Consider the following 223,328-nt stretch of genomic DNA (forward strand, 5'->3'; position numbering starts at 1 on the left):
AGTTCAGAACAGAAACTGAGCGGTGATAATACAGATGGCAGCACTCTAATCGTACCAGTGAGGCGGAATAAACGAAGAAAAGTACCATAATTTTACGCATTACCATATGCAAGAACTCTTTACTTTTCTTCGAAATTTTTTCTTTCAGAAAAAAAAGCGAACGTTATTCAGATAACTGGAGTTATAGGCCGACTACGAGTGAAAATAAAACCTTCGACGGTAACAAGTAAGTTACATTTTTACTGTCGTAAACGTATCTCTTTAAAAAAAAAGATGAGTTGTTTGATGTGTTGAAGAGTGAAGTCACTTCGTTCAGGCAGTGTTTGCCGGTATTTTGTGGCTGTTGGACTATGGGTCGTGTGTTAGTGGTTTAATCTTTTCGATATACCGGAATAGTTTTTACATCGTAATTATTTTTAATACCATTCCATAGTGCTATTGACTATTTTTATTTATTCATTGTGATTTTATAATTTTTTCGCATCAATGTTCAGGTAATTATGATAACCGTTTGGTTGCTTTTTGATCCATTTTTGTTCTCTTTGGCGCGAAATATACTCGTACAATCATTCGGAAAAAAACACCTGAACTCGAATTCATAATCCGAAAATTTGGTGTTTGGTTCATGAAATTTAGAGAAAAACACATTAATGGTGAATTGTGAATGGTTGCAGATCTATGAACTCGGATCGTTGAACTTTACCGACAGTTTTTCACTACCGGCTTTTCATCAGCTGTTTCGACGACGTCGTGTCCCCTTCCATCAAAATTGGCACGTGAGTAAATTACACATTCTAATTTGATTAATTCTAATTAACAACTTAATGATCAATTGATATGCAAATGTGATTCTGATTCGATAATAATCGAGTGTTTTTTTTCCCCCATCGAAAGTTAGTAGCAGTACTGAAAATGTGCATCTGTTGCATTAGTTCCAAGCTCGACGTTATCATTACCGGCGAGACCGCGAGAATTTAGTTACTCGACGCGTTAAAATTTAATGGACTTTGAAGAATTCGCACGTGTTCGAATCTCTCGTACAGATTTCTTATACTTATTTGTCTGGCCAACTTCGTGTTTGTTCTTTACGTAAATTTTCGTCGACCGGTGTCGGTGTCGCGAACTTGACGTTTGTAACTTGCATCTCGGGCGACATATTCCAAGGTAAATTTACTTTTTCATATGTTCAAAGGTAAAGGATTCCGGTGACTGGTCTACGTACCTATAGATGAAATTCACATAGAACAAACTGCAATACGATAATCGTATCGAATACCTACGCGAGTTTATCTCTGCGTAAGAATTAAAAATTGTCATGCTTTTTTTATGAAAGGATTTCACTTATCTTTGTCATCGTAAATACTTAGCAGCTGATTTATTAACGTTAACTTTGTAAACTGTATTAGGTATTCGCGTCAACTATGTATATCAAGTGTAATGTTAACGTTCGGCGTTCACACCTTAATGAAATGATAAATTTGGAATTTCGACGAAAATGTTATTAGCATCGAATATAGGTGTACCTAACTTACCTATGAGCTTAGCTGCCTATACCACGTGAGATTAGTTGGATATATAATTTATACAATGCTGTAATTTCTCAATGAGAGTTTCTTCAGTTTTTTCAGATTAATTTTAAATATCTTCCTACGTACGTTTTTCACTATTTGTAGGTGGATTAATCTTATATCTACGAAAGATGGAATTCAAGTTACGGAGTATTTTGGCGGCAAATGCACGTACCTCTCTACCTATACCTTCTAGTATAATGCAGATGAAGTCGAATATTAATCATTGGAACAGAACATCATCGATTTCAAGAATATTTCACCATGTGCTTTACTCGTAGAACGATGTCAAATTACCTACTACGAAGACGTCATGGCATTATAACTCGATAATGATTTTTCTTCGAAATTCCTCACATCGCTCGATTGTCTACGAAGAACGAAGAATTGCCTACTTCCGATACATATAGAAATTCGATCGAGTACTCGATGATAATGGAACCGGCGCGGCGAAGAAAAAACACTCGAAACTTTACGTAATGTAATTTGTTTCAAGTTGAAAAATTGCGCGCATTGACAATGTTTATGTGAAAACGACCGGTTGAAAAGTACCTACTCGAAGTACACAGAAGAAAAAATGGATTTTATACAAACGTCCGCCTATAACGTCATTTTTATTTGAACTTGCACAGTATGAAAAGATGAATCAGATACCGCACCGCCGCACTACTGAAGATTTTTATTGCTGATTACGATTTTTTTAAAATTAGGAAATATACCTAAGTTTTTCGTCCTTCTGCGACGAATACGGTTCTTATACTTCGGGCGATTTTTACCTACCTATGTACAGACCTACCGTCGAGAAGTGCTGAAGTAATGCAATTTTTTTCAAGTGCAAGAGTACACGACAGTCGACACACCGATGACTAACCTCAAGGTAGTCGTGTGATCGACGAAAATTGCCCAAATATATCATATACAAAGTATATTCAGACAGATACACTTACGTATGTACATATTTTAGCGAACTCGTGCAAATGCATCACAATGTATGGATAATTACCGGCGAAAAAAACGTGCTATGCTGCGCTGCGCTGGTACGTACCTCGTAACTGGTTTCATTCTTCTTCTGTTGCTTTCAGGCAAAACAACGCGAAGCAAATTAGATAATTTTTAGCGCCAAATGAGAAGTGAGAATTTTCCAAATTGCATAATGTAAACGAGAATGGTTTACTTAGCCGTTTCAAAAAGTTAATAATAACGTTGGCAGAATTTTAATGGAGCGGATGCATTTCTAATTTTATGCTAGCTGTGAAAATTACCGCGTTGAAATCCACCGACAGACATTGTTTATTCTAAGAACACCGAATGGGTACATTTGGTCTCGATTGTCCGATTATTTTTTTACATCACAACGCCAATATTTTACAATTTACTTGCCATTGGCTACATCGTATAATGCGCGATATGTGACTACTGACCAGTGTGTAATGCATCGTATTGGAAATTTTTTTCAAAAATGTAAATATTTGCGATAATTTGAAATTTTTTGGCTATCGAAGTGTATAGATGTAGCATCACGTCGTCGTCGAGAAGAATCGTAAAATCCAGATATTCTGTGGGAGTTTCGATGGAAAGATATCAGAATAATGAATTAAAAATTTAAATGATTCTGTGCCATTGCCAATGTTGTTCGAGAAATGCTCCTGTTTCAATATGTTTGACTGTTTAATGAAGTGCAATAACTATTCCGAAGATATCGGGAATTGGGAGCCAAAAATTTTCAAAAATTATTGATTGTTGAAATTTGAAATTTAGGGCACAGACTGTATAAAAATGTGCAAAAACAGACGTTTTCCAAAGCATTTTTCATACGAAAAAGCTATTAAAAAAATTGGAAAATGTTGACCTAATAAAGTTCAATTTATTTTTCGAAATTTCAGGGTTTTGAGACAATAATTAAACATCTAGTATGTGCATTGAAGTTGATTTTATTTGGATATTTTCCATCCATTTTCAACTTTTTTTGGGAAGAAAGGGACTGGTTTTTATTCATTTCGAACTCGTTACATTGATTTTTCAACGTTGCAATTACAAAGTCCTGCCTTTTGATGAAATTGCACGTGTTTCCAAAACGCACGAAGTCCAAAAAAATATTGATAAGAAATTCATGGTACTAGAGTATAATTTGGAAACGTAGAAATGGCCCAAATTAGCTGATTTTTGGATATGTTGTAGCCAAGACCCTTTGGGCACAACATAAAAAAATCAGCTATTTTGGGCTTCAACTTTATGCTAGATGGCTAAGATGGCCTTGCAACCTCAGAATCTTTGAAAATGGACTTGGTGCGTTTTGGAAACACATTTTTCATTTGGTTTTGTCTATGTCTCGCTTTCTATCAAAATTAATAGCAAAAAATCTCGTTTTTTATGAAAATTGCCAAAAAGTCTCGTATTACTACAAATTGTCGATTTTTTACAAAAAATTCCTGGATCAAAAAGTCATTTTTTTGGCCAAAAATTTAACGCAGTTACCTAAAATTGATCAAAATATTCTCAAAATTGAAAAATAATTTGTCAAAAATGCAGAAAGTATGAGGTATAAAAATTATTGTTGAATTGACCTCACAGTTACTGAAATTTAAATTGGTGAACAATTAGGTAGCATTATTAAGCAAAATTTTGCGAAAATTGCTTGAAAATTTGTTGAAATGCCACAAAAATTGTTTAAATTGGCTGAAAATTGACAAAACAATGTAACATTGAGCAAAATTGGGCAAAAATGCTCAATTATAAAACAAACAAAAAAAGTGAAAAATTACGTAAAATTGATCAAAATAATATTGAAATGAAATGAAATCATGAAAAATCACAGAAAGCATAATCACTTCAAAGTTTTCTAAAACTGATAGAGAATTTCAGTGATAACACCTAAGTACTCACAAATTAGTGCCATGTACTGTGAAGTGAAAAATCCTGACGTGATAGAATTTTTTCATCATTTTTCCAATAATCAGTGCGAAAAATTCTACAAAAATCTCCCATCAAAGTTGAATCTTAAACTTAGGAACGTAATTTTTAGAAGGTCGTCCAAAAATGAAAATTCGGTCATCCAAAAGTCATCAAGAGGTCATCATATTTCATTTTTTCAATTTAGTAGACAGCTTGTAGAAGTAAATTGAACTTTCAAAAAATTACCCAAAAATATCTGCCAAAAAAACTCTTTTTTTTTCAACAACAAAAATTACAAAAAAGTAGGTAATTTTTTTGCCAATAATGACAATAATAAAATTGCCGCAGTGTCTTGTTTTTTGCTAAAATGCTCAACTTGATTTTTTGCCAAAAATGCCTAAATTTTCGCTTTTAAAAAAATTGACAAAAATTCTGCTTTTTAGCAAAATTGTTGAAAATTTCACTTTTTTGCCTAAATTTGCTGAAATTATTGTCAAAATCTTGTTTTTTGCCAGAAATAACAAAAAGTTGACATTTTGTCTAAATGGCCAAAAAATCTCGTATTTTGCCAAAAATTGCTTAAAATTGTCGTTTTTTTGCAAAAAAAAAAAGAAAATCCAAAAAGGCTCACTTTGCCTTTTTGCCAGAAATCACCAAAACGCCTTCTTCTTTTTGTCAAAGTTGTCCAATTCTTGTTTTTTCCTTTTTTTGAAACCAAAAATTGGGTTTTTGTCAGAAATTTCAAAAATTTTCGTTTTTTTAATTGAGAATTTGCAAACTGGTACAACTTTTCAAAGTTGAATTCCAAACATTTTTATTGATACGTTCTGGTTTTTTTGATAATTTTTTTTTTACATTCAATATTTTGCTTACGTTTGGTGACTTTTTTGGTTACTTTTCCAAGCTTTTTTATCGATGAATTTGTTTTTTGTTTTTTTTTTTTAAAGGAAATGATATAAGTTTTTTGATTTTTATTGATTTTTTGTCAGTTTTAAACCTTTGGAGGTTCTGTATAGGTTTCCATCTTGGAGAATTGAATTGCTTTGAAGAGTATTACAGGGTACCCTTGCCCAAGTCAGATCTCAAAAAAGTTGAGCTTTCAAAGAAAAATCATGCCGGAAAATGAAATTTTTAAAAAAGCTCGAATCCTTCATTTCCAAACAAACAAATGAATTATAGACTTTCTGAAAACATACCCTAATTTTACAAGAAATGAATCAGAAAAAATGATTAAATGATCAGAATAACTTTAGCATGTAATAAGGTTATTTGGCATTTTATAGATTGAGCAAAAGTAAAAACTTCCTGAAAGAAATGCTTTTGTCCAAAAAATTAAGAAAACAAAAATCTACTTAGGTTGCGAAGAGTGGATTTTTTTATCAAGTCATAAAATCTTGTCGGAAATCGGATCCAATTATGACCCAAAATTTGCCGAAATTGACAGCTTCATTTTAGGGATAAGTCCAGGGATGCAATGTTCCCAAACAAAATTTCGAAAATATCTAAAAATTAACATAAAAACTAAAGAAAGAAAAAAAAAAATGAAAAACACTACATTTGAGAATCAGCATGCCCCCAAAAAAGAAGTGACGAAAAAAGGCATGGGGATAACTAATGGTAGAAAGTAGAAACGTTTTTCTTTGAAGTGGATAATGAAACAAAACTTTCTTTAACATTAAAAAATAAAAAAAAAATAAAAAAATATTTTACCTCTGAATCAGATGTCAGAATGACGAATGAGCATCGAGAGAAATAGTAAACATGAATGCAAATTCATCTGCGAGATCAACCAACATGAATAATAATTCCTTCAATTGACTCCCACACATTACTAGTTTTGGGCTATTCTGGAGGCTCTAACGATTTTTATTCCTCCAGGTACCTATTTCAAATCCTCTGGAAGAAGCAAAAAAAACTTTGGCACCTATAACTTTGGTCGGTGCTTATTGAACGCTCTCTCGATCACTTTAGGCGGTTATAACAAAATTCCAGGAGTTTCGGTTCAAAAGTGCATTTTTGATCTTTGTAAATTCCAAAAAAAGTGAAAAAATCAAATTTTCAAAAAAAAATTTCATAACGAATGATGGTTTTCTCGGTAAGATATTGGTATGTCTATTCGATCACCCGACTCGGAAACACTCGCAATTTGACCATACTGGAGCCTCCAGCGAGTATTCAAATTTCTCCAGATATTTTAAATTGTTCTGGAATGCCCAAAAATGAGCTCAGGCACCAATATGGTCGGTGCTTATTGAGTACCCTTTTATTAGGCGATTGTCTTTCAATTTCCAATTTTTTTTGCAAGTTTTTAGAAAATATTTGACTACCTATCTATACCTTTACTTACCTCCTATACTTATGCTTTCCATTTGTTCAAATTTAGCTTCATTTTGGCGAATTAAAAATGACATCACTGAAAAATTTATATATTTTCAGTTACCTGCATCGAGTGATTTTGCAAAATCTCAAAGGTCATCATCGTCATCTCATCGATAATTTACATGGTCGATAATTGAATACGATAATCAAACGAGTGTACTTACCGTCGAACCTGGAATCCCATCTACAGTAGCATACCAATTACCATAACCAAGCAATCGCCAATACCCAAGAAGAATTACTGACACATTATCCGACCAACCCAACGCCAAAGTGCTCAACTACCTCGCTATAAACAATTACGAGATGCGAATCGAGTGTCGAAGTATTTTCTCAAATATGCCATTGATTTGGTGTAAAAGAGAAGAACAACATGTGCTGAACATACCACCGACCGCAGACCACTGTGTGAAGCGGTAATTGAAAAAACATTTCGACGATTAAGACAATCATCACAACGAACCCTACACGTCTTCGTCGTATCTTCTCACACAATCAGCCTGAAGATGCTGAAGATGAAGAAGAAACGCAACGCAGATAGCAAAACGACAAACATGTCGCGAAAATGAAGAGTACACAGAGATACGTACGGAGGGTTAAGCCGGCTACAATCGTATATACAATGTAGTAGGTATATCATTGTATACGAGTCGTATAATAGTGTATATAGAAGCTCAACAGGTGTTACCTATGCGCTAGCTGCGAGAATATCCTTTCATGGCCTACCCCACTGCGTTTTGCGACTGTTGTTTAAGCCGTGTAGTTAATCTGTTGGCGTTATCGGCTGCCGTCGTCGGTTCGTTGTTCTTGCGAGAAGAACAGGCGTCGGTCAATGTTGAGGGCATACTTAAACGTACGCTACTGTACGGCCAACGTTGCCAAAAACATCTCCATTCACGAGTTTCGAAGATTTTCGAATGATTTTTCATACATTTCCGCCCACCACTGCACTGTAGCCAATATCGAAGATAAACGAGTATGCAGACGAACTTGGTATTTTGATTGAGTCGTATTTGTCAACGTCAGCGAAAATCGTGATGATAGAATATTATACCCATTACCCAACTTACCTCAAAAACACCTTATACTCGTAGGTATGGTTTGGTCTTTGGTCTACTGTCCACAGAAACCGGTTGATTGTGTTGTGGGTGTCGCGGTCACCGCATCTACCAACAATGTATCATTCTATCGACTCGTATTGTATTGGCGATGCGATGTGCATGATTTGAAAATTTTACTATATAAATTTGAGAACACCAAAAGTGAAATCTACGTAAAACCAACGAATAAGTACCTACTTATCATCTAATTCTAAGCTGTTAAGTGTGTATAATCGTATAAATTTTACGATTACATCGTAATTAACCGTGTCTTCCGTAGTCGGTACTTTATTTCGTTAATCATCATATCCGTAATAATCTATTTTGGCGTATTATCGAACTTCTAGTTTCGCAATGACCCCATGCTTAACTGATTTTTACCTGGTAATTGCTTATCTTCTGCAGAAATGATCGATTTTTTTGTTTTGCCTTTGAAGCAACATTGTGTGTATACGAACAGATGTACGAGGAATTTATTAGGTACCTATGTATTTTCGCGTTCATTTTATTTATTTTCATTTTTTCAAATTAATAACAATTTCTTGGAATTTGAAAAGTATATAAAATTTAATGGCGTACCTAATAAGTAATAACCCATTAGAATTATGAATGATTCAGTAATGTTCAAATAATGCGGATTTTTAGTGGAGTTATGGATTTGCAACATTTAATGGATCATAATGGTAATTTATCGTTCAGTATTTACTTGTAAATTGATGATTTTTGAGCGCAAGAGTGGTTTTCCATCCATCCGAAGGAAGAGGGTGCCTTCCTAAATGTGTTTTCGTCGGTTTTTTTTTGCATTATCTCGAACTGTTTTCATTAGATTGACTGTGAAAATTGCGACGGAACCTTTTGAACTCACACTTTCTTGATTTGAATAAAATCAAGCCACATCGAAAAATGATGTCTTAAAACCCCCATAACCAAAATTTCAAATTACAATATCATTTTTGAACTTTTTGATTTTTGGAGAATTTTTAAAAATTTTATAATTATTAAGGGCAATTTTTAAAATTTTTCACGAATTAAATAAATTTAATTTTTATAACGAATCGAACCTATGTGAAAAATGTATTCCATCATAATTCAACTCCCACTTATCAACTGGTACTAGTTTTGAACTATTCTGGAGCCTCCAGCAAATTTTTAATTTTCTCCAGAAATTTCAAATCACTCTGAATGGGCCAAATACGAATTTCAGAGCATATAACTTTGGTCAGTCCTTATTCAGCACCCTCTTGACCGTTTTAGAGAAATTATCTCAAAATTCCAGGAGTGCCAAAGTGAATTATTAGCCTGTATGAAAATGGAAAAGTGAAAAAATCTAATTTTCAAAGAGGGTTCTCAACGAGCGGTTTTTTTTGGCAAGATACTGTCTGGTGTATCTACACGATCATCCGACTCGAAAACAATCATAATTTGAGCTCTTTGGAGCCTCCAGCGAGTTTTCAAATTTCTCCCAAACTTCAAAATCGCTCTTAAAAAGGACGAAAAATAAAGTTTAGAAGGTTCGTACTCGGTTAATATGTACTTTTCAAGTAACCAAACCAAAACATTGCACTTACTAAAATGTAATTTCAAGGTATTTTTTTCAAACATTTGGTTACCATAAAGCCATTTTCTTTTTTAAATTTTCAAAAATTCAGTAATTCCCAAATCTTTGTCCTATTTCTGGGTGAAAAAAAGAAAGAAAATGTTGATATCAACTAGAGAATAATTACGATAATGTTCATTTTTTTACTCTTTTAAAACTAGTTTCCATATCAACGTCACGGTTACAAAGCCCTGTGTTGATCAAAATTGTCGAATTATCGCTTTTTGCCAAAACATAATACCAAAAAGTCTCCACTTTCGTCAAAATTTCCAAAAAAAAGTTTTCTTGCGCAAATTGCTTATAAAAGATTGTCGCTTCTTTGCAAAAAATTCCAAACGACCATTTTTTTTCAAAAATTGTACAAAAGTCTTGCTTCGGGGTCAAAAATTGTCAAAATTCTTGATTTTTTGACAAAATTGTCAACGTCTGACCTTTTGTGAATAGTTTCAAAAAAATCATTTTCTTACCAAAAATTTTCAAAAATGTTTTAATTTTTCAAAAAAAAAATGCACCGAAATATTACTTTTTTTGCCAGTAGTTTTCAAAAAAGCTCGCTTTTTGTAAAAAATTGGCAAGAATTGGTCCAGTTTTTTGGCCTAAAATTGTTTAAAATATTAGACTTTTTGCAAAAAATTTCAAGAAATCTCAATTTTTTTCAAAAATTCCATGAAGGTCTCGATTTTTTGCCAGAAATTGCTAAAAATTCTCACGTTTATGTCAAAAATTGAAAAACAGTCTTGCTTTATTACTAAAACGTGGAAAATCAATTAGTCTCATTTTACTGACAAAAATTCAGAGAAAATATAACTTTTTTTGTCAGTAATTTGCTAAAAAGTCCTTTTTTCTATTTTTTTACATTTTTTTAATGAGAATGTTCTGTTTTTTTTTTGTGATTTTTTCTACATTCGATTCAATGTTTTGCTCACGTCTTTTAACTTTTTCTGATTGCTCAAGTTGTTATTGTTTTGTTGTTTTTTTTCGGAAAAAATTTAGTGTGCGAACTCAGACTTTACTTATGTTTAATTTTGGACTTTCAATATGTACTTACATTTTTGAAAATTCTAAAACTTCCAGAAAGCTGCCAATATGAAAAATTCTCAACGTTGGGATACGCTTTGGAAAATGATTCGATTTTTTCTAAAATGGAGAATGTAAATCATCTTTTCCATTTGAAGCTGCACTCACAATCAGTCGCAATTTTTTGAAGGCAGCTTTTTTTTGTACTCAGCAAAATTGAGAAGAATATTTCAAAAATTGTTTGAAAAGTTATTAAAATTTTATGAGAGCAGTCAAAAATTGCTAGAAGTTGATAAAACATTGTAAAATTCGAGCAAAATATCACAAAAATGCATGAAATAGTTAGAAGTTGGTAAAAGTTGCGATTAACTAATCAAGTTTACAAAAATAAAATGTGATTTTGCGAAAATAACATATAGTAACCCATTAGTTCAAAATCACCGAAATCTGCCATGAAATTGATTTTTAAAAAACTGCAAAATTGAGAACCTTTTGCATAAAATTGATCGAAAATTTATTAAAATGCTATGAAAATTATCAAAAATGAATAAAAGTTTACGAAACATTGCAGAGCAATGAATGACAATGCTTGAAATGATCAAATATGTATTATCAACATCAGATAAATTTTTGCAAAAATCACTCAAAATGCAATAAATTGGAAAATCACCGAAAATGATTAAGAAATGGATGAAATTTTTGTAAAATTGTGCAAAAGTTGGCAAAAACAAAAGAAAACATCGTCAATTTTTCGTTATTTAATTTTCCTTGATTTTTTCAATGTTTCATCAACTTTAATTCATCTTCAGATGTTTTCATGGTATTTTAACAAATTTTAAAAAAAATTTGCCATTTATTTCTGTATTGTATGAAATTCTTGCAAAATTACATTTTATTTTAGCATTTGATTTTTGATGGTTATCTCGACGCAGGCAAATAATTATTTTGAATCTCCCCCCCCCCTCCCCTTTGACCAATTGAAACTTTTCCGACATTTTATTTTCAAATTGCTTGTATCTAATTTAGTATCTATACCTACTTTTAGCTTGATTTGTAATTTTCGAAAATCAAGCATTCCCCAACCACCTCTGTCTGAATTCTGAACCTATACAAAATATATTTCAACTAATCTTTTATCCATTATTATGAAGTTATTAATCAAATATTCATATTTGTGTTTTTTTTTTACAGGCGTACAAACGGCTGAACTCCGGGTAAACGATGAGAAACCCGGCGTTTAAAGCATCCATTCCAAACAGATCTTTATTCCGAGCAAAAATGAATACCTCAGCCGTTCTATTCCTAGCCGCGTGTCTGCTGCTGCTCTGTGGCGCTTCTTCGGCTTCATCTTCACTTGTCAGCCAGGTAAGCGCTACTCGAGCGATAGTTTTTTAATTAACTTGAATAAACATCGACTCAAAGAAATACCATTAACATACGCGAGAAATGACAGCTTATATGTAGAGGTTTTTTACTAAAACTAAACAACCAACACGTCGACGACTCGACGTCGAGTTACTCGTACTCGTATATCGGCTCGTTAAATCGAGACTCTCATCGGTCGGCACCGAAGTTTGAGCTAACTGTATGGTAACCTGGGCCAAGTTTTTAGATTACGAAATGAGTAAACATTGTAGGACAGATAATGTGCGTACATACATGTGTGATTCGTGAAAAATATTAACGACGTCGCGTCACGTTGACTTACCTGTAGGTACTCAAATCGACGAATTTTTCAGATCGCTCCTATGCTTATGAAGTGTGTTCGTGGTATAGGGTGCCCAAAAAATGATTTCGCTCGTTTGTGGGATTTTAAGGAGGGTCACACCCACACGTCGATCCGAACGATCCAGCTTTTCAAGGCGAACTAAAAAGGCTCTCTTATGACATGGCCTATTTCTAAAATTATGAATGTACCTAGTACCTACTTTCAACCTGCAAAAATTTTGGGGTAAAAAATTTTTTTTTTTTCAAAACTTCAATTGCTCAGAAAACAGCTTCAATTTCAGAGAGATAGGCTATTTTCCAAAAGAATGTTTTGAGTTTGAATGAGATTTGATTACTTACGTCTCTTCAGACGACTGCACTTGACCTTAAAATGTCATAATTCTAACCTTTAATTGAATTTGATTAGTTCCTAGACATTTTCTATCATTTTATAGAAATAATTTCACGACTGATGAAAATTAACGAAGCGATGAAAATTTAAAATTTCCTACTAATTATTGCCAGAAGACGAAGAAAGAGTGAGAAAAAATTGTGTATGAGAAATTTCAACCATAATAATTTGTGATATATTTCGTCAGCTCATTAACTAACACGTTTTTATTCGCGATTAGACTAGTGGGATGGCATTTTGTAAACTGACTAATTTTCTTCATTTTTTCATCAATGACATCATAATATGTACAATTAAGAATGGTGGCGTTATCATTCTTAAAAAATGTTGTCAGAATGGTTGAAGATTATGAGAGGGTTCAATTTTTTAGGTGCGGAAGTCGATTTCAAGTTTTCTGGAGCGATTTGAAAATTGAAATTGATGGAGAAAATCAAATTTTATTGGAAGCTCAAGATTGGCTCGAAAATTATGTTTATTGAATTGGGGGGGGGGGGGGGTTGACGACTTGAGTACATGAGCTAATTTTCAGTTTTTTTTATCCTAATACTTACTCTTAAGTACCTATAGAACTCTTTAAAAAAAATTTCCGAAATACAGTAGTTTTTCCAAATTTTGGCCTTACTGTGTAAAAAACTAGGTAGAAAAAATGTCTCGCTTTTTGCCAAAAATAGTAAACATTAAACAACAAGTCCCGCATTTTTCAAAGTTACCAAAAAACCTCGTTTCTTGCTAAAAATATCTAAAAATTTTGGTTTTTCGCAAAAAATTCCAATAAGGTAAGTCTCGCTTTTATGGCAGAAATTGTCAAAAGTAGAAAAAGTTTCACTTTTTTGACAAAAGTTGCGAAAAGTATCACTTTTTTGCCAATAATTTCCAAAAATTCTTTTTTTTTAATAAAATTGTAAAAGTTAAGTGAATCGGTCAGTGCAGAAAGGTAACAAGTCACATTTTTGAAAAAAAATTTTTTTGCGGAAATGGGGGTTTCAAAGTATGGCGGATCGACTGGTGATGTCAGATTTCCGCAAAACTGCCGGGAAAGTGGTATTTGGGCGCAGAAAAAGGGCGGATCCGCATTTATGACTTTTTTGTAAAATTTTTTAAATTCCTTGAAAAATAACTAACATTTTTGAGAAGACCATTTTTTGAAATTTAAGTTAATCTCTGAACTGAAAAATGATGAAAAAATTAACAACTTCGACAAAAAGTCTTAGAACTCAAGGGGTTTTTGGTCAATTTAAACGGGATAGCAGTCTAAATGATGTACTTAGATGTAGAATCAAGCCCCATTCGTGCCCGAGAAATTTCGAAAGAAATTTTGTCAATTCAGTGCAGAAAGGGTCTAAGTCCCATTTGTTTAGGCAGCAACAGCACTGGCGCACGTGAATATTTTTTTTTGGAAACTGCGCTAAAAGTTGTGTCTTGGGGTCCTCTTTCAATGACCTTAAGCATGTTTACTGAAATTTTTTGATTTTTGAATTACCTATTCAGTTTTTTGTTATTCCTGAAAAACGCAAAAATGGACTTATGCCCTTTCTGCACTGACCGATTCAAGTATACTTTTTGCAAAAAAATTATAAAACATTCGATTTTTAACGAAATTGCTGAAAAAGCACACTTTTCCCCCCAAAATTAAGCATAGATATCAGAGTTGAGATTTTTTGCAAAAAATTACCAAAAAGTTGCAAAATAGCCCAAATTTTGAAACAAAAACTGCGATAATACATATATATCACTTTTTTGCCAATAATTGCCAGAAAGTCTTTGTTTTTTGCTGAAATTGTCACTTTTTCTTTTCAATAAAAATTCTCGTTTTTTCGGAAAATTGCTTCCGAGTTTCACCTCCCCCCCCCCTCTCAAAAAAATACCCAAAAGTCTGGCTTTTTTGCCAACATCAAAGTCTTGCATTTCGCAAATTTCCTTTCAAAAATTTGTGCTTTTTACCAAATTTACCAAAAATTGGTAAGAAGCCCTGCCTTTTGCTAAAATTATTGTCGAAGCCATGTTTTCTGCCAAAAGTAGCGAAAAGTCTCGCCTTTTGCCTAAATTCCCCCAGAAGTCTATATTTTTTTCCAAAAATTGCTAAAAATAGTGTTTTGTTGCAAAAAATTTCAAAAAATCTCACTCTTTTGCAAAAGTTTGTCTTAATGTGTCGTTTTTTCATCAGAAGTTGCTTGCAAAAAAGTACCTATCACTTTTTGGGCACCAATTACAAAAAAGTCCTGCTTTTGGTGAAATTGTACAAGTTTTTATGGAGTTTCAATTTTAGATTTTAATTAAAATCGAAAAGTTCTGGTTTTTTGGTGATTCTTTCAGTATTAGAAATGCTTTGCTCGATGTTTTGACAGTTTTTTGGTTAGTTTTACTTTTTTAGTTACTAAAAAAAATGTTTGAGTCCTGTTTGAAGAAGGATGTGCTAAAAAAAATAATAATTTTCTGATTAAGTTATTGTTTTTGTTACTGCCCTAGTTGCATTTTGACTTGTTTATTGAAATCGAAAATTTGGAATGTTCTGAGATATGTCCATTAAACCGAATTTTCAAAATTTTTGACCCCCTCCCCCATAATTGAGGTAGAGGAATAGAAAAACTTCAAAAAAAAACTCGAACGTGACACAATTAAATACGTATATTTATTTCTCCAGGTCTGCGTTTTAAATCAGACACTCGTGATTTTAAATTTCCAGTCTTCTTAATTTTGCAATGAAATCTCTAAATGAAGTGATCAATCAGTTGGCGCAGGATTTGAGCAGAATAGAAATAGAACATCCTTCTGTGCAATGCTTCTTCGGAAAAAATTGAAAATTGACGTATTTATAGTCAGCTCTAAGTTTCTTTGAAAATTCATTCGCGTTTAATTGGATCTTTTCCCATGTTTTGAAAAAGTGTGCCATCTAAAAATGATGAAAAATTGTTCATAATTGAATCAGGTCCTTTCATAGTTTCATTCTTCCTACTATAGCTTCGTCAGATTTATACCTGTAATAATGGGTGTTGATGAATGAATTATTCGATCAATCAATCAATCCATTCGAATGAAAATAAACTTCAATTTTTTCCTCAAAATTTTTATCATCTAAATACACAAAATAATATCAAAATTTGACAAACATTCTGCGTGTACATCATGTACACAGAATGTAGATGATTTATTATCAGTTTCGCCCTTCGTTCAATTTCAGAAATAATAAAAGGGATCTTGAACCTTGAACATTGAATTACGTAATCGTTAGTCAAACACATGGTCAACTAACTCGGATAAATATAAATATTGTTTAGTTAGCCCATATGATATGAACAAATTTCAAAAAAAAATTATTTGGCTACCAATTTGACGCCGATGAATAAAAGGTGTAGGCTAAAAAACACAACATCGTTAAATTTTAGCAAAAAATGTTCCGAACATGTGCTACATGTTATGTTACGTAATAATAATTAAGAAAGAAAAAAACACAATTTTCTTCTACACGGAGCACAAGTGAGACATTTATATTATCTCGAATTATATTTTTCTCAAAATTGAAAAAAAGTAAAATTGGCGCATGCGTTATAACGCGTCGAGGTAATTGGGAATTCCAAGCGTCAAAAGTAAGTTCATAAAATATGTTTGACAAAATTATAATTAACTAATTGAAAATTATAGTATTTGAACTTGCAAAATGAGAATTCTTTCGGTATAATTTTCTTAATAAACTCAATTGAGACTGTATCATGTCAAGAAACGAAAATACACTAGAAAAAAATTCACGTTCAACGAATTAGTATGTTTTTTATGATTATTTTTCTTCAGACGTCTGAGAGAAGTTTTGTCTGTCTGTATGGTTTTTTTGGTCGCTGGTTCATTCGATTATTATTTATACCCATGAATTTTCGGTGATGGATTGTGCTGACGATGTGAAAATTTAATTAGATTGGACAACTGTGGCAATTTTTTTTTGTTTTTTGTTTTCCTTCTCAATTTATACGCAATTAAACAGACGATAAACGTGAAAACGCGACGAGGACCATTGGCTATTGTCATTATTGCACATTGTAGCCATCTGGATTGTTTTATTATTAATTTTTCTATAGCTAGACTTTTCGATTTATCGAACGTCTCTCGTAGATATGTGCATCATTGTATTCGATTCATTGTGTATAGCCAATAAGTAATTATTCAAGGTGACCACACGTACTCGTATAGGTAGGCTTAAGTGAAGAAGAATCGCTGTTCTAGGGTCGATCGCCACCTCACATGTAGTTACATTGTTGTGCCTCTTACGTAGACTAGATGATCGTAATTCACATGCAGATTTTTATAGCATTCCACTTATCGCGCAAAAAACGCCAGAAAAGTAATAACTCGCGCTTTCTTTAGACTATGGTTTTTTTCTTGAACATTTTCCAGAGCTACTGATTCATATTCCGGAGGCAGATTTATTTTAGAAATGTTTTTTCCCATTTGTTTTCTGTTTTATGTATAACCCATTTACCCCCGTGTTGAGTTTATTTTTTGCACGATCACACTCACAGTCAAAGCAGGTGATGGTGGAGGTGGCTTGCTCATAATTTTCGCGATACTTCGCTATGGTACGTCGAGGCTCGCGTCAGTTTGCACATTATGCATATTAATCTGTTCTAATTTAAGGTCACTTCGGTGCTCCACGATAATTAGACGTATTGCAGCGTGCTTGTATACTTTGTATGTATGTTATTTTTAAAAAATGCAGCGCCGTCGTCGACACTTCTAACCTTATCAACGCAAATTGCTCGAATTAATTCGCTTTTTGACAGCAGCATTTACGCGGTGCAGCCTTGAATATGATTAAATGGCGATGTGACATTTAAATTTGGACATTCAAGTCTTCCGACCAACATATTGATCTCTCGGGGCTCGACCTCTGCAGCCAATAAGACTGTAAAAAAAAGTAAATTGTTTTGTTCCCTTTACTATCGCGCCTTAGTCTCTCTGTTGATGATTAAAATTCAGTAATTGCTGGTGTCTGTTTTCGACATTGTCGACGAATATTATTGTATACTTACTGCATTGCAAATTGATCGTAATTTATTCTCGATTTATTTTCAAACTTGCAACGTTGCGAACGGTTATTGTCCGTCGATTGTCCAAAAGGGATAATTTTTACACTGTTGTGTATCTCATTTCCGTACTCGGTGTTAAGTTCAATTGATTAATTCGTAAGGAGATGATAACTTTGTAGTCGAACAAGTGCATCGGGTTGTTTTGAATAATTTTTCCAAATTTCTTGGCGCCGGTTTATTTAAATTGGCGTTCGAAATGGCTGTTCGAGGTTTTGGACAGGAGGTGGAGAGGTCAGTGTAGTTTATTGGAAACGTTGGAAATTGAGGAATTTGATCACTTTTAGAATCAAAAAATTGTGCACATGTTTTTTGACTAAAAATTGACCTTGGGTATATGTTTGATTGTTTGCTTTGCTTAAATATTGGGCTTTTGTTTTTGTTTACTTCATTTCTATTTTTTTATTTGATTTTGAATTTTCAACACAAAAAGCACTCAAATTCATTTTTATTCTCTTCCATAAATTTGAGAAAAATTCAAAATTGAAGTGACATATCGTTTTTTATTAATTTGAAGGCGTTGGAGTCGAATATTAGCTTATTTTTTTTTAGCAAATTCCTTTCCCTCCCTCCAGGCCCTTGAACATTGTCAAAACACAAAAAATTGAAAATTACATGTCATTGGTTAGAAGTTTGGGAGCACAGAGTTGAATTTTTTTTCAATTTTTAGGTATGATCCCCCAGTACTCACAGTCTCCAATTTTATGACAACAATATTGAAAAAATTATGAAAAGATGGTGTGACATGTTTTTTTTTATTGATTCAAGGTCACTGAGTTCATGTTTATTTTTTGTGTTCAACACTTCTTAGGTGGTTACCCTTCCTAACTCGGCTATTTGATTTAGGTCTACTCGCTCAAATATCTTGTACAGATGACACACTGATGTGCCTCTGACCAACTCCACTCACAGCGCTGCATTGTCTCACAAGAGATTGCACCACCAGAAGTACGTAGGGAGGTAGCTACCAGAGTAGAAAAAACTAAAGCAACACACAACCTCTTACACCCCATGTATGGCTACAATGAATTACTAGAGAGCAGACTAAAATCCAGATACAGTTTCACGAGAACAGTAAATGTGCTAACTTGAGTGCTCGTGCTGCAGTTGTGCGCTGTCAAATCTGGAATGCAGCGTCAAGAAGCAATACAATGAGAAAATTGTTGCCTTATGGCAGCCAACTGAAATACAACCTCTGAAAAATGCTAAATAGACTGAGAAGTGGAACAACACACTCAAAATCCAACCTATCTCGTATGAGGGTTGTCCAGAAAGTAAGGTACACAATTTTCTTCAATAGGTAGGGTTGTACCTGCCAAGGAACCTGATTTTTGGATATCTTTTAGAGGGATGGTTTCAGAAGCATTTGCCCCCTGTTCGGATTCATGCAGTAGTATGGTTTTACCACCTTTTTAAACATGACAGTCTGTTTATGTGTACACGTCTGCAGAGGTGCCTTCTACATATGTGACGCTCTGAGCGATACCATACCATAAGTCGGAAAACTTTTTTTTGAGATAATTGCGTTTTCATGGAAAAAGTCAGAAAATATCAAAAAAAATTTTTTTGTCGATTCATATACATGAAGCCTATACTTTGGAATGGGTGTACCCACCGATCTCAAACACGTCGTTTTAGTGGTGAAAACCCGGTTTTACAAAAGTGCTTTTCATAAAAAAATGTCAAAAAAAAAAAAATATTATGATGTAAAACCATTAAAAGATGAAGAAAATCAAAAAAACAAATTACTGTTCACTGGTTTTTAAAAATGTTACAAAAATAACCTAAACTTTCAAAAACGTTTTTCTCAGAATTTTGGTTTTTGAATTTCAAAAAATACGCAACTTTGAAATTTTGCAAATTTGTCAGATTTTAATATTTTGAAAATCTGTTTGCACCATTGAAAAGAGGAAGAAAAACACTACCAGAAACCACAATAAAACGAAAAAAAATTTTGCCGACATATGGTATGGTATCGCTCAGAGCGTCACATATCGTATGATACTTTTTTTTCACACAAAACATAAGACGCATAATTATGGAGATTAATCACAAGATTAGAGGGATATATGGGTTGAGTGTAGTTTCTAGAAGGCAAAGATCGGTTTAGTGCCCAAAATTTGATATTGGTAAGATGTGTGTGAATGATATGCCTCAAGGTGGATGGCCAGAGTGTTTTATGACATTCAGGGTGTCGTTTTTGGGTAAATTTCTCCCATTTAGAGAAACAATTGATACCTTTGAGACGTTGTTGAAGAAGCTGAGGGATAATACTGGGTTCATTTAAAATCATTGTGGATACTTCCAACCTCGAACAATTTGTCTTTTTCGTGATAACGCGACTTTTCACATGGTGATAGAAACAAAGGTTTAGTAAGGCAAAGTGGAATGAATACTTGAATAGTGATGGACCCTTTCCCATTAAGCTTGAGCGTGGAAACCTTTGATTTTCATCTCTTCAGACTTCTAAAACAACATTTTGGTGGCCAAAAGTCCAATGACCACAAAACTTTTCAAGTTTGAGTCAAAAATTTCTTCAAGAATGAGCGTGTACAGGTTTTTGAAGAAGGAATTTTGATATTGAAAATATGGTGGGAAAAATGGGTCAAATTGGGAAAGTGATTATGTCAAGAAATAGTAAAAAGTCTATATTTCAAGGTGTATGTATCACTTTTTCATAAAATACATTTTGTTGATTGTTTGGATTTGGAATTTTGTGTACCTGACTTTCCAGACACCCCTCGTAGATGGTACTTGGCTGACAATGATCTATGCGAATGCGGTGAGATGGCGACTTCGACTCAGACAAACTGGACTAGACAATTGACGATGAGGGAATGAAGTTCCTCGAATACTGGGGGGGAAAAAGGAATTTAGACAGTCGACTGGACAAAATTCAAAAAAGTTGTTTTGTTGTCGATTTTCAAAATTTTTCATGAAGCATATACAAGGGTGGTTCAAATGTAACCCAGAAGTTTCCCACAGACATGTGAGAAATTGAGTTTGGAAAAAGTTGCTGCACTGGATGATAGACTGGAGTGTTATGAAACGTTAAGAACAGCTGGAACCGCGAAGCCTCACTTTTTAGTGTATTTTTAGCCATGCGCAAGAATGAAGTTCTAGTGTCCCTTGCGCAACGCATCATTTTTTGTTTTTTGGTCAAAAATCATGGAAAATCCGCGGAAAGTTATCAAAAATTAAGCAAATAGTTCGTGGATGATTGCCTTCATGAGAACCAAGCGTATGAATGGTGTTCCATTTTCGGAAATAGCGAAAAAGTGACGATGAAGGGAGCGCCAATTGAAGCAATGGTCAGGGCATCAACTGGGGAAGTGGTGTATACAGGCGCGGACTGGGTCAAAAAGGCCTACCGGGAAATCATGAAAATTAGGGCCCAATCCAGAATTGAGGGTCCGTTTTCTTAATTAATGTTGTGTGGCCGTATATGTAGACCAAAGATCTAAGATTCCCAACTAATTTGACTGAAAATTCCCAACTTATTCGACTGAAAATTCCAAAGTTGGATGAAAAAAGAGGGTATTTCAGTTACAAGCAGTGAGGGGATTGTATCACGACATTTTGTAGCCAAAAAATTGTAACTTTGCCGACTATAATCAAAATTTTAACGTGGTGAACACTCTGATATTAAAAAATTTTGAAAAGCAAGTGGTTCTGTTCCGAAAGAAATGAAAAATTTGCATTTTTTATAAGCTTTGAATATTATGAGTACTTCTGGAATTTTTCTGTTTAATTTTCATATTAGGTAGAGTGGGGTAATTGCAAAGCACTTTTTGATTAGTGACACTTTGAGAGGGCGCTGTGAGAAGACTATTGCATGGATGAAGCTGAAATTTGTACCACTTATACCTTACTTCAGGGGGTTCTCTATCAATGGTAAAATTTTGGTACAATTTGGTCCACAAATCGTGGAGAAAATTGCAATTTGAAAATTTGAAAATCGACTTTTGCATTTACCCCATGTTGGAGTAAATGCAAAAGTGGGCGATATTTTTTTTATTTTTATATTTTTTTGCATTTTCAACACACTCAGTGTATTCTACGTGTCATTTGCTAACTTTTGATGTATTCGTGGTCTTGATTCGGTAAAAAATTCGAAAACTTTTCCACTTCCCAAACAAATTTTTAGGGGAGTGAAAAAATGTTGAAAAATGATTTTTTTCTAAACTCGCTAAAACGAACAAAAAATCAACTATTGATCATTTCTGATGTTTTTTATGTAAAAAACTCGTCATAGAAATACATTTTTCGTCAAATATATTAGTAAAACATTAAAAAGGAGCAATAATTTTAAAATTCAGTAAAACTGTTAATCATTTCTCTAACGTGTAACTCATCATGTGACCGTGGAAGTTTATTTTTTTTGTAATTTCGAACCATTTTCAAGTTATTTAGGGCTAAAAAATATTTGTGGTAAGTGCAAAAATGAAAAAAAAAATTGTTTTTGCAATTACCCGGAGTCGATTTTTTTGGGGGTGATTGCAAAAACGCGATTTACGGCCAAAATAAAAACAAAATTTCAAATTGCGATATCCTACCTTAAACTTCAATCCTTCATGACCCTAATCGTGAAAATTCCAGATAAATCGACCATTTTTTCTATTCTATATGCATTTTTTAAAAAAACTCCTCTCACTTTACTTATGAGTGGTTTCAACATGCTTTGACAATAGTGTTTGCTACGGAGCGACAAGTTGAACCCTGCAAGTTGTGACCAGGTGAATAGGTCGGTGAAGGTTGTTGCTTCGACACCCCTTAGTTGGCACAACCAGAAAATTGATATTTTTTTGCATGAGGTCACAATTTTGCAATTACCCCACTCTACCTTTCTTAAAATTTTTTAAAGCAGCATTTTGAATGGCCCGAGCGAAGCGAGGGCAAAAGTTTTGGAAAATGTATGATTCAAAAAGTAGAATAACACCAATTTTAATGAAAGAATTCGGTTTTTCTAATCTCAACATTTTTCAAATTCAATCATAGATTTTTTAAAATATTGTAACTTTGTAGATGAGAACCAATTTGGGCCGAGCGAAGCGAGGCCGAAAGCTTTGAAAAGTTTGTAGTTCGCAAAGTAGAATAACATCAATTTTAATGTAAGAATTCGGTTTTTCTGATCTCAACTTTCTTTTAATTTTATCAGTGGTTTTGTAAAATTCTTCAGAGTGAAAAAAAGAACTAAATTGGCCCGAGTGAAGCAATGGCAAAAGTTTTGGAAAATATGTGACTTGAAATGGAAAAGTAGAACATCAATTTCAATTTAAAAAATCCAGTTTTTCTGGTCTCAATATTTTTCAAATTCAATCATAAGTACGTTTCTTGAAATTGTAACTTAGTAGGTAGAAGAGAATCAAATTGGGTCGAGAGAATCGAGGCTAAAAGCGTTGGAAAAATTGTAATTCAAAAAGTAGAACAATATCAAATTTAATGAAAAAATTCTGTTTTTCTGATCTCAACTTTTTAAGAAATTTATCAATAGTTTCTTGAAATTTTCAAGCCTGAAAAAAAATAAATTGGCCCGAGCGAAGCGAGGGTAAAAGATTTTCAAAATTTGTAATTTCAAGAAGCAAAACAGTTGTAATGTTGACGTAAAAAGGCACAACAATTTTGCGAGGGCAAAAATTTTTGAAAAAAATGTGAATTTTAGTTGGGACAATCATAGATTTAGAAACTGGGTTGGCTTCAAAAGTTGGGAAAGTTTTAACTTTGATGATTGTAAAAAATTTTAACATTTAAAAACTCCAATACTAAAATAATTATTTTCGGAATTTTTATATTTTCCCAACTTTCTTGTACTTCTGGGGGGTAGGCTGCCTCCTTAGCCCCCTTCGCTTCGTCCCTGAATTCATCACTGTTTTGACATAACCGATCTACAATTTCTTCAGCACCAATTTCATGTTTCAAAAATCTGCTGAAGGCTCTAACAATTTTCAAAAAGTCGCTGGAGGCTACGAAACGACTTGAACTTGAAATCTACGTGCAGTCGACTTTGATGGCTGTAGTATAGCTGAAAATTAGTGTTTTCTATTTTCAAGAGGAACAGAGGTCAGAAAAATTGATGAAAACATTTATTTTATACTTATGTATCACAAAAATGCTACTGAAAGAGAAAAAAATCGGTGAATTGCGACGCTCCCCCGATTCAGCCCCGCGATTCGAATTGTCCCATTGCTGCTTACAATTAGCACATCAAGATTTTTCTTTTGAAACGAGCCCATAGAGATTTTCGCTCTGGGCCTCTCACTGTTGCGGCCCCCAAGGACCCCAGATCAATCTCGCGTTGCCCAGGGGCTTGAAATTACTCCCACGAGGTGTAAAGGCCCGAGCACTGATGTTACTCTCGCAGGGCACAAGGGCCTGAGATTACTCTTGCGAAGCGTACAGGCCCGAGGCTACTCTCATGGGGCCCAGGGCCAGAGATTATTCTCGCGGGCCCAAAGGCCCGAGATCACTCTCACCTGCCACGAGTTTATCACGAAACCACCCCTAGTACCACGTCAGCACGCTCAGGCCTCAGCGTCACATAACAATATTAAATCGACGAAACCACAGTGGGTCGCGTGTCAACACGTTCGGGCCGCGTTGTTTTAGATATAAATTACAAATTAATCGCTATAGACAGTAGTGATTTTGATCCTCACATTTAAAGTAGATAAACTAATTTCAAAATATGAAAGGGCCTTTCTTTCACCAAAGGGCCCGTCATCTATACTAAGGGCCCATTTTTTTGGAAAGGTCCATTTTTTTGGAGGGGCCCACCGGGAAACTCCCGGTATCCCGGTAGGGCCAGTCCGCGCCTGGGTGTATACAGTGTGTTGGGACATAAGGGGGTAATCTCATGTGATTTTCTGCCTTAAAAACCAACTATGAACTCACTGTAACATAGTAGCCTTCTAAGAAGCACAATAAAATCCTCCCATACTGATCAAAACGACGAGAAATCACGATTCTTTGTGGTGAAATTGCTGCAAAACAGTGCCAGGGTGCATACAGCTCGGCTTATGACTAAAAAATTGAACGAATTGGGATGAGAAACACCAGAACACCTTCCTTATAGTCTAGATTCGACACCTTGTTGATAATTAATAAATTGGACCATCGATAGAGGCACTGAGTAAACATTACTTCAAAAGGCAATAATTAAGAGAAATCATTTTTGCGCAAATGGCCACTTAAAACGCCGCGAACTTTTTGCAAAAAAAAAAAATTATAAAGCTCTCAAAGAGGTGGCAAATGCACACACCATATGAGAGAGACTACCAAGAATAACTGTACAAAATTGTAGCTCTGTAGGTGGATAGCAAAATTTTCTATGAAAAAATTCCGGGTTATATTTGAACCACCCTCGTATTTTTTTTGAACCCATGCGAATAATTCCATCCTCCAATTCAACTTCCACAGATCAACAATTTCTAGTTTTGGGCAATTTTGGACCCTCCAGCAATTTTTCAGTTTTCTCCAAAAATTTCAAATTGCTCTGAAGGAGTCAGAAGACAGCTTTGTCATTCCAGAATGATTTGAAGTTTCTGGAGAAAACTGGAAAATTGCTGGAGGGTCCATAATTGCCCTAAAGTAGATATTGTTGAATTGAAAGATAGAATTATTCATCGTGGTTTGATTCATTTTGCCAAAAATGAACTTCAATGCTTGAAATAATTTTGGGAGGTGTTAAGCCGTGCTCTTTCGATCTATAGGTTTGTTTCATTTAAATCAAAAGGTTCCCGTTTAAAAGATTCCCTTGTAAGTTGTAAGCATGAAAAAAACTTGATTTCATCAAATTGAGACTCGTTGAAATTTGAGAGTTTAGTTTTCACTTTAATTATTTTTAGTATCCTTCTTCTCTCGAATTTATTTATAGTGGTTCGAATAGTTCTAAAACCTTCGGCAGATTGTAATGATTTTACAGTTTTTTAAAAATTATATGAAAAGGCCTCAAATATTACCTTATTTTTGGCCTCCTTTCCCTCTCGAATTAATTTATGGTGGCTCTAATGGTTGTATAGCCTTCAGCAGATTTCAATGGTTTTACAGTTTTCTGAAAATTGCATGAAAATACCTCAAATAAAATTTGGATATAATATTTTTTTTTTCAAATGCTTCAAGTAGGTACGTGTACCTACTTGTCTTGTACTCTTTTTTGATATCTCAATTCAACTCAACGCAGTTTCAGGGTGTTATGAAGCCTTCAGCAAATTTTTGGTTTTTATTTATTTTATTTTTGAATTGACCCTAATTTTTGGAATTTGTAGATTTGAATCATGGAAATTGTGATTGAAAAACTACGCTTCGATCGATGTAAATTCAAATTTGTAGATGCTGATTTCCCCTTGAATCTTTCTAATGAGATTTTTTGGTAACTGGAAAATTCAAAAATCAAAAAAATCGAAAAACCCATTAACGAAGTTTTAACTTTCTCCTTTGATTTGATCTTTTTTTTTTCACTGTAAATAGACCTTTGCATTGTTGAAAAATACACCATGCACAAATCAAAAAATAAAATTTAGCATCTGATATTGCCCAGTGAAATATTTCTGAACGATTAGATGATTTTTCTTCATTTTTTTATCACATACAAAAAATTGTCTGCCAGTCAAACATTTGCCTTCCCTCACCTCACCACTCTCTTTGCTTCTATAGATTTGACAATTTTCATGTTATTTTCGTTTATCTTACAATATGGTTTTCTTTCGTCGAGTCTGCATTTTGGAAGTTGACCAAAATTTGCCAAACACTCGGACCAAAGTGACCGAACATCGACCTCGAAATTAACCGAGTTTAAATTTATTTCATTTTCAATTAATATCTTTTGAAACAATGTGATTTTTTAAATTAGATGGAACCCCTCCCACTTCACACAATCACACTTTGCGTCGATGGAATTCATTTTTCATCGGGTGCATTGTACTGTTTGGTAATTTTTTTCGGCGTTGCGGGCGTGTTGGCTTCATTCAGTTGTTCATTGTGAACATCACTGACGATGCGGTCATTTCGGAATTAATTGTTTCGCGCCGAGTCTTATTACGCTCGTAAAAAATTAAAGTTATATTTTAATGGCGGGAATACCTAGCCTTTCTCATGCTCATATTTAGATCATAAAACTCTATATCCGAGATATTCGCGAATGTACGTATACTTTATTTTGAAAATAAGAAAAAAAATTACTTAAATATGAGGCAGAGAAAACTGAAATAACTGCGAGTAAATAAATATGGTAAAACGTGCTCGCAAGTTTGATTTGTATTCGCATGGTACCTCGTATCATTGCCTATGTAGTCTCAAGTCTAACTGCGATGAAATAGTCATATTTCACGTGTCTCATTTTGTCATCAGATAAAAAACCCTATGGGAAAGCTGCAGCGCGTGCGAGCCGGCGCGGCTGCAGCTTAGCCGACGTTCGATTCTTGCTCGCGTACCTACTAATGGACTCGAACGTGCCCTCGGGCTTTTTTTCTATCGGAAATACGCGAGTAAACCAACATCAATTGACGATGACGTACTGAAATATTGGACGAAAATAAAAAATAAACATTCTCTTATGCTAATGGTATGGTTTGGTGGTGCGATTCTGATAAGTAAGTCAATACGTAATGCTTACGGTTCATTTTACCACCTAATATGGCTGTTGGGATGCAATGAGTGAGTGAGGCATTGGCCATTGGTATACATAAAATGATTCATCGAGTAGTCTCGACGTCGTAAGATATTTGCCCATTTCCTTCTGCTCTGTAGTGATCGTGAGTTGGGTTGAAATGTGGGTATTTGCCAAATTGCCTGAAAAATATTCTTAGTCTTGTGATGAAGAAGCTGAAAATGATCTCATCATAATGGGTCTTGGAATTCTTTTTTAGGACTCAGTATTCCATCATTTGAGTAAAATCGATATTTTTCGAGTTTTTTTCGCGGTTTTGAGTTCTCCATGGGATTTTTAGGTTGAGCTTTTTGAAAGAAAATGAAAACCAAGCCTTTTGGGTAGAAGTAAAAATTTTATGGAACCTTGCTGGAAGCTTCAAATGGACTGAAAATGATGAAACTTGGTGTTAAGGCGTTGGTTTTGTGAAGGAGAAAATTTTTCTGATCGATTAGAAAAATGACTGGCAGATTCCATGATTTTTATACCGAACAAGATTTGAAATCAGATTTTAAAAATTCCCCTTGATTTGTCTAGTTTGAATTTACTGGGACGATTGATTTTCTGAAATGAAATTTTCAGCAGCTTCAATCAGTATTTCTGCATTTATGGATAAATTTGAAAATCATTAGAAAGATCAGTAGGTATTCAACTACAAGTTCAAAAACGACTGGGAATTATATAAGATGATTTGGGGAGAGAGTTGAGAATGCTGGTCAAAAACACTCACTTGAGGTGTCTGCCTGGAAATCAGTTTCAATGTGTATAAATCCTTTAAGCAGGTCAAGGATCAGGCACAACTCGAATTTTAGCTGCCCAGATTGATTTTCACGCTTTCTGGAGAAATATTTAATTCCAAGAGGAATCCAAAATTATGCTGGAGACTCCAGGGTGGCTCAAAATTCGGATTTGAGGATTGGTTTTAAACAAAAAACAACCGTTCACGTAAACTTTAATAATTTCCCTGCAAACGGAAAAGTTTTGATTTTTTGAATTTTTTTCTAATGAATTTTCCGATCACGTGCTCGAGGTGTCACCCTGGAAATCAATTCGAATGAGGATATATTCTCCAAGCAAATCGATCATGAGCCACAACTCGATTTTTAGCTGCCCCAATTGATTTCTACGCTTTCTGAGGACTTGCAATTTTGGAGAAAACTTCGAATTTCGGAGGCTGGTCTTAGACATTCGCGCAAATTTCAAAAACTTCTCCGAGCAGAAAGGTTTTGATTTTTTGAATTTTTTCCTCATAAATTTTCTGGTCAAAAAACACTCGAGGTGTCCGCCTGGAAATTAGCTGAAATGTGGGTAAATATGTTAAAGAGATCGACGATAAGCCACTTCGATTTTTAGCTGCTCAAATTGATTTTCACATCTGGAGAAATTTTAAGATTCTGGATAAATCAAAAATCGCGTTGAAGGCTCCAGAATGGCCAAAAATGGTGAAACTTGGTTCAAGGGAGTTGATAATAGTTTCAGGACTAATTATCCATAATTTTTACCAATTTAGTACCTACCTTTTTTTTTCAAAAAAATCATTATTCACCAAAATTAGTCAATTTTGAATTTTCAAAAATTTGCCAAAAATTGAAGAATTAATTTTAGCAGCTGAAATTGTAATTATGAGAGTTTCACACCATACATCTAACAAGAGACTTTTTTAAACCAGTGCTCTACATTTTGAACAAAATCAAGCTATCAAGCTAAATTGTGAGAGCATATTCTAACCCCCCCCCCCCCTCCCCCCCGGAACATTAAGGATAATACGTAGCACAATTTATTTTGAAGAATAGGTGAAGCATAGGTTAGTAATGAACGAAGTACGGTGGAGTAGAGATGAAGAATTGCAGTGTTCACTTGAAGTTGAAATTTTTGATTTAATAGCAGATAAAGCATAGGTACTTTGCATAGGTTGTTCTCATTGTCTAACAAGATGTGTTCTCAATAGGTGAGTCGAGTATCAAGTAGGACACTGAGGTATTTCACTGGTTCTTGAGTGCGTTTCCATAGGGATATCTACTTGTCCAATTTCCAACTGCTGAATGGGAGCAATATTGCGACGCAAAAATATCTTAGTTTAGGTTTTTTTTAGTAGGATTCAGTTTTATTTCCATACAAGGAACCGTTTTGAAATTTCATCCATACATTCTTGTAAGTTGTTGATAGCAGTTGAAAGACTGATAAGTTATGTATTTTTTGACAATAGGCACGTATCATCTGCAAACGTTGCGATATTGGTATTATCTTGTATGCGAATAGGAATATTCTCAAAAATATCACTGCAGTAAAATGAGAATAACGTCGGACTATTGTAAGTACAGCTCCTTGAGGTACACCTTGCAATTATTTTTCTCACTGTTGAATGTGAATTGTTAATTCTGATGATGAATGAACAATTGTGAAAGAAAGATGCGATGATTTTGGTTAGAGCCGGTGGAAATATTTCAGCAATTTTGTGTATTAGACCAGCGTGCCAGATTGAATCAAATGCCTATTGGATATCTAAGGCTGCTACAGTATATTCTTTGTTGTTTGAAACCATTTTGGATGAATTCTGTGATACGATGTAATTGATGAACCATTGAAGTTCGTTGTATTCTGTTTTTCAAGTTGAGATCTTGAAGTCGTTTCAGAATTATTTTCTCCAAGAGTTTTGAGAGTGTGTTCATTAAACTGATTGGATGGTATCCATCTGGCAACGTCAATGTTTTGCCTTTTTTTTTTAGCATATTACAATAATGACTGCCTGTTTCCATGCAGAAGGAAAATATTCAATTTTTGAACAGGTGTTGAACGTCGTGCAAATATTTTCGATACAGTTGTTGGGCAAATTTTTCAATATTTTGGTAAACCAATGTGAATAATTCCTTCAATTCTACTCTTACACATCAAATACTAGTTTTGGATTATGCTGAGGCCCTCAGTGATTTTTTAAAATTTCTTCAGAAATTTCAAATCACAGTCTAGAGGAGCCAAAAATGAATTTCAAGAAAATTCTCAATGAGCACCCATCAAATTTGAATTATTCTTGAAAAAAATTGAAAAATCAATGGAGGCTCCAGAATAGCTTGAAAAACTAGTAGTTTTTGATGTGTAGGAGTTGAATGGAAGGAATTACTTACATTGATTCAATTGCTCAAAAAAATATATTTCTAGAAAAAGTTTTGAAATCACCCTTAAAGCTGATTTTTTGATTCTTAAAACTTTTTAAAAATTCTTCAAAAATCTTGAAATGAATTTTGAGATTTGGAATTTGGATCACGAGAGCCTTAGAGCTTGCGTTCGTTCAAATCGGAGAGTGCTAATTCAAAAGGTTCGTTTGTCAGGTGATTTTCTTGTACACATTTTTGTCTGCTTCGCAGTCATTTCTGTAGGTACCTGCCAAAAACTAGGATTCATAAAATCATGTGAAAATTATTCGAATTCAATTTTAAATGTCTCTAGTTGAACATTGAGAATTTACAAATTGAAGATTCCAAGTTAGTATGAGTAAGTTGTTTTGGATTGTTTATTATTCTTTCAGTGAAGGTAGAAAAAAATTACAAAACCATCGTTAATTTTTTCAATTTCAGTGCATGCTCCAAAAAAGCTCAAAATAAATACGCTGCATCAACCCATGAATAGTTTTATTGGTCATTTTCCCTCGAAAGAATTTACTCGTAGTCGTGAGTAGTAAGTAGGTAGTAGGTACCTCTACCTATTTTCTACCTTCTTCATCACCCACGTTCCGCAATTAATTGAGTTCTCTTTGTCTTTAACCGCAACATATAAAATTTGAAATCGCAGTGTTTTTGAAACATTAGTCAAACGACGACATTACGAAATAGTCGATAGATTGTTGTTTGGAAAATTAAATTAAGAAATTATGCAAGTCCAGCCGCCGCTGTCTTAATATTTCATTTATTTGCTAATGAAAAAAAAATCAAACTGTCGAGTGATTCATGTTTGTGGTCTGTTTAGTCTGTGGTATAAGTCCCTAAACACTCAATCGACTTCTTAGCTCTTTTCTACAACAATGAAGTATGGATAATAAAACCAGAAATTTACCCCAAGTACCCTTTAAATCAACCAGAAGCACGGATCTGTATTTTTTCCTTTGGCAAAATTATCGGTCAAGGCTACATTAACATAATAGCTTGGTTTGCTTAGTCTTCGGTTGGCCCCTGATGTGTTACGTTCGCCGATTTCTGTCTATTTTTAAAAATAACAGACAATCTCACACGTCTCTTTGACGTTCGCCGCCCCCTCCCTTGGTTGTCAGAAAATACGTGTACCATTTCATGTCTAGCTCAACGTCTCACAGCTGATTTATATGTACCATTCCAGGATTTATATACTTAAGACTTACGTATTGTAAAATTCCATCGCTATACGGATTGAAAATTATACACGCCGAATGTAGAGTATTTGGACTCAGAGAGAGAATACCTACTTACTTTCCAGGAAACAGTTGGACAATCGTAGCTTAATGCTCTTAGAGATATGCAAAGTAAAACCTTGCTAAGATACATTTTCTCCATTATGTACAGGTCCTTGTTGTCGAATGTGTTTGGAATTGCGTTAGTATGTCTATTTATAATTAACTTTGGTTTACGTATATGGCCTTTATACCTTATAAATCGTACTTATCCGGTCTGGCGTGAAATTAAAGCAAACTCAACAATGGCTCTTTGGAAATTTTAATCTCAACATACAATTTTCGGATAATCGTAAAAATTTCACGTGGTTTTACGATCGCCATCAGCGAAACGAGTTCGTATCTCGGAACCGGTACCACAGTACAACACTGTCAATGCCAAATGCCATATACCACCGTATATCCATTTGCTGCATAACTACGAATAAAAATAGTCCTTTTCGGCTCGGACACGAAGCTTTCGGTGCTTATTTTGTACCAGAGTACCATAATTATACTTTCAGTTTCGGCGTCCAAGGTGTTCTCGTTTTAATAAGCCCACTGCTGATGGCCAGAGGTGAAGTGGTGGTATAAGAGCTGTTGTCTTTTTATTTTACTCTGCCTCTGTTTGAAAGTAAGTACTGTGAGTGAGCACCAAATACCAAGAAATACGGCAGGGATAGCTCTTCTTATGCGAAGTTTATTAGCTTTTTTTCCCCCATTTTATTTGAACTAATAACGTACATGAAGCTAATAAAATGTACTCGTACTTATGCATAAAATGTACCGATGGTTAAGAAAAGTACGAGGAAAAATTGATTAAATGGTTAGGAATTCTTTGGCATCGAATCAACGTATGTACATCAAAGATCGCGTACTAAATACTCGTGTGTACTTATTGCAACGAATAAAGCATTTCGAATGTTTTTTTCGAGACGTTAAAATTCGAGTAATTGACAATTTTTTCCGCGTTTTAATTTCTTAGTACGTTGTACTCCGCGTAACACGTAAATTATTTATATTATTATCGATTTCCAATTATGTATACAATACAGTTCGCAGGTTTATTATGCCAAGAACTAACTCGAGAGTTGTGGAGAGTGGACGAAGGACGGAGAGATTAGTCTAGATATCAACACGTGGTGGTGCATATGTTTAACATGACGACCGGTTTTTATGTTTCTATTGAAGTTTTTTCCGAAATTGAAAGTGTGTTGATTTTGACTGAGCGTGTGAGAGGTGAGAATTTTGTACATGTGATGATCAGTAGCCTATGGTATTTCAAGTGATTCTTCATTGGTTTTCCCAATTTTCTCGAAATTTTATTTTGGTGTAAAGCTTTATTCATATCTTATCAGGAAAGCACTTCAGTACTTTAGCTTCGATTTAAGATTGTTTTGCGATTGAAAAAAACCAGGTTAAAAAATGTGTGAATCATTTTTAGATTATTTGTTGTGAATACTACTTTTTTTTTTTTTTTTTTTTTTTACAAATTTTCTGGAAATTTTGGAATTGGAAAAAAGATTGATCAAGAAGGGAAGGAGTGGATCCGATTTTTGAAATATTCCAATAAGTAATTAGGTTAAAGTACTGAAATTTTAGTAGCATTTTTTTTCTATGAGAAGGCTCTTGAATGGTCAATAATCCCTTCGCTTAAAATTTCCTGAAACTATGCATTTTCACAAATTGTGTGGTATGGAGTCCTCTATTTTTCTTTTTGACTTCACTCGTATTTCATGATAAGGTGTAGGTTGTAGATCCTTTTGGATCTTAAAAAATGTTTGAAAAGCTGAAAGCTCTGAATGATGGATTGAATTTTTGTAAGAATTTTTACAAATTTGGAATACTGGATTTGAATTGTAATTTTTTTGTCATTGAAAATTTACGACTTTTTGAAAAAAATTCCTCGATTTTCAATTTTCAATTTTTCTACATTCGTGAAAAAATTGGATACATATCTTTTGGATCTTAGATCTATGAAAATCTGTAATAATTTGGATCGTGGATTCAATTTTGATTAGGGGTTTTACTGATCTGAATTCCGGAATCGCGGATCTGAAAACAAATTTTTTGCAATGGAAAATTTAAGACCAATCGAAGAACATTCTTTGAAATTCGAGTTTGGTTTTTGAAAAAATATTCTTGGCAGACGAGAATTCATTACCTGTCAAAAGAAATTATTCAGAATTAAATTTTTCGATTTTTTCAAAAAATGAATTCAAATTTTCTGCTGTTGAAAATTCACTATACTTACCAGTGAAAATAAATGATTTAGAATTTAATTGTAATTTTCCCAGGAATGTACACGATCAGATTGTTTTAATCAATGAAAACTCGTTCATTAAATTTTGATGAGGGTTCTGGGTCTGATTTCAAATTTTCTGTAAGTATTAAAAATTCAAATTTTTAGAAAAATTTTAATTTGATTTTCCTAGAAATGTAGATACAATGATATGATCGAATGAGAATATAGATCTTTTGGATTTCAATTTTTTTTAGATCCACGTCAATTTGAAAAATCTTAGAACATGAATTGAATTTTGATGAGAGTTTTTAGTAGCTTTTTCAGTTGTGAATCTAACTCTGAATTTATTTTGTTCCTTAAAATTTACAACCAGTCGAAAAAAATTCTTCAAAATGCAATTTATATTTTTCAAAAAATGTTCATGGCAAGGCATGTGCTTAGATCATTAAATATCTCAAAAAAAAAACAATTTTCGAAATTGGAGAGGGTCATTCCATGCCAAATCGGCGGATTTTTGCACGAGGGGTCTTCGATTTTTTTCAAAATCAGATCATTTGTAGAGGTCATTGAACGATGACGAATGACGCAAACCGGACATTTTTTTTATTTTTTTTGACGGAGCGGTGGCGCTTCAAAGTTCTCCAAAATGGCCGAAAATGGAAAATTTCAGTTGCAAATTGCTCCGGTTGTACGTGGTATAGAATTTTCAACTTTTTTTCAAATTGTAGTACTTTGAGAGGGTGATCGACGAGTGATGTCAAAATCAGTGTTGCCACTTTCAAAAACCTAAAAAAATCGATTTTAAAACTTATAATTTAAATATAACCACGATCTCGGCGAGTAAAAATTCTGAAAAAATTCTCAGTTTTAGTCCTTTTTATGTAGAATAACATATCAAAAAATTGGACTGGCATCTTTTTTCATTTTCGAGAAAAAAAAATTACAAGTTTTACAATTGCTGCAAAAGTACCATCCGAAACCTAAAAAATGAAAATTTTTGCATTTTTGAAATATTTTACCAATGTGTAGACGATAATGTGAAAAAAATACCCCTCCCCCCAATTTGTCGACAAATTGACGAAAAATGCATTAATTTCACTCTTGAAATAAAAATTTATAGCACGAAAAATGTCAATTCGTTGACAAATGGGGGGGAGGGGGATTTTTTTCACATTATCGTCTACACATTGGTAAAATATTTCAAAAATGCAAAAATTTTCATTTTTTAGGTTTCGGATGGTACTTTTGCAGCAATTGTAAAACTTGTAATTTTTTTTTCTCGAAAATGAAAAAAGATGCCAGTCCAATTTTTTGATATGTTATTCTACATAAAAAGGACTAAAACTGAGAATTTTTTCAGAATTTTTACTCGCCGAGATCGTGGTTATATTTAAATTATAAGTTTTAAAATCGATTTTTTTAGGTTTTTGAAAGTGGCAACACTGATTTTGACATCACTCGTCGATCACCCTCTCAAAGTACTACAATTTGAAAAAAAGTTGAAAATTCTATACCACGTACAACCGGAGCAATTTGCAACTGAAATTTTCCATTTTCGGCCATTTTGGAGAACTTTGAAGCGCCACAGCTCCGTCAAAAAAAATCGAAAAAATGTCCGGTTTGCGTCATTCGTCATCGTTTGATGACCTCTACAAATGATCTGATTTTGAAAAAAATCGAAGACCCCTCGTGCAAAAATCCGCCGATTTGGCATGGAATGACCCAGAATTTTTTTTCATTTTTGGAAAAAATGAACGAAAATTATTTTAAATGCAAAGATAATTTGTAAAATTGGTGTAAAAATAGTTGAAAATCGTATAAAAATTAATTAAAGTGTCTTACAAAACGTTGAAAATAAAATTACGGTTTTTAATCAAAAATTTCAAAAATTTTAATCGTGCAAATCTCGCTTTCTTTTTGCCAAAAATTGCAAAAATTTCGCTTTTTGTCGAATTTGTCAAAAAGTTTCGTTTGTTTACTAAAAATTGCCATTGCCAAAATATCGTTTTTTTGGCGAAAAATTCCAAAAATCCTCATTTTTTTTATCATTAAATAACTGCCTAAAAGTAGGCATTTTTTTGCAAAAAGTTGATGAAATAGTTTTTTTTCAGCAGAAATTGCGAAAAAGCATCATTTTTTGAAAATAATTGAAAAAAAATCCTGCTTTTTGCCAAAGTTATAAAAATCCCCGCTTTTTTCAGAATTGTTAAAAGGTCTCGCTTTTTTATCTAAAATCGGGAAAAATTTTCTATGTTCTCCATGAATTGCTAAAGTCTCATTTTTTTGACAAAAGTTGTACAAATGTGTCATTTTTCTCCAAATAATTGCCAAAAAGTCCTGCTTTTTGCTGAAATTGACCAACTTTCGATCAAGTTTCAATGTCAGATTTTAATTGGAACGTTTTGTGTCGTAATTTTTTCTATATTGAATGCAATAATCGTAAGAGTTTTTTTTCGTGAATTTTTCTGCGTTGAAGTGTTTTGCACACGTTTTGTACGTTTTTTGGTAATTTTTTCGAACTTTTTTGGATACTGAAGTCACTTTTTTTGGGATGTGGAAAATCGTTCATCTTATGTAAAAATATTGGAAATATCGAAAAAATGTTCCAAAATTGACACGAAAGTTATTTTCTAAATATATATTGTGGAAATCGTTAAAACCAAATAAGAATACTGAAAAAGAGACATTCGCTCATCATTTTTGATCAGACCACTTGTGGGAGGAGAATATGAATTCCAATGCAAATTGAATCAATTTCCCTCTCAGGCTGTGAAACATCATCATCATAAACGGAATCAAGTGAAACAATCTTGGTTCTTTTTTTCGATTTTAATTACAATTTTATTTAGGTTGAATCGTTTCAATTAGTGTTGTCTAAACGACTACCATGAGCGACGACTATACAACGATGACGTCTGGTTATATATGATTATAATAGGGTATATTCTCGCGCACCAGTCAGTCGAGTACATTTATTTTGGCCACATCTGGCACATGTGGTTTAATTTAGAGTACAGCAATGTACCCACTTGTATCTGTTGATCAAAGCATAGACTATACACGACTAGGTACATGTGAGAAGCTTAAAAAACAATGCACTTCCGGGGGAGCTTTTACGAATACATTTTTCATTTAATGTTATCTGGCACACTTCGACTCGTAATTGGAAATACTTTAAAATATCCTACCGCAATTTCAGCTCTGAGAGTCTGACACGAGTATAGAGGTAATGTTCTGGGCCCCCAAACAGACAATTTTCGGCTGCTTATTCTTCTTCGAAGATTTCAGACCTTGGAGGTTTCTGTGCTTGTTACGTTGTTGTTGTTGCCGCGTGTCGACTGTCGTAAATCAGAGTCTTGGGCAGTGATCTTGGAAATGGTGATTAATGTGCTTTATTTTTTTTTTTTGGCTTAGAAGCGATAATTTTTTTTTGTTTTGTTTGCGAGTGGAGTGGAGTGGAGTCGTGTAGATACATATAGAGAAACGTTATTTTTTTCGGGGAAACATTCGAATGCGAATTGAAATATTCGCGTTGATATATTGCCCGGTTGTTATAATCGTGTCTGTATTAAATGCATTGCAGTACATAACTTATTTCTCAATCGAACGAAATGTAGATATCTATATTTTATGGATTATGCTGTTCGTTGAACTACATATGTATGTAGATGTACGTAGACTATGTATGTACATCTACATAGACGTATAGGTACTACATAGTACATACATAGTATTATTTATACGTTAAGTATACCAAACAGAGCACACGATCGACGTTAACGAGCGTTTAGACATGTTATCCTAATTTTTTTATTTATTTTTTTGTCTCGTTTGATGTTTTATTTTTATTAGCCGACGATATGGTGCAGTACCATACGTCGTCGCGGGTTATAAACGAGCGACTCGATTCATTTGCGATTACCATATTGGTCAAATCGATCGAATTTGAATATACCTATATGTGAAAATAATCAATTCGGACTGCTAAAAAGAGCAATATCCGATTACAATATTGTTAATCGGGACCAGGTCGAGTTTCTCGAGTACCTACCAATTATCGAATTAGACGATTGACGAGACGATACTGCGAATACGAGTATGGTACGTCACGAGGCGTTTCCCGCGTGAATACGTCATAATACACAGGGGGCGCGGGGTGCCCCTCTACCAGAGTTTAAACTCGGGAAGTTGCGGTGGGCGAAGGTACACTTTGTCAAGATAATTATCGCCGATCAAACGAAGTCACAAAATTGAGTCGAGTTGTGAATCTATCAAGTTTATAGATCAAGTTTGCAAGTTGATGTTACGTAGCGAAAAAGTTATGAACCTCGTATTAATAACCATCGAAGGTGATCAGAACACTTTGGTAAAGTTCGAAAGTAGTCGAAAAGCCCAAAAAATGTTCATCGGAGGCTCCAGAACGATTCGAAAATATGAAAAGTAGGTTGGGAAGGGATCAAATGTAAGGCGGAAAATGAGCTTCTACTATTTTTACATGCTAAAGAAAATTCTCAATTTTCAAAAATTGTTTGTCTTTTGGCAATTCTGTAGATTTTTAAAAATTTGAATGAACCGAAAAAAGATTGGTGTGTCTGTTCTGTAAAATGATCGTTGTAAGTTTTAATGTTGACCCCCCTCCCCATCACCCCAACGAAAACCGATTAGGTACCTATCATGCATCCCGAATCCAATTCCTCAAATGAAATTTCCCCGATGACTAAAATTCCGAAATTTTCAACTCCGAATCCAATATCCCGAAGAAAAAAGCTTCACCTTTTTTTATCAAAAATCACTGAAAAATTTACATCTTTTTGTGAACAATTTCAAAAATTGTCAAATTTTCTTCAAAACTGGCTTTCAAGTCTTGCTTTTGGCCTCTTTGCCAGAAAATGCCAAAATTCTCACTTTTATGTCTCAAATAACAAAGAATTGTCGAGATCTCGCGTTTAGTCAACATAAGTCTCCCTTTTTCAATAAAAATTGGAAAAAGATAATTGCTGAAAAACTTGTTTTTTTTTAAAAAATGCAGAAAATTGCTAGAAAGTGTCGCTAAAGTGGTTTATTTTGCAAAAAAATTCCAAAAACTGCTTCAAAATTTCGATTTCTTGCCAAAAGATGCCGAAAATTGTTACCTTTATGGCCAAAATTGCCAACAGCCTTGCTTTGTAGAAAAAATTATCAAAGTCTCCCACTTTGTCAACAATTTTCAAAAAAAACTCGTTTTTTAACAGAAGTTGCAAAATAGTAGAGGTAACGGCCCAGTTTTTTTTTACCCTCTCTAGTTTTTTTCACCCCCTCCCAAGAATTCTCTGAAAAATAAGCCACCAAAGTCATGAATCGATTCGAAAACCATATTAACATATTTTGTGCTTCTTTTGAAACACAATGCCCTTGAAAAGCTGCATTTTCCATTCAATGTTCATTGTTCATGGTTCAGGAGACTTTGAAAAATGTGATGTGAATTTTAGTCGAGTTTCTTAACAAAATTTATTGGACGCGCTAATTTCCATCAAAATGAGTTCGTGAGTACATCGCTGAATTCTACACACTCTGGTCTATTAGATGAGCTATAGTTATTTTTCATCAAAATTGTTTTCTAAAAATAGCGAATTCATTTTTTGGTACTTAATTAATAATTTTTTTCAGCCAAACTAATTGAATTAAAGCATTTGCAAATGCTGAATCTTGTTAAGGAATGTACACCAATTTCAAAAAGCTTTTTAGTTTTTATCTAGCTTTATTAGATCAAAAGAAATTTCAAGTTATGTCCTTGAGCAGGTAAAATAGTAGGGACGCTACCCCTGATTGCTAAAAAAATGTTGCTTTTTTCCTTAAAAATGTCAGAAATCGACAAAAAGTCTCAGTGAAAAATTGTCGTTTTTCTTGTGAAAAAAAAACAACTTCAAAAATGTTTTTTAGGTAAGTCTTGTTTTTTTGGCCAAAAAAAAGCCCTGCCATTGCAAAAAATTGTCAAAAGCTTGTTTTTTTGTCATGAGTATGCAAAAATTGTCACTTTTAATGACTCAAAATTGAAAAAAGTTTTTTTTTACATTTCTTAATGAAACTTTCTAGCTTTTTTGTGATTTTTTTCTACTCTAAAATGTTTTGCTCACGTCTTGTAAATTTTTTTGGTTACTTTTTGATTTGTTTTCGGTTAATTGATTTAGGCAGGAGGAATTCTCAAAATTAGGTTTTATGGGTTCAGAAGCACATTGTTGCTCCTTTTTTGTTTAAATAATAAAAAACAACTGAAAAATTCAAAAATCTATTGGAATTTTATGAATAGCTCAAAAGGACTCTTAATTTATTTTGTTGACAAAATTAGAAAATAAGCCAAATCACAGCTTTTTACATCCCCCTTTACCACTTCAAAAAAATAACTTCATTAACAGGCAGTGAAAGTAGTGATTTGAAAACAAAAATGGGTAGTGAAAAAAGTGAAAAAGTAGTGAATTTATTCAAAAAGGTAGTGAAAAAATGAAAAAATTCAAACGTGCAACAACAACCTTCAAATCATTGAAAAAAAAGTGTATTTTTGATGAAACTGAAAACTACTTTATGTATACAAATTTTCTTCCAATTTCAATTTTTTTGAAAATTTTCCTGTGAAAAATGTGACTTTGTTAATTTTTTAGCGTTAGGAGAGGGTGGAGGGGGGATTGGTTGAGTGGAGAGCTTTCTGAAAATTTGGCTGAAAAAGGTAGTGAAAAAGTAGTGATTTTATTCAACAAAAAAAATCCGTTAGATATCATGTGAGTTTGAAAAATGAAATTGAACAAGCAGAGGTGGATTTTGAAAATTCGATGACATTGTAGAAATTAAATTATTCAGCTTTTTACCGGAATTTGATCAAATTTTGATTCCTTTAAAAAATGGAAAAGGGCCCTTCGCGTTTTAAAAAATTTGTCAAAAATTGAAGAATAAAGTAATTGTACCGAAATTTGGCCTTGGAGTGTATTTTTGGATGCTCTTTCGATTTTTTTTTCGACTGATCCAGAAATTTTTCTAATGCTTGAGATACATTTATCGTTAAGTTATTTTTAATGTGATTAGTATTTAAACTAGTTGTGTTTTTTGAAGTAAATTTCAATATTTTTCCATTTCATTTTAGAAAATTTTTTATTGAATTTAACGAGTTTGTAGATTATGATAAGTATTTTAACATTTTCAGTGCTATTTTGAATAAATAATACTTTTGCTGTTTTTAAAGTAATTTTTCAAACGATTGGAAGATGTTTGCAAAATTTGCGTTGCAAAATTCAGAATCTCTCAAAATATACGAACTTAAAATGATTGATAATTTACAAAATTTGCAAAATGAAAAAGGTAATATACCTAATATTCCCCCCTCTCTCCCTATTCATTCCACTCCAAATCTTACGTTCCCAAATTTCCTACCTGGCAGTATTTCAACGTAAAGTTTTTCATCAATCTCGACGAAATCTCATCGCCACCTGCTGACCACTGACCAGTCAACCTATCTTGGACAATGGTCCACTGGTCCAGTCACCCTGTACCTTGTCTTTTGTAAGGCTCAATACATCACCTCGACTTATTGTTGTAGGTGCAATATATTTAAAAAAATAAATACGTATCGCGCCTTTTAATACGTTTAATTCGACTGCTCGCTACCGAAAACTGGTTTCTCGATGTATTTCTTTGCCTCGCTCGTTACTTTTTTCTTTGATACCTATTAATACAACCCAAGGAAGGAAGAGGTTTTTATTTCTTGGCGCGGTTACGTAAGAGCCACCCAAAAATCGAATACGTACCTGCAGTACGTCTACATATCGTGGATTTATAAGAATACAATTTATCTTAGGCGATTTATTTTTAGTAAACACGAAGTGGGTGGATATGGTATATGTAAATATATGTATGGTACCTCGCAGGCAACCGGTACACTTACACTACAGACAGCAGACAGGACACAAGGCGGCTACTACGCGGCTCAAAGACGAAGAGAAGAGAGACCATACCCAAATACATTCTTGGGTTACCTTGATGTGTCGCAAATTATGCACATTTTATTATACCGTACGTACTACGTAGAGACTGCGACGAGATGAAAAATTTCGCTACTCGATTGGTGATTTGATAAGAGATTTGCGTGGGGGATGAGTATATAATCAGCTAGGCGTATAACGACGAATTTGATTAACAGAAAAAAATTCGTATTGTACTTGGTAGCTGATTTTTGCTGGTTTGCTCAGCATAGAGCCTCAGAAACCAGCCAACAAGTGTAATTAGTGCGATCGTAAATGGCTCGTTTATTCTCTCGTTGAGTGTCTCGAATGAAGGCTGTTGTATGGTTTATGGTTTGGTACTTATACTTATAGGTTGCTATTGTAATACGACCAAGCATTGACCAGTGACCACCCAACATACTCGTATCTCGAAAAGTGTTGATTGGCCGGTTCTTCTCGTACCGAGTAATTAAAATTTTCCGCCCGGTCATATTCGTATTATGGTTTCATAGTTTGTATGAGTTTGATTCGTTAACACGAACCGTAGACTGCTGAGTTCGACGGCTGCGGCTTCATTTGATGGAATTATAAGAGCCAAAAACTCGCTGTAGATGTGGAGGTACGTAGACGTACTCATTGCTCAGACTAGGAATCTGCATAGACCAGCCACGAGGTATTTCAATAGACTTGACTCGGATACCTGAAGAAGTGAAGATATTACGAAGGGGAGAGGAGGGTATCTTAGCACGTGCATGATTGCATCTTCATTATGTGTACTACAACGTCTGGCTGGCGATTAAAAAAAGCCAACCTTGTCGATGGTTAAATTAATTCTATTATAGCTACCGTCGTCGTTGCATCTCTCTGCAAGACATAATAATTATCCAATAATAAGACGATGAACGAGCTATACAGTATTGTACATTGTAAGGTTTGAAAGGGTGTACCATCATCGTATATCGATGTACATCTACATTTTTATGTCGACGAATTGTGCATATTAATCTACGATTATTTACTCGTCATTTCAATCGCTGCTAGTCTAAGGGGTTTCCCGTTCTTTTCTCTTTTTTTTTTTTATTCTTTCGATGTACGAGTAATTATCACGCGATAATGTGTATTAACGTTTACGCTTAGCGATTTGCTGAGCTGACATCGTACGACGGAAATTGCGAATACGTTTGCTTAGGTATTAATAAAACGTATAGGTAATGTGTTAAGAAGTACCTTACCTACACCTAGCTACGTAATGCAGCTAATTCTGTAATCACTTTAATCGCTGATGATCGGAGTTGACCATGTTATCGCATTGCTTTTCGCGTGTATTTTGCATTTGAAGCGTTATTTAGTGCAATTATAATCAGCTGATCGATCGCGTGATGTACTTTTATAAGTATTATAGAACTCGTATCTATTTCTGATTTTTAAATCTCGATGATTTGGGTGCGAGGAGGAAGGAAGATCCTCGAAACATAGTAATATTGATTGATGGTGGATGGTCACCTTGTGATGTTGATTCAGCGTGGTCGGAGGAGGAGAGGGCTTTGAGCATGAGCACCGAAAGTAAGTACGAGTAATTACTCTGATCTACTGATAAAATCATTACTTTCATTTTTTTTTTGGTTCATTTCAGGCCCCAACGAACCTTTTTAAAAAGTTGACTACGTAAAAATTACAAAATCCCTTCAATTTTTGTTTGAAAATTTTCAAAATTTGCTCAAAGAATTTTTTTGTTATATTTTTTTACTTTTATATATAGATACTTTGAGCCAAAAGCTCAGCCGTTTTAGTGGTTACCGAAAAATTCCAGGAGTGCCAGTTCAGAAGTGAATTCTTGACCAATTTATAAATTTAAAAAAAAGTGAAAACCTCAAATTTTCAGAGAAGAGATATTTTCTGATAAGAGAGTGCTCAATTATCACCGAACAAAATTGAAAATTTGATTTTATTTCACTATTTTGAATTTGTAAGAAATTTTGAAAATTACTCTCAAAATATAAATGTTTCAAAAAATTTGTCGTTCGAATCGGAGTTGTGCCAGTTTGAAAAGTTCACTTTTATATTATTTTCCAAGTGGTTACGCTTCCTTTTCAGCGTTACGGTTACAAAAACCTGCCTTTGGATAAAACTGTTGAAATTTCGTCTCTTGTCAAAAACTGGCAATTAGTCTGGGCTTTTGTCAATATTTCCAAAAACATGCTAAAAATTATCGCTGGTTTGCTAAAAAGTGCAAAAATGTCTTATTTTTTCCAAAAATTGCCTAAAAATCTCGCTTTGTTGCTAGAAAAATGTCAAAAAACTTCGTTTTTTTTCTGAAATTGCCAAAATCTTGCTTTTCGTGAACGTTCTGAAAAAAAAGTGATTTTTAGCGAGAAAGAAGGTTCCAAAAACGGCTCAGTTTTTCGACAGAAATTGCGAAAAAGTATCTTTTTTTTGCCAGCCATTCCCAAATTGGGTTGCTTATTTCAAAAATTCTAAAAACAGGTACCAAAAATTTCCAAAAAGTCTTACTTTTTTGTTGAAAATTTCTCAAGTCTTGCTTTTTTGCCAGAAACTGCCACGAATTCACACTTCTTTGTCAAAAATTTCCATCAAATCTTATTTTAATACCAAAAAGTTTCGAAGTAGTCTCACTTTTGTGGCAAAAATTTGAAGGAAAAAAAGTAATTTTTTTTTTTAGTAATTATCAAAAAGTCTAAACCGAATTCTTTTTTTTTTTTTTTTATTAAAATTTGATCAAATTTACTTTTTTTTTCATGAAAAATGGTCTTTAAAAAAAAAAAATTCACCAAAAATCGAGAAATGAAATTCAGCATTAAAAAATGTCATCTGGTGGTACAGCATTTTGCTGCAATTCAGCAATAATTTTCAAAATCTCATTCGAGTTCAATTATTAGATTTTAATTTGAATGCTAATTATTTAATTTTTTTTTTTACATTGTCAATTTGAAATGTTCCGTTTTTTTGTGATTATTTTTCTTCATTTAAAGCTTTACTCACGTTTTGTAACTGTTCTGTTTACTTTTTAGCTGATTTTTGGTCACTTTTTTAAACTTCTTAAATTATTGATTTACCTAGATACTTTTTTTTGTTTTTTTGAAAAATTGAGTACAAGCTCTGTGTTGATAAAAAAAATAAAAGTATCCACTGGAAGGAAATAACCTCGAATTTTTCAAATTTTATGATATCATGAACGACCTTGAGATTTACTTGAAAAGTTCCAAAACACTGCTCCACTGCTATCACAAAACAGTTTTAAAACGAGCTAAGTAAATCAAAAAACCATGTCCTGAAACCTCTGAACCAAAATTTTTAAATTCAAAAAATTCGAAATACCTACTGCTAATATGAGGAATTTTTATAGAATTACAGACCCCTTGGGCAGTAATGGAAAGTTGGGGTCGTTGATGTTATAAATGATCATTTTTTAAAGATCAAAAAAAATAATGAATTACCTCTTTTAGGGCGGGAACGATTTTTTAATAGGAAGCCATTGCTTATCAGTGAAGTTGAGATTAACATAAAATTTTGTTTTAAAAATTGGGAAAAATTCAATCGCAAAAATCAGTGAAATTGAGCAACATTTTTTGAAAATTGGTTGAAAATTACTTACAATGTTATAAAAGCAGTTAAAAATGGTAAAAAGTTTATAAAACATTGCAAAATTTCAAAAAATGTCTAAAAATTGTAGAATCGGCATTGAAATTACTAAAATTTGGCATAATGCATATTTGATGAACAATGTTTTTTTTTCAAGTTATTTTTATGCCAATTTCACAAGTTTTATTGCACTTTAGGTGTATAATTTTTTTGACCTTTCATTAATTTTAATTCGTTTTCAAATATTTTTATGGCTTTTATATGATTTTTTAAGCAATTTGAAATATTTTTGCTCAATTTTTATCATTTTTAAAATTAAAATTCCTCATGTTTGTTTGCAGTTTTTTGAATTTTCAAAAATTCACCAGAGATCAACTTTAGCAATCAAAAATGAATTTAAGCATTTAGGATGCAACCGATGCACTGAATCTTTTTTGGTATTAAAAAAAAATAAAAAATAAACTTCTTTTTTCAATGCCTACTTTTGAACGTAGTTTCGAAATTTTCACTTAAAAAATTAAAATAATGAAGACAATTTAAAAAAAAAAAAATTATCTCAAGGATATTTTTTCACGAGGCTCTTATTCAATCATGAAAAATTATCATAATTTGGATGAGATTTCTATTTCAATAAAAATACTGCAACTATCTCGTACCTAACTACTTCAAGTTTTTGTATCCTTCGATGCTAATTTTTTAATTTTCCTACCATTTAGTTGATGTCTTTTGCCCTGTAATTGAAATTCGTTTGAACATTTACTTAGAACTGGATGTGAAATCATCCATATAATCTTAATAAAAATGTCGAACGACGTATTATGTGGTTTAGAATTCATAGTCCCCCCAATACACAGGAAACACGAGCATAAGTTTTACCAAGTTACTCATGCTTAATGGACGATAACAAACCGTGACGATAGACGTTTAATTCAATATTTGTTCACGAAAGGTAGCAAACGACATCAAATCGCGGCGAACTAAAAAAAAATATTGCTCAGCTTCAGCGTTCCTAGTCAGCCCATTAGTCCATGTATCGTTTTATCACATTAACTCCACAATGAAAGCAAATTTAACCAAGAACGGTGGAAATTGGAGTGGTGGTGGTGAACACTCTATGCTTTTACGAAAGATTCGTTCCACAACCCTCTCCCCATCCTCCACTCGTTCAGGGTAACTCTATAAAAAACGAAAATGTATACATTTTTCTCTCATATAAAATAAATAAAAAGGTATAGAAATGAGATGAAAATGAAAAAGACAACGAAGAAACTAAATTAAGAAATCTATCGTTTCGAAGACTTTTGACTACCTATCTTTCTGTAAAAAGTATACGCTTGAAGCAGAAATATCACAGTTAATGCGATTTAGCGACGTATGAGAAGCGAAGAAAAAAAAAGCAAAAGGGTGAAATCAAATAAACAATTCACGTTCCAATTATGCTTATGTAAGAAATCCATTTCTGTACTGACCTCATCCTCATCATTTCTTTAGCCCTGTGCTACTCGTATTTGTGTAGATTTTCCTTCCTCCTCTCCCTGTAGTGTTGACAATAATTTTTCGTCGTTCATTATATTGCCTGGGTGGTAGAAAAGGTTCAAAAAAATTGGAAAATTATAATCACACCTGATGCTATTTCGATCCTTCCTTGCAGAAATTTCTTATCTGGGCCCTGCAGTGTTTTCCCAATGACTCAGGACCTTTTTAAGTTGATAATTTGACACCATGCTTAAGGTGAGTGAGCCTCGAAGTGATCCCTCATAATGCTTGTCGTCCAAAATACATAAGCAAATTCTTGGAATAATCAGTCTAAAATGGAAGCAAACTCGGTCACCTGATCTGGTGTGTGATGGTGTTCGCGTTCCTTATGCCTTCATCATCGCGTTACTTTTCGCTGTAATCGCTGTTAATTCGCGAAGGGGCACGTCATGTCATCAGCATGCGATGCCGGCTTTAATAGAAATGATTTTTCATGTTGATTGCGTATACGTGTGTGAACGTGTCGTGTCATTTGCTTTAAGAAAATGCGGAATTTGGCTCAAATTTTAACTACTCGTTGGCATCTGTCTGCCGGTGCCAGTTCTATTCCTGTATCAACATCAAGACCTCATTATCGCGCTATTATAATTTTTCTCGTATTGCTAAAATTATATAACCACGATTTACTTTTCTCGGCCATATACCTCTGTACTCTCACCTCTCGCAAATTGACCACGCTAAATGTCATCAATTCACATTGTCGGATTACATTGTACGAGTATGTACTCGTATGTAGAAAGACGTATTCGTCGTACTGCGCGGTCGAGTTATTTGACTGGCACACCTGTTGAGGTACCTCCGTCTATATAATTTACTAGTAAATTGTATGCAGCGTCGGACATTGCTTCTTATGACGTCATTTTTGGAAATAAACTCGCTTCTGCCGATGAAAATTCATCTTTGGTGTTGTTTGGCAACTGCACAAACGCGGCGCAGTGCAGCGATTAAACGGAAAATTACTCAAATGTGATAAGAAATAAAGAGGTTAACTATGTAGTTGACGCAAGGCCGTTCGAAGATGATGACAGAGGAGAAGCGAAAGGAGGATTTTCATTTGGTCACGTTGAGAGCAGAGGATGGATGGACGATGTTGGGAGTATGAGGGAGGCCGGAAATGAATTATTCCTGTTTGAGTTTTCCTCCGAATTCGAGTAGTTTTCTTGGACTTATGCGTTAATTTAACTGCGAGAACGTGAAAGAAATTGTTTTTGTGACAATATTCAAGAAATTCGTAAAAACTGATGATGTATTCATGCCTAGATATTTCATGGAAATAGTTGAATATTTTTCACCGTAAATGATCATGACATAAGTACCTACCTATGTAAATTCCAGAAAAAAATTGTGAATATAGCGTTGCATAGGTATTGTGTTATTTATCATTCTAAACATTTTTAGAAAAATGAAAAGTATAAATTTTGGAATGTTTTTTCCTGATGAAATAATAAAATCGACCCACTATGATCTAAATAATTATATGGTACAAACAGTGTAACCATCCCTATTAACTTTTGTTTGGACTTTCTATCGTCATCTTTTGCGAAGTTATTCAATCAGATACGTCTGAAATTCAATGTTTTTAAAAACAGGGGAGAAAGGTGAATAAAAAATTATGAAATTTTCATTACTCATGAACTAAGTAGAATCATGTTTGGAAATTATTCAAATGTTGGGGTGGACATAGCCGATTTTTTTCTTCAAAATATCGCGATACCTTTACTAAAAAATGATACCGAAATGAATCTGCTTAAAAATAAGAAGCACTGAACAGAGAAAAATCATAAAAGCAGTGCCTCGCCAGATGATTTCAGTTGCAGCCAAATTCCATACTTGGATTTTTTGTCAAATTTTTGAAAATTTAAATACGGCCAATCCAACATTTAAAAATCAAAACTAGGTCAGATTGAATTGGAGACCAAAATATTGGTTAGTATGCCCCGTTTTCGTTTTGATGCCTCTAGCGATTTTCTAATTTTTTCATTTTTCAACAAAATAAGAAAGGCTCTCATTAAATCTCGCCTCCATGCTTCCAGACTTGGCCATTTTATTGGCCCTTATGATCTCTTTGGGTACAAATTTTTTGAAATCAATTTTTGTCAATTCAAACTTCCAAGTTCCAATGATAATTTTTTTGCATTTAAAAATAGACAGTCCATCAGCTTTGGACGTATTAATTTTTAATAATTTTCAGTTACTTTTGTGTCCATTTCACAATTTATGATTTTTGGTGGATAATGTTTTCTAAATTTACTCATATGTGACCTCTCAAGCGTAAGCGTACCACAAGTCGGAAAACGAGTTTTCGAGTTAGAGGCAATAACGTGATTTCAGGTCAAAAAATCGAAAAATCGTTTTTTAGCGGAATCTGGTGAGTTGACAAGTGTACTACGTTACCCCGAAGTCACAGATAAAAAATCGACCGGAAAGTGGCAGAAATCCCGAATTTCAGCTTTCAAAGCTAACCTGACTTTAAAGTCAAACCCAAAAAAAAAATGTTTTTTTTCTAAAAAATTGATTTTAAATTTTTTTTTTAGACTTTTATTGTTTGTTTTCCATGTTTTTTTCACAAATTTTACAAAAATTTCAGTAAATTTTATTTCAAAATAATCGTTTTAAAGCAAATTTAACTTAAAATTATTCAAAACATGAAATTTTTTTTCAAAAAAATTGATTTTTAAAATTATTTTTAAGACTTTTATTGTTTGTTTTTCATGTTTTTTTCATAATTTTTATGAAAATTTTCATAAATTATATTATAAAATCGTGATTTGTAACTGTTTTCACTTGATGGTATTTTTAACCCCCCACTTTGACCATATAAAAAAATTTAAATGAACAGATTTTCTTACTTTTTCTTTAAATGCGTTTTTCTCGGAATGAGCTTTTCTTAAACTTCAAGTTCAAATGCCTGTCACGTCGCGAATTTTGAATGTAGGTGGCTGGGGTCGGTCTCATTCGAAAGAGGACAGTTTCTAGTATCTAAATACGTGATAAAATCAATTTTCAAAAATCCGACTTGTGGTACGCTTACGCTTGAGAGGTCACATATAGTTAGTACGTAATACATACATGTAATTTTCACAAAATGTTGCTCAACTTCCGAGGTACCTATTTTATCGATTTATGGTCATTTTTACGTAATTGATTTGATGCCATTTTCACAAGTTTTAACGTTATTTTATGAAATTTTTGCAAAACTTATCAAAGTTTCATCACGTGTCTATCTATCTGTCTGTCTGTCTGTCTGTCTGGCCTTTTAAGGTCATTGACCCGTGAGTCAGGACTCTAAAGGTCACTGACATACCTGTCTAGCCTCTCAAAATCGTCTGTCTACAGGGTGTCTAACAGTCATAAAATTCATGAATTTTGGTAGGTGGTCATGACTCATGATTGTCATGAAAAGATTGTTGCGCCGGAGGTCGGGTGATCGAATCCCGCGCGAGTCAAGAGATAGAAAATTTTTTGTCGACTTTTTTGTTCATTTTTTTTTCAATTTTATTTTTTTAATATTACCTAAATAATTTTTTTGCGATAAAAAATCAAAATTGTTTCAAAATTTTTAGTAGGTATAAGAATCGCAAATCGCAAATCAATACTTATTTTTGGTGAATAACTGGTAATTTTTTTTCAAAAAAAAGGTAAAATTTTTGGTAAATTGCTGGTAACTTTTGATAATTTTTTTTTGGTAAATTGATATTAATTTTTGTAATACCTTGTAATTTTTGGTAAAAAAACATGTAACTTTTGGTAAATTACTGGTAACTTTTGATAATTTTTTAAAAGTGAATTACTGGTAGTTTTTGGTGAATTACTAGTAATATTCTTGGTGAATAAAATTTTTAATTGGTAAATTATTAGTCATTTTTGGCGAATTACTGGTAATTTTTGGTAAAAAACGTATAACTTTAGCAAATCACCGGTAACTTTTGATAATTTTTCTAATATAAAAGTACTTAGTCATTGGTAAATTACCGATAGTTTTTGGTGAATTACCAATAATTTTTGGTAAATTACCAAAAGTAAATTACCAGTAATTTTTGGTAAATTACTGAAAGTAAATTACCAGCAATTTTTGGTAAATTACTGAAAGTAAATTACCAGCAATTTTTGGTAAATTGCCAAAATTGAATTACCGGTTATTTTTGGTAAATTACCAAAAGTAAAATACCGGTAATTTTTGGAAAATTACCAAAAGTAAATTACTGGTAATTTTTGGTAAATTACCAAAAGTAAATTACTGTAAATTACCGGTAATTTTTGGTATATTACCAAAAGTAAATTACTGTAAATTACCGGTAATTTTTGATAAATTACCAAAAGTAAATTACCGGTAAATTTTTGGTAAATTACCAAAAGTAAATTACCGGTAAATTTTTGGTAAATTACCAAAAGTAAATTACTGGTAATTTGTGGTAAATTACCGATAGTTTTTGGTTATTTATCGACAGTTTTTGGTAAATTACCGTTAGTTTTTGGTGGGAAAAGTAGGTTTTTTGTTGAAAAAATTGACGAATTCTCATTATCATAGAACGCAAAGGTAAAGGTACTGTATTATTCTGCAAATTGCAATCTCAATAGGGTAAGGTTGCCGAAATCGTACCACTCCCTAAATCGTACCACCTGCTACTTTTCATAGAAGTAGCACTCCTATAATTTTTTTGGGGTACTAGCTGAAATGTGTCAGTGTTGCCACCTACTATAAAAAAATAATCAGCCAGATTGACTAATATTTGTGTAACTTATCACAATTTAAAGAAAATATGTGGTTGTGATCTATATTTTTTTCGATGTATGTGAGATGTTGGAGCCCTGATAGGATTAATTAAGTGGGATTTTTTTCAATGGATCACATGAAACACATATTTATGCTTATTTCATCGCACACAGATGTCAGTTTCAAGTATATTTTATGACAGTGCTGCCAATTATTCAAAACATGCCAAAGTTGCCCAAATCGTACCACATCAAGGTTTCCTAAATCTTACCATTACATTTGCATTACATGCAATGAGTTCCCTAAATCGTACCAGGTAAAAACTATCAGAAAATTGAATAAAAAGCTTCAAGACAAACATGTACAATTTTTCCCGGGAAAAAATGGATTAGATCTAATTATATATAAAATGGTTATGATCTAACTAGATATGGAAAATGTCTCTATCTAGATAGATCTAACTATATATAATTTGATCTAATTATATCCAGTTAGATCTATCTAGATAGAGACATTTTCTATATCTAGTTAGATCTAACCATGTTATTGGTCAACTCGCCTAAAAAGCCAATTGACCCGTTTAAAGGGAAACTGTTTTTCCTCTCTCCTGAAAAGTTGTGAAAATGGACAAAGCGAGTTTTGGAATATCACTCTTCAATTGAATAAATTATTCTGTCGTTTAAAATTTTATTCTGTCGCTTAGACATCCTTTTTTTTCGGGAGGACTTGTCGTGATTAATAATTAAAAATATGTAGTCGCTCTGACTGATTATTTTGTCGTTGAAAACCTGTCGTTGTAAAGACCTAAATTGTCGCTACCACAGCATTTATTGTCGTTTGCTGGTGTCGTTCAAACACCTTTTTCTGTCGTGCGATTATATATTTCTGTGTTCCTGGATGGTCTTTTGAGGCTATTGACCTGTCTGTCTGGATTCTCAAAGTCGTACGTGTTCCTGTCTGGCCTCTCAAGGCCATTGACCCGTCTTTCTGGCCTCTTAAGGCCACTGACCTCCTTGTCCAGTGTCTCATAGTCGTCTGTCTGTTTACGTGGCCTCTCGAGGTTATTTGTATGCCCGTCTGTCTGCTTGTTTGTCCTTTTAAGCTCAGTGACCCCCGCCTTGTCTGGCCTCTCAAGATCACTGACCCACCTGTCTAATCTCTCATCAAATTTTCAAAAGTCTAGCATAATGTTTGGAATTGAAAGCAATTTTCCCAGGTTCTTAAAAGTCAGATCAAATATTGTGAAATCACATAAGTGCTCTAAACATTGTAAATTGATGTATTTTTTTCAAGTAATGTCAGAGAACATGGAATAATATCAAAATGCCTAAAATTAGTCATTTTTAAGAGTCAAAAAAAATTATTTAAAAAAAAGTGAGGAGGGGCATGCGTTATTTTTTGAATTCGAAGAATTAGATTTAGATAGATCATCAACTTAAATAATTCCAAAAATGATTGCAAAATCCAAAAAACTAATTTTTTGTTGAAAATTTTTTTTCTAGGTATCTACTTTTAACCACTTTGAACCCTCCACTCTCCAGGCCCATTAGACAGCATCTAAATTGACTTACGATTTCAAAAAGTCAGTAATGTCCCCCCTCCCCTCCATCCGTTTCTTTCCCGCCCTCGTTCTAAAAAAATTATTTTCTGATATTTTCAAGTTGAGAATTTTTTCATTCTCTTCTCTCCAAACACGACATAGTTTATTAAATTGCGATCATTTATTTGCTCAAGTAACTCTGGGAAAATTGGCCTTGAGGAGTGAAGTAGTGATGGATATTTATTTTTAGGTCACCATCGATCCACTTTGGATCTATGTAACACTGATTTCAGTATCAGTAGGTACTTATTGACCAGAGAAAACATTTTTTATTGAGAATTTTAAATGATTAAAAAAAAATTCAGGAATTGATCCCTCTTGCCATTATTTATCCATTTTTTTCATCCTAAATCAACCTGCGAAATTTGCAAGTTCTTTATGAACTGTAGGTTTTTTTGAACCTTCTTTCCAGTTTCATCCACTGTTGAAATTTTTGTTTTGAATGTATATTGTACTATGTAGTTTATTAATGGGCTGATCTTTGTTTATTTGAATCAAAGAAACGAATGAGTGATGCAGTGGTGCCTATCTATGTACATATTTACATTTTAAATTTACGGTGAATAAGAAATTAAGAGAGATGGGAGGGGGATCCTGGCAGGTAGGTAGGTATGTGGTTGACTTAGAATGAGTATCGAATCTTTTTCTTTGAATATGTGTCTCATACAAATAACCATTTGTTTAATGAGTAATCGTATACATTATACCTACTGCAGATATGTATCTAGATATTTTGTTATACTTACATTATATGTATGTACCTGCTCATATATGCTCATTTTTTTCTTGAAAGAACTGTCTGCCCAGTGTCCACTAATGCAATTCACTATTTCTACAACCCTTTAATAGTATGTTGGATCTGATATAGAGTAGGCTATTGCAGAAATGAAAATTGAGCTAAAGAAATCGGGTGTTTCCGGAGAGGAAACTTTTTTCATTCATTCGTCGTGTTCGTGCTCGTATATGATATAGGAATGAGTTGTTATAAATATGCCTTTACACGCTCGTATACATATAGGAACCCTTTTCAAAATTGACAAGACACGAATCCTAATAAAATGTAAATTTTCTGCAGGAAAAAATGCACGTAGAGTGTACATACGTATTGTATTTGTATTGTGAAAACCCATTGGTAGATGTTCGTGTGGCAAATATATACCGCAGATATTGTTCTCGTAATACTCGTTACTGACCAAATCAAGAATTATTACAAGCAGATATATATACTCGTACGATATGAAAGATATTACTTTTGAAATACGAGTATTTGCCCTACGAAGCGGCCCAAATCTCGCTGACTTGGATGATCTCGTTTCTCACTCGTTCAAAAAATTATCAAACATTCGAGCCTCATTTTTTTTTGCGCGCTGGTATGCATGCTAGATAAACTTACTCGAGCATATTTATCGATTCGTCGACGTACGAGGAACCCAAAAACTAAATATATTTTTGAAAAAAATATACTCTTTCGCATTGTCGATTACACGTATATACAAGGTTGTTATACACGAAAAATACAAATTATCAAAATTACCTCGTTCTCGCATTCGTGGAGTCGGTTGTGAAATTTTGGAGGTTTTCCAATTCGAGGGTGAACAGACCCGGTGTTTTGTTTACATTCTGCTTCGCCATCTACGAGTACATACGAGTACAAAAGTAATTATTTTCAACTTTGTATCGTTGCGATTAAAACTTTAAACAGATGTCGATCGGAATTTAATCCGTCGCGACTTCTGGCCATTTCGTAGACGATTGAACTATTGCCATTATTATACTTATAGCCTACTTTTTTACGATACGAAGTATTAATTCGCTTCTTAGAATTAGCATAATATTGGTTAAGTGTGCTAATTTCTGAATGTGATCCAACGATGCGGGGCTAAATTTCGTATAAAAAATACGTCTTTTACGTTCGAGTAAACGAGAGTTTTTTTCTTCTTTATTCGAAAGTTCTATCAGGCTGCTTATTAAAAAGTTGATTTTATGATTGAAAGTTTAATTCCGTCGATTTTATCGCATGTCTGAGACTTGGGAAGTTAATTTCGTTTCTAGGAAGAGAGGGAAATTAGGGGAGGTAAAGGGCAGATCAGGTAAGAGTTTTCAGTTGACGAAATTATACGTATTAATTTCCAATCGTTGTTCTTCAGTGTTTCTTGTTGAATATATTCATAATACATACTATCTAATCTGTTACTTGGTCTTAAACAGTAAACTTGTTAAAAATTTCCACGAATTGGAATCTACCTTGGTTCTTTCTTAAGTTTTTTTACACTGAAAGGACGATTGGTTTAATCCGTTTTGATGTGATTCCGCAAACTAAATAATAATTTTATTATTTTTGCTAAATTTATTCGTATAACGTATATCATGCTATCCGCGAGCTTTTTGCGTAATCACGACGGGGGTTGAAACTTACAACTTTCTCATGTCGCGTCGTAATGATACCAACTTTGAAAACCAAAAAAAAAAAGTGAAAAAAGTTTGTAAACTTTTAACGTTATTTCGTTCAATTTTACCGCAACTGTTACCGTTTTTAAATGATCAAAAAAAGGCCACTGTCCGGCGCGGCTTGTTGTGACTAAAACTTTTTTTATTATGACGTTAAATGTGTCACGAGCTGCGGAATATTTAATTTTCAGACTCGCGACTCGTGTAAACTTGATTAATATTGACTGGATTACGTGTAGGGGATTTTCTCGAGATATTGTGATGTGTAAATATGGTTATTGAAGTGTAAGAGGATTAGTCGGTAGATTGGCTGAGATGTACTTTTCGTTTAATTTTGGTAATGGGGTATCTTAACAACATTCGAAGAAAAAAAAATTGAATTTCATAAAAGTCATTTTGACATTATGTCCTCAATAATTGATTTTTGTAAAATTCCTTCCGCTTTTTATCAGAGTTATTCATTCAAAAAGAAAAAGATAATTAGTCAATTTTTGGAGAGGGGGGGAGAGGGTTTTCTAGTTCTTTTTTTTCAAAAATGATTATAAAATCGAGCATCCAAATTTGAAAAAAATAACTTGTCGAGGTTTACAATAGTCTTTTTGATAGGGATTCATGTTTATGAGGAAGGGGACAAGGAGAGAAAACACTTTGGTAAATATTTCAAATAAAATCTAGAGTGTATCTAATGGAGATGAATTTTTGTAATGTTGTGATGATTCTTTTTTCCTTTTTCCACCTCTCCATCGCTACTCAAAAATCTTTCTGATTCGTGTATATTTTCCAAAGTTTTGCAGGTAGTGGAACAATTTATAATTTGGGAGAGGACTGTTTAAAAAAAAATCGTTGAAAATTTCAACATTTTGGATGATGTAAGTAGTACTCATTTTGAATGTCAATTAATCACATGCTCTTAATTTTTTTGAGAGGGAGGGGTGAAACATTTGCCAATCCAAATAACATCAAGATTCAAGTCTGATTACGCCAAAAATTTGAAATGAATGATTGTTTAAGCGAAATGCTGATGAGTTGAAAATTTGAGATCTCATCTCTGTCCCTGATTAATGCTTTTCACTTTTTAGTAATTTTTGAAAAAATTGAAAACTTTTTTGTCAAAAGACAGGTGAGGTAAGAATGATGATTAATGTAACTCCGATAAAGTGCTTTCATTAAAATAATCCCAAAAAATTAATTCAGAATAAAAAAAAATTGCTGAGTCTTTAAAAAAATTTCTGAGAACTTTTAGTTTGTATGTAGTTGCAGTCATTGTAAGTAAATTTACTGTTTGATGAGATGGGCTTTTCAATTTTTTGAAGCAGTCCTAAAATTCGCAAAACGAGGCACCAAGCTTCAAAAAACGAAAGTTTGAGAATTATTACAGTTTGCAAATTTTTAAAGTTATAGTTTTTAGAAAAATATCAAAATAATTTTCTGATCAATCACAGTTTTTCATTTCATTTTTTGGAGTGGTGCGAAAGATTCCATTTTTTTAAAGGGTCTGTTTAGTAGGAAGAATCGCAGAAAAAATATTCGACTATGCTCAGCGGAGACCTTCGTTTTGAGTTGAAAGTTAATCAGAAAATTTTTCAGCTCTGGAGGTGTCCGTAGAGGGGAGATATGGGTCCTCAAAGAGGGTACATTTTTGAAAAAAAAAACAAGAGGGTTTTCGCTCTGACCCCGACCCAACTTGTTTTGAAAAAAATGGCTTGGTTTCAAAAAATAGTATTTGAGATTCTGCGTCAATATCAAAATTCGAGACAACTTCGACGGTTCTACTGAGCGGTTGAAAATTTGCTAATCACTTATTTTTGGGTTAATTCGTATTTTGAAAATTTTTTCTTCTCGTAATTGGCAATAATGGTGCCAAGATATTGAAAGATATTATTTCTGGAACTGCTGGGGACATATTTGGGAACACAGTCAGTGGTGTCAATTTTTTACTCATTATTGTCAAATTCCAAAAAATCGAGAAAAATTGCCAAAAAATTATTGATTTTTTTCGGTTTTTTGAAATTGACAATAATGTGCAAAAAAATTGGCACCACTACGTTCCAAAATATTTCCCCAGTTACATGAATGATACCTTTCGATGTTTTGGCATTATTAATGCGAAATATTTGGGAAGAAAAAATTTTCAAAGTACGAAATCACTCAAAAATAAGCGATTTGCAAACTTCCAAAATGTTCAGTGTTACCCTAGAAATAGTTTTAGATTTTGTTGGCAACTGAGTTATTTTTCCCAAAATACGTAGGTATAGAGCGAAAAGACGAAAATATTTCAAAATGAAGGTCTCCAAAATCCACCGAATTTGATTAAAATCCTACGAAATTGTTTTCTCGCGAACTACTCTTTTGAAAGAATACCCCTCATGATGAGATTGAAGAAACTGTTACTGTTTTAAGAAAGATAAATTAAACGAAATTTTGACTATTCGAGCAGGAGATAAGCAGACAATCTGTGGATAAAATTATTGATTCTGACTTTTTTTCGTGTCACTGTGTGAGCATAACTTAGGTAGGTACGTTAGCCCTTTTTAATTCTGGTACTAGGCAAACACAAATACATGAACTCAATATGGGTTGCCTACGTTCTGGTAAAAAGAGATTGTTCTATCGGGATTTTGAAACACCCTGTGTATTCGGAGCTCCTTTAATCTGCAAGGTCTTATCAAACATTACTCACTTTTTGAGGTTGTACGCCCCCCACCCTATTTTTGTTTGTGTTTTCAAAATTTGAATATAAATATATTGCGTGTGTTTATTTTACCTGGTTCTTAATTTTGATAAGGGTGGGCTAAGGTGAAAAAATCTTGAGAAATTCTGTGATTTCAAATCGCTTTTGCAGATGTGTAATTCATTTAAGACGAGTTGCAAGCAGAAAAAGTGTAAGTGTAGATTTTTGTGTCTATTTTTGACCCCCCGAATCGATTTGTTGGGGTTTTGAGTCGTTACAAAGCCTTCAGTAGATTTGAAAAATTATTTAAAAAAAACTATCTTTCAAGATGAGATAGTGAAATCGGCGCTTTCTTCAATTTTGACGAAACTCACAAAAAATGTTAGTTTGGATGTAAAACTATTCCAAACATTTTTTGAGTCGACCCCTCCACCTCCACTTGAAAAATGTACCTATACATGCTCAAAATTCAAAATTCTCGTCCTCCGGAGAAGGTGGTCTAAAAATTTCAAAACTCCCATAGTTATTGGGTAAGTGCGCGTGTAAAACTTACAAAAGAAAACTTTCATTGGGAGGGAAGGGGGTAAAAATTTAAAAATTTAAATAAAAAAAGGGGGTGCAACTTGCTCAAAAAATCAAAATCTTGCGAAAAACGTTAAATTTCTAAAAAAAAATTCGCAGAGAGTATTCTCCTTGTTTTTTTCTATGAATTTTTGAAATTTTCAATCCCCCCCCCCACTCTCTCAAAAAACCCTAATATTATGAAAATTTTTGGACCAACTTCCTACGGAAAACGAGAATTTTTTAATTTTGAGCACATATGGAAACATTTCTCTGGTTGTTGTTGGGGTGAGAGGGAGATCGCCTCAAAAAATTTTTTTGGGTGGTTTTACATCCAAACTTAACATTTTTTGTGAGTTTCGTCAAAATTGGAGAAAATGCCAATTTCACTATTCTAATCCCGAAAGGCTCTTTAAAATGTTGAATTTGTCAAAAACTGGAAAATGGAATTAACACCCGGTACAAACATTCTTCGATCACCCAACAGTGTCTAAATTTTCTCCCAGTATAAAAATAACCTCACCGACTTTTACTTTTCAAAATCTCCTTTTCTCGCTCATATGTATAATTATCCGAATACGTCGCCGACATGAGTATCTGTTCTCGTTAACAATCTTGCCAAACGAACGAGAAATACTGATGCATTAAAACGTGCTTTATGAATGAGACGTTCTCGCGATCTAGTCATATTTACATAATTTTATCACCTTTAGGGCTCTTGGCAAGTGATGAGAACTCGGTTATAGAAATACACATGAAGTAATTACCTAATTATTTATGCAGTATGCGGATGCATTCGTCGTTTGGTACGAATATGTACACAGTAGGTACATTCTCGCGGACTTGAAGCTCTCTTCGTCTACTTGTATCGCCCTCCCCTCTCGGCTGCTGCAATATACGTGTTCGTTTATTGGTAGATACCTACTTGGAAATTTCCAATTTAGATATTAATCATTTCGTGTTTAAAATTTCGAAGGGAAAAAAAACAACTCGACTGAAGAATAATGACAATATGAAGTATGAAAAAAAAGTGTCCGCTGAAAGGTGACGAAGAAGCAAATAGGGCATTTGAGTCGATGGCGGGTTGGGGTATAGAGACGCGTGTACGAGTACTAAAGAAAAAAGCGTCGTAAATATGTCTTAATACTTTTAGCTCGTCATTTGTGACGAGATAAAACCGTCAAGCAAGTTTATAAAAGACATTTACCTACCCTGCCCTGTGGGGCGTTCGGGGGGGCCGAGAGAGGCAAGAATGAAGAAATTTACCACCGAAACGACAACGAACGAGTATTTAGGGACGAGGGGGATGGGGCGGGGGCGCGAGTGCGGGATTTATTTCGTCATTGTTAACAGTCGGGATTTATGGCGTCTTATAGACAAAATATCTCGTCGACGTTTCGCCCTTCATTTTCGGAAGCATCTCTTACATATTTATGCGGAAGGCGTGAAAAACTCTCGGCAACGAGTGCGTGAGGGGGTTGGGGGAGCGGAGCGCGACGAGTGGACCCACGAACCTGAGAATATAAAACCTCGGCGGGCCGACCCGAGAGCGACTTGCCCTCTCACCCTGAGCTCAGCGCGGGGGCTCGTTTCGCTGTAATTTGTTCTTACTCGTATATAATGCGGGCACGAATTACGTGTCCGGCGTACCAAATCAAAGAAAACATCTTCTTCGGCCAGACTTCGACATAGTATACCATCTTCCAGTTAAACGCCTATTATAAAGCACGTGATCCGGTAACCGAATTACTCTATTTCAAATTTTATAGTATATTTCAAAAATGTTATCTTTTTTCTTATACTACACTACAAGTACGCTTCCTCTTGTATTTTTATTCTTTTTTTTTCACAGCACGCGCGCCACAAACGGGGCAGTGTGTGTGATGGAGCGAGAGCGTCGCTCGTCGTCGTCGTCGAATCGAGTGTAATGAGTGTGAGAAGAAGAAGCACTTCTTCGCGCAAAAGACCCTGAGAATTTTTAACTTTAATAGCCGAACGATATTATTACCTTTTATACCACGTATATATATCGTGTAATAAGATGCGGCAAAGGATTTGATACATTATTGTTTTATTGTTAGCGAGATGCCAACCCTTCGTCTCTCTGTCGTTGCTTCGTCTTCTCTTCTATCATCGTTTCGTGATTCGTTTACTCTAATCTCATCTCGACGAACTCGATCCGGCGCTAAGATTACGTTATTTTTATACCGTTTTAATATGAGCTATTTGCTAAGGTTCTTGAGTTATTTTTATCTGGGTTTCTCGTCTTCTACTCAAGTGAGTAGGTAGTAGGTACTGGGTATTGGTCGTTTGTAAAAAAAAATTTGAGTAAAATTCCCGATATGATTCGTGTATGTAGGTTAAATATAGGTAGGAAGGAAGAAAGGTACCATAATCTAATAATACGTACGTTTATTTCGTTAATCATTCTATGTACTATGATGAAGTTACGTAACTAAACCTCTTCTTATGGCTGATTTGTTACAAATATTAGAACGATATCATTATCATCTTTACATTTAATTACCTGTGTAACGACTGTAACGCGAACGATTGACGATAAATCTAAGAACATCACACTTTTTGTTAACGTAAGATGAAGACATCGCTTGCTGCTATCAGTCATCACATTTTGGTTTAGATTTTCATAATGAAATCATGTCGAACAATACAGCTTCATTTGTTTCATTCGGTTACATGAAATAAGGAGCGTTTAGTGCTAATTTTTTAAAGGCGTGACGAATGCCCCCCCCTCACTTCCTTGCCTATTGTGCTAAGAAATTTGGGCAAAAAGTTGGATTATGCCTGCATGAAATTTACAAATAGAACCTTTGCTACTCGTCAACTTCCATTGATCTGAAATTTGGCTCATTGAAAGCACATGCCATGCCATCCAGAACTTCAGAGCTAAATTTTGAGCTGCCGAAATTGATTTTTTGATTTTTGGCAAATTTTTTATACCTGCCTTATGGTATAAAATATTTTATGCAAAAAGGTAAAAATATAGAGATAAAAATCCTTAACTTGGCTTATACTATGTAATACTAAAGTTCCCCCCTCCCCTCATCAATTGTCACCATTTTTGGACTGTTCTGTATGCCTGCAGAAAAAGTTGACTTTCCTCCAGCAATTTCAAATCGCTCCAGAAGGCGTCGTAATCAACTTCGGAAGCTGAAACTTTAATCCTGTCATAAGTCCGGCATTCCGAATTGATTATAGGGCAGGTGAATCATGGATTCGAGGGGACTGTCAAAAATGTATTTTTTACGAGGTATAAAAACCTCAAATTTGAAAAAAAAATCCAAAATTGTCAATTTTCATCAAGAATTTTACAAGATCTCTTTAACCCACCAAGGTTGACGAACCCCCTCTCCCTCCAAAAAAATACAAGTTAATAACATTTTTTGCAAAAATAAACGATTGAAATTTTTTAAGAATTTGTGATTTTCCATCTTGAAAAAAATACACTTTTCAACTCCGCTCCACGGATTTGCGATTCGACTGCCATAATCAATTGGAAATGTTGAACTTACGACTGGATTAAATTTTCAGCTCCCGAAGTTGATTACAACGCCTTCTGGAGAAATTTAAAATTGCTGGAGAAAAATCAATTTCTGCCAGAGGCTTCCGATTGGCTGTAAAATGGTGCTGGCCGATTTGCGGGGGTTTACTTTGGAGAGTAGATGAAGTTTTGAGTAATTAATTGCAAAAATTGACGATTTTGAATTTTTTTTAAATTTGAGATTTTTCAACTTGTAAAAAAATACACTTTTCAACCTGTCAACTCGGTTTTACGATTCACCTGCCCCAATCAATTATTCGAAATGTACTTATGATAGTTTTAAAGGCTCCTTTGTTATGGGAAAAATGAAAAGGTTAAGGAAGAAAAGGAATGCATTCTTTTAAAATTTTGAAAGTTCAAAATTGAACTTTTTTACTTACTAAAACTTGATTTTTAAATGCATGCCGAGTGCTGAAGTTCGATACTCTAAAGGAATATGTCACACAGTGTGCCAGATTAAAAATGTTTGAGGTTTTTGATCGTGCATTTTCGAAAAAAAAAATGCATCGTTAAAAGAGGAGGGAATGGAAAAATATCAAACCATCGATAAAACTGATACAAAACATTGAATTACCCAATGTTTTCGAAGATACTGATTTTGATTCTGAAGACCAATTGACCTTTAGCTCAAAACTGGGGGTCTCCAAGGAGACCAAATTAATTATAAACCATTATTGCACTTTTTAAAATTTTGAGCGCAACCCCTCTCCTTTGAGAAGTTGGTTTCTAAATTTGACACATATATTGCATTTTTCAAAATTTTGGGATTTAGTCTTCTGTCTTCTAATCTGTTTTGAAGGGCTTAAGTTTGATTTCAGGGCCAAACGTGTTTTCTGAAATAAAATTTTACTGCCCACTTCCTTTCCTTGCAATTTGGATTTTTGAGTGACAAGGCCATTTCCTCCAAAATTTCAATTTGACACTTTTGGTCTTATATTGTTCTATTTTTGATATCACTTATTTCAAAATTTCAACTTGCGTACTGTTTTGGTGCAAGCCCTCTGTGGTCCCAAAATAAGCTCAAAAAATTGAAAAATGATGTTTCATAAATGAATTTTATTCTAAATTTGATCAAAGTTGGAGGCATGCCTCTTTAGAATAAGTATAAACATTATTCATGTCTGCGAGTTTTATGCAAAAAAAAATAAATTGCACTGCGGTCTGGATGTATCCTTTTCAAATTCTAAAAAAGTGGGGAGGGGGGCTCCCTAATAATCAAGGATTCGATTTTTATGCTTTTTCATGTCTTTTCTGTTGATTCCCTCAAAGATAAATTCGAAGTTTTCATTTCTGACGAGTCTCTAATTTCCAGAAAATACCAATTTTTAAGAAGTGTTTCACATTTTTTTTCCTTTGAATTATTGAATACCTATTATTCAATAAAAATGACTCGATTTTGTCGTATTATTGCCGAGTCAAAACTGAATAAAAACTATTTCGTTGTAGTTTCTAGAATAGGTGGCAAATTAGCAAAAACAGCCGCTGCCCCCTCCCCTCTTACCTCTCTCACTCCTGATGACATTAAATCTCTAATCACTCACAACACATTTACTAACTGGCAGAACTTTTGGTCACAACAAACTTCAAACAAACTCTTCCAACATAAAAAAACTAGGTACCCTCCCCTGGAAAAATCTAGGCCACCTGAACAGAAAAGAAGAAATCCTGATTACTAGACTAAGAATAGGCCACACAAAAATTACTCATAACCACTTATACCAAAAAGAACCAAAACCCTCATGCCAATTTTGCAGAAACGAACCCACATCCATCCAACACATACTTTTCAACTGTCCCCAACTAAAACAAAACAGACTCACGCTACAGATAAAAGAAAACCCACCTACTATCCCTGACGAACCCTCAGAAATTCAAAAATTCATCTCCCTAATAAAAAACATCAACCTCACAAACCAAATCTAACCCCCCCCCCCCCCCTTACGGGTGTAATACTCTTGTAATTATAAACACCCAAAAAACAAAACAAAAAAAAAAAAAAAAAACATTGAAATAATTTCAGTCTCTTCAAAAAAATATATTCAGTGGTTCTCAAAATGCGTGTAATGTTTACCCAAAATATGTAGCCAATTTTCAATGAATGCAGTTTTCGGAGGCTTTATTATTTATTTTTAGCACAAATGAAATGATAACCTGGTTGGTATTTTTTTTAAATTTTTGAAAAGGTATTCTTCAGATTTGGCATACTTGAATTTGAAAATTGAAGACGGTGCTAAGCTCATTTATTTTATTCACAAGAGGAACTTTTGAAAAAAGTTTCATGTACTTTTTTAAGGAAAATTTTTGATTTTGCTCCGCTTGGGCTCAATAAATCATCTTCTAGTTGATAACAAACGGTTGAGAAAATAAGGGAGAAAATTGGTTGAAAAAATTTGATTCTTATCCTCCACCCCTCCTTCCTCTTGCCCATTTGAATTTTGAGTTCAGCTTTATGTACAGTTGATGAAAAAAAATTTTGTTTTTCGGGGAAAAAAAGGAGATCTTAACCCATGATTGGATAAAAAAAATTGGATTTTTAAAAATAAATTGTAATTTTTGATTATATACCTGAACGATAAATCGATCAAAATCGATAAATCTGACTCACAACAATATTAAACTTGCCTAACATTCGACAAATCAAAAACAAACTTTCAACAAAATAAATAAATATTTATTATTAACGGTCATTGACCTTAACGATCAATAAACCAGACAGATGAGACTGAGCAAAAAGCTCGATGACTTTACTTTACGACGACAAGAATAATATTAACGCGAACTAACTTAGTAACTAACGAAAACAACGAAAAAACAACGATAATTTAACAGCCAACAGTTTACGCGATTTTACGAAAAGAACAAAAAACCATTTTATACGTAACCAACAATATATATATCGCGAAACCGAAATTCATTTTTAATAAAAAATAAAAACTTAAAAGTTACCGAACATAGTTCGTTACGGTTACGATTCCAATTTTGCCAACACCCCACCATAAAAATATTTTCCCTAACACGCGTACCACTTAAATAAACGTAAAACTTGTTGCTTCTTATCAATACCGGTGTTTGTAAACACTTTGAAACAAAATATTTTTACAGCAAAATTTCAGTTAAATTATACTTAAATTACATAAAAAACAACTCGAAAACTTAATTTAAGCATTAAACAATGACTCACAGAGTCTATCGAATACGGTACGTGTCGTGGCTTTGGTTAAAATATCGGCAAGTTGATCCGCCGAAGATATCTTTTGCAAGTAAATGATCTGTTTTGTGACTAAATCGCGTATATGATGATAACAGACATCTATATGTCTGGTACATTTCGATTCGACCGTATTCGCAACGGCAATCGCTGCGTTCGAATCGCAGTACATCGGTACGGTATCTATACAAACTTCCAATTCAAGAAATAAATTTCGCCGAGCCAAAACTTCCTTACCAGATGAACTTAAAGCAACGTACTCCGCTTCACACGACGAAAGACTAACACAATTTTGTTTCTTGACTACCCAGTCAATTACGTTACCATAATGTAACACAAAAATTCCAGACGTTGACTTCCTGTCTAAACAATCACCAGCGAAGTCCGAATCTACGTATACTCTTACAGAGTATTTATCAACGACTTCAGGTATTACGTAGGTAAGTTTCACGTTCAACGTACTACGTAAATACCTGAGAATACGCTTACTATATTCGAATAGCTCCTTGTTTGCCAAGTGCTGGTATCTGCTTAGAAAGTTTACAGCAAAAGCGATATCGGGACGTGTTCCCCTTACTATGTAACTTAAACTTCCTAAGAGACCACGCACTTTGGTTTCATAACTTTTATCGAGCTTGAGATTGGTAATCTTCAAGCCCGGTTCGATTGGAGTTGAGATACTATTCGAATTAGATAAACCGTAATCATTAACTAACTGCTCGATATATGAATTTTGATGTATTTCCAACTTTTCTTTACTACGATTAATTTCCATTCCAATGAACTTCTTGCATTGTTCCAGGTCTCTGATTCCAAAACGCTCATTCAATCGCTTGACCAACCACTCAATTAGACGATCATCGCAACCTGTAATTAGAAAATCGTCTACGTAAACGACAAACACGCAACGTAGAGGATTTTCGGCATCGAAGTAGACACACGGATCAACTTTGCTCCTTACGAAACCGAGCGAAAGTAAATACTCATTCAATTTTGCGTTCCATGACTTGGGACTCGTTTTTAACCCATATAACGAACGTTTGAGAATATATACGACACCTTTTTCTTCGTTAGTCCCTTTCGGTGGGTTGAACATAATACCTCGGTTTATATCTCCATTGAGAAATGCAGTACTCACATCTAGCTGTCTCAACTGCCACTTGTTGACCATAGCTAGATTGAGCATCGAGCGTATTATCGGTTGATTAGGTGTTGGAGCGTATATTTCATCCAACTCATAAAAATGGTTGTCTTTGAAACCACGCAACACCAATCTAGCCTTAAATTTCACCCCACCATTCGAGTTGATTTTTTTCTTTAGAACCCACTTACTATCTACTTTCGAATAATTCTCTTTATTTACGCTTTTTTCAGATGCTGAATACCAAACGTCTTTGATCTCCATCGCCTTTAACTCTTCATCTATCGCTACACGCCAAAATTTCGACTCAGGACCGTTTAACGCTTCTTCATACGTAAGGTCATCGACCCCAGCGAGTGCAAAGCAAGCAAAATCGTCGCTACGTTCATCCGAAGATGATGTATCGATTAAACTACGACCTACTAAATTATCACCGCTACGTTCGGCTTCAGTCAGCTCATCTGGGTTTATCCAATTGGAGCAACCAGGAGCTGAATCAACGTTACTTACTGGTGTAACCGTAGGTACGATATTCACATCGCTTACACTCACTGATACCGATGTTTTTAACAAATGATCGTTAATAACATCGTGTATCTTACGCGTTTCGTCTACTTCTACGCAACTCGAATTCGTAAATTTATTTCGTAAAACATCGTACAATACATAACCTGTCTCTGTAAAACCGAGTAAAACCATATCGATCGACTTCTCATCAGTTTTCTTTCTCTTTTCAGGCGGTACTAGAACTCGTGCAACGCTTCCAAACAATCTCACTCTCGATAAATCCGGCTTTCGGCGATTCCACAGCTCGTACGGTGACAGATCGTTCAAGGCAGAATGCGGTAAACGATTGTACACGTAGTTCGCCGTGTATGCAGCGTAAAGCCAGAATTTATTCGTTAAACCGCCTTCGTATAACAGAGCTCGCATTTTTTCTTGGATGGTTCGGAAAAAACGCTCGACGGTGCCATTATGCTGCTTCTCATACGGCTCACTGTTCTGCATAGATATGCCTTTTTCGTCGACAAACTCTTTGAAGGTACCTCCGATAAACTCACTAGCGTTGTCGCACCTAATACGCTTTACCTTCGTATTCCATAAAGTTTCACTAATATTTACATATTTTTTCAGGTAGGTACCTACTTCGGCTTTACTTCTCATTCCGAACGTTACTCCCCATCTCGTACAGTCATCTACGAAGCCAATCAAATATCGCTCGCCTTCTAGTCCTTCTGTAATAGGACCCATTACGTCAATATGAACGAGATCGAGCGGATTTGGATACCTATACCTACTTGAATCGTAGGTATGTTTCTTTTGTTTTGCTTTACAGCAAATTTGACACTGATTGAAAGGTGGGCAATCACATCCACGTAACTCAGGAATCTTATCTAGTACCGTTTTGCTCGTATGAGCCAACCTACGATGCCAGATGTCACCTTCACCTTTTAACCTATTTACTTTCTTTTTATTTTTCAGATTTACATCACTGTCACTGCACGTACTGGTATTTCCTATACCTACACTTGAAACGTTCGAAACTACAACTCCAGAATCATTACCTATCGTCGTCGAAGTATTACCTACATTTGTCGAGTCACTACTATCGTCAGAAATTAACGCAGATGAATAATTGGAACATGAATACAACATAGGAGGTATATTTATCATAAATTGAATCGTATACAATCCATTATCATTAAGTACTAATTTTGACACTAAATTTCCCGCAGGATCGACCAAACGAGGATCTTCATCGAAGAAGAAACGATAACCATTCGCTACGATTTTCGACACAGACAGAAGACTAAAAGAAAGACTAGGTACGTAGTATACCTCGTTCAACCAATAGACGTTTCCGTCATCGGCTAGAACTCTCAATCGACCTACTCCTTCTTTGATCAAAGAGACTTCACAATGAGCGGATTGTAAACTTTCGTTTATTTTCCTCTCATCGTGCAAGACTCCACGATGTTTCAGAAAATGCGACGTCGCACCACTATCGACGACAAACGTGATAAAATCGACGCCGTCGTCGTCGTTTGTCTCGACGTATGCATTTTCTTCACCGAGATTCAAAGCAGTCGAGTCACCTAAAAAATAGTTTGACCCGATATTTACGTTACGCGAATTTCCGAAATTAGAAATCGCAACACTGTCACCGAAACTACTACGACCGACACTATTTTTAACGAATTCATCTACGATATTACGACTACGACCTTCATCTAACGAGAAATTTTCTTTTTTTTCAGATGTCGACGGAAAAAGACCTAACGCGATAGACGGACGAGGACCTGACGAACCGGACGAACCTGACGGACCAGACGTACCCGATGTACCACTCGACGAACTGTTACCACCATTATTACGCGACGAATCACCGTTCTGAGGACAGTTACGACCGATATGCCCTGTCAGATTGCAACGATAGCAAACGATACTTCCCCGAGGGTTGGTATCGTTTCTATAATTCCCTCCGGCGGATCGACAAGACTTGGCCATATGGCCCCGTTTATGACACTTATAGCAGGTACGATCTTTGGCTTGAACGAAGCCATTATTACCACTACGATCACCGTTACCGTTCGACGAATTACCGGACGAGTTCAAACTACGATTACGCGACTTATTACAATTACGATTACGACTATTTTTATTACCGGATTGATCGGATGCGGCCATCGCTGAACCGGTACTTGTCAAACTCTTCGAAGTCGAGGAGTTCTTCGAGGTATCTTCCAAACTCAAAAGCAACGATGAAATTAACTTTGGATTTGGATCTCCAGCTGTGACGTGAACTAGTCCTCGAGCAGTCATACGCACTGACTCGTACTTAGGCGAATTGCCTAACGCATTGATCAGATACGTGTAACCTCCGAAGGGGTCAATTTCACGTCCAGACTCTCCATATCGTTGACGAGCGTATAAAATGCCTCCAAGAACTCCTTCGGACCTTTGTACATATCGATGACAATCTTCGAAATACGAGTTTGACAGTCGATAATTGCTGCTTGGTTTTCCGCCTGGTACAAGGAGTTGAGCTCCGTCCAGAATACGTACGGATCCTCTGTCTCCTTGACCAGTCGGAAAACGTTCTCAGCTACGTGCCTAATTAAAATTTCTAAAGCTTTCGCTTTTTTACGCGGCGATAACGAATTTACTTCTAAAATTGCGGTCTGAAGTCCTTTGGCTGCCAAAATAACTTTGATTTTTCTTTTCCAGGACACGAAGCCCGTACCGCGAAAAACCATCGACTCCATTACACGATTATCACCGGCACCAAACATACTTTCGTCGGATGAACTGCTTGACTCGTCACGCGGATCTACGTTTTCGTCGGACTCGTCGTCGCTACTTTCAAAATTAGACTCGTCGTCGGATGGACCAGGAGGTGGAGGAGGTGGAGGACCGGATGGTAGATTTGACGAAGGAAGAACGGGATCGATAGGATCAGCTTGTTCACCAGAACCAGAACTACTCGTACCAGCTGCGTTAGCGTCGCCGGAACTTTGATTTGACTCAGATAAGTCACCACTTTTCGAATTAATCGTAGCTGAATTAGCCACGGTACTTTGTTGTTGACTTTGACTTTCAGGTTCGAAGCCTAGAAAAGGACCTGAACTACGTTTACTACTACTACTACCGTCGTCGGATTCTGAATCGTCTCTCGTCACAGATTTCCCTGATCGGAGATAGGACAGCATTTACAACTCGTCGTCGAATTCGAAGAAATCAGACAGCTACACAAGCCGGATACACGAACGAGCGATTCCACACAGGATACCAAATCGTCGTCGAACTACAGAGCGTTTCACCAACTACGCTCACGCTACCATGAACGATAAATCGATCAAAATCGATAAATCTGACTCACAACAATATTAAACTTGCCTAACATTCGACAAATCAAAAACAAACTTTCAACAAAATAAATAAATATTTATTATTAACGGTCATTGACCTTAACGATCAATAAACCAGACAGATGAGACTGAGCAAAAAGCTCGATGACTTTACTTTACGACGACAAGAATAATATTAACGCGAACTAACTTAGTAACTAACGAAAACAACGAAAAAACAACGATAATTTAACAGCCAACAGTTTACGCGATTTTACGAAAAGAACAAAAAACCATTTTATACGTAACCAACAATATATATATCGCAAAACCGAAATTCATTTTTAATAAAAAATAAAAACTTAAAAGTTACCGAACATAGTTCGTTACGGTTACGATTCCAATTTTGCCAACAATACCTACAATAAATTTTTTCGTTTTTTAAAAAAATCCTACTAATGGAAAATTCCTATTGAAATCCTACAAATGGAAAATTTTAACGTACTGTTCGAATTTTATTAAAATAATTTAACCTTACTTAGATACGTTAGAATTTTTGAAAAAAATACTCGTACGAATTTTAAACATTTTCCATTATATTTTTTTAAAAGAAGAATGAACTTGCTGATGATACAAAATGTTTTGAAAATTACCAAATTCCTGCGAAGATCAATAAAATTATCAGAGAATATTTCAAAATTATGAATTGGAAGTTTGTAAAAATTGTTAGAAATTAATTTTTAAAGTATCGAAAGGACAAAGTTCGCTCTTATCATCATAATCGATACCTCTCACATATAGGTTTATTGTACATAACCTACCACCGCAGAAAAGACTGGAAAAAATTTGAGTTGAAAAGGCTCTCATCTTAATGTTTTACACATCGATTAAAAGTTTCCTTTAAGAAATTCACTTCAATATCGAATTACATTTCTCTTTTTTTTTTCAAAAAAAGTAAACCACCTACGAGTACGTGTGATCGATTTCGTAAGATGTTTTTTTTTCTCGCTTTTCGTCTCGGCCACTCATCGCGTATAATGATGGATGAGGAGTAAAATGCGTGCCTACCTTTTGTACCTATATAAGCCCAGTCATTGAATAGAACTAGGTACATTCAAGAAGCACATACATGTGCATCGCAGCATCCTATCGTAAAACTGCAAGACGAGTTTAAGACGTTTAAAAATTGTATAGGTAGTTTTACATACAGGGTGGCCAGAAATATCGGGTACCCCAAAGAAAGTGTTTCATTAAAAATGTAGGTTGGCAACATGAAATAGATGCATATGATTGGTGGAATGTTATCTCTACAGTCCAACAACCAATCACGTGCTCTCATTATTATCATTCACTGTGACCAACCGAAGTATTTGGCAGAAAACTTTTTTAGGGGTACCCAATATTTCTGGCCACCCTGTAGGCTACTATAGGTAGGCAAGGCACTAGGCACAAGTACGCTATGCGGTAGCGTCAATCGTTAAGACGAGCTACTTTGATACTTATTAATATTTATGGTTTATTAAGAGGCGTAATTTGTTTTTAATAATGATACGCGAAATTAAAAGTGTATAAGGTCGTTTATCGTCTATTTTCGTCGGATATTTTTGATTCGATTAAATTTTGTATTCGTTTATCGATGTATTCGAACGTGTCATTCCTTTTTTGGGACTTTATTGGCAAATGTACTCGTATTTCTCGTGTGTTATTTTTTTTCAACTGAAATTCAAATGCATGATGACGGGTACCCTAAATTTAGCGATTCGATTGACTCGACGTGAGGAATGATTGAATTACTTTGTAGGCAGGTTGAATTGTATTCAAATTGGTTCTCGTTGATTTTATTGCCAAAATTGATGATTTTTCTGATCAATTGATCGAAACGTTGAAACGGGAAAAAAGTTCCTTTTTTTTGACAACATCGTGTTAGAGTCATTATTACATGATTTGTATTTCATCGGGTGTAGGAAACCAAAATTTTTGAAGCAGATTACATTTTTTGAAATTGGTAAAAAAAATCATGAACGTATTAAAATTATAATTTTATTGTTATAAATTTGAGAAAAAAATTTCATAGATAGAAAAAATAATTTTAACTGTGTTATTTTTAGATTTTTTTTTTTACCCCTTCTGTTCACAATTTTGGCTGAGGATTCCTACATGAATAGACGACCCATTTTTTTTTCAGCTTAAGTTTGAAAAAATTTAATATGAAGTGAAGAAATTTTGAATGTTGCATTTTTAGTTCGAAAATGAGGTGAAAATTACAAAATAAAAATATTGGAACATCATTCGCAGTAATACTGAGAGAAAAAAAAATAACATACTTTCTTATGCTGTGTAACTTTCAGCTGCACAGGTTCTTAGGATATATAATTAGGTATTCCTTGCATTTCACCAAAAATTAAAATGTTCTGGCTTCTGGCCTGAAGAGAAAAAAACAAATATTTAGGCACCGAATTTTAATGCAAGGCGTTTCATCGCCTCTCGTTGTTACTTTATTAGACAACTTGTTCAACAGTCATGTGAAGTGGGTTACTTATTTTGACGTTACAAGGCAACAAAATCTGATTGCCTGCAGTAAAAAAGGTTGCCGTAATATTTTCGCTTCAACAGCAATTCTTTTTCATCGAAGGATTCCTTATTTAATGTACCTATGTATGTAGTATTTCAAAAATTTATAATATTATTTTTTAAAGTTACTGGACTTGTTTGGTTTTTGAATCAAATTGTAATGGTTTATGTATTAATTTTGTTGTTGCAGAATGATAATGATTTGGTGTTCGAAGAAGAGGAGTTGCAAGTGGTTCGCGATCTAAAACTCAACAATTCTAGTCAGGGTGATTCTGATTACCCCAATGCAGTTTCTTTGGATAACGATATTTCGATAAATACTCGCAATGATCGCAAAAGCTACGAGGAACCGTTATCAGAAAGGATTAGTCAACGTTTCGATCGTTTTAAAAGAGATCTTGGTGATTGGTTCCGGGGTTTGGGTTCTGCTCTTGGCGTTCCGACCAGAACACCAAATTCTGATGAACCGTCAACGGGCTCCACCCTGCCAGCCAATACCTTTATCAGTACTACTCGTCAAAAAAGACAATCAGCAAAACCGTGAGTATTTACACCTGAGCAGCTTATATAAGTATAAAATCCTGAGTGAACTGTAAAAATATTTTTTGTATGCTGGGGAAAATTCACGCGTAATCTTCATTTTTACGCAGCGATCCAGAAAATGTGGATGACGATGAAGAAGAAGGAAACGGCACCAGTACAGAAGAAGTAGATCCAGAAGATCCGGATGATCCGACATTTTCTGGATCATCGACAACAATTCCAACATCACCCATGGGGGCTAAAAAAAGTATGGACCAGCACTTGAATTTTTACGAGTACTTATATTAAATCTACGAATTTTGTAATTTTACTTTTATAAGGGAAGTTACTCATGGAGCCAAAAATTGAAAATTCAGCCAAAATAATTAGCAAAAGATAGAAGATGCAAAATTCGTTAAATTAATTTACGTATTTAGTTCCAAAAACAAAAAAAAAAGTTTGTCAAAATCCATTTTTTTTTTTTTTTTTTGAAGATGTCCCTTCAAAAATCTGGTTTAAGTTGCAGGTTTTCAAAATTAGTCTATACGTTGTTGTTTTTTGTTTTGTTTTTTTGTTTTGAAAAATTATTGTATAGAGCTACGACTGTAAAAAAATGTTTTTTGCACAAAAATTACAACGTTAGAGTAGATGTAGCTGAAATAGCAAAGAATGTAGAGCGGTTTGTTGATTTTGACCAGTTTTTTACTGGAGTATGAGGACCTGTAGAATAACTCAGGGAAAACAGATCAGCTTCCCAGAACTTTCCAAGGGTTGAATTTTTCAAAAAAAACAAAATTGCTTAATCCAATGAAAAAATTGAAAAATGAGCAGTCGAGTTCTCCAGAAAATACAGATGTTTTCTTGTCGAACTTAAACAAAATCATATTTTGAGGATGAATTTAATACAACAGGATATATAGCAGCAGCTTGACCACATTTTTAGGACTCTCAATTTTTTGATGGGGTGCTAAATTTTTTTAACTCACGAATTAAAAAGCTGAAGATTGAATCTTTTGAAATTGAATAGATAAATTTGTGCTTGTGATGGCAGGAGAGGGGCTAAAATTAAAGAAATTGTGTCTCAACTAAATGAACGGTGGAATAGCCTTAGGGCCTTCAAACGTTCAAGAATCTGTCTTACCAATCTTCAATTGGGACTGAATTTTGGTTTTGGAGTCAAATGGGCTTCGGAATAAAAAGTCATCGACCCGTAAATATGACTTCCCAAGGTCGCTTGTCTGCCTATCTGGCCTCTCAAAGTCATCAACTCGTCTGACTGGCCTCTTAAAGTCATCAACCCGTCTGACTGGCCTCTTAAGGTCACTGACCTACCTATCTAACCTCTCATGGCCTTCTGCCTGCTTGTCATGGCCTCTTGAAGTTGTCTGAGTGCCTGTCTGGCTATTCAAGGTCGTCTGTCTGGTCTCTTAAGGTCATTGACCGGTATGTCTAGACTATCGAGGACACTGAACTACATGTCTAGTTTCCCAAGGGCGTCTGTCTGACTTCTTGAGGTTATTGACCTGTTTGTATGGCCTCTCACGGTCATCTGTCTACTTGTCTAGTCTCTCGAGGTCATTGACCCATCTGTCTGGCATCTCAAGGTCGTCTGTCTGCCTACCTGCCTGCCTGCCTGCCTGACTGACTGACCTCTTAAGATCATTGACTCGTGTAAATAAGCTTTTAGAACTGCAGCTTTTCTACTCTCCCCTCTATGAAACGGTTTCATTATAGCTTCACCATCGGAGATCGGGCAGCTCCCTCAGAAACCTAAATTTCAATACCTATGTTGCATTTTTTAAATTTTCAAGCCCCCACGGTGGGCCTTACTTTTGATTAATGGTTCAAACTGATGTTAGTATTCATATCGGAGCTATAAAAAAACCTAAGTATTTAATGCCCATGTAAAATTTTTCAAAATTTTTAGCCACAAACTCCATTTGAAGACGTTGAGGGGGAGGCTGATTTTGATTTTGTGATCAAACTAGAATTTAGAATCAAAATCAGCGCTTTCAGAATCTATACGCTCATCTTTTTCTCGATATTTTGAAATTTTTTCACCCCTCTTCTCTCCTTTTTGGAATCCTTATTTCGAAGATAGGTGTACATACATATCTAGTATAGGAATGCAAAATTGTTTGTTTTTTTTTTTTGCTGACATAGATAGGTAATTAGGTATGTTTTTTGCGACGGAAGTCTTTTCGTAATTTGCATCACTCTGATCCGCGTCATGTTGACTTTTGAAAACTTGGAAAAAATTGTTTTTAAATTTATTATGTCAGACTTTTAAAAACTTAAAAAAAGGTGATCTTCGAATTCGTAATACATCTATGGTTTAACTTTCAAAAACGAAAAAAAATTGATTTTCCAAATATTTTGTTAAGAACTTGGAAAACATTATAACAAATTCTTAACATTGTGTAGGTACCTAAGATTTTTAAAAACTTTGAAAAAAATCACTTGACTTTTACAAATTTTAATTTTAGAAATGAAAAGCAAACAGATCTGAGCAAAACGAGAGCAAAAGCTTGTTTCCAGAAGTAAAAAAATAAAAAAACAATGTTTTTCATGTTAAAAATGTCTTTAGAATTATTCAAGGATGACCTTGCGACCTATTAAAGTGTGTTGGAATTTGGCGAGAAATTTTGACGGAAATGTTTTTTTTTCTTTACTTTTGGAATTTATTAACTTATCCACTTTCCTGGGGGAGGAGACTTTACCCTATTTTTCTTCTACTGACATTTCTCTTTTTTATTGCATTCAACGTTGCTTTCTTAATTTGCAGGTCATTTTCGAGTTTATATCAAGCTTATGGAGGCTTACACGTATGATTTCAATGACCATTCCAGCTCAATATTCAAAGAATACGAGCTTAAAATTACCACTGGTGTTAAAGAAATATTCTCCGCGCCAGATTTTGTCTCAGCTCGCTTAGTGGCTATTTTGTAAGTGACGCAAATATTGATATTATACATTTATGTATTTGAATCCTCAAGAAAAAAATTAATAATTTTTTTCTTTCTTTTCTAATCGAACAGAATTACAACTGACTTGTCTCAGTCCAAGGCTGTAGTGGATCTCGAGTTCTCCAGTGCTGAAAGCAGGGAACAAGTCGAAGGCACGTTATCTGGTTACCTAGCTGGTCATGAAAAAATTGGCACGTTAGCGGCATCGCCGATCTCACTCTATGTTCGCGATTTTGGAGGTAAGTAGCAATTGCATTTCAATTACCCTTACAAATTATTTATGTGCTTATGGGTATGTATTTTTTTTTTCGAACTTTGAAACAAGCCTGATCGGCAATCTATTTTTTTTACCATTGCAGATAAACTTCCTTTCCAGTGTTCTCCTACGGAAATCCCCTGCCGGGATTCGGATATATGTATCCCATCATCAGGCAGATGCGATAAAACCGCCTCATGTCCAGATAATACCGATGAAGAAGAATGCCCGGATTCAGGTATTGTGATCGCGTTTCATCATCCTGAACATAAATAGCGCTATACTTATCTAATTATGTACCATATACTATACCTTCCTACCTATAAATACGTGTCCTTTCTCGCATTGATTAGATCGATGTAGAGCGGATGATAAATTTACTTGTCCCAATTCTGGTGGAATATTGGTTTGTGGCAGTGTTAAATGCGACGGAAAAAAGGATTGCCCCGGTGGCGAAGACGAACCACCAACTTGCGATAAGACCCCAGGCCAAGGTACTTTTGCAAAGTTTGCGAGTAGATTACTGCGATGTTCATTTTGTTGTTGTTGTTGTGGTTGTTTCGCATTTTGCTTTTTGTCCGTACGCCGCTTTAGCGTGATTTTTTTCATATTGCAAGCTTATGTCCATTTTCAATCGCAATTTACAATTTACATACGTACAAGTCAATACTCGTAAGTCATCTCGTTACGTCACACGTGTCATTGAAACAGTGTACCTAGTATATTTATTATTTAATCGTGGCCACGCGACCGTGTAGCCGGCGCCACTGACATCGAATCCGGTTTCGGCTTTTTCTAGCATATCAAACGACGAAGAGTCCAAAAGTGCAAAAAAACAAATCACGAATAAATAGGCTCAATGATAAAAAATACGATAGTATGTGACAATTTGTGTTATCGTATCAATAACTAGCGCCTTATTTGACACATATTGTTCAATGAAGAAATTACGAGCGAATGTTTTGCGCCTATTTGGCTATATTTGCTGTAAAAAAAAAATGTACTTTTAATTTACTGTAATTTTTACCAATGCCGAAATTTTTTCAATTTTTATCGGCGGTCTATCGATTTTTTCTTTTTGTTCTAATTGGTCACACGTCGCGGTATGTAGAAGGCATTTTGTAAAAAGAGGCAGATAAATTCGATACGAATTGGCTGCTTGACAAGTATGCGATGTGTTACTACTCGTGGTAACTTTGGATTAAAGGTTAATTGATTTAATTTTTTCATTTGATATGCATGGTTACGAAATTATTACGCCGATATGATTAATTGTAAGCGAAATTGGCATATTTTTCTTCGGTCAGTTTAACGTTTTTATGGAGAATTCGAAATTTATGATTACGGAATTAGTTTCTTAATTATTGCGTTTAAAAAGCATCTGACTGGTACTCGTTGCATGAGTATGGAAATTAAAATATGATTTTTTTCGTACGTAACTTTACGAGTGCATAAGTATTTCATATATTTTATGAAAACGATGTATCCAATATTGGGAGGGGTGAAGGGGTTAGAATCATTAATTTTTTTCGAAAAGTTGCAGGGAAATTGAAAAGTTCTGGAAAAAAGTGGAAAAATTGCAGGTTTTGGATCTAATCTATCCTTTTTTCTGTTCTCTTGATTAAAATATTTTTTGACTTTAAAGAAGTAAGTATCCAACCAGCATAAAATTTTTGAACCAACAAAAGGCCAAAGGGAACCGAAAGAAGACTCTAAAATACATCACCAGCCAAAATTCCAGGTGCTAAAATTTGTTTTTAGATTTTTGACGAATTTTTATAAAAATTGAAATTTGACCCATTTCTCATGGAAAAAAATAAAATTTGATCAAATTGACTCCAAAGGCTAAAATTTGGCTGTGCCCTATTTTTGACCTTCCGAGTCGATCCGTGATGGTCTTAAACCATTCTGAAGTCTCCGCCAGATTTTCGGATTCCCCAGATTTCGAAAAATCGCTGTTGATAATGGAATTCAGCCCCTATAAACTCGGATTCGCCATTTTGGTGATACTTTCGATCGATTAAGCTCATAATTTCAAAATATTTCTGTGTCAGTTTCAATTCAAAATTTTATATCTCAATCAAATGTTTCAAAAAAAAAAAAAAAAAAAAAAATTGAAAATTAAAAATGTATGAATTCGTCTGTGTTTACATGAGCTGAATTTTACAGAGGTTTTTCGAAAATTGTAGAATCTGAAAATCCGCTGGAGGCTCTAAAAAGTTTCAAAATCATCACTAATCGACTCAGGAGGTCAAAAATAGGGTACAAACCAAAATGCAGCCTTTTATGCCAATTTGATCAAATTTTGATTTTTTTTTGTGAGCAGTGAGTCAAATTTTGATTTTTAAAAATTCGCCAAAAAAATTCAGTCTTTAAAACTTTTTGAAGGTAAATTCCTTCAAATTTTTTTCGTTTTTTTTTCCATCTTAAAATTTTATTTTTTGTAATTATTTCATCACTTTTAGCCTTCAGATGCTATTTAAATGGTCAAAAAATCGTGTTCCAACAGCACTCTTCGAGCTGGGGAAACCTCATTTTAGTCGATTTTTTTTTTGCATCACCATTTTGAATTCAATAATGAACATATAATTACCTCAATTTACATTTTTTTATGATAATTTTGCCAACTAAAAAGAAAATTATTCTGAAATCCGAAATTTTTAGCAAAAGATCAGACAAATAAAGCAAATTTTGAAAAATTATTAAGTAAAGTAAATTCTACGAAGAAAATGCATTTTAGAACAAACTTGAATTGGCTGAGTACGAATCAGCGACTTATTAAGTAAGTCGAGTTTTTGGGTTGAAAAGCGAGCTATTCAATTTTTAAAAATTTTTAAAAATATGCTTTGAGAAATTTTATTTGATTTATAGTAAATTGAAATAATTGTGAAAATAATTTTTCAACTTATTATTTTGTCAAGTTGTAAAAAAAAATAGAACTATTGTATTTTTACGTTTTCTTTCGTTTGGAAGAGTATCGTTGATGTAGGTGTGCTTGCCTAACCTCCAGATGCAGGAAAAATAATCTATTAATCTAATTTAATTCTCATCCGCTTAGATTGGTGGAATATTGGAATTGAGCAGCAGAAAAAAATATTTGTTTATTGATGCATCATCTGATTGGTCATTAAGTAGGAAAGGAGAGAGAACCTAATTCACAAAGAAAATAAAAAAAATAAAAAATAATTAGTAGAAAATGTTGAGTACCTGTTAAAATTTTCAAAAAAAAAAACTTCATAATTCACTCTATAAAATGAAGAGTTTGCCTTTCTTGATATAATTTTTATTTACCAATTTCGATTTGGAAAAATTTTCGTTCATTTCATTTTTCAAGAATATCAATAATGAATGGAATGACCTCTCATCTTGACTCTACGTAGACATCACAACGACAGAAAAAAAATCGAAAAAGAATCTAAAATTACGTTATTTTTTAAAAATTGTTTGCAACTCTTATTTATGACTTTTCTGTGATCAAAAACCAGAATTTAATTGTTTTGAAGAATTGTGGTTAAAATTGGTCAAAAATGTCACGAAAACGGTCAATCCAAGTTTACAGACACAGAATTAGGAATCTTTTTGATTGAATTTTTTGAAAACTGGAAAATTCAAAAATCCGATGGAGTATTTAAAACAGCTCAAAATCACCATCAATTGACTCATGACTGAGGTGGTTCAAAAATTGGGTGTACAAAATCAACTTTCATTTTTCTATTTCAATTTTATTAAATTTTGATTTTTTTTCTCGTAAGAAATGGGCCTTTAAATTTCTGAAGACTTATCAAAAATCGAAAAATGAAATTGAGGGTCTGAAATTTTGCTCGATTTCATTTTTCGTCTGTTTGAAAGATTTTTTTGTGAAAGTTTGGATACCTTCTTCGTTAGTAATTTAGTCCAGAAAACATATTGTTTAATGTACCTATGGAAGTCAGCAAGCTTCACCACTTTAAAATACAATATGTTTCATAATTATAAAATTTCAAATTAGATGATGGGAAGTGTATACGTAGTTAGCTCGGTTCGTACGTTGTAATAATGTACGTGTATAACCGGGTAGTTGTTTATGCGAAAATTATAGCTAGATTTTAGCTTTTAAAGCTAAGCATAAAGTTATACAGAATCGCTCAAAGTTATATGACGTTTAAAACGAGTAGGTAGCTAGGTTAGTTAAAGTTGAAGGTAAATTTACTAAACGATTGTTAAATTTATTTCGGTACATCAAGAATACCGCAGCGCAGCATCGTTATTTTACTTAATTGTCAATCGCTACCGAGTTACAAGCTTTTAATGTTACAGCGGCGGCCTTTTAAAGTTGAGTTTAACTCGCGGTATAGAAAAACTTGAGGAAGGCGCATCGTATTTCCAAAAGCTTTACTTAAAGGCTTAATTATTCCGGACGTTGGATATAGTCCGATGTTTCGACGTGGGTATAGTTTTAGACCGGGTTCATATATTTTTGTAAGAGTATACAGTATACACTATACACGGTATTTAGAGCTAGCTACCTATTTTAGGTCTCGGCTATTTACCCTCGAAATCTCGCCTGCGACTTGCGCCCTGCACCGCTGCTCAGCCTGGCTATGTTCGCGTGCATATCAACAAGTTGTTCGGTGTCAGTTCTCGTCACTATGGATTGTCTACGTGTATTTTTTTCTCTCCCCTGGGTGTACCTACTGCGGTAGTAATTCGTGCGGAATTTTTTTGCTCCCTCGAGCTGATTAGACGCAGCTAACATGCCAATGTCTCGATATGGCGGAAGCTCGATTTTTTTTGCTTGATATGTGACGAGAGATGGATTTTTTTTTTGTAAATTCATTTTCAAACGTTTGGCTTCGATGTAGTATTATTTTCTCATCGAATTTTTTTGACGTTGGGATATGATATGATGCGCCTCGAATGATTTTTTTTTCAAATATTTGTGACGAGTAGATACTGCTTCGTGTGTGGGCCTAGAAATGCGTGTGTTTTTTGTTCATTAAATGTTCATCCCTTGTTGTGTTAACGAGTGGTGTTGAATTGCCTTCATTTGCTCTTTGGTGTTGGAAACTGCTCATTGTAGTGGGGGCTCAGTAGCTTCATATTTAATTTAAGAATTTGTTTTATGCACGTGGACGTGGATGACGGTATACTTTATGTTTGCCTTTCCAGTTCCCAAATTTTACTCAAAAATGTACGAAAAATTGTAAAAACGTAATGCTAAATGTCGAGGGTCATCACTCATCAGTATGTGTGAGAAATTTGACCAATTTCGAAAATCGACGTCACAAAATTCGTGGGAATCGATTCGACAAATCTTATTTGTGTAATTTTCCATGCTTTTTCTAAAATTTGGGAGCTGGGAGAGCACTGAGGAGACATATCCACCTTCAGTATCTTGAAATTAAATCCACAAGTCACTCCACATTTTCGTAATTTTTCACTTTTTTTTAAAAAAAAACTTGCAGAGTGGTCTTTTTCAAAAAATAAATGAATATTCGAGTTCAGTATTTCGAAACCTTGACAAGCGATGCATCACTTGCTATTTTTAATTTTTTGTAATTTTAACCGCATGTAGAGCATTGAGATGGAGAGAGGGGGGAGATCATAGGGCTCAGTTGAAATAAAAAGTAAATATTCAAACTCACAAAGAAACCTCACGAGTGTGCAAGGACCGATTTGACCTGATTTTGTTTTGTTTTTGTTTTTTCAAGAGTAAGAATACCCCTAAGACAGTTTATTAGAACATTAATTATAATATAACTGCCCAATCGCAAAATTACTGATCTCAAAGTGGTTCAAGGGTTTCAAACTTTTATGTGCCTAAAACGAAACAAAAAAAAACAAATTCCCATGATGTGCCAAGCATTAAAAATTCATAGGACCCATGAGGTATTTTTTAGGCCCTAAATATTTGAAAAATTGTACAAAAATGATCGAAAAATGCGATTGGGCAACTACAAATTTGAGAATTGTCTCTCGTCAAAAGTCGATTTTCAAACGATTCCAAAAATTATAGCACCCAGTAGCATTTTTCGACTGGCTTTGGGCAACTTTTGGAAATTTTGGGCCCAAAAATACCCATTTGAATGCGCAGACTCAAAATCGTACCCAAACTCCAGAAAACTTGACTTTTTTTTTTTTCAAATACCTAGGTATTTAATGCTTTTACTGTTGAAAAGAAAACATCCAAAGCATAGACTTGTGACTATGAAAATACGATTCCCAAAATTCTAGCTCATCAGTTGCATTTTTCGACGATTTTCAGCGAAGTTTGGGAGGGGTGAAACATAAAAAATTAAAACAAGTTAGGTACCAAATTTTCGTATTCAGCACTTGCATTTTTTTTAAAATATTTTGACAAATATTTTGGGACTCTGTACCCCACCTGGTTTTGCGAATTCCATCCCAAAAAGCATAATAATACTGTTGTAAATATCATAAAAACGTATGCTTTTTGGATTTTTTTCCCAAATTTTTGAATGGTAGTACTTTTGTGTTCATCATGAGAAGTTGAGCTTTCTCACAAGTGAACCTTTTGAACTGACAGCCTGACACTCTCCGATTTCAATGAAAACAAGCTATGACGATCGAAAAAGCGTGTCCTAAAATCCCCGTAACTAAAAACTTCGAGCGTTGAAATTGATTTTTGACAATTTTTAAAAATTTTAAAAACTCAAAAAAGCTGTTTTCAGAGCAATTTTTAAAATTTTTCATGAAACGTAAATTTTTTGATCAATGTAAATCAATGTAAATAATTCCTTCAATGCAATTCCCACACATCTACAATCACTAGTTTTAACCTTTTTTGAAGCCTCCAGCGATTTTTCAATTTTTTCCAGAAACTTCAAATCACTTTGGAAGGTTGAAAAAATGAACTTTTAAAAACCTATAATTTACTTTTTCTAGAATTTACAAATTGGTCAAAAATTCACTTTTGAAAGCTGCTGTCGCTGGTGGAATTTTGCGGTTACCATCAAAAATGGTCGAGAGGAGCCTGATAAGCACCGACCACGCTTTATAGGTTCTAAAATCCTTTATGGCCCTTTCTGAGAAATTTGAAATTTCTGGAAAAAATGAAAAAAAATCAATGGAGGCCCCAAAATGGCGCATACCAAGTGTTTAATTTTTTAAATTATCAAAAATTCACGAAAAATCCAAAAAATGAATTTCGCTTCTGAAATTTTGGTTACGTGAACTTTAGGACAGGACATTATCTTTCAATCTGGCTTGGTTTAGTTAAAATCGGAGAATGTCGCTTCATAAGATTCCTCTGCCAGTGTAACTTCAACTTTGAGCTCTTCTGATTTTATTTATTGTTTTTGAATCCTTTATCTGCCCCCCCCCCCCTATTTGAGTCTTGAAATTTCAAAAACTGGTGAGTGAGATGTAACGAATGGCTTGTTTTCAGAGATGCTGAACATAATATGAACTTGACCCGTCTCAAATTCCCCCCCCCCTCCACTACCTACCTATTGCTCTTTTTTTCTATACAGTAGAAATTTAAACACGGAGCTTCAGAACTTGCTGAACACAAAATTGACCTTAGTTTTCCGATTGAACCCATCAAAGGGTAACTACGATTGTGACAATTCGAATATCAAATGCTTCCAGATTGTAGATATTTCCAAGTTTGTGTATTATTGAAACTCATGTGAACTGCAAACACGTAGAATAATATCGGTGATGGGACAAACGGCTTGTAAAAGTAGTCAAAATGGGGTTATTACTCCAGGTAGATAAATAGTACCTATACGTGGATGTCCATGTATTCGCAATACATTTTCTCTTTCAATCATTGCTAATCAAAAATCATTGTGCATTTCATTTTTCATACGCAATTTTCATCATTTATCAAACATTCGTGTAACAAAAATCGTTTAATCCGTGGATTGCGTCAATCTACTATTATTTGTGAGCTGAGTTATCATTTTGTTTTTCTTCTTTTCAGCTTGTCTCGAATCAGAGTTTTTCTGCGATAATGGATGTGTTTCTTTGAGTAAACGCTGCAATGGTATCGACGAATGTGACGACCGTACAGATGAAAAAGACTGCCCTCGTAAGTGAAACGCAATATTCATGTACTTACATTTTTTTTGAAAAATGAGATGATTTCAGATTGTCAGAAATGTTTATGCGAAGCTAAATAACTGACGCGTGTGAATTTTATGTTGCCAGTTAAATGTAATAATGACACCGAGTTCGAATGTGATGGACGTTGCGAGTCTATAACGAAAAGATGCGATAATAACAAGGATTGTAACGATGGAGCAGATGAAGCAGGCTGCACACCACCGCCGCCAATATGTAGACTCAGTGAGATTGAATGTGACGGGGGTTGTTCACCCAAATGTAATGGCATCATCGAATGTTCTGATGGAAGAGACGAAACAGGCTGTCCACCTACACCACCACCGCCACCAAAATGTTCTGTCGATGAGTTTGAATGCGACGGGCATTGTGTACCTGCATCAGCCAGATGTAATGGCATCGATGATTGTTCTGATAGAAGAGACGAAACAGGCTGTCCTACACCACCACCGCGCCCAACGTGTTCTGACGATGAGTTTGAATGCGACGGGCATTGTGTACCTGCATCAGCCAGATGTAATGGCATCGATGATTGTTCTGATAGAAGAGACGAAGCAGGCTGTCCACCTACACCACCACCCCCGCCAAGCTGTAGAACCAATGAGATTGGATGTGACGGACGTTGTATACCTGCATCAGCCATATGTGATGGCACCAATGATTGTAACGATGGAAGAGACGAAATTGGCTGCACAACACCGAGTACTACCTCAACCACAACAACGACAACACGTCCACCACCACCTCCACCACCGCCAACTCCATCAACTACAACACCGGCGCCATCACCTCCTGGTGAGTGAATTTTTGAATACATTTGTAATACGTAACATCAAAATGATCCTGCCCTTTACATACCTAGACCTCCTTTTTTCCTGGATTAGTTCCAAGTTGAGCAAATGTCTCACGTTGGCCTTGAAAATAATCCTAGCAAAAACTCATCCGTTGCTGTCTCGTATTGTGGCTTTTATTCTGTTTCAAAGGTTACCTACATCGGAACCGCGGGGGGGGGGGATGAATTGTACGAAAGTTACAAAATTTCGTATCAATACGACACGATGAGGATTTTCAACGTTGAAAAATTATTAAAGCGGATTACGCGCCCGGCATCACGCTCGCTCGTGCCAAAAATTATTACACTATTCTTTTGAACTATATTACAAATTATAACGTTTTATATACGATTTGGTGGTATTTAAGTAGCGGAAATATTTAAAATTAGATGCGGTAATTATAGATTTGCTATTTAACCGACTCGTCTACCGATATATTTAAAACGATGAAAAATACTTCGTATCCACTCCAAGTCACGATTTGTTCTTTTAACGATCGTCACATTCTGGGTTAGGTACCTTTCGTGTGCTTAAGAATTATGGTTTCGATGACTGCTGAATTGTGGCTAGACATTATTATTATGTGTAGGCCTGTTTGGAATTATTAAACGGATGGGTTATTTTAATTGCAAGAGGGAGATTTAGTTGATGTATGATGTCAATTGCATATACGATACGATGTGGGTAATTAAAACGAGTACAGCAACGGGTTACATTGTTTTGTTAAATTATTATCAAAATGCGTACCTAAGTATGTATATAAAAGCGTTTTATCTCTTCCATAAATTCTCATATTTTGAAAGTGAGAATTATCCTATCGATGTTGTTCTTGTGTTTTCTTGTTGATTATTGCAAATATTTCATGTTTGCTTGAACCAGTTGGCGAGAAATGAATTGCAAATGTGCCACTTGATATACCTACTTATGTATTATATTATAGATGAAGTTTCGAATTGAATGAGAGTTTCATTTTTGAAAAGAGCGTTTAAGTTACCCTGTGTAAATTTAGTTGATTTTCAATTTTTGGTGAATTTTTGATCGTTTAAGTAATTTAAATTTTGTGGAAAAAACTTGATTTTCCTTGGTAATATTTGGAATTTTTAAAATCGAGAATACAAAAAAACGCCACCCGAATTTTTGATAATTTGAGGTAATTTTTCCAGAATTTTTCAGCGTGGACGACGACTGGACGGCCAGAAGAAATATCATTTTCAACTTTTTTAGCTAATTTTTTTGGGTTCGGAAAGGTGGCAACTCACTGATTTCCATTTTCGCTCCAAAAAATCCAAAACTCTAAAAGAAATTAAAATTTTTGGATTTAAGAAATCTAATAGTTCTTGTTCGCTTTCAAAAAATAAAGTTCGCCAAATTATTGAGAAATCAACTTGGACATTTATAAAAGTAATTATCTGGGAAGTTTTTGAACGCTCATTTCATAAATTCAAATTTTGTTCAGTTCGGAGTGAAATAGAGTTGAAAAAGTTCTTTTCTGAAATTTATTCTTCGTAGTATTTTTGTACCCAATGATCGAACAAAACTATTGCCAACTGCCGGATTATGTACATATAATCTTTTTATTGCGTAAAAATGTTGCAGTAACGTTACAAAAGTTGTGTATTAACGTTATAAAAACGTATAATAACGCTACAGAAACCTTAAAATAACGTCCTAAAAGACGGACAATTTTGTTTAGGTGTGTTTGTGTTACAAAAATGTTATGTAACCTGATTATAACGTTACATCACGTTATGTATTAACGCTATAGAAACCATAAAATAGCGTTATAAAAAGTAAAACAGTTTTGTTTAGGTGTGTCTGTGTTACTAAAACGTTATGTAACCGTATTATAACGTTACATAACGTTATGTAATAACGCTATGGAAACCATAAAATAACGTTTTAAAAGTGAAACAGTTTTGTTTAGGTGTGTTTGTGTTACTAAAACGTTATGTAACCATATTATAACGTTATATAACGTTATGTAACTATATAATAACGGTATTGTAACGTTACGAAAACGTTACTATACCGTGTAACATTGTTACCAAAATTGACTCAACGTCATAACCTCACTTTGTGATTCTATATCAACATTATCAACGTTACTAAAAAGTGATAATAACGTTATGTGACCTTGTATTAACGTTATAATAACGTATAGTAACTGTATAGTAACGTTATGGAAAATTTATAGAAATATATGAAACCATTAAATGTTATTGTAACGTCTTAGACAAAATATCGTAACGCTTCGGAAACATCACTGTAACTTTTTGAAAACGGATAGGTAGATCTTATTCAACTTTATCTGCTACACTTATGGAACAATACGTATAACCTGACTTTGATTGAAGGATCAATACCAAGCACTCCATAACTTCGCCCCTTCAATTTATGAGGTTGGCAAACTAATTAACATTTGTGTAGTTTTGGTAAGAGCTCTTGCTATGAATATGTATTTTCACTAAACCAAAAGTTGGTAAAATTGATAATTTAGTGTAATTTTGCTGCAAAATTCTAATTTTTATGAAGCAGATTTGCGTATTGTTTTTGTTCGATCATTACTTTATTTTTAACAATATTTTTAATCTTATGTGTCGATGTCCCATTCTTCAAAATCCTTTTCAAAAGGTAGGTACCGACTCGTTACTGATTTCATTCTGCATGTTTTTACTGTTTTTAATCCCATTTTCGAATGTAGACGACATCTTTCTAATGCATTAAAGTATAAAAATGCGCATAATAGGCCTACAATTATGTACATACATGGTTTTTGCGAATGTTTCTATGTATTTTTATCATGTGCTTACGGATTTGCATTATTTGCTATATGGGTAATTGGGTATCCCAGGTCTGAATTACATGTACTTTCATTCTTTCATACATCTATAGATAGCCTACGAACAGAAATATTTCGCGTTGATTTCCTTAATTTCTTTTCGCTTAGTCACGTAGAATTCATTAGTCATTATCATCATAAGCTGCATAGCAGTTTGAATTAAACGTACAGCGTATTTTATTTCACGTTGATGTTGGTAAAGATTCGAAGAAATTTTCTCAATCTCGTGTGTGTTTGATTTAGACTTTTTTTACTTAGGTATTTGAATGATTGGAAATCAGTCAAAACTATGCTTCCTTGTTCGTCAAAAATTTGAAGTTTCGATATGTATTTCGAAAAATTTTAACTTAAATTAAAAATGACATTTTTTTCTTTTCCTCTCCTCCTACACCCCAATGAAGGTATCGAGTCAGTGACAGGATGAATTGGAAACAATTATCGGATGGAGGGGGGGGGGTAAGCATTTAAAACACTCATTTTTGAGACCATTTCCTGAAAAAAATTTATTGAAGCTTCATTGCTTTCCTTGAAGTGTAGGTAAATGGGAAGTTATTTTAAAAATCGTGTAAAAAATAAATATTTTAGCATAGATCCCGGAAAAATCCCTTCATCAGCGGTGAAAATTACGTCTTGCTTTAATTATTATATTTACGCTGTGAAAGATACACTTGAAATTGAACATTTCTCATTAGGCATGAGAAATGTGCACACTATTTATTAAAAATGATACGAGAATAGGTATGTGTGCGACTCATCGTGTTGATCAACTTTGCGTACATACTACATGTTTGTGGGACGAATTTTGAGATTAATTTGCCTAGCTGTGGGTCTGGGTATTCGTGTGTTTATATCGGAGTTGAAACATCAAAGAGATGAATTATGTCGAATGACGAAAGCGAAGTCATAAATTTCTTTATCTGTTTGTCCTTCCTTCATTTTGCACGCTCTTCTGAAATATTGTGATCGTAGAAGTGTGTAATGTGCTGTGAGATTTGTCTAAAGAGAGAGTGCTTTCGTTGTTAATGAATTAATTAGAAATTTGAAATACCTGCTGTCTAACAGGACAGGTATCCCAACTCCAGATGAAGCTAGATCGAAAGAACATGCAAAAATACATCAGAAGTCAAAAGTTCAGACGTTGAAGTGCATTTTTCGATTTTTGGTAAATTTTTAAAAAATGTTTTCAATTTTTTTTCAAACCTCTCTGGAGCTTTATGAAGCATTATTGCCTCAATTTCTGAACATTTCAACTCCTTTATCATCATGTCAGGTGGTCCTTTCCTCAAACCTCCATTTCTAAATAATGCAAACCCTTCTCCCCCCGTAATATACATTCACGTTGAAGGATTCGGTAAAATATGAACTTAGTTCTGTCTTCGATGCAACGAGTATTTTGAAACTCGTGTTTTTCTATACTACGACGAATAGAAAATCCACTGCAGTGGTTATAAAGATGAATGAAGTTTGAATGACGAGCGACGACGACCACCTTAAGTAAAACCTAAGGCGACATCCGAAGTAGAAGCAGTGAGTATAAAGGTATAAACAAATCTTGGTACAAGAAAGAAAAAGCGTGAATAAAATTATTGTATAGAAGGCGAATTTGTTATACTTGGATTAATTATAGCTTTGAGTCGCGGCCTTTTCGACAAATTACCAAGTATACGAAGTTACCCAAACTATTCGTTTTACAGTTTGAAGTTGTATATAGTTTACCTACTTACAGGAACGACCCTCAAACGTCCGAATATACATACTAAATGATATCATACTTATTTAAATTTATTAAGAATAACGTTTAGAAATCGTTTAATTTATGCTCGAACGACCCATCAAACGTTATAATTTAATAGTTGTAATAAAATTCGTTGTTGTATTGTGTTATATGTGCACGCGCTAAAGGGCCTTTTTTCTTTATTTTTATCTCCTTCTGTTTATTATTACTTATTTTTTTTTATTACGATTCGATCGAGGACGCGAACAGACTACTGGGCGGATTTTTGATTTTCGAGTTTGAAAGTGTGCTAAAAAATTTTACAATGTGGACAAGATCATTGATCATTACGTGTAATACGTTCTAAGGTCAACAAAATTTAATTTTAGGGGGTTTCTTCTTCTTCTTTTGTTTCGGTAAAAATTTTATTTTATTCAATCATTGGCCCTATTAAAGAGTAATAAATTTCAACTTGAAAACGGTTCCCAATCAAATTGTAATTAATTTTCTCGCGTACAAAGATACGGAACATTGCTCGAGTATATGTACTGGAATGTTGGTATAGTTTTTATTAGTTTTAATCATTTTCATTTTCATTTTTTTTTTTTACTGTGTACTGGCGTACTTGATGTATGACGGACTTGATGAGAGAGGGGGCAGGAGGGAGTTGAAGGCAGTAGCGCAGCCGCGTTTAGTTCCTAAATATAAATACAATTATTATAGCATCTTATAAATTATTCGATAAAATAGTGTTTCTTTTCTTGGAAGAATTTTTTTTTTACGATTGGTCGGTATCTTCCCTTCCATTGTTCGTTGAGAAACAAATTTTGCACTATCTGGCCATTTTTTTCTCATTTCCTCTCGTTCTTTTAATCGCGAAGGGTATAAGGTTAGAATGAATGATCTTGCACTGCAAATTTTTCTTATATGTACGAGTTACGAGTTATGCTGCATATTTTTCAATTCGTTATTTCCTCAGTGTTGTGGGTGTGGGTGGAATTTTTCCATATCCTTCTGGCTATCTGAGAACGAGTTAATTAGAAACAAAATCTCGACGTCTGCAAATTCTCTTACCTGGCTTGGAAAATGCATCGTTGACGTCTGCGTTTGAGACGAATAGTCGAGTTAGAATAGGTACCTACAAAATGCTGGAATTTCTTTCAACTTCTGCTTCTTTGTTGAAAGAATGAGCTGACCAAGGTGTTTGAAAATGTTCGTTGAAATGAAAAAGTTACAGATTAATGAATTTAGCTACAAATTCTTGGATACTTTTTTAATCGGCTAATTTATGACGTACCTACACGTACTGTTGAAATTTTTTTTTATCGAGAATTCGCCTTTTAAAATCTAATAAAATGTCAAATTTTTCTCAGTAGCTACTTCACTTCTCCTTATCAGCATCGGACGCTCGTGTTCGTAATGTTTCTCATTATTTTATATATTATTTGATTTTTTATTCGATTTCCTTTGGCAATTTTCCTATTTTTAAGATAGCATTTCGATTATTTTTTTCTAATTTTTAAAAATTCGAGCGTTTATTCCCATGTGAAAAATTATTGTTCGAATTTCTGAGAAATTAGAGGGTAATGGCAGAAAGTGAACAACGAATAATGATTTCAAATGAGTCGTCAAAAATCAGAGCTTTCCGTAATTCTAACGAATAAATATTTTCCAAAAATGAATTTATAAAAAATGCTTATGTTGAAGTTGCTAGAAATTCCGAGAGTACTTGAAAATAACAGCAGTATAACCAAGATAAGTCATTTCGTTACACATCGCAAAGTCTGCTTCTGAATTCGAGCTATGGAGAAGTCAAACTGGCCCTTGAAGCTTAAATTTTTGATTTTGAAATCGAAGATTGAAGCTTCTTCACCTAATTCCTCTTTTCCTACTAGTATATTATGATTTTTCTCATTTTCTGAGAGGACCCCTCACTCCCTTGAAATTATTGATTGGTTTTATTTCTAAAATAATTTTATTAGATATTTATCTGATAAGTACTCAACCTTGAGCAATTCAAATTCATTTTTATCTTCCAGACCGCAAATTGCACTGAATTTTTCCTCGATTTCCAATGACTTTCACTTGGTGATTTTTTGCTCTAATTTGTCCTTGTGTTGTGATTTTTATCAAATTGCAGTAATTTTTGCCCTTTCAATAAAATTTTTTCCTTCCTTCTTTTGATTCAATCCCAGCTTTTCTTACCTAATGTGGAAAAACAATTTTTTTAAGACTCATTTTTTTGTCAGTGACATTATTTGAAAGGATAACCGTTTTTCAATGTCCTAAATTTTGATTAAAACTTCCAGATTTGGAAAAACTCACGCAAAAACTTGATGTTGATGTTCCTAAAACCACCTCAAAAATGTTTCAAGTCGATACCCCCCCCCACCTCCCACCCAACCCGACTAATATGATCATCAGTACTCAAAATCAGTACTGTCTTTCTCTGGAGTGTATAGTCCAATTTTTCAAAATTTTCTCAGAAAATAGTTATTTTCAGTTTTTTTTCATATTATGGTGTTTTTTGGAGGGGGGGAGGGGGTTGAAATTTTTATTGTGATTTTTTTGAATCTATTCATTTATTCCGAAAAGGACAACATATTTTTTGAAGCTCAAAAATCAGTGCAACATTCTTTAAAAAAATTAAAACGTCATGTTATAAAAGGTTGAGTTGGATGGAATTGGGTGGGGGGGGGGGCTTGTTGAAATGGTTTTAGATCAAAATCAACTTTTTAGACGGAGTGGGGATTTCACCAAAGGCTCTTCCAATTCATTCTCAGTTCTTTTGACAATTTTTTTTCCATCTTTGAATTTTTAAAAAAAGATTTCGTGAATTTTGATGTTGAAATTTTGAAAAAAAAATAGCTTTTTGAGTGGAAGGGATAGTACTTCAGTGGAAAATGAAAAGTTTATTTTCCACTTGTTTATGAGTTATAAACATCAATAAGATGGGTGAATAGTGTAGCTTTGATAAATTTTCAATTTTTTTCCTTTTTGTCCAAATGCTGATTTTATTTTAATTTAAATGATAATAAAATAATACACAATCCTGATTTTTTTGTGAATTTTTCAATCAAAGAAATTAATTTTTAAAATTTTAAGATCTTGATAATCCGATTAAATAAACGAAAAATAATTTTCAAAAATAATTCAATAATTTTGGGATACATGGAGGCTTTGTAAATTTTTATAAAATATGGATAATCGAATTAATCAAGAAAAAAATTCATGACTTCATTTATTCCTAAATTCTATTTCTGGATCAATTTTCTTTCAGCCTTTGCTTGAAAAATTATTTCAATCGGAATAAGAACAGTTTCATGGGAAAAAATGTAGTTTTACCATGGTTCTAATCATTTTTACAGCATTTATAGCCTACAAGAGAACGGTCAGAAGTGATTGTTGCCTATCAAAGTCAAGTTTTGCCTATAGCATCTATTCCAAGGGGTAGCTGTAAATAATACCTTGTCCTATACTGTTTTTCCGAAATAACTAATTACTTAATAATAAGTAATGAATGAGAGGTACTTGAGAATTGGAGAAGATATTTTTCCAAAATACTAAAAAATTGACTAGACATGGCCTTCTTCAATAATGAACCATTTCCAAAGAAAGAAAAAAAAACTGCGATTTTGACTTTGAAACAGACCATTTTTTGCAAATTTTTTTCGTTCATCTTCAAAGGTTGAATCAAAATTCATCTTGTGAACAAATTCCAAAAAAAGAACTGAATCCCGAGTGATTTAAAAAGTTTCATTGTAATCAATGACCATAATTTCTCACCCTTCCACGATTTTTTTTTTTTTTTGAATTTTTTATTCAGGTAAATTTCCAAATTATATTAAAATATTCCATCGAATACCTACCTGTTCTGTTCTGTGCACTAAGGTAGGGCAAGGCACACATATGTAGCCTATAAAAACATCGAATTGCATCGCATTCGTGAAAACCGACCTGTCTCGTGTTTTCCTGCGATTTGCGCGATAGGCAACTTAAACGACTCGATTATCCGTTGAAAAATCGCTTTTGTAATACGATAACGTCGACGTGGTAGATTTTTATAAAGAATTCCATCTCTTCGCAGAGAATATCATCTCTCGATGAAAAAGGAAAAATTACGATATCGAAATTCTTTCTCGTATCGTTCGCTCTTCGCTGTCCGAGGAAGAGTTTCTCGAGCTGATTTGATTTCGTATCACGTTTTCAAAAGTATAATATTCTGGTAGGTAGGGGAAAAAAAGAAATATAAAAACCCGACCATGGGTTGGAAATTAGTTGGAAATTGGTTGTAATCAAAATTGATAGTATAAGTAGATGATCGATTGGTGGAATTTTTTTTCCAAGGTGACATACTATAGACCTGATTTGAATCCTGGTGTGGTCCTCAGAACGAGAAAAATGCGCAAATTTTGAAAACTTTGCTGATAACGAAATTCCTCGACTGTTTGCCGTAAATGATTTGGGTGTCTAATGCATGGAATGGCGGAAAATTCCTGGTTATGTTGTTCAATGTATATTGTACGAGTATCCTAGTCGATTGCTATTTTTATCATTATTCGCTGTCGGCGACTTGAATTTCATATTTTAAATAGGATATGCATATTTTGCAATTCGGCAGAATATCGCAGAAATTGTTTGCTTTGTAAAATTATACTTATGTAGACTCTACAATCTACATACTTACTCATGTAGTAGGTATGTTCGCCTGTCTGTCTATATTTCTGTGTATTTCGTACTCGTTATCACGATATTATCTAATTATTGATTAGGTTAGCTCGTTTCGGTACGCATTATAATGCGTGCTGTGCATATCTTTTCCCTTCATCCCTCTACTGCACATCTTCCTGTGTCGACAATCATCCCCTATTTAGTTCATTTTTGGATCCTACGTGTCGAATATCTGTTTTTTTCTGTTTTTAAATGCACATGTTTCGAAATGGGCTGATATCCTTTTTTTGGTTATTGAAAGTTGAATTTTCCTTCTTCCTTTCATAAATCCAAAAATTTAGGGCCACTTTTCCAAAAAAAAAATGAAATTTGATCTCGATACTTTCATCAAAGCAGCCAGTTTTTTTCCAGAAAGTCAACCAACCACTCGATGATAATTTTAGAAGTCATTGCCATTCACAATATTTAATGAAAGGATTTCCCTTTCCCCGCCAATGACACGAGAGAGCAATTTTCTAAAACACCCTTCGTCTAGGATGCGTGACCATTACAAAGGCACTCATCAGATAAACAAATAACATGAAAATGCCTACCTGTATATTATAGGCTTTTGAATCACTTACTTTGTTTCACCCTCCCTCCCCCCCCCCCTACATTCTCGACCACTGCTTATAAAATATTGAAAAAAATTGTCCAATATTAATAATAATGGAATTATTGTGTTAATTTCGTTCCGATGTACTATTTTCCGATGCACGTGAAGAACGATCAATGAAAGAAATACGAGTATATAGCCTACGTGGTCATATGGCAACGATATCGACACGAATTCGCTAGTTCGACGGCCAAAAATTTGTGTCAAAAATAATTTTATCGGAAAAAAATTAACGATCGAGTGAAGCAGTACGCTATAAAGCTCTACATACGTCAAAGGAAATTAGAAATTAATAAAAGATGGCGACGCGGCGTTATATGCAGACGTAAAATAGGCGTCTCAGCTGAAGGCCCTGTATCTGGAATTTTTCAACCGAGCCGAAGAAGTTTTAATTATGAGCCAACAAAGAAACAGACTGGGTACGAAATGAAAAATTGAAATGAAAAAAAAAAAACACTGAGCGAATATTTGTTACAAGTTCAAGAACGATGTTTTTGTATTTTTTTCACGTCTGGCGTAATTAACTGCAAATGTATATTGCCTTTTTATGATCCGATTGTGAACAATATATGCATAAGATGATAATCGTGTAGTGCATGCTTATTCTCATCATTTCGTGTACATGTCTAAGTACAGTACATACATGAAACATGAACATGCTACTGCAACATTGTCTGTTTTATTGAACGTATGCCCAAGTCTGCAACATGGCCAAAAAATTAAATGTAGATGGTGAGAGGGGGGGGGGTTAGTGAATTTTATTCATTTTGCACCTCGTACTTATGTTTAATTGGAAATTAGAAAGGAATGTAGATTGAAGAATGCATTTTCGTTCCAAAAATGCAAATTGGTCGATGTGGGCAGATTGACGTTTATTTGCAGAAGACCAGAGGATCGTCGAAAGTTCACCATCGCCGATTTTAGAGCTAAAATAAATTCGCAAAAACGATTTAGAGTTGATCAAAAAACTAGAAACGTCTCCGTTACTTTTCGAGTAGGTAACTAAGTTTCTGAAGTCTGAAGTCACTAATAGTGAATTTTTGTTAGTTTTTAAACGTTTTGATTGCTTAAGTTACTTTTCACTTTAAAAATTGACCATCCGCTGCCTTTTTAGCGTTACAGTTACAAAGCTCTGCCTTCTGCTCAAATTGTCAGCGTCTCATTTCTGCTAAAAATGACAAATAAAATCTCGCAGTTTGTCAAAAATTGCCAAAAATCTAGTTTATTGTTAAAATAACTTTTAAAAAAATCCATTTTTGCAAAAAATTCCAAAAAGTCTCAATCAACCAAAAATCTTATGTTTTGTCAAAAATTATTTTAAAAAACCCAATTTTTTGCTAAAATTTCCAAACATTGCCAAAAATCTGGTTTATTGCAAAAAAATACTAAAGATAATCGTTTTTTTGCAAAACATTCCAAAAAGTCTCATTTCAATCCAATAATTTTCGAAAGGGCTTATTTTTTGTCAACAATTTTTAAAATGCACTGATTTTTGCTAAAATTGTCAAATTCTTGCTTTTTACCCCAAATTTCCAAAAATTGCCAAAAGTCTAGTTTATCGCAAAAAATTACTAAAAATAATATCTTTTTTGCAAAAAAGTCCCACTTGATCCAAAAATTTTCCAAATGTCTTATTTTTTGTCAAAAATTGTTAAAGAGCCTTAATTTTTGCTAAATTTGCCAAATCCTCGCTTTTTGCCTCAAAATCAAATTGCTAAAAATTCTTGTTTTTCCCCAGAGAATTCTCAGTTTTTACAAATAAAAAGTCCTCATAGTTATCGTCTTTTTATCAAAAAGTCGCTAAAAAGTCTCATTTTTGATTTTTTCACCTAAAATTGTCAAAGTTGCTAATAAGTCTCATCTTTTGATGAAAATGTTTTTCATTTTCGTCCAAAATTGCTAAAAAAAACCTCACCTTTGTTCAAATTCTTAAAGTTTTGTTTTTTGTCGATTAATTTAGCCAAAAACTATTGCTTTTTGCAAAAAAAAATTTCGAGATGTCTCACTTTAAACCAAAAACTATACAAAAGTCTACCTCACTTACTAAAATATTTGCCAAAAATTGTTAAAATGCTTAGCTTTTTTACCAAAAAGTTGCAAAATTGTATCTTTTTAGTTTTTTCTGACAAAAATTGCGAAAAAATATCGCAGTTTTGTTAATAGAAGTAAAATGCTAAAACGTTCTGCTTTTTGCTAAAATTGTGAAAGTCTTGATCGAGTTTCATTCTTAGATTTTAATTTAATCAAAATGTCTTGTTTTTTGTGCATTTTTCTCTGCATTAGAATTTTTTTCTCGTTCTGTAAATTTCTTGAGCAGTTTTTGGTTGCCTACTTGGGGGGGGATCAAAGTTATTTTTTTAGGTACAAAGCCCACTATGGATTTTTGTAATTTTTTCAACACAAATGTTCATCATTTTTTCTGACCATTTTAGAATTTTCTGTAATATTGAAAGGTTTTCTGTTTCTGCATTGCTTCAAAATTTGAATAATTCTTCCTCTTTGAAATTCTAAAAAATAAATTTTACAATCTTGAAATAAAAATCCTGATTTTTTTACTTGCCAATTAAATTTCCATTTTGTGTATGTGTGTGTGTGTGTGTGTGTTTTTTTTTTCATAATCCCTTCCTTCTACTTTGTTATTTTTACTAAATAATTTCCAGATCTCTCATGAGTATCAATTAGAATTTAGTAATTTTGGTAGGTTGATTTGATGCATGTATTTTTGAGAAGCTGGGAGATAAGATTGTGTGAGCCAAAAATGTGTGACAGAAAACTAAATTTTTTTCTAATTTTTTTGTAGAATGTTATCGTAGCTTTATAGTTAGCTACCTATAAAGTCCTCCATATCGAAATCGTTTTCCTAGAAAAAATTTTGTTATTTTTCGATTTGCTGTGTTTTTTGAACATGCGGTAGTAAAAATACATTTGAAGTTGAAAAAACTTTTCCACCTTTTTTTCAAACTTTCATCATTTAAATTTTTGAAAAACATTTTTTTGGGGGTTTTCTGGCCTGTGTTCTAATTCTTCCCTTTTCACTTTGAAAAAAGTTTATCATTTCATATAAAAGTTCAAAAATCGACCTTGAAAAAACTTTTTTCAAATTTTCAAAAATTCATCAAAAATCTATAAAATGAACTTTAGATGCTACCAGCTCAAAAGAAATTTGTAAAAAAGCGATGAAAAAGTTCAGGAAGTAAGAACCGAGAAGTAAGAATTTCATAATCTGTAGCTGAAATTTATCACCACCTTCTCAAAATATTGCTCACTCGTAGCAGCAGTGTAAAAACCCCAGAGTAAGATCAATTCGCCCGCTAAAGATAAAAACGACCACATCAACATTCATCACGTGTCATTCACTAATCCTCTCGTCTCGTCTAGTCTGCTCCCATGTAAATCATTCATCAGCCGACGATAATCGTTTGTGCTAATTTCCGCCATCAGTTGCCCAATAAATTTGGCTTTGGCTACTGCGGTTGAAAAGCCTATCTAGCATTCTTTTCAACAGTTCATTTTTTCGCACAAGGTGTTCCAAAACGTACAGCTACTCGTATGGTACTTTTTAACCGACTTTGCAAAATTCTTGGAATTTGTACGTACAATTTGCCATCATTGTGTCGTCAAATACTCGGCGAAAATTTCATACACACGAGGCGTGATTTTTTTTTTCTTTACAGACACCTTGTTGAAATCGCGGAAGCCTACGCAGTTTTGTCGTCGTGTCTGTTAAATACGTAGGCATATAATGATGACAACTTGTTGTCTGAAAACCTCGTATTTTATCGGTTTAATTTTAATACTCGAGATTATTTTTGGTAATTACTGCGAGAAGGTGGTTTTTTTCGTTATCAGTTCACCGACTATAAGTACTTGGTGATGAATTTGGAATTAGCTGGGTATATGTGTAAAGGTGAATTTCCAACATGTGCGAAAAAAATTTATCCATGGAGACTCAGGAGAGTCATTTATTTAACGAGAATGTGTATTTTAATCGATGCAGTAGGATAAGTCGTATGCAGATGTTTACTATTGCAGAGAAGCGAGGGCGAGGGCATTGAAGAAGAGACACACCTCGTGTATATATTATATATTATGTAGATGCGTTTGAATTTTATTTAAGTAATTTTATTTATTTTTTTCCCAACATCAATGTACAAAAGCGCCACCTACAGCGTAGGTATGGTATAGGTATAGTATAAGTACCTGTTGGAAAATGTTACTTAAACGCCTTGGGATGTATTGGTCTTGGACGTGTCTTTTCTCGCATCTTGGTAATGATAATGACTAAACGGTGTAATTTCATTTTGCATACTTCGAATCGAACCATAATCTTACCAACGGTACGAGTCATAGAAGCCTGTTAATTGATGAGATTTATTCGCAAATGTGTGTTGTATTATAACAGCTGTAGGTGTGTAGAGTACACTCAATATTCTGGTACTTCGCCTCATCTGTGTTGACTCTCACTCTCTCGAGTCTTGATTATAATACTCACACTCGTATATTGCTCGCATTGTATGTAATAAGACTGCCAACTTGTTAAATCTTAACAACAATTACCTCTTGGCTTTGTGTAACATTATACCACTGATGGTTGTGAGACGACAAAAAGGTGAACAGTTTTAGCTTCTTTGATCCTCCTTTTAGAGACAGCCTTTGTGCGTAGTGTAGCCCTAGCCATACCAGGGGTTTACTTCACTTCGATGTAGTGTGCCATTGTGTCATCATTCCTTTACCATAGAGAGAGAGATAGGTACCTATACTTATTTACATGTGCCATACTACATACAAGAAGATGTAGGTACTAGGTAGATATTCGAGTATAGTATAGGTTCCCTTCCAAGTTGTGCATTAGCATACTAAAAGCAAATTCCATAGAGTTATAAAAATCTCGATATGCACCGTAACCATACAACAATTTGTTGCCACTTGATTAAATTTTACTATCTACGGTTAGAGGTAGGTACGTGAAGAATATTGCATAAATAATGCCCGTTGCCGCCTGTCAACACGTTAATTAATCGTAATCGTCCGAGAAATATGTACATAAACAAGTTTTCGAGCGTAGTATAGGTCCCCACGTTTATTGTTAATATACTATTTACTAGAAAGAAGGACATTGTAAGACAATAAAAATTTTGCTATCAAGATCTCAACTCGAGATGATATAGACAGATGTTAGAAATGGTAGTCTATATGTTGTTGTGTGTATGGGACAATTTGAAGTGGAAGCTGAAGAGATCAGTCTGATTGATTTGTGTGGTATTATATGTGTACCTACGAGACGAGTATATTTGTGTGAAAAGACGTTATAGAAGAGAAAAAAAAACCGCAATGTGTGTTTTAGGTGAGATAATCTTGTCCTCTCGCGAGAAACTGAGGTATATTTTTCAGTGATCGATAAAAACTTCTGGTTCTTTTCGAATAGTATAGTTCGTTCCACTCGTCGACCGCCCACTTCACTTGTACTGTAGTCAGTAGTCAGAGTAAAAGATCCAATTTCTATTCATATGGCTTTATTGTAGAATCTATACTGTATAATGCGAGCTCGAGCTTCCCGTATCGATAGATGAGTTGTTCCCAAGCTTGCTGTAGCGGAGATTTTTCACACGAATATAACAAGTGTAGGTCTATCTGTATCGATAGAGATGTATTCGTATATTTGACCCTGTGGCCGGGGTTAATAACTTATTGGTGCAGCCCCAGTTGGGATGAAATGATTCGTAGTAGGAAGATATTGAATTGATGTGAGTTTTGTTTTTCGAAAGTATTAATTTTTTAGTATTTATTTGTGGAGATTTTTTGAAAATGGAATTTCTAGTTGCGTAGTATGGAGGAGGAGAGATATGGTATTTTGAAAATTTTTGATCATTTGATCGCTTTTTTCCCAGTTTATCAAAATCTTCCTTCTTGTGGAGAAATTAATTCCCCATTTTTACCTAATTTCCTTTTTTATATGAACAGAGCAACTTCTCATTCATTCGGTTATTGTTTTGGTTTTGGCCTTTTGGCTCATTTTTCTACTGAAACATAATATATGTAGAAACAAGAAGCACATTGTATGTAGATGTCTCATTTAAAAAATCAGTTGCCCAATCAAAAAATTGAGAGCTGAATGAAGTGTTGAATTTTCCAAAATTGTCCAAAAATAAGTATAATATGGAAAAATCAAATGCCATAGTTGAAAAAATGAATGAATGCTATGATTAGGTGACTGATTGTTCCATCCTCAGCAATTCTAATTTCTTGGAGAAATTTTGGAAGTCGCTGAAGACTTCAGCGAATCACTCAGAAGTAGTTATTCTGGTTTGTCAGGCTCGGAAGAAAACTTGAGATAAAGTTGGAAATTCGTCATAACATCATTTTTGAGTTTTAAAAATTTTCAACCCCCCCCCCCCCAGGTCCAAAAACTGCACATTTAAAATTTTATAGGTCATGAATTAGAGCTCGGATTTTTATGCGCTTAAAAAATCATTTTATGCGCATAAAATATGCATTTATTTTGATCAAATTATGACAAAATATGCCCTTATCCATCAAAATATGCACTTTTATGCAACATCAATATGGGTATCTATAGAAAGGATTTTTCATTTTAAAGGTGAAGCAAGGCTGAAAATTGAGAAATTCAAAAAAAGAGGTTAAAGTCTTCAATTTCACTTTGAATAATCAATTTTAGGTCAAGATACAAATCGCCTCAACGTGGTAAAAAAAAATTTTTTAAATCATTTTTTCAAGTTTTTGTTTTGAAGTTTTTCCATTTTTAATGAAAAATGCTACCAAAAAAGGATTCTTGGCCAAAATTTCCAAAATATGACTGAAAAATGAAAAAATGGCCAAAATATGACGAATATGCGCTTAAAATGTCTAAAATATGCATTTATATGCATTTATACCCAAAATATGCAAAATATGCGCTAACAAGTTGGGCTCATTTTACTCAGAATTGTGTGATTCACAAAAATCCATAGGATATGCGCGATCATAAAAATCCGAGCTCTAGTCATGAAGTATCCCCCGAGAGTTTGAATGAGAAGTGGTCTCAGTGGTAGTCCTTGGCCCAAGTACCACACTATTGAAATTTCAGCTGCACGTTTTGAATTTAGCCCCCCACAGTACAATTTTGAATTTTAAAATTTTCAAAAAATCGCCACCTCGACGCTCAGGTTTTTTCCACGGTGTTGTCGTGGGAAAATTCTGAACAACGCGCTAGCACAAGGGACTTTTTTCATTTTTTGATTTAACTATTTTTCATGTTACATCTTTCAAGGATTACTCAAATTTTCATCGAAAATAAAGAATTTAAATAATTTCCGAAAAACATGATTTGAAAAATTTAGTTGTACAGGAAAAATAAAACATGCCCCTCGGTTAAGCGCATGGGTCAAAATTTTCCCACGACAACACCGTGGGAAAATCCTGAGCGTCGGGGTAGCGATTTTTGAAATTTTTTTACAAAGTTTTACTGTGAAAGCTAAACTCAAAACTGATGGCTAAAATTTTAGTGGTGTGGTACTTGGGCTAAGGGCTACCACTGACTACTTTCCATCCAAATCCCTGTGGGACACTTCACGATAGTAAAAAATAAAAAAGTTATTCAATGCTGGAAAAATTCTTGAACTAATTTTTGAAAATTCGGACTATTTTTCATTGAAAATGTTGTATGTTTTCAAAATACGTAGGTATAAAGTTTAACCAATTTTCAATATCTCAAATCAATTAGTTGTAATTTCAAACTGTTCTGAAGCTTATAACAGATTTTTAGACTATTCAATTTTGAATGAATTGCCATTGAGAAAATTAAAAATAATATTCAGCAATTTATAGGTACATATAAGCTTAAATTTGTCGTATTTTTCCTTCTTTTGGATCGATAAAAGGAGTTCAAAAATTACAATTGGCAATCCTTTTCAACAGCCTGGATCCTCCAAAAAACTTTTTAATTTATAATTTTTTTTTCAAAAAATTATAAAACTATGCATGAAGGCAGAACTAGGTTTTGAAAATTTGTGCTCAAATTGTTCGAAGAACTCATAAAAATGGTCAGCAGTGCAAGATTCTAAGCCCAGAATTCAATTTTGGACTATTTTGAAGATAATTTTTCCAAATTTGAAAAATCTAAAAGTGTCTTTGAGACTCCAGAGTAATTTGAAATCATCGCCAATCAATTTGGGAGTAAGAAAACGAGACATGAACCAAATTTCACGTTTCTAGCTATTTTGATCAAATTCTGATTTTGTTCGAGGAAAATAACCTAGGTACATATTTGAATTTGTTTAAAAAATTCGCCAAAAATCTGTAGATGAGTGAAATTCGGCTTTATGGTGTATTTTTGAATGCTCTTTTGACTTTTCTCTTCAATTCAAAATTGTTTCTTCTGGTTGGTCGAGATACTTCCTTTTTTGGTTTCGTTCGAATCAATGTGTGTCTGAGCGGTTCACTTGTAAGAGATGAAGAAGAGTCGTAATAAATTGAACCCCTATAAATTCGTCTTTTTGTTTGATTTGGGCGACAAATTTTCGAAATCCAATTCTGCCTGATCAAATTCAAAATTTTTCCCAGTGATTGCATATTTTTGAAAAAAAAAATCGTTCATAAATATGTTGACGAAGAAATAGTCTGTAACCTATTTTTTGACCTCCAAATTGAGTTATTCTCGAACCTCGAGTGGATTTTTGGTTTTTTCAACAGTTTCACAAAGTCAACAAGATTTTTTCAAGTTTTCAAAAGCATGACAAAATATGTAAGAAAGTCATTTTTGAGAGTTTAAAGTAATTTTTAGCAATTTGTTGTTTTTTTTTTCCAAGTTTCAAGTTCTCAAAGGTCAGGCAATGTACTTATACGAAAATTCGCTTTATTGCTTCTCGATCGAAGTGTCATAAACTGGATATTTTTTTCAAGTTCTTGAAAATCGGATGAAATTTTGTAGGTATGTACAAGCAATATTTTTACGGGTTCTGATAATTTCAAAAATTGGGGTTTGGGTCGAATTATTATTTGACCTTGAAATAATCAGGGTTCGAGTCTCATTTTTTAAAGTTTTGGTTAATGACTTCACTTTTCAGTACTTTTTGGATCTCTACGATTCAAATGGTAATTTTTTTTTAATTTTTCAAAAATGAGTGCGTTTTTTGGTAACGTAGGAGAAAACAACTAGATCTAGATCAGTCCTGATCAGTGAGATCCAATCAAGTCTCCCCTATTGAGTCTGATGAGTCTGGGTAGATCTAATTGGATTTGGGAAGTATCTGGATTCCGGATCTGATCAGTTCTGATCGGGTGAGATCTGATCACATCAAATCCAATCAAAACTTGATCTGAATGATCTGACCAAATCTGATTAGATTTGGCCGTGTACTATGATCAAGTCAAATTGGATTCAGGAAATGTCTGAATCTGATCAAATCCAATCATTTTCCTGTATAAAGTTTTTTAGTCCGGCTATTTATAAGATTTCATTTGTGTACTCATTCGCCCCAGATGAAGGAAAGTGGACGGGAAATGATCCTTTTCTATCGTATATTTTTCGATACGCAACATTTTCTCGTCATCAATATCTCTCAGCAAATGAACCATTAAAAACTGCGATTACCTGATCGTAAAATTTAAAATTACCTAAATTTGAAAACCTCGCTATTTTTCTTATTTTAGTCCAGATCACGTGTCAAAGTTTTCATAACTGAAATTTTAATTTCTCGACTTATTTTTTAACCGTGTAAAGACCGATTTGAATTTTTCACCGAGCGTAAAAAAAGGTTAAGGTTTTGATTTCCGTACCAAGTAAAGCTGTCAATATTGGTAAATATTTTTTATTCAATTTAATGTTTTCAGCCTTGGACTTAGGTGAAAAGTATCTCTCTATGTAATTCATGTATGTACGAGCAGAAGCAAATTGGCCGTTTTATTACGCGTAGCGCTTGCCAACAAATTGCATGTACTCGTACTCTGTGTTATATGTATTCACTCAATTCGTACATTATATAACTGTGAAAAAATTTTAAACAGTTAGATAAAATTGAAAAATGTTTTTTTCATGCGAGAGGCTATCTCCAAAAAATCCATCAACTACATATAAACTGAAGTGGATATTTTAGTATGTGGGTGAAAGAAAAATCGAATCTATCGTCAACAGTCGACTGAATGAAGACCAAGAAATGTTGAATGAGAAGGACTTGGAACACGAACAGGTGTTACACCACATCCTACCGCGAGTTAGTCCTGCTACAATAAATAAGATGACAATTTAATCGCGAACGATTTTAATACTATACGAGACTAGCGAACTGATATCTTTTCGCTTTACAAGAATACTATAAAACTCACAATCAATGCACCAGCATATACAGGATGTGCGCCTAAATATAATACTCGTATAGTTCTGTTGTTCTGTTCGAATGCTGTGAAAATAAGCAAACCAAAATTCCTAATTCGCGGCACCTCGTTTGATCGATTGACGATTGCTTCTAAGCATTTAGAACGATTCAGTGATTCTCAATCAAACATCTTCGCTGATGCTTTCGCCTTCGGAAAACAGCCAACATAACTCTACTCTATTTTATCATTTTTTTCAATGTGTGAAGAGCGTGATAACACGATAACGATATTCTAATGCTTTTTAAGGCTACTCTTCGATGGGCTATTTACAATTGCGGTTACACAGGTCGAATTCAAATTAGCTGATAATCGTCTCGGTGTTCTCAGCTTTCGCCAAAGCGAGATGTTTTTTCATTCATTCGCACGATACGATTTTGTAGCTGGTTTGCCAACATGTGCATGTAATTCATTTCGAATATAAGCGCTGGCTAACCCTTCTTCACCCCTGACTATCCGTCATTCTTGCGGTAGTCTCCTTTTTGAATACCAAATAAACGATATAGGTATAGAGAGGTATAGTTGCTGCTATGAAGCAAATGCCATGTCGACGCTATAATCTGTTCTTTAAACGAAGCGAAATGTAATATTAAATCTTTTCCGAGGTAGAATACACAAGTGCTTAGAGCGCGAAAGGGATGAGAGAAATGCAGCCTACAACTCTTCCTTCGTTTTTATTGAGTTTCCTCCTGCTGTAGGTATAGTTGTCTTGTTCCATTTTTCCTAATTTCTGTCTCTCGATTGCGAATCTCTGGGTACATTTTTCGACCCTAATTTAAAATATGATGAGTGGATGACTGAAAAAATGTCATCTCAAAGTACTCGATTGATTAATACAACCAGTATAGAAGGTGTGTAAAAAAACGATGAGAAAATTAAAAATATGTTGCAAAACACAATTTTTGAATGTTTCAACTGTCTGCCTCGTTGAATTTTTTAATATATATATTTTTTTTTTTTTAGAAAAATTGAAATAAAAATTCTCAAAAAATTATTATCGCCTCGTAAGATTAATTTCTGATATTTGGAGTGAACGAGAGCGGAAGAGGAGAGATGATTTCGTTGATTTGCGGTAAAATTACCGTCAAGGGTATTTTCATGATTTCTTTTTCAATAAAATATGATAGCTCACTTGAGACAGATCTACATATTTTTCATGATAAGTTTACCATTTGACTGTCTGGCAGACTACGTCTCTAAAAGGTCGTATTTTTGACTCGCATATTATCTATAGAAAAAAAAATCTTCCTATCCTGAACTGTATTAATTTTCTGGTCAGTGAATTCTGATTGTTAATTAATAATCAGACAGATACATTGTATTCGGTTTTCAGATCATAAAAAAATTATTAATTTTGATTTTTACATTTCGCTGCACGGTTAATTGAAAAAAATTGAAATTTGCAAAGAGTTTTCAGTTTTTTTATTTTTGGCAATTTATTTTAATTTTGGCACTTGCCCTGCAATTAAGTTATTTATCCATTAAAATGCACTTGATCGAGAAAAAGTTCATGCACTGAGTCAATTTGAAGTCATGGGATATTTATTGCCAATTATACACATTGTTGAAAGATGGAAAATTAGAATTGAAGAGTAAAATTGAGCGAAGCATTTTACGTTAATTTTTGTGTGTCTGATATTTAATTGGAAATGATATCATTTTGCTTCGACTCTTTTTAGCGGTCGTTTTTTTCTCTTTTTTTAATCCTTTTTTTTTTTTTTTTTTTTTTTAATGATAGAAAAGTAAGTACATAATCTCTCCCCTTGATTGAAAAAAATACACAAAGCTGGTTCAAATTTTATTCTAATTTTCAAAAATGTCGAGATGAAGATTTTTTTCTAAAAGCTTTAAAATTGTGCACATAGGTAGTTTTTTTTCAAAATGAGATTAGCTCCTAAAAATTTTTGTTTCAATCAAAAATCACAAAAATTCAAATAGGGAAAAATAATTTTTTCATCATAAAAATTGAACAATGTTGCTTTTTAGATTCAAAATGAAGATTTTTGGGTCATAGTTTTCTACAAAAAAGTCTTCCGATTTCGGCCAATTTTTTTATGGAGGCCATTTTATTTCATTAAATTGAAAATCCACTCTCATTATCGTCTGGACTTGCTTAGAAGCATAGAAAGGAGGAGGAGTAGGGGGGAGAGGTTCTTGGCTCAAATCGCAGATTTTTTGTGAAATTATTCAACTTTAAGAGCCTGTAATTCCTGAATAGTAATTAGCTGGAACGTCTTTTTGTAATTTTCAATTGAAATTTTTTTATGATGGAAAATCAGACATTTTTTCCTCTTGATTGAAAAAAAATGTTCAAAGCTGATTCGGATTTTATTCTAATTTTCGAAAATATCCAGACAAAGATTTTTTTCTAAAAGCTCTAAAATATTTTTTTTTCAAAATTTCAAAAATTGAGATTAGCTCCAAAGAATTTTTGTTCCAGTCAAAGATCACAAAAATTCAAATTGAGTTGAATAATTTTTTTCGTAAAAAAAAAAAAACGAATAATGTTGCTTTTTAGACACGAAATAAAGATTTTTGGGTCATTATTTTTTACCAAAACGTCCTCCGATTTCGGGAAATTTTTTTATGGGAGCCATATTATTCCATGAATTGAAAATCCTCTCTCATTATCGTCTGGACTTGTTTAGAAGCAGAGAAGCATAGAGCGAGGAGGGAGAGTAGGGGGTTCTTATGTTCAAATTGCAGATTTTTTGTGAAATTATTCAAATTTGAGAGCTTGTAATTCCTGGACAGTGATATTTTAGGGATATTTTAAGCAAATCTGTTTGAACAATATCAAAAAGAAAAATCAAAGAATATTAAATTTTTTTTTGAAAATTTTCAATATAATACCTAATATTGAATGATGAACTTTTTCATAAAAAGCTCAGTTTCCAACTTGATCAAAATGCTCTAAAAATACATTTAAAAATCTGAAAAAATACAGCAAAATACCTACGTCTTTTTTGGAAAATTATTATTAAGTTGGGATTTCGGAATTATTTGAGTTGAAGAGGGGATGGGGGGGGGGCGTGATTTCTCAGCAGTATTTTAGACAATATTTTTAGAAAAAGAAATGGGTCGTGTAATATATCGTTTGTTACGTTCTCCACGATGGCGAGTTCGAATATCAACTCATTTTTGGGGTAGAATACCTTCGACGTTCACAGGAACACGTTCAATGATCCTCTTGAATTTGGCAAAATAATGTTTTTAAAAATTCCATCAAATCGTATCATCTTCAAAAAAAATTTCACACGTGACTAGGTTAATTTTTCTTGAAGATTGCTGACCTTCTGTATTATGAAAAAAATTTCTCATATGGCGAATCAATAATTTCATCTCGACAGTTGACAAGTTTTTAAAATAACAGGAAGATATTTCCACCGAAAAAATGAAGGGCATTTCATGTCCAATGTCCATATTCTGAAAGTTCACCAGGAGGAATGTTGAATTTCGTCAATTTTGATCGATTAATTCTCATTCTATACAGAATGTTATCGATACATTGGACAATTACAATGTATATTGAGACTGTCAACAGTGTCTGTGAGAAATATTGACCTCAGACTTTTTTAGTTTCTGCAAGTTCAATACCTAGTCTAAATTTTTTTATGCATAAAATTAAATCACATCACTATCGATTAATTAGAATAAACAAATGAAAAACTAGACAGCTAAGCAAAGCTTAGCTGCAAAGTGTGCGTAGCTAGCTGCCTTTTCTACAGCTATAACCGTTATTGCATCTAGGTAGTGCATAAGTGAATCAACCATGTCACAGTGATGAGAATTTTTGAAACTCTCACTGCTTCAAAATAATAATTGTTTTTCAGTGTTTTCATATTTTCCAAATTACAATAGGTATTTCAGAATAATTTATAAGCTTGTATTGCTTCTAAATTAAGAAATTTCTAGTTGTTTTTCATAGTTTGCATTGTTTTAAAATTTACAAAATTTCAAATCGATTTCCCGAATTCCCCATCGCTACAATTTCATAAAGTTTTCAATAAATTTTCAGAATTTTGCATTGCTGCTGAGTTAGGAAATTTGCAATCAATTTTTAGAATTCACATTGCCTCTAAATAGTCAAATTTTGAATAATTTTTCAGAATTCTTATTGTCTTTAAATTAAAAAATTTCAAATTCAATTTTCAAGTTCATATTTTCCACAAATTGTAAAACGTTTACTCAATTTTTGGAATTCACATTGCCTCCAATTTTTCAGAATTCTCATCTTCTTCATAAATATTACAATACTTATTTCATAAAATTTTCAAGTTCACATTATATGCTCATATTATTTTTTTTAGAATTTCCATTGTCTTCAAATTTATAAATTTTCAAACCAATTTTCACATTTTCAGAACTTGCTTTTCATTCTAAATTAAGAATTAAATCTTGTAAAATACCTATGTTAAGAATTTGCATTGCCTATTACACGAAAAAAATATGGGTAATTTTTACAAAAAAATTTAACTAAATACTCATAATTAAGTACCAGATCACATTCAATAATTTTTACTGTAATTGTATAGTAAAACTTATCATTTTAATAAATTTTGCTATAGGTACCTACCAATAGTAAAAATCGTTTTGTTTTAATAATTTTTACTAAATCATGATAATAAAAATTACATGTTTCAATTGTACAAAAATTAGTTTAATTACTCATTTTGAAGTAATTTTTAAATTATAAGTAAAAAGTTGAAAATTATTCATGTCAAGGTAATTCTTACTATACTTATGGCTATAGGTAGACAAAAAATTAATGAAATGAATTTTTAGTTAGCAAATATATCATAATTCATAACTCAATTTCAGCATTATTTTTACCCCATTATCATGTACCTACTACATAGGTAACTCCGAAGCATTTACCTATCCAATTTTCCTACGAAAAATCTGTCACCTACCTACTTACCTCACGGGGATTCGAACCTGGGTCCCTAAATTTCCTATTCCTACCTACATGCCCTAACCACTCAGCCACCACTTCGCTACGAGGGTTACGGCATTAAAATAATATATTTGTTTGGTAAACGCCCCACCAAACCACTCCCACTTGGAATTTACAGCTAACAGACTGGGGGTGTAACAGGGTACAATGAAACACAGCTGGTGATGGAATAGACTGGGGGTATAGCAGGGTACAATGAGCGGCAGGTGTTCTACAAGTCCCCTTTTCCCTTTTTTAGGATTTAATGCATTAAAATAATGAACTAAAATTGCAATTACTCAGCAACTACCCATCCGAATTGAATGAAAATTAATCTATTCCCTCCGTCTTAATGATTCTCAAATGGTGTCCAATAGGTACAAAAAACGGTTGGATAGCTTAAGAGAACATTCAGTTCCAATAAAATTTCATTTCTCAAAGCGAAACCAATAGTGTGCTACGCACACTAAAAATCACCGCCATCTGGTTGTTGTGGTATTTTGGTGTAAAATTTTTAGCGCCAGTGTAAACCAAAACCCTTGTCCTTGTCCACTTATATGTCAATTTTAACTAAAGAGGCTACGCCCTACAAGCTGATCTTTGGTTGGCCCTGAATACAATGTTCGTATACTTAGCCTATGTAATGCGTTCGTATATATCTGTACTACAAAAATATAACATAACCGTAACTATATAGACTCGTATTTCGATTTTTTGGTCATTTTAACTTTTCGAAGGTCAATGCTCATATTCTGGTTATTAGAGCGAAGTCGACAATATTTCAACGATCATCTTCTCGCTCGCCCTCCTTCAATTCGTCGTCGAATCAATGTAATGTTTCTGGTTTACTGCACGTGCTTATTCGAGTTAACGTCCATCAAACGTATAGTAAGAGTAAGAGTCTATTTATTGAAACCGATAGTGTTTATTTTTAAACGTGTGTGCTTTTCAGTCCCGTGTATACGATGCTGGAGCCGGAGAGTATTTTATACGTTTTCGAAATTAGTAATTAAAATATATTTTATCGTATTTATCGTACGTACTCTCATTGGGTATGGTTTAGTTGGTGATCTAATGAGGCGATTGTATGAGTATAGGTACATGAGTATATGAAAATAAAAACCATAAGAGCACAGAGAAAACCCCTCAGCTAATAAAAGAGTAAGACTTTTTTTAAAACGTGAGGATTGCGATAAATGGCCTTGAAAAATTAAAAAAACCTACTCCACTATTGGTGTACGAGCAATTTTTTTGTTTTAGGATCTTCTAATTTACGACATAATTCTGTTTGGCGCATATGTATTTAAAAAAGCATACGAATCGTCTTTCTGTCAACACTTAGTCTTGTTCGAGGGCATATGGTTTGTGTTCTTTTATACGAATAGTATTGCTCGAGTTTATAGTTTCTTAACTTAAGTGGTACATATGATAATGCAGGAAGAATTGTAAAAATTGGACTAATTAGCTCTCTGGAGGAATTAGAAATGAAGATGAGGAGCGGAAGAGGGTGATTTTTCGCCATGTGCCACTTGCCATAATAGTTGTTAAATCTTTTCTATAGATTTGGAACCGTCAAGATCTGGCTAAATATACACATAAAGGTATTTTAGCTAATAATTAATAGTTTGGGGAAAAAGTAGCGAAATTCCAAATTTTAAATTTAGTAAATTACGATGCCTAATTGAAAAAAAAGGTCAGAAATTTAAAATTTGAATTCTTAGCTGCAAAAGTACGAGTATTTTAGTAAATTTTTTTGATTTAAGGAGGGGGGAGAAGGAGGTATAAAAAAGAGGACTTTGAACTTATCAAATGTAAAGTTAGACATTTTACGTATTTTTTTGGATTTTTATTTCGGTTCAAATACCTAACTGAGTTGCAGTTTGAGTCGTTTAGGAGGGTCAGAAATGGATTGGTTTTTATTAGGACTAAATTTACTCATTAAATTTGAAATTGCTGAAACGGATATCCTCCCTTATGAGAGGTATGAAAACAGAAATGTGGTGTGTATTACCGTACCCCTTCCCCCGCCTCTTCAACTGAGTTGACAACTTGGAATTTTCAAATCTTGTTGTTTATTGGCGTTCGAATTGGAATTTTGTGTTTGCAACTGAAAACCAAACAGGGTTTGGAGTTGGACTTTCTTTTCTTTATTAGTTTGTAACACAACTATTCCGCTATGTAAAAGGTTATTGTATTGTAATGGCGATTTTCAAAAATTATTTTAAGATTACCCAAAAGTCATGGAATAAAATTCTGCAAAAAACGTGATGTTATGTTTGTCAAATAGAATTTATTTTTTCAAAATAATTTTTTAGTGTTTTTTTCAAAATTACATATATTTTGTTTAGTAGGTATCTATTTTTTGACACTCCTACATGAATGATAATTTTGTCAAATGGTATTTTGAACTAATTTTCAATTTTTTATATTTTTTTTTGATTTCTGTTGGTTGTTTTTCTGACAGTTCATATGTCATTTTTGGTATGATTTTGCTTTTTTGTTTTGGTTTCTTTATTCTGAGGCAAGTGTGTACATAATACAAAAGTTGAGTTTTTACTTTTTTTCTGCATTAAAATTTTTTTTAATTCGGTTTTCAATTTTTTGGAATATTTTTAAATTTTTTTTGTTGTTTTTCTTATTTTTTTTGCTTAAGTAACAGAATCCTGCTCCAAAATTACTGCAGTCACTTCAAAAAAAACTTGACTCGTCATTTTTTTTTTTTTTACGAATTTCTGAACATTTTTTTTCAGTTTTGAAATTAATTTTTCAACATTTTTCCTCTTTTTTCGTCTCTGAAAATGGTTCTATTTCTTTGTGTTTCAATTGAATATCAAAACAACTGAGTTTTTAATTTTTTAACTCCCTTTTTTTCAAATTTTCGAATTTTTACATTTTTTAAATTCATTTTTTTATTTATTTATTTTTTTTTGCAAAAATAACCTCGTTATCAATGCAAAAATAAAATCTTCAAAATTCAGCAAACATTCAAAATGTGTCAAAGAATGGGCAGGTGTTAGGGACTAATTTTTGAGGGGGGGGGGGATTCTGTGGCCACCTATCTTGTCATTTCTGCGCAAATAATTTTTTTCCTGCATTTCTTTTTCTTTGACAATAAATGCCTGGAATTATTTCATTGGTACGATTTTATTTCGACGAATATTAAGCACAGTGAAAAAATTTCGTCGAAAAAGTGATTCCAATCGGATTCACTTTTGAAATTTCGTCGCGAAATGTTACAACGACGCGACTACATGTACGATACGAGTTGATATTAATTTATAATATTAGAGTAGGCATGCAGTAGGCATACAAGGTCTTGTACAAAGGCATGTTTTTTTCATTTTATTTTATTGTAATATTCTATTTAAAGGATCATTTATATCTTTTACATCGAACACACGAGTACATATGGTGAAATAAATCGTACATTTAGCCATTTACGATATACGAAAGTGTAAGAAAAAAAAATGAAAGAACCCATCATCGAGTACATTTAGAATTAGACGAACGACAAATGAAAAAAAAATGAAAAAAGGGGGTACGACCACGTTCCAAGGGGGCGGCAGCATATTGTACCACGACATCGCGATCGCGTGTACAACGGAAATGTACGATTTTATCCGATAAGAAAAATAGCGAGACAACCTCGTAGGATTTCGAATTATACTGAGGCGTTTTCTATATAGGCAGTTGTTTTATTTTTTTTTCGCTTAAACATCTGTCATCGTCCTGTTTATAGCTGTTTATCGTATATATTTATATTTACGAGTTTTCGCTTCTCCCCTCGCGGTGTTCGGATTTTCGCGCCTTTGGAATGAAAATCACGACTTTTTTTTGCGTGGAAATCGCGACAATTTGTGATTTGCGGTGCACTTGAGAAAATTGCACAAGGGGTGGAGAAGAGGAAGAGGATTCGTGCTGCTGGGATTATACGTATAGTATAATGCATGGTCTGGGTGTGTATGTTGGCTGGATATTTTTTGATTGAATTAGCCGAGATGAAAATAAAGCAATTGAGAATTTTAACCGGGTATCAAAGTGGTAGATGGAGGTGGTTAGGGGTGAAATTTTAACTCGATTAACGTAGGTTGGAAATTAATTTACGGGTAGAATATCGCTACAAAAGATACATAGAGTTTATGGCGTACCGTGCGATGTATTTTTGGTGGTGTTTATCCTGCTTTGAACGTACCTGAACGTATGGTTTCCATTGCACAAAAAAAGACTGCTGTGTGAAAGAGCTGTTGAGAGTGATTTTATGATTGATTCAATGATTCGTACTCCAGACTTGCTGAAAATTTGTCCAGGGTCGTTCCACATCAATTCAACCAAGAAGTGGTAGGGGGTCGGCGATTTTTTTGAAATTTTTCCTGTGGAAAGACCTTCTGTAGGGATGACCAATGACGCAAATCACAGCCCTCTAGCCCTTTTTTAAAGGCTGCTAGGGGGTGTCAAAGTTTTCAGTGAACTTGAAATATCATCCATTTCAACAGTGGATTACTCGATAACCGCAATACTTACCAGAGTGGAACTTTTTCCAATAGTTAGGGGGTTTGAAAGGCTTTTTAGTGATATCATAAAAATCAGTGTTGCCACTTTTTTTGTACAAAAAATTAGCTCGAAAAGTTTCAAAACGTAGTTTTCATGTCGTTCCGGCTCTCAAAAATTTTGAAAAAAATATATTTTGGATACCTTTTAATGCTGAACAACATATTAAAAAATTGGGATTGTATTATTTTGTAAAGTCGATTTTAAAAAATTGAAAGTTTGAGAAAAAAATGCGATTTTTTGATTTAAAACATGAAAAAAAGTTTTGTCTGGTGAAGTTGACCCATTTGACCCCGAAAAAGTTGAAAAAACCCTTTTACTCGATGAAATAAACTCATCACAAAAAAAATCAAAATTTGAAAAAATTCAAAAAATAAACGAATTTAATTTTTTTGTCATGAGAGTGATTTTTATCAACTTTTTCATGAATTACGTCAGAACGAGGTCAAAATAAGACAACTGAATAAATTTAAACTTGTTTTGATGATTGGAATTGAAAATTTAATTTTTTTCTAATTTTGATTTTTTTGTGATGAGTTCATTTCCTTGAGTGAAAGGGTTTTTTCAACTTTTTCAACGGATACGTAAAAATAGGGGTCAAATGGGCCAACTTCGCCAATCAAAACTTTTTTTCATGTTTTAAATAAAAAAATCGCATTTTTTCGCAAATTTTAAATTTTTAAAAATCGTTTTCACATAATAATTCTATCCCAATTTTTTAATATGTTGTTCATCATGAAAAGTTGCCGATAATATATTTTTTTCAGAATTTTTGAGAGTTGGAACGATATGAAAACTACGTTATGAAACTTTTCGAGCCAATTTTTCGTACAAAAAAAGTGGCAACACTGATTCTTATGATATCACCAAAAAGCCTTTCAAACCCCCTAACTATTGGAAAAAGTTCCATTTTGGCAAGTATCGTGGTTATCGAGTAATCCACTGCTGAAATGGATGATAGGTACTTCAAGTTCACTGAAAATGTTGACACCCCCTAGCAATCTTTAAAAAAGGGCTAGAGGGCTGCGATTTGCGCCATTAGTCATCTCTTCGAAAGGTCTTTCCACAGGAAAAATTTCAAAAAAGTCGTTGACCCCCCCCCCATGCTGGATGCTCGATTGCAGACGTAAAGAATTACACAGATCTTGTCGGATTTTGCCCTGCGCCTGGCAAGCTCAACTTTAGCTACTTGTGAGCTGTGATATGATATGATGTAGCCTTGTCAGTGTCTCGCTATTAATTTTTTCCAACATTGAAAATAGCCTACGTTGCGCCTTGTGCGGCGACGGGTGCGACTTGGGCGACGACCAGACGAGCACGCTGCCGGTGACGATAACGACGACGACATAGGTGCCGGTGGTAGTAGGAAGCTCAGAGCACAGCCACTCGAATCAGAGAACGACGTATCGCATTGGTTAATTACGCGCGGTTTTCTTCTTCGGTTTCGTAGTCGATTGGGATCGCGAACCGAAGCATGGTGTTGGTGCAGACGTTGATCGGCAATTTTTTCGAAAAGTTTTCATTTCACCACGAGACTCGACGACGATCTAGTTTTCGCGTTTAATTTCAATTTTTTTCTTTGGTTTTTGGTGATTTTTTGGCTCTGAAAATTGAATAAAAAAAGTGTCGGCGTGTTAGTTTCGAAATTTTTTGGAAACTCGATAACCTGCTACCAAAGTATACTCATCGTCGTCTTCATCCTCGTGCCGAGTGTGTAGAATGTAGTCGATGGTGTAGCAGATGAGTGAAACTATACTATGCGAATGAAATACGCAATTTTAAAATGTAGGTATTTACTGGTTTCAACTTGGGAGAAGAGGCAAAGCTTAAAGTTTACCGGATCCTTTGAGATTTAATACCCGCGTCTAAAGTACCTACTCGGTAGTTTGTTAGCAAAAGTGCGTTCTCTGATTACACAAGATTTGGCCGCCACCACTTTCAGTTTACTAGTTGCCGGTAATTCGACGATGTCACTGAAAATTCTTCTCGTAGCGATAGCATTTCTCTTTCAATTTCAACTCACCGTACAACAAGGTAATATAAAAAGTTTTCCGCATTTTTTCCCTCCATTTTCTAGTTCTAGTATTTTTTTATTAATATTTTTGCGTGTTTATAACACAACACTTATGATTGTATTGCATATGATTGTGTATTAGAGAGTTTGAATTTAGATTTCGTAATTTTAAGCTTACTTACGTTTACGTACCAGTGATGGGATATTTGGAAATGTGATTTTTTTGAATTTTAAATTCGAATTTTTTTTATGGGTTGAGTTATTTTAAAAAAGAAAAAAAGGAGAAGATTTCTGATTTTTTAATCATTTTTTCGGGGGAAAATATTTCTTGGAGTAAAATTCTCAAAATTCACATTTTTTTCTGATCACTTTTGACTCAGCTGCCAAAAATTCACAAGTTCAGCTTTTCACTCACATCAACTGAAGATATTACCTGCCTTAAAAATACTGAAGGGGCAAAAATCGTTGAAAAAAAATTTGGAATGAGTTTTTAAATATTTGAGTGAAAAGGCATCGAAAAATGAGCAAAATGTGATTGGATGAAATTTGGTCCAATTTTCACGCTGAAGGAGCAATGAATCGATTTTGGAAAAATCAATAATTTAAGTTGAAAAATATCGTGAAAATCGACAGAATAATGTTGAAAATTCAATAAATCGACAACTTTTTTCTTGGGGCTAGTTTTTTTTTTAGAAATTATTGCTGCTCGAAAATGGTAAAAATTGGTGGAAAATTCCCAAAAAATAGTAAATTCATCACGTTCAAACGTCGATAACTTTGTAGATTTTAGTCCTAGCTGAAAAATTGTCAGTACAACGCTTGCCCTTTTTTTGACGTTCGGCCCATTTTTTCGGTCATTTTTTTAATTGCGAAATTTTCTCCTGTAATCTATTTCAGGCTCCTTCAATTTGTAAGTTGGGCAAAAACTCACGCAACGAAAATTTAGCTCATTTATCAACGAGTTACCCCCTCCCCTCCCTTCCCCTGGACCATATTTCAATTCAACTTCTGCTCTTTGCGCAGCCTTTTGTTTGCCCCTTCAGTTTTTAAGATGAGCAACATCTTCAACTGGTGTTCATTCAAAAGTTTCAGTTTCAGTCTTTCATTTTTGGGACCCCCTGCTCATGAAGCTGTGAGGAATTTGGAAAATTTTCTATGATATCCCATCACTGTTGATTATTTTACGTAATTTAATTATTCGTATCAGTGTTGCCAACTTTTTATTACGATTAGGTGCAAAAACGAATGGAAAATCTGCCATGCAGATGCTAAAACCTCCAAAAAGTGCTAAAATTAGCTGTCAAGCTCAAATTTTGGTCTTATGTCGCCTTCTTTGATAAAAATCAAAAAATACATTAGCATTCGAGTGTTAAAACTGAAACAGGAGACAGAATCACGTGCTAAATTTTCATTCGGTGAACTGAATCAGTTGCCTGAGGTGTTTTATAAAACGTTCGCCAAATTTCAAGTTTGGAAACAGCAAACTTTTGTGTAAAGAAGATGCTTACTTTGACTTTTGAGAAGGGCATGTCGTATAACTTTTTTGTTCGTTTCGAAAAATTCTGTTTCCTGAACAAAATATTTCTCAAAACTTTTTGGAATTTTTGGATGGGAATCTCGTTTTATTGAATTTTTTAATGATTTTCAGATAAGTGGAAGCTAAAATCTTTTTATTGTGGAATCCTGAGGGGGAAAATATCTAAATCTGGTACCGGGAATGTAAAATTGACAACACTGATTCGCATTAAAGTGGAATGGTGTGTTTTTTGAATGATTTTTGTCCTGAAAGATTATCCACGGTGAGAAAAAATATTGATTAAAATTCTCCAGACTCATATTTGCTCTGGAATTTGATGGGGCAGGGGTCTAAAATTTCTATCAATACAATTTTCTTCATCATGGGTGACCTTTCGACGAGGAAATAAGTAGAGTAACTTGAATGAAAACGATCTCGAGTGAATTCGCTATCTTTGTTATGCTATGCTAGATGTTCTCAATTCTCAGAAAATATATTTACGATCGTAAAAAAAAACTAAAACCAAGTGCATAATGATAATATCTTCATAATTCACTTCGTGTATGATTAATATCGATACAGAATTTTTTTTTGACCCAGCATCACTCGCAATACGCATAAGATAGTGCATAGATATTCTTATAGTTGTTGACGTTTGACAGTATTTTTGATATACGAATTTTTTTTCGCCTCGTTTTCTCCTTCTCGCGAGTCTCGACCCTGATTTAAAATTTTTATCGTCTGTGGTGATTTACCTACATAATACCGCAACGCTGATAAGTTTACTGGCTCGTACACGTTAATTACCTACTATTACAATTTTCGCAACGTGATGGTTTTTCTTTTTCTTTTCTTTTTGCTTCTACATATACCTAATCGCGTATCAAATAGAGCTAAGCTGTAGCTATTTGCTCGTTAATCTACTTGTATGACTCAGGTTTAAGGTGGAGGGTACTATGTTGAAAAATATTGCTCAATTTACGGGCGATTTGTCGTCCAACAATCGTACTCGTACCTATCGATTGTGATTGCGAATGCGCTGAAAATTATTCGCGTCAGTTCTCATCGTTGAAGTGCACTAGTACATATGTAGAGAACGGATTGATGAGGTGAAGTGCGAGGGGAAATTTTATGAGCGAAGTTGGCAATTTCGAATGACGTTTTGATGTCTCGGCTGTCAAGATAGAAAATTTGAAAATATGTACTTACGTGTGTGACGAACTTGAGAGCGGAAATGCAGTGTGATTAAATGAGAAAGGAATTTGGGTTTTGAGTGTCGTGTCAGTGATATCTTCCCTTCCCGCAGCCTCACCCATTTCTCATCCTTGTATTCTTCTTTCATTGAAAGCTGTTTTTTTTCAAGTACGAGGTACATGAATTGTTTGTGAATGAGTGTTATCTAAAAATGAATGAGAAATGAGGGACTACAGAGGGTCTATTTTCAATTCTTATGGGCTAAAAATTGATTCTCCCGGTTAATTTGATGTCATGAAATATTTGATTAGGTATTCAAAAATAATAAGTTGTTTTGAAAATTGTAAAAAAATTTGAAATTGTATGTTAAAATTTTTCTCGGACAGATAAGTACATTGATCTTCAAACGTAATCGAGACATTTTTATCGAAAAATTTCATTTTGAGAAGAATTTCAGCTTATCATTCTGTTTTATGTACTTTGTTTTCAAAGTAAAAGGGAGGAGAGGGAGTGAAAAATTTCAGCTCTTGCTTGAGGTAAAAGTGATGGTTCAGGGGTCTGATCTCGTAAAATCATTACCTAAAATTTTTTTTGGATTCCCTAAAAATGTGAAAATCACCTTTGAACATGGTCAAATTGAGACATCAAATTCGATTTTGAAAACTTTCATTTCGAAAAATTTTGAAACATTGACCCATTTGGCCATTTTAACTGTGTCTCTAAGCCTATTTAATGTGACCTAAAATTCTTTAATGACCGATTCCCTTCTTGAGGGTTTACTTTTGGATCAAATGTATCAGATGAGCACCAGCAGGATGCTCACTAAGTCGCAAAAGTCGTGAAAAAGTCGCGATTTTTACTAAAAATCTTCAAAAAGTCGGGAACTATTAGAAGTTGGTCAACCCCTCTCCCCCCAAAAAAATGTAGGTAAACTTTATTGGAAGCCCGTTGTGTGTTTTTTTTGTTTTTGTTAAAAAATGAAGGGGTACTGAAAAAAAAGTCGCGAAAAAAGGTCGCAAAAGTCGTGAAAAAGTCGCGATTTCTACCAAAAATCACCAAAAAGTCGGGAACCATTGAAAGTTAGCCGACCCCCCCCCCCCCCAAAAAAAAAATTTAGGAAAACTTTATTGGAAGACCGTTGTTTTTTTTTTGTTAAAAAATGAAGGGGTACTGAAAAAAAGTCGTGAAAAAGTCGCCAAAAATCACCAAAAAGTCGGGAACCATTGAAAGTTGGCCAAAAACTCCCCCCTTCCCCCAAAAAGTGTAGGTAAATTTTATTGAAAGCTCGTTGTTTTTTTTTTTGTTGAGAAATGAAGGGGTACTGAAAAAAAAAGTCGCGAAAAAAGGTCGCAAAAGTCATGAAAAAGTCGCGATTCTCACCAAAAATCACCTAAAAGTTTGGAACTGTTGAAAGTTGCCCCCCCCCCAAAGTGTAGATAGATAATTATACTTTATTGAAAGCCCGATTTTTTTGATTTTTTAAAAAATGAAGGGGTACTGAAAAAAAGTCGCGAAAAATCGCGATTTTTGAATATCAAATTTTGGTAGACACTCTGACCATGGAACTATAATTTTTTCAAATGATACTTCCATGACTCTGATCAGGCACTTTTGTTTCTCAAAAATTTTACCCACTTTTAAAATTCTATTCTGGTCTGAGCATTACCTGATATCGAGTATGGGTCAATTTTGAGCCTCTTATTTGTTTTCAGTTTTGACTTTTCTTCCGTTGTTTTTTGAAGGTGAAGAAAGGAGGAAAGACACATGAAACTAAAATCCAAAACTGTTTTGAAAACTAATGCAAGCTTTCAACAGCATGCTTATTAGGGTGGATCGCCCAAAGAAAAAGTCTGCAGATTTTGAGCAAATTCAGCAGAGACCTTCATTTTGAATTGAAAATTATTCAGAAAAATGTTTAGCTCTGGAGGGGAGAAATGAGCTTTCAAAAAGAGGAAATTTCCGAAAAAATCGTGGTTTTTTTGCTCTTTTCTCTACCCAACCTGTTTTGGGAAAAATGACCCAGTCTCAAATGAACTGTGTTGATTTATGATATTTCCGTTAAAATCCAAAACTACTTGTAGGGTTATCTATTGAGCGATTAAAATTTGCAAATTGCTCATTTTTGGATAAATTCGTGTTTTGAAAATTTTTTCTTGAAACTGGGTAAATATTTTAGAACTTACATGTGTCAATTTTTTGGCCTTTAATTATGGTCAACTTCAAATAATCGAAAAAATTACTTACATAAGTTTTTGGCTATTTTTATAGATTTTTCGAAATCGGTTATAAAAACCAAAAAAGTGACACCAGTGGGTTCCAAAATATTTCTCCAGTTTCAGGAATAACATGTCTCAACATTTTGGCATAATTAATGTGAACTATCTGTGAAAAAAATTTTTTTCAATCACATTTATTCATAAGTGAGCAATTTGAAAATTTTAAACCGCTCAGTAGAACCCTAAAACTTCAAGAGCCAATTTCTCCCCTCCTGAGACACCTCTCCAGCTAAAAAATTTTCTGAGTAACTTCCAATTCAAAATGAAGGTCATTCCTGAATTTGGTCAAAATCCACCCAATTTTTTTCACGATCCATCCTAATGCTTATTTTGCTCATTTCATCTCATAATTCCGCTGAATTTTTCATTTATTACCTATATAGTTCACAATAAATCCATTTCTGTTTTCCGATCTCGTACGAAATAACTCTACACTTTCTCTGATACGCGTAAAATTACGATTACACGCGTTCGTTTGTACCAAATGAGTGGGTGACCTTTAAAATATCTTAGTTTAGGCACCCAGAAGTAAGTCTATACTTAAGGGGGAAAAAATCATTCACCATAAAAAAATACCACACAATGTCTCCATCGATCTGTGGTTAAATAAGAAATGAAATAATTAAATTAATAATCGAATAGGTGTGAAAAAAACCGGTCTTCGAGTCCACGAGTGGCTACATACTATGTATGTACAGCACGATGACTGGCATAGGCGATAAATTAATTACATTTGATTAGGATCAGAATAGTAGACGAATTTGTCGCGTGAACTGGTCCAAATGCTGATCAAATTAACGAGAGTAAACGCGACACAGTGAAAAATAAAAATGATGCGAGAAAGATGACAGCTTTTTTTCAACCAGTTCTCTCATGCAGAAAGTACAGAATTTTACACCTCCGGAACCAGTTTACGTGTATTTTGTACGTAATAATTTCGACGATTCGATGGCGAGACCAAAACTACATACATAATGACGTCTGCTCTCATAGACCTATAATGATGAATCGATTTGATGTGAAAATTTCGCTAGAAAAAAAATGATCGTCGATGAAAAATGTACAAATCGACTCGACGACGGGTTATTTTTAAACAAGAATTGACAAGATTAATAAAGAGATGATTCGTAAAATCAACGCGAATTCTTGTAACGTGTATTTTGTCAGTTTTACAACACGTGAGTGGCATTTGGGAGAGGTGAGATTTTTCATTGGATGATTGATGGGTGTAGGAATTAATTATACGAGATTTTTTTTATTCCATCGTATCGATGATTTCCACCCTTTCTACTTTTCAATTTCTGCCAGCTGTTATGAATCAAACAGAGGTGCCACCCAAAGTATCGATAGTTGGAAATTTTCAAAGTTTAATTGCTCCAAGCGCCAGTCGAGTAATTCCATCTTCCGAGCATTTTATATTTACCGGTTTCCAGTCGATAGATGTCCATGTTGCCGGAGTCCAGCGCTGAAAAGCACGTTCCATTTGTCACGCTTTACACCAACTCATCATCCCAGACCAAAAATTCCTCTTTATTCTTTGACCGTCAATGAAATCAACTCTTCAAGTCCACAGCTATAGAGGAGACTTTCAACAACTGTATAGTACCTGTTTTGTTTTCATTATGGTTTTCAAGTCCTCGTGTGGTTTGTGCGAGAAACATAGTGTAACGGTGAGAGGGTGAGAAGAGAGCCAGCTATTAAATACTTACTACCGACGCGACGTACTACAAAAGGTGTAATTATATGTACAGATTGTACACGAACGTATGTAGTATGTACTAACTAAACTATCTAATAGTTAAACACCATGTCCTGTCATGTTATTCAAAATCACGCTTAAAGGGTAATAATAGTACCTTTTACCGTTCTTTTATTTTTTTTGTGTTTTTGTTCTTAGGTATGACCGAGAATCAGAGAATGGGTTTGTGGGTTTGTGTTAGTGTTTATTTTCTCTTTTTATGATTTGGTATTGGTACTGGGTGTATGATTTTTGTATGTTTGAAAAGGCTGAGAAAGGGTTTTGGTCGGATCGACGAGTTTAAAGTACCTATTTTTTCACCTATTTTATTTCATTTTTAAAATTTTTTAATTTCCATTTCACTCGTTGTAATGAGGTGTTGGAACCCTGGCTTGTCAAGATGATAAGGTTACCAGTTGCCATTCATTGGTCTGGATGAAAAAGATGATGTAGTCTAGAGGAACGAGTTAATTTGATGAGAACATTTTACGTGGTACATACTTGAGATGAGTCGATTAGGAACACTCGTCTAATTGGAGGGGGGTACTCAAAATTACATACGAATTAAGTTATTCAAATTCCCAGCAGTAGAGGTGTCTCAATTCAGTGAGTATCCATTTAAGGAGAGTCGTCTTTGACATTTTTTTGGATGGGGAAAACTGAAGGGGGGGTCGATAAAAAATTGTGGAAGGACATCAAAAGACTGCAGCAAGAATTTTAATAGTGAGGTAGGTGCATTGAAAATTATTTTTTAAATACATATTTACATCCAAAATATTTACCAATCATCACTGAACAAATTTTTTTATTTTCAATTTACTTACCTAAATTTTAAAGTTTTGGAAACCCCCCCCCCCTCTGAGTAGAAAAATGATGTATCAAGTCAGAGGTCCAAAATTTGTCCTGTAGTATTTTGAGGTCCCCCACAACTTTTTATCGAATCCCCCTCCAATTTTCGAAAAAAAAGGTCAAAGATGACCCAACGTAGTATCGATTACCCTCCCTTGCCTTCACAGCTGAATTTTTTTCGAATAGAATGGGGGAAAATTGAAACAGCCATACCAAATTAAATTCTTCAGCAAGTAAATTGTAGACGTTGAATTTGAATTCCATACCTAAATCACCCCTCCCTCGCTCCCTCCACAAACAAATATCTTAGGGTCTTTGAAACAGCTTGAAACTACCTCAAATCAAAGCAGAAGATCGAAAATAGAGTAAAAAATGTTGTGAATTGTACTTTTTTTTCAATGTCGAAGTATTCGTGATAAATGAATTTTTCGTTTTTTAAAAATGCCTAATAATTGCTGGAGAAAAATGTCGTTCTGGAGCCTCCAGCAAATTTTATGATTTTCCAATTTTGAATAAAAATTTGAATTCGTGGAAACAAATTTTGCGAAACGTCTAAATTGATCGAACTCAAAGTAGCCATGAAAAAGATGAATTTAGGTTCGTAAAAAATGCTGAATGTTATTTGGGTTAGTTTTAAGTATAAAAATGTTTTCAAAACTCCAAAATCCGCTGGAACTTCTAGAACGACTCTAACTATACGATCAATGGACCCAAGGAGATCAAAAAATAAGGTTATTATTGGTATTATTTCAGATTTTCAAATTTTGATTTTCTTGATTTGAATCAAACCCAGTTAGATCGAAAGAGCAAAAAGCATGTCCTAAAACCCTCGTAGCAAAAATTTCAAGGGCTAAAGTTAAATTCTAAATTGTTGACGAATTTTTGAAAATTTGAAATTTTTTAAAAAGTTGTTTTGAGAGGAATTTTTTTGAATCAATGCGAATAATTCCTTCAATGCAATCAATCCTCTTCAAATCATCTACAACCAACAGTTTTGGTGCATTCTGGAGCCTCCAGCGATTTTTTAGATTTTTTCAAAAACCTCAAATCACTCAGGAGGGATTATAACTTCCGTAGATGTTCACTGTGCACCATTTCAACTAATAAGGACCTAATGTATGGGTCTTAAAGTTCAATTTTGTCCCTTTCTAAGCGATTTTAAATTTCTGGAGAAATTTGGAAACTCTCTGGTGGCATCAAAAAACGTCAAATTGTGATCATTTTTGAGTCAGGTGATCACGCAGACACACCAGACGAAATTTTTCCAAAAAAACAACTTGTTGTGAACTTTCTTTAAAAATTTGATATTTTTCACTCCTTCTGGAATTAACAAAATTGGTCAAAAATTTCAGTAATGACCTGGAACTTCTGGAATTTTGCGGTAATGAGCTGAAACAGTCGAGAGGTTTCCCAATAGGCTCTGACCAAAGTTCAATGTGCCCTACACAGTGATTTGAAATTTCTGGAGAGAATTGAAAAATCGCTGGAGGCTCCAGAATGGCTCAGAACTAGTAGTTGTCAAGGTGTGGGAGTTGAATTTGACGAAATTATTCACATTGGTACAGTTGGTACATTTTGCTGAAAAAAATGTGAGTATGTTTCATGAAAGAGTTTAAGAATTTCCCTCGAAACAGCTTTTTAAAATTTTTTGAAATTTACAAAAATTCACCGAAAATTTAAAAATGACCTATAAGCATTTATTTGAAGTTTTAGTTACGAGAGTCTTAGGACATTTTGTTTCAATTGAACCTGGTTTCTTTCAAATCGGAGAATGCCAATTCGAAAGGCTCCCTTGTTATACTAATTGTATCAAAATTTGAATTTTAGAAAATTTTCCAGAAATCAAAAAATGAAATTACGAGCTCTTAAACCGCTGCTGTTTGACAGTAATGCTCCTCTCCCCCTCCCTTCACAAACTGTTTTTTTGAGAAGTACCTTTTCGTTCTTATAAATTTTTTTTGCATCGTTTTGTCAATTTTTGGCTCACATCGCTGCACTAATTTTATATTCAGCAGACAAAAAATCATAATACATACATATATAAACAAAAATTATCTGAATTTTTTTCTTACAATACTTAATGAAAAAAGGTGACTGAAAAATACGTGTTAAATTGAAGAAGCTTGCTCAGGTCTATGAACTTTTCAGTATAGAAACCCTAAAGACCTCATAAGTCATAAAGATATTGGAACTGATGAAGCACTCATTACGAGTAATCCAAATACACAAATCGTAGTTATCAGTTGAGAAGGACAGGAGGAGTTGACGACGATTGGGAGTTACCTGTAAAGTGTCGCCATCTGGTGGTGGAAGTGTCAACTTTCGAGCTGTATAGTGAAGCTTGTAGGTGCATGAATTACGTAGTACCTACAGGAATTAGTTCTGAAAATGGAAGTTGTAGTAACAACTCGTATTTTTCACTTCACAGGGCACTTCATTGAAAAATTGTATTCCAATTTTTTGAAGAATTTCATATTATTTTTTCATAGAAATACATACCTACTTTGAGTTGCTAATTTCATGATTTTTTTCCTCGTAAAAGTTACAGAAGTCGGACAGGGCGAATTTCTTTTTTAGATTTTAACAGGCTTGCTGTGTTTCCAAGAAATGACTCGAAACGTAGAGCGAACGATCGCTTGATTTTTCCACGTGAACGTCGTGGAAAAGGTTTGATGTTTGCACGCTCTCTTTTCATTCTGCAAAGATGACCAATAAACTTCGTATAAAATGCATTTTGAGCTCGAATTTTTTTAAGCCATTAGCTCATGGTATGAAACGAATTTAAAGATGGTCTAAAAAAAAATGGTAATTGTTTTCGAACCATGATGTGTAATTGTATAAAGCAATACTTAATCTTTTCTCAACCGTTATCAAAGATGAAGGTATCAATGTGACCTTTGAATGTTATTAATAATGTAGATGATTCAAGATACATATAACATTGATTTTATGAAAACAGACCCGAATTTTTGTGCAATATCTTTGTCAAAATTGATACAGTATGCTGTGGAGTAGTACTCGAGTTATAAAAATTTAAAAAAGAGCCAGCCCGGGTAGAAAAAAATCAACACAAAACATCTCATTACGGGATTTTTATTAAAAGCATAATTATAAGTAGGTACATATTTTTCAACAATCACAAAATGAAAAAAAAAGGTATAAATCCCGTCAAAAGCTTAATACGATTAAAAATTGAACACAAAAATACTTAGTAAAACAATACCAGACACGAATACTCGTACTTACATAAATTAACCCATTAATTAAATATTTGTATTACCCGGCATTGTGGTCGAATACGTGGTTGTAGGCATCGGCGTACATAAGGCGATTTGTAAAATAGCCGGTTGCATAGCCGGAGATTGCGTAGTCAATAGTTGGATGCTGGTCGGGGTGGAATCTTGCATGCATCCGGGTACAGCTTGAGGCATCCATATCAAAGGATCGGGCGATTGCACGAAACAGGATCCTTGAAAATCGCGTATATCTGGAAACTGCACTTTGCTGAAGATGATATCGTGATGTCTCGGAATATCGTCGCAGGCTGGCATCTCGATGTAAACCATAAACGGTGGTTTATGCCCCAAACACTGACTGAATCCGCTGAACTGGCTGCGTAAATCGAAACGACGCGTACTTTTGGAAATACGAAAGGCTGGTAGAAGATTGATATTCGGCGTGGTAGCGGCGTAAAAGCGCGGATTTGCGGACAAGACGACGAATTCTTGAACGGGGTTACTTTGCAGCGCGGTCATGCAAAGTTGCGCACCGTCTAGGAAATCTTGAGGTATTTCTCCCAATCGATCGCATATTTTATACGTGAAGATATTCGAACTCGATATCGAACCGACCAATTCGAACGACGAACTGGCTACAGCTAACATTGTGAATGAGCTAGGAACAAACTCAAATTTCATCTACAGTTGATTACTTTCTTCTTCATTCACTATCAGATGCGTACAATATTATTTTAGACGAACATTTTTAGGTAGGTTTAGAGAGGTACATGTGGTCGTCATCTACGAGCATGCGATAATACTACACAGTGAATATGGTGTGAATACTGAGTGGCGATAAGCTCTGGTGTATTCTGTACGAACTATATCGCCTATAGACGATATTTTACTTGTTAGACCTTTCTTTTTGCCACAAAAATGGAAATTATCTGCTGATAAGAGGTTTTTTCGCGGGGGTTTTCTGGAATTATTGGTTTTCAAACAATTACCCTGTACGTGTATCATAGTCAAAGCAATCGTTAGATATGTTGAAGAGAACAAGGGTAAAATGATGGAATGACTTCGAACTATGGTCTTGTTTACTGAAAAATACCTATTGTTTGGAATAGTTCGAGTTTTTAAGAGTATAGAAATATTCGAAGTTGGCTGATAAGCTCGATTTCTTTTCTCATAAGAATCGCGTATTATGAATGGAAGGTAGATTATTTCCAATGCTGTTCTGAAACAGCATGTAATTTTTTTCAATGTATAAGCGTGGTCGAATGACACGAAGTTGGCGAGAAACTGCCAAATCCACGCAAATTCGTGAGCCAAATCGTATACAGGGTGGTTCGCTGATTCGAATGAGAAGTTGAGAAAAAACGCACGCCTATTTTCTTATGTTCATCGAGGATTGTCGCAGAATTTTTTAAAATTCTCCTTGACAAAAATTGCACCGAGTTTTTTTTGCAAAAAATTCCTAATGTCTCACTTTTTGTTATAATTGTCAAAGTCTGGTTTTTTGCCTGAATTTGGCTATAAAAAATAACTTTTTGACCAAAAATTGACAAAAATTCTCGCTTTTTACCAAATTGCTTGAAAGTTTTCAATTTTTTTTTAAAGTCTCAAAAATCGTTAAAAAAGCTCGCATTTTGACATAAATTCCAAAAATTCATTTTTTTCCAAAATTGGTTAAAATTCTCACTTTTTAGCCAAAAATTTCCCAAAAAAGCTTTGTCTTTTGCTAAAATTCTCAAAATTTAGCTTTCTGCCAAAAATTGCCAAAAATTCTCATTTTTATGTCTGAAATTGCCAACATTTTCATTTTTGTTTCAAAAATTGACAAAAAGTATTTTTTTTTTACATTTTTCAATTTGAAATGTTCCGTTTGGTTGCTAATAAAGTTACTTTTATTTTTGAAAAAAATTGAGTATAAGCCCTGATCACTCGTCTCTGAACTTGAATCAGTAGATTTGCTCTGATTGGATGATCACTGGATTTTTCAATTATTGTAATTGAGTGATTGATGAATCAGGGAAATTTCATTGTCAAATTGATAAAGAATTATTAGGCCTACTTGATCAATCAGACATTGCGATCAGTGATTTTGTCTCAACTTAGCACTAATGAAATTAGTAATTTTTCACTGAATAAATCAATAATTGGGACGAAATCACAGATTCAGTGAATAAAAATGATGGAGTGATTTTTTTTCATTACTTTGGCAATTGAATTTCACTGATCCATCAGGAACTACGTTTTGTCTATTTCATCAGTAAAATGGAAAAATCCACTGATTGGAGTTGTAGAATGAGCAGTTTTTAATTTCTGATGTTTTGAGGGGAGATACAGCCTGCCTGCCTTCAGGAAAATGATCTGATCTGATCCAGCCTGAACCAATCTGATTCGATAGAAAATTTGAGCGAATTGAATCGAGGAAATATCCTGATCTGATCAAACTGAACTGAAGAAATTTGATCAGTGATTACTGATCAGGTCTAATCAGTTTTCTGAATAGTGATCTGTTTTGATAAGTTCATCAGATCTGCTCAGATGCGGGTAATTTCCTGATGTAATCGGGTAAAATCATTTTCCTCTGAGTTCTTTCATAGAAATTCATCAGGAAAACATAACTCTCGACGTGTGAATACATAATTAGGTTACTCTGATTCATCAGTGGAATTTTAGTAATTTGTGAATTGATCAATTTTGATCAATTTTTCTTCCACAGAAATCATGAAAATCCACTGATGAATCAGAGCAACTTCACACGTCTAGAGTTATGTTTTTCTGATGGATTTCTGTAAAAGTACTCAGAGGAAAATGATTGTACCCAGATTTTCATGATTTCTGTGAAAAAAAATTGATCATCAAAGTTGATCAATTTATAAATCACTAAAATTCCACTGATGAACTGGTAAATAAAAATCACTGAATGGATCAGCCATTATCATTTATTGAATCAGGGAAATGTATTTTTTTACTAATTCAATCAACAATCACCCATAATAATCAGTGAATTTTTGCAATTTAGGTGATGATGGAAAAATGTGAGTTGTTGACGAAATATTTCCATTTTTTGCATCAGTGATTTCATCATTATCATTGCTGATGAAACCAGTAAATATGATGGTATTTCTGATACAAACTAGTAAAAATTATCAATTTGAGGAAACAGTTCTGAAAAAAAATCACTGATTCTGTGAATTAAATGAGAATAAAATGATTGAATCTGATCAGGTCTGAACAGATCTAATCCGATCAGAACTCAGGTCTGATGGGATGTGTTCAGTTCAGATCGTATAGATCCCGAGGAGTGTCCGGATCTGATCAGGTTTGATCAATCAAGTCTGAGGTCTCCCCTATTGGATCTGATCACGATCAGGTTTGAACAGACCTAATATGATCAAAACTTTCATCTGACGAGATCTGATGAGACCTATGATTTGTGACATTTAGATAATTCACTGACTAATCAGTACTAAGGTGTAGATCTTTTGATTGAATTTGAATGTTTTTTTCCTATTTTAAATCTTTGAGAGGATTTGAACTTCTTTAACAACATTATTCAGGAAATTTTTTGAAAAACTCGTTATATTGCAATTTTTGTGATTGTGAGCATGGGAAATTCGACTCTTTTCATGCTGTATAATTTTGTATTGAACGAATTTGAACCTCGTAAAATTAAAAGAATCAAAATTTTTCCTTGTTATGATGAAAAAATCCAATTTTGAACAAATCGTTTTCATCGGATTTGGCTGAAATATTATTAGACGTGAATATCTTCAACCTCCACTAGAAAAATTGATCTTTTTTTTGAAAAAAAATTCGGAATGTGGTTCAGTGTGGGTTGATTGACCTATCTTTTTCGAATCATTTGGGTAATATGCGTGCATAACGTTCCCTATTATTCTCTTTCTGGTCTCGATTAATTTATGTGAGAAAAATATTACAAAACACGAGTCAAAACACCCTACGTATGTACGTTGAATTCATTTTTCTGTATGAATAAAACACGTGGCTTTCTTTTTAATCTACAAACTAAGGGAACCACCCTGTATAAATATTTTCAAGTATATACCTACATACATAATTATTAATAATAAAGCGAATATTGCATAGCTGCATTTTGCATGTGTATATGTGATTACGTGCTATTCTACCACTACAAATGCAACCTCGCGTAGCATGTGATAATTTTTTAATAGCCAAAATTTTTTCAAAAATAACTCGGTACTTCATGACATAATAATATCGCATACACCGAGTAATAAATTTTTCATTCGTTATCTTCACTTACCACGCCGCCACCGCCGCCGACGCTTCGTGCGATTTACATTGCAAAGCTATGATACTTATTATGCTACAAAGTGTTTAATAATACTAAGTATGACTTCTCTTGACAACTTTTATTTTTCTTGGTATTGTTGTTTTAAATATGCTATAGCCGTGGCCAACTGACTGACATAGAAAAAAATGTATGCTACTCAAACGTATACATACTAGCTTCGTGACGAAAGTACGTATTCGTCAAAATTTCGAGTCGATTACCGTATCTTAATCGTTCACATATTGTCATTTCTCGAGTACGTCTTCCTATCTACAATTATGTATCAGCTCTCTTCAACTCTGAACTGTGTAAACTGTTTTATAAATTACATACATGGTACCTTAACTTAATAACCTACTGATTGAACCCCATGATGCTCCGCACTACACCGCTCGGCCCATCAATTTCCCTATGTATAGGTAGGCTTGCTGTTCGAAAAACGATTTTTTTTTTCCTTTCTTATCATCATAATATTATATCGATCGTTTATGTACGTGTAAAGTAAATGTATTAAGTACGCGTTATTTATTATTCGATATTGAAATAATACCGTAGATTAATTATTTTCGTAATTTTTTTTCTCTATATCAGTGGGTCAATTAAGGAGTCTTTTACATGAGCTCATACTAAAAAAGAAATATCTACTTGTTGTGAAATCTTGCACGATACGATCTTATTTTTTTAGAATTATGAGAATTGAAGAGGAATCGCAGAAGGAAGGGGATAGCACATGTGAAAGATTCGGCATTAAATAATGAGGGAGAAAACATGTGGAATTGATAAATGCTAAAATAAATGGGTCTTGACTTCCTTCGTTGTTGTGTGTTTTTCGATTCATGTTGGGGATTTTCCCTGATACTTATTTTAGTTCTACGATGCTGTAATGTTACGATTTACAGGTTGCGATTATCGGAATGAGGAAAATGCTGTGGGGGGGGCATTTGAGGTGTAAAAAAAGTTTCAGATTGTGAAAATTCTTCTCAAGTGAACAAATTGCATTATGAATTGAGTCAACTGGAACTGGAAGAAGGAAAATCTAAAGTTAGCGATAGTGCAGTTGAAATTTTGCAAAAATGTCAGGAAAGTGTTAATGTTGACAAATATTAAAGAAATGATTGTTGAAAACTTCAACAATTTTAGAAAATTTGACAATTTTGAAAAATTTGACAATTTTGGAAAATTTGACAATTTTGGAAAATTTGACATTTTTGGAACATTTGACAATTTTGGAAAATTTGACAATTTTGGAAAATTTGACAATTTTGGAAAATTTGACAATTTTGGAAAATTCGACAATTTTGGAAAATGTTTGACAATTTTACCACATCTTAATAGCGATGTTTAAAATTTTGCGAATTTTAGAAAATGAAGCAGTTCTGAAAATTTTTTGAAAAGGCAATTTACAATATTGGAAAATTTAATGCTTGATTTTAAGAAAATGTTTAAAATTTTTATTTGCCAATTTTAAAAAATGAAGCAGTTCTGAAAATTTGTTGAAAAGGCAATTTACAATATTGGAAAATTTAATGCTTGATTTTAAGAAAATTTTAGAATTTAGCAAAATTTAATAATACATATTGAACAATTTGGCAATATCAAAAGTATTGACAGTCTTGCCAATTTTTAAAATTTTTATAAGATTTATCACATTGAAAAATTTGTTCATAGGCTGTACACGGCGTGGCTAAATGAATTAAAAAAAAAAAATTGGTTCATTTTATAGGATTCAAAAATCTTGAAAAATATGGAAATTTTGAAAAATTTTGCAGTTTTGAGAGATTTGGCTATTTTAGGAAACTGGACTTTAAGAATATTTTACCATAACAAATGTAACACTTTTGAGAAAATTTGACAACCTTGAAGAGTTTAACTTTGAAAAATTTGGTCATTATTGATTAGAAAGAAATTTCTTCCTGGAAAATTTTGACAATATTGGAAAGTTGGGCAACTTTAGAAAATTTGAAAATTTTGAAATATCTGACAATTTTGGAAGATTAACGATTTTTGAAAATTTGATGATTTGTAAAATTTTACAATTATCATTAAACTTTCAAAAATCATTAACTTTTCTAAAATCATCAAATTTTTCCAAATTATCAAGTTTTCCAAAATTATTGATTTCCCAAAGTTGTTGAATTTTTCAAAATTGGCAAATTTTCCAAAGTTGTAAAATTTTTCACAAGTTTCCTAGATTGTCAAATTCTTAGAAATTTAAGAATATTTAAGAATTTGACAAATTTGGCAATCTAGAAAACTTGACAAATTTTGAAAAATTTGACAATAGTGAAAAATTTGTCTGTTTTGGAAAATTTTGATTAAAATGTTTTGACAATTTTAGAAAATTTAAACGATTTTGAAAAGGTTAACAAATTATTATTTTAGATAGTTCAATACTTTTTGTAAAAAATCATTTTTTAAAAAAATTTGTCAATCTTGGCAATTTTTACACTTTTAAAAAAACATCCCATACGACGGGTGTAATAATCAAGTAATTACAAACACCCCCCAAAAAAAAAAAAAAAAAAAATTATCGTTTTAAAAAATTTGGCAATCTTAAAAACTACGTAGGTAATTAACCCCCCCCCCCCTCCCTCCTCAAAAAAACATGATAATTTTTGCGCACTTTCCAAATTTTAAAAACCTGACAAATTCAGAAATTTTATCGGTTTTAGAAAAGTTGATGTTTTAGAATTTAGTAAGTATCTAATAATTTTGAAGTCTCAAACAAATATTTTGAAAATTTTTATTCTGTTTTTTGGCGTGAAAGTCTTGCTTTAATTCAGTACCTAAGCTCTACATTAATTCTTGTTCTTTTTTTTTTCATTCTGAAGCTAAAAACATCTGTATTTGTCGCTCTGTCTGTAGCAAGGCAAAGCATATTTGTCTCAGACTCTAATTCTATTCCTCAACTTCTGTCACATTAATTTGATTTCTTAAAATTTTGACAATTTTTTATTTTCTGATCCCCATTTTGTGAAACTTTTCGAATTTCATTACAAAATTTCGTATTTGGACAAAGTTTAATGCAGCAAGAACTCGCATGTTTTTCGCTTCACCAGCGACCAAGACATGTTAATAGTGTGGAAATAGAGTTCATTGCGATTGACCACCATGATCGCGATCATCTACATAGAAAGAGACAGATCTGCAAATACCAATGTTTCGAGTCCAGTGCAAATTTTCAGTTTACTTATGTTTTTATGGCATTCTTCGAGGGTTATATCGTGTTTCAGTATAACTATGTGCAAATAATAGCTTTTTTGGGATGTGTTGGACGTGTACGTTATGCTCATAAGATCAGACGATGACGGGCGGTTAATTACATATGCATTTTTGGCGTCGCGTCGGCGGAATGTTTGGCTGCGATAAATATTCGAACGAGTTACGAGGTCTTCGGCGGATATTAATTGATGGTAAATAATGGGCGATGTGCGCTTATGCATTATGAAGGCACATTTACACTGTGGTAGTTACAAATGAGCTCGATAGTTGGGTTTTGGGATAGAGCTTGAGTTTTAGATATACATATCATATCTACTTATTATTTATTTTTGGAGCAATGATTTTTGTCAAATTTCAATCAGCAGGAGAGTAAATTTATTGAGTAGATGCTTTTTCTATTCCTAGTCTACGGTTCTGAGTTTTGATTGCACCAAGAGAACGAACTGAAGGAGGCAAAACAGAGAAAATTACCAAATGGGAGCCCTGATTTTTCAATTGATCGAGCAATTTTTCAATTTTACCATCTTACGATGCAATTTTCTCAATTTTTTCTAAAAATGTATATCTCGAATTGAAAATTTTTTTCCCATGGTCTATTTCAAAAAACACCGTCACTTTTAAAAAATCCCACCTTGAAGTAAAATTTTTCAATTCGGAAGGTCAATTTGGTCAACTTCATGAGGAGGAGGCAACAATATATCTCCTCATTATACTTATTTTTATACCACCAAAATGCAAAACCGGATCCATTTAGACTTCCATCGTGTGAACACGCCTTGAACGTCAGTAAATTCGCGCCTTCGGCCCGACCTTCCGCCACCGAATGGCAAAGTGCAATGTGCATACGACTACGACAGTGCTATTAATTTCCCATGTTGTACCAAAACGAGCAATTAAACGAATGCGAATAAGTATTATGACGAAACTTATGTGCAGTATTTTTAAAACTGCATTTTAGTACCATACGATACGAGTACGAGAAATGCAGTAGGCGTCTTTCAAACGCATCCGCTCAAATTGCTCATCATCTCCCACAACAATGCAAATTTACAATAAGGTACAACTAGTAACCTAATACATAGTAGTAAGTTGAAATCAGACACATCGCGCCCGCATAAAAAAAAGTCACCCATTCGCACAACTTATAATATAGGTAGGTCTAAAGCCAATACCACCTATAGTAAAAGGCCTGAGCGCTGTTTTGTGACGTCATCGCTACTTGGTAGTACTTACGTATCTAACATATCATAATACACTATAGAATTGAATGAAAAATGCACTCAAACGAATTAAATCCTGCGAAAATTTTATTTTTCATATTTTATCTACATGAATAATGAATTTATGATCATGTAGGAATGATTTTAATGAAAAAAAATGAAGAAATTAGGTTATAAACAACACTGTTTTTCAACATTAAAGATGAAAGTTATACATAAACTTGACAAAATTATACCTTTTGGCGGATATTACAACACTCACTGGTGAAATATAATTAAATAATCGTCGAATCTTGTCAAAATCCCACTAAAATCATCTAATTGGTTTGAGATGTTGATGGTTTCTTGATTCTTGATTAGATAACCTTATCCATCCATTGTAGTTGGATGGTTGTATTCACAATGCAGATTTAAAACGCATTTTAGATTATATGGTTCACTATTCATTTCACTGCGATGTTATTCCAGTAAAACACAGGCACTAATACACATCAGTTTTCATTTTTATGCACTTCACAAGATATCTACACATCCGAATCACACAATGTCACAACACAAACAGATCGCGAAAAATTCACTTTTGTACAAAAATAAAGTAATCCAACACCACCAGTAGTTGAAAACAACAATATCTCATCCCTACACCACATTTTAGAACGAATATTAATTAAAATGTCATCATTTTAATAACGTTTTTAACGAAAGTTTTACTCTATTTCACGAACTCGCCATTAAATGTACGTTAAAATTCAAATGGTAAACACAATCGAGCCATCTACTAGTGGTGACGTCAGAAGGTGATAACGATTCAGCGCTCAGGCCTTTTACTATAGGTGGTATTGCTAAAGCCCGCCACGCATCGTTAATCGCAGAAAGTATTGGTCGATAAGGCGATAAATCATATCCACCTGTGGTAAAAAAAAACAACAACAACGTCGTTGTAATAGAATAAGTAGCTATAGGTAAATCGCTGATTTTTTTTTTCCTGCCAAATATACCAATAGAAAGTATACACGCGTAGGAGAGGCTTCGAGCCAAAAGCCTCGGAATATTTGAAAATGTGATACGAAGTCGATACCGATGCGTGGGGATCTAAGGGGCGAGGGAAGTGGCACTGCAACGATCCATTATAACCAATGACGTAATTATATTGTTATTTGGAAATTTTATTGAGAATATATTTTTCTTATAGGTCGAGTTATTTTTATCGATGGACTTATTATATACTCGTATACTCGTACGCTGGGCGCTGATAGATAATTTATGCGGATCTGCGACGCTCGAGTGTGTTGTGTAGATCGTAGGGCCCTGAAACGGGCGTCTGCATGACTTCATCTCTTCCCTGCTCTTTTTGATGTGTGTCTAAAGGCGATATAATGTGTTATTTTTATGGTATACGTACAAGAAGAAGGCATCGCATAGGCTCGCGTCATAACGCCTAACGCCGCCACTGCGCTGTATATACCTTTAATTTCTCGCGCGTATACTGAAATTAATTATAATTACCGTGTAATACCTACGTTTACATTGTCTGTCTAAAAAGTCCAAGTTTAACGCATTCGACGACGAGCGACGACGGTGCATCTGGTATTTATTTGCCCGTTACAGAATGGTGTACTAATGTAAGAATTAGATACGGATATGGATATGGATGGGTTTTAAGGTATCTGTTAGGTACTTGTTTAACTAATACATCTATCGGTTTCGGTATCTTCTACAATGCTGCTCTATGTTCTTGTGTTACCTGACGTATCCCGTCCCAGAATGAAGAGAGAATTGTGGAAATTGTCGAAACCGTAGCCAGCGCCAAGGTAGACAAGACAGTACCTTGTACAGATAAGAAGGTTCGTTTTTTTTTTTAAGTGTGGAGAAGAATCAAAAAAATAAGAAATAGAATAGAGGGGCATTGAGGAGCTTTGTTCTGACATGTGAGAAGAATCTTGGCCACTTTTTCTGCGAAGGGGTCACTTCCAGTCTTTTGTCCGAAATTTTGAAGAGAATCAGATTTTTCGGAAGAATATGGTTCAAATCGTATGCAATAATCACAATTTCCGACACTCTCAATTGATTGTTTGATTTTACAGAATTTTTAAGGAATTGAATAGTGTTGCTTTGAATTTAAAAAATGCTCATTTCTATTCAAAAGCAACTATACCTATAATATTACGAAATACATCGAGATGAAAAAAATTTCCAGGCCAAAAATTTCAAACCCGCTCGTGTACATTTTTGTCCATTTTACGATTTTTGAAAACAAATTTTTGAAAATTCTGAGTTCTTTACTGTCGATTTTCTTGGCATTCTATTGAAAAAGAGAATTCTCAGACGGAAAAATCTCGTAGGGTACCTATTTACTTATTTTGACTGTCCCTCCCCCTCCTTTCTTGGTAGGTATATTGGGAATGTGATTCCAGCCAATGCGAAATCTGAAACCTCCGGCAAACTTTACCTCTAAAAACTTCAAATTATCGCCGAATGACAACTTTTGCAGATTTTGTGAACTCAGTCGGACATCTTGACGACTCCTCCCCGTCCCTCCTTCTCCCACTCCTTATCTTCTCATCTTAATGAAAAGGGCATGCCTTGAGAATCCTGGGACCAAAACTTTGAAGACTCAAGTTCACTAATGGATTTCCAATTTTTCAGACTTCAGATTTTTTTTTTGCAATTTACCCTACTTTATGACAAGTTTTTCATGTCTCTACTAAAAGAGCGGATATTCATAAAAGATTATAATAATTATTAATATGATGAATTCATTTGATTTTTAAGTTTTTAACCACCTTCGTGATCCCTTCAACTCCAAACCCAACCCTACTGCCCCAAAACTCAAGAGCATTCAAATTCACTGTAAGTAATCCAAAAGACAACCTAAAGCAGATGAAATATCAGTAAAATTTGGATAAAATTGCATCAAACAGAAAAATAAATAAAACATTGTAAATGACACAAAACTGACGAAATCCCAGTAAAAATTGGAAGCAACTGCACAAAAAAGTGTTAAAAATATTTTAAAATGATGTAAAAACACCCAAAAGAAACATTTAAGTCACTGCAAATCACTAAAAATTAAAAATAAATCCTGTAAATTTGGAGAAAAATTAATAAAAATCCCACGAAACAATTTTAAAAATCGATTTAAAAATAAATAAAAACAAAAAAAAACATAAAAATCACTCAGTGATGAAATAGTAAAATGTGTTCAAGAATAAGGGGTTTGGATATGTTTTAATAAGCCAAAATGGGATTTAAGAATTTGTCAATTTTTAAAATTTTGTCAATTTTCTAGATTTTGTCAATTTTTGCAAATTTGACAATCTAGAAAACTTGACAAATTTTTAAAAAGTTGAAGATTGTACAACATTCAACAATTTTGAAAAATTTGACAATTTTGAAAAATTTGACAATTTTGGAAAATTTGACAACTTTGAGAAAATTAATAATTTTGAAAAATTTGACGGTTTTAGTAAAGTTGGTAATTTTTAAAAGTTCAATGATGTTCGTAAAATTTTCCAAAGCATCAAATCTTCCAATATTGGTGAAATTTCTTTATAATCACTAATCAATGAACAAATTTTTCAATGTGACAAATTTTTCAATGTGACAAATTTTTCAAGTTTGTCAAATTTTTTAGAATGCATAGTTAAATTTGTTCATATGATAGAATATTCTTAAAATCCAATTTCCTAAAATAGCCAAATTTTTTAATGTGGTAAATTTTATAAAAATTTTAAAAATTGGCGAGACTGTGTAACCTTTTAATATTCCCAAAGTTTTTAAGATATGTACATTAAAACACCAAAAGCGACGTTAAAATCATTGATAGATTAGAAACTGCACAAAAATTATTATAAAATCCGTCAAAAGCGTCAAAATGATTTAAAAACACAAGCAAAACAATTAAAATTACTAAAAAATACCAAAAAGTAATGAAATTTCAGTGAAATTTGACGAAATGTACATAGCAAAAATTGAATAAAGCATCATTGAAATCGTTTTAAAACATGATTAAAAGTGTTAAAATTATTGTAAATTGCCCAAAACTGACGACGTTTCAGTAGACGAAATGCAGCAAAAATTGAAATTTCAAAAAAAATGAACAATACAGTCATTTTTGGAAAAAAGATAGAAAAATTGCTAAAACAAATAAAGGCTGGAAAAACTGTAAATCACACAAAACTTGGTGAAATTTGCCAAAAATTGAAAATACATAATATAAAAACACAAACAACTCATAAAAGTACTAAAAATCATTTTAAAAAGTGATTTTCAATAAAAAAAAAAAAATGAAAAATCGCATAAAAAAGGCCTAAAAATATATGTAAACCATAAAAAAAAACATTAAAAAGTTTGAAAATCACACAAAAGTATTGAAAAAGGTTGAAATAACTACCAAAAAGTAATGAAATTTCAAAGAAAATCCAACGAAATGTAGCGAAAGTTGTTAAGACATTGTTAAAATGACTAGAAAACGTGAATAAATAAAGCGTTACAATGACTGAAAATCTACAAAAATTATGCATTTTCAGTAAAGTTTGACAAAATTTTGCTATAAATTGCATAAGAAATTATCTTCAAATTATTTTTTAAAAATGAAGAAATTTCAGTAAAATTTACCAAAAACTGATAAAAGTTGTACAAAAAAGTGTTGAAAATATGTCCTGAAAAAAAAATTGAAAATTCTTCCAATCACACAAAACTGATGAAATTTCAGTGAAATTTTTAAAAAATGGCATTAAAAAAATCGCCAAGAAAAAACCTATTAAAATGGTGAAAAATAACCAAAAAGTAATGAAATTACCTAAATAGGTAGCTACAGTGAAATTTGACAAAATTTAGTAAAAATTGCATAAAACATGTTGAAGTGGCTTAAACCCACGAATGAAACTTCAAAATTACCACACAGCCTTTCAACTGACACATCCAAAATTCCAACAAAAGCACATACAAAAATAGGAGAAAGAGGAATTCTTGATGAAATTTCTTCTCTTTTTTTTGTAAAATGATTTTCCCAATGGTACGAGTACTTTAGAAATTACTTTTACGAGACAAATAATTAGAAAAATTATAGTTTGAAAATTTCACAAATCCCAATATCCCCTGGTTCCCCCTTTCAGTAGGTACATATTTTTGCGAAAAAGTAGACTTAACGCTACACCACTGACACGATATGCAAATATCGACTGTTTTCATCCGAAATTCAACAAGTTGTTACGCATTTGTGGCGGTAAAAGCCACAAGTAACGCTTTTCCTCGCAAAAGCAACTTTTACGATCAGCCTTGAAATTTATTACGCTGACGAAGGGGAACGAATGAGACACGCTGCTTCAGGGTGTATTTTTCTCCAACATCGAATAGAATATCTACGTCGACTTGAATATTTCCTCTTCGACAGTTGGACTTGCTGATTTTTCACTCTGATATGGCTGTTTTGCTTCGCTCGTTTCATTCGTTTATTTCCGAGTAACCATTCATAGGTATTCGTATCGCGTTTCAGAGCTGTGAATGAATAGAAGAGCTGATTTGGGGAAATATTAATCGTCTGTATATATGAGTATTGTTGCAGCGTATTCATTTATTCGAGTAATATTATGCTGAATGGTTGAAATCAGGGTGTTTGACCGATTAGCATTTCTGACTTTTTATTTTCTCACGTAGGGTTTTAGAATAAAAAAAGACTCCGGTGATTATGTTTAGTTACCTGGCTGTACTTTTATCTACGAATATTATAACTGTACAAAGAAGTAGTATTGTAACTGAATGGGACACTCTGTGTGTCGATTAAGCGAGCATTTTTCAAATTGTTACGAAAGTCGCTACCCATTAATAGCCTAAGCCGAACCAAACCACTGGATAAAATAAACGACAACAATATCCATAAACAAGAGTTACAGTATCGATTGAAAACGCCCAATATGTAAATACCTACGTATAGTAAATGGTTTTTAAAAAAATCAGCTGACTGTCTCTGTCCACAACTAGCTGACAGTCTGATTGGTGAGAAGTACGAAATGATAATATTGAAATCGAGGCAATATGGCAATATTCCAATATCCAAGTACGCTGTGCGCCCAAGTACACGAGTAAACCTGCAGATATACGAGTAATAGGCACACTTCCTTACCTTGTGCCTACTTAATTGTTGAAGCGATGCTGAAACACAGCGTTGTGTGATTAACGAGCTAGCATCATCTTCTCATCGTGTGCGTACTAATCGCCGAAGATTTTTCGCTCACGCTTGTCCAGCGAAAATTGCTATCATAATTCAGAGAGACGACTGTGGTACACAAGGCGCGATATTAATGAAGTGAGCGATCGAGCGTATCGTTTGGCGCGTCTTTGGATCTGATCCATAATGGAAAATGAATATGACGTAATTTAACTACACTGAACAGTGAACATTATGATGATGCGATGACTTACCTACTACTCTGGTACAGTACATCATAAAAATAAAAAAAAATAAAAAAATGGGAAAAGAAAAACATGATGTGCCTCTATGGTACCCAACGATGCTCGTAACCTAAAAATGCCAAGCTTTTTACAGGTGACTGTAGCGTACCTACGTATTTTGCAACCGCATTAAAATGATTGAGAAAAGTTGACAGGCTGTGTTGGTTGTTGGTCTTTTGTACGCGATACTTATCGTAGATTAACTCAATAATCACGAAATGGTACGATTTTTGTGTAAAATGAAGGTTACAGTGCTCGTTTTTCTTTCTGATGCGTTTTCATTTTTTATTATATTACATGAAAAAATATACTTATTGAATGTAATTCCGTACTCGGGACTTTATTTCATATACAGGGTAGATCAAAAAATAATTTATCGGGGTTCGAAGATTTAAAAATCTTATTCAATATGTTTTTAAAACCACTAAAGTCTGTTTTTGATCAGTTTTCAATCAATTTTTTTCAAATGCTTCTTTATTTGTTTGTGACGGAGCAGCCAGATTTTGAGTGTAGCTCGAGGGGAAGCGAGGATAAGCGTTTAACTGGAGATAAGATTTTAACATAGTATTTTTTGGGTCGTGGATACGATATTTGTGGTACCTATTACCCCTCTCCTCTCCCCACTCAAACTTTCAAAAAAAGCACAGAATTATCAATCATTCATAACAACACCCCATACTAGGAAGGAAATTGAGGTCGATTTTTTTTTTATAGGGAGAGAGAGAGAGGGGCTTAATCAAAGCTGAAATTTTGAAGAAAAAAAAGTCGAGGTGAAGTCAAGAAATTAAATTTTGCAAAGGTAGACATCTCAGAATCGTTCCGTGGCCTGTAGTGGATTTTTGAATTTTCCTGTTATTAAAAAATCCTATAAAAAGGGTCCAATTTCGTTTATTTAACATTTTTATAGTAAAATTTGAATTCTTCGATGAATCTTCACAAAGATTTTCAAAATCTTAACTATTTTTATTGGCTTATTTTTATTTTTGTGGTATTTTTTTGAGATATGAAAGCACTATGAGTGCTCAAAAAACCATCATCAATTGACCTCTGGGTGGCCGTATATTTGACAAAATTTTGATTTATTTTTCAAATGTCAGAATTTTTTTGCATTTTAGGTAATTTTTGCAGAAAAGGAGTCTTCTCTGCAATTTTGAAAAAAAGAAGAATTTTCTTGCAATTTTGGCAAACAAAAATTTAGACAAACTATGGCAAGAAAAAAACAGGTCTTTTTGGGATTTTGGCAAAAAAAAACTAGACTTTCTGGCAATTTTCATAGGAAAACATTTTTTTTTTAAATTTTTGCTAGAAAATTTTTTCAACAGTTTGTGCAAAAAAGTGGATTTTTTGCAATTTTGACCAAAAATATAAAAATAAAATGAAGTATTTTTGTAATTTTAATAAAACACCAATTTCTTGAAATTTGAAAAAAATCAGATTTTTTTGCGACAAAAAAAAACAAAACGTTCTGAAAATTTTGTCCAAAAACTTGTGTTTTTGCAATTTTAGCCAATAGAAAATATTTTTGGAAATTTTGATTTTACAAAAAGGTCATTTTAGTAATTCTGGCAACAAACAGATTTTTCTTTGCAATTCTGATGAAAAAGTAGGTATAATTTTTTGCAATTTTTGAATCTTTGAGCGTTTTCGTCCCCCCCCCCTCCCAAAAAATGTCAATTCTGCAATTTTTGGCAAAATCTTAAACTTTAGCTCATTTTAGTGCATTTCAGATAATGAAGCTCAGCGAAAGTGGAGTTGGGAAATCGGTCACTCAGAAAAAAATTATTATTTATGAGTTCTTGATTTTGAGAAAATGTACTTGAGGGAATGTCCGAAAACTCATAATGTGTGGAATTGAATGTTCAAAAATTCACCCGAAATTGACAAATTTTTAAAATTTTGAAGGCTTCAGAACTGCTCGAACTAGCCATCAATTTATCGAAATGGCGATGGGTGGGGATTGAAGATTGAGGGAAATGGTCAATTTCAGCGTGCATCCTTATAGTTTGGTCATATTTTAATTTTTATGAAGAGTGTAGCAAATTTGAATTTTTGAAAATTTTCCAGATGTCGAAAAACGAAAAACAGCACCCGAATTTCTCGGAAGTTTGGACTTTTTGTCCACTTTCCCATTCCTTCTCTACTTCTATCTATCACAATTTGATGAAATTTATTCAAATCATTAAAACTTTGCCAGAAATCAGAAAATGAAATTCAAAAATAAAAATTCTTGAAGACTTTGAACTTCAGAAGACTTAAACCCTACACTAAATAATCCGAGTGGTGGAAAATTTGGGCACTAGATCACCAAATTTCAAATTTACATCCAAATTTAAGCAAACTTTGATTTTTTTTCAAAATTTTAATTATTTTTAATTTTATTCCCGAAGTCAAAAAATGAAATTCAACACTTAAAATTCTTGAAAGCTTTGGAACTGTTTGAATTCTTACCAATCAAACAATCTGGGAGGTGGAAAATTGAGGCTTTGAGGCATTAACAAAAATTTAGATTTCTGTCATCTTTTTTTTCCAAGCATGAATTTTCAACCAAAAAAAAATATCAAAAAATGAAATTTCGTGATAAAATTTGGGGAAGCTTCAAAACTGCTCGAATCCATCAACAATCAATCAGATAAGAGGGGATGAAAATTGGTGTAAAATTCTTTTAATGTTCTAATATCTCAGTTCGATCAAATAATTTTGATTTTTTTAATCAAAAAATGGGTAAAATAAGAATTTTTTGGAATGAAAAAAAAAAAAAAAACGAAACTTAGCTCTCGAAATTTTGTCTGCGGTATATTTTTGGATCCTCATCATTTCATTGTCTTCCTTTCGCTATTTTTTTCACGCCACATTCGTCTCATATCGCACGTTGTGCTAAATGGTCACAAAGGACATGGTCATTGGTCATTGCATAGTTCAAACACTATATAAACATACATGTAGAAGGGAGTAAGTAATTTAAATTAAAACAGTATGATGGTAAAACGCTTAAAAATATTTATGGCTATCTTTCGATACGTCAATGACGATCGACGATCAATTAAAAAAATTGTATTGAAAATCACAATCGACAGGACGTAGCCTACCACTGGCTTCTCATTGTCTATTTGTCTAACCGAGCACTAGTTAATTGATAGGTTTGTTTATTCGATAGAATCATATTAGCTCTCAGTTTACTTTGTCTATAAAGACCATCGAGTATTTGTATGTTAACAAAAGAGAAGGCGGACACCTCTTTTAATATCGCGTTCGGGCCTCTTTGAATGAATTATCATTGATATTCGGGTGCGTATTGTAGCGAAAGAGTTTCAGAGAGGAAAAGAGACAGAAGACGGCGCAAAAATCATCTTCGTAAATAGCTAACCGATAAGCATAGTCTATGATCGTCAAAAATGTATTTTACGATTTTGAAAAATGAAAAAAAAAGTCAAATCGATCGTTAACCTTGCTTCGGAGCGAGGTTTTTTTTAAATCGTTTCTCGTTTTATTGGTGTATTTTTAGCATGCAGTGTATTCTCGAGTGTTCCGATTTTGGTCTTCGGTTTTATTATATTTAGCGTGAATTATGACTTTTGACGTTTGAACGAATAGAAGAAGAGAGGGGAAAACGATTTTCGAATTATAGAGTAGCTTTTTGCTTTTGCTGTAGCCGCGTGTGTTGCGCTGGCGAGCTCGACTCGCCCACGATCACGATTCGCTTTCGATTTTAGGTCATATTGTATAATGGCGTAGATTTCGATTTCGGTGTATTTTGCGCGATAGTTGATGGCCGATTATGGCGATTTTAATGAGCAGAGCGTTGACAATCGATGTACGAGTATTGAGTCATCGACACTTGGCGGAAGTGATGGTTGTCGATAGCCAAGTGTGAGATGCGAATCGCCAAGATGCACCAACCCTTTTTGGCTTGGTAAATACTTGCATTATGATTTATTGGTCTTATGTCGAGTACTCGTACATATAATGCGTTTTGTCAATGGCTAATTACGGAAATGCTTAGTGCATGTTTCGTCGATGACAGATGACACCGTAAAACTTGTGAGAAAAATTATACGATGCGAAAGACTCGGATTGGCGATGTTGTGCATTGTGTTTTGTAAAGCTCTACGTGACTTATCGATTTTATTTTTCATCCATTTTAATACCTATCTTTATATAAATACTGGTGTTGGTATTGGTACATATTATCAATGTTTTAATATTTGAAATTGAAAGAAATATGCCATATGCGACGACGTCGATGATGTTGGACGAAATTCTTCGTATTAAAAGCAGAATCTGTTGTAGTGACACGTGCGTGATATCGGTAGTGAATATTTATTTATACAGGGTGTCCCGTCGTTCGAACGTCTGTCATAATTCGATTTTAAGAGAGTTAGTGGAGGACGTACCTGTGATCTCTATCTTATTGGGGGGGGGGGGGGGGGCAGCAAGCAATTTCAAAAATAATTTCCTTGGAAGATTGATTTGCAGACTACAGAAAATGAAGGAGCAAAATTAAGAGGTAATTTAGTATCAATTAGACCTTCTTGAAGTTGCTGGAGCATTTTGAAAAAAATCGAGAATGACGATTTTTGTGCACTTTCCCCAAAGATTTGGCTTATTAGCAATTCATGTCACTTGAAAAATCTTATGTTGATTTTGGCTTTGATTTTCTCTTGAAAATTTTGAGGTTTTGATCTTACGTACCTGGTTAGATGTACGTGTACCCAAATCCGAAATACGATAAATACGAGGAACGTTTGATGAAACACCCTTTGTGAATATAGTGTTACAATTTGAAGTATTTATTGCGACCTTGTTGTGATTATGAATGGCGCAAATTACGAGTTTATTTACACTCCCGGATGAGTTCATCATATAAAATACATTGTGCGAAAAATAATTTTCCTGAACGAGTATTAAATGACCAAATGAACTAGAACTATCTTGATCGGTCTCGGTATCAAGATACCTTTGAGATTAGAATGCCCTTATTCGATAAGGAGATCCAGGCTTGGCTCTTGCTGAGTTTTTCGATCAATTAAAATTTAAACATCGAATTTGAATCGTAAAATTTTCAGACTATGGGCAATTGGGTATGGGCATATAGTAGTGACATTGGGTATTTTTTTGTATTTTTAATGGCTGTCTGCTTGTCGGTTTTTTTATTAGGGTTTGTTTGAACATTACACTGGTCGACCTTGATTTTTTAAAACGATTTTTTCGTTTTTGAAATTTGTGCCTCCGAAAATCTATTTGACTCGTTTTATGGTTATTGGTACCTATATCTGAATCTTTCATTTAGGTGGTCAAATATCTTGAAAAAATGGAAACGGTTAATTCAGGAATAGTTTTTTTTTGGTTTTGATGATTTCTCCCTCCCCCTTCCCTCCTCCTTCCACGGATTCTTTTGACTTCGGATGTATAAAAATGCTGAACTAATTGATTAAGAAAACTTTTATCTATTAGTTTCCATTTTTTTTTCATTTTTCGCCAATTTTTCAAAATTTTGATTTTGTTTTGACGATTTTATGGATATTTTTGTCAACTTTCATGGAATTGGTTGGAGATTTTTTAAACTGTACTTTCTTTATTTTTTTCCAAAGCAGATTTTTTTCTCATTCATTCTCACTTTAAGCATTGCCATGTTAGATTAATTTTCATTGTTTTATTTTGCCCTTGTCATCGTAAATGTTACATCAGATTTTCTTTGAAATCTAGTGTTTTTGTAATCAAATTTTTGCAAATTCTTCAAAATACGTATTTCAAGTCATCAGCTTACACGATTTTTTTTTACTTTTTTCAATACAAAAGTCATCAACTCAATTTCATCAATTTTTTTTGTTGATTTTACCCAATCGAAAGTTGATTTTATTTCATTTGTTGATGATTTTTTGAATTAGATAATTCTGCTATCTTTTTCCCTTTTACCATAATTTGTCTGATTTTTATTCTTATTGATTACTTAGTGAATTTTTCAAAATCCATTTTGAGTAATTTTTTCATCGTTTTAAATTATTTTATGGGCAAACATTTTTCAATTTAGTCGAATTTTTGGCCAATTTTGTGAATTTTTATGAAACTCAATTTCTTTTTTTCTAATAATTCTTTACGTGAATTTTTCATTTTTTTTATTGAAATTTTGTTACGTCTTTTTATTTCTATCGAGCTTTTGACTCAAATCTGCCTGTTTCCGTAAACTTGAGTTCTTATATTTTTGTCATTCAAAAAAAAATAAAAAAATATCTTATCAAAATTCCAAAAAAAGTGTAAAAAGTCAAATGTTTGAGCAAGTCCATGACGAAAACAGCGGAGAAAGTGCCCAAACAAGCATCGACCAAAGTTTCAGGTACTAAAAATTCGATTTTGGCCCTTCCGAAGCAATTTTGAAGACATTTGAAAACTCTCTAGAGGCTCCATTAAGGTCAAATTGAGTTTGATTTCAAATCAGGTGATCTTGTAGGCACACCAGACGATATCTTATTGAAAAACGCGCTTTTTATGTACCTTCTTTGAAAATCTGGATTTTTCCACTTTTTTTCTGGAAATCACAAATTGGTCAACAATTTACTTTTGAACTCACACTCGTGAAATTTCGCGATAATCAACTAAAATAATCGATAGGGGGCTCAATGAGCATCGACCAAAATTACAGGTGCTCAAGTTTATTTTTGACCTTTTCAGAGCGATTCGAAATTTCTGGAGAAAATTTAAAAGTCGATGGAGGCTCCACAATGGCGTAAAACTAGTACGTATGTGTAGTTGTTGATTTGTGTTGATGTTGATGTTGATGTTTGAAAATCGAAAGTTGAATTGAAGGAACTATTCACATTGGATTCAATTTACTCAAAAAAAAAACAAAAAAAAACATGTCAAGGTTTAAATAAAAATTACCCTTAAAAGAGTATTTTAAAATTGTTCAAAAATTGACCAAAAATCCAAAAATAAATTCTAGCCCCTGAATTTTTGTTTATGAGATTTCAGATAATGCTCTTTTGATCTAGCTTGGTTTCGTTCAAGTCGGAGAGCGTGAGTTTAAAAGGTTTCTCTGGTTAAATTGGATGAGAAGCGAAATGCGAAATTCAGCGTGGAAAGGGAAAAAGCTCTCCCCTCCCCCCCCCCACATAAAAATTGATCTTGAAGTTGAAAAATTGGATTTTATTTGAGGAAAATTGTCGAAAATTCAAAGTAAATGGGAAAGTGTATCTTTATTTTTTGTCTTCTTCAGGAATTGTTTTTTTTTTTTTACAAAAATCGGCCATATTGACCTACATCATTGGCTTTTAAAAATTTCTTGGCCTTTCGTAGTCACCTATTCTGATCAAGTGATCAATGATCATGTTTTAACCAGAGCATGCAACCCATGGAGCAGCTCCCAAAAAATTCAACATGGGTATTTTCTGGACATTTTAATTACAATCACTCTTAAAGGCTCAATTTTGACATAGGATAGAGTATCAGAATTTTTCTGGGGGGGGGGCTCGTCTCAGAAAAAAAAACACATTTGAGCGGTTGAAGCATAATAGGGCCCTCAATTTTCGTTCTGTACTGCTGAAATCTGTATTAGAACCTGTTCTGTTTGGTGAAAAAATGAATCGAGTTTAATTTCTTTGCTTTTTTGTCCAATACTTACAGTTCGACAGTGATGGGCTCAAAAATTACTTACTGCATTTCAGTAAAAAGTCCAAGAACTCGAGTTGACCATTTTTAGAATAATTATTTTGACCACTTTAAGAATATATTCAAAATTTTCACGTGGGTTAATGAGATGTTCTTTTGTTGAGCTTTTCAGTTTGTTTTTGAAAATTATTGTCGCGACTAAAATTTCAAAAGAGGTTCAGGGACGGGACAAAGTTCCAAATTTCCGAACATTTTCAAAAGATGGGTTTACACACAACACATTTACGCTAGTTTGATGCTTCAAATTCATTTTTGACAGTTCTGGATTTCAGATTTCGCTATAATAGCGTTGAAATCACAAAAATTGTACCCAGAATAATTTACAAAAGTATATGAAAACGATTGATCGGTTTTCGTCCACACAGCGTACTTGGAACAAACGTACGTATAAATTATAAGAAATAATTAATCGACTTATAAAGCTACGAGATGCCAAGTTATCGCATATAGGGCATCGCTTTGCATTGTCAGCATTTACTACGCGGTATTCGGTTGTACTGACAACTCATCAGCCGGCTGAAAATCAAAGCCTATGTTATAATTTCACGAGTAGTCTCCGAGGCATATTCGGTTCCGCATTTTTTTTTTCATTCGTTAGCGCACAAAAATAGTTCATATGTACGAGAAACAGAAGCGCATGCACCAAATACACTGTCGGCTTATTTCTTTGTACTATACAGTGGTAAATAACACGAAATCGAACAATATATCCGAGACGTCTATATAATTAAAATTATAATGCTCGGTTTAATTAATGTACAAAAAAAACAAGACAGATGAAGAAAAAAACCAAACCAGCATCGATTTGCATTCGTCGTCGTCGGTTAATATATAATTTATCTAGAACGATTTCAGGCTGGCATCGACAATGTTTCTTTATTAAAACTTATTATTGTACGCTTTTGATTCCTGTTTAGGTTTTTTTTTCCTTGTCCTTTCAAAAGTTCAATATTCGTATTTCGTACATCGTCGTAGGAATCTTTCATACCTATAATATTCAATTGTTTTATCGCAGATTGGCACTTTTGCATTGAAGAATGCACCACGCTGCCACCGACGCAAAATCGAAATCGTAACGATTAATTCACAAGAGTACTCGTATCTCTATCGAAGTCTTATACTCAGCGTGCGTATCTACAGAAGTCATAGCCGAAGGCAATGGCAAAAGTATAAGATATACCGCGATGAGAAGATGCTCCATCATACTATACGCGACACCAGGAGGTTAATAATTAATCGAATGATTACGCTGTAACTGGTTTCGCGAAACAATGTATCTATTTGTACCAAACGAATGGCGAGCGAGGAGCGAAAAAGGCGAATTTCCGACGTGCGCTAAACACGAATCCATCTCATCCATTACGACGAGTACAAAACGCGAAATAGAAAAAAAAAAGCATTATTCAAAATTGTATAAATTACGATCATCGCAGCGAGCTGTCAAAATTCTTTCGCCAAATACAAAAAAAATAAGAACTGGCGTCGTGCTTTTTTTCTCTCTTCTTTGCTAGTATATTGCAAAGACGTCGCCCAACACGTTGTTTCTTATATGTGTAGTGTACGTATGCGGTCATTGAGTATACGTCGTCGTAAAAATTTTAATTAGTTTCCATGTGCTTTGGCATTGTGTTGGTGATACGATATTTACGGCGCAAGGTTTACCTCAAATGAGAATAAAGTCCGATGTCCGAGTATACTATACCTATTATTAGACGATTATGTACGCACAGCCCACAATGCCTACGAAGAGTACCTATGATTTTGATAGGTAAACATTCGAATCTTCAAGGTCCAATCATATCTAAGCATCAATTTACCCTGATTCATTATCAGCAGTTAAGCCCACTCAAGAGGTTCATTCTCGTAAGATATTTCGTATCGAAAATTTAACGTCCCTGGGCCAAAAATTCGAAGAGAATAAACTTTTGAATTTCCCATTTACTGTGTCTCTATTTGACTGAAATAGGCAAAAGTTGAGGTAACTTTTCGATTAGGTAGGTACTTTTTTATTCCATCAAAGACTAGTATATCGCAATAAATGAATCGAAAAGGAGTTGGGGGGAGTTGACAAAAACATCAAAATTACTGACCATCTCAACTTTTATTTCTGGGTCATTCATTTCACTCTATTAACCAATTTTTCTCAGGTGAGAAAAAAAATTCGCGATTCATGGCGTGAAAAAAAAATTAACAACTGTTAAGTATCATAATCATTGTTACTCAATTTTTTCTGTAGATATGTAGATTGTTGTCCTTCGGGCCGGATCCGGTCTGGAGGACCATGTTCAAACCTCTTTTGAAATTTCAGTCACGCCAATGATCTTCAAAAAGCAAAAACAAACTGTGAGTTCAGCAAAAAAACATCTCATTAACTCACGTGAAAATTTTGAAAAATTAGGTACTAAGTAGGTAAAATGGTCAAAATAATTCTAAAAATGCTCAACTTGATTTCTTATGAATTTTTACTAAAATTCAGTAATTTGAGCCCAACTGTAAAGTTGTATCATACTTATGACTCAGCTTTTTTTTTTTTGTAGATGTGTAGGTTATGGTCCTTCGGGTCGGATCCGGTCTGGAGGACCATGTTCACCTCCAAACGTTTTCAAATGTATTAAAATTCGACAATTTGTGAAGTATATTTTTTGACGTGCTTTCGAGGAAACATGTGACTGACTATCCAAACACCAATTTGAAGCTCTAAAAAGGTTCTGTAGTAACTTGTTCGAACGTCGAATTGGTTGGATTGTTGTTTTTTTTCGAGATGGAAATTTACGGGGGGGGGGAGAGGAGGAGGTCTGTTTGCATTTTATTAAAACACTGAAATGTACTTGTTACTTAGGATGAACTTTTATTTTTGTATAACTATTTACTGAAGCTTCTCATTGCATTCGTGGACTTTGAAAGCCGATTCAAAATATTCGGGTGAGATGTGCACTAGCTCGTTGAAAATGGTATTTACTGAAAAAAGGCTCAAAAAACCTCAAAATTGAAATTCTCAATTGACCTGACCCATTTTCCAATCATTTTTGGTGAATTTTTCAAAATTTCAAGTTATGTAAACTCCGAAACTGTTTACTTGATTCAAATAATTAAATGGGGGGGGGGCGCTTTTTTGTAAAATGTGCACCTTTTTCTGGCACAAATCAGACTCTCTTTCTCACTGTTTCATATTTTTCAATCGTTCTGCAAAAAACGAAGTCTTTTATGTAGTAGTTGGAAGAGGTGAAGTGTAGTTTGAAGGAGAGGGAGGGGGGGGAGTAATTTTGGATATCAAATTATTCCCTACTTTGCATCATTTCAATATCACGATGATACAATTTTTGAAGTTTGGTATTTCCAGGTGAAAGAACGAGACTGGAGAAATTTCTCAATTTCATACGTTTTTCGCTCTGTTTTGCCAAAAATAGCAAAAAAAAAAAATCTTGCGCAGCGCGCAAGATCAACCGACTTTTCTCTAGCACACATTGGTAATTTACAAAAAATTACCGGTAATTTACTAAGAATTGCGGGTACTGGTAATTTACCAAGAATTACCAGTAATTTACCAACGAAGAATTACCAGAAATTTACCAACTAAGACTTACGAGTAATTTACCAAAAAATACTGGCAATTTACCAACCAAGAATTACCAGAAATTTAATTTACCAAGAATTACCAGTAAATTACCAACCAAGAATTACCAGTAATTTACCAACGAAGAATTACTAGTAATTTACCAACGAAGAATTACCAGAAATTTACCAACCAAGAATTACGAGTAATTTACCAAAAAATACGAGTAATTTACCAAAAAATACTGGTAATTTACCAAAAATCATTGGTAATTTACTAAAAACTACCGGTACAATTACCAAAAAGCACCAGTAATTTATTTCAAAAAAATTATCAAAAGTTACCTGTAATCAGCTAAAGTTATGCGTTTTTTACCAAAAATTACAAGTAATTCACCAAAAATAACTAATTATTTTATTTACTGAAAATTACTATTAATTTACCAAAAAAAATTATCAAAATTTACTGGCCAATTACCAAAAACTTTACGTTTTTTTAAAACAAAAATTACCAGTTATTCGCCAAAAATAACTATTGACTTGCAATTCGCGATTCCATCAATACTAGAAATTTTGAAAAATTTTGATTTTTGATTGCAAAAAAATATCAAAAGTTACTAGCTATTCACCAAAAACTTTACGTTTTTTTTTAAACGAGTATTACAACCAGTTATTCGCCAAAAATAACTATTGATTTGCAATTCGCGATTCCAATACTAGAAATTTTGAAAAATTTTGATTTTTGATTGCAAAAAATTATTAAGGTAATATTAAAAAAATTAAAAGGATGAAATTTAAAAAAAAAATCAGTAAAAAAAATCGACAAAAAATTTTCATCTCTTGACTCACGCGGGATTCGATCACCCGACCTCCGGCGCACCAATCTTCAACCTACATACCCTAACCACCCCATCAGTTTGTTGGGAAGGAGCCATTTTCGAGATATAAGGGTTTACAAATATTTCAGCTTATCCATAACGTTGAAACACACTTAAACGTTCATATCTCGTAAACGGCTGAATCGATTTCGACCAAATTAAAAATTTCTCTAGTTCAGTATCACAGCAATATTTTGCCATCATCAGTTTCGACTTAAAGTTCGGAGCTTTTGAGTTCAGCGTGACACAAATTTGTACATAAATTGATATATAAATAAATACATACATACATACATACACATGAAAAGTGGTATTACGCAGCCCATACTAGATAAACCTCAGACTTTTTGCGGCCCATCAGGACTTTTTGCAGCCCAGTACCGGGCTGCAAAAAGTCTGTTCTGTTTTCGACCGCTACAGACATTCAAAAACAAGCAATCCAGTGTGTACATAAGGCAAAACACCACTAAAGACCTGCATTATCCGATTTTATCAACTTGGCGTTACATACACGAGCGAATCGAGCTCCTCACCTCTCTGTAAGTCAATGAAAACATTTTTTTGGTGGCGGAAAAAGTCTGGGGAATATCTAAAAAACATACACTTGAGTGGGGAGCCCTCCTCAAAAATCGAAAATCGAATTACAAGCCTAAATGTAAGACTTTTCCCAACCTGGTGGAGTATATACCATCTTCTCATGGCCCAGCAGTAAGCTGCTGTGAGAACACGTGGAAAAATTCAAGCGCGCCCCTGCTAGTGCCAACACAAGTCGGTCCGCAAAAAGTCAGTGAATTATCATGGGCTGCGTAATGTATGGGGGAAATCTATATATATGGACCTAAGTATCCTCGACGTCACCATACATAAACAGTACCTTTTGGTCACCAGGCTTTTAAATGCCTCCGGAGGTGTATTTACTTCATATTTGTAACCAGCACAGTTGTTATAGTGCTTATACTCTTTTCCCCACTTGATTTACATGCTTTAAGCTTATACAAAAAAAATTTACGAGAATGGTACCAATTTGCCTCCGATTATAAACTGATCTCTTCCGTGAATTTGTGTATTTAAAAAGATATTGACTATACCAAATTGTCACCTGCTGCCTTGCCTAATAGATTGCAACTGCGCTGGCTACGAATACGAAAATATAACACAACTGGAAGCATTTAAAAAGCGGTGACCAAAAGGTACTGTTTATATACGGTGACGTCGAGGGTATGTCGGTGTTGATGGAACAAAAATTTTAAAATCTGTATACAGTAGGTGTATACATGACCTTTTCGTCACCGGACAAACTTTTGCCCTTTTACGTTTCAGGGGAAAACAAACCGTTTGGACTTGGTATACACAGGGAAACGTCTTCGTCACCGGCAAAACGCCTCCGTCACCGAATTCGGTGACCAAGAGAACGCGTGAGTATATAAAAGGTGACGTAGAGGTACCGTTTGCATATCTATATATACAGGCTTGCTACAGCTTATACAGGCCCGTTTCTGGAAGTGACATCGACTATCCGAGACCCGACGCGACGTTCCGAGGCCCGTTAGCGGGTCTCGGAACGTTTTCCTATTAAAAACTATATTTTCATGATGTACACACTTCAGGGATGCTATAGACAAATTTTTGTCTGGGACTCACAAAGTAGGTATCATACCTATAGTATATACAGCTTACCTTACTTCACCCCACACAAAAACTTCATACTCGCGTCATTCCTGTATAAATCACTCCTTGGAGATCGCACCAACGGCTCTAGACCAGGCTTGATAGCCGCTAGCAAGGCGCATGCGCGAACGAATTTACCAGACACTCTTTAAAATTTTTCCAAGTGTCAAAGACGCGGGCCTCGGATCGTCAGTACGATGTACCGGGTCTCGGATAGTAAGCAAGTTCCATATAGATACATACATATGTATATATATAAACTTATCTCGTTTGGTGCCATACGTCTTATCGTGATCAGCACACTCCAAAACGTCAAGAAAACCCACCCCCACCCAAATCCCGAACCTTCATGACAAATACAATACCTTCACTTTTCGTGCGAAAAGTCGGCAAAACTTGGCATTTGTCAAAATGGCCCAGCAGTGTCGTTTCTTGCCAAAGATTACTAAAAATTGTCGCTTCTTTTCAAAAATTTCAAATTTTTCACTCCTCCACCCTCCCCCCCCTCCCCAAAAAAGTCCAAATGTCTCGTTTTGTTACCAAAACTTGTCAAATCACACTAAAGTACGCATTTTTTTGCAAAAAATTTCTAAAAAAAGCTCGATTTTTGCCAAAAATTGACAAAAGTTTTCGCTGCTTACCAAATTGATAAAAAAGTCTCGCTTTTCTCGTTAAAAATGCCAGAAATTGCCTAAAATTTGATTTTTTTTCGGTAAAAATGACAAAAAAAAAGTTTCACTTCTCTCAAAAAATTTCAAAAAAATCAAGTTTTTTCCAAAAATTGCCATATTTAAATTTTTTTTTTGTTGAAATTGTCGAGAAAAATTCTTACTTTTATTTCAAAAATTGCCAAAACATCTTGCTTTATAATCTTGCTAGAGTTTCGAAATGGTCTCAGTTTTCTGACAAAAATTTGGAAAGTACAAATATCACTTTTTGGAAGATATTTGCCAAAAATTGAAAAAATCCTCGTTTTTTTAAGCAAATTTTGTAATAAAAAATTCCACTTTTTTCCAAAACCCAAAAATCTCGCTTATTTGGCAGAAATTGCGAAAAAGTATCATTTTTTTCAATAATTACCATTTAGCTGAAATTGAATTGAACTGAAATTTTGAAATCTTATTGTTTAAAAAATATTCTCGCTTTTTAGTGTTGATGAGTCTCTTTTTTTGACAGAATTTGTCAGTAATAGGTAAATACTCGTAGGCAGGTTTTTTTTGGTATTTCCATGCTGGGAGGGGGGGGGTGAGGAATTGAAGTTGAAGTTGCAGGTCCCTAATTTTCATCTTTTCATACCCCCCCCCCCTGGCGCTCTTCAAGTAACAACTAATAATGTTCCATAATTAAAAATTTTCAATGTGGCAACCTTGATAGATTTTGTATTTGGATAATTTTGACCTGAAGAAAAAATCCAAAATTTTTTGGAAAAAGTTGCCAAAATTCATTTTTTTTAAATTCTTTCATTTTTTTTTTGTTTTTATGGCGATTTTTCGATATTTTCAAACTTTCCTTCGAGGGAACTCCTGCTCGTAGATATCATTTTATTGCCAATACCTAATCGCCAAAGCTGTTGATTTTTGATAAAATTGTCAAATTTTTAAAAACTGGCCAAAATTTCCCCTTTTGAGCAAAATGGCTAAAAATTTTCATTTGGTGGCAAAAAATTTCCAAAAGTTTTATTTTTTTGCAAAAATTGCGAAAAGGTACAATTTTTTGTCAATAATTGCCTAAATTGCTGCTTTTTTCTGAACTTGTCGAATTTTGAAAAATTGACGAAATTTTTCCTTTTGAGCAAATTGGCTAAAAATTGTCGATTTTTCTGTCGATAACTGCCCCAAAAAAAACCTGGCGAGAGAACGAGATTAACCTATCCCTCTAAAAATAATCTCGTTATTTCGATCTAACATCCTAAATTTTGTGACTGATCATTCCTTACTTGGGTAGGTATGGTTTTCCACTAACCTGATACTGAGTCATTGATTCGTAATACTAAAATTTACCTGGAATCACATATGTTTGTTTAAACTGTTTTCTCGATCTTTTGTTTATTGGGCGGGGGCGTCATCTGTAGGTCTTGGCAGGCATGAGTAAATCTCACATAGAGATAGGTATATGTGTACGTAGCGTATAATCCCATCTCTCGTCAATTTAATAAGAAGCTGTCTGAATTTTCAAACGCTTACGGCCTTCGAATTATGCAGATATGGGTTAAAAAATTCGCGACTCGAAGTCACGTTCATTCATTCGTTCCATACCTATAGACCTACCTATCTATGTATACTTCGAGCCATCTATATTATACACAGATACACATTACACACTCGACACTAAAAACGAAAAACCTAGTAGCGTATGCAGATAAATTTAACACCTTTAAAAACGGCAGCTTACCGTATAGAAAATGTGAGAGGAGGAAAAGGAGACCGATGGGGATGGCGGTGAGGAAGAGAGTCTGTACATATTCTAGACAGTAAGCTTCACGTATGTGTATAATCTCTCTTTCTTCTCTATATCATTCTACATAAAAAGACGATGAAAATTTGACAAGTAAGGAAAAAACAACGCTAAATTTGTGTACGCCTACAGTTTTATTATCTGCGTGAAATTTATACATAATGTATTAGCTTATTAAGCGCCAATTGGTAGCTCTGTGAGTTGAGCTAGAAAATAAGGTTTATGATAGATGAGGAGTCATCGCGTGAGCGTACGATTTTCATACCTAAACCTGTATGAATATAAACGTGCTTTCCAGCGAGCTGCATTTTATAAAACTGCAACGTGGTGCAGGGTAATAAGTATTTTGTATATGCCCAATGCCCATTTGCATCGGTACCTCTATCGTATGTATGTATAATTAGGTACCCAGATATTATTATTATGTTAAAAAGGTGCCTACGTTTTATTGTAATGATAAAGCGTTGATTTATACAGGATATCTATTTCCAGATGCACACTCTTATGGGAAGGGTATAGCTTTGAAAGCTGCAGGTATACATCTTTCTGTCCTTTATGGTTCGACTTCGCAGCATCTATATTTATGGCTTGAGCTACCTATAGTCTGCCATTATTATCTATGATCTTAGGCACTATCTCGAGATAAATCCATATCGTTTGAAAAATCGCCAGTCACTCGAAGGAGTGAGATATTTATTAATGTCGAGTCGAGTCTCTTTTTACATTGTTGTGTGTTCTCCTTGTCGTTATATGTACATTGTATTGCAAATTCTCGGTTTAATTTGTAAAACACAAGGCGTTAATTTGCATTTAAATCGAATGTAAAAATGTACGAAAAAAAATAAGTACGACGACAAGAAGTCTGTCACCTTGACAATGAATCCAAATCTAATCTCGTGTTATTGACCATTTTGGTTTTGGTTTCGGATTCATTTATGCAGATTGCAGAATTTTTTTGTAGTATTTACTTCATTAACATGTTTATTGTGTTTTACCTTTATACCCCCACGACTGTGGTTTCTTTTCAAATGCACCATTAGAGAGAAGAGTCTGGTTGTATTATTCGTCTTATGTATGTAGTATTGGTATAGGTATGTAATACAATGTATGACAATTAGTGTGTCATTCTCATTACCAAGACGATAAAGTATCCCACTGTCTGCCCTACCCTGTGTGGTATTTCTCGATAGGTACATCTCACAGCAGCAGCATCTTTAATATACTAGAAAAGGCAACCGCACGTCTGAGGTCATTATGCTTCCTTTTTTGAAATTTTTCAGCCTTTTTAGTTTATCTATGCGGGGTATATGTATAAATACAACAGTGTGTACGAGAAAAGCCTGTCTATGGCAATTTTTCTCCTATACCTATACTTGTGTGTAGTCGTCGTGTACTATAACTATTACTTTACTTACTTAGGTACTCGTGTATAACATCTTGAAATACTAATAAAACATTTTTATTATCATCTCTGGTGGGTTAACGAAGCGAGTTTACGACGTTTACTGGCTGCCATTGCGTTTAAGTCGTCGTTTTTTTTATACTACTAAAGTATACGTAAGATTCGCACTCACTCGTTTACTCATTCGCGATTCTAGAGTAAGTATTTGTTAAAAAGATGGTAATGAGTTGTGGCAAATGACTTTTTATTAATGGCACCCTCGCTTCGCCTTTTAACCAAATGATAACGTGATTTTCGACCTTTTTTTATTTCCGTTTCGCGTCTCATCGTCCTGTAAGGAGCTCCTCCTTTTTTTTTTTTTTTTTTTTGTATTCTGCTTTTAGGCCGGATGTATTAGAGAGTGTGAGAGAGAGATGACGTATAGGTTCGGGTGATGCTTTTATAATATATACGACGAGCAGAATGGCTGAGGAGTTATTTCGAACGAGGCTTTTTATCGAAATTGTATTTCGAAGGAGTAGAGGGAGAGTGGAGAAGGTTTTTTTATATGATTTGAAATTTGATTTGGTCAATTTAACTACCAAAGTAAGTAGGATGAATGAAACTGAAAAAATATATTGAAAGAAGTTTCTTTTTTTAAAGGTATATGTAGTAAGTACAGGTGTTAGGTTAGAGGTACCTACGTGTTTGATGTGGTATTGTGAATGAAATACGAGACGATATTATAATAGGTAGATAGGAAACGACAAATGCGATTCTTACTTTTTTTTTTCTTTAAATAGTTTGTACCTATTTGTACCTACTTGGGGACATGGTTTATAATATAGGCGAAGTATTCGACGAATGATGAGTAAACATAATAATAACACAAGGGAATGCTCCAAACTCGTAATATAATGGAATTGACCCCATTTTTTCAATGCATGTGTGTTTAGTGTGATTTTGTATTATTAGGAAGTTTCGGGGAAACATTTTTCAGCAGATAGGCGAAATTTACCAATTTAGGACATTTTTTGAAGAAAGACAGATTTGAAATTTTTCAGAATACGTACTTGTGATTTTAAAATTCATCTTCGGGAATTTGCTTAAAAATATGTACAATAATATCGATGAGAAAAAAATTAAAAATTTATGAAAATGATTTTAATATGGATATTTTTGTTTAAACAATCCCTTTCCAACCAAAGGGAAATTACTTCTGCTGATCTCGATGTGTTTTTATGGCTCAATTGCACCTTTTTCATGGGGGATTTGTTCACAGATTACGAGATTAGTCCACAGAATCATGAACAGGTCTTTCAAAAAATCAAATTTGTAGATACAGGAGCCAAAAATAACATATTTTAATAAAATTGAAGGGGAAGGAAGGATTGATCGATTGAGCGAGAATGGGTTGTTCAATCATCAAATGAAGCCAGCTTTCAAAAAATATTAAAAAATTTTAATTTTTAATTTTTAGACAATTTTGTGATTTTTTCCTGCAAATGAGAACGCCATAAGTAGTTTTTTTTTTTAATTAATGAAATTTTTTAAAAAAATTTGCTATAAATTTTTGCTCTATCTAGAATTGAAAAAAAATGAGGAGATTAGATTTAATAAAATTGGGAAAAGTTGATCAAATCCTCAAAAATTGAATGATTCCTACTTTGTCCAAAATATAAAACGTTTAATTAAAATTCGAAAATAACTTCCCAGTTCTTGAAAGTTATCATCAATGGATTAAAAAAAAAAAAAAACAGTGTATAATGAAGCATAATTTCGCGAAAATTGCTTAAAAATTTGCTGAAATATCATGAAAATAGTTTAAATTAATTGAAAATCGATAAAACACTGTAAAAATTGAACAAAATATCGTTAAAATGTTATTATGAAAAAAAGTTATGGGAAATTACAAAAAAAAAAAAAAAAAAAAAGATTAAATATTATCGAAAGTAAATGATGAAAAAATCACGAAACAAAAGTATTCAAAAAATCAAAAACTGTAAAATTTTCGTAAAAATTACTCGAAAGTTACCAAAAATTGACGAAATTTTAGTGGAAAAGCGTTTATCATTTTTGAAATTGTGAAAAATCCTGATGACAGTTTCTCGTTATTTTTCATGTTATCAACGCGAAAAATTCTATGAAAATCACTCAATAAAGTTTGATTTATCAGGCCGATGTATTTTTTTTTCAAAAATAGATCGTCCAAAAGTCATTAAAAAAATATTATTCTTTTATGTACATTTTTTCGATTTAGTTGACAACATGATGAACTGCCTAAAAATTTCGATTACTTACACAAAAAGTTCGTTATTTTGCCTAAACTTGCTAAAAAGTGTCGTCATTAATCAAAATTGCTTCTAATATCTCATTTTTTTTGATAGAAATTTGCAAAAAAAAATCAGTTTTCTACAAAAAATTCCAAACAGTGTTATGTTTCCCCCAAAAACTGTCAAAAATTGTTCGTTTTTTGCCAAAAAATTACGAAGTACGAAGTAGTCTCACTTTTTTTTGCCAATAAATTGTTTGTGTCAAAAATCTGGAAAGTGAAAAAAATTTATTTTTAATTCAAAAAATTATTGGGATTTAAACATTTTACCTGCTCTAAGTACATACAACATTTTTTTGAGGAAGATTTCGTCGAAAAAAATGAACTTTTTGAGTGATTTTCTGGCCTGGGGCCCATGATGCTTCTCCCCAGGGGGGGGGCAATGTCACGAGCACTCGTCTTGATTATAATTGAATCGGTCAGTACGGAAAGGGGATAAGTCCATTTTTGCGTTTTTCAGGAATAACAAAAAACTGATTCATTCAAAAATCAAAAAATTTTAGTAAACATGCTTAAGGTCATTGAAAGAGGACCCCAAGACACAACTTTTAGCGCAGTTTCCAAAAAAAAATATTCACGTGCGCCGGTGCTGTTGCTGCCTAAACAAATGGGACTTAGACCCTTTCTGCACTCAATCGACAAAATTTCTTTTGAAATTTCTCGGGCACGAATGGGGCTTGATTCTACATCTAAGTACATCATTTAGACTGCTATCTCGTTTAAATTGACCAAAAACCCCTTGAGTTCTAAGACTTTTTGCCGAAGTTGTTAATTTTTTCATCATTTTTCAGTTCAGAGATTAACTTAAATTTCAAAAAGTGGTCTTCTCAAAAATGTTAGTTATTTTTCAAGGAATTTAAAACATTTTACAAAAAAGTCATAAATGCGGATCCGCCCTTTTTCTGCGCCCAAATACCACTTTCCCGGCAGTTTTGCGGAAATCTGACATCACCAGTCGATCCGCCGTACTTTGAAACCCCCATTTCCGCAAAAAATTTTTTTTCAAAAATGTGACTTGTTACCTTTCCGTACTGACCGATTCAATTTATAATGTAAAAAAAAAAAACTATTTCAATAAAAAAAAAAGTTGAAAAGTGAGCCTTTTTAATTACCAAACTAAATAATCTTCGTAATAATGTTTAATGTAATTTCGATTTTATTTTCCATTGACTCATCCTCTTATCCAAATCTTATGATTTTTTGTTGTTATTCCTAAAATGTTCAAGACCTACAAACCTCAGAATGTCTAAGATCAAATCATCTTCAAATTAATTTTTTTGTTGAATAAAAATCTCAAAACCTCTTTTTTAAAAAAAATCAGTTTATGAACTGCGGATTTTTGAAGCAATCATTCGTGATTTTTTAAATGAAATTTTGATCATTTCAACCCCCTTTTCTCTCTTATTCGATTTATACCACATTGTGTTACTGTTCTAATTAGTCTTTTGAATGATTGTCTCTCTAAAGCGAAAAATCTCATTGAAAAGTTTGTTAGAGTTTTTAAAAATGCTACGATAATTAAAATGAAACCAGAAAAGACAAATTGGAATTTAGGTCAAAGTGGAATTCAAAAAATATTCTTAAAATACTTAATTGAAAAATGTGGCTGCATTTTTTACACAATCATTACGAGTACTCAGGCCCTGGAGTACCGTTTGATATAACATCATTTTACAATGTGTATTTTCGCGATATGTTTATAATTATCCTTGAGAAATTTATTTTGGCACTTGATGATAAGAATAATAGTTAGTAAAAAAAAGAAATAAGTAGGTGAATACGTTTCATATAGACAATAAATCTTTTGACTCAATAATAAAAAAAAAAAAACTAGAACAACGTTACGTTGAATCGATGTTTTCAAAAAAGTATAATTATCGAGTGATCTGGGAGATGTATTTAAAAAAATGTAAGAAAAGAGAAGTGCGCGGTACTAAAACACGAACGCAAATAATTCGTACACTCACTGTACGAAAACGAATATTCGAAGAAAATTTCCTTAAAATCGGCGGTGTGAAATTCGCGCAGTTTATGATTAAAAATAAAAATTTTTATTACTTTACGAAAAATTGTATTCACTAGAGATGGCATTAAAATAAATAACAGATCATTATTTTAGCGTTTCGAGCGTTGTAAAATGTAGTTGGTTGACATCTTCGCGTACAGCAGAAAGTTGTTGGTGTTTTTCTTGAAAAATGGTAAAGGGGTGTTTTGATTATTTAATTCAGTCCGCAGCAGGAGTTTCGTTTCTCCTCCCACCGCACGTTGAATAATCTTGAATTTATAACCACCATTTTAAAACTAATCTTCTCGGGATCTCGTTACGTAGCTAGATATTTTTATTTCGAAATCTCTACCCTGGTTTAATTTGTTGCACTCGCGGAACTGAAATTCGTACTTGTAACGTTGAATGATTTTTTTTTACACCGAGTTCGGTGTCCCATTTAACTACTTTTAGAGACCCAAAAAAAAGACGAACTGTTTTGAAAACCAAGTTTTTTATTTATAATAAAATACAATTAAATTAGCGATGAGGGGTAATTTTTTACGATTTACGCGATACTGCTGGCGTTCGATGCTATCCTAGGCCACAGATCGGCGCATTCTTTAGCAACTGGTCCGGTTATAGCGCTTCCTAGGGTGAAAATGAAAACAAGTATTCATCGATTAGATCGAATTGAACTGAATTATAGAGCGGATTCGATACGAATGATTGGGAAAATATTCGCGGAGATTTATATACGTACCTTTCATTTCTCCTTTGTTATTAACTATGACTCCGGCATTATCTTCAAAATAAATAAAAACACCGTCCTTCCTGCGGAATGGTTTACGTTGACGAATTACAACCGCTGGCATGACTGTAAAAAAAATGATTCGAAATTAGTACACGGGGAAATTATTGCTCGAGTTATTGGCATTCTCATGTATTGTATTCCACTACCTTTTTTACGTAATTCTGGTTTTCCTTTTTTTACGGTAGCTACGAACATATCTCCACATCCTGCTGCGGGTAATCGATTCAGACGTCCTTTTACTCCATGTACGGCTATTACGAAAAGATTTTTAGCTCCTGTGTTATCGGCACAGTTGATAACTGCTCCGACCGGTAAACCGAGTGAAATTCTGAATTTAGCTCCGGCTGAGCCACCACGTCCTACATTAGACAGAAAATTCAACAATCAATAACATTGGTTTGGGTTTTATAAGCTTGTAAAAGCAATATTAATGAAGAAATGGTAGTTTCAAGTGACAGAATGTGCGGTGAAAGGTGTCGCAAGTTGACGTAGAAAGAATCGTGAAATTGTCTTCTTATGAACTATAATCTTTGATCGATATTGATGAAACAGTCGGATAATTACCTCGTTTTGACATGGTCACTAAATTTGAGAACTAAATTCCTTAAAATATTAATAAAATCGAATTAATTCGGCGTAGAAAGACGTAGATTTTCGAAAAAAAAAATTGAAAAATGTTTGTGTGATAACACAAAAATCAACAAAAAATTTAGGCTTGCGATGTGTCGATTCTATACGACATCACTTTACCATGTCATGCCTCCGTGATAAGGTAACGTCACAACTAATTGAGAAAAATTTGCAAGACAGCGATGTTGATAACTTTTTTTTTTTTTTTTTGAAAGGGTGGAATATATTTTTATTTTATAATTTATAGATTACCAGAGTACCAGACCTATAGAAATTTGTTTAGTAAAGGTTCATTTATAGTGGCCGTGGAATTTTTCCACAGAAAAGTTAAAACCACTTTGTAACTATAGAAGCATTTATAGTGGCCGTGGAATTTCTTTACGTTTCTATGGAAAAGTCAAAATTTTTTAACTTTTCCATAGAAAAGTGATGAATGAGATGAAGTTTGAAAACTTTTTATTAAAGTGAATAATCATCATAACATTTCTTGTAAATTCTAGAATTTACAAGAAATGTTATTATTTTACAAGTTTAAAGGTTCAAAAGTGCTTAAAATTGAGTTTGAAAAAATTCCACGATTTTCTGTAGAAATTTTCTATTGCCAGCTTATCTTGGCTTATCGCCACTATAAATGAACCTTAAATATTTAATTATTTATTCAAATTTCTGACAACCGGTACGCCTCAATATATTTAGTGTGTTTGTGTTACATTCCATGCAAATTATTGCAGAATGGAAGGTGAAAGTGAAATGGAGAAATATATTTATTTATTCATTCGAAAATACGACTGAATATTCGTCTCGTTATTTTATTTTATGCAATGATATTATTATGAAATGAATCATAATTTTCTGTTTTCAAGCTTTCTAAATATTATGTTTTGATAACTACAGCTAAGAATTGTGACCAAGGTGAATTTCAGTGTCTCCGTTCTAAGAAATGTATCTCTTTTGAGAAAAAATGCGACCAAACTTTCGATTGCGAAACTAAGGACATTATCGATAAATCTGATGAATCAAACTGTCGTAAGTTTCTTGGATATTATTTTGCAAACGAAGCACTTGTGTTCGTCATTTATTTCTGGGTTCTCTCTACCAATGATCTATATTCTTTTGGTAAAATATACTTTGTTCGTCGACGCACAGATGTATTATAGTACCTACTTTACAAGTTCTTGTAAATTCATTATTCTGTTCAATTGTAAAGCAATTACATGTTACCCCTGGGAAATAATTTCACCCTGTTCGTAAGTCTTGTATTGTGCATGAATCTTCAAGACCCTTACGTATGAATGTCATTTTGAGTAATAACTTTTGGTGTTGGAATCACCTGTTGATTCTACGTAGGCAATCAACTATCTACATACATTGGGTATCTATTTTATCTTTTAATTCATTTTTTATCCTACATAATTCGTACCTTCATTTAAGACTTGATTCATTTTTCTGTAGTTTTATATACCTATTTCATTGTTTGCACGGCACATTTGCATGTTGAAAGATCTGCATGATTTTTGCAAAGCTTCTCATACCTATTTCATTTCACATTTCATTTCATCTGTTTCCTTTTTTGTTACATGTTCATTTTCCTTCTTTTTTTCATCTCTATCTCTGTCATTCGGTTATTTTTCTCGCTTTGAATTCATTTAAGTAATACATATATTTGCTACATGCATTTTGCTTATTTTTTTCTGCTTCAGCATGTAATAATTCGACAGAATTCACGTGTAAGGATGGCCAATGTATTGGCATAATAGGACGATGTGATAACTTGTTTCAATGTGGAGATAGATCGGACGAAGAAAATTGTAGTACACCTATTATTACAACTCCTACAACTACAACGTCTACTACTACAACTCCCACTAGTACTACTACAACGTCTACTACTACTACTCCCACTAGTACTACTACGACTAGTACTACGACTTCTAGTAGTACGACTAGTACTCCCACTAGTACTACTAAAACAGGTATATAAATAATACGACAAGTGAAGTCAATTTTGACTTCTTGAGTTGCCCAAAGTGTTTTCTAGTGTAAGATGTATACCTAATTCGATACCTATCATTTGAACTCCAGCAAAGTTTTACTTTTAATTTTGATAATAATGCAGGTGTAATATTTGTTGAATGTCCAAACAGGATGCCGACCAGATCAGATAACTTGCTATGATGGTGCTTGTATCGATGGTAGACAAAGATGCGATAAAGTAAAAGACTGTTCTCAGGGAGAAGACGAAGAAGGTTGTCCTACAGGTGAGAATATCTTATCACCAATGTTGTAAATTCCTATGGTTGTTACCTCTTTGAATTTGAAACGAAAATAGTAGTTTCTTGAAAAATAATTCCGATATAGTGTACAGAGCACAATACGTAGGAGGAACTTGAATATAAAAAATTCTAATCAACTTTAGATGAGCAAAATGTTCTCACATTTTAAGTTGCACTTTTTTAAAAAATATAAATTTTTAAATATCTAAGGCTAGGTACTACCTATTTAATAACTCAGATGTAATTTTTTTGGTGGTTGAATGTAAGTACTAAAATTGATTAAATTTGGATTCGTGTATTTTGGACTTTTTGGTTGCATTAGGACATATTACTTCTACTACTACATTAGCTAGTACCTCGAATATCTGCTCGAACATTGAATTTTCATGTAATAATGGAATTTGCATCAGCGATCGTTTTCGCTGCGATGGTTTTCCTGATTGCATTGACAATAGCGACGAAGAAAATTGTCCGACGTGTAAGTGAATCATCGAATGGGATATTCATTGCCTGTTTTTTTTTTTGTGAATGTCGTAAAAAGCGTTGAAAAACTAAGTATTATCTTTGTGGACGAGATCAGATATACGTATTTCTCGTATCTAGTTAATACCTATACCTTTCCGACTCACTGTCACTATTTTCTATCTTTTTGGTTTTCACATCGCACCATCCATATATAAGTGTTTAAGTTGCACACGGGACTTCTCTTTTTGATATTTCTTCGTTTTATTGAGTTTTCGTTATAACGTGTGATTTTGATTTTGTTCAGATACTACACCTTCACCTCCACCACCAACACCTCCGATAATCAGATGTAATGCCGATGAATTCCGGTGTGACGATAGTCATTGTATACCGAATGTACGAAGATGCGATGACTTTCCCGATTGTCGTGATGGATCTGACGAAGCAAACTGCGGTAATTTTTTTCATCATAAATAACATAAAACTTGATCATTTATTGGAATTTGTAAAAAAGTGCGACTAATTACCATGTTCTAATGTTTCGTTTATAGTAAGATGCCAACCGGATGAATTCCAGTGCGATGATAGACATTGTGTGCCAACTAATAGAAGATGCGATGGCTTTCCGGATTGTCGAGATAGAAGCGACGAATCAGGCTGTACAACTACTACAACGTCGACGACTGAGTCGCCGTCGAGATGCTTACCAAATGAATTTAGATGTGATGATAACCATTGTATAGCAGGAGCACGCAGATGTGACGGATACCCCGACTGCAGAGATGCATCCGATGAAGTTCGATGTACAGGACCTCCTTCTGGTTGCGGGCCTAATCTGTTTACCTGTACAATACGTAGACAGTGCGTACCTATTCAGAGTGTTTGCAATAATCGAACGGAATGTTTTGATGGCACCGATGAAGCAAATTGTCCAAGTTTGTTTTTTTTTCTTCTTTGGAATTGTACAAATAAAGCGAATGCAGCGAAGACTGAACTAGTGAATTTTCGTGTTGGCCTTCCCCCTCCCCCTCCGAAAAATTTCAAGTCCAAAACTTCATCGAATTTTGAAAAATAAATAAATAAATAGGTAAATAAAAAAAAAGATGAAAAATCAATTTAACAAGTGACCTATCAATATGGGCTGAAATTTTACGAGAAAAACAAAAATGTCAGTGATTTTCTGTTCTGACCTTCCCCTCCCCTTCCAAAAAATTTCAGGTCCAAAATTTTATCGAATTTTGAAAAAAAAAAGGATGAAAAATCAATCAACAAGTGACCTATAAATATGGGTTGAAATTTTGCGAGAAAAACGTAGATGTCAGCGATGTTCTGTTTTGACCTTCCCAAGAAATTTTAGGTCCAAAATTTCATCAAATTTAAAAAAAAATTGTAAATTCAAAAAGAAACTCATCGATGTAGATTGGAATTTTGCGGAAAAAAACGAAAATGTCAGTGATTTTTTGTTCTGACCTCCCCCCCCCCCCGCCGAAAAATTTCAGGTCCAAAATTTCATCGAATTTTGAAAAAAAAAAAATGGAAAAATCAATTAACAAGTGACCTATTAATATAGGTTGGAATTTTGCGAGAGAATCAAAACTTCCGATGATTTATTTTTTTAACCACTTCCATAAAATTATGGGCCCAAAACTTCATCAAATTTGAAAGAAAAAATTGAAAAATCAACACGTGGCCTCATAATGTTTGTGGAAATTTCGCAAGAAAAACGAAAATGCCAAATAACTTTTTTTATGTTAGGGTCCTACCTCTTACAAAAAATAGTGAGCCTAAAAGCTCACCAACGTTAAAAATTGAAAAAGCTACGATTGATTAATGTTATAAAAAACCTGTACCTATAGCATCTCAAATTTTAGAAATAGGCAATATGAACATGGCTTTTTTGTGGATCGATCGAAGTTCTGCATGTTGAATGATATTCTTGAATCATCTTGACTGTGTTGAAAATTGAAATTTGAATTTAAACTACCTTTTTAAAAAGCCATGAGCATGTTGCCTTGGTCTAAAATTGCAATTGGAGGTGCTACTGCTAATTTTTCATTTTTTTTATTCTAAATTTGATGATATTTTAGGTCTACAATTTTTTTGGTAAGTGGTCAAAAAAGAAAATCAATGGCAGTTTCATTTTTTTTTTTTTTTTGAAAAATTTTAACCTACATTGATGAGTGCCATATTGACTTTTCAACTTTTTCAAAATTCGATGAAATTTTGAGCTCAACATTTTTTGGAAGTGGTAAAAAGAATAAATTCATTAGAATTTTTTGGTTTTCTTGCAAAGTTTTCACCCATACTGTTGAATTGCTTGTTGATTTTTCACATTTTTTTCAAAATTTGTTGAAATTTTGTGTCTAAAATTTATTGAGAGGGTCAAAAACTAAAAATTTTGGGTATATTTTCGTGTATTATTCTATTTTTTATTCAAATTAAGGAAATTTTGATCAGATAATTTTTCGAAAGTGGCCAAAAATCCCACTAAAAAATTGCAGCTCCCCCCTCCGAAAAACTGCCCACTCGATGAACACTTTTTTGTATGTATTTGGACTGTAGACTTGCGGATATTTGAAATGGTACGGTATATTTTTGGCCCTGGAAAGGAGGAGGGTCTAGGGGGAGTTGTAGACAAGAAAATAATATAATCAATAATTGAGGCAGCTTCGAAGAAAAATTAAGTACTCTGTTCTGTTTCCAGTACTTCTTTGCTGTATTCAAATCTCATGCGATTATTCTCTGAACCGAATTACGGCGACTAATTCACTTTTATTTTTTACAGTATCCCGCGAATACTTGAATTTGAGAGCTTATCCAACGGACCAAATTATCAAACAAAGTAAGTGTGAGAAAGTATTTATCATTCGTATTAGGTACCTACCTGGTTACCTACTTTGTAAATAGGCAGTTTCTTCCAGACAGATTATCTTTATACTTATCTTAATCGGTATAAAAGTATTTTGGGTAAGGTGAATTGATGGGTTTAGCTTTGGGTTATAAAATTCTTTTTACTACACCCTCGAGCTTTAATATTTTCTAAACGCTGATTGGCTGATGCGAATTGTTTGTCCTCGTCTGATTGAAAAAGTGCTGGTGATGGTGACTCGCCTAAACGCCTATTTAATTACATACGCGAATGGCGATTTTTTTTCAAGGCTTGCATGTACCTATAGAACCTGCCTAATTATGATTGGCTGTTTTTGATACCTACCCTTTTTTTTAAATCTGGAAAAAGTACTTTATGCATCCTCTATCCTTACGTTGAGAGCTATTCACGGGGAGAAGAATTGATTTAATTTATATTACTGATCGGTGATGGTTTCGAGACTAGCATCGCCGTTTTCGCATATTTTTTTACGGTTAATTTAATTACCTAGCTACCTATTTATTATTACCTGTATTTTGCTTATGTGCACTAATTCGTCTTTATTGTTTGAACGCTTTCTATTTTCTTGCGCTCTGTCTACTTTTTATCGCAGAAAGTAAGTCATCCGTTATTATTATTTACAGTAGTTTTCTTTTCATTTGGAGTTTTCAAATTTATAAAAATGAGATGATAATTGATAGTATTATTTATATGGTGTATTGGTGATTTTAGGCCAAGAAGTTGTCTTCCAATGTCGTGACGAAGGACCATTGAGGGTGCCTGTAACCTGGGTACGTGGTGGTAATCAGCCATTACCAGCAAGTTCAAGGATCAATGAACAAGGACGATTGGAAATACCAAATATTCAAGTGAGCACGCATTCTGCAAATTTTACTCAGAATTTCGATTAATTTTTTTAATAACGATATTTGTCAATACAGTTATCGCACAGTGGCACGTACATATGCAGAGCCGTCGAACCATTTTATTCGCGATTTCCCAGATCAGAAATCACAGTCTTTTTGTCTGTTGAAGCTTGTACGTAGAATTGCATCAGGATTTTTTTTTGTTATTATTAGAGCATGTTTTTGAAATAATTATGACGATGTTTTTGTTCAGTTGTTCCGATCACTGCTAGACCTATTAAAGTTTGCCGAGCCAACGAGTCGACTTGTCTGAATGGTGATTGCATCCCTACCCAGTTAGTTTGCGATGGACGTGTAGATTGCTCTGATGGATCTGATGAAGTGCGTTGTCCTAATGGCAAAGGTTGCGAACCAGATCAGTTTACGTGCGATAATAACATGTGTATTCAAAAAAATTGGCGTTGTGATGGAGAAAACGATTGTAGAGATGGATCAGATGAACGTGGCTGCGAACCTAGTCCACCAGGTATTATTGCACGTGCATTGGCGATTTTTTAAAATGAACTTATGTTGCTCCCTCGTGTTCTATTTTTTGATTACCTACTGGTATCGAAATTGGGCTTCGAAACGTGATTTTAGTAAAGAAATGGGAATATAATTGAGGTTTTCTCAAGTAAAAATCGCTTACTCGTATATATGATTTTGTCTTTTTTTTGTAAAATTATTGGACTATTTTCAAGGGCTCGTACTGGGTTATTTTTCGAGTACACTGCCTGTTCGACGTTATGGTTACAAAGCCCTATCTTTTTTCAAAGTTGTCAAAGCTCACTTTCTACCAAAAAAAAAATTCAAAAAATCTTGCTCTCATAATTCCTGTTGAAAAATGATGAAAATTGTTACGGTTTTGCAAAAAAAACAGTTTCAAGCTTCTTTGCCAGAAATTACAAAAAAGTCTCGACTTTTCGCTAATAAATTGAAACAAAAAGTCACTTGTGCGATTTTTTGCCAATAATAGCCAAAAGTTCTGGTTTTGCTGAAAAATTGCCAAAGTTTTTCTTTTTTTTTTACATAAAAAATGACAAATATTTTCAATTTTTAATAAAATTGCTAAAAAAAATGTTCACATCTTTTTCCAAAATTACTTACACGAAAGTCTGTTTTTTTTTTTTTTTTTTTTTTTTATCAAAACAATCTAAGAAGCTTTGCTGTTTTGGCTGGAAATTGTAAAAATATCATTTATTGGACTATATTAAACGTTTTGCATCCAGAAAATTTTCAAAAATTCTCGCTTCATCAAATTTTACAAAAAATTTCAAAATTTTTCATTTTTTCAAAAAATTCTACAAAAGTCTTCCTTTTGCCAAAAAGCGTCAAAATTTTTCGCTTTTTCAAAAATTGACATGAATATAAATTTAAAAAATCAAATATTATTTTTTGCAAAAAAAATTTCCAAAAATTTTGATAAATTATCATATTTTATCAATAGTTTATCTACTAAAAAGTTCAAATTTTTGATAAAATTGTCAAAGTTGTTTTTTGGAAAAAATTTTCCATTTTTTTTCAGTTTTGCTTTTGTGTCAAAAATTGCCAAAAGGTCTCGCTCTATGTCAAAATAATTGTCAATCTTGTGTTTTGCCAAAAATTGTCGCTTTTTAGCAAAATGACCAAACATTTTCTTTTTTTCCAAAAAGTCTTTCTTTGTTCGAAAGCCTCAATTTTTTCACCGAAAAAAGCTAAAAGTATCGTTTTTCCTCAAATAATTCCCAAAAATTCGTGCTTTTTACCAAAAATCGTCAAAAATTCACGCTTTTTAGAAACTTGACTAAAATGTTTGCGTTTTAGCAAAATTGTTATAAAGCTGCAGTTTTTTTTTACAATAAGTTCCAAAATGCCAGAAATTGCCATAAAGCCTCTTGTTTTGCTAAAATTACTTACTTATCAAAACCTTATTTTTTTGGAAAAAAAATCTATTTTCTCATCAAAATGAAAATTGTGGGTTCCTTGAAAAAAATTGCCAAAAAGTTTAACATTTCGCTAAAAAAATTTCCAAAAAGTCCTGCTTTTTGCTAAGATTGTCAAAGTTTTGCTTTTTGAAAAAAATGTTTAAAAACTCGATTTTTAGTAAAATTGGTATAAAATTTATTTTTTCCAAAAATTTCAAAAAGGCTTTAAAAATTGTTCAAAATTGCAACTTTTTTGTCAAAATTTCCATAAAACCATTCTTTTTCTTAAAAATATCAAATTTTTGCTTTTTGCAAATAATTGTCAAAAATTCTCTCTTCTTAGCAAAATGGCTAAAAATTGAAGTTTTTCAAAAACTTCAACAATTTTCGAGCAATTTGAATTTTTTGCAATTTTAAATTTTTGGCGATTTTGAAAAAAAAAATGATTTTTTTGGCACATTTGACGGAAAACGTTCACAATTTTAAGAAAATTCCGTAGCTTGACATTTTTTCAAAAACTGTCCTAAAGTCTCGATTTTTTGTCAAAGATTTCTAAAAAATGTAATTTTTTGACTGTCAAAATCTTGTTTTTCTTCAAAAATTCTAACGTTTTTGCAAATTTTTCAAGAATTTTCCGAAGGTCTCGCTTTTTGCCAGAAATGGCTAAAATATATCACTTTTCTCTCAATATTCCCAAAAAGTCATGCTTTTTGTAAGAATTGTCTAGATCTTGATTTTTGCCAAAAATTGAGAAAATTTAAAGTGCAGAAAATTCAACTTTTTCCAAAAATTTTCAAAAAGTCTCACTTTTTGGCGAAGATTTCCAAAAAGCCTTAACTCTTTCTAAAGTTGTCAAGGTATCGCTTTTTGCAAAAAATTTAACATTTTTGCCAGAAATTCTAAAAATTTTACTTTTTTTGCCGAAAAGTCTCGCTTGTTTACCAAAAGTTGTAAAAAAGTCCAGATTCAAATTAAAAACTAGAGAATTCAAATTTCAAATGTTCTGGTTTTTTTGGTCATTGTTTCACTCATGTTTTGTCACTTTTTTCGTTACTTTTTCGAGCTGTTAATTTTTTTCGAAAAAATTGAGTATAAGCCCTGTACTTTGGAAAATTTGAAACTCTGTAAAGCAGATCATTGGGTTAATTATACCACGTTTGTTATTTATTCAGGATCACCTTGTCGATACGACGAATTCCATTGCACCGGTAACGTGACTCAACAATGTATTCCTAAATCATTCCAGTGCGACGACCACAGCGACTGTTTCGATGGAACGGACGAAGTTGGTTGCGGTAAGTATTTCCTGGTTGACTTCATACTCGAGAAGCTGTCTTGAAAATCACTTACATGCGATGGTATTTATTTTTCAGCGAAAGTTGAAGTGATACAACCACCTCCACCACTGATTACTATCGATCAAGGAGGTACCTTCAATATTACTTGTACCGTTTACGGTGTACCTACACCATTGGTTGTATGGCGTCTGAATTGGGGACACGTTCCAAGCAAATGCACATCGACCAGTGTCAACGGCGTCGGAGTATTGACTTGTCCAAATATCGAAGTACGTGAACGAATCAAACATGCAAATGTCAGCACATTTTACAAAATGTAAATGTACTTTAATTGATTAATTTTTTTGCCATTAGCCACAAGATGCAGGTGCTTACAGTTGCGAAGGTATCAACTCGAAAGGATTCCTTATCGTTAATCCTAATTGTATCCTGGTTGTTCGCCCATATGCTCGACCTCAGTGTCCTCCCGGACAGTTCAATGATTTGGCACGTGATCGCGAAGAATGCATCAATTGTTTCTGTTTCGGAGCGACGACAGTTTGCCAGAGCGCTAATTTATACGTATACGAAGTAAATATTCACGATTCGTATCATCAAAGTGTAACTTTTGGGTGATTGATTTGTTTTGTTTTCAGTTACAGCCTCCTATTACTCAATTGAATCAGTTATCTTATGTTAGTGTATCTTATAGTTCAGCATTCGGTGAAATTAATTTCAACCCGAACGAATTAATTCAGTTGAGAACGTCGATATTGGGCCAAAACAGCTTCCGAGTATGATTTACCCATTTCGATACCTATTTTGTTGTTTGAATTGCCATTTAAATCTCGAATGTGTGATTTGTGTGCAGGTTCAAGGTTTATTCGATCCGAGTCAATCGACTTATCCTTATTTCTCTTTCTTGAGTGCATTCAGAGGTAATCAATTGAAATCGTACGGCGGATATATTAGATACAATATACGATACGATACTGGAAGCTCAGTCTTGGATACACCTGTGATCATTATTTCGGTTAGATCGCTTTAAACCTATAATGAATGAAAATGGGACCAGTTTTTTTTTTCAATTTGGATGTAAAAATTTGTTTTGTGAATTTTCAGGGAAGCGGTAATAAAATATTCTACAACGGAACTCAATACTTCACCAATAACGGAACTCAATTAATATCTACTCGAAGCGAGCAAGTTTCTGCTCGTCTATTCTACGGATCTTGGTTCAAAGAAGGATACGGCAATAATGCCGGTGGTGACCAACCTTCCATCATCAAACCTACGTTAGCCACTCGCGAAGACATCATGACGGTTTTGGTCAACATTGATCAAATAGTGTTGAAGTAAGAGGATCACCATCTTGCTTACATTTTATACCTACTTCGTCTCATTTGCTTACTCGGTATTGCATTCGATTTCAGATTACAGTACACCGATTCGCGACTCGTCGATACAGTCATTTCCAACTTCAATATAGATTCAGCATCTGCTTCGAATTACGGTCTAGGACAAGCTGCCTATGTTGAACAATGCTCATGTCCTCTCGGATACACTGGATTATCTTGCGAAGTACTTACATTTGTTACTATTTTTTCGATCGTATCGATCGCTGATATTCGACCGACTGACGAAGAAATGTATTTATTTTCGTGCAGAGCTGCTCTTCCGGATACACTCGTACCGATGGTGGTTATATAGGAAGATGCGTTCCGACTCCAATCGATTGTGCTCCAGGTTCTTATGGAAATCCTGCCATAGGAATCCCGTGCCAGCCTTGTGCTTGTCCATCGAGCAACCCCACAAATCAGTAAGTTCGTGGCATTGGTAGAGTAACTTCGTCTCTTTATTTTCTCTCTCTTTGTGAGGTGCCAATGGTGAGAAGATTATTATTTTACTACATATTTTTACTGATTATTTGTGGTTATAGGTTTGGAAGAACTTGCTATCTGGATTCATCAGATAGACAGCTCACGTGTCAATGTCCACCTGGATATATAGGAAGACGTTGCGAACGTTGTGCACCTGGCTACTCCGGTAATCCTCTGCTTCCTGGCGATTATTGTAAACCAGGTAAGACTCAGTTCGTTTTACGAGTAGTTGATTTTGATTTTTCATCGAAATTCGATCCAAAAACTAATTCGAGTTATTTTCATTTCCAGCACTCTGTAATCCGGATGGATCGGCTGATCTTAGTACTGGACCACCGTGTAATTGTAAAGTAAGCTCCATTTTTTTTTTCGTTTTTGTGTAGATAATAAGTTGATGAGGTACCTTAGCAGAAAATGATTGTAGCACCTACCTGATCAGATCCAGTACCTAAGAGAAATCTGATTTGATCTAACAAGGGAACCTTTCAAGATGTTCACTTCCGATTTGAACAGTGCCACGATGTTTGAAAAGAGCATGATCTAAAACCTCCATAACTAAAATTTCAGCAGTCCTGATCGATTTTTCGATTTTTTTCAATTTTCAAAATTGACTTTTTATGTCATTTATGCTATTTTTTTTTTTTTTTTTTTTTTTGTATAAAAGTTTTTATGCTTATTTAGTAAAAATGATGGATATTAGTCCTAAAACTAAATATTAACTCTCTCAAGCCGTACCTATTTCACCATTTTTGGCCATTCTGGAGCCTTCAGCACGATTTTCGACTTTTCCAAAGTCTCGAAATTTCTCCAGAAAATGGTGAAATTTACGTGGGCTGCTAAAAAGCGACTTGTGGCTCATCCTTGATCTTTTTAATAATAAAGGATCAAGTCGAAGAACCAATTTACCTATGTTACGTGTTTATAATAACATATAAGAATTCATTAAGAGTATATTCGAATAAAATCATCTTGACATCATGAGCTATAAGATAAACTAAACTAATTGACGGTGTCGCCATCTATCATATCGTAGCATATGTAACATGCCCTTTTCTTTAAAAAAAAATTAAAAATAAAATTAAAAATAATAATTTATAAAAAAAAAAAAAATTAAAGATAACGAGTACAATAACGAGTAGAATAATAACGGAACGAAGTCCGATTAAAGGTTCAATTTCTCCGGTTTCTTTACTGATCGACCAGAACGAGTAACAATTTTAGATTTGTCAACAGGAGGATTGAGTATAGGTGACGGTGACGAGTGAGGTGATGCTTTAGCGGCAGAGTTTTGTTCAGCGGCGACTGTATCGACGGAATCTTCGATATCAATGTCGAGTTCTGGGCAAAACGTATTCGAATTTGAGCTGATGCGAGGTCTCAGCCACTTAACATTTCGTCGGAAAGTTTGATTATCGTTTGTACAAACCGTGTAGGAATCATGGGGGTGAATTACAGTCACAATAGCCTTTTCCCAATGTCGGTGAGCGATTTTAATCCATACTGGTTGCTTTAAAACGAATGAAGGTGCAGCCTTTGTGGATTTCGAGTATTGCTGGGATGAGCGTTGTTGCTGTTCATTCAGTTTATCTGAGTGAGCCGATGTAGAATAATTTGGTCGAAGTAAATCGTTATGGATAGGTATGTTTGTACGAAGATATCTACCCATTAACATAGTTGACGGCGCTGAGGTAGATTCTTTATCGGTGGTGTTGTATTCTAGTATAGCTAGACCTTCATCACGATTATCTTTACGTGCCTTAGTAATCAGTGATTTTGCAGTTTGAATGGCCCTTTCAACTTGTCCGTTAGATTGTGAATAAAGTGGGCTGGATGTTACTGGTGTGCAGGAAATCGACTCAAGGAATTTTAAAAACGTAGTTGAGGTGAATGGAGGCCCATTATCACTGTATAATTTTTGAGGAAGTCCATGGGTATAGAATATGGTTTTTAAAACTCGAATTACTTGATCAGCTGTGCTGTTACTCGGCAATTTACGTAGTTCGATGTATTTTGAAAATATATCAACCAATACAAGGTACAGGTCTTTACCAACGTGCATGAAGTCTACTGCTACTTCCGAGAATGGCAATTCAGGTAGCTGACGATGGATCATCTTCGTTTTAGGTTGAGCTGAGATCGTTGAACAACATGTTTCACAGGCAGAAACATATTTCTTTATGTCGTTCGCCATGCCAGGCCAATAAAAGCTTTTCCTAGCTTTTCTTACGCATGATTGTATACCTTGATGCGCATTGTGAACAACTGAAAGGTATTGTTCTCAAAGTGTTTGAGGTACAAAAATGCGGTTATCTTTAAAGATGACATCGTTTTGTTCACTTAATTCATGTTGAAAATTGTATGCGAAGTGCAGTTCTTGAGGTAGATCGGATTTGTAGTGAGGAAATCCGTTTCTGATATAGTGACGTAATTTTCGGAGGAGGGGATCGGCAAGGGACGCATTCTTCAGAGTATTTTGCTGAGGTGAAGTCATTGATAAGGAGTTTAAACGCAGATTTTCGTAGTCAAGTTTTCCAATGTTGACAGTAGTATTTATCGGAGCTCTGGAGAGTGCATCAGCCAAAATTAGTTGTTTTCCAGGTTTATAAATTAACTCGAATCGGTAGGGCAATGTTTTGAGCACTAAACGTTGCAATCTCGGAGATAATTCATCGATAGGTTTTTTAAATATGGACAGCAAAGGTTTGTGGTCAGTTTCCACGATAAAATTAGCTCCATATACATAGTAATGAAATCGTTTAATTCCAGCCACTATAGCTAGTGCTTCTTTTTCTATTTGGCTATATCGTTGCTGTGTATCCGTAAGGCGAGCGGAGGCATAGGCAACTGGTTTTGAATCTTGTAGTAAAACAAACCCAAGTCCATATCTGCTGGCATCTACAGAAACGACTGATTGCTTTTTTGGGTCAAAGTAATTCAGTACTGGAGTAGTACAAATTAATTTCTTGATATCTTCGAACGTCTTTGTATGTTTATCAGTCCAAACAAATTCGTTTCTTTCTGATGTAAGATCACGCAATATTTTTGTTTTATCAGAGAGATTTGGTAAGAATTTAGCGAGGTAGGTAGTCATACCGATGAATGTTTTGAGTTGCTCCTTAGACATGGGCTGTGGGAATTCCGTAATGGCAGCAATTTTCTCTGGATTAGCACTAACTCCTTTATCACTAATTATGTGACCAAGGAACTTTAACTCTTTCTGACAAAAATGGAATTTTTGTTTTGATAAGGTCAGATTAAACTGCTTTGCTCGTTCTAGGAATGCGATGAGAGCTTCGTCATGTTCTTTTTTATTTCTGCCATAAATGATAAAATCGTCAATATATCCACGTACATTTTTCAAACCTTCAATAATCTTATCCATATCAGCCTGGTATACTTCGGCACTACTAACTAATCCATATGGTAAGACCAAGTATCGGAATCGGCCCCATGGTGTTCCTATTACTAGAATATCAGATGTTTCTTTGGAAACTGGCATTTGTGAGAATGCGAAGGAAGCATCAGCAACGGTGAAGTGAGTACAGTTGGCTAAATCGGCACTGATATCATCGAACGTGTTCAGCTTGTAGTGATGACGTTTCACGAACGGATTGAGAGAACGAGGATCCATTCCAATTTTTATTTTATCATTTTTTTTGATAATAATCATGGGATGCACCCATTCTGTTGGGCCATCAACTGGTTCTAAAACCTTTGTTGCAACGAGATGGTCTAATTCTGCCTTGACTTGATCACGAATCATTCTAGGTATATTTCTGATCGGATGGACGGTAGGAACGGCATCGTCTGATAACTGTATAGAATATTCGAAGGGCAATCTTGATTCACTTTTAGAAAATACAGAATCGTATTTTTGAAAAATGATATCTTTTGTTAACGGCATCGTAGTATTTTGGGAGGTAGAATACGTACGTTTTATTAGTCCTAGTTCAACGCAGGCTGACGAACTTAGTAATGGTGTAGCTTTTGCTTGTAGTTCCTTGATAACGAATATACGTTCCTTTGTTGTACGATTTTTATATGATAATGTGGCTGTAAAATAGCCGATAGGAGTAACTTTTTCACTTTGATATGGTTCTAATCTTACTTTCGTTCGATGAAGACGAATGTTGCTCAGTTGGGAAAACGCTGATTCTCCTATAGTTGTAACATCAGCTGCAGAATCGAGTTTGAAAGATACTTTAACAGCATCATTTACCAGTATGTCTTCCGTAAAGGTTTTGTCACATTCGTCATGAGAAAGCTTTGACAATTTTAAAGCACGAACGTTAAAGTCTACTGATGAATCTGAATCGTTATCATTATCAGCCTCTGTTGTAACGTTTCGGACGTTCAATTGACGCTTTTTAGCATTACATACAGCAGCGAAATGATTTGGTTTATTACAAAACGTGCAATTTTTTCCATACGCCGGACATTTACCATATATGTGAGATTTACCACAACGATAACAATCTATTTTAGAGGGAGGTTGTTTGTTTACATTTGCTGGTGCTGTTGGTGGTTGTTGTTTGTTTACGTAGTTCTTGAATGGTTTACGCACGGCATTCACATTTGAAAATTCTCCGGTATCAGTGGAGGTCTCGCCAGTAATTTCTTTTGTTTCGTTGATGCTAGTTTCATAGGCTCGCAGGAATTTTACCGTTTTATCTAGAGTGAGGTCTTCTCTTGCAAGCAGTTTCTGCATAGCGTTTTTATCCTTGATACCGAGAATGAGCATATCTCTTATCAGAGAGTCACCTTCTTTGAAGTCACAATACGATGCAAGAGTTTTTAGAGCTGTTACAAACTTGTCAATAGGTTCATCTGGAGACTGTTTTCGGGTGAAGAACTTATAACGCCAGTATACAGTACTCGTTGTGGGCTCGAAATATTCATCGAATTTCTTCAAAACATCGTCGTATTTCGGAGATGTAGTTGTAGTCGTGGCATTTTCTGTTGTAGTAGTAAAGGTGAAGGAATTGTAGACATCGATGTACTGTTTGCCCAGAGCTGTAACTAGCGTTGCAACTTTCACTTTATCAGATTTGGCATCCTTTTCCGTAGCAATTAAGAAAAGATCGAATTGTTGTTTCCACGAACGCCATGTGGAGGGATCGGATAATGGTTCTGGAGGTTTAAACGAGGATGTAAATTCAGCCATGTTAATTGTTGTGATGAAGTAGATCACAAGTAGATTAAAAATGTTCAAAAATTCAAGTTATCACTTCTGACACCATGTTACGTGTTTATAATAACATATAAGAATTCATTAAGAGTATATTCGAATAAAATCATCTTGACATCATGAGCTATAAGATAAACTAAACTAATTGACGGTGTCGCCATCTATCATATCGTAGCATATGTAACAACCTACAGACGGACAGTACGGAGACGGACACTTTGAATGCGTTTTTATTCAAACATATAAATTGCTTTAAAATACACTCGAGATGGCCACTTTGAAATCAGTTGAAACGTGGATAAACTCCTGAAACCAGACGAGAATAAGCCACAACTCGATTTTTAGTTGCCCAAATATTACTCGAAATTGCAAAATTCCGATTGGGGGGGGGTTAATTTTGCTCGTGTGTCCTCCTATTTTGCTTTTGGCCTACTTTTTTGTAAAAACTGCAAAGATAGTCTTGTTTTTTGCCAAAAAATGTAATAAGTGTTAATTTTTGCCCTAATTGCATAAAAAATCTTGCTAAATACGTATGTTCGGTGTTTGCGAAATTGCTCAAAAGAATTTATTTTTTTGTTAAAATCGCCAAAAAAAAGGTGTAGTTTTTTTGTCTATGATAGCAAAAAAAAAACAAGTTCTGAAAATAAAAAATGTCAAAAAATTCTTCTTTTGTCAAATAATTCTAAGTATTTTTTTTTTTTTTTTTTTTTTGTCAAATTGTGAGAAAGTTCCAATTTTGCCAAAATAGCCAGAAAATCTCACTTTTAGTTCAAACTACTGAAAAGTCCGAATTTTTCGAAAATTGTGATAATGCTGCCCTGTTTTTCCAAAAGTTGTCAAAGTTTTCATTTTTATCAAAACCTCTCAAGTACATTTTTTTTTTGATAAAATTCTCAAAAATGTGAAAACATATTATTTCTTTATTCGTTTATTCTATTTTTGTCAAAATTGTCAAAAAAACAGAAAAAACCCCTAATTTTTGCCAAAATTGTTTAAAAAAACTAATTTTTGCCACTTATTGTCAAAAAACCTAATTTTTGCCACAATTGCCAAAAAAACCTTATTTTTGCCGAAATTGTCAAAATAAAACTTGATGTATGCCAAAATTTTCAAAAAACTCTGATTTTTGCCAAACCCTAATTTTTGCCAAAAAATTTTCAAAAATAACAAATTTTTGCCAAATTTGGAAAAAAAGCATAGTTTATGCCAAAATTGTCAAAAAAACCTAATTTTTCCCAAAATTGCCAAAATTGTCAAAAAAGCCAAACTTTTTGCCAAAATTGTTTAAAAAACCCTTTTTTTTGCCAATTTTGTCAAAAAACCTAATTTTTGCCAAAACTGTAAAAAAACCACAATATATGCCAAAGTTGTCAAAAAACCCTAATTTTTGTCAAAACTGCCAAAATTGTCAAAAAAAAATTAAATTGCCAAAAAACACAATTTTTGCTAAAACTGTCAAAAAATGTATTTTTTGCCGAAATTGCTTCCTTTTTTACAAAAACACCCAAATGTATTGATTTTTGCGTAAATTATCTAAAAAGTCTCATGTTCTGCTAAACCTACCAAAAAATTTGTTTTTGGCCAAAATATTTGCTCGAAATTTCAGAAATTCTTATTTGTGATATGTCACAAGAACATCAGGTTAGTGTCCAAAAAATCGATTTTTTTTATGGATATTGGTAGTACTCAGAGTGTAGAATCTGCCTACGGCGGTAAAAACGTTCGCGAACGATTCTTTTGACCCTAAATTCAAGGTTAAAAAATAGAGTACCTACAAAAAAAGACTGAAAAATTTTTTTTTGTGATTTTCCTGAAAAGTATGTTCTGGAGAGTCAATATGCGAATTTTTAGGGCAGTCAGCCCACATTTGGAGGATTAGTGCCATTTTATTGAAATTTGAATGAGGCTTAATCTGGAAAAATCAACTCTTGTCACCTTGAACAAGTTTTTTGAAAAAATTATTTTATATTAATAATTCATTCTTAGTAGTTTTTGCGACATTTTTGGTGCGAAATTCAGAAAAAACGAAAAAATTAATTTAGAGAAATTTCGATTATCGGCCTTTGGCAACCCAGATTTTGAAAAAAAAAATGGCAGGTCATGTTGGCACCCCTGACGGCCAAAAGTGGTCCAAGTTTCACGGACCTACAAATTTTTTGCAAAAATTTGAAAAATCAAAAATTGTCGGAAAGTATTTTTTGCGGAGATTATCTCCTAAAGACCGTTTTTTTGTCCATGTTGTAAAAACGTTCTTTATCTGAAAATCCTATTTTTTGTCAAAATTCTTGAGCTATTTCTGCTTTTTCTTACCGAAGCATCTAAAAAGTTAATTTTTTTCAAAATTGCTTAATCTAGTCAATTTTTTTTTGCAACATTGCCAAAAAAAATGTTTTCTGCCAAAATTGCCACTACAGTTCTGCTTTTTTTTAGAATTTCCTTTGTCAAACTTTGTATACAATTTTCTATTGTTCTCTTGTCGAAGAATTTTGATTTCCTGCAATTCTGTTGGAAAATATAAACAATTATGACGCCAAAACATGCTGAAATTCAAGCACTTCTTTCTCTTTCTCCAAATATTGAAACATCAAAAAAAAGAGTCCTACCCGAAGTAGCACCTTGTCCTACTTGTTAGACAGCTTGTACTAAATTCAAGCAGATAGTCGAAATGCTGTACTATTTTTAAAATCTTAATTGAAAAAAATATCGACATCGATAACATATTGAATTTTTGTAAATAAAGTTACCTAGGTACATCTTTATAATTTCGCCAATCCTTTGTTTTTGAAAGCAAAGAACTAAGAAGTCCTTTGTTCCGTTGGAACATGCTTTCGATTGTTGATTAATCAAAGTTCTCCCATAGTCTGACTGAAAACCGACTTTTAAAATTTTATTTTAATGTGAGTTGTAATAAGTGTGGGCCGGTCCCGGAGGTACTGCAATACCGGGTCGACCCGTGGCAGAGGAGGAGCAAGCCCCATCCATCCGCCCGGTTCCAAAAATAAGTTTAACATTCTGGAATCCCAATGGAATTCGTATCAGATGTTAAGCTGATAAGAACAGATACTACACTTTGATCTTAGCCAAAAGGCCGAGAAGCGATACCTGAAAGTTGTAAACTTTCTGCTTTTATGCAACTTGGTGCAACACTTTATCTGCGAGTAGCAAAACGGTACAGTTGTACATACAATAATGTAGCAACGTACCATGTACTAGGTACATAGTAAGTACAGTCAACTCGTTTCACCAACGAAAAACGCGTTAAAAACAACTTTACAATCTTAATTCATTTCTTTGATCATCATTCATCAAACACACCGGAACCTACCTTTCTTTAATTTTTAAAACGTCTGTTCGAAAATTTTGAAAATTTTGCACCGAAAAAAAATTTAAAACACCTATTTATCACTGTAAGAACAAATCACAGTAATAATCAAAAATAAATTCGTTTTTGAATCAAATCGGTACCTACCAACTAGAATTGAAATCAATAATTCACTTTTAATATTATTAATCTATCTATCTACCGGGTGCCCAGAAATATCGGATACCCCAAAGAAAGTTTTTCATTAAAAATATAATATGAATATGTACATAAAACAAAATTCAAAAAAAAATCATTTTTAATGCAACTGAAATTCAAATAAAATACTAATTCACTTTTGTTAGTTCATTTAAAAAAAAAAGTTGCATAAAATTTACAATTTTCATACCAATAGGCTACTCACAAATTTAAAAAAACACGTTATTTAACAACGTTATAATAATAAACAATTATCTGTTCCAAAATTAAATACTGAAACCGTAATAAGTAAATATTTCATTTAGAAATTATCAATAATAATTCGATAAAGAAACTCTTGATATCAAACTTTTAAAATATCACGAACTAATGAATTAAAAAAAATTAAAACAAACTTTAAAAAACACACATTGTAACATTATTTTTTTTAAATATATTAAAAATTACAAAATTACAAAAAAAAACCTCGGAGAATTTCAGCGTACCTATCTATCTTGTATGTATCCATCTACCTAGAGTACCTACCTACTTAATTACTTTCGTGCCAACTAAGTTCATACATAAAACAAAATTCAAAAAAAAAAAAAAAATATCATTTTTAATGCAACTGAAATTCAAATAAAATACTAATTCACTTTTGTTAGTTCATTTTTTAAAAAAGTTGCATAAAAATTACAATTTTCATACCAATAGGCTACTCAAAAATTTAAAAAAAACAACACGTTATTTAACAACGTTACAATAATAAACAATTATCTGTTCCAAAATTAAAATACTGAAACCGTAATAAGTAAATATTTCATTTAGAAATTATCAATAATAATTCCATAAAGAAACTCTTGATATCAAACTTTTAAAATATCACGAACTACCTAATGAATTAAAAAAAATTAAAACAAACTTCAAAAAACCCACATTGTAACATGATTTTTTTAAAAATAAGTATATTAAAATTACAAAATTACAAAATAAAACCTCGGAGAATTTCAGGAACTATTTCAAACCAGAAAAACAACACGCTTCACTTCTAAGTTCTAAAACAACACTAAAAATAATGAAAATTGATTTTAATTTTTAACCTTTGAAAATTGCTCGAAAAAAATCTAAAATCTGAAATTTTAAAGATTTTTAATCATTCAAAAATTTTACATCATCTTGGAAAAGAGCATACATACTTACATATAAAATTCTAACGTGAAAAAACAAGACAATTTACAGAATTGAAAAAAAAAATAATAGGTAATAATAAAACGAGATGAACAGAAATCAAACAATTTCAAAAACATTCTCAGCACCACGGGATAAATTTCCATAATTTTTACTGAATAAGCGTGCATTTTTTTTTTTTTTGAAAAAGCATAAATCGTCAAAAATTGGAAAATCAAATTGGACAGTTGAAATTCTAGCTAGCTATGGGAGTTTCGAACCCTGCCCTTTACAAAAATCGTGGTTTCGTTCAAATCGGAAGCAGACACCTCGAGAGGTTCTCTCGTTATATCAGAAGGGATCTGATCAAGCGATCAGACCCAATGGAGGGGACCTGAACTGATTGGATTTGACCAGATCTGATCAGATCCAGTATTTTCCCCTTGGATGTCATTGATGTCATAGGGCATAGGCTACCTTAATTTTTTTGAGTATTTTCATTACTATTGATGAGTTGTTGTAAACTACTTATCATTGGCGAAATTTTCAAGCTAGTGTAATTTTTCAGCCATTTGTCACTGGTGAACGTTGCGACCGATGTAGATCAAATTCATTCCATTTAGCTTCCACCAATCCATACGGTTGCATCAGTTGTTTCTGTATGGGAGTTACGTCCAGCTGTTCAAGCTCTAGTTGGTATAGACAAGTGGTAAGTAGTATTAAAATCATTTCACCTCGTCTTTTAGAAAAAATAATGACAATAAGGTAATTATAAAACGGTATTATTCTGTGTTTAGATTGCAACTACATTTATTAGAAACACCGAAGATTTCAAAATCGTTCGCAGACAAGATATTCAAAGAGTCATTACCGAAGGATTAGAAGTTCGTGCTAGTGATCGTGAAATCGTTTATAGTTCATTCTCACCTTCAGAACAAAGCGTACGTATTTATTCTTCGCGAGTTACTTTACTTGTTCAAAACTTGGAATTTTTTTAAAACGAATTGTTCGGTTTTCAGGTATATTATTGGTTGTTACCTCAACGTTACCTCGGCGATAAAGTTACCAGTTATGGAGGTGTACTCAACTACACACTTCGATACGTTCCACTCCAAGGAGATCAGATCTCTAGAAATAATGCCCCCGATGTCGAAATTATCAGCGTATGTATTGATCGATATAGTTACCTATTATTCAGTAAATTGATCGTGATTTATCATTTTTTCTTTCTTTACTGGCAGGGTAACGAAATTCGTCTACTGTATTTCAAACCTGACCGCGAATTACAACCAAATGGTTTCGAAACTGTATCTGTACCATTATTCGAACAATATTGGCAACGAGAAGATGGCCAGCCAGCCGGTAGGGAATATTTCCTAATGGCTTTAGCTGGACTAAACAATATTCTCATCAAAGCAACTTACACCACCACCACTTCGGAAGTTGGGTACGTATGGAAAAATTGGAGAACACGAACGCTAATTTTCCAGATTTTGAATTTAATTCTCGAAATTTTGTGATTTTTTTACGATGCAGATTACAAAGCGTCGTTTTGGAAACGGCTGAAGAACGAAATACCGGTTTGAGACCAGCTTACGAAGTAGAAGAGTGCAGATGTCCTCCAGGATACAGAGGATTATCGTGTCAAGAATGCGATGCTGGATACACTCGTATTCAACAAGGACTTTATCTAGGTTTATGCGAACGTTGCAATTGTTTCGGACATTCTCAAGATTGCGACGCTGATACCGGAACTTGTTTGGTAGGTGGATTTGATTCTTCGCCAATGAGTCGATTTTTTTACCCCAATTTATGAAATTCTTGCCATTTTTATGCAGAATTGCGCCAACTTTACCACCGGTCCAGATTGCGGCACTTGCCAACCGGGTTACACCGGTAATCCGAAATCCGGCGAAGCTTGCCGTCCTGTTACCGAACCAAATTATTGTAATTGCGATCCTCGAGGTATTTCACAGCAAGGTTGTCCGTGTAATTGTAAAGTAAGCTGTGCCGCACTGGTCACATTTTCCTCTCATTTAGGAGCTCGTGTAAAGGTCCGAGTTGATTGATGATTTATTTGGCGTGTTTTAGCCGAACGTGATTGAAAACAATTGCGGTACCTGCCGGCCAGGAACTTTCGATTTACAAGAATCTCATCGCGCAGGATGTCTAGAGTGTTGGTGTTCCGGTTTAACCAATCAGTGCCAGTCTTCGAATTTATTCGTTACGCAAATTCCGATGCCTATTCTCGATGGTAATCACGGATTCACGTTATCACTGCCGTAAGTACAGATTTAAAGTCGAGTTGTCGAATTATAGAGATGAAACGTGTTGACCAGTATTTTTCTGCTGTTGTTGATTATATGTAGAGATCGAAGGCCTTTCCCTGTTTCTCGATTCGACTTGGATATCGCTCAGAATAAAATCGGATTCGATTACACGATCGCTCGAGGACAACGTCTTTATTGGTCTTTGCCATCTCAATTCACTGGAAATAAGGTAACTCGATGATGACAATTTTCGACTAAAATCAGCTCGATTTAAAATGCTAATAAAATATTAAATTTCAGTTATCTTCGTATGGCGGTAATTTAACATGGACTCAAGGATATTCGGGACCTTCCGACGCTGTCCCTTTCAACGATATCGATTTAATCATTTACGGTGGCGATGGTGTGAACTTATTCTGGACCAGCGGGGTTTCAATGGGGCCAGGAGTGCCTGCGGTTAGTATTCGTGCCAGCATGATTGATTGACGACGACGATGACTGTGGCATTTTGCTATGGATATAACTTGTGCGTGGATTTGATTTCAGACTAGAAGCGCAAAATTGGAAGAAAACGAATTCACGCGTCTTACGACAACGGGTAGCCGAAGAGCTAGTAGAGCTGATTTATTGAGGGTGTTGTCTTCCATCGACGCTATTCTTATTCGCACTTCGTTCAGATCTCAAACGTCTTACGTATTCATAAGTGACGTCAGTATGGATACAGCTGTATCTCAGCCATTCACCAATGTTAGAGCTACTCAAGTTGAAAGCTGTCGTTGCCCGACTGGGTATAGAGGATTGTCTTGCGAAGTAAGTTTCGCTGCGGTTTTCTAGTATAAGTGCTGATAATTTTTAAGTCAATAGTTCCAAATAAGCCAGAGTTTTTCCAGAATTGTCAGTCTTGCTATTTGCCGAAAAATAGCAATAATTCTCGCTTTTGTAGCAAAATTGCTAAACACTTACCTTTTTTTCTCAAAAATTACCCAAGAGTTTCAATTTAAAAAAAAAACAACAAAAACAAAAAATTGCAACAAGTTTTGCTTTTTTGACAAAAATTGCAAAAAAATGTTGCTTTTCAGCAATAGGCTAAAAATTGTTTTTTTTTGATAAAAAATTCAAAAAAGTCCCATTTTTTTCCAAAAATTGTCCAAAATCTGTTTTTTTTTTTTTTTTTTTTTTTTACAAAAACTGCCAAAAAGAATAATTTTTTTTGCAAAAAATTGTCAAAAATGCTCGCTTTTTCAAAAATTGGCAAAAATTTTTGCTTTTTAGCAAACTGGCTGATAATTGTCGTTTTTCTGCCAAAAATTTCCAAAAAGCTCTTCTTTTTTAGGTTTTTTGGTCAATTTTTTCTGTTTAAAATCTTTTGCTCAGGCTTTGTTGCTTTTTTGGTCGCATGTGTAAATCTAAGTGGAAAAAAATGGAAGATTTTTTGTTGAAATAGTACGCGAAAAAGTACATACATATGTGAGTTTTATGTATCGGTCTTTTACAATGATATATTTTTTTGTAGAGCTGTCAAACCGGATATTACCTCGATGACATCACTAACCAAGGAAAACAGTGCCGAAAATGCCCGTGTAATGGACGCGAAGAAAGTTGTTCACTAGGTCCGAATGCCCAAATAAGTTGCAAATGTTTGCCAGGATATTCAGGCAACTATTGCGAAGGTAATTATAATCCAACTCATGATATGTTTAATTTTAATTGCAATTTTTTCCTCGCATATTTTGCAGTCTTGTAATGCGGTGAAAAATTTTATTCGAAAATCGAGGTTGGTGGTATCTTTATCAGCAGGCATCTGACAAGTGACAACTGGGTTTTTCGTAAAAAATCTCTTTCTGCGTCCCCCTCACCCTCACCGATCTTCTGGGATACATTTTTTCTTCATGTGGTCATTCTAATTCCTGAGGGGGGCATTTAAAACAAACTTTCCGAAAAAAAAGTTGGGCTTAGTAACAAAATGGCGACCATTTTGACTGACGGGTGAATCGGAATTGCAGATTTTGATTTCTAACGTGGAAGTTAAGTACCTCTACTTGCGTTGCGCAATTTTTGTATTGAACAAAGCTATATCGAAAGGACATATAAAATTATACCTATCATCAGCCGCAATTTCAATTGTTAAAGTGCATTATTCGAATTTTGGTGAATTTTTGAAAGTCAAATTTGGGCCAAAAATAAGAAAAAAAATCAAAATTTTACTAAATTGACCTAGAAAGCTGAAATTTTGGGTGTGTACCCTATTTTCGACCTGCCAAATCGACTGGAAACGGTTTCTCGAGCTGTTCTGGAGCCTCCAGCGGATTTTTGAAACTTGAAATTTCCACAAAATTTTACCAAATGAAGGTGTGAAGCCAAGATTCATCCTGCTTTCTAATTTTAAAACGCTATTAAATTGACTGCAGTTGTTTTCAAATCATTTTGGAACCTCCAGCCGATTTTTGGAATATGAAATTTTCATAAAATTTTACCAAATGAAGCTGGAAAATCAAAATTGATTTTGTATTTCAATTTCAACTTGCCATCAAGTCGATTGGAGGTGATTTTAAGCCGTTTTGGAGCCTCCAGCGACTTTTTGGAAATTCCTGGAGCCTCCAGCCGATTTTTGGAATATGAAATTCTCACAAAATAAAGCTGGAAAATCAAAATTGATTTTGCATTTTAATTTCAACTCGCCATCAAGTCGATTGGAGGTGATTTCAAGTCGTTTTGGAGCCTCCAGCGACTTTTTGGAAATTGCTGGAGCCTCCAGCAGATTTTTGAAACTTTCAAGTTTCCATAAAATTTTACCAAACGAAGTTGAAATGTCGAAATTCATTCTGCATCCTAATTCAAACCCTTGTTGACAAAATTGTGACCATTTTGAATTTTGATTGATAGATCAGTCGAAGTCGCAGATTTTGATTTCTAATTTATGAGGTTTTTCAACTCGCATAACAATTTTCTAACTGGACAAAGCTAGATCGAAAGAGCATGCAAAAATTTATCACCAGCCAAAGTTTCAGATGCTAATAAGTATAAGTATATATTTTCTTTTTGATTTTCAGTAAATTATTGAAAATCAAATTTGGGCTATCGTGAGAAAAAAATCAAAATTTTACCTAATTGACCTAGTAAGCTGAAATTTGGAATATACAATCCTATTTCTTATTTATGTCAAATCGATTTGGAACGGGTTTGAAGCGTTTCGAACTGTTCTGGAGCCTTGGGGGGGGGGGGGTTCCTATTTTGCTGACAAGTTCCTTTATGACAGTTTAGATTCTCTGTATAGGTAGGTACGTTAAGGTAACTGAAAATTTTTCGAGTACCGAATTAACGGCGATTGCACATATATATTGTATAAGATTATTAATTATTCTAAGTACAATATTGTGTATATGTGATACTCAGACAGCGTCGGCGTTCTGCTGAATATCAAATTATCGCCCTTAAAGATAATTCGACCAATCGGCTCCAGAGTTACGTTTACTTGCTCGTACGAGAGTTCAGAGAGATTGTTTATACGTTTTGTGAAAAATTACACCACTAATAACGAGATACTGCTCAAGGACACGACCGATTTACTTATGAGTCAGATCACTTATACGAAATTGGAAGGACAGAAAAGCGTTCAAATAGTAATCGAGCCGAATTTGCAATTCATCATTTGTCAAGTCGTCGATGAAAACGGATTAATATTCGGCACGATAAACGCCAAGATATTTCCAGGTTTCGTATCACAGACGATTTAAAATAATGGGCTGTAGATGATCGGGTTTATGTGTTGGAAATGGAGCTCTCTGTATTTGTGAACGTACCGCGTACTCTCTTGTGTATATTTCGCGTCGCTGAATATATAGTATCGTCATTGTGTTCGTCCTTATAAGCTATTGGGGAAATTGGCACAGCGTTTGTGGACGCGTCGTTTATATCGTGTGATGTCTTCGTATTGAGTATTTTAGTATGTTTTAACGTATTGTTTTGATTTTTGTTCAGATACGCCAACTCTAACACCTAGACCGGTCAGATGTAACCCTGACGAATACGAATGTAGAGATGGCCATTGTATACCGTTCCAACGTAGATGCGACGGATTCGCAGATTGCAGAGACAGAACTGACGAATTAAACTGTCCTGGTACTCGTTTAATGGTTTTTTTTTTTACGCAGTAGATATTCCAGTTGACTAGATTGCTAAAGTGAATAAATGACGATTGTTTAGGTGGTCCAGGGAGTACACCTGATACCGAACCATCCACTTCAACTGAACCGAATCAACCGAAGCCTTCGATTGTCGTCGTGATTCGAGAACCTGCTATTCAAATCGTAGCCCTTGGAACTACAATCCGATACAACTGTAGAGCGCAATCCGCATTTACTGGGGTACTTTTATCCTTCAATAACGAAATTTGCAATAATAGGTTTTATTTACTAATTTATGATACCTACTTTTAAATTTTTTTTAGCAATATGTTATTGTTAAATGGTCTAAAGAAGACGGCATACTACCTCCGGCCAGATCTGTTGACGATGGTAACGGTAATTTAGTCGTGATCAACGCACAGACCAGCGATACTGGTACCTACGTGTGTACTGCGTACGATAACCGAACTTACGTTAGTCAAAGAGTCTATCTTACTGTTGGAGGTGAGAAGAAATTTAAATAATCATGCGATTAAGTAGTATTGTAATAGCCTAATAGTTGATATTTTTTAAGACTACATTTTTCTGAAATGTACGGAAATAATGATAATTTGACTATCGATTATTATATGATTGTAATATTTCATTATTTTCCTTCTCGCTTGCAAAGATTTTGTTGTTATGGATTTAAAACTTGGTACGAATATCATTGATTGAGCTGTGTTTCTTATTAAACCTATCTAGTTGGATGTGCAAATAGGTATCGAATGCCTAACATGTTTTTTCATTTACAGAACAATCAGCGCCTAGAGTATCTTTAGTTCCAACTGGTTCAGTGACGCTGTTTGCTGGTCAATCACTTTCTGTGAGCTGCGAAGCTTCCGGTGTACCGGTTCCTACGGTTGAATTCGGAAGATCGCCTGGATCGTATGCTAATAATAGAAAGGTATAATTAGAGCAGATTGGCTAATTCACTGGGCTTGTACTTACTCCGGTTACTTTTCAAGTATTAAGTTCCTGTTATTTTCCTAAAATACTCTGAAATACTTACCTATCGGTTTTTTTAACCATAGATTGTCAACAAAAATTACCAAAAAGTATAACTATTTTGCTAAATACTTCCCAAAATGTCCTGATTTTTGCTAAAATTGTCAAAATTTCACTTTTTGCAACGAATTTACAAAAAATTCGCTTTATAGTAAAATTGTTATAAAAATTTCAAAAAATCTCATTTTTTCAAAAAAGTTTTGAAAAGTCTAGCTTTTTTGTCAGGAATTCCCAAAAGGAATTTTTGTTTTCTAAAATGATCAAAGTCTTGCTTTTTGCTAAAAAAAATGTCAAAACTTCTGTATTCTTTGTAAAATAACTGAAAATTATCGTTTTTATGAAGAAAATTCCAAAGTGTTGCATTTTTGACAGAAATTGCAAACAAGTATTTTTTGGCCTCTTAGTGCTCATCAAGCTGAAATTGTCAAAGTATTGCTTTTTGACAAGAATTTTCGTTTTTTAGCGAAATTGTCAACCACTTTTTTCTCAAGAAATTCCCAAAGGTCTCACTTTTTTTGCCAGAAATTGCTGAATAGTAAACTGTATCACTTTTTGCCAATGATTCCAAATAATCCTGATTTTTGCCAAAAATTGTCAAAAATTCTCGCTTTTTCAAAAATTGGCAGAAAAATCTCTGTTAGCAAAATGGATAAAAATTGTTGTTTTCTTGGATAAAGTCCCAGAAAATTCACTTTTTTAGAAAAATTGCTCAAAAATGTACGTACTTTTTTTGCCAGAAATTGCTGAAACGTTAACAGTATTACTTTTTGCCAATGATTCCCAATAATCCTAATTTTTGCAAAAAATTGTCAAAAAAATTTCTGTTAGCAAAATGGCTCAAAATAAAATTGTTGTTTTCTCGGATGTAAGTCTCAAAAAATCCACTTTTTAAAGAAAATTGCTCAAAAGTGTACTTTTTTGCCAGAAATTGCTGAAAAGTTTTAAACAGTATCACTTTTTCCAATGATTCCCAATATAATCCTGATTTTTGTCAAAAATTGTCAAAAATTCTCGCTTTTTCAAAAATTGGCAAAAGAAATCTCTGTTAGCAAAATAGCTAAAAATTGTTGTTTCTTTGCATAAAGTCCCAGAAAATTCACTTTTTTAAAAAGAAATTGCCAAAAAAAACCTTTCTCTCTACTAAAATTATCAGTCTACTTTTTGCCAAGAATCGTCAAAAATTTTCGCTTCTTCGCAAAATTGCTAAATTTTGTTTTTAGAAAATTTCAGTCTCATTTTCCCAAAATCTGTCCAAAATTGCTGATAAGTAGGTATCATTTTTTTTGCGAAATTCCCAAAAAATACTAAAATTGTCGAAATCTTTTTTGGTTACTTTTCTGAGCTTTTCTGCTAACTTGAGTTACTATTTTTTGGGGGGAAAAAATTTAGCAAGTACGAGCCTTGGATTCGTCGGTGAATTTCATGTTAATAATTTTTGTCGATATTTTTTGTAACTCAGAGTGGACTTAGAAATACCGTATTCAATATTCAATCTGTGAGAAAATCTGACGAAGGAATTTACTATTGCCGAGCCAATAATTCGGTCGGTTACGATAGCCAAGAGATTGTCGTTTATGTAAATGGTACGTATTGCCAGTAATACAGTGATAATCATGATGTATTTTATCTGCGAATATAAATGAAATAATAAATATTGGATTATAGATATCGGTAGTCAAACTACGATTAGTCCTCCTGGCTCGTCAAACGAAGTTCGTGTAACAGTCGAACCCAGCGAATTCATTGGATCATCGGGAGATCAAATTAATTTACAATGTACTGTTTCCGCGAATATCCCATACAGGTAGAATTTAGATTTATTACTACTCGTACTTCGAGTCTGCGAGAGAATTTGTCATTTTCACGTGTATCTCGTTTTGCAGAATTATATGGACTCGTTACCCCGACCTACCTTTACAACAGGGAATAAACGAAAGAGACGGTAGGCTGTTCATTAACTCGGCATCACAGCAAGATTCCGGCGTATACGTTTGCTCAGCAATTTCCGAACAAACCGGAATTATCCTTAGTCGAATTGAAGTCAATGTTAATGTCGCTCCGTCGAGGTAAAAGATCATCGTATCAGCGAACCGCGAGATTTTACACGTACCTATTTTTAATTATTGATTTTGTTCTGTGGCAGGAGACCAGCCTTGTTGACAATCGAACCCGAAAGACAAACTGTGGCTCAAGGAACGTTGGCTAAAATCTCGTGTATAGTTGGAAACGATCCGAATGCTCGTGTTACATGGCGTAAAGCGAATGAAAACTTACCAGCTTATTTCCAAGTAATATTTTTGAGCTTTTTTGTGTAGTAATTCGTGGAACAATGTTGAATGTATGATTAATGTGGTCATGTTGCGTGTTTTTTTCAACAGCAAGTCGGAAACGAATTGCAAATACCTCAAGTTGATGTGAAAGATCGTGGTGTTTATGTTTGCGAATTGAACTACGGTGATGGAAATATTCTCCAGGTGCATTCCATCCTTGAAGTTCAAAGTAAGTGAACTGTCCTGGTCTCGTTGAAATCTTCGATCTCTATTTTTATGTGTATTTTATTTTATGAAATAATTTGATTAATCCAGGACGTGAAGCTCCAGCGGTGGAAATTTACCCGAAAGATAGACAAACCGTATTCATCGGAGGTACAGCGTTGATTCAATGTCGTGTCAGCAGAGGTGAACCATCTCCAACTCTCACCTGGTCTCGAACCAATAACCAACAATTGTCTTCTCACGTCGAAACGCTCGACGGCGGAGTTCTAAGGTATGACCAAATTCGACTTACGCTTGGTTTACGATCATGATAAATTTACTGACCGGAAATGTATTCAATGCGACAGATTCTCACGTATCACCGAAGAAGACGAAGGACAGTATATTTGTACAGCTAGCAACTTGGTCGGAAGTGTGACCTCTGTTGCAACTTTGGAACTAATTTCTCCGCCGATCATTACTCTCAATCCTCGCGGTCCTTACATCGTACCTCTCGGTCAAAGTGTTCGAATCGAATGTACAGCCAGAGGTAGACCCGCGCCAGCAGTTTTCTGGCTAGATCAAAACATCGAAAAGTAAGCATTTTGATTGAAATTTTACGATTTACTCTCGAAAGTATACCTATACTTGACCGTATAGCTGATTTTTAAATTCAAATTTTAGTTCTCCACTCGAAAATGGGTCTCGTCCTCTACTTAGGGCACAAAGGCCACAAACAGCTGTTTTCGAAATATACCGAGCTCGGCTAGCTGATTCTAAGACATACACGTGTGTTGCCGATAATTCTGCCGGACGAGTCGAAGAAAAAATAGTGATCATTGTACAAGAGGACGACTACGGTCGTTATCCACCACAATCTAGCATTGCACCTGACGAAGAGATCATATTTCCTTTAGGAACTACCGCTACCTTACGTTGTAACGTTGGTAAGTTGTTGGATTACTGAGATTATCAGAGGTGATTGTGATTGGAAATCCAGAGCAAATCAAAGCTGACTTTTAAAAACTGTTGGATTTCTAAAATTGTGTCAAACTTTCAAAAATGACTTCCTGTTATTTTTTCAGACTTACAAGTACGATATTTTTATTTGAAAAGACTTTACTTTTACTTACCTTCATTTTTATATTTAGGCTCATCTAACGATTTGGTCAACGTTCAATGGGTCCGAGAAAATGGCGATTTACCAGATAACCACAGAATTTACAACGCTGATCTGATCATTTACGGTATTACTCGATCAAACGCCGGAAAATACACTTGTGTTGGAATTGGAAACGATAACGCGCCGTTGTTCTCCAAATCAATCAACCTGAGAGTTACCGGTAAGTACGAAATACTCGAACAAAGTCATCGAGTTCAAAATAAACATGCAAAGTTGCCCTCGAACTAACGCTTGGTGCTTTTTTCTCCTATCACGCTAACAATTAAGGGAAATATAAAATGTGTCCTTACAAACTAAAAAGTAAGCTTCGTGAACTGATCAAATACCAGTAGAGATATGGTGTTCTTACGGTGTTTTTTTTTCACCCTTCTTTAGGTGGTCCGCCGAAAATATCGTTGAATCCGGCCATCCAAACTGTTCGTCCTGGTGATAACGCTAATGTAGAATGTACCGCCGAAGGAGATCAACCTATTGCTATTCAATGGACGACCAAAACTGGTGCACCGTTTACAAGATCCACTTCCACCATTGAAGGACGTCTGATGGTGAGTCGAACATGATTTTTATTCGAGACGCAGAAAGAAGTTTGAAAGATGAGATGGCGAAGAAAGAGATGCTGAGAGTAATTTCCCCGACCAGAGAAGAATCCCAACTCGGACAATAATTTTTGAACCGGATAAAGTTGGATCGAAAGAGCATGCAAAAATATATCACTAGTCAAATTTTCGGTTGCTCGAGTTTATTTTTCGAATTTTGGCGAATTTTTAAAAATCAAATTTGGACCAAAAATGAAAAAAAAATCAAAATTTTACCAAATTGACCTAGAAAGCGGAAATTTGAAATATACGCTATTTTTGACAAGCTGAATCGATTGGAAGCTGCTTCGAACCATTGTGAGCAGTTCTGGAGCCTCCAGCGTATTTTTGAAACTTGAAATTTTCTTCAAAGTCCAGCGATTTTAAATTTGAAAAAAGTCAAAAATTAATTTTTTCCCCATTGGTTAATGTAAAAAGCTGAAGTTGAGTTCATATCCTATTTTTTGATATTTCAAGTCGATGGTAGGTCGTTTCTAAATGTTATGGAGGCTGCATCAATTTTTTGAAAATTCCAGCTTTTCGAAAAACGCCATAAAATTTGTACAAAACAACTTTTCAATACTTACATATGTGACGCGGCACGACAAAATCGACCTTCGAACTGAAAACAAGTTTTTGAGTTATGGGGGGTTAAAGTTTTCAGTCCAGTTCTGCTCGTTTAGCGGAAGCGCTTGCGTTCTAATCACGTTCTCCGGCTAAACTGAGCTAAACGTAGTCTTGGATAACGTTTCTTGCCTGTTTTGTGTGAATATCACTGGGTAAAATGGTTATTTACATTGATACAGGGGGCTCAGTCATGATTGCGCTCATTTTTTCAATTTTTTTTTAATTTTTTCATTATTTTCAATTTTGAAATCAATCTGGAGGCGAAACAAAGCGTTCTGTGAGAAAAATACGTCGAGCAAAGTTGTAGAGAATTAAATTTCCAAAAACCTATAAGAGGTTTATTTTTCTCCAAAATGCATAGTTTTTCCGTTTTTCTCAAAAAACAGAAATTTTGTGGTAATCATCATGAGGTTTTTGTTTTTTGAGAAAAACGGAAAAACTATGCATTTTGGAGAAAAATAAACCTCTTATAGGTTTTTGGAAATTTAATTCTCTACAACTTTGCTCGACGTATTTTTCTCGTAGAACGCTTTGTTTCGCCTCCAGGTCGATTTAAAAGTTAAAATAATGAAACAATTTTTAAAAAATCAAAAAAATCAAAAAAATGAGCACACTTCTGACTGGATTACCATGTATATGGAGCTATGCAAATCAGAGGGACTTCTGGGTGGTTTTAAATGATTTTTGAATGTCCGAGGACCAAAAATCCGTCAAAAAGTGAAAAATAATTTTTTCAGTCCGAAGGTCGATTTTGTTGTGCCGCGTCACATATGCTTGTGATTTCAAGACTCGTACTCAAAAGTACCTTTTGTGGTTACTTTTTCAAAATTTTTGTTGCTAAAGTTACTTTTTAATTTAAATTTTTGATTTAAAAAAAAATTCCAATTCGCGATTCTAATTTTTAAAGAAAACAAGAAAAAATGCCCAGGGTGTCTAACGGTCATGAAAGTCATAAAAGTCATGAAAAAGTCATGAATTTTGCTCAAAACACATTTAAAAATTTTTAAAAAATGAATAAATAAATAAATAAATAAATAAATAAATAAATAAATAGAAAATTGGTTCAAAAAATTTAAAAAATATAAAAAAACTGAAATGTTATTTAATTTTTATATACTTTTTTGAGGGGATTGGGGGGAGGGGGGGGGGGTTATGCGGTAAAAATATGAAAAATAGGTCATGAAAAAGTCATGATTTTTTGATCTGCGAATTTTGTCAAACACCCCGAATTACCTTTTCAACGTTATGGTTACAAAACCTTGTTTTTTTGAAAAAATTACAGTCAAAATCTGGCTACAAATATTTGCCAAAAACTGTCCTGCTTTTTTCAAAGTTGCCAAAAAGCCTCGTTTCTTGCTAATAGTTTCTAAAACTTGTAGTTTCTCACAAAAACTTCCAAAAAGTCTTAGTTTCTTCCAAAAGTTTGCTTTTTTGCCAGGAATTTCGAAAAATTGCCAAAAATAGAAAAAAGAATTCCTTTCTTGACAAAAATTGCGAAAAAGTATCTTAATTGGCAAAAATCCTGCTGTTTGCTAAAAATGTAATATTCTTGCTTTTTACAGAAAATTGATATTAAAAATTTCTTTTAGCAAAATTGCTAGAAAAATCTCACTTTTTCCCAAAACAATTAAGTACCTAGCTCAAAGTTTAGCTTTGCTGCAAAATAATCCCACTTTTTTGCCAATAATTCCCAAAAAATCATGCTTTTTGCCAAAAGTTATCCAAAATTCTCGCTTTTTCAAAAAATGACAAAAATTTTGTTTTTTAGCAAAATGCTTGAAAAATGCCATTTTTTTGCAAATAATTCCAAAAAATCTCATTTTTCCCCAAAAAGGTACAAAAGCTTAATTTTTGGCCAGAAACATCCAAAATGTTTTTCCTTTTGCTAAAATCATTAAACTTTTCCTTTTTGCCAAAAATTGACAAAAATTCTCGCTTTTTCAAAAATTGACAAAAATAGTTAGTTATTTTTAGCAAAATACTTAAAAAAATGTTGTTTTTTTGCAAACAATTCCACAAAATCTCAATTTTCCCAAAAAATGTCTAAAATTCTACTTTTTTGCCAGAAATTTCCAAAAAGCTTCTCCTTTTGCTAAAATTATCAAATCTTCCTTTTTGTCAAAAACTTTCAAAAATTCTTGCTTTTTCAATAGTTGACAGAAATTTTTGATTTATATCAAAATTCTCAAAAAATGTTGTTTTTGCAAACAATTTCAAAAAATCTCAGTTCCTCTTCCCCCCCCCCCCCCAATGACCAAAAGCCTAATGTTTTGCCAGAAATTTCCAAAAAGTTTTTCTTTTTGCTAAAATCATCAAAAATCTTCCTTTTTGCCAAAAATTTTCAATAATTCTCGCTTTTTTAAAAATTGACAAAAATTATTGTTTTTTTAGCAAAATGCTTAAAAAACTTTTTTTTTTTAAACAATTACAAAAAATTTCAGTTTTCCTCAAAAGTGTCCAAAATCCTATTTTTTTCCAAAAAGCTGCTCCTTTTACTAAAATCATCAGAATTTTCCAAGTATATTTAAGTTCTGTCAAAAATTACCAATAAGTTTTACTTTTTGCCAAAAATTTCTGAAACGCTCTACCTTTGCATATAAAGTTATTGTCGAAGTGCCTTTTATTCAAATCCCAAAAGTCTCGTTTTGTTGACAAAAATTGCAAAAAAATGTGGTTTTTTACTTAAAACTTCAAAAATTGTTACTCTTCCGAAAAATATTCTAATTAGTCACTTTTGCTAAAAAAAAAGCTTCTTTTGCTGAAATTGTCAAGTCTCGCTTTTGGGCGGAAATTGCAAAATTTCTTACATTACATTGTCATATATTTTTTTTTTTCGTTTCAATCAAAAACGAAAAGAAAAATACATATTTTTTGTTGGTTTTTTTCCTGCAGAAAAATGTTTTGCCCATGTTTTGTCACTTTTCTGGTTATTAAAATTCCTTTTTTTTTTTTTTTTTTTGAAAATGAGGAATACGTGCCTTGAGATTTGTGCTTTTAGTTTTGGGTGACCCACTTGACCTGAATTTGGGGTCATTTCTGCACCAATTTTCGCAATTATCCGGTTTCGTATCCTCCCTTCTTCTTTCCGAAATTTTTTCAATGCTTCAGAAACACGTTTTACGATTTATATTGTGCTAATGCTCAATCTGATATGTTTTATAGTTCCGTGGCATCACAGTCAACGACGCAGGCCAATACGTTTGCACTGCCAGGAATACATGGGGTGAAGCCGAAGCCGTTGCCGAAGTCCAAGTCAGTGGTAAGTAAACGAATTGAAATATCAATCGTATTATTGTCGATTTTTAATCCACTTCTTGTTTAAAAAAATAAGTATTTGTCTCACGTTGAATTTTAAAATTGGTAGAAATCATTCGACCAACTCGACCAACTATCAAAGCTCCAGATCATGTTCAAAACACCTACGAAGGGCAAGACATAGAATTAAAATGTGTCGTCGATATTCCCCGTATTGTAAGTTTCGATTTCCTTTTCCAATTCTTTGCGATGCTAAACTCTTTTCAGTCATATTAACACCTCTATTATGATTATTACAGCGTCACCAAGTTACCTGGCGTAGAGAACATGGCGCTTTACCACGAACCAGTCAAGTACTCGGCGAGACTTTACGTCTGATTAATATCAGAGCCGAAGACGCCGATCGATACATTTGCGAAATTTCCTCAGCTTCTGGAATCAGCAGCGACTTTATCGACGTACAAGTCGAACGTATGTTCAAATCCGATTAATATTCGTCTACGAGTATTTTGTACCTACCCTTCCACACTTTAAAATCGTACACCATTTTGCATTTAAACTGCAACCTAAGCACACACACAAGTCACAACTTTTGCGTAGTAATAATATCTAGTATAGCGAATGGGAAACTTCACTATGGTGGTTTTTTGCGATTAAAGTGAAGGCAAATATTGCTGAAAACTAAATTGCCCAACACGTTGTATCTTTGTTTTGAAATTTGAGCACATAGAGCGAGCAATATTTTGCGTTTTGATTATCGTGTTCGATTTCAATTTCACTTGTAAACACGTATTCCCAAGTTTGCGTATTTGTTGATGTGAGAATTTATGTAAAAATTAATTCCGGTTTTCGAGAAACATTTTCTCGAAGGTGTGGAAAAGCCTCAGTAAACCGAAGGGTTTGAAAATTCATTATTCCTTTCAACAAATATGCAAACACGTACGTTACCGAGCACCTGTGCTGTATTACCTACCTGAGTTTTAACCGTTTCTCTTTCGCTTCTTATCCTTATTTTATTTTTTATCATTTACCTAGCTAGTGTTTTTTTTCTGTCTTTATTTTTATTTTTTAATGCGCTGATTTGATTTTCGAATATTTTGCGGGATGGTTTTTTCTTTCTTTTCTTTTTAATTTGTTCATCGTTTGTGGCCTGTTAATATCGTAAAGGAACCTGCTTACCGGATGAGTTCCGTTGCAACAATGGTCAATGTATCTTGAAAGTATTATATTGTGACACGATACAACACTGCAATGATAATTCGGACGAAATAGAATGTCACAAATATAGACGCGGTTGGTTTTTTACGTCTTTTGTAGCGCTTTTTGTTATGCCTCTGTATATGGAAATTGTACATATTTGTTTTATCATACCTGCCTTTTAAGTTTAAAAATACCCTATCAAATATTCACTCGTACGTTTTTATGAATGTTCTCATTATTATAATCTCGTCTCTTTGTACTACCTTGACCTATAAAGCTGTTTTTTTTAAACGCATGCGAAATATTTGGGAAAATTTTTTCATTCATTTGTATACGATTACTGCCGTGTTACGGAATTTGGGCTTGATAGAAATTACCAATTTTTTTTTTTGTATTTCTCATTTTACTCTGCCTAATCGCATGTCCATTATTAACTTAACATAATTGATCGCTTGTACTAATATTTTTTTACCCTTCTTCCTCCAATTTTCTGAAATTCTACGAATGTATTATTTTTTTGAAAATATTTTGTACCAGTTTGTACGAAATTTTCAACTCTTAATCCATCATGTGCAATAATCTCACCAAATATTACTACACATGTATCGACTAACAAAATTATATTATTAATGGATGGAATTTTATCATAAAAAAAAAATATGTATTCAATTTGAAAATTGTCAACGAAATTCTAATCTGCGATGTTTTGTCGTTTGTATAGATACGAGTAATATTTCACTGAATATCGAATCGAACAAGGATCCTATCAAAATTGGTGACTCGGTTACGTTATTATGTAACGCCATCGGTGATGTTGACGGAAATCTTATTTGGTCCAAACCTGACGGATCGTTTGAATCGAATGTTCGGGTCGATAGAAACGTTTTAAGGTATGATTTTCATTTGTCAAGTTGACCTCGAGAGACCCAGTTCGAATTTTATTTTTGTTGATTTTGTTTTCAGGATCGCCGATGTGCAACCTTCCAACAGGGGTGTTTACCGGTGCTCGGCTTATACCAGTAATGGAATTAATGGATTGAGATCTGCCGATTATACCATCGAAGTTCAACGTGAGTAGAATAGGAGTTTTTTTTTTTTGACGAAGATTTGACTAGGACCGATGCCAAAGTGGAGGAAAATTTTGTTCTCCCTGGGCCCTGGTTCATTACTCGAACCAAAAGTAGGGTACTCTGATTTTGCTGAAATTTTATTCTCAGGTTCCCTTCGATGATCAAGTGAAATGGCCATAATTTCTGTCTTGACCTTTCAGGATTGGGAAGAGGGGGTGGGGGTGGAGTCTGGTAATTTTTTCAAATGTCAAATTTTGACGTTTCGTATCTTATGACTGGCTAAACTTGGATCAAATTTGTTTGCGGAATTTTAAAGAGATTTTATCGAAGATTCGAAATCAATAAGAATAACAAAAGCTCGCGAGTTCAACTTTCTTTGTGAACGCTCGACTTTTCAGGATAAATTTAAATTGAAAACCATCATTTTGAAAATTCGAAAAAATTACAGCGAAAAAGAGAGAACCGTTTTTTATCCTCTATTGAACAATCTACTTTTCAAAATGAGATTTCAGCTCTGAGGGAGGGGGGGAGGGGGATTGGTAATCAGAATTTTGATCCAAATTTAATAAAGCTTTATGTGTATAGAACCTGCCAAGAATATCACTTTTTTTGCCAGAAATTGCCAAAAAGTGTGACTTTTTTACCAATAGTTCTTGAAAGGAGTGTTTTTCGCAAATATTATTAAAGTTTTGCTTTTTACAAAAAATTTTCAAAAATCCTCGTTTCCTTGAAAATTGACGAAAAATTTTTGTTCTCAAGAAACTGGGTTAAAATTGCCTCTTTTTGCAAAATATTCCAAAAAATCTCACTTTTTTCCAAAAAATCGTCGCTTTTTATCAAAAATTGTCCTTTTGCTGAAAATTGCAAAAATTCTCATTTTGTTGCTAAAAATGACTAAAAAGCCCAGTTTTTGTTTACAAAATCAAGAGGTTGAAAAATGGCTCGCTTTTTTGACGAAAATTACGAAAAAAGACATTTTTTTGACCAATAATCATCAAAAAGTCCTATTTTTTGCTAATGCTTTTTTTTACATTTTTTTCTCAAGAATTACCCAAAATTTTCGTTTTTTGCCAGAAATTGCCGAAAATCATCACTTTTTGTCAATAATGCCAGAAAGGGCTGTTTTTGCTATAAATAATCACTAAAGTAATGCTTTTAGCCAAAAATTGTAAAAAATTCTCGCTTTTTCAAAAATTTACATAATTTGTTTGTTTTTATGCAAAATGGCTTAAAATTACTTTTTTTTTGCAAAAAATTACAAAAAGAAAAAGTCTTACTGTTTTCAAAAAAAAATATTCTTGATGTCTCGCTTTTCACCAACAAAATTTTTTGGCCAGAAATTGAAGAAATTTCCATTTTGTTGCCAAAATTTTCCAAGAAGTTATAAAATTGTGCAAATTTTAAAATTTGGAACTAAAATATTGCATTTGAAATGTTCTTTTTTTGGTGTTTTTTTTTTGCTCACGTCTGGTCACTTTTTTGGTTATTTTTGAGTCAATTTTCTAGCTTTTTTGATTACCAAAGTTACTGGTTTTTTTTTTGTTTTTTTTGACGAAAATTAAGTGCGAGCGCTGTAAAATTTACCTAGAAAACTAAAATTCGGTGTGTACCCTATTTTCGACCTCTCGAGTCGATTGGTGATGGTTCCAAATCGTTCTGGAGACTTCATCAAATGTTTTTTTTTTTCAAGAATAATAAGTGGAGAAAATTTTTGGATTGGAACCGAAAAAAAAGATTTTGAAAATATGTGCCTAAATCGCTAGAATGGCTCAAAATGATGGATTAGAGCTTATAGGTGTTAAATTTTGTATTCACCCTACTTTGAGGTTTTTTTTTTTTCGAAAACTGGGGAATTCAAAAATTTGTTGGAGGCTCCAGAACGGTTCGAAACCATCACCAATTAACTCGTGAGGTCGAACGTAGGATTTTGACCATATTTCAGCTTTTGTATATTATTATTATTACTTTAGTAAGATTTTGATTTTTTCCCATTTTTGCCCCATATCTAAATTTTTAAAAATTTTCCAAAAATCAAAAAGTGAATTTCAGCTCTTGAAATGTTGGTTGGTGGTTTGTCTGGTTTAATATTTTACAATTTTTCAAATTCTTTAACGATAACTTTTAGCATTTGTACTCAATGAAAAGTGAACAGTGGAAATTGAACTTTAAGCTTTTCTGTTTTTTATTATTGATTATGAATTGTCAGTCTACATATAACCAATCTCGAGCTGTGTGCTGTCGTAGTTTGACAGTTTCGAAAAAATCGTGAGGTGCCCCTATCGAGGGGAACCTGTGAAACAAAATTTGAGTGAATTCGGAGAACCCACCTTCATTTTTAGTTCAAAGTGGTCCAGAACAAACCTCCTACTGCCCCCAAGAAGCTCTATGAGCTTGAATTTTCAATTTGATCGGAAATTTTGATAATTTTTTATTGCCTAACTCTCTGCTACATATTTGAATAGGTACCTACTGGCAATTTTGTTTCAATTTTTTTTTTGCTCGACTTCAAACTGAAAAAAATTCAACTCATTTTTTTTATTTTTAAAAACTCTTCAGTTTTTTGAATTAGTTAGTCTGTTATTCAATCATCTACATATTTTCCTTTAGTTTTGGATTTCTTGAAAGCCTTTTGTACATTTTTTGAAATACATACCAAAATTATTCACATGATTTTTTCAATTTTTTCACGCTTCTTGTCTGCGTACTAATTCTCGTAAGTATATAAATATTTTAAATTGTACCTACTGTTATTTAATCATTGCATCTGTGTATTTATCAGTTCATTTCGTGATAGTTTAATTAATCTTCGACTCCTGTATTTACAGTTGCTGATATTACTATTCCAAACTCAGCCATCGATATTAAAACCGCCAAATATGGTCAACACATCGACTTAGATTGCTCTGTGAGCTTAGAGCCACCCGTCAACTATTCGTGGATCGTGCACACTTACGATAAATCGCTGAGACGAATTGTCAATTCGGTACGTTGCAATATAATTATTCATAACCATAATATGAAATTCCGTTTTCAAAATGATGTTCTATGGTTTATTTAATATCGTTTGATTACAGGATAAAATATCGGTACATAATCTAACAGTGGACGAAAGCGGTCTTTACACTTGCAGCGCGAGAAATGGAAAAACCACCTTTAATATACCTCGTGCACTCGTCGTCACCGAAGTGATTCCAGCTTTCTCGAGAAACAGTTACTTAACTCTTAGACCTTTGGTCAACGCCGATAATAATTTCGAAATTGAGATCACATTCAGGCCGAAAGCTGACAGCGGTGAGTGTACAATCGGTTCTCTCAAAAATACTCAATTTCTATCAAATAGATAGATGAAGATCTCATTCGAGATGGTTTTTTTTTTTTTGGTTCTGTGTAGGGTTGATATTGTACAGTGGAGAGAAAAACGACGGTACCGGAGATTACATTTCGTTCGGATTGAACTTCGGAACACCAGAGTTCAGATTCGATGTAGGTTCTGGACCTGCAGTCATCAGAGGCGTACAACCGTTATCGATGAACACCTGGCATACAGTTCGATTGATTCGAGACAAGAGAGAAGGTTCGATCATCTGCTAGAATAATCTGTTCAAATTCATTCTCACGTGATTCGTTTCTAAATAAAATACTTTTTGATTGCGCAGGTTATATGGAAATTAATAAACGAGAAAATTACACCGGATCGTCGCCAGGATCGTTCGAACGTTTGGATTTGAAATTCCCCCTATTCATTGGTGGTTTACCTACGGACGCTAACTACAATAATAGCGGTTTTGTTAGCGGATTTGAAGGTAAATGCAGCATTGCTAATTTTTTCTCGAAGTTAAAGGCATCGATCGTGTAAAAGCACAAGATTTGAATTATTCTGTTTTCAATTACAGGTTGCGTGAATATGCTGCTAATCAACAACAGAGTTGCCAACTTGAAGAAAGAAATGATCGGAGCTAATAATCTCGAAGACTGCGATAACTGCAGAATTAATCCTTGTCAACATAGTGGAGTATGCCAACAAACCTTGACTCCGAGCGGATACACTTGCATCTGTTTACCCGGCTACAGCGGCGATAATTGCGAATTGGCTAAGGAAATATGTTACCTAGGTACCTACTTCTTTAAATAAACTCGACTGACAAATCAAATGTCTCGAAGATATCTAATATTTGTTCTTTTGTGCATTTTTATAGATTCCTGCGGCACAGGCACGTGCGTAGAAAACGAAAATGGCATCGATTGCCGATGTCCTTTGGGTAAAACGGGTAAAAAATGCGAGAAAAGTATCAACATCGAAACTCCAGCTTTCCTCAAGAATTCTTGGCTCGCCTATCAAGCGCCATTACTGAAGAAAAGGTAAGTACAAGAGGAAAAATCATGTGTGATTTATCGTTTTTGATTTCATTACTAAATCGAATGTACTAATTTCACAGATTCAGACTCGTCCTCAAACTGAAACCTCTCGGAGAATCGACCGAATCGTACGTCGACGACGGATTAATTTTCTACATCGCTGAAAACGAAGACGGTTCCGGAGATTATATTTCATTATCCATTTCCAGCAGCTTTGCCGAATTGAAATTCAAAATTTCAGGACGTAAGTGCCAAAAGTGACGTCATTGATTGAACCTAACCGTCGATAGGTGTATTTTTAATCGGTTGGATTGTTTCGTAGGAGATGTTGCTTTAAGATCTGATCATTACCTGGTACCTCACGAAGAAGTCCAAGTGAACATTACGATGACCGCAGCTCAAGCCATGTTCAGCGTTGGCAATGCTCCTGCTGTCGCTCAAGAATTCAATCCTCGCGCCGAATCTGCCGAATTGAAATTATACACTCCGTTGTACGTCGGCGGATACGATAAATATCTTACCAAACTGCCAGATGATTTACTAGTCAGAAATGGTTTCCATGGATGTATTTCGATGGTTAGTCTTAAAAGTAATTTTGCCTGTTGAAGGATTTGGAGAATATTTATTCTAATATGATTTTTTTATTCTGCACAGCTCGACGTGTCTGGAACTAACATCAAAATGTTGCAATCGAGCATTTCCTCGAGCAACGTGAACGATTGTTACTCGACGTTCGGTGATATTTGTCGCAGCAAGATGCCTTGTCAAAATGGTGGCATTTGTAAAACGACCAGAGATACGTATAAATGCGATTGTGCCTTCAGTTTTAGGTAATTTCAAGCTCTGACCTATTTAATATTATTGATGGGGAAATTGCATTTAGCCCTAGTTGTAATTTTACAATTCTCGTAGTATCAAATTGAAATTTGAAAACTCTGTTGAGGTTTACCTCTGCAAGGAATGTAGATAACTGATCGAATGTAATTTTACAGTGGTACCAACTGCGAACGTCAGAAGGACATGTGCGAAATTATGAACAATCCTTGCCAGAATAACGCGAAATGTGTGGGAACTTCGAATTCGTTGAAATGTTACTGCGATTTAGGATTCACCGGAGAACATTGCGAAAGAAGTAAGTGATGTGAACTCTCATTACACCAACAAAAAACTTTCAACACTGCTGGGTTCGACATTGTACGAACAAAATGGCGTCTCACTGTTTAAATTTGTCTTTTTTTTGCTTTTGAATCAATTTTTTTCTTCGAGTAAACTAAAATAAAGCTTGAAAAAAATCACGTGATCTTAATTTTAAAATTTCTTCAAAAAAGTAAGTTTTTGATAAAGTGAAAAAATCACTCAAATGGGGGAGGGAGAAATCAAAATTGAGAAATTTTTTGGGACATTTTCCTCGTTTCATCAATATTATCTTTGTAAATAGGTATGTAACCTTCATTTTTTTTTCAGGAATTAACATCGAAGATAGTATTAGCGTGAACGGCGATGGATACATCGAATTACCAGGATCATTGTTACCTCATTACAATCTGAACGATTTAACCGTCGTTATTTATTTCACCACTAGAGCTAGCGAAGGTTTATTACTATGGCACGGTCAGAACGAAAAAATCAACGGTAGAAATTACGATTACTTCGCCATCGGAAGTAAGTACATACAAAAGATAAACATGTAAAAGTATATCAACCTGTTAGAAAAACATTTGACCTCATTTTTTACATCGTCCCCATTCCCATTTCTTTTTAGTTTCAAATGGATACGTCGAACTTGCCTATAAATCGAACGATGTCGAGAGAACTCTTCGAGCCACCGATCACAGAGTCAACGATGGAAAACCTCACACCATCAGAGCGATCAGACGTATGGAAACTATCTCATTTGAATTGGATTCAGTCACTTCGGAATTGGCTACCTTGGAGAGTAAATTTGAAATCAGAGGAGATATTTTCGTTGGTACGTATTAGCTTATGAGCTTATGTTATCGGTTATTTGTAAATTTATGTTGTAAATGTTATCGAATTTTCTGCGAATTTTCATCATTATTATTTTCGAAATTTTAGGTGGAACGCCGAATCCATACATGACCGGAAATCTTTACAGAAGAGGATTCGTCGGCTGTATCCACGCGTTATATTTGCAAAATCAACGCCAAGTTCATTTCGGTACCGAAGCCAAATCTGCTAGGAACGTGGGTCAATGTTCTACGAGGTGAGTTTCCAACAGAAATCTGTTATTTTTATTTATAAAGAGATGATATTTCTAATTATTGAATGTACCTATTCATCTGCCGATCCTTTATACTAACTAAGAAGATGGGTTGACAAAATGTAGAACCAGCTGCCCCATTCTAAGTGACATTTCAAAATTTTTGTCCATTTTTCGACATGTTGTAGGGGATTTGTTTCGGACTCAGCAATGCAAAAATAGTCAGAATATCTCTGAACAATACGTAGTTCAAAAAGGCAAAGGGTTCATCTCGTCCCAACATCCTTCCTACAAAGTCCTCTTCAACAAATTCAAAATTGAAGCATTTATTTCGAAATATTGATGTGATTGATCAAAATAGCTTATTATAAAACTTCGTGCTGAATTCCAAAATCGTGATAATTTTTCATCTCATCCCCCCTCCGTTGAATATTGCCACGAAATTTAATTTTTGAATGAAAAAACGGAGCAATTTTGTTGGTCTGCGTCATGGAACTATAATCTTAAAAGGGAAGCGACAACGTATTGAAAAAATGTGAAGCTATCGCTATCTCTCTCTAACAAACGTTTTCGTCGCGGTTATGATACGCGCGCTTTTTCAAATTTGGAACGCAGGACCAAGATTATGACGTTTTTAGATTTTTTCAAATTTTGTTCAATTTTTTTTCAATTTTTTTTATGAAATTCGCACAAAATAAGATCATTGCAATCAGCATTCATTATTTTCAACGTTAATACAAAGCGGGCGCGTTTTTAAATTCAAATTTTTGCCTATGTGAATAATTTTTTTCTTTTTTTTTCAAACAATGATGAATTTTTTTGGTAAAAAAATTTTCCGACGGTGAATCAGACTCTCCTACTTTATTTCAGGTTCCTAAAAAAATTTTCAATGCATAATTAGATGTACGTAGTACATACACTAGAATGGCGAATCGGTATGATGAGGAAAACGAAGTCTGCATGCATTTCTATAATGTATTAAATAGATAAATTAACGTATGTTACAATATTCAAAATGCAAAACAACATTCTTAATGTAAAAAGTTGTTTCGATAGACCTTTCAAAAATACATACATCACTCACAATCACAAACCAAATGCAAAAAATTAAATTTCATTTTTGATCAATTTTTAGAGAATTTATTTTGAAATCAGTTTTCACGAGAAAATTAAGATTTCATTCGATTAAGGTAGGTATGTAAAAAGCCAAACAATTTCGCCTAATTTTCCACCAGCCTAATCAATTGCTCCCTCCAATGAATTATGTACATATGTATTACGATTTTTAAAAATATGTACTTATAGCTATAGAAGAAATTTCGGATTTGAATCAATAGATTTTAATTAATTGAAGTGGTCATTTTTTGTGAGGATTTTTCAAACTGAAAAAGCAAAAAATCCACTGGAAGTCCCAGAATGGTTTACAACCAGAAAGCCGAAACGAGTTTTAAACCAAATTTCAGTTCTCTTTCCAAGTTTCATCAATTATTATTTTTTTCATGGAAAATAGGCCAAATGGGATTCTCAAAAATTGCTCAAATAGGTATTGAAAAATGAAATTCAGCTCCAAAAAATAAGGTAACTTTTGAACAGGTACTTTTTGATTTGAACTAACTAAACCAAGATGAATCAAAGAGCATGTTCCAAGGTCCTACAATTCAGTTTTAGTACAAAAAGCCCATTTCAAGGTTGATTTTTTTACTTTTTGAAGAAATTTGAATTTTTGTGTATAATTTTTTTGTTCTATTTCTCATTAGGAGTTCGTGGGTTGGTGAAAATTGAACGTTTCAAATTGCACGTGAAAAATTGCACGTGCGAAATTGCACGTATACAATTGAACGTGTGTGATAATTGCACGCATGTGAAAATAGAACGTTTACAGCGTTCAATTATTACGTTCAACTCTCTGTATTGTTCTAAAAAGGCATTCCATGAGTTCAATTTCAAAAGTTTTATCTGCTCATAAATTCCAGAAAAAATGAAAAAAATTCAAGTAACACCGTAAATTTAACTTGCAGACGGTTTCAACCTGTTCAGGCGCCGGTAGCCATATTTCGAAAGTTCAAAAGTTAATTTAGACGGTTTTTATGGAACTTTGTGAAAATCTGAAATTTCCAAAATACAACCGGAGGTTCCAGTTTCAGAACGCCTTGAAACCATCTCCAATTGACTCAGCATGTTGAAGTAAATTTTAGCTTTCCACCTTCTTTGAGTAACATTTTGCAAAAATTTCAACTTTCAAAAATCCGCTGGAGGCTCCAGAACTGTTCAGAACGTTTCGAAACTGTATTTTGGGTTGGTGAAAATCTCACATTATTAAATCATTTTCAGACGTTCTATTTTCACATGCGTGCAATTATCACACACGTTCAATTGTATACGTGCAATTTCGCACGTGCAATTTTCTTACGTGCAATTTCATACGTGCAATTTGCGGGTCCCCGGAGTTCGTTTTCCTAATCATACCAATTCGACATTCTTATGTATGTACATCTAATTTTGCATTGACAAATTTTTAGGAGGCTAAAAAAAAAGGAAAGTCTGATTCACCGTTGGAAAAAATTTTTACCAAAAAAAAATCATCCTTGTTTGAAAAAAACATGAAAAAAATGATTCACATAAGTGAAAATTTGAATTTAAAAACACACCTTCTTTGTATTAACTTTGAAAATAATGAATGTCAACTGCAATAATCTTATTTTATGCAAATTTATAAATAAAATTGAAAAAAAATTGAAAAAAATTTGAAAAAATCTAAAAAGGTCAAAATCTTGGTCGCGCGTTCAAAATTTGAAAAAAGGCGCGTATCATAACGGCGACGAAAACGTTGGTTAGAGAGAGATAGCGATAGCTTCACTTTTTACAACATACAACGTCGCTTCCCTTTTAAGATTATAGTTCCATGGTCTGCGTATCCGTTCTGCTCGAAAATTCCTCATCTAAACTCTGTACCGACCCCTCTCTTCTCTCACTGCTTCAAAAATCACTTTAAACCGCATTTATTTGAAAATATCGAAGAAACCTCATTGAAATGGCTTTAAATTTTGGGTTGAATTTGAAATTCGTGATTTTTATGCAATCTACCTCCTTCTCCCCTCCTCTCTCATCCCAAGTCAAAAATTTTATAGAATGCTTGCAAAAATTACAGGAAAGTTGAAATTTTGTGTCATAATTGATTGGGCTCTAACTGAAGGATCGTTCCCAAAAAATTAATAAAACAAATTCATCATAATTCAAAAATTATTCAAAAATGTTGTTAGTGTTGTGGGCGGGAGGGGGGGGGGGGTTGAACTCAGCATCCTCAAAAATCTATTAAATAATGCGTGACAGGAAATTTTCAATTATCATTTTTTTTTTTTTTTTGTAATTTTGATCACGTTGAAGGAAGGGCAGAAGAGTCGAATCGATAAAAAAGTCGGCATTTGAACTCAGTGCCAATGTGCCATAATCTTTCGAATATGAAGTGAATGGAAAATTATGTGATCCACGATTTCTTGAATTTTCAAAGGTGTCGAGATTTCGAATTTTGATTTAATTTTCGAGTCTCCATAGTCCATACATTACATAACAAGTTCGCAAAATTGAAAAAAAATCGAATTTGTGTGATCTACTTATCATTTGTTGGGTTTTCAGAGGTACTGATTTCGAATTTCAGCTTATTTTTTGAATATAAGTTCCCTAGATTCCCCAGTGGGCCATAAATTTCCAAAAAAATCAAAAAATTTTTGTGACCTGTGGTTTGTTGGGTTTTATGGGCGTTTATTTCGAATTTCAGCTTACTTTTTTGATCTGGGCTCCTTGGGGTCTAAAAGAAGCTCTCAAATTAAAAAAAAATCATATAGCCCTGATTCCCAACTTTTTTGATAAAAAATCCATTTTGCAAATAGCTCCCAAAATTTCGAAAAAATTCTAAAAAGTCGTGTGACTTATGGTTTGCTTAGGTTTTATGAGTGTTGATTTCGGATTTCAGCTTATATTTTTTTGAGGTGAGCCTCTTAAGCTGCACTATAAACTCCAAAAATAACAAAAAAAAAAAAATTTAAGAAGTCGTGTTACCTATGGTTTGTTGGGTTTTTAGGGGTGCTGATCCCGAATTTCGACTCAATTTTGGGATAGAAAGACCATGGGGTTGTACAAGAAATTTCAAAATTGAAAAAAAAATCAAAATTTCAAGTGATCTATTGTTTGTTTAGGTTTTACGAGTGCTGATTTCGAATTTCGGCTTATTTTTGTGACACGAGCAATCGGAGGTTGAGCTTTTACTCTAAACGAATTTGAAAATTTCGAAAAAATTTAAAAAGTAGAGTGGCCTATGATTTGTTGGGGTTTCAAGGGTGCTGATTCTGAAATTCAGCTTACTTTTTTGATTGGAGGCTTCTGGATTCCACAAGAAGGACCTAAATATTTTTAAAAAATTGAAAAAAGTTATGTGACATGTGACCTATGGTTTGTTTGGGTTTTAGGGATGCTGATTCCGAATTTCGACTCAATTTTGGGGTAGGTAGCATCTGGGTTCCACAAGAAATTCCAAAATAGAAAAAAAATCAAAAATTCGAGTGACTTATTGTTTGTTTGAGTTTTAATGGTGCTGATTTCGAATTTCTGGTTATTTTTGTAATACGAGCTCTCTAAGCTTTAGACCTGAACGAAACTTAAAATTTCGAAAAAATTTTAAAATCGTGTGACCTATGGTTTGTTGGGGTTTCAAGGATGCTGATTCCGAAATTCAGCTTACTTTTTTGATTAAAGGCCTCTGGATTCCACAAGAAGCTCCTAAATACTGAAAAAAAAATTGGAAAAATGTATGTGACCTATGGTTTATTTGAGTTTTAGGGATGGTGATTTCGAATTTGAGCTCATTTTTTGGATACAAGCTCGTTAGTTTCCTCAATCGACCCACCAATTCCCAAAAAAAAGTCAAGAGAATGCTTGTATGATGCTTTGTTGAGTTTTGAGAGATGCTGATTTTGAATTTTAGATCACTGTTTTGTTCTGAATCCTGCTGTAAGCCCATAAAATTCCATCAAATTGAAAAAGTACTCGCTTCTGCCCCTTCAATAGGTCCTTGACTTCTCTGCATATGGTGCCAAGACCCAAAAAGTCGAAAAAGTAGCATATTATCTGATTACCTCATTAATGTGGCATTCTCGGTATTTGTTTCTTATGTGACCCCCCCCCTCACCCACCTGGACAATTTGTGTTCATTTGAAGATATTGGAAAATGTTCGAAATCAGGGATGGGGTAAAATTTAAAGAGTACCGAATGTTTGTTTTTTTCTCAGCTTCTCTCTTATATTTTAGATTTATAATGCACTATAATAATTTTGAAAATGAACATTTACCTATCATTCTATTGTCTATAACCTGGATTAACCTATATCGATGCTAATAATAAAATGTTTTGTTTTTGCTTCCTTTTAACGCTTCGCACGGATTGGTTTATCGGGTATGGGTTTTATATTCATATAAATACTCGATACACTTTGACATATTATAATATCGCTTATTTTCATCCATTCATCATCGTTGTATATAAAAGCATTAAACTTACTGTGCTTCCAAATAACGCAATAACGGAGAGCACCTCTCGTGATAACGTTATTGTATACGAACCTACAGTTCCTATTCGTATAAATACGTTCGTTTACGTCGATAAGACTAGAAATATTAGTTACAATCGAACGTTGAACGATCAAAAGAGTTTTTTTAGCTACAAAAATAATAATCCCAACGTTTGCGTTTCGTTGAAACGACATTACGAACTGATGGCATTTTTCATCACTATTTTAATATTTACCTCATAGACTGATGCGATTATTTCAAGCAAGCTTTTTTTTACCTAACAAAGTCAATGGTTTATAAAAAAATAATTTACGGTTGTGATGTGATAATTTGCTTATTAATATTTTAACATTTTTTTTTTTTTTTAACTAAAATTGATAATAATATTGATAATACTCAATACTCATCCGCGTGTAAGTATAATCCTTAACATACGTACTAATAAATTACCTACATTGTATAAGTATCTACTACCTACTCGAATGTAATATGGTTTTAACGCTGATTTTTTCTACTTGTGTGGTTTTGTTTTTCCCTCCTTTTAATGGAAATGGCTCCTTTTTTAACTGTGATATTATTGTTTAATAATTGTTAACTCTTCGTATAACTTACCTACCTATTGTTTTTTTTACTCGTTATATAAGCTTCGGGTACTTGTAAAATGGCCAATTTGTTATAATTCTTATTAATATACGACGTGCTTTTACACGCAGCTCGTTCTACGAAACAAATGCCATCGATGAAGCAAACTGAAAATCCAGAGGAAAAGAACGAAGAAAAGCGAAGATATCAAAGTGAAAAATTCTGCTGCGCCTTTAAATAAGCAACTAGTAGGTACAACAAAAGACGCGAGTATCGCTGATCGATTTACCAGTATCATGCATTTGTTTTATTTTTAGATATTATTTTTTAGGTTTTATTATTCACTACAAATTTTTTAACCATTTACTGCCTTGTTATTCGTTTTTGTTGTTTTTTTTTCTCTTTTTCGTTTCGTATTATGTTTGTACTACGCGAACCAAATTTTATTAACATGCCGAATAAAAAAAAAGACATTGTTTTTTATCGTTTTAAAAATTTTATTATGTATTTTTCACGTGTAAGAGTATTATTTTACCTGAGATACTTTTTAATATAACTTTTGCATGGCAACTTTTTTTTCTTTCTTTCTTTAATGTAATACATTATGTTCGAGTGAACGTTTTATGTTGTATTTTTACCAATTTTGTTTTTATTTTTTTATAATATGGTTGCGTATGTTTTCGAAAAGGCAGGTTGTTTTGTAATTTTTATTATCAGTATTTGTTATACTCTCGAATTACGTAAGTTGATCGTTCTGTTTTATTTTTATTTTTTTGTTTTCTAATTTTTTTTTCTCATCTGTGTATGTTTTGATTATTACCTACCAAAAAAAAAGTGTTTTATTTTTTAAGGATTTGCGATGCGTCAAACAAAATTTGTTAAGGCATAATATCATTTTATCGTACTTTTGAAAGGAGATGCTTCAATATACTCGAAAGGTACTGCCGATGTTCTAATTACGCGTATAATTATATACTATGTTGTTAATACCTACGTGTACCATTGTGTAGAGAATAGTGCCATTTTAGACAATAAATATACCTATCAATCTGTTTGAAATTGCGGTGCTTTTTTTGTGTGAATTTTTGAAATTGGTTTCTTTGGTAGATGGTTGTTGGTTAATGTAAAGGGATCGATTGGGAGGAGTTCTTTTTGCGTATTTTTGTGATAGATAATTTTTCATGCGTTGCTAATAATGGGTAAGTGTGATATTTGAACGAAAAGTCAACGCAGTTAAAATACCGAAGAAATTAAAATGACGATTAAATTTGTAAAATTGGCTGGACTAGAAGAGAAGAAAATGTGATTGACCGAATGCTTCTTTGATCACGTTTCTGAAATTTCTATTTGGGTAAGAAAACGCTTTAAAAAAATTAATTGGGTAGAAAAATTTAATAATTTGCTCGTGGTAACGATTATTTTATTCTAATTTCAGATCAAGTCGAGACATTAAGAGCTTGATGACTCGATGCTGAGATTTCACCGAACTTACACTGTACGATTTGAGCGACTCAGCGACATCAAGCTACATTGAAAGACATGTTTTGGAATCTCTGGAACATCAACCAATAGGTCACTCTAAAATCACACACAACCATCTCTATCAAAAAATTCTTAAACCTCCCTGTCAATTCTGTGAAAATGAACCTACATCCATCCAACATTTACTATTCACCTGCCCTAAATTACAGCAAACAAGAGTATCTCTCCAACTGGACCCAAATTCAATAACTATCCCAGACAACCATTCTGACATCCAAAAATTCATAACCCCACTAAAAAACATCAACCTAATAAACCAAATTTAAACCCTTTTTTTCACGGGCGTAGGTAATATCCTGCAATTATGAACACCCCCCCCCTTCAAAAAAATTCAATTAGTGCTGAAGCTCGTTTTTTAATTTTTGGCGAATTTTTGAAAATTATTCTAAGGGTGATTTTTAAACTTTTTCATGAAATATGAATTTTGTTGAGCAGATTTATTTGAACATTTTGAAGCAATGTGAACGATTCCTTCAAATCAACTACTAATACTACTGCCTAGTTTTTGGGGGATTGGACGCCATCACGAAATAACGGAAGCAGCGAGTAATCTAAATTCACGTATTTACGGCAAACTGGTTATGCAATTCTATTAACATATTAGAAATGCTGCATGTTTCGTGCATTGAAGGTGAAGTAATACTGGATTATCACGTTAGCCGAGTAGATGTGATTTTTTGTTGACGCCCCTACCGCATCCTCTACCCATTCAGGTCAATACTTCAAGAAAAAAGACAAAAGACTTAGTATGATTTATTAAAAATGATAAATGCTTTTGAAGGTGTATCCAATTTATTCTTGAAAAACTGGCATCATCAGCAGGTACAAGTCAAAAATAGTTCACCAAATTAAATCAAAGCGGAAAAAATCTCGCGAAGGAACGTTTTGAATTCGCACTCTCCGAATTGAACGAAACTAAGCTAGATCGAAAGAGTATGTTTTAAAACCCCTGTAACCAAAATTTCAGCTGATAAGGCTGGAAAATTTTTAAAAACTTAAAAACCATGTTTTAGGGCAATTTTCAAACATTTTCATAAATATATATACAATATATTTTTTTCATCAAAATATGAATCAATCTGAATACCGATTCCTTCAATTACCCATCATCATGTACCACCAGTTTTGTGCCATTCTGGAGCCTTCAGTGATTTTTTAATTTTTTGTAGAAATCTCAAATGCATGTGACCTAAAGAAAAAGTTTAAAAAATGAAAGAAAAAATTGAAAAAAAAATTGATATAGTTTAAATTTGCATGACTGGGAGAAGGAGAAAAAAATAATAATCGCTTCCTTGGTGGTGAGATCTTGAGTTATTCCCTAAGGGGTGGAATAATTCTTTAATTGCCTAGATAGCTCATAACACGAGACCTATTACCCAGTCCTACAGTCTAAAATACACATAATAATATGATGTGAAGAAATAAAATGAATTTATTTGATACAACAATTTAAAGAATTTATCAAGTAATTACATCACTAGACTAGTAAATATTATGCAGCTATAAATTAACTTGTGATAATTCGCTTAAGTGAAATTACCTCAAGTGCATTACCTATCCGTTACCTAATTAAATACATAATCAAGTTATGTAATCAAACCATTAAAATTGATAAATAATTAGGATAGGAACCTATTTCTCTCGATAGGTACCAGGTACCTACCTATCCTGCTCAATTAATTGATGTAGCTGATCAATCTGGTAGGTAGCAAATGCATTTCAGCACTGGTTCACTTCTTATGCAAGATTAACCCACACATGGGTTCATAAGGGTGCTGTCATGAACCTATAGTAAGTAAAGCAAAGTCTTATTTATTACATTTATCTTCTTTGAATGATGTATAGTGAGTCAGGCAAACTACAACCCTTCTGAGCCATCTAGGTATTGGCAAATATTCCCTGCCTAAGGAATATTTCTAATTTTCACCCCCAATGGTATATATTCAACACTATAAGGTGCACCGGGGCAAGTCAGAATGTTTCTTCGCAATTTCATATTTGAACAGCTGTTACTCCCCTTCTAATGAACCAATATGGATCAAATTTATTATATTGGTTCCCATAAGGGTTCTTAACCTATGGTGAAAATTCTAGTGTGATTGACACAGTAGCTTTCACTCAGTGAATTAAAATATGACTTACCCCCAATTGGGGGGAAGTCAGAACAGGCTAAACTTTGCAGAGGCGTAGCTCACAAACAGAGCGTCCTAGAAAAATCACATAGAAACAAAATTGTAGAGAATTTAATTCTCTTTTAGATTACTCTCATCAGATTTTCTTTAGGACGCACGGTTCGTCCGCTATATGCAAAAAATCAAGAGATAGAAAGTCTGTAAGTATTTGAAAACAACAACAACAAAATACAAATGAACCAAAGACATCTAAAATGAAACTGGATCGCGAAAATTTTTACGCCGTGTTGAAGTAGGGGTAGTACCCTCAAGTCACCTTAAGTAGCAGAGTAGCACTTCGCCAGATATAAACCTCTTGGTTCTAGAGCAAGTTTTCTAACTTACCCTGAATTCTGACTTCCCCAGGTGCACCTTATCACCTTCCTTAGCCCTTCTAGCCTTCACTATTTCAACCAAATAAAAATTTTAA

The 223,328-nt window shown here is 33.8% G+C and overlaps 2 protein-coding genes, 1 long non-coding RNA gene and 1 other non-coding gene across 15 annotated transcripts; 2 read left to right on the plus strand and 2 right to left on the minus strand.

The window, feature by feature from the left end:
• Positions 1-327: 327 nt before the first annotated feature.
• trol (terribly reduced optic lobes) lies at positions 328-220,244 on the plus strand. 12 transcript variants are annotated; one of them, XM_065365961.1, is made up of 77 exons: positions 328-494; positions 675-776; positions 11,745-11,918; positions 73,646-73,995; positions 74,106-74,245; positions 76,763-76,922; positions 77,016-77,182; positions 77,303-77,437; positions 77,553-77,693; positions 85,127-85,234; positions 85,354-86,061; positions 168,107-168,238; positions 168,913-169,185; positions 169,357-169,470; positions 169,808-169,963; positions 170,255-170,404; positions 170,502-170,885; positions 172,736-172,792; positions 173,552-173,688; positions 173,761-173,857; positions 173,939-174,211; positions 176,801-176,923; positions 177,002-177,195; positions 177,281-177,496; positions 177,562-177,699; positions 177,777-177,938; positions 178,028-178,260; positions 178,339-178,486; positions 178,573-178,724; positions 178,845-178,987; positions 179,077-179,135; positions 189,208-189,348; positions 189,437-189,580; positions 189,659-189,802; positions 189,881-190,086; positions 190,176-190,401; positions 190,478-190,639; positions 190,731-190,921; positions 191,009-191,138; positions 191,210-191,365; positions 191,456-191,719; positions 192,423-192,579; positions 194,303-194,620; positions 194,888-195,028; positions 195,113-195,273; positions 195,357-195,537; positions 195,828-195,979; positions 197,540-197,663; positions 197,746-197,884; positions 197,964-198,146; positions 198,224-198,368; positions 198,459-198,579; positions 198,666-198,846; positions 198,923-199,150; positions 199,239-199,501; positions 199,706-199,897; positions 200,113-200,282; positions 204,102-204,198; positions 204,304-204,410; positions 204,494-204,665; positions 205,362-205,487; positions 206,116-206,284; positions 206,358-206,464; positions 209,290-209,447; positions 209,539-209,755; positions 209,856-210,038; positions 210,121-210,267; positions 210,358-210,576; positions 210,661-210,823; positions 210,901-211,064; positions 211,143-211,396; positions 211,475-211,650; positions 211,813-211,952; positions 212,285-212,482; positions 212,583-212,789; positions 212,897-213,044; positions 219,317-220,244. In XM_065365961.1, the coding sequence occupies exons 3-77, from the start codon at positions 11,775-11,777 to the stop codon at positions 219,354-219,356; spliced, it is 13,206 nt and encodes a 4,401-aa protein (XP_065222033.1). In that variant the 5' UTR covers positions 328-494; positions 675-776; positions 11,745-11,774; the 3' UTR covers positions 219,357-220,244. The 12 variants fall into 12 exon arrangements, with proteins under 12 accessions (XP_065222033.1, XP_065222035.1, XP_065222038.1 ...); XM_065365963.1 differs by lacking the exon at positions 205,362-205,487; XM_065365966.1 differs by lacking the exon at positions 169,808-169,963.
• On the plus strand, positions 66,486-67,747 carry LOC135847546 (uncharacterized). Its single transcript, XR_010559196.1, has 2 exons — positions 66,486-66,870; positions 67,270-67,747. It is a non-coding gene; the product is annotated as an uncharacterized LOC135847546 (long non-coding RNA).
• LOC135846720 (large ribosomal subunit protein uL14) lies at positions 166,266-167,286 on the minus strand. The gene is made up of 4 exons (XM_065365974.1): positions 167,147-167,286; positions 166,729-166,941; positions 166,532-166,645; positions 166,266-166,419 (listed from the first exon to the last, which is right to left on the minus strand). Exons 1-4 carry the CDS (start codon positions 167,157-167,159, stop codon positions 166,337-166,339), a joined length of 423 nt encoding a protein of 140 aa, XP_065222046.1. The 5' UTR covers positions 167,160-167,286; the 3' UTR covers positions 166,266-166,336.
• On the minus strand, positions 186,882-187,073 carry LOC135849564 (U2 spliceosomal RNA). The gene has a single exon (XR_010559579.1). It is a non-coding gene; the product is annotated as a U2 spliceosomal RNA (small nuclear RNA).
• Positions 220,245-223,328: the final 3,084 nt, after the last annotated feature.

Source organism: Planococcus citri, chromosome 5 (genome assembly GCF_950023065.1).
Source record: "Planococcus citri chromosome 5, ihPlaCitr1.1, whole genome shotgun sequence".
Lineage (NCBI taxonomy): Eukaryota > Metazoa > Arthropoda > Insecta > Hemiptera > Pseudococcidae > Planococcus > Planococcus citri.

Bases quoted from the DNA above. Each gene is read 5' to 3' on its own strand.
- trol (XM_065365961.1), top strand. From the start codon at position 11,775: ATGAGAAACCCGGCGTTTAAAGCATCCATTCCAAACAGATCTTTATTC. The intron at 191,139-191,209 runs GTAACTCGATGA...ATTAAATTTCAG, and splicing joins CTCAATTCACTGGAAATAAG to TTATCTTCGTATGGCGGTAA. The intron at 209,448-209,538 runs GTACGTTGCAAT...GTTTGATTACAG, and splicing joins TGAGACGAATTGTCAATTCG to GATAAAATATCGGTACATAA.
- LOC135846720 (XM_065365974.1), bottom strand. The intron at 166,646-166,728 runs GTAGTGGAATAC...TTTTTTTTACAG, and splicing joins ACCAGAATTACGTAAAAAAG to TCATGCCAGCGGTTGTAATT. The intron at 166,420-166,531 runs GTACGTATATAA...TTTTCACCCTAG, and splicing joins TAACAAAGGAGAAATGAAAG to GAAGCGCTATAACCGGACCA.